Source organism: Papio anubis, chromosome 14, assembly GCF_008728515.1.
Source record: "Papio anubis isolate 15944 chromosome 14, Panubis1.0, whole genome shotgun sequence".
Lineage (NCBI taxonomy): Eukaryota > Metazoa > Chordata > Mammalia > Primates > Cercopithecidae > Papio > Papio anubis.
Window position 1 is genome coordinate 74,424,907 of NC_044989.1, and position 230,433 is coordinate 74,655,339.

At 45.3% G+C, this 230,433-nt stretch overlaps 4 protein-coding genes, 1 non-coding gene and 1 pseudogene across 25 annotated transcripts; 2 read left to right on the forward strand and 4 right to left on the reverse strand.

The window, feature by feature from the left end:
* Window positions 1–18,342: 18,342 nt before the first annotated feature.
* MTHFD2 (methylenetetrahydrofolate dehydrogenase (NADP+ dependent) 2, methenyltetrahydrofolate cyclohydrolase) lies at window positions 18,343–35,340 on the forward strand. The gene is made up of 8 exons (XM_003908832.4): window positions 18,343–18,529; window positions 25,446–25,630; window positions 27,424–27,546; window positions 28,287–28,439; window positions 29,363–29,470; window positions 30,909–31,001; window positions 31,446–31,571; window positions 34,138–35,340. The coding sequence occupies exons 1-8, from the start codon at window positions 18,429–18,431 to the stop codon at window positions 34,299–34,301; spliced, it is 1,053 nt and encodes a 350-aa protein (XP_003908881.3). The 5' UTR covers window positions 18,343–18,428; the 3' UTR covers window positions 34,302–35,340.
* A 954-nt stretch (window positions 35,341–36,294) lies between these two features.
* LOC116270301 (electrogenic sodium bicarbonate cotransporter 4-like) lies at window positions 36,295–51,534 on the reverse strand. The gene is made up of 7 exons (XM_031655293.1): window positions 51,425–51,534; window positions 51,272–51,344; window positions 47,794–47,862; window positions 46,950–47,123; window positions 44,827–44,982; window positions 41,425–41,492; window positions 36,295–38,824 (listed from the first exon to the last, which is right to left on the reverse strand). The coding sequence occupies exons 1-7, from the start codon at window positions 51,445–51,447 to the stop codon at window positions 38,659–38,661; spliced, it is 729 nt and encodes a 242-aa protein (XP_031511153.1). The 5' UTR covers window positions 51,448–51,534; the 3' UTR covers window positions 36,295–38,658.
* A 952-nt stretch (window positions 51,535–52,486) lies between these two features.
* Window positions 52,487–182,177, reverse strand: LOC101014941 (electrogenic sodium bicarbonate cotransporter 4). 8 transcript variants are annotated; one of them, XM_031655287.1, is made up of 21 exons: window positions 179,958–182,177; window positions 174,643–174,763; window positions 155,147–155,297; window positions 148,206–148,272; window positions 134,365–134,442; window positions 123,636–123,827; window positions 103,038–103,167; window positions 82,755–82,915; window positions 81,780–81,932; window positions 79,778–79,873; window positions 77,230–77,285; window positions 73,404–73,561; window positions 72,258–72,345; window positions 70,628–70,782; window positions 69,838–70,047; window positions 68,041–68,215; window positions 66,046–66,179; window positions 64,741–65,012; window positions 59,389–59,447; window positions 56,513–56,713; window positions 52,487–52,679 (listed from the first exon to the last, which is right to left on the reverse strand). In XM_031655287.1, the coding sequence occupies exons 5-21, from the start codon at window positions 134,438–134,440 to the stop codon at window positions 52,512–52,514; spliced, it is 2,484 nt and encodes an 827-aa protein (XP_031511147.1). In that variant the 5' UTR covers window positions 134,441–134,442; window positions 148,206–148,272; window positions 155,147–155,297; window positions 174,643–174,763; window positions 179,958–182,177; the 3' UTR covers window positions 52,487–52,511. The 8 variants fall into 8 exon arrangements, with proteins under 8 accessions (XP_031511147.1, XP_031511146.1, XP_031511148.1 ...); XM_031655286.1 differs by having other exon boundaries at window positions 148,206–148,395; XM_031655288.1 differs by lacking the exons at window positions 174,643–174,763; window positions 179,958–182,177 and adding an exon at window positions 164,872–167,755.
* On the reverse strand, window positions 126,040–127,508 carry LOC101015879 (annotated as a pseudogene). The gene has a single exon (XR_162296.5). The product of XR_162296.5 is annotated as a keratin, type I cytoskeletal 18 pseudogene (transcript).
* Window positions 139,585–139,687, forward strand: LOC116270402. Its single transcript, XR_004178441.1, has one exon. It is a non-coding gene; the product is annotated as a U6 spliceosomal RNA (small nuclear RNA).
* Window positions 182,178–182,295: 118 nt separating the features above from the next.
* On the reverse strand, window positions 182,296–213,248 carry DCTN1 (dynactin subunit 1). 13 transcript variants are annotated; one of them, XM_009184454.4, is made up of 32 exons: window positions 212,961–213,248; window positions 199,168–199,413; window positions 198,816–198,894; window positions 198,598–198,632; window positions 197,910–197,930; window positions 195,497–195,514; window positions 194,076–194,096; window positions 192,681–192,872; window positions 192,123–192,320; window positions 191,761–191,965; window positions 191,606–191,684; window positions 191,326–191,485; window positions 191,105–191,209; window positions 190,421–190,612; window positions 190,219–190,335; window positions 189,848–190,000; window positions 189,096–189,256; window positions 188,820–188,988; window positions 188,471–188,539; window positions 188,165–188,227; window positions 187,907–188,056; window positions 187,584–187,745; window positions 187,369–187,500; window positions 187,019–187,144; window positions 186,640–186,782; window positions 186,199–186,365; window positions 184,752–184,766; window positions 184,430–184,563; window positions 184,129–184,312; window positions 183,785–183,864; window positions 183,193–183,282; window positions 182,296–182,779 (listed from the first exon to the last, which is right to left on the reverse strand). In XM_009184454.4, exons 2-32 carry the CDS (start codon window positions 199,393–199,395, stop codon window positions 182,642–182,644), a joined length of 3,786 nt encoding a protein of 1,261 aa, XP_009182718.2. In that variant the 5' UTR covers window positions 199,396–199,413; window positions 212,961–213,248; the 3' UTR covers window positions 182,296–182,641. The 13 variants fall into 13 exon arrangements, with proteins under 13 accessions (XP_009182718.2, XP_009182717.2, XP_009182724.1 ...); XM_009184453.4 differs by having other exon boundaries at window positions 197,907–197,930; XM_009184460.4 differs by lacking the exon at window positions 212,961–213,248 and adding an exon at window positions 201,182–201,532.
* Between the last annotated feature and the right edge of the window lie 17,185 nt (window positions 213,249–230,433).

Sequence of the window (230,433 nt, forward strand, 5' to 3'; positions counted from 1 at the left end):
GCTGGGATTACAAACGTGAGCCACGGCGCCCAGCCTAACCATAATTCTAGGTCATTTTCACCACCTGGAAAAGAAACCCCATACCTATTAGCAGTCACTCTTTATCACCCACCTCCCTCCTCCCAACCCCTGGCAACCATTACTCTACTTTCTATTTCCATGGATTTACCTAATCTGGACATTTCATATACACTGTGAACGGAAGTATACATTATGTGGTCTTTTGTGACTGACTTCTCTCACTTAGCATGTTTTAAAATTCACCCATATTGTAGCATGTATCAAAGCTTCATTCCTGGCCAGGCACAGTTGTGCCTTACGCCTGTAATCCCAGCACTTTGGGAGTCTGAGGCTGGTGGATCACTTGAGCTCAGGAGTTCGAGACCAGCCTGGGCAACATGGTGAAACCCTGTCTCTACAAAAATAGAAAAATTAGTCAGGCATAATGGGGTGTACCAGTGGTCACAGTTATTTGGGAGGCTGAGGCGGGAGGATCCCTTGAGTCCAGGAGGTGGAGGCTGCAGTGAGCCAAGATGGCGCTGCTGCACTCCAGCCTGGGTAACAGAGCCAGACCTGTCTCTAAAACAAAAAAAAAGAAAAAAGAAAAAAACTTTCTTTTCTTTCTTTCTTTTTTTTTTTTTTTTTTTGTTTTTTGAGACGGAGTCTCGTTCTGTCTCCCAGCCTGGAGTGCAGTGGCACGATCTCCGCTCACTGCAAGCTCAGTCGCCTCCCAGGTTCACGCCATTCTCCTGCCTCAGCCTCCCGAGAAGCTGGGACTACAGGCGCCCGCCACCACGCCCAGCTAATTTTTTTGCATTTTTAGTAGAGACGGGGTTTCACCGTGTTCGCCAGGATGGTTTCGATCTGCTGACCTTGTGATCCGCCCGCCTCGGCCTCCCAAAGTGCTGGGATTACAGGCGTGAGCCACCATGCCCGGCAACTTTATTTCTTTCTATGGATGAGTAATATTCCATTATGTGAATATACCACATTCTGTTTATCCATTCATCTGTTGAGGAACATTTGGGTTGTTTCCACTTTTTGTCTATTATTAATAATGCTGTCATGAACATTCATGTACAGGGTTTTGTGTGGTATTAATGCCAAGTGACAGCCAAGCAACGCCTTCATTCCACCATGGTGGAATGAAGAAAACAAAAGGAAAATAGTGGGAGACTTGAGTCATGGCTCAGCCAATGGTGGTGCAGGGTGCTCAATGTAAAAGAGTTTGCCTTGTACCTGACTGCACACTATTCATGTTTCCGGTAATTTTATTTCGTTCATGTATCACTTGTAACATTAAGTTAATGATGTTAAAGCACATAAGACTGGCCGGGCGCGGTGGCTCAAGCCTGTAATCCCAGCACTTTGGGAGGCCGAGGCGGGCGGATCACAAGGTCAGGAGATCGAGACCACAGTGAAACCCCGTCTCTACTAAAAATACAAAAAATTAGCCGGGCGAGGTGGCGGGCGCCTGTAGTCCCAGCTACTCAGGAGGCTGAGGCAGGAGAATGGCGTGAACCCGGGAAGCGGAGCTTGCAGTGAGCCGAGATCGCGCCACTGCACTCCAGCCTGGGCGACAGCGCGAGACTCCGTCTCAAAAAAAAAAAAAAAAAAAAAAAAGCACATAAGACTGTATTAAATTATATTTACTATTTCTTGAATGTATTTTTCAGTCAGTTATGTAAAGCAAATTTACATACTCTTTTTCCTCACCTGAAAAAAATAAATTAGTAATTTTAATTTGAATTTTTTAAACTTTTGTAGTTTTTTGGAATTTGATTGATAAATATATGTGATTTGATATAGCTATATGGAAGTTACAAATATAGGAACACAGATTTAGGCCAGGCGAGGTGGCTCACACCTGTAATCCCAGCACTTTGTGAGGCTGAAGTGGGCAGATCACTTCAGCTCAGGGATTTGGGACCAGCCTAGGCAACATGGCAAACCCCCATCTCCCCATTTCCACAAAAAAAAAAAAAAAAAAAAAAGCCAGGCATGGGGGTGCACATCTATAGTCCCAGCTACTTGGGAAGCTGAGGCGGGAGGATGGGTTGAGCCCTGGAGGTAGATAGAGGCTGCAGTGAGCCGAGATCGCACCGCTGTACTTCAGCCTGGTTGACAAAACTGAGGCCCTGTCTCAAAAAAAAAAAAAAATCTATTTACACTTCTGTGGTAATTTATATTACTTAAATAACATCATAAAAATGACTTCCAAATAACATGGGAAAAAAGAAATTCATGGAAGTTTTTCCTCTTTCAGTGGTATTTTTCTTCCAGTTGAAGAATCACTGAGGATAGAAGACCAGCTATTCATAAGAAAAACCTTTCAGGATGGCTAAATTTGGTTGGGGTAGCAGGGAGGGAGGATTTCAGGGTTAGGGAAAAATCCTCAATCAATATTTAAGCAGGATATCAACATAGTTCACTTAGAGATCAAAGATAAGATTTTCCAGTAAAAGAGAGAAAAAGAAATTGTTCTTTGCTAATTGCTACAGGACAATTTGTTCCCCATCAGACAAGGTCTGTACAAAGACTAAAGAAGTTTTATTCACTTCTTGGCTTAGCCGACCAGAGATCACTGCACACCATCTGGTCACAGCAGATGCTGAAAGCAGAAGCTAAGCAGCAAATTATGAAGTCTCCAGGACTGGCTCTTCTGAACCTCTCCCCACCCCCCTTTCATCACACAGTTCCCCTTTCCAGCTCCCTGAGGCAAGATTTGCAACTCTGCATTTTCGTTCTGTGTAAGTGCCCATCCTATCATTTGCAAAACTCCACTTTTACCCTAACAACCTCACCCACACAGGCCATCTTCCCACTTTGGTCACAGTAAGGTTCCTGCCCCTCCCAGCCAGTTGGTGCTGTTGGGAGCTCAAGTTTTTTGTTGTTGTTGTTTTTTAAAAAACAAAAACAAACAAAAAACTCTACTCCTGTGACAGATTAAGGAATTTTAATCTTTGTCACAAATAGGTGAAAAGAAACAAACAGTAAAGTTGCTGACCAGCCTGGGCAACATGATGAAACCCCTTTTCTACAAAAAATACAAAAATTAGCTGGGCGTGGTGACTTGAGCCTGTAGTCCCAGCTACTCTGGAGGCTGAGGTGGGAGGATCCCTTGAGCCCAGGAAGTCCAGGCTGCAGTGAATGGAGACTGCACCACTGGGAGGCTGAGGCACAAGAATCACTTGAACCCAGGAGGCAGAGGCTGCAGTGAGCTGAGATCATGCCACTGCACTCCAGCCTGGGTGACTGAGCAAGACTCTGAATCAAAAATAAAATAAAATAAGTACAAAAATTAGCCAGGCGTGGTGGTGCACACCTGTAATCCCAGCTACTTGGGAGGCTGAGGCGGGAGAATTGCTTGAACCTGGGAGGCAGAGGTTGCAGTGAGCCAAGATCGTGCCACTGCACTACAGCCTGGGCAACAGAGTGAGACCCTGTCTCAACAAACAAACATTAGTGTCCCTAAAGTTGATATACAATCCCGTACTGGTAAATTTCACTGGCTTTAAAAATTTTTTAACAATAATTTTAAAAGAATTTGTTTTGAGACAGGATCTGACTCTGTCACCCAAGCTGGAATGCAGTAGTAGTGTGATCGTAGTTCATTGCGGCCTCAACCTCCCAGGGTCAAGTGATCCTCCCACCTTAGCCTCCCAAGTAGCTGGGACTACAGGCTCACTCCACCACATATGCCTAATTTTTTTTTTTTTTTTTTTTTTTAGAGATGGGGTCTCACTAGGTTGCCCAAGCTGGTTTTGAACTCCTAGGCTCAAGGATCCTCCCTCCTTAGTCTCCCAAATTTATGGGATTACAGGCATGAGTGAGCCACTGTGCCTGGCAACATTTTTTTTAAAGCATGTTGCAGGAGAGACCTGGGAGAGACTGAGGAGACTTAGGAGATGCCATTTAAGCCTAGTCTCCAGAAGATGAGTTAGCTGAATGGAGAGAGAGAAAGAAGAGATCTGCTCAGAGTCCACAGCATGTGTGAAGGTTTTGAAGCAAGAAAGAGTATGTTGTGTTCAAGGAACTGAAAAAAGTCAGTGTGATGAGAATGTGATAGACAAAGGGGAAAGTGAAGGGAGATTAAACCAGCACCAAGAGTCTTGGATCTTATTTGAAGCAAGGTGGCCATCCATTGAAAGGGTTTCAGGACAAGCATGACACCATTTACTCTTTAAAAAACCGAAACAGTGGCCAGGTGATCCTGGCCTGTGATCCCAGCATTTTGGAAGGCTAAGCAGGGAGGATCCTCGAGCTCAGGAGTTCCAGATCAGCCTGGGAAACATAGGGAGACTCCATCTCTACAAAAAATACAAAAATTAGCCAGGTGTGCTGGCTATAGCCATGTGCCTATAGTCCTACCTACTCGGGAAGCTAAGGTGGGAGGATTGCTTAAGCCTGAGAGGTTGAGGATGCTATGAGCTGTACTCAATCCACCACACTCTAGCCAGGGTGATAGAGTAAGCCCTGTCTTAAAAAAAATAATAAAAATAAAAAAAAGTGAAGCAGTTAAGAGGTTATTGTATCTGTCTGAGTAGGAGATAGAGTTGACCTGGCTTAGATCAATGGAGAGACGTAGGTGGAATTGAGATTTATTTTAGAGAAAAAAATACACAAGTCTCAATGAAGAGCTGGATGTGGAGGCAAGGTTGATTCCTGTGTCTTTGGCACAAGCAACTGGTAGCTGGTTGTTCCCATTTACTGAGATGGAAAAGACTGGGAAGAAAGCAGCTTTAGGGGTACATCAGGAGTCTGTTTCGGATGCATTAACTCTGAAATGTTAGACTGTACAGGTATATACAGATTTGGAACTCGAAGAAGAGGCCTGGATAGATGGATATAAACTTGGAAGTTATCAGCATATAGATATTTACAGCCATGGAAGTGCGTAAAATATCTGAGGGGAGGGTAAAAAGAAAGAGGTGCCAAAATGGAGCCTTGAGGACTTCTGATATATATATATATATATATACACACACACACACACACACACACATATACATATATTTACAATATATATTATATATACATATATTTACTATATATATTATATATACATATATATATTTTTTTTTTCCAAGACAGAGTCTTGCTCTGTCATCCGGGCTGGAGTGCAGTGGCGCGATCTTGGCTCACTGCAACCTCTGCCTCCTGGGTTCAAACAATTCTTGTGCCTCAGCCTCCCGAGTAGCTGGGATTATAGGTACATGCCACCACGCCCGGCTAATTTTTGTATTCTTAGTAGAGACGGGTTTCACCATGTTGGCCAGGCTGATGGTCTCGAACCTTTTCTTTTTCTTTTTTTTTTTTTGAGATAGAGTCTTGCTTTGTCACCCAGGCTGGAGTGCAGTGGCGCCATCTCGGCTCACTGCAACCTCAGCCTCCCAGGTTCAAGCAATTCTCCTGCCTCAGCCTCCTGAGTAGCCGGGATTACAGACGCACACCATCACACCCGGCTAATGTTTGTATTTTTAGTAAAGACAGGGTTTCACCATGTTGGTCAGGCTGGTCTCCAACTCCTGACCTCGTGATCTGCCCACTTTGGCCTCACAAACTGCTGGGATTACAGGCGTGAGCCATGACGCCTGGCCCAGACTTCTGACATTTAAAGACCACAAGGGAAGAAACAGACAAAGGAGGTTGAGAAGATGCAGTCAGAGAAACGGAAGGGAAACTAAGAGGGAGTATTACAAAAGCAAGAGAAGAGTGTTTAAGAATGATCTATTCAATGATCTTGAAAGTTCCTGTAAGAGGAGGACAGAAGGGGGAAGTTGATAAATGTGGTGATGTTGGGAAAGTCCTCTGACAGCATTCTCATCGTCACACTCCACTGCAGTGGTGCAGAAGTGAACACCCACAAAAGACACTGGTGTAGGGGGAGGGATTCAGGCAGGAATCAAGGGCACAGATGACGATCTGTATTACCAGGCATGGCCTGTAGTTCTCTGACTACAGAGTAGCTTTCTCTGAAGGTGCTTTTTTTTTTTTTTTTTTTTTTTTTGTGATAGAGTCTCGCTCTGTCGCCCAGGCTGGAGTGCAGTGGTGTGATATTAGCTCATTGCAACCTCCCGAATTCAAGCGATTCTTCTGTCTCAGCCTCCCTAGCAGCTGGGATTACAGGCGTATGCCACCACACCCAGCTAATTTTTGCATTTTTAGTAGAGACAGAGTTTCATCATGTTGGTCAGTCTGGTCTCAAACTCTTGACCTCAGGTGATCCACTCGCCTTGGCCTCCCAAAGTGCTGGGATTACACGCGTGAGCCACCGTGCCCGGCCTGAAGGTGCACTTTTGAGTGAGATGTGATGCCAAAATTTTGGCTCATATTGGTGACAAAAATTTGGCTAATATTGTTTTCTACCATGGGGAGACCCCAATCACCCTTTTATTTTTTTTTGAGACGGAGTCTTGCTCTTGTCACCCAGGCTGGAGTGCAATGGCGTGATCTCAGCTTACTGCACCCTCTGCCTCCTGGATTCAAGCAACTCTCCCACCTCAGCCTCCTGAGTAGCTGGAATTATAGGCATGCACCACCACGCCTGGCTAATTTTTAGTAGAAATGGGGTTTCACCATGTTGGCCAGGCTGGTCTTGAACTCCTGACCTCAGGTGATCTGCCTACCTCGGCCTCCTAAAGTGCTGGGATTATAGGCATGAGCCATTGCGTCTGGCCCACTCTGCAGTTTTAAAATGCCTCTACTCTTTTTTTTTTCCTTGAGATGAAGTCTTGCTCTGTCACCCGGGCTAGAGTGCAATGGCGCAATCTTGGCTCACTGCAATTGCGGCCTCCCAGGTTCAAGCAATTCTCCCACCTCAGCCTCCCAAGTAGCTGAGACTACAGGTGTATGCCACCGTGCCCAGCTAATATTTGTATTTTTAGTGGAGACAGGGTTTCACCACATTGGCCAGGTTTGTCTTGAACTCCTGACCTCAGGTAATCCACCTGCCTCGGCCTCCCAAAGTGCTGGGATTACAGGCGAGAGCCACTGCGACCAGCCAAAATGCCTCTACTTTTATATTTTTGTTATTTTCCTTTGTTGTCTTAACTCTAACTCACTAGTTGTGTAACTAATGTAAGTTATTTAACCTCTTTGTGCCTCAATTTCCTCATCTGCAAAAAAGGAATAAGACTAGGGCTGATGTGAAGATTAAATAATGCATGTAAAATGCTCAGAACAGTAACTGGTATATGTTGGTTATTATTATGATTTTGTTAATGTTGTACTTTTTCTCTGTTTTCCCTCATACTGGCTATTATTATATTTGTCAGAAAGTAAAGTTTGTGTTGTTAACTTCTTTCCTTTTCTCTTAAAGTTAAGAAATGATCATTTCTCTTGTATCTTAAAAAAGAAAGAAAATGGATTTGAAAATTAGATTGACGATTTACTATCTATGTGAGGTTACTAACCTCTTTGTGCCTCAATCTCCTCTTCTGTAGAATGGGAATAGTAGTAGTATACTGCTTTATAGGGTTGCTGTGAGGATGAAGTGAGTTACTAAGCATAAAGCAGTTGGTACAGTGACTAGTACATAGTAAGGGCTACCTGTTAGTTATGCTGTTCTCTGCAGCGAATCATTTCTCCCAATATTGTTACTAACTTTAAAATGCTGAATGTGGATCGTTGATAGTGGCAGGAGGCAGACAAATGCCTAGGCAGACAGGGGCAGGTCCTTGGTGAAACCCAACCTTCAAACTAAAGACAGTTTTAAAGCCTGAAAATCAAGCTACGAGTCCCGGGTAAATCCACGGACTGGATTGAGAGCCTCTCTTCCTGTTTGGTAAGGTTTCCTCTGATTGATTCCCACGCTTCACCTATTTTACATAGATATACCTTTTCCTAACTGGTTTTTTACACTGTCATGCCCACCTTTGAGTGGTGCCTTTGTTTTAACCTTTTTGCATACTCACAAACCAATCAGCACACACTCCCCATTCGGAGCCCATAAAAGCCCTGCAACCAGCCATACTGGGAGGGAGACCATTTGACTTTGGGTGGGGGATCACCCTTTCATCTCCTCTCCACTAAGGGCTGTTCTGTCACTCAATAAAATTCTTCTCCACCCTCCTCACCCTTCCACTGTCAGCGTAACCTCATTCTTCCTGGATACAGGACAAGAACTCAGGAATTGCCAAATGTGGATATGAGCTACAACACAGGCGGGCTGGGGCATGCCCAGCACAGCTGTGGGATGAGCATGGATCCTGCAGCCAGCACAGGATCTGGGCCAATGTGCAAGCCAGGTATGGCCCAGCTGGCCAAGTGGACAGGTGACTCCTGTGGCAGGCCTGGGGCCAACTGAGGCCCAGGCAGGGATGACACTGGCCACGGAGGTCCCTGACTGGCAAAGTGACCAAGAAAAATCCTGCATCACTGTCATCTGAGTACTTTGAGAGGCTAAGGTGGGAGGATCACTTGAGCCCAAGAGGTCGAGGCTGCATTGTGCCATGTTGGCACCACTACATTCTAGCTTGGGCAACAGATTAAGACCCTGTCTCAAAAAAAAAATTTTTAAAGTTCAGTTTAATAAAATCAGGACTAATAACTTTGTAGAACTTTTTTCATGATAAATTATAGGCTACAATTCACTTGTAATTAATTGTAAGGAGATGATAAGCAAAAGCATGATCAATTGGCATCTAAGTACTGAAGGAAGTTGGACAATAATCTCCAAAACAACTTTTGGTGCTACTGTCAGAATAATTTATTTTTAAGCTCATTGGTAAACATCATCTCTGTTTCATAAAACAATCATACAAAACTTTTATTTTTATATATTTGTTTTGAGGCAGGGTCTCACTCTGTCACCCAGGCTGGAGTGCAGTGATGCGATCATGGCTCATTGCAGCCTCAACCTCCCGCACTCGAGCCATCTTCCCGCTTGGCCGAGTAGCTGGGATTATAGGCACACACTACCACGCCTGGCTAATTTTTGTATTTTTTGAAGGTCCCACTATGTTGCCCAGGCTGGTCATGAACTCTTGGACTTAAGGAATCCTCTTGCCTTGACCTCCCAAAGTGCTAGGTTTACAGGCATAAGCCACCACACCCAGCCCAACATTTTCATAGATGGTAAAATTTAATAAGAGTTGTTTGGTTTTTAAAAATTAACTAATAAATTAAATTTTTGAGACAGGGTCTCACTCTGTCACCCAGGCTGGAATGCAGTGGCATGATCTTGGTTCACTGCCACCTCCACCTCCCGAGCTCAGGTAATCTTCCCACCTCGGCCTCCTGAGTAGCTGGGACTACAGGTGCACACCACCACACTCAGCACATATTTCTATTTTTAGCAGAGACAGGTTTTTGTCATGTTGCCCAGGCTGATCTCGAACTCCTAGGCTCAAGTGATCTGCTGGCCTCAGCCTCCCAAAGTGCTGGGATTACAGGCGTGAGCCATTGGGCCCAGCCAAGAGTTGTTTTTAGCAGGCAAAAAAGAAGAAAAAGGAGGAGGAAAACAAAGAAGATGGAAAAGAAGGAAAAGGAGGGGGAGGGAAGGGGAAGAGAGGGGAAAGGAGAAGGGGAGGGAGAGGAAAAGAAAAAGGTTTGTAAGAGTGTAACCTTCAGTGCGAATCACTTCCTTAAGTCTTCTGTGACCTTGTCAGAGGTTCCTTCTCCTGCCTTCTGGCCAATGTGTTCTGCCAAATGCCTTGTCTTCAACCAGAACTAACAACAGTACTAGTCAGGTTTTGTGGATGAACATGGATTTTGCATGAAGACAGGCTTGTATTTAATCCTAGCACTGCCATTACTAGCGTGACCATGGGCAAATTACTTTAACTTTGTGAATCTGTCTCTTCTTTTTTAATATAGAGATATTGGCCTCACAGGAATGTTAGCATTATGAGTAAATGTAGGGGAAGAATCTAGCACAGTGCCTGATGCATGATTAATAGTCCATACACGTAGTGCCCTTCTTCCTCACCCTTTGACTCCCTGTCCCCTTTTCTATCCTGTTAAATAAGTAAGATTTCCTTACTTTTCCTTGAAATTAGAAGAAAATCTATTTGCATCTACTTAGGTGCCACACTGACTCTTCCTAAATCCAGAGGTGCCCCTCAAACTGAAGGCATCCCTGGTTCAAGGCAACAAACAAGAGTTGAAGAGGCACCTAAGCCCAAATTCTCAGGTCAGAGTTCTCCAAACACGGGATCCTTAAGCAGCTGCCTTTCATGCCCTTTGGTTCATGAAGATATACAGAGGGGCCCTTTCACTGGCAGGAGAATTGCTTGAACCCAGGAGGCGGAGGTTGCAGTGAGCTGAGATCGCGCCACTGCACTCCAGCCTGGGTGACAGAGACCTCAATCTCTGTCTTAAAAAAAAAAAAAAAAAGGCCGGGCACAGTGGCTCAGGCCTGTAATCCCAGCACTTTGGGGCTGAGGTGGGCAGATCACGAGGTCAGGAGTTCGAGACCAGCCTGACCAATATGGTGAAACCCCGTCTCTACTAAAAATATAAAAATTAGCTGGGTATGGTGGCGTGCGCCTGTAATCCCAGCTACTCAGGAGGCTGAGGCAGGAGAATCGCTTGAACCTGGGAGGTGGAGGTTGCCATGAGCTGAGATCGTGCTACTGCACTCTATCCTGAGTGACAGAGCAATACTCCATCTCAAAAAAAAAAAAAAAAAAAAAGATGTTTAGTCATTAATGCGCTGTCTGCTTTCACGCTAAAGATTAATGAGATGGGCTGGGTGCGGTGGCTCAAGCCTGTAATCCCAGCACTTTGGGAGGCCGAGACGGGCGGATCACGAGGTCAGGAGATCGAGACCATCCTGGCTAACCCGGTGAAACCCTGTCTCTACTAAAAAATACAAAAAACTAGCCGGGCGAGGTGGCGGGCGCCTGTAGTCCCAGCTACTCAGGAGGCTGAGGCAGGAGAATGGCGTAAACCCGGGAGGCGGAGCTTGCAGTGAGCTAAGATCCGGCCACTGCACTCCAGCCTGGGCGACAGAGCGAGACACCGTCTCAAAAAAAAAAAAAAAAAAAAAGATTAATGAGATGAATCATGAGATATAAATCGCTTTGGTTAAATAAGCCTACGTCCACTATTGTTGAAGATGGACAGGTGCACAAACAACATCAAGATGTTCTGAGTGTTGAAATAGGAGTATTCCTACATGCTACAATAGCCCAGAGGAAAATGCAATTCATTCTGTCTGTCTGTTTTGTGTTGGAGTAAAAGGTTTATTTTTCTGGTATGCAGTCCTGATTCCTGGTTATTTGTATATGAAGCATTCGGGTTCACTTAAAGTGGAGGTCTAGGGGCCAGGCTTTTAAGTCAGGCAGGGTACGGGTACAGGGAGCAGAGAAAGGAGTACAATCGAACACTATGCAGAAATGCAGAGTATGCTTAGAGTATACAGGGCAGAGCAAAGAAAGATGAGGCAGAAAGACTAGCTGGGGTGGGATATAGACAGGCTTAAGCACCTCCACCTCACAGAATTTGGACTAAAATTGGGGCATAAAATATTTTTGTTAAACAAAGGAGATTTTATTTTATTTTTATCATTATTTTGAAACAGGTTCTTGCTCTGTCACTCAGGGTGGAGTGCAGTGGCACAAGGTGCATCTGGGGCTCAAGCCATCCTCCTGCCTCAGCCTCCCTAGTAGCTAAGACTGATACAGGGAGTAGAAAGAAATTATTTAGGCAGATAGTGAGGGCAAATGAGTCCTCAGCAGAGCTTCCCTTCTAACAAAAAGCAGTCTAAGAAATTATTTTTCTCCTAACAAAAAGCAGCCTGAAAAATTTAGCTGCAAACTTAGGTAAGCAAGCTGGAACATTGCACAGGGGAATGCTGGCAGCTGTGCCAATAGAAAAGGGCTATCTTGGGGGCCAGGCATATCCATCATGGAAGCTTTATCTTCCGTTTTGTTAGCACACGTATAGTAGCAAAGAAGTGGCAACACGGCACAGCTTAGGCTGAAAACCTGCCTGCATAATAAAAGAGTAGGGTGGGGGCTGCCAGAAAATTGTGCCCCATACAAATGGCACACCTGGTCCTAACCAGTTTTTTGTGCCCTATGTAGATCAGACACCACTTTCCAACCAGCTCATCTATAAAACCTTCTGCATTTCACCATAGATCGACACCCCATTTTTCTGGGACCCCTCTCTGTAGCAGAGAGCTATTCTCTTTCTTTTGCCTATTAAACTTCCCGTTCTTAACCTCACTCTTTGTGTGTCCACATCCTTGATCTCTGTGGCTGTGAGGCAATGAACCTGGGGTTTTACCCCAGACAATGAGGCTACTTCAATACAGGTGCATGCCACCACAGTCAGCTAATTTTTAAATATTTTTTAGAGACAGAATGTGAACCTAAAATATTTGAGATAGGTCTCAATCAATTTAGAAAGTTTGGTGTGCCAAGCTTAAGCAGGTACCCATGACACAGCCACATCAGAAGGTCCTGATTAGATTACATGTACCCAAGGTGGTCAGGGTACAGCTTACTTGTATTCATTTTAGGGAGACATGAGACATCAATCAATATGTGTAATATGTACACTGATTCAGTCCCAAAAGATGGAACAATTCAAAGTGGGGAGTGGTGTGGGGAGGCTTTTAGGTCATAGGTAGATAAAATACAAAAGGCTGCATTCTTTTGAGTCCTTAATCAGCATTTCACTGAATACACAATTTAGTCTGGCTCAGTGAATCTGCATTTTTACATAAACAATAGGGGAGGCCAGGCACAGTGGCTCACGCCTGAAATCCCAGCACTTTAGAGGCTGAGGCGAGCAGATCACCTGAGGTCATGAGTTCAAGACCAGCCTGGCCAACATGGTGATACCTCATGTCTAGTAAAATATAAAAATTAGTTGGGCATAATGGCGGGTACCTGTAATCCCAGCTACTTGGGAGGCTGAGGCATGACAATCACTTGAACCCAGGGGGCGGAGGTTGCAGTGAGCTGAGATCACGCCATTGCACTCCAGTCTGGGCAACAAGAGCGTAACTCTCTCTCAAAAAAACAAAAACAAACAAAACAAAACGAAACAAAAACAATAGGGCAGAGGAAACAATCAGATATGCATTTGTCTGAGGTAAGCAGAGAGATGACTTTCTGTCCTGCATGTGTGAAGATCATCTATCAATTTACATTGCCAGGGTGAAATTCAACAGGACTGTTTTCGGGTAAAGATCTTGAGACCCACAAGGAATTTCCCTGTGGGCAAATTGTGAGGAGGATATGCAGCTTTTAAAAATCTTTGTAGCTATCTTATTGGGGAATAAATTGGAAGGCAGGTTTGCCTGACATAGTTCCCAGCTTGACTTTCCCCTCGCTTAGTGATTTTAGGGTCTGAGATTCATTTTCCTTTCACAGGGTATCACTATGTTGCCCAGGCTGGTCTCAAACTCCTGGGCTGAAGTGATCCTCCCACTTTGGCCTCCCAAAGTGCTGGCATTACAGGTGTGAGCCATCGTGCCCAGCCTATTTCATTATTATTATTGTTATTATTATTATTATTATTTTATTTATTTTTATTTTTGAGACAGAATCTCGTTCTGTCTCCAGGCTGGAGTGCAGTGGCGCTATCTCGGCTCACTGCAACCTTTGCCTCCCACCTTCAAACCATTCTCCTGCCTCAGCCTCCCGAGTAGCTGGGACTACAGGCTTGTACCACCATGCCCAGCTGATTTTTGTATTTTTAGTAGAGACAGGGTTTCACCATGTTGGCCAGGATGGTCTCGATCTCTTGACCTCGTGATCCGCCCCCCTCGGCCTCCCAAAGTGCTGGGATTACAGGCGTGAGCCACCACGCCTGGCCGAGACAGAATCTCTGTCACCCACAATGGAGTGCAGTAATCCAATAATAGCTCACTGCAGCCTCAACCTCCCAGGGTCAAGTGATCCTTCCATCTCAGCCTCCCGAAGAGCTGGGACCACAGGTGTGCACCACAATGCCTGGCTAAGTTTTTTATTTTTTTGTAGAGATGGGGTCTCACTATGTTGCCCAGGCTGGTCTTGAACTCCTGGGCTCAAGCAATTCTCCCACTTCAGCCTCTCAAAGTACTGGGATTACAGGCATGAGCCACCCTACTTAGTCTAAATAAATGATATTTTAAGAGAGTGGGAGCATAGAAGCAGGTCCTTTTGTGAAGCATATTAAAAATATCTAATAATGTTCACACATTGGTTTTGTAAGTGCCCAGTGGGGTCATCTTGCCTGCTGCCTAGATACAGCCCATTTATCAAGACACAGGAGAAGTACAATACAGAGAGCGTTTAATACACAGAGAGCTGGCTAAACGGAAGACGGGAATTTTTTTTTTTTGAGACAGTCTTGCTGTGTCGCCCAGGCTGAAGTGCAGTGGCTCACTGCGACCTCCCACCTCCCGGGTTCAAGCAATTCTCCTGTCTCAGCCTCCCGAGTAGTTGGGATTACAGGTGCATGCCACAGTGCCTGGCTAATTTTTTTTGTTTTTGTATTTTTAGTAGAGATGGGGTTTCACCATGTTGGCTAGGCTGGTATCGAACTCCTGACCTCGTGATCCACCCACCTTGGTCTCCCAAAGTGCTGGGATTACAGGTGTGAGCCACTGCACCTGCCTGGAGTTTTATTATTACTCAAATCAGCCTCCCAGAAAGTTTGGGACCAAGGGCAGTTTGGAAGTTAAAAGCCAAGATGAAGTTGGTTAGATCAGATCATTAATAAAGTGATCTAACTAACCGTTAGATTGCTGTTGACAATGTTTGCAAAGGCGGTTTCAATTCATTCCTGAAAGTTCACATTTTGGGAAAAGAAAATTTCCAAAATTTTGCAGAGGGATGGAGGGTTAGGTTCCTTAAAAGATGGACATGTGTATTTCCTTTCCCTCTTCAATCACTGTTGCTAGGTTCAAGTAACTCTAAGGTGCCTCCTCCCCACAGTGTGCTGGGGACAGGATCTGCAAATTATCACACCCAGTCTTATCACCAGTCATATGACCTGTAGGCCATTCTCTGACCTCTAAACTTTCCATATCCATTGTTTCATGGGCTCTCAGGATCACATTCTTTTTCTTAGTCTCTTATTCATTGTATGCCTGCCTCACTCCGTGCCCCATAAGGGCATAAATATTACTGATCTTTTTAGCCTGACCAACATGGGGAAACCCCATCTTTACTAAAAACACAAAAATTAGCCAGGTATAGTGGTACACGCCTGTAATCCCAGCTACTTGGTAGGCTGAGGCACGAGAATCACTTGAACCCAGAAGGCTGAGGTTGCAGTGAGCCAAGATCGCGCCATTGCATTCCAGGCCTGGGTGACACAGCGAGACTCCATCTCAAAAAAAAAAAAAAAAAAAAAGAAAGAAGGAAAGAAAAAGAAAGGAAGAGACAGAAAGAAAGAAAGAAAGAGAAAGAAAGAAAGAGAGAAAGAAAGAAATTACTGGTCTTTAAAAATATGTTGACATTATTTCAGACATACAGAAAGGTTACAGGAAAAGTTCAAAGAATACTTGCATACTCTTCTCCAGTTGTTAATATTTTACATTTGCCACTTGTTTTATTTATTTTATTTTATGTATATACATTGTTATGGACTGAATTGTATGTTCTCCAAAATTCAGCGTTGACACTCTGACTTTGGAATGTGACTGTATTTGGAAATACGGCCTTTAAAACAATGACTAGGTTAAAATGGGGCTGTTAGGGTGGGCGCTAAATTAATCTTACTGGTTTCTTTATAAGAGGAGATTAAGACATTCAGGGAGGCCAGGCATGGTGGCTGATGCCTATAATCCCAGCACTTTGGGAGGCCAAGATGGGTGAATTCCTTGAGTCCAAGAGTTCAAGGCCAACCTGGGCAACATGGCGAAGCCCAGTCTCTACTAAAAATACAAAAAAGGAGGCTGATGTGGTGGCGCGTGACTACAGTACCAGCTACTGGGGAGGCTGAGGTGGGAGGATCACCTGAGTAGAGGAGGTTGAGGCTGCAGTGAGCTGAAGGCGCACCATTGCACTCCAGCCTGGGAAACGAGAGTGAGACTATATCTCAAAACAACAACAAAAGGTAAAATAATAAAAGATATTCAGAGAAAGATGTCAGGGTTGCCTGTGCACACAGAAAAGGCCGTAACACAGCAAGCATGCAGCCCTCTGCAAGACAAAGACTGCAAGCCTCAAGAGAAACTAATCCTGCCAACACCTTGACCTTTGCTTCTAGCCTCCAGAACTGTTAGAAAATACATTTCTTTTTTTTTTTTTTTTTTAGATCAAGTCTCACTGTTGCCCAGGTTAAAGTGAAGTGGTGCGATCTCGGCTCACTGCTACGTCCGCCTCCTGGATTCTAGTAATTCTCCTGCCTCAGTCTCTCAAGATGCTGTGATTACAGGCATGTACTACCACGCCTGGCTAATTTTTGTATTTTTAGTAGAGACAGGGTTTCACCATGTTGGCCAGGCTGGTCTCGGAATCCTGATCTCAGGTGATCCGCCTGCCTCAGCCTCCCAAAGTGCTGGGATTACAGGTGTGAGCCAATGCACTCAGCCCATTTCTGTTGTTTAAACGACTCAGTCTCTGTTATTTTGTTATGGCAGCCCTAGCCAACTCATATATACAAAACATTTTTTTTTTCTGAACTATTCAAAAGTAAGTTGCAGACATGGTCATTTAGTTCTAGAAGCAAGTGCAATATATTCTCTTACATTACCTCATGCGATTAGCTAACACTGATACAATGCTATTAGCTAGTTGCAGACTTTATTCATATTTTGCCAATTGTCCTATGATGTCATCTATAGCAAAAGAGAAAAAAAAAAGAAGAAAGAAAGAAAAAAAGAAAGACAAAAAGTTTTGGGTCCAGAATCCAGTCCAGAATCAAACAGCATTTAGCTATCATGTCTAGGTTCCTTTAATGGAGAACAGTTTCTCATTCTTTGTCTTTCATGGCCTTGGAGCTGTCAAGAGTACGAGCAATTTATCTTGTAGAATATCTCTCACTTTGGGCTTGTCTGATATTTCCTTGTGAATAGATTAAGATCTCCTAGTGTGTTCCAAAGCTTTAGAACTGTTTTTTTTTTTTTTTTTTCCTGGACAGTTTTAACATTCTGGGTCTGTGATCTTTCTCCTCAATGTGAAATGAGGAATCTGTAACTGTTTTTAGGAGACTCATTGGTTTAGGAAAATCACTTTATTAAATTTACAGGCTTGTTAAGAGCTACGAAGTGATGTGTCTCCTCAATGGATCCTATCAGAAGGTACATATGTGTGTTCCATTACTGGGTAGTGCTAACTTTTATCACGTGGTTGAGGCAGTAACTGTCAGGTTTCTTCACTGTAAATTTACCATGTTCCTTTCCTTCCTGGAGGCTAGAAGAAAAGGTCAAGGTGTTGACAGGATTGGTTTCTCCTATTCTTTTTTTTTTTTTTTTTGAGACAGAGTCTCTCTCTGTCGCTGGGGCTGAAGTGCAGTGGCGCAATCTCGGCTTACTGCAACCTCTGCCTCCCGGATTCAAGCGATTCTCGTGCCTCAGTCTCCCAGTAGCTGGGATTACAGCGTCCGCCACAATGCTCAGCTAATTTTTTTGTGTTTTTAGTAGAGACGGGGTTTCAACACGCTGTCCAGGCTGGTCTCGAACTCCTGACCTCAGGTGATCCGTGCGCCTTGGCCTGCCAAAGTGCTGGGGATTACAGGTGTGAGCCACCGCGCCCTGCCCTCCTTAAGTTTCTTTGTGGGAGAGATACTTTGAGACGATGCAAAAAGTTTGCGGGAAAGAATAAAGGAAGCCCAGTTGAATCTGAATTCCAGATAAGCCATAAATAAAGTATAAATATGACCCCCCAAAGTGTTTATCTAAAATTCTAATTTGATTGGGCATCCTGTGTCTTTATTTGCTAGGTCTGGCAACCCTATATGTAAATATCTTGCTCCTTATCCAACTTTCACCCAGTTGTTTTGACATCTATTGCTGCTTCTGAATCAGTTTTTACTATGATTTTGCTAAATGGTGATTTTCTAACTCCATACTTCCTTTTACTTTTATTCATTGGTATTCTATCAGGTTGTCTTTTCATCCACCCTTTACAGCGCTTGGCACACAGTAGGCGCTCATATAATTGTTCAACGAATGAATGAATGAACTTTTCTCTTGTGTTGTCCGGGCTTCCGTGACACTAGCGGCGACAGGCAGGAGCTTGACTTCCTCAGCCATTCACGGCATGTTGCCGAGGCTTCAGAGCCTTACAGGACCTCGCTCCAAGCTCTTCTTGCTCCAATCAAAAACAGGGCTCTTTCGGACTTCGCTTACGTTTAATAAAGAAAATCGGTTGGCCCCTTCGGCTCCAGCTGGCTCAACAGACAGCCAGTGGCGTGTGGCGGGGACCAATGGGTGGCGGAGGGAGGCGGGGCCTGCCACGAGGCCGCAGTATAACCGCGTGGCCCGCGCGCGCGCTTCCTTCCCGGCGCGGTCACCAGCGCGGTCACCGGCGCGGGCTATGGCTGCAACTTCCTTCATGTCCGCGTTGGCTGCCCGGCTACTGCAGCCCGCGCACAGCTGCTCCCTTCGCCCTCGCCCCTTTCACCTCGCGGCAGTTCGGTAAGAGGGTCAGGGAGCTTGGTCAGCGCGGAAAGCTGAGGGGAACGGAGGGCGAGGGGCACGCCGGGCCCCCGAGGGACACCGAGGGAAGTCCTTCCCGAACATCTCTGCCCCGGCAGTGGTGGCCGCCGAGGGGTGTGGCGAGGCGACGTGGCACCGAGTGCCGCCGCAGCCCTCGACTGGGGCGCTTGCTCGGCGCGAAGGGCTGGGACCCGAAACCTGCCTTTCGGAGGGAGCCCCTCTTCCGCGACTCGGGGCGTCGCCGGGGCCCGTGAACAGTCGGCGGGAGTGACGGGGGTGGCGTGCGGAGCGAAGGCGCCGGTTTACGGGGGGCCTTTCGACAGCTGCCGGCCGCGCCTGGCTGAGAGTCGTCCGGGGGAGGGCAGGCGAGGGTTCCAAAAGAGCAGCCCTCGGCGAGCTGTCCCTTGCAGGGACCCTAGCGGCGGAGGGCGCTGCTGCAGCTGATGAAATCGCGGAGCCGACTTGTTCGGGGTCCCCGCGCCGCCCTCCTCCCTCCGGCAGTGGGAGTGGCCCGCGCTGCCGCCGCTCCGCCCGGAGCGTGAACGGACTCTGGACACCCTGGATTTGTCTGCAGCCCACCCGAGCCGGTCAGTACCAGGCTGCGTACAGAGAGGTGACAAACACCCAGGAGGCACCCAGGGCCTTAGGGAAAGGGGGAATGGAGGGTGACAAGTACCCACGTTTCAGCGGTACTTGCAGAATTTCAGTTTTACAAGATGAAGAGTTCTGGAGATGGATGGTGCTGATGGTTGCACAACATACGAACGTATTTAATACCACAGAACTGCACTTAAAAATGGTTAAGATGGGCCGGGCATGGTGACACGCGCCGAGGCTGAGGCACGAGAATCGCTTGAGCCCGGGAGTTCGAGGCTGCAGTGAGCCATGATTACGCCACTGCACTCCAATCTGGGCGACAAAGCGAGACCTTGTCTCAAAAAAAAAAAAAAAAAAAGGTGGTAAGATTTAGGTTATGTGAATTTTACCACAGTAACAAATTGGGAAAAATATACCCGGGAGGAGGAAAGGAAAAGCTCTATTTGCATTTTTGGATTTCCTTGGGAAGGTGATTTGGTCGGTCATTAGAGCGTTGGCATTGTTGGCATTGTTAGAGCCCTGCACCTTATGACATCAGCCCCTTCTTTTTTTCATCTAACGTTCACTGTGTGCCAGACATTTTTTTATGCCAAGCTTTGCGAATTCAGAGATAAAAACTGTTTTTAATGGAGCTCATGTTCCTGACAAGAGGCGGAACACGTGTGTAATTTCCAGTCAGTGCAGAAATGCTGTTAGAAATATTTCAAAGGCGCTGCTTGTTGGAGCAATGAGTTCTTGAAGGAAGACGTAGGAGGGGACTTTCAGGGTTTTCCCTGGTCTGACTCTGACCTCCCCCATCTTTCGTTACTGTGTGTTCTCTCCCCCTCTCTTCCTGAGTGCTGGCCTCATGTGACTGTGGACCAGACCTTTCCTAGGCTTCCATGGTCCAAAAGAGATTTATAAAGATGCTCTCACTCACTAAAGAACTGGGCCAGTTTGCCAACACTCTCCAATAACAAATGCTCTTTTCGCTACCTTTCAGAAAGAACAGTAAGCTTCATCCACATCTCTGAAAGCAATCCATATTATCTGTACTGCACATTTGCTATTTACAGTTCCCACATATTGCCTTCTTACTACTGCTTATTTTTAAAAATACTGCTTATTTTTAAATACTGCTTATTTTTAAAATGTATCTTTTTGAAAATATGAGTCTGCATTCCTTTTTTTTTTTTTCTTTGTTGGTTGGTATGAGAGTTTCAGGAACATAAACCTATGGTTGGAGAAATTGTAGCCTAGGAGACTGGGGTTATGAAGTCAATGGACTTTAGAGGCAGAATTTGCCTTTGAATCTTGTTTCTACTATCCTCAGTTTCATCTTCTGTATAACAGTGTTATTATAATATTCCCAAGGTGACAGAGTAATATATGTTAAAGTCTAAGCAAAACACCTAGTGTTTAATAGATGTTTGTTCCATTTTCCCTTGTGTCTTCCTTCACTCATTACTTTTCCCATTAATAATTGATAGCAACTCTTCCCTAAATCACTTGATTATGAATTGTAAAATGCCCTGATACTAATTTCTCATGGAAAATTACAGTACTGTAAGCTGTTGAATTAAAAGGAAAGTGAAGATGCTACTCACTTGGATTTTAGTTTTGAATTTTATTTTATTTTTTGAGACGGAGTCTCACTTTGTTGCCCAGGCTGGAGTGCAATGGTGCAATCTTCGCTCACTGCAACCTCCTGCCTCCTTCCTGGGTTCAAGCTGTTCTCCTATCTCAGCCTCCCAAACAGCTGGGACTATAGGCACACACTACCATGCCCTGCTAATTTTTGTATTTTTAGTAGAGACGGGGTTTCACCATGATGGCCAGGCTGGTCTCGACCTCCTGACCGCAAGTGATCCACCCGCCTTGACCTCCCGAAATGTTGGGATTACAGGCGTGAGCCACAGTTTTGGATTTTATTTGAACAGTCCTCTTGACTTCTTCCTATTCTGTTGATTACGTATTTTAATGGGAATTTTTCTTTTTTATGTATTTTTCTTTTTTTTTTTTGGCAGGGGAATCTCTCTCTTGGTGAGGTTGGAGTGCAGTGGTGCAATCATGGCTTACTGCAGCCTTGACCTCCTGGGCTCAAGTGATCCTCCCACCTCAGCTTCCTGAGTAACTGGGACCCCAGGAGCATACCACCATGCCTGGCTAATTTTTTTTTTTTTTAACTTTTAGTAGAGATGGGGTCTCACCATGTTGCCCATGCTAGGCTTGAACTTGGCCTCCCAAAATGCTGGGATTACAAGTCTTGTGCCACCATGACCAGCCCTGGGAATTTTTTCTAAACACATCTGTGAACGCATTTAATTCTGGGATAACCGCTAGCTAATATAGTTACAATTTTGGATTCCCCGTGGGACTTAGCTGACTTTCCATTTCCCTGTTTATTTTGGGGTAGCAGTTAATCTGCCCCTTGGCAAAAGAGATGATGCTAAATTAGTTAATGACTCACTCCCAAGGCTGTATTTCACATTTTGCAGAGTTGTGGGAGGCAGAGGAGGGCTGACAGTTTTACTATGAAAGATACTCACTGCAAGTGACTTTGTTTTTGATTCTTGTTACTCTTTGACTGTTTTTCATTCTTTCTTTTTCTTTTCTTTTTTTTTTTTAAGCAAATTGGCATAACATCAAGAACCTGCTTTTGGAAGCAAAGCTGGGGACTTGGAACACTGGCTTTTCCCAGAACCCTGTGTCCTTAACTTTAGTATATGATTTTATCTGAATGTGCTCATACCATTTTCTCTAAGTTTACTGCTTTCAAAAGAAATTTTTATGAGGTGCAAGCTAAGTCATTCTCACTGAGTATTTATATATACATATAGTATACATACTTATATATATCTCCTTATGAGTATGTGTAAGTATATTTTAAGGATATGTGTGTATGTGTGCGTATATATACATATATACAAAACGAAGAGAAAAGAGTAAGAAATTAGTTTTATTGAACATATATGCCTGGCACGTTATATATGTTTGTTATTTCATTCAATATAAATGACTGTTCTAAGCCCTTTTAAAGTAGTCTTTGACTCTGTAGTGTTCCAGGATTAGGAATGTATTTTTGGCCTGCGGTGGGCATTCCAGGTACTAATATAAATCAGGAATGTTGCCAGGTATATTTGTATCAGCAAACCCCCCACTGTCTTTTTCTTTTCTTTCTTTCTTTCTTTCTTTTTTTTTTTTTGAGACAGAGTCTCTATCTGTTGCGCAGCCTGGAGTGCAGTGGCACGATCTCTGCTCACGGCAATCTCTGTTCAATGCAATCTCTGTCTCCCGGGTTCAATCGATTCTCCTGCCTCAGCCTCCCAAGTAGCTGGGACTACAGGTGTGTGCCACCATGCCTGGCTAATTTTTTGTGTTTTTAGTAGAGAGGGTTTCACCATGGGAGCCAGGATGGTCTCAATCTCCTGACCTCGTGATCTGCCCGCCTTGGCCTCCCAAAGTGTTGGGATTACAGATGTGAGCCACTGCGCCCAGCCTGCAAAACCCTTTTAATGAAGTCCCCTTCGACTCTAATTCTGAAATGGAATTGTGAATATTAATATGTTTTCAATTTTTTCATATACCATGGGTATAATTAAATGCTATTATATGTTGTGCCATGCTAGTATCATTATGTAAAATCTGGGTAAAAGTATTTGATTTGCTTAAGATTATGATAGCTTTTTTCTTTTTTTGAGATGGAGTTTTGCTCTGTCACACAGGTTGGAGTGCAGTGGTGGGATCTCGGCTCACTGCAACCTATGCCTCCTGGGTTCAAGATACTCTCCTACCTCAGCTCCCGAGTAACTGAGATTACAATTACAGGCTTCTGCCACCATGCCTGGCAAATTTTTGTATATTTAGTAGAAGTGGGGTTTCGCCATGTTGGCCAGGCTGGTCTTGAACTCCTGACCTCAAGTGATATGCCCGCCTTGGCTTCCCAAAATGCTGGGATTACAGGCATGAGCCACCGTGCCCAGCCAGATTATAATAACTGAATACTTCACAAGATGCAATACAGATTAAGATTAAGTTTAGATATAAGATTATTGCATTATATCTAAGATGTTGAGATTTGGTTTAAAGTTGGTATTTAATCATAATGCAATAAAAAGCACTTATTGAAGGCCTAAAGATTGTGAATGCTTTAAAATCCCATTTAAATTAGCAGTTACTGCCTGGGTGCAGTGGTGGGTGCCTGTATTCTCAGCTACTCAGGAGGCAGAAGCTGGAGAATTGCATAAACCTGGGAGGCTGCAGTGAGCTGAGATCATGCCACTGCACTCCAGCCTGGGCAACAGAGCAAGACTCTTGTCTCTAAATAAATAAATAAATAAATTAGCAGTTATCTTGAGAATTAATTTTATCTGACCCTATAGGTTATTCAGTACCTTGATGTTAGGTTTTAGAATAAAGAGGAGATTGCTTCGTTGGTCTTGAGGTTAGAGCAGTCTTCATGACAGCAAGGACAGAGATCTAAAGGGAAAGGCTTTTTCAAATGGGATCATTTTACTTACGGAAGAGATGCTCATTTTATTTTATTTTATTTTTATATTTTATTTTATTTTATTTTGAGATGGAGTCTTCCTGTGTTGCCCAGGCTAGAGTGCAGTGGGGCGATATCAGCTCACTGTAACCTCTGCCTCCTGGGTTCATGCGATTCTCCTGCCTTAGCCTCCCGAGTAGCTGGGATTACAGGCATGCGCCACCATGCCCAGCTAATTTTTGCATTTTTAGCAGAGAGGGGGTTTCGCCATGTTGACCAGGCTGGTCTCGAAGTCCTGACCTCAGGCAATCCACCCGCCTCGGTCTCCTAAAGTGCTGGGATTACAGGCATGAGTCATCGCGCTGGGCCAGATGCTTATCTTTAAGTAATGGGCACTTTATTGTAAGGACGTGTGAAAATAGGAAAACTGGGACTGTTCCATATTTGGGCTTCATGGAACCCGGGAAGAGCTGCATAAGCAGTTCGCTTTGGGAAGAGACAGCCTTTCGCACAGCTGAACGTGGTTTTGGGAACTGGAGGTTCTTCTAGATCCTGATTTTTCTTCTTGCTCCCCACCCCAGCAACAGTTTTTTGATTTCTTATCCTGTTGTCTCCCATTGGTGTGACTATTCTGTCTCTTCTTTCTGTCTATGTTCTGTGGTTCTAGTTTGAACTGCCTCAGGGACAAGCTCTTACTGGTTCAGCTAACTCTCACTGCTCTGTTGAGCTAAGCTTTTGCACCAACTGGACCACTGGGCAGCCTAGAGATTGTTGGTTGCCCTTGGCGTCAGATACTCCTGGTCTGTCAGCTTTGGATGATGTGGTGGGGTCCCTGGGAAGAGCACATTGCCAACTGTGAGAAGGAGCTTCCTCCAGTCCCCTGCCCTGCCCTGCCCCTATTCTTACCAGGAAAGTCTTCCCCAGAAGGGACTGCGGGGAGTGGTATTCATTTTGATGTTTGACTTGTCCAGTATATTGTTTGTTTGTTTGTTTGTTTGTTTTTGAGACAGAGTCTAGCTCTGTCACCCAGGCTGGAGTGCAGTGGCATAATCTCAGCTCACTGCAACCTCTGCCTCCCGGGTTCAAGTGATTCTCCTGCCTCAGCCCCCTGAGTAGCTGGGATTACAGGCGTCCACCACCACACCCAACTAATTTTTGTATTTTTAGTAGAGACGAGGTTTCACTGTGTTGGCCAGGCTGGTCTCAAACTCCTTACCTCGTGATCTGCCCTCCTCAGCCTCCCAAAATGCTGGGATTACAAATGTGAGCCACCATGCCTGGCCTGATATTGTTTGTTTATTCAACTACAGAATATAATTTATCTATTTAAAAGCACCATAAAAATGAAGTCAATTGACTGGGAAATGATTTGAAATACATGCCTGGCTGCTAACAACAGGGGCAAAACACGAACTACAAATGGCATATAAGCAGATAAGAACTATTTAACCTCATGGTGAGGGGTCACACAACTGCAAATTAAAACTGTAAAAAACTTAGTAATGATCAGGGCTCAGAGTGGTGTAGCAGTTAAGAGCCCAAACTGATGTGAGACTCAGCTTGACCAAGCACTAGCTGTCAGTCACTTAAACTCTGAGCTTCATCAACTTTATCCCCCTCATATGTAGCTGGATATATTTATTTCTTTAGCAGAGACAGGGGTTTTGCCTTGTTGCCCAGCCTGGTCTCAAACTCCTGGGCTCAAGCCATCTTCCCGCCCTGGCCTCCCGAAGTGCTGGGATTACGGGCATAAGCCACTACACTTGGCAGAATTTTTGTTTTTATAAAAATTCAAGTTATTTGGTTTTGTGACTCTGTTGCCTTCTGCAGAAATGAAGCTGTTGTCATTTCTGGAAGGAAACTGGCCCAGGAGATCAAGCAGGAAGTGCGGCAAGAGGTAGAAGAGTGGGTGGCCTCAGGCAACAAGCGGCCACACCTGAGCGTGATCCTGGTTGGCGAGAATCCTGCAAGTCACTCCTACGTCCTCAACAAAACCAGGGCAGCTGCAGATGTGGGTATGTGTCCTTTTGAGACCTCGAATGCTGTTCAGTTGAGGTTTATATGAGGCAAAGTCCATTGTAATTTATGATTTCTTTTTCTGATTAGGAAACCCAAGCAGAGGAGGCTAATGTGATTGAACTGTATCCCAAAACTTTGTCATAGGAAATCAGACTGTATCTTTCGGGGTTTATAGACTAGGACATGAGATACTTACTGGTTGGTATTCTCTGTAGCTTCTGGAAAGAATATAAGGCACGTTCTGTTCTTAGTCTTTCCATTTGATAGGTGACCCTGAATACATTTTACATTTGCTTTCCTTGAGCAATAATGGGTCTCCAGCAGAGGTGTTCGAGTGTTTGCAGTTTAAAGCCTTAGAGGCTTAGGGGCCATGATTGAACAATACAGTATTAGGAGATCTCAGTGATGAGGTCAGGAACACAGTCATAGATTTGAAGGAAATGACTCTTGACTTCTGGGAAAGAGCTTTCAAGTTCTTCACCGATTGGTTCTAAAGCCAAACGTGCAGTTTAGAAGCAGTTCGGGTCTGGATGATGGGGTTTGTGTTCTAGGCCTCATGGTACCACAGATTACTATGTGTCTGTGGACAAGAGGTGGGTGGGCAGACTCAGATATGCCTGTGCCTGCCCATCTGTGGGCCCGTGGTCTGAGCATGAGCAGCAGGTGGCCTTTCCTTCTGAAGGGCTGTGAAACCACTGGCATGGCTGCGAGGGGTTACTGGCCTGTGAGCCCGTGGTTTCCTCTATTCTTTACCATTGAGGATTGAGGCCTCCTGCTCTTTTAATGGAAAGCCTTTAGAAACTTCTAGAAAATGGCAAGCCATGGCTTTTTTTTTTTTTTTTTTTTTTTTTGAGATGGTGTTTCTCTCTCGTTGCCCAGGCCGGAGGACAATGGCGCAGTCTCGGTTCTCCACAACCTCCGCCTCCTGCCTCAGCCTCCCGAGTAGCCGGGATTACAGGCATGCGCCACCATGCCTGGCCAATTTTGTATTTTCAGTTGAGATGGGGTTTCTCCCTGTTGGTCAGGCTGGTGTCAAACTCCCCGACCTCAGGTGATCCGCCCGCCTCGGCCTCCCAAAGTGCTGGGATTACAGGCGTGAGCCACTGTGCCTGGCCAAGCCATGGCATTTTAAGACATTGGAAGGTAGTGTGGTGCAGAAAAAAAGAACATGGATTTTGAAACCAGAAAGACTGGCTGTATTATTGGCTCGCTTATTTATTTATTTATTTAGACATGAGTCTTGCTTGCTCTGTTGAGCCGGCTGGAATGCAGTGGTGAGATCTCAGCTCACTGCAACTCCCACCTCCCAGGTTCAAGCGATTCTCCTGCCTCAGCCTGCTGAGTAGCTGGGACTACAGGCACCCACCACCATGCCCGGCGAATGTTTTGTATTTTTAGTAGAGACGGGTTTTCACCGTGTTAGCCAGGATGGTCTCCATCTCCTGACCTCATGATCCGCCGGTCTTGGCCTCCCAAAGTGCTGGGATTACAGGCATGAGCCACGCGCCTGGCCTAGCTCGCTTATTTTTAAATCTCTCTGAGCCTCAGTCTGTCTGTAAAATAAGGTTAATGAGGATTGCATAGAATGAGGTATACAGGATGTGTTAAGCTAGTATTCTCTAGTGTATATATTTGTGAAGTTACTTTTTTAGGTTCCTTGAGCTACTTCAGCTTCTAGGGATGGGTGTGATGATACAAAACCTGTGTGGTAGCCAAGTATGGTAGGCAACATAGCAGTGCTCATTAAATGCCTCAAAAATATTTTTAACCTCAAAATTTCCTATAATAGGAATAAACAGTGAGACAATTGTGAAACCAGCTTCAATTTCAGAGGAAGAATTGTTGAATTTAATCAATAAACTGAATAATGATGATAATGTAGATGGCCTCCTTGTTCAGCTGCCTCTTCCAGGTGAGTGTTGGACTCTACCATTTAAATGATTGCTGCTGCTTCTGCTCCTCCCCCTCCCCCCCCCTCCCTCTCTTCCTCTCCCTCCCCCTCCCTCTCCCTCTCCTTTCCTTGTCTCACTCTGTCACCCAGGCTGGAGTGCAATGGTACAATCATAGCTTATTGCATGCTCAAGCTCCTGGGTTCAAGGGATCCTCCTGCCTCAGCCTCCCACATAGCTAGGACTATAGGTGTGTGCCACCATGCCCAGCTACTTTTTATATTTTTCCTAGAAATGGAAGTCTTTCTGTGTTGCCTGGGCTGGTCTTGGACTCCGTGCTTCCCAAGTGCTGGAATTACAGGCATGAACTACCATGCCCTACCTAAAATGATTTCTGAGGAGTAAAAAGGCCTTGTTATTTTATACACCTGGCTCTTCATGTGGATTTGGCTTAAAGGCAAAGTAAATGCAAAAGAGTGAATATTTTATTAGAATGGGACAGACCAACTCAGAATACCCATTACCCCTTGATTTAGTATTGTGGTCTTGTTATAAAGGACAGTGGAGGGAAGCAACTGATAGATGATACTGGCTTTGCTATTGGTGTTTGGCTTTGCTTATGCGAGTTCCTTCCATGCAGATGAAGTACATCTCGGAGGCAAGCTGTAGAAGAATGGATTTCCTTGAGGAAGCAGATAAGCTGGAGTCAGGCAGTGCTGACTGTGAGGTGGTGATTTAAGGCAACTGCCGATTTCTTTTTCAGAGCATATTGATGAGAGAAGGATCTGCAATGCTGTTTCTCCAGACAAGGATGTTGATGGCTTTCATGTAATTAATGTAGGGCGAATGTGTTTGGACCAGTATTCCATGTTACCGGCTACCCCATGGGGTGTTTGGGAAATAATTAAGCGAACTGGTAGGTATACCCAGAATTGTATGTCTGTTAATATTATAAAAGTAGTACCTGCAAATGGTAAAAACTCATAATACAGTCCCAAAGAGTGGAAACCCCACCCCATATCCTCTAGTCATACTCCCCAGAGTTTACCTCTCTTAACAGTTTTGTTTTTTGTTTTTTGTTTTTTTGTTTTTTTTGAGACAGGGTCTTGCTCTGTGACCCAGGCTGGAGTGCAGAGGCGCAATCTTGGCTCACTGCAGCCTCCGCCTCCCGGGTTCAAGTGATTCTTGTGCCTCAGCCTCCTGAGTAGCTGGGACTACAGGCACACGCCACCATGCCCAGCTAATTTTTTTATTTCTAGTAAAGACAGGTTTCACCACATTGGCCAAGCTGGTCTCGAACTAACCTCAAGTGATCCGCCCCCTCACCTCCCAAAGTACTAGGATTAGAGGCATGATCCATCGTGCCTGCCCTTAACAGTTGCCTATGACAGTTTTTGCTTTTAATCTGGAAGCCTTGGTGAGGGAAACTTTCTTTTTTCTTTTTAATCTTTTCTTTAAGAGTCAAAGGTTTCACCATGCTGCCAGGCTGGTCTCAAACTCCTGGCCTCAAGCAATTCTCCTACCTTAGCCTCCTGGCCTCAAGCAATCCAACCTCCTGCTGGGATTACAGGTGTGAGCCACCACCCCAGCCCTCAGTGAAGGAAATTTAAGATTTAATAGTGGTGACAGTGCACATTCCTGTAACATTTTGTAGCCTATAGTATGCTTTCTCCTATTTTCTTTTAGCCCTTATGTGTAGCAAGTTACAGCTCCAGTTGACTGATGAGGCAGTAAGCTCAGTGACTTCACTATCAAAATTGGCTTCATGTTTTAGGCCATCTGACTTTGTTTTGCTTTGGACTGGCACTACTTTTAATGTAAACACATGTATTTTTATAGGTATTCCAACCTTAGGGAAGAATGTGGTTGTGGCTGGAAGGTCAAAAAATGTTGGAATGCCCATTGCAATGTTACTGCACACAGATGGGGCGCATGAACGTCCCGGAGGTAAGGAAATTGCTTTCAGGGAACACTGTCCTTTTTTCCCCATGTAAGAACTCTCAGAAGCCATCCTGTGCATGTTTGGAAGTATTAACTGTGTTATACTTTGTATTTGTTGAAATTTTGTTAACAGATAATTCAGGGAGTAACCTTTGTAGAGAAGCTGCACCCAGTGTCACCTGAGTTTCTTTATTATTCATTTATCATGTAACTAGCTTAGAAATAAACTTAAGTTTTGAGTATAAGCATGATTATAGGCAATTAGAAAATTTCAGCTATAGCTTTGATAGCTGGAGCTAAGGAGCAGTTCTTATTCAAAGATACTGTGTCATTTAGTGGAAAAAATCTTAAGCCGTTGCAAAGGATTGAATTGATATGACTGTAATGTGTCCTGTCAAGTTCTGTTAATTGGTTCTAAGGTAAAGCCTCGTCAATCTGTTGTCACATAATTATTGTAATAATGACCTTACATGATTATATCAGAAATAATGGCAAAACTATACTTTCAACAATCTTCAACATACTTAAAACAACCTTGAGTAATTCTAGTGATATTTTGCTTAGAAAAGGTAAAATTCTTGGCCGGGCGCGGTGGCTCACGCCTGTAATCCCAGCACTTTGGGAGGCCGAGACGGGCGGATCACGAGGTCAGGAGATCGAGACCATCCTGGCTAACACGGTGAAACCCCGTCTCTACTAAAAAATACAAAAAACTAGCCGGGCGAGGTGGCGGCGCCTGTGGTCCCAGCTACTCGGGAGGCTGAGGCAGGAGAATGGCGGGAACCCGGGGGGCGGAGCTTGCAGTGAGCTGAGATCCGGCCACTGCACTCCAGCCTGGGCGGCAGAGCGAGACTCCGTCTAAAAAAAAAAAAAAAAAAGGTAAAATTCTTGAAAGGCTTTAAAAATACGATGAATAAATTTAATTATATGACTCAAAACAGTCGAGCTAGGATGGTTTAAAGCTATATGAAATTAGGTATTAATTAGGTATTAATTTTAAAAAAGTAAATGACAATTAGCTGTCCAGAAAATATGGCACAAGCCATTAAGTCAGTTTTTTGTTTGTTTGTTTTTGGAGAGGGAGTCTTGCTCTGTTGCCCAGGCTGGAGTGCAGTGGCACAATCTTGGCTCACTGCAACCTCCACCTCCCAGGTTCAAGCGATTCTTGTGCCTCAGCCTCCCAAGAAAGCTGTGATTACAGCCATGCACCACCACACCCAGCTAATTTTTGTATTTTTAGTAGAGATGGGGTTTCACTATGTTGGCCAGGTTGGCCTTGAACTCCTGACCTCATGATCTGCCCACCTTGACCTCCCAAAGTGCTGGGATTACAGGCGTGAGCCACCGCACCATTGTTGAGTTTCTACAGTGACTTGACTAGTTGAGACCTAACCCAGTCCCAGCTTTGTGTCAGAAATCAAGACATCTGTTGTTTTCTTTCTAGGTGATGCCACTGTTACAATATCTCATCGATATACTCCCAAAGAGCAGTTGAAGAAACATACAATTCTTGCAGATATTGTAATATCTGCTGCAGGTAAGAACACAAGGTGAATGGAGGGAAGGGCTTCACCTCAGAAGAGGAGGTTGTACCCTTCATCTTAGAATTTGCCTGCCTAGCTACTATTCATCCTTCCCCTCGTGATGATTCTTTGAGCTGCCTACAAAGATGAGGGTAGAGTTGTGATTGGAATACTGGTTTCTGGCATTCCATTATAGTCTGGATGGGTGAATGTTATTCCTAAAGCTTCAAAATATTTATATTAATATTTACTGTATAAAGTTCAAACGGTTCCTTTTGTTTCCTGTCAGGAACCAAAATAAATAATAAAAGTAAATGGTTCCTTAGTTAATATTTTTAACAGGTTTTAATAAAACATGTTAATTGGTTCTTCTAGGTCTCTTGAAATTGAAATTAGACAACAGTCTGACAGGTAGACTGTTTTCAGTACTAAGCTTTTTTTCCTTTCTCCATTTCCAGGTATTCCAAATCTGATCACAGCAGATATGATCAAGGAAGGAGCAGCAGTCATTGATGTGGGAATAAATAGAGTTCATGATCCGGTAACTGCCAAACCCAAGTTGGTTGGAGATGTGGATTTTGAAGGTAAATGGTAAAATTTTATTTTTAAAAATGAAATCAATAAGTACTACCTTTCATGGACATTTAGAATAGATTATTTACTTTTTTTTTTTTGAGACGGGAGTCTCACTCTGTTGCCCAGGCTGGAGTGCAGTGGTGCGATCTTGGCTCACTGCAACCTCTGCCTCCCAGGTTCAGGCGATTCTTCTGCCTCAGCCTCCTGAGTAGCTGGGACTCCCAAAGTGTTGGGATTATAGGTGTGAGTCACTGCACCCAGTCCGTATGCATTTCCCTCCCTCCCTCCCTCCCTCCATCCATCTTCCTCTTCTTTCTTTCTCTTTCCTCCTCCCTCCCTTCTTTCCTTTTCCTTTTCTTTCTTTCTCTCTCTCTCTGTCTCTTCCTTCCTTTCCTTTCCTTTCTTTCTTTTCTTTCTTTTTTCTTCTTTCTGTCTCTCTTTTTCTTTCTTCTTCTTTTTTTTTTTTTTTTTTTTTTTTTTTTGAGACGGAGTCTCGCTCTGTCGCCCGGGCTGGAGTGCAGTGACCGGATCTCAGCTCACTGCAAGCTCTGCCTCCCGGGTTCACGCCATTCTCCTGCCTCAGCCTCCCGAGTAGCTGGGACTACAGGCGCTGCCACCTCGCCTGGCTAGTTTTTTGTATTTTTTAGTAGAGACGGGGTTTCACCGGGTTAGCCAGGATGGTCTCGATCTCCTGACCTCGTGATCCGCCCGTCTCGGCCTCCCAAAGTGCTGGGATTACAGGCTTGAGCCACCGCGCCCGGCTCTTTCTTCTTTTTTTAAAAACAGTCTCATTCTGTCACCCAGGCTGGAGTGCAGTGGCACCATCTCGGCTCACTGCAACCTCCACCTCACAGCTTCAAGCAATTCTTGTGCTTTCAAGCCTCCCCAGTAGCCAGGATTACAAGCATGTGCCACCATGCCCACCTAATTTTTTGTATTTTTGGTAGAGACGGAGTTTCGCCATGTTGGCCACGCTGGTCTGATCACTCCTCAAGTGATCCTCCCACCTTGGCCTTCCAAAGTGCTGGGATTACAGGTGTGAGCCACTGCACCTGGCCTTAGTATGCTTTTCATAAGAATTAGAAAAACCTTTTTAAAATTACAGCCATTCTAGAATTATTTTAGTTGTTTCATCATAGTGATGGAGAGCAGTTATAAACTTTTCAGGGAATTGTTTTTTTCTTTAGAACTTACTTCATAATTCAAGCAATTTCTTGACTTTTAACAAGTTTGAAAATTTGATGAAGTGATTTTTCTAAACCATGGAGTCTCCCAAAAAGTGTTGAGAGTTCCCATTTTCACACTGAGAGATCACAGGCCTAGAAAGTTAAAATGGTCCAGGAAAAAACCATACCCCTGAAATACTAGAATATACTAGTAGATGTCTCTTTTCAGTTATTTATTTTTTTTAAGAGGCAGTCTCACTCTGTTGCCCAGGCTGTAGTACAGTGGCGTGATTTCTGCTCACTGCAACCTCTACCTCCCAGGTCCAAGTGATTCTCCTGCCTTAGCCACCCGAGCAGCTAGGATTACAGGCATGTGCCACCACGCCGGCTAATTTTTTGTATTTTCAGTAGAGATGAGTTTGGCTCTGTTGACCAGGTTGGTCTTGAACTCCTGGCCTTAAGTGATCTGCCTGCCTCAGCCTCTCAAAGTGCTAGGATTACAGGTGTGAGCCGCTGCACCTGGCCTCTCCTTTCACTTCTTAAGATAGAATGTTTATCTGAATATATGCTGATAATCCTTTTTTTTTCCTTTCCTTTTTTTTTTTTTTTTTTTTTTGAGACAGAGTCCCTCTCTTTTGCCCAGGCTGGAGTACAGTGGCATGATCTCAGCTCACTGCAGCCTCTGCCTCCTGGGCTTAAGCAGTTCTCCTGCCTCAGCCTCCTGAGTAGCTGGTACTATAGGCACATGTCACCTTGCGTGGCTAATTTTTGTATTTTTTGTAGAGATGGGGTTTCACCATGTTGCCTAGGCTGGTTTCAAACTCCTGGCCTCAAACAATCTCCCCCACCTCACACTCTGCCTCAGTCCCCCAAAGTGCTGGGATTACAGGCATGAACCACTGTACCTGGCCTATGCTGATAATCCTATTCCTAGCTTTCTGTTTTTATTAAAGCAGTCAAACCCATGCCTAGGTATGTAAGGATTTTCACTTTAACATTAGGGTAATTTTTTTTTTTTTTTTTTTTTTTTTACTTCTCACTTTTAAAAAATTACTGTGCTTTCTGCTTTGGACAAATTATACTTAAATTAATAAAATGCTGTAGGCAGCTACTGAGGTAATGCTTATTATTATTATACTTACAACTCCCACGTAGTTAACCTACTAGATGTTTAATAGATTTCTTTATAGGTTACTTAGATGTATAAATATTCCTTTAACAATTCTGTATGTGCATGTTATTTTACTAGTGTATTCACAAAACCTTGAATGATGTAGATGTGATTTTTGAGTTTTATGCTTATGTATGTTACTTTTTCCTTCCTTGCATGCTTGTTTCATAATATATTAAAGTACACACATGTCCTTTGCCATAACTAAAGCAGCCTGCCTGTCTTGTTTCTATGTAGGAGTCAGACAAAAAGCCGGGTATATCACTCCAGTTCCTGGAGGTGTTGGCCCCATGACAGTGGCAATGCTAATGAAGAATACCATTATTGCTGCAAAAAAGGTGCTGAGGCTTGAAGAGCGAGAAGTGCTGAAGTCTAAAGAGCTTGGAGTAGCCACTAATTAACTATTGTGTCTTCTATGTCACAAACAGCACTCCAGGCCAGCTCAAGAAGAAAAGCAGGCCAATAGAAATGCAATATTTTTAATTTATTCTACTGAAATGGTTTAAAATGATGCCTTGTATTTATTGAAAGCTTAAATGGGTGTTTCTGCACGTACCTCTGCAGTACCTCACCAGGGAGCATTGCAGTATCATGCAGGGTCCTGTGATCTAGCCAGGAGCAGCCATTAACCTAGTGATTAATGTGGGAGACATTACCATATGGAGAATGGACGCTTCACTTTGTCAAACTCGGTTACACATTTGCCTTTTCTAGGATTGCATTTCCCAAGTGCTATTCTAATAACAGTTGAATACTCATTTTAGGTACCAAACCTTTTGAGTTCAACTGATCAGACCAAAGGAAAAGTATTGCTAGAGAAAATTAGGGAAAAGGTGAAAAAGAAAAAATGGTAGTAATTGAGCAGAAAAAAACTCTAATTTATATGTGTATTGATTGGTAACCAGATTTATCTAAGTAGAACTGAATTGGCTAGGAAAAAAGAAAAACTACATGTTAATCGTTTTCCTAAGCTGTCTTTTTGAGGTTTAGTCATTGGGAAAATGTTTAGGATTATTCCTTGCTATTAGTACTCATTTTATGTATGTTACCCTTCAGTAAGTTCTCCCCATTTTTGTTTTCTAGGATTGAAAGGCTTCTTTTATACATTATTCATGTGTGTTGTCATATTTGGCTTTTGCTATATACTTTAACTTCATTGTTAAATTTTTGTATTGTATAGTTTCTTTGGTGTATCTTAAAACCTATTTTTGAAAAACAAACTTAGCTTGATAATCATTTGGGCAGCTTGGGTAAGTATGCAACTTACTTTTCCACCAAAGAACTGTCAGCAACTGCCTGTTTTTCTGTGATGTATGTACCCTGTTGACTTTTCCATAAATTTTTTAAGAGTTTGAGTTAATATTGAATTTAATTAGATTTTCTGATTAAAGGGTTTTTTTTTCTTTTTTAATAAAACACATGTGTCTGGTGTGGTATGAATTTCTGAAATTCTGTCTTCCTATGACTCTTAGTTGCGACTGAACCAGAGTTTTTTTCTCATTTAATCAATGTAGATATTCCTATATTCAGTAACACTTACTCCTATAGCCTTAAATAGATAATTTTTTTTTTTTTCTTTCTTTTTTTTTTTTTTTTGTAGAGATGGGGTCTTGCTATGTTGCCTGGGCTGATATTGAACTCCTGGCCTCAAGCAATCAATCCTCTTGCCTCAGCCTCCCAGAGGGCTGGGATTACAGGCCTGGGCCACTCACGCCCAAACAGAGGTTTAAAGAGCTTTGGCAAAACCAGCCTCGTCCTCCAGCCTTTTTTTTTTTTTTGAGACTGAGTCTCGCTCTGTTGCCCAGGCTGGAGTGTAGTGGCATGATCTCGGGTCACTGCAACCTCTGCCTCTTGGGTTCAAACAATTCTTGTGCCTCACCCTCCTGAGTAGCTGGGATTACAGGTGCATGCCACCGTGCCCTGCTAATTTTTGTGTTTTTAGTAGAGACGGGGTTTCATCACGTTGACCAGGCTGATCTCAAACTCCTGACCTCAAGTGATCCACCTGCCTCGGCCTCCCAAAATGCTAGGATTACAGGTGTGAGCCACCGCACCGGGCCTGTCCTACAGTCTTCTATCCCAACAGATTGTGCCGAGCTAGGAGCTTAATCTGTTAAATACTTGAGGTAGGTTTCTTGTCTATTTTGGCTTTTGGCTTTCAGGCAAGCAGAAGTAGCTCCTGCTCTAGGCAGCTTGAGGCAGAAAGAGAAAGAACAGTTGAGTTGGCCTACCTCCATCCTTGTTCTTCTGCCAGCTGGCGTTATTCTTTTCATAGTTCTCTGGAGTTGAAAGAAGTTTCGATAGTTTGTTGGAGATGTTTTTGTAAGTGAGGTATAGCTCATGTCTATAAGCCATGCTTGCTTACTTACCTAGATTATTAAACATGGAGCTAGATGACCAGACAGCATTAAATTTTATTGAATTACAGTTACAAGTGGAACAAATGACTGACTGCATGGAGTAGTATTATGTCAACCTGTTAAAAGCTATGGAGATTAAAATGTTCATGTATATACAAAATATAAATGACATGTAGGGTAAAATTACAGTGATCAATTTACAACAAAGAAATTAACAGTAATTTTCCAGCTTGTCTGATTAATCAAGCAGGTTTACTCTTGAATCCATAGCATTTCTACAATTTAATTGGGACAAAGTTCTATTCCAAATCAGCCAGGTTTTAAAACTGAAATGTTAAGGGTGGATTGTTAGTTTCCCCAGGATTGGAGCGGATGATAATAAAATACTTTTTAGAAACATTAATTATTATTTATAAGACATGGGTTCCAGCTGTCTCCTTGGCTGGAGTGCGGTGGCATGATCATAATTCACTGCAGCCTTGAACTCCTGGGCTTAAAGGATCGTCCTGCCTCAGCCTCCAAAATGGCTGGGACTACAGGCGTGTGCCAGCATGCCTGGCTAATTTTTAAACATTTGTTTAGAGATGGGTCTCACTATGTTGCCCAGGCTGGTCTTGACCTCCTGACCTCTACTGATCCCCCAACCTCAGCCTCCCAAGCAGCGGGATTACAGGTGTGAGCCACTGTGCTGGCAAGAATTTATACTTAAGCAAAGGAGATGGTTCTGGATTAGCTAAGAAATTCTGCTCTCAGTAGGAGTAGAGGTTTAGAGCTTTACCTCTTGGCAGTATCCCTTGGAAGGGAGCTCTGAGATTAAATGTAATCAAACACTTATTGAGAGCTTTCTGTGGACCAGGCACTCCACTAGACTCGGGATTACAGAGGCCAGTTACCTGTCCTGATGTGTTAATGATCTAGTGTCATTTTTCTTTAAAAAAGAAAGCACCTGCATTTGTCATCTTGAGCAAATATAGTAACCAAAGTGATTTACTCAAGGTTCGAATCATAGTTGTTTTGGAGAAAGTAAGTGTCAGATGCACTGTGGCTGTCGGGGTCATAGTAGGCATTAAATAAACATGGTTGGTGTTCATTAAATGTGGACTGAAGGTAAAATGACTGATCTTAAGTTTCATGAGGAATAGGTTTGCTTCATTAAAACTGGTTTTTATCTTCCCAAATAGTTTTCAATCATTCCTTTAAAGTACTAGGTTGATTAATATTGCAAAGTTATAATGTAAAATGTGATATTACCTCTGTCTAACCTGTATTCACATAAATGGGAGTTTGACTTTGGGAATAAATGTTGAAAATTTGCAGGAAAGACCCACCCAAATGTACAATGAAATGTGATTCTAGGTATGAAAAACCAGTGATACTAATTTAAATGATCATTTTGTTGATTTAACGTGTGGTTTCAAATTTCACTTTAACAAGAACTATTTTATTTTAGAAACATTTATCCACTCAGATGGATTGGTTCTTTCATTAACAGAGTTTTGGAACTGGCTTTTCAATCTGGGAAAGCCCCAGTCACACTTCTGGAGCAAGTCCCATACTGCAGATGGTTCAAACTTTTTGTTTGTTTAGAGACAGAGTCTCTCTCTGTTGCCCAGGCTGGAGTGCAGTGGCACCATCTTGGCTCACTGCAACTTCTGCCTCCCAGGTTCAAGCGATTCTCTTGCCTCAGCCTCCCTAATAGCTGGGACTACAAGCACATGCCACCATGCCCAGCTAATTTTTTGTATTTTAGTAGAGATGGGGTTTCACCGTGTTGCCTAGGCTGGTCTCGAACTCCTGAGCTCAGGCGATTCGCCTGCCTCGGCCTCCCACAGTACTAGGATTATAGGTGTGTGCCACTGTGCCCAGCTGGTTCAAACTTTTCATATAACCCTTAGGAAATTGGATGTGACAGGGAGAAAAGATATGACCTTTTCAGCATTTCTTAATATGCAGAATTGCCAAATATTCCAAAGATGGTCTAGTGACATAAGAGTATATTATGAGTTCATTTGAGAACATCCGTATTTAAATCTAACCTTTAAACAATTTTAAATTGGTATTTGTTTTAAATATGAATTGACTATTGCCCTTTTATCTTAGCTATGGTTTGGGGAAGCAAGCATTTTTTTTATTTCCAAAGAAATGTTAGAATTCCTATGCCGGACTGCATTTGAAAATAAAATATAATATTTAGCTTTAGGTATTTTAATTACTACGAAAGGAAGGGGAGAGCTTTGCATCTAAGCAGTACTTTTCATCAACAGATCTCCAGTTTTCTATTAGGCAGAAGGACTCCCTCTGTTTGATAAAGAAGGTAACAGGCACAGAGAAGTTAAGACCCTCCCATTGAAGACTAAGCCAGGCTCTCCATCTCCCATCTGGGAGAAGCCGCTTCATCCTAGAGGGTGGTCTCGCTGTCAGTTTCTCTTCGGTATTTGTCCATGTCTGTGAAGTCATAGTCTGACTCCATCTCTATCTTCACCTGTGGCACCATGAACACTGGGTTCCGTGAGTAGTTGAAAGCAGGTGAAGCTGGACAGGAGATTTTGAAGTGCAAGGTGATGCTGAACAAGAAGTAGGAAAGAAGGATTATGTAGCTCCTGGTGTTTTGAACCCATCCCCTAGAGCGGGGCTCTAATGCAAATACTTCTGTCTTCGCTTCTGAACTCTCAGCACATGCCAGAATGAGCAGTTTCCTATTGGCTTGGCCTTCAGCCACAGTTATGCACCTGGTCTCGCCCTGTAAACCTATTTTCACATTGCTGCCAAGGTGAACTTTTGAAATCACAAATTTGGTGATTCCTCATTGTTCAAAAAATCTAAGCTCTTTAGTGTGAGAAGACAGGAGTGTCTGTCTTCTCACAAACACAAACACAGCCTTCTGTGTTTGTAGTCCTGCCTGCTTAGTTTGCCCTATCCATTGCAGTGTTCTTTGCTCTTTGGGTGTGTGTGTGTGTTTTTTCAAATGGTACTTCGCGCCTGTGTCCACTGCCTGCAATGCCTTTCCTTTTCTTTATTCTGCCCCGCTCTATGTCTGGCAGATTCCAGTTTCTCTTTCCTAGATTCTCAAAACGAGGCTAGTCCCTCCCTGTGTGCTCCATTATTCTTGCACAGGGTGCTCTTTGTTTGTATGCCATTCTTTCTATATACCCAGGGATTAAGCATCGCACCTGGTAGATCATTGATGCTTAGTCTTTGTTAAACCAGACCACGTTGCAGAGCCTTTCACTGAAACAGAATCTTGCTATTTAGTGGTCTTTGCCTCCATCTGTTTTCATAAATTCAGTAAAACACCAATGAGGTTGGGAGATGCCATCTCCAGTTACCAAATTTTCCTCATTTCTGACCTTGTCTTAGGGCTTTGTGAAATTTAACAGGGTTTTGGAAACCCTTAACCTGGTCCAAATTTTCTCTCTACTGCCTGAAATTGGGAGCAGTCAATTTCGTGTAGATTATTTTATAAATGAAAAGAAGATAGACTGCTTTCTCCTAATACTGGTGTGTTCTACTGTATAATGATCAGTGGCATCACAGATATAGGAGCCTGCCTGGGGATGTGGGATGAGAAGGAAGGCAGAGATGTAAATGGGACAGGTGACACTTTGGGCTAGATCATCCTTGGGACTGCTGCTTAGGGAGGGTTGAACTGGGGAAAAGTCTGTTGTTTCACCCTGGCATTGGGGTAGCAGCTTTGCCTTATAATTCAGAAGATCCCCTGTCCCCTGTTTCCCCAAAAATCTCTTGGATGAGTGCCCTCTGTGCCTGTAGACTGATCTTCTAGACCTGGGATAGCCTGTGCTGTAATTACTGTTTGATCCCTGTCCATTCTAGGGCACAAAGTAGGAGTGGGACTGCCCCTGGCATCTTCCCAAGTAATAATGAAGTAAAGCCTTTCTTGCCTCTGAATTCCTCTTTTCTGTGTTTGAGCCCACTGTGTCATCATCAGCGAGTCTCACCTTTTTCACGGGTGGCTTCTCATGAAGAACAGAATCACATTGTTGGCATGGGGGCTCCTGGCAACTGGCCTGGAACTTATTCTTAACAGTTCCCATCTCGAGTGGATCTCTAATGTTAGCTTTGATGTTGATCTCTGATGTTGGCTTTCCTCCATACCCTTTCTGACCTTTGCTAATTAGCCCTGCTGTTAATTCCTTCTACAGAGTACCCTGGGGTTTTGATCCTTAGCGTTCATTTATCCTGGCTTTCAGTGATATTACACCTAAGCCATGCCTAGTTTTCCTGCCTTTTTTTTTTTTTTTTTTTTTTTTGAGATGGAGTCTTTCTCTGTCACCCAGGCTGGAGTGCAGTGGTGCAATCTCAGCTCACTGCAAGCTCCACCCCCCGGGTTCGCACCATTATCCTGCCTCAGCCTCCCAAGTAGCTGGGACCACAGGCGCCCGCCACCACGCCCGGCTAAGTTTTCGTATTTTTAGTAGAGACGGAGTTTCACCGTGTTAGCCAGGATGGTCTCAATCTCCTGACCTTGTGATCTGCCGACCTTAGCCTCCCAAAGTGCAGGGACTACAGGCGTGAGCCACCGCGCCCGGCTTCTGTTTTCTTTTATCAATATTTACTTTTTTTTTTTTTTGAGACGGAGTCTTGCTCTGTCGCCCAGGCTGGAGTGCAGTGGTGGGATCTTGGCTCACTGCAAGCTCCGCCTCCCGGGTTCACGCCATTCTCCTGCCTCAGCCTCCCCAGTAGCTGGGACTACAGGCACCCACCACCACGCCCAGCTAATTTTTTTGTATTTTTTTTAGTAGAGACGGAGTTTCACCGTGTTAGCCAGGATGGTCTTGATCTCCTGACCTCATGATCCGCCCACCACGGCCTCCCAAAGTGCTGGGATTACAGGCATGAGCCACTGTGCCCGGCCACAACATTTACTTTGAATTTTTGTTCTACCTAGTCTTTTGTAAGAATTTCCTTTACTAAAGTTGAATACCTTTGTGTGTTGTAACCATATTGTTATGTCAGTGAGAAGACATATTTGTTTCTTGGCCCTGAATGATGAGTCAGGTTTGTCAGCCTTTGACTCCCAGCCGGGGACCAGCAAGGGCCTTCTACTGAGAGGACAGCTAGCCTGGGAAATCCTAGACCCTCCACCTTCCCGACCATTTCCCAGTCTCTTACCTAATACGCAAGGAGTCTACCTAACAGTGTTTACCTTCGATCAAGTTCTGTGTCACTGAAGGAAGAATCAGAGTGAGTAACTCCAACTGGAAGATCTTTTTCCTGGTAGGAAAATGAAAATGTCAGATGTGGAGCAGTTTTGAGCACCATATTTCTCCGGGCTTCCCCCACCATTTCCCCTCTTTTCCTTCTCTAATCCTATAGCCAACACTATGCAAAAGGAATACAGGGCCTCAGAGATGTGTGGCTTCGGGCTTAGTTACTCCTTCACCCAGAAGGCTCTCAGCCAGGGCTAGGGGGTGTGAGGCATGGGAGGGCCAGGGAGGAGAGAGATGGGAGTCAGGGAGGAGCCTGAGAAACTCAAGATCTTGAGGTGCTTATGAGGGATACTGCTGATGGGAAGGACGCCCTGGCCACCCACCCCTAATCTGTCTTTGAGGGTGGCAAGCCCTGTATCAGAAGCACCGGGCTTGGGACTAAGGTAGGGATCTTTCAGAAGACTCAGGACAGGCTATGTTGCCCGGATGACAGGACTGGCCACCTATGGGGAGCTGAGGCTGGGAGGCGTTAAAGGCAGCAATAGAATCTCCCAGGATTTCCGTAAGCAATGCCCAATCCCGCCCAGGCAGCCTCCCTCTCAGCTGTCTGCTGAGAAGGTGCTGAGGATTCACACAGAGGCACAGCACAACCACCACGGGGATCTCCAATTATGCCTGACTTATAACCCAAGTGCTATGCTACCTATTTCTCTTAAGGGGAAAGCTTGGTTCTGAGCCCTCAACCATTTCAACAGCCACTGGAAAACATGGGAGGCCTGGTGGGCCATGTTTGGACTGATGTGGTTTGAAACAACACAAAAGAGGGCCAGGAGATGCCACAGGGATCTGGGGACACGTAGGGAAAGGAGGGAATGAGGGATTTTGCCTTAACTAAAGTAAGGATTAGTCATTCAAGTCTGCAGGCTTTGCTCTGGGTTTTCCCATCTGGTTGGAGTACCAGTCCTGGTGGCCCAGTTCTCTTTGATCTCTGCCTAGGACAAAGGTCTTCTAGTGCAGGGTCCTAAACCCCCAGGCCATGGAACAGTAGCAGAACCAGGCCGCACAGCAGGAGGCGAGTGTGGGCAAGCAAGCATTAACCCCTGTGCTCTACCTCCGGTGGGATCAGTGGCAGCAATAGATTCTCATAAGGGTGAGAACCCTATTGTGAACTGTCCATATGTGGGATCTAGGTTGCGTACTCCTTAAGAGAATCTGAGGTGGAACAGTCTCATCCCAAAACCATTCCCCACTCCCCTACTGGTCTGTGGAAAAATTATCTTCCACAAAACTTTTCCCTTATGCCAAAAAAGTTGAAGACTGCTGCTGTAGCATCCAAAATGATTAGATCCCCCTGAGTTACAGATGAAAGTTCCTAGAGGAAAGACATGGAGGATTAGTAGTAAGTAGGAAGGGAGAGACACCATGTGTTTTACTTACTGGCAATGCAGTGGATACCGTTTTGGGGATCTGATTGGACACTTTCCATGGGAATCTTTATAACTGAGGGAGGAGGGAACTGGGGCTGAAGAAAAACAGTGGGAAAAGAGGATAAACACCAACACAACAACTTGGCTTTCTTTCTTTCTTTTTTTTTTTTTTTGAGACAGAGTCTTGCTTTATTGCCCAGGCTGGAGTGCAGTAGCGCGATCTCAGCTCACTGCAACCTCTGCCTCCTGGGTTCAAGTGATTCTCCTGCCTCAGCCTCCCGAGTAGCTGGGATTACAGGCGTCCACCACCATGCGCAGCTAATTTTTTGTATTTTCAGTAAAGATGGGGTTTCACCGTGTTGGCCAGGCTGGTCTCGAACTCCTGACCTCGTGATCCCCCCGCCTCGGCCTCCCAAAGTGCTGGGATTACAGATGTGAGCCACCACGCCCGGCCAACAACTTGGCTTTCTTGCCAAGATGGAAAATGCATGCATGTGCAGTGCAAACCGCCATTCTCTTCACCTCTAGACAAAACGGGTGCTGCAAACACCCTGGGGCCCACTGAGGGGGAATGAGCACAGTTAGCCTGCTGTCCTATACACACCATTGAACAGAGCGCAACTCTTCCAGGAATGTCATCAAAACGGTTTTATCTGTCACAGCAACCAGTCACTTGGGAATGAACCTCACACAATAACTGTGTTACTATAAAGACAAGTAAAATGAATTTGTGTAAATTGAATCCTGTTTTTCCATTGATATATCATAATTCAGAGATTCTTTTTCCCAACCCTGTAATAGTTCTTGGCATGTGGTAGCCACTCAAATATTTATTGAAAGTATGACAACTAAGTGTCTTTAAAAGGCACGTAGTCTCTTTCTTTGTTTTCAGAACCCACCTTTACAAATCATCTACAAACACATGTATTATGGGACTCTTCCTGGAAAAGCACAGTGATTAAGGACTAGGGGAGTTCTGACTGATCAGAAGATGGTTTAATCATCACCAGCCAGTCAGAAGGGATTTGCCTTGAACATGGTTCATCTGCACGAGGCAAAATCACAAGAACAGGACAGGGTGGATGCAGGGACGTGAGTTTGGGTCAAACTGGGAGATTGGGAGGCAAGCAGAGCACGAGGAGATGGCACAGGCAGCTTAGCATATCAGAAACCAGCAAAGTCAGGAATTATTTTAATTCCTTCTTAGAAATGTAGCTACATGTCCATTTTGGGTAGGTCACTTCCTTTTGCGGGGACAGTTTCATTATATGTAATGAACATGTGAATTAAGAATCTTTCTGCCTCATGTTTAGTGATTCACTATTATTTCTGGACTGGCCCCTTGTCTGTTGACTCCCTGAGTGTTTTGGGGGTGAAATGGGAAGGGAGCATGGGAGAAGAGGGGCAGATGGGGCAACCATGTTGTCCCAGGCATCTGGGAAATGTAGTGTCTCCTTTCGGTCAGGATACCTGCCTCTTTCCCCATCTTTGTCCCCCGTACCCTAGGGAAAGGCACAAGCAAAACTTGTTCCCAGCCCCTTCTGCCTGTCTGGAGTCCAGTCTACTTTTAAGTCCCCATTAGACACCTCTCCTCAAGTCTGCTCCACTCTCTGGAGGTCAGTCTTCATAACCTCCTTCCATGCTGGAGCTGCCTCCCGGCCCTTCCCGCAGGAACCCGCTTGCTGTGATCATAACCATAAAGCCCACAGTGATGGAAAGAGTGGGCATGGCCAATCACCTTTTCCCTGGACACGGAGTCTCATTCACTCTGGCCCACTCTGAGGATATTCACATAAACAGAAGAGCCCTCAGCACCCCAGATCAAGACAAGCAGATGCCCCAGCCCATCCTGGACTGGGCCTAGGCACTGCCACAGGCCGCCCAAGAAGCCACCCTCTCCCTAGCCCTGGCAAAAGTGGAGAGAAGGACTCTCGATTTCTCCTCTGTGCCCCGGCCTCACATCTTCCCCACCTCCTCGTCACAGTCCTCGTGCGCCCCTTTCTTTCTCTTCCTCTTCTTGTCTGTCTCCTTTTTTTCCTTCTCTGGGAGGATGTTGTCAATCCAGGCCAGGTCGTGCTGAGAAAAGATGAAATCCAGAAGCCTTCGAACGATGATGAGGCCCAGGATCTGTGGTGGGAAACGGGAGAGAGACTACAGTTTTGTGAGTTTAGAGAAAACTGTGGTCTTAATGCCCAAACTCAAGCATAGATTTTTTCCTCCCTCAGTCTGCTGAGTTCAGGGACTTTTTGTGGTGTCTTTGGAGCCATCTCGAAGCTCCCATAAGCCATTATTCACCTTCCCTCCACCGTGGTTCCTCTTGTCTGGCCCCTCAGGTGAGTGACCATTCCTACCAGTGACCAAGAGGGACAGCCTGTGACAGCCGAAGTGGGGAGCCTCAGAAAGGCCATGGGCTGGAGAACTACAGTTATTCTTTAAATTAGTGGTTCTCAGCCAGGCATGGTGGCTCACGCCTGTAATCCCAGCACTTTGGGAGGCCGAGGTGGGCGGATCACCTGAGGTCAGGAGTTTGAGACCAGCCTGGCCAACATGGTGAAACCCTGTCCCTCTTAAAAATACAAAAATTAGCCGGGCATGTTGGTGAGTGCCTGTAGTCCCAGCTACTCAGGAGACTGAGGCAGAAGAATAGCTAGAATCCGGGAGGCGGAGGTTGCAATGAGCCAAGATTGTGCCACTGCATTCCAGCCTGGGTGACAGAGCAAGACTCCATCTCAAACAAATAAAATAAATACATAAATTAGTGGTTCTCAAACTTGAGCATGCACCAGGACCTGGAGCACTTGTTAATACACAAATCACTGGATTCCCCCCAGTTTCTGATTTAGCAGGTCAGGTAAGGCCCAAGAATTTATGTCTGTCTCTACTCTGTACATTTGCCAAAACTCATAGACCCACCCATTGAATTTTACTGTATGCAAATTAAACAAAAAAAGTCAATAGGTGGAGGGTGTGGGTCTTGCCTTGCCCTGCCCTGTCTGGCTATGTGCCCAGGGTCACTCTGCTCATGCTCTCTGAGCCTCATGTTCTCATCTGTAAAGCTGGGTTACTAGTGCTTCAGGGGCTGGTGTGGACTCAGTGGAACAGCACTCAGTAAATGCTAATCATGACTACTATTGCCTTTCCCTTCAACAGCTCTGAGGCCCCTGAGGGCACTTGGGGTGAGGATCTATCTCCCTTTCCCTGCAGTGGGGGTTCTCAACCCTGGCTGCACGTCTATGCTCATCCGTGGACCTCATAAAAATACCAAAGTCTGGGTTTCCCCAGAGATTCTGATTGGATTGATCTGGGTTCATTGTCATGGGCAGCCAGGGTCAAGAACCATGGACTAGACCCCTCCCAGGAGTGTGCACTTCAAGTTCTCCTTAGTGTCCTTACTTTGGCCCCTACCCCGGAACCCTCAGGCTTTCACCAGGCATTTGCTGACACACTCCAGGCTCCTAGCAAGGGGGGCCTGGGTTACTGCCCTCAGTGAGTTATCTAGGTGGCCAGAGGCAATATGTTGTTGGCTTTGCGTTCTTTTCACTTCTTATTTTGGAGTAATTTCAAACTTATATAATATTTGCAAGAATAGTGAAAGAACTGTATCCTTTCCTTTGCTCAAGCTTTATATATACTGTCATTGGGTTTTGTTGTTCTTGATCTCTGACCCTCGTTCTTCCCCCACCCCACTACTTCACTATTTAGCTTTTCCAATTTAGCTATCTTGAAGGGTGGAAAGATCTATATTTAGTACTCATCGACTTCTGAGACTGGTTGGAATTTTGGCAGTGGGAACTTGGTCTCCAGGTTGAACTGATTTGCTTTCTCCATCCCTCCCCAGAGCTGGGTGGCTCCTGCATTCTCGCTGAGCTGCTCTGACATTCCTTTTTCCGCCTCCTCTCTGCCCCACCCCACACCATCTGGCCTGGATGGCCACAACTCGAATCAGGTCATTCTGTGCCAGCCTCTGCGACCCAAGGGAGCCAGGTCACAGCTGATGGGACGGTAGAAGGTGGCGGGAGGGGAGGTTGCGCTGCACCTCTGGGTTGCCCAGGCCAACCTGCCCGGCAGGAGAGGGAAGCCCGCGCCCACTTTACCATGACCGGGAAGATGATGGCAGCCACCGTGGATTTGAGGATCCAGAGCACCGCCAGGCAGAGGATCTGCACCAGCGTGAAGAGGTGGATCCGGCGCAGCGGCACGTGCCTCAGGAAGGCGTGGTCCGGCTGGTGCTTGGCCGGCATCAGGAAGAGCTTGCAGCGTTCCCAGAACTAGGTGGACAGCGTGGGCTCAGTCAGGCAGCTGGGCCCCAAGGGCCTGCTGGGCCCTGGGACTAGCGGAAGGGGTACCTGGGTGGGATCTCAGAGAGGGGAAGCCCCCTGCTCAGGCCTTAAGGGTGCATGGGACGGGGCCTGGAGGTGTCTAGGCGGATGCATAATGGGGTCTTAGAGAAGGGGTCCTGAGCCCCGGTTGAGGGGAACAGCCCTGGAGCTGGCCACAAAATAGACATTGTCCATATTCAAGGAAAGTGCAAGTTAATTGTAACACAAACTGTTTAAGAATTCTGGGATTTCACAGTAAATACAGAACAAAACAAAAATGTTTTCTTCTGCCTTAGGGAAGAGAAGGAGGTATAGTGAAATGCTCACTGGAGTCAGTTCCTTCTGGATTTTGAATTCTGACCCTCCAGTCCCCATCTGTAAAATGGGGATCAGAGGACTTAATTACATAGATTCAATTATGTGAGGCCTATGAAGTGCCTAGCATATTTATTTTGCCTGGTAGTATCAGTCAGTGGTAGTACCATTATTACTATTGTTCTTTCATTGAATTAGGACAATTGGGGACAACTGGGACAACTGAATTGGGGGTCTTGGTGACATGGAACCAGACATGGAATGTTGACTCCAGATCATGCAGCCTGGGGAGTGAAAGCCTTACCTGGATGCCATTCAGGGAGGCCACGCCCATGTAGAGGAAGACTCCATACAGCACCGGCAGGGGGATGCACTAAAATGAGATCAGAGCTTTGGATCGGCCTCTGCCTGGGTTGGGCCCTTGGCCACCCTGTTCTGGATGACAGTGTCTCCTGACCACAGAGGCAGCTGGGGAGCTGGATGTTTGGGGGAACTGAGAGTCAGCAGAACTGGGGTGTGGGCGGGCGTGGAGATGAGGGTCACTGGGGCTGTACTGCCCCTTCTCAGGCCGGCCTAGCATGCAACTGCTCTTCTGGCCCGGTCCCTCACTGCACTGTGCGGAAGCCATGTGGTCTGGCTGAAGAAATACCTTCTGGAAAGTGAGAAGACTCCACAGATTGCCCCCTCTTCATTCCTGCCAGCTCCTTCCTACCTCCAGCCTCAGGTGAGGGCCCCTAAAACTGCTCAGCCTGCAGGGGCATGGGGAACTTCAATGAGCTGACCTACATCGGCAGGGAGTACCTGGGACACTTAACAGAAATCACCCATCAGGCCGGGCATGGTGGCTCACGCCTGTAGTCCTAGCACCTTGAACACCTGAGGTCAGGAGTTCGAGACCAGCCTGGCCAACACGGTGAAACCCCGTCTCTACTAAAAATACAAAAAAATTAGCCAGGCATGGTGGTGCATGCCTGTAATCCCAGCAACTCAGGAGGCTGAGGCAGAAGAATCGCTTGAACCTGGGAGACGGAGGTTTCAGTGAGCTGAGATCGTGCCACTGCACTCCAGCCTGGGCGACAGAGACTCCGTCTCAAACAAAAAACAAAAAACACACAGAAATCATGCCTCATACACAATCACATAAAACAGAAGCAGAACAAAAGTGTGTAAACTAATCAGCACTCATCACCAACTAACCACGAGTAGTTTGGTGGGTACCCATCCCTCCAAACTTGCACACAGGCATTTTGTTTGCATTTTCAAAAATGGGATCATAGAATTCATCCCACTCTACAAGAATGATTCCAAATCTTTCACAGCCTTTCAAAGCATTTTTCTGCTGTCTATCTCAGCTGTTTCTGCCCCTGGCCTTCTCTCCACCTGCAGCTGTGGCTCCCCATGGTGAGCGGAGGCTGCTCCTCCTTGTGGTCATATTACAGCACTCTGGAGAGCACAGAGCACTATGCCAACACTAGAAGGGCTTTAGAGGAATTTTTGGCCCCTAAAGAAGGCTGTTCTTGGATTTGAGGGTTTTTTTTGTTTTTTTGTTTTTTTTTGTTTGTTTTTGTTGTTTTGTTTTTTTTGAGACAGAGTCTCGCTATGTTGGTCATTCTGGTCTCAAACTATTGTCCTCAAGTGATCCTCCCACCTCGGCCTCCCAAAGTGTTAGGATTACAGACATGAGCCATCACGCCTGGCTGATTCGAAGGTTTTTTTTTTTTTTTTTGAGACGGAGTCTTGCTCTGTCTTGCCCAGGCTGGAGTGCAGTGGTGCAATCTCAGCTCACTGCAGCCTCCACCTCCTGAGCTCAACCAATTCTCCCGTCTCAGCCTCCTGAGTAGCTGGGACTACAGGTGTAAGCCACCACACCTGGCTATTTTTGTATTTTTAGTAGACACGGGGTTTCACCATGTTGGCCAGGCTGGTCTTGAACTCCTGACCTTAGGTGATCCAACTGCCTCGGCCTCCCAAAGTGTTGGGATTACAGGTTTGAGATGCCACACCCAGCCTGATTCGAGCTTTTTAATGCAAATACTTGTATATTAAACAGTGTCAAAATTGACATACACGACGGCACCTTGGAACCCTCTCTACAAAAGCAAATAGTCCCTGGTCATTTAAAATATATTTTTAAATAAACAAAATCTTTGCCCTCCTGTGTGCAATTTGTTTCCCCGACGAGGGAAATATCCCTTTAAAAATGCTAGCCTCCTACCTACTGCTCAGGTATGCCCAGTACCAATTCTCAAGCCAGAAATATTTTCCATTGTAAATACATCAGCCAGAATCATGATTCTTTAGCCTTTGTTTCTTACAAGGTCACCTCTGAATGAGGTTTTTTTTTTTTTTTTTTTTTTTTATAAGAGTTCTCACTCTGTCGCCCAGACTGGAGTGCAGCAGCATGATCACGGCTCACTGCAGCCTCGACCTCCTGGGCTCAAGTGATCATGCCTCACACGTACCATCATGCCTGGCTAACTTTTGTATTTTTTGTAGAGATGGGGGTTTCACTATGTTGCCCAAGCTGGTCTTGAACTCCTGGTCTCAAGTGATCCTCCCACCTCGGCCTCCCAGAGTCCTGGGATTACAGGCATGAGCCACCATGCCTGGTCATGAGCTGTTTTGAGATAGTCAAAGAGGAAAAATAATATCGGCAAAAGGTTGAGGCAATTACAGGTAAACTTAATTCAAGAAAGGAAAGTCTTACGTGAGCACTGATGAAGGGAAAGGGAGATTGATGGGCGATTGGCTGGAGTGGAGAGCAGGGAAGCCTGGTGGGAACAGCTTGCTTTCTGGAGTCTCTCCAGCAAGAGACCCTTGTGGGGGACACCTGCCTCCATTGTACCCCTACTTGACTTAATCTCTTAGCTGTTGTGGTGGGACATGAGCAAGAGGAACTTCAAGCTGTGTGGGAAAAAGTCACCCAAGTCCCAAGACTTCCTGAGTTCAGGTGATCCTCCCACCTCAGCCTCCTGAGTGGCTAGACTACAGGGATGTACCACCATGTTTGGCCTCGTGCTGCAAGTTTTAAACTTCATGAGCCCCACACTCCAGCAATGTGGACACACACCCCATTTAGGAAGTTCCTGATCTAAGCAGGGCTAGAACTTGGCAGAACTTTCAGAGGGAAGAGTATCCTCCAGAAGGTGAGAGTGGCCCTGGGAGGGGTGGGAGAGAGGATTGGTGATGATAAAAAACTGCAGTATCACAGAAAACGATGGTGACAGTGTGGAAACATTGCTTTGGCCTAGTAAGAATGTGCCTTTCTTTCGTTTTCTTTCCCTTCCCTCCCTTCCCTTCCTTCCCTTCCTTCCCTTCCTTCCCTTCCTTCCCTTCTTTCTTTCTTTTCTTTTCTTTTCTTTTCTTTCGTGAGACAGAGTTTCACTCTTGTTGCCCAGGCTGGAGTGCAGTGGTACCATCTTGGCTCACTGCAACCTCCACCTCCCAGGTTCACGTGATTCTCCTGTTTCAGCCTCCTGAGTAGCTGTGATTACAGGCCTTAGCCACCATGCCCGACTAATTTTTGTATTTTTAGTAGAGACAGGGTTTCACCATGTTGGTCAGGCTGGTCTTGAACTCCTGCCCTCAGGTGATCCACCTGCCTCGGCCTCCCAAAGTGCTGAGATTACAGGCGTGAGTCACCATGCCCGGCCAAGACTGTGCCTTTTTTAGGGGGCTGATACGCCCGTGATCCCTAGCCATGTGGGGATCCCCTCCCTCCCTGAGGCATCCACTCTGCTTTCTCAGGCGACAAGGCCCTAGGTGAGAGTGCAGGACCTCACCTTTAGGATGGGAGCCAGGAAGACAGAGATTCCCGTCAGGATGAAGACGATGATGCCGGTCACTCTCTGTTCCCTGGCAGAGAAGAACACATTGTCAGAGTGTACCAGGAAATGCCTGGTGACCACTCCGGCCCTCCTGCTCACTGTGGGCACCTGAAGTTTGTGTCCAAGGCCATGGCCTCGAGGGCTTCTGTGTGGAGCTCTGCCTGGTTGCCTGAGGCCCAGCTGAACCATATGTGGGAAGACAGGCAGCCCCCAAGGCATCTTGCAGGGGCATTGAGGGAGGCCGCTTAGTGTCGTGGCTCGTAGCTGGGGTGCTTGAGCAGAACTGATGTGGGCTGGATCCTGGCTCTGCCACTTGCCAGTTATGTGGCATTGGGCAGGAGCCTGCCCATCTTCAGCCTCAGTATATGCAGATAATAATGGCACCTATTGTTGCGAGGATACATGCAAGATAAAATGCTATTACTCTGCTCTTTGATTTTAAGATTTCACTTTTGTTGGGCACAGTGAATGAGGATCTGGAGAAGGGGACACCAGCAGAGCAGGTGTCAGGGGTGGGAGGCAGGTGAGCCCTGCAGTCGGGCAGAGAAGCGTCATTCGGGCAGGCTGGGTGGCCCAAGTATCCCAAGATAGTGGGAGAAGTTCTTAGGGCAGCCACGTAGGTGAATGCCAGGGTTGGTGCTCTTATGGGGGAGTAGGGCTGAGTTTAGCTACAAGCATATGTCATCAATTCTAGACTAGTGGGTAATTTCTAAGCAGTGGTTCTCAAACTTGAGCATACTCCAAGTCACCTGAAGACCTTGTTAAAATGCAGATTGCTGGTCCCACCCCCCCAGCTTTTCTGATTCCACAGGTGGGGCTGAGAAATTGCATTTCTAACGAGTTCCCCATGACTGTGATGCTGTGATATTGGTCTGAGGACCACACTTTGAGAATCACTGTTCTAAGGCACCAGTTTCAATAGATCCTATTTGGCCCAGCTTATAGATTGCCAGAGGTTAGGGAACTGGAGACCCTCAAATCAAGAGGCTTCTGCTGAGTTGGAGGGTGAATTTCAGTGCCTTCCTCACCTCAAGACTACAGATCAGGATTTCCTGGTGAATATGTTACCCCTCCCCACCCTACCTCAAAGGACCAGCTCCTGGGAGCCAGTGTTCAGGAAAGGTGGCACACAGAGAACTAAAATGGTCTCTTGACTGAGAGGAGAAGAGTTTGATCAGCACAGAGGGGAAAGAATCTACAGCTGGTAGGCAGGCAGACTGGATGCCCAGAGTGGGGGCAAGGGGCAAACCTTGATGACACTGGGCACATGCAGCTTGGGGGTTTCCAGGCCAAAACAGGCATCGATTCCACAGAACATCAGGATGGAGAAAACAATGGAAAAGTCAGCCACCAGGGCCCGGACCTGCAGACAGGAGATGAGCAAGTGAAAGAAGTGAGTAAAGCACCCACCCAGCTCCAGGCAGCCCCAGTCCCCAAGCAGCAAAGAGGTGAACTGTTAAGTCTGGGCTCTGAAGGCACCAGAACTAGGCTCAAATCCGGGCTCTGCTCCTCGCTAACTGTGTGAGCTTGGGGAAGTGTGTCATCTCTCCAAGCCTCAATTTCCTTCTCTGTAAGATGGAGATGATGGTAGTATCTCCCTCAAAGGTGTAACTGAACTGTGACACATTTCGAGTGCTTGGCATATGGTGATCAATGTGGGAGCTGTTATGATTCATGTGGCCATGGCAGCCACTGCTGAAGATGTGTTCTGGTATGACAGTCTGAATTGGGGCACCCAGCAGGTATGATGAGGGCAAGGGCTGAACTCTGAAGCAAACCTTAGTTCCTACAAATCTGTGACAGGTTGTTGTACCCCACCTGGGCTGGGAGGGAGGCTCCTCAATTCCACTGGGGACCATTGACTACTCTCAGACCTTTTGTCCACCAAGAGCCTCTTGTTCCTCTGTTTCTCAGGAGGCCCTTTCTAGGCCAGGTTCTTAACTTGGAGGCCCTTCCTAGACCAAGTCCTGAACCTGACCTTCCTGCCCATTCTGAATCAATGTCCTCTGACCCCCCCTCCAAACCAACTTATGTCCAGAAGTCTCAGGACAGAAGGTCCCCCAACGTCTACCCTGTGGCCTTTTTATATCTTTTCAGAGAAGGCAATTTGAAGGGCAGGGGCAGGTGACAGTACATTGACTTCATTCCCTGCATCCCCCTTTTCTCTTTAAATTTGTTATTAACATAATATATATAATTGGTTAAAAACTCACATAGTGGAGAAGACTTATAGGGAAAAGCAAAGTCTCCCACCTCCCCTTTTCTCAATCCAGCCCCACCTTCTAGATCCATCTACTATGTCTGCTTGATTTTACTTGTTCTGGAGGTTCCCTCCATGTCATTAACTAATATGCATATACTTTAATATTTTCATTTACTAACTTAAGGGATTATCTATTGATAAGAATTTCCCTTTACTTACACTATGCCTCCTGTCCTTTCTTTATTCCTAATCTTTGATAATTTTAAGCTCCTATGGGTTTCCTTTATACTTTCAAGTTACATAATCAAACCTCTCTTTACATTAGCTTTGGCTAATATCTCTCATTCTCCATCTTGCAAGGTGAGGACCACTGCCTCTGTCCTCCTACCACCTCTCTCCTCCTCCTCCCCTTCCTTCCTGTGACAACTCCACTTTGATCTTTCCATTGTCGAAGCTGAGAACACTCATGTCTTGTTCTGTAAACACATGGTTTGTGTGTTTTATCTGTAAGTCAATTCCAAAAGTTGAAAATTAGTAACAGCTTTATATTCTCATGATCATATAAATATTAGTCACAGTAGAACCAAGTAGTGTGCTAGGTTTATACTTCCTTTTCTCTAATATTCCTAGCATAGACGTCAAAACCATATGAATGGTTATTAAGTTAAACCACATGAATTTGCCTTTTTTTGTAGGTCGAAACAGTCAAATATGGGCAACTTCACATGGTACAACCTAATCAGAGAGTGTCAGTTGCTCTCCAAATTGGATGTATCTGTTTACACTCCCACCTACTGCTTTCCATCTCCAACATCTGATGTCCCAACACCTTCATCTGTCTACCAATCTGATGAGTATGAAATGGTGTGGCCTCATTCCTCTCTGCAACCCAAAATTCCAGGAGGCAATTGAGCAATTTTTAAGTAATGTGAGGGAAAAAATGTTGGTGGCGCAAGAACTCCATGCCACATGAATTACTTTTCATCCTACAGGCAACTGATAGATATTCTCAGATACTGCGACTGCTTGAGAATTTTTACATAAAAGGAGATAGGGATATGCTCTGGGCTGGAAGTGGGCAGGAAGGAAGAGAACTCGTCTTAAGGATGCACTCGTGTTGTAAGCAAACTATTTTTTACTCAGTTTACATACTGCAAAGCTTCCTAAAGCACCTTTTATTCAGTCTTTAGAAAATTTGGGAAAAATTCAACTATTTATATCAAAGATTTTATCACTATGATTAGTAGTAGTAGCAGTAGCAGCTGTAATACTTAGTTAAGATGGCTTTAGGAGAGTGCTAATGGAGTTTATGGTGGGAAAGAGTTGCTAAAATTCTTCTGAGTACCTCCCACCCCACAGCACAGTCACTGTTTACATATTCAAGTGCTGTTTTAATAAATGTTTTATTCCAGCCACAAACTGGTAGAAAATAAAATTTAAAACAGCAGTTAGGGCCAGGCGCAGTGGCTCACAGCTGTAATCCCAGCACTTTGGGAGGCTGAGGTTGGGGGATCACCTGAGGTAAGGAGTTCAAGACCAGCCTGGCCAATATGGTGAAACCCCATCTCAACTAAAATTACAAAAATTAGCCGCGCGTGATGGCAGGCGCCTATAGTCCCAGCTATTTGGGAGCCTGAGGCAGGAAAATCACTTGAATCTGGGAGGTGAAGGTTGCAGTGAGCCAAGATCATGCCACTTCACTCCAGCCTGGGTGACAGAGTGAGACTGTGTCTCAAGATAATAATAATTATGATTATATGATTATAATTATTATTTTTATAATAAAATAAAAAATAAAATAGCAGTTAGCATTTACGACAGTATAAAAAAATCAAGTATCTAGAAATAAATCTAACAAAAAATGTTCAAGACTTCAAGATCAAAATGTATAAAACATCATGGAGAGAAAGAAGACCAAAATAAATGAAGTATACCGTATTCATAAATCAGAAACTCAAAGTTTGAAAGACATCAATTCTTCCCAAACAGAGTCAAAGATAATCCTATCAAATTCGAACAAGTTTTCATTTTGGTGAAATTTAAGATGATTCTAAAATTCATGTGGAAATGCAAAGGGCCAAGAAAATATTATATAAAAAGGACAAAGAGAGAGAGAGTTTGGGAGACAAAGATATAAAGACTTATAAGCTACAGAAATTAAGACTGTCATACTGATATATAAATAAACTAATGAAACAAAATAAGGAACCCAGAAACAGACCCTGTCATATAGGAACATTTGATATATGGCAAAGGAAGTATTGCAAAGCAATGGAGAAGGAATAGTCTTTAAAAAATAGTGGAACAATTGACCGTATAAAATCACAAAGAAACACTATCTCACAGTACACATCAAAATCAATTCTGACGGACTGTAGATCTAACATGAAAGGAAAAACAATAAAGCTTTTAGAAGGTAACATACAAGAATATCTGCTGTCCAATATTTGCCTTGAGGAAAGTTTGAATATTCAATTACAATAAAACTAATAATTTCTGTTAATCAAAAGATACCATTAAGGATGTAAAAAGAAAAAAACGGTCACAGAGTGGGAGATTTCACAACACATATAATCACAAAAACATTTCTACCCAGAATATATAAAAAACTCTTGCAAATCAGAAAGGCAGACAACCCAAAATGTGCAAGGGATTTCAACAGACACTTCCAAACAGAAAGTCAACTGGCCACATGGCCAATAAACACAGGAATAGCTGTGCTTTCAACTTCATTAGTCATCAGGGAAATGAAACATTTTTAAAACACAATGAGATAATACTATAGACAAAGACTAAAGATAAAAGCCTGACGATACCAAGTGTTACCAAGGGGACCGGCCAACAAGGGAACACAGTTCTCTCTGACTTAACTTGAAAAACCCCAGTGGTCCAGTGCTCATGTGGAGTCCATCCATGGGTGGACCAGAACCCTCTCTTGGGGACTCAGCAGCAGTCTGACTGCAGGTCCCCTCCTAACTGCAGGGTGAGCTTACCTTGGTAGGAAAGTAGCGGCTGAATTTGAACTTCTTCAGGGTCAGGGTCATGGAATATGTCCCAAAGAAAAGGATGAAGGACATGAGCGCCAGGTCTGGGATAAACTTGCAGGAATTCCCAAGCAGGCGCCCGCCATAGCTCAGACACTCCTTCTTGCTCAGCAGGGACCAGTCCAACGCTGTGAGGTTAAGGGGGTTGTACTTGGAGACCAAGCACAGGAGACAATGGGTCAGCATCTTCCTGATCAGTCAGCTGTGTCCTTCCCACTGCAGTCCCCAGGCAGCCAGCAAACCTTCCCACACCCTCTGAGGGATCCCAGCCCTCCCGGCCATGATGGTGTCCTCAGCAACACAGTGATGTTCCTGGGGACGGGCTGGTTCATGGAATGACAAGCTCCCTGGGAAGATTAGGAGCTCACATGTGTTTCTTCCCTGTGTTCTAGGATGCACTGCTGTGCTAGTAAGGAGGAAAAGTGCAGAGAGGATGCCTTCTCCCTCAGCAGGCCTGGCTCCCATCAACCAACCACAGGTCCTGTGGATGCCTCCTTCCTGAAGTGTCTCATCTTTATTCTCTCCCCTCCATCCCCTCTGTCACATCCTTTCACATAGGGGGGATCACATCCCTTGTCAGTCCCCTCTTGGGTCATTTCAGCCATTCCCCACCTTGGTGTCTCAGATGCCTCAAATCCAGGCCGTACACAACAGTGAATTTTTATATATAAATTATTTTTATATATAAATTATATAATACATAATTATATATATTAATTATATATTATAATATATAATTATATAATTTTCATATAAATTATATATGTTATATATAATATAAATCATATTATATATATAAAAGTAAATCACCAAAGCAACTTAAAATGTCCCCTCCAGGGTGGCATTCCTCTGCTGCCCTCACTGGTCTGGCCCCACATCTCTTTCCCGGCTTGTCTCTTGTGGTTGCCTGTCCGAGCCCCACCTTCACCCCGTCTTAGCTGGCCTAGCCCACCCACTAGCCTCTGCACGGGTTTTGTGCTTTTCCTCTCTTGCCCTTCTGTTTATGCTGTTCCCTCTGTCTGGAATGTGCTTTTCTCTGCTGAGTCAACTTTTTCCCAACCTTGAAGACCAGATGGCATTCTACTTCCTCTTTGAGGCTTTCCTTGGCCTCTCCAGCAGCCTCCTTTCCTGCCTTCAAGACTGAAGTACACATTTGGCCTATATTTAATGCATGGTGTATTCTGCTTATGCTGTCCCACAACTTTTCAAGTTCTTCTCCACAAATATATTAAAAACAAAATTGAGGACAGGGACCACGTTGGTTTCTCAGATGTCTTTTTTAGCCTTCAGTGTACATGGCCCCTTGCATATAATAGGGACTCAGAAATAGGCACTGACTGATTCTGTTCTTTCTCTCTCAAAATTTGATAGTTAGCCAGCCTGGGCAACATAGTGAGACCCTGTCTCTACAAAAAATTTAAAAATTAGCCAGGCATGGCGGCTGATGTCTGTAGTCCCAGCTACTCAGGAGGCTGAGGCAGGAAGATCACTTGAGCTCAGGAATTTGAAGCTGCAGTGATGATATGATCACACCACTACATTCCAGCCTGGGCAACAGAGCAAGACCCCATCTCAAAAAAAAAAACAAAAAACAACAAAAACAAAACCCTGATCTTTGAAAAATATTAAATTAAATTGCCAACTGGGATGTGCGTAGGCAGAGCAATCAATTGCCTAGGCAGGAATAACTTAAGAAGCAACCTTGGAGACAGTAAAAGCTCACAAACGTCCCCCAAGTCCTACCAGGTGCTACATTCATCCGGAATTGAACTTCTATCGTTAAGCCACTTAGGCTGGGATGCTGGTTCCTAAAGACCACCGTCATTACTGGGAAAGGCAGACCATACCTTAGGCCCCAGAGACTAAGGTGTGCAAAGAACACGTTAGGTTCATTGAGGAAGAAACACTAATAAACTCTCTGGGGCTGGAGAGTGGCACTGTTGGAAATTGGGGGTCCTAGGCAGAAAGAGAAGGAAGAAGGCAAAAAGATGAATGGCAGGCTTTGCTTACAGCTTTGTGCGGCCCTATTTACCATCCCTCACCTCTACCTCCCCTTCCTCTGTGTGCGTGTCATATTATTATTATTATTATTATTATTATTATTATTACTATTATTGAGACAAGGTCTCGCTCTGTCACCCAGGCTGGAGTGTAGTGGTGCGATCTTGGCTCACCACACCTCTGCCTCCTGGGTTCAAACAATTCTTGTGCCTCAGCCTCTTGAGTAGCTGGGATTACAGGCGTGTACCACTACACCTGGCTTGTATCATATTATTAGTACACATGGGGCTGGGTGCGGTGGCTCACTTCTGTAATCCCAGCACTTTGGGAGGCCAAGGCAGGCAGATCAGTTGAGGTCAGGAGTTCGAAACCAGCCTGCCCAACATGGTGAAACCCCGTCTATACTAAAAATACAAAAAATTAGCTGGGTGTGGTGGTGCGTGCCTGTAATCCCAGCTACTCAGGAGGCTGTGGCAGGAGAATTACTTGAACCCAGGGAGGTGGAGGTTGCGGTGAGCCAAGATCGCACCACTGCACTCCAGCCTGGGTGACAGAGTAAGACCCTGTCTCAAAAAACAAAAAACAAAAACACACGAAAAACATGAATTTAACAGAATGAGGCATGTTTTTAAGTGGGATGTTTACAGTATATACCTAAGAAAAAGGTTTGCATCTACAAAGCTCTGCAGGTGACCCTGACGTGAGGTTGGAGTTGACCTCTGCAAGTCTGGGTGGCTATAAGTTGGTCTCATTTCCAAAATCTTTTCTCCCTCCTCCTACAAACAAAAGCACTCAAATGTCTTACATGAGAGGAAAGGACTTACCAGAGAAGCGTTGGTGTCTGGTGCCAGTGGGGCTGAAGCATTGAACATGGTTGTATTCACTGTGGATGAGCACATGACACGGGGCAGGGTCAGCAGCTGTGGGGCTGGGAGCTGCATTCCCAATCCCTTCGCATCTCCTTCCAGTTCCTTAGAGCCAAGGCCTGGCTTCCACTGTGAGGGCAGCTCCCTCTCCACCTTCCTCACTTTGCCCCAGTTAGGGAAGGGCTGGTGGGACCGAGCCTGGGCCACAGCTCTGACAGACCAGCTGGGCCAGGAGAGCACCCGCCTGACGACGAACAGCTGGTTTTAAAAACTGAAATAAGGAATCTGGGACCAAGACAAAGTGCTAAGACAAACTGGAGGATAACGTGCCTTATGAATCCCCACTGGCCACTGGGCTTTTAGACTTAAAAATGTTCAAAGAACTTACTCTATGCCACGCACTATGCCAAGCCTTTATATATATTCATTTGTTTAAATCCCAAATCTTCACCAAGTATGCCCACTTTACAGATGAGGTAACTGAGGCCCAGAGAGGTTATATAATTCACCCAAGGTCACACAGTTCATACTTGGAGCCATGACCCCATCCCAGGAAGGCTGGCCCAGAGCCTATAAACTTCCCAGCTCTACACCGTGAACTTCCCTGCCCTGTTCACCTCCACAGATATGTTCCTTCCCTTCCAGCCCTCTTTTTTGCCCAGGCTGGAGTGTAGTGGCATGATATTAGCTCACTGCAACCTCCACCTCCCAGGTTCAAGCGATTCTTGTGCCTCAGCCTCCCGAATAGCTGGGACTACAGACGCATGCCACCACGCCTGGTTAATTTTTTGTATTTTTAGTAGAGATGGGGTTTTACCATGTTGGCCAGGCTGGTCTTGAACTCTTGACCTCAAGTGCTCTGCCCATCTCAGCCTCCCAAAGTGCTGGGATTACAGGCATGAGTCACTGCACCCAGCGCATATGTGCTTTTTATTAAAGGTCAGCTAGGCCTGAAAGAACTTGTTGCTTTGATATTATCGTTTCTAATCTGCCAAGTGCAAGTTGAGAAAAGTTAAACCAAAGTCCAGGTTTTGAAGCAGAATCGGGAACCCAAAGGTGCTGCTCTCAGCGGCTCTCTCTGCGTTCCTTGATGGATACTTCCCTACCCTGGCTTCAGTGTCCCTAACCATATGTGGATCACATGAAGGTCTACAGGGAGAGTTTCAAGGAACCACAGTCATCTGTCTCTCCTTTCCACATGGACCCTTCTGTTCCCCTGTTCTGCAGTCTGTCCTGCTTCCTTTGCTCCTCATTCGCAGGGCCAGGCTCCCCCGGGATGTGGCCACCCACGGGAAGTCAGGCTTTGGAGGCCTGCTGCCTTCTCTCTTCTTCCTGAACTGCAAGGGTAGAGGCAAAGGCCAGGCCCGCCTCACCATCCTCCTCTAGTGAAGGCAGAGGCAAGCAGTCCCTCTGCAGCAGGTCTGTGGAGACAGGGAGCAGGCCTGCCAGCCATCTTGCCAGCAATATGTCTGAAATGCAGTGTAAGCCCGATGTGGCTCCTGCTGGCTGACACAGGCAGTTAGAAACCCAGAAAGAAGAAGAGGTCTATCTTCGGGCTTCTCCCAATCTCCAACAAGCTGTCCATAGGGCTGATGTGACCACAGAGCCCTGCTATGTTGCTCACTCCCATGCCTGCTGGGGGGCTAAGGAATTTCATCTTGACCCATGGCAGAATATTCCTAGAAGCTCTACAAACCCAGAGGTTTGTTAGGATTGTTCTGAGGAAGGCTTCATTTATTAGAAATTGGGGTTCTATTGCCTTTCCTCACATCAGTGACCAAAAGAACATGATGCGCAATTAATGATGGCGACAGAGAAGCCAGGCAGGAAGGCTGCCTCAGGGGTCCTCACTCAAATGCTAGAGAACTCCTGGCTGATGCTTGAGCCTGGGGAGTTCAGATGTCTTTTTCACTACCCAATGTCTTCAGACCACCTTTGATGTCTTCTGCTTATGCTTATCAATTCTTTTATATCAAGAACTCTGTAGGGTTTATCTGAAAGCCATTTGAGATGAAGGTGAAAGAAATATAACCTGGAAAATTTTAGAAAGGGTCCAAGTATCAAACATTTTAAAATTCCAGTGTTTACAAAGTGGTACTCACTTGGGATTGAAAGCAGCCAAATCAGTGTGTGCAGCATTCATAAATAGAATACAAATCAGTTACAATGGAAGCAAAAGCAAATAGAAAGAGAGTGCCCCCAAACAAGCTTTTATGATGAAGAGTGACAAAGAGTGAGAGTATACTATATTAAGACTGGGCCTCTCAGTAAAACTAGGATTATGGGCCCATTACTGAGTAGGTGGCCCATGGACTGGGAAAGAAACCTTCCACAGTTCGTCCCCCTCATCCCAGTCTCCTAAATGTGTAGAATTTTCCTTTCCATGTTATCTTAATTAAAACTAACTTGTCCTAGTTCTAGTTCCTTTACTTTCTGTGAAGAAACTGAAAATTTAATCTTACTGGGGTTTAATGGTCAATAATGGCCCATTATTACTAATAGTTCAACAGAGCGATGGTTCTCAAACTTAAGAGTGCATCAGAATCAATTGGAAGACTTAATATACGTCAGGGTGGACCCTACTCCAGGGTCCTTCCTTTCTTCCTTCCTTCCTTCCTTCCTTCCTTTCTTCCCTCCCTCCCTCCCTCTCTCCTTCCCTCCTTTCCTCCTTCCCTCCCTCCCTCCCTTCCTTCCTTTTTCTTTCTTTTCTCTTTTCTTTTCTTTCTTTTTCTCTTTCTTTCTTTCTTTCTCTCCTTCCTTCCTTCCTTCCCTTTCCTTTTTCTTTCTTTCCTCCTCTCCTCACCTCTTATCTTCTCTTTTCTTCCTCTTCTGCTTCTGCTGCTTCTCTCTCTCTCTCTGTCTCTCTCTCTCTTCTTTCTTTCTTAGAAATAAAGACAGGGTCTGGCTATGTCGTCCAGGCTGGTCTCAAACTCCTGGGCTCAAGTGATCCTCCTACCTCAACCTTCTGACTAGCTGGGACTACAGGTGTGCACCACTGTGCCCAGCCAGAGACTCTGATTCAGCAGGTCTGGGGTAGGAGGCTAAGAATTTGTATTTCTAACAAGTTCCCTGATGCTGCTGGTCCAGGGACCACATTTTGAGAACCATGACAATAGCATGACCCCAAAGAATGAGGTGACATCAGGCACCTGGGCAAAGCCAGAGGGGAAGCTATTTGGGAACAGGTGGCTTCATTATATCCCTCATAACGCACCTTATATGCTCCTACGGCCCTTGTTCCTAGAGCACCCCTGGGTTTGTTTTTTCCTGTGGATAGATGATTCTCAGAATGGCCAAAGCAGCCAGGTGTGGTGGCTCACGCCTGTAATCCCAGAAATTTGGGAGGCCGAGGCGGGCAGATCATGAGGTCAAGAGATCGAAGCCATCCTGGCCAAAATGGTGAAACCCTGCCTCGACTAAAAATACAAAAATTAGCTGGGTGTGGTGGCAAACACTTGTAGTCCCAGCTATTTGGGAGGCTGAGGCAGGAGAATCGCCTGAACCCAGGAGGCGGAGGTTGCAGTGAGCCGAGATCGCGCCACTGCACTCCAGCCTGGGCGACAGAGCCAGACTCTGTCTCAAAACAAAACAAAACAAAACAAAACACAGAATTTGAATTTTTTTCTAAAGGAGATCAAGGACGTGTGCTTCTAGAAGCTATGTTTGTGTAAAATTTATGTCAATGCAACACTGAATCTACAGTCTAGAAGATACAAGCACGTAAGAGGGCCCTGATGGGGCTTCCCCACAGAGGCAGGATTTGCTCCAGGGCAGAATGAAAAGGGCCTGCCTGCAGGTAGGATCCCCTCTGGGCAAGCAACATGCCTTGGCTCAGGACAAAGGGTAGCATCACCTGTCATTAGATTTTAGTGGAATAATTCAAAATTAATGGCAGAAAAAAAGAAAGAAAAAAATAAGTCTGGACTTCTTTACAAAATCAGTGTAGTCACAGAGGGAAGGGGTTATAATCAAAACTGAACTCCTTGAAGGCAGGACATCTTTATCTTCCACAAGGCCTAAAGTAGGGCACATAATAATTGTGCAGCAAATATTTTCGATTTCAAATATTATGATTGATTTTTTTACCTGTAGGAATGTATTAAGGGGCTGAACAACCTACTATCCACTTAATTCCTTCAACTCAATCGGGTATAGATTTGGAAACCCCACAGGAGTCCCAGGAGACCAGCAGGGCCTGCATTGAGAGCCCTCTTTTACAGCCAGGGAAACTGAGGCTTGGCATGACCTTGGGTGGTCTCTGGACCTCAGTTTGCTCTCTGTGAGTCCAGCCTTGGTGCTTGGAGATGTGTACATAGACTTCCTGCTCCTGCTCTGCAGCACCCTGGGCACTCTGGGCACATCCCACTGAAGGCTCTTAGGGGCATGATCATGACTATGAAGGAGGCTCAGACTCTATGGGAAGCCCTAACTTATAGATGACAGGTGTTTTGGCCAGAAAGTAACTCTACAGGAGTGGCACTGGGTGTTATCAGGTTGACCCCATCTGTACAGGGATCCTTTTTTACAACACCCTTGGCAGATGGACATCCAGAGAGTGTCCAAGTAACTTGCTACCAACCAAGCAGGCCGAGAACTCCCACGGTGGTTAACTCCCACCATTATAGGTTCTTCCCTAAATTCAGCCAGCATCTGGCTCCCTGGAGTTTCTGCTCCCTGTTCCTCATTCAGCTCTACATCCTGTGGCTTCAGAGGGTGAACACGGTTCCTTTGTGACATGACAGTCCTTCTCTCATAACTCATCTCCCTAAGAGGCTGAATAAGCCCCGGTTTTCCAACTGTTCTCAGATGGCATGGTCAGCAGAGCCTCCACTCTGGACATCTTTCCATCTGTGTGGATGTCCATCCCTCAGGTGTGGTCTCACCTTACACGGTATGTGGCCACATGGGCAGCACTGTCTTGGGGAGAGCTCATCGTATCATGACTTGATGGAGCTGGGAGAGACTTCAGGCACCATCAGGTCTATCTCTGGCCTGCAGCAGGAACCCCTGAGTGGCACTCCCGATAGGTGTGGCCTCCACATTACCCCACACTGAGGCAAAGCATGCCTTACTCCTTCCTGGGGTATCCCTGTGCCCTCCTGATGATAATCCTGTGACTCTTATTAGAGCTACTGTCCCCTTGGTTTCCTTCCGAACACTGGGTTCAAGATCCTGTATTTGCTCCCTTGGAACAGTAAGCCCTTGGCTGAATGGCCCCTCCCCAGCAGTGGGATTAGAGAGCTGTGGTGAAGGATCAGGGGGCCGGTGGGGTAGGTGAGGGCCCACGGCATGTCTGGGGTTACCGGTCACCTGTGTCAGGGGCGACGCACTCGCACTTGTAGGTGGTGATGAAGTTCGGCTTGAAGTCCATATTGATAGGGTAGTACTTGAAGGCACCGATCATCTTCTTGATGGCATCATAGATGAAGATGAAGCTGATGAGGGTTGAGAAGCCCTCCTCGGTGAAGCGGGTGATATATTTGATGATAAAGCTGGCATCTGTGGCCACTAGGATAAGGCACTGGACAGCTGAGTGTAGGCCAATCCAGAGGCGGAACTCCATGTAGTCCAGGCCATTGCCTCTGGAAGGCAGAGGGGAGGTGAGGGGCCTCCAGCCCAGGCCTCCTGGTTGTGCTTGACTCCTCAGACCCACCCCTGAGTGGCTTATCTGTCCTCCTGTGGCACAGATGCCCTCCCAGGGATTGTGAAAGACTGGGGACAGGGACAATTCTTGGGTGCAGTTGTCTGATATTTGAGATCTCATGGGGGTCCAGTGTTCATCTTTATAAGATTTTTTTTTTTTGAGATAGTCTCACTCTTTTGACCAGTCTGGAGTGCAATGGCTCAATCTTGGCTCACTGCAACCTCTGCCTCCCGGGTTCAAGTGATTCTCCTGCCTCAGCCTCCTAAGTAGCTGGGATTACAGGCGCCCGCCACCACACCCGGCTGATTTCTGTATTTTTAGTAGAGATGGGGTTTTGCCATGTTGGCCAGGCTGGTCTCAAACTCCTGACCTTAGGTGATCCGCCCACCTTGGCCTTCCAAAGTGCTGGGATTGCAGGTGTGAACCACCACGCCCAGCCAAAAAAAATTTTTTTAAAGATCTTATGGGGGAGGCAGGAAGGTGCTAAGACATCTCAGTGCCCACAGTTGGTAATAGACACCAGAGTGAGTGAAAAATGGGAATTTTGGAAGAACAGGGCTGGAGCAGCCCTTGGAAATTGTCTAGTCCAAACCCTCATGTTGTAGAGGAGGCAACTGAGCCTGGAGTAGCGATGGGAGCTGCCTGGGTCTGGGTGTAACCTTCTGACCTTCAGTCAAGACTTCATGCACCATACTGCCTATCAAATCACCATTGCTCACGAACTGAGTGGTGTGAATTTTCTCCTCTTGTCGTGGCTGGCCCCTACTGGCTGTGCCAATATGCACTAAGATGTCTTAAAGGCAGGTAGCTGGCAGGAGTCAGGAGGAGCCACCTGGTAGCCCTTCCCATGGTTAAAGATGGCTTTGGCACCTCCGCACCACCACCTCCCCTTTGGGCCTATTCCTGCTCTGGCCCCACCATACCACCCCAAGTGTGAGAGCAGGCACTGGGGGCCACCAAGGGACACCTACTTGCTGAAGTCGAAGAGAAGCTTCTCAAAGATGAGGATGGGCCCCGTGCTGCTGAGAATGATGAGAGGCTGTCCCGAGAAGAGGCAGAACAAGGAGCCAGCCATGGCAGTGCCCAGGAAGCTCTCCATCACTCCCTGGGGGCACAAGGAATGTGTGACTCAGCATAGGAAGGAGAAGGGGTCTTTCCACACAGGCTGCAGCCCAGCAATCTCTCCACGGGCCCAGGCCACAGTGTTTATCCTTTGTTCTGGGCCCTTTCCTGCCTAAATCCTGTTCTCCATCTCCTACAGCCTCTACAACGTGCCATCATGACCAGTGTCACTCTGTTTAATTCCATCTAGATAAAGGTACCATGTGACTTCCTTTTGGCACCCAGGGCCTACAAAACAGTGGACGTGCTTTTCTCTGTGTCCATTCTACTTCCAGAGGACAGTCCATTTATCCATCTGATTATTCATTCATTCAAACATCTGTTTGGTGCTTTTACAGGTCAGATAATTCATTTATTCAAAATCCACGAACTGTCTGCTATGTACCAGGCATTGTGAAAGGACTGAGGACCCATCACTGAACAAGATAACACCTCTTCATTCTAGTGGGAGACACAGGTAAGTAACCAGGCAATTTCCATATAGCAGGGTTTCTCAACCTCTGCACAACGGACATTTTGGGCTAGATGATTCTTTGTTGTGAGGTATCTGTCCTGTGTATTGTAGTGTGTTTAGTAGCATCCATAGCCTCTATACATTAGATACCAGTAGCAACCCTCCTCCCGGCTATAACAATGAAAACTGTCTCTAGATATTGTTAAATGTCTCCTGGGGTGAAAATTGTCCCTGGTTGAGAGCCACTGCCAAGAGGTGTGCTAAGCTGGGATAGGTTTAGAGTGCCACAGGAGCACGCAGTAGGGGTAAAGGGGTGGTCAGGAAGGCCTCCCTAGAAGTAGATAAGTGGAAGCTGAGATCCAAAAAATGAGCAGAGAATTGGCCAGGGGAATGGGGTTAAGTGGAGTGACAAGAAACAGTGTCCCAGGAAGAGGGAGTAGTGTCTAAAAGGCCCGGAGCTGAAAAACAGCATGTACTTGAAGAACCAAAAGATGATCAGGATTGATGGAAAACAGAATGTAGAACAGGTGGGGAGGGTAGGAATGCTGAGAAAGAGAATGCTGGGAGGCGAGGTGTGAGAGCCAGGTAGGGCCATGTGGTGAGGGCCACATGGAGCAGCTGGGATTTATGAGTCAAGGATAATGCTTAGTTTCTGGTGTAGACAGCTGAGTGAACCATGGTATCACCTGCTATGCTGGGGAAGGGCGGGGAGCAGCAGGTCAGGAGGGAAGACAAGGGATGCAATGTCAGCTCTGTGAATTGAGGGACCCTGAGGAGCAGTCATGGGGAATCCCAAGGGGCAGCCATGTGGACATGCCCAGAAGGCAGCTGGACAAATGGGTCTTCTCCTTGGTGCACTGAGCTTTCCAATGGCTCTACTTTGAAGGCCTCCACCGGAGAAGACCCTTGCCTAGGAGATTGGCAGGTGTCTCTGCTGAGCTGTTTTCCCCAGGGAGGCCTGAGTTGTTGTCATGGTCACAGCTTACCATCCTTCTAAAAATGTCTTAACTCCAAACTAAGAATTCAAGGTTAGTTTTTAAAAAGTGTGGGGAGAAGGCCACAATTAGCACTCCATTAATTGTGCTGATTAAATTCACTCTAGTATCAGTGGAAAAAGTACCAAATAACACAGCAGACGATTCCCCATAACGGTTTGGCCTATTTAAATAATCATTAAATGTGGTCTTTAGTAATGAGATTTAGCTTCAGATCTTTAATATTGTCTTATTATTATCATTATTACTTGAAGGGTAAAGGATTACAAATACTGATGGCCTCAACCTGGCTGGTAGATGAAACCTTGGTTTTGGGATTACAAGATGAAACTTCCTGCTGCCACCAGGTGGTGGCAGATCTTACTTTTACACTCAGGGCCCCAGCTCACACACACCTGATAATTGTCGGTGGCATCCCCAAGAAGCCCACCAAAGGTGATCGCGTTGGTGATACAGCCGAGGTAGATGAATAGGATGGCAGAGATGGACTGAATGTGGAAGCCATCATAGAAGTCACTTGGGAACCAGGGCAACTTCCTCTTGATATCCAGACACAGTCCACCGAAGAACCTGCTCAAGACAGGCCCAGGGGCTGCTTTCTCACCACTAACACTAGTGCAGGGGCAGGGCTATTTACAAGAACCTGCAGACCCTGGGGCGAGGAAAGGAACTTGACTGGGGTGGATGGGGCAAAGATCTTTCCACCAGAACATTTAGGGCCAGGGATGAATTCCTGTAGGACTCAGTTTGTGGTTGGCACCACCCACACTGGGAAGGGTGGACATAGGGGTTTTGGAGAGAGAAAGTCTGATGGGAATATGTCCTGGGGTAGACCCAACATTCCATGGAGAATGGAAGTCCTGGGGTCCACAGATGATGGTCCTCCTCACATCCCTGACCATCTGCAGGGTGCCCGCTCTTGGTGAACACAGGTATGTCTAACTTTCAGTGACAGAGGCATCCCAGATTATAACAGATTCATTAAGAACAGATCCTAAACCTTATAACTGGTTGGTATTTGCTTATTTTTTGATTTTGCTATCTGGAACAGTTGAGTGGGAGATTTTAGGTTTGGAGACATTGTTTACTGGGATTGCTATTCCCATAACCCCTAATGCAGTCCTTAGCATGGAGCAGAGTTTCTCAACCTCATTTCTGCTGATATTTTGGACTGGATACTCCTTTGCTGTAGGGGCTGTCCCGTGCACTGCAGGATGTTTAGCAGCTACCTACTACATGCAAGTTGCATCGCCCCTCTCAAGTTGTGCCAAATCCCCTGGGCTCGGGGGTAGGGGGACTAAGGAGGGCCACAGTTGCGTACAATGAGAACCACTGGTATAAAGCCAAGGGCATATAAAACATGACTTCATTCTCAAAGTCATGCTTTATATGTAGATTTGCAAGGCCACATCCTTTCCTAAATCTAGGTCAACCTGAATGACTCCAAGAGCTGGAAAAGAAACCCAAGCCAGGAGAACTTTCTCTTATTTTCTTTAAAAAAAAAGTTTTTGAATAGGTAAATTGAGTTTTAAAAAAAGGTGCTGTTATTGAATTGTGTTGCCCCAAAAGATACATTAAGGTCCTCACATCTATGAAGATGTAATCCAGTTTAGATTAAGTATTGTGGTGGGCCCTAATCCAATATGACTGGGGTCCTTATACAAAGAGGAAAGTGCTCTGTGAAGACAGACACACAGGAGGCCATGTGGTGGAGAGGCAGAGCCGGGGGTGATGCAGCTGCCAGCCAGGAACACCAAGAACTGCTGGCCACCACCAGAAGCCAGGAGGAGGCCAAGAAGGATTCCACCCAGAGCCTCAGGGAGCATGGTGGTCCTGCCAACACCTGCTGTGGAACTCCTCGCCTCCAGAACTGCAGGAAAGTAACCTTCTGTTGTTTTAAGCCATCTAGTTTGTGGTACTTTGTTACAGCAGACCCAGGAAACAGGCACCAAAGGATGTCTAAGAGAAAAGTTTGGGTTCCTCTCCTCTTGTATGGGTCTCAAATTCCCCTCTCCTGAGGCAACCCTTTTTGGGGATCCGTGATGGGGTTCAAGGGCTCTGGGAGGGAAAGAAGGCAGGGGTGACCTCGAGTGGGCACTACAGACCGTGGTTGGGAAAGGTCCCCAGAGGGCGGCTGAGAAGGAGAGAAGTCTAAAGGACAGCAGGGTCACTGGGAGGCCTGGGGTGGGCACCTTCCCGTCCAGATAAGTTCTTCCCCGATTTCGTGCATGGCTGGCATCTCTCCATCATCCCCGCTGCTCGTTCCACCGGCCCCGCCACCGCCAGCCCCGCCGCCACTGCCACCACCACCACCACCTCCATTGCCTCCTCCAGCAACTCCGCCGCCTCCTCCCACAGAGCCATTCATCTGGCCCAGCTCTGCTAGGGAGAACACAGATTTCCTGGAAGAGAAGGGGGATGAGGGAGAGTGGGTCCCCCAGAGCACCCCTCACCTCTCCAACCAAAATTATGAAATATCTTAAAAGACAGAAATGCAGAAAATGATCTAACAATATCCACACGCAGGTCACCTAGACTTTACAAATGTTCACATTTAGCCATATTTGCTTCTGATATATCTTATTATTTTTAAACTTATTTTAAAAGTTATTTTGAGACAGGGTCAAACTCTGTTGCCCAGGCTGGAGTACAGTGGCATGATCACAGCTCACTGCAGCCTTGGCCTCCTGGGCTCAATCAATCCTCCTGCCTCAGGCTCCAGAGTAGCAGGGACTACAGGTGCATGCCACCATGCCCAGCTAATTTGATTTCTTTTTGTAGAGACAAGATCTCACTATGTTGCCCAGGCTGGTTTCAAACTCCTGGACTCAAGTGATCCACCCACCTCAGCGTCCCAAAGTGTTGAGATTACAGGCATGAGCCACTATGCTGAGCCTCAGATGTATTTTAAAGAGCAATAAAATGATACCAACAGAGTTGAAGCCTCCTTTTTCTCTCCCTACTGCCCATTCTCATACACACCTCTTCTCAGCAGAGGGTACCTTCTTGGGTGGCTCAATTCGGATATTTGGGTCCCATTCTCCCGGGGGAAGGACAATGACCTCATCCAGAAATTCATCAATTCCTGCAATCAGATCGTCCCGATTGCGGGCTTTGTAGGCCACGTCACTGAAGAGCTGGTGAGGAGAGAGGAGGGAGAAAAGAAAGATCGCATCTGTTTCTGACATGCCCGGGAGCATACCACATCTAGTTTTTAAAGAAATCATTTTGAACCACGTCTCCCACTGACAACTCACTCTCAGTTTTTGGAATGAGACCATAGCACATTGGTAAAATAAACCACAACGGGACACAGCAGGCACTGGGGGAAGACAGCCTGTCTTGGATCTGAAGGCCTGGTCTCCATATTCTTGCTTGTAGGACTTTGGTTGAGTTACTTAACCTTTCCGTTTCAGTTTTCCACACAGCACGTGCATTAGAAAACCTCTGTAGAGCCCAGTCCAAGGAGCTCAGATATTTCACATCCATTTTTTACTTCCAGCCCTTCGCCCTTGGAGGCTCACGTCGTGTTGTTCACACTGTCTCCAGAATGTGCTTTCTGACTTACAGATTCGATGGGATATGCTCATGTTTAACCTTTTCCCGTTTAGGAAAAAAAAAGGTGCAGCTCATTGCCAGCATTCATTTAATTTTACAGAAACACTCTTTCAGGCCAAAGCAAATCTGACTGATTTTCAATGTGAATATGAAATATAAAAATTATTTTTAGAGTTATTTCTAAAAACAACTAACATCAGAATCACTGGAATGATCAGAGTCATCTAATTTGGAAAAACTGGATTCATCGAATGAATCTTAGGCCAAAAACTGAGAATGATGTTAGCATCACTCGTAGGAATGCTAGTTTTCTAGCATTTGATATTTTCAATGATTGAGAGTTAGTATATTTTGTAAATGGAAATACCACAGCTAAAAACAGAATGCTATAAGTAGAATGATGTCTTTTGTTTCCAAAGTCAATATACAAGAGCAATGCAAAAATAATAAAAGTGAGACATTTCCTGGGGAAAAGTTATCTTGGGGTAAAGCCTGCAGCTGCAAGCACTGCCAGCGAGTATTCTTGGCACAAACGGGAAAGAGTTAAAGTCCTCTAGGCTCCCCATCACTCTGGGGACAGAGTGTTACTCAGCTCTGCTTACAGGCTCTGTGTAGTCTCTGGCTCACCTCTCCAGTGTTACCTCCTGCCCTTGAAGCTCTTACACTGAGCCTACATCAAACCACCTCCATCCAGCTTCTCTGAGCCTGATCCATTTCCTTTGTTTGGAATGCTTGCCTCATAGCCTGGTGCTGGGTCTGCCTTCCTCCTGCTCCTCCTTAGCCTTAAAGCCCCCTCATCTGTGAAGCCCTCCTTGACCCCCTGGGAAGCTGGCACATGGTTAGTTTTACAATTATCGTCTGTCCCTCACACTTGATTGGTTCTCCTAAAGGACAATGACTATTCCCTGATTCTCATTATCTTTAGCATCCTGTGTAGTGCCTGTTACACAGTAGGTGCTCAAATGTGCTGGCTGGATAAGTTAATGAATGAAGGTGCAGTGCTTGTTGCAGGAGCTGTAAAATTCAGGAGTACAAGCTTCTGGTTACCACTTACATCATCTACCATGAGGGTTGCAATGGCACGGCCAATTTCATTGTAGGATTTTGCTCTCCCAGAAGGTCCCAGCAGTATAAACAGAAATCTGCAAAGAAGATGGAGAAGATTAAGGAAGAGGAGCATGAAAGTGAGAAGGAAAAATAGAAATAAGTAAAGAGAATTCTTTGGCCCTGAACAATATGCTTTTTTTTTTTTTGAGACAAGTGCTTGCTTTGTCACCCAGGCTGGATGGAGTGCAACGGCACAATCTTGGCTCACTATAGCCTCCACCTCCTGGGCTCAAGCAATCCTCCCACCTCAGCCTATTGAGTAGCTGGGACTACAGGCGTGCACCACCATGTCCAGCTAATTTTTTGTATTTTCAGTAGATACAGGGTTTCACCATGCTGCCCAGGCTGGTCTCCAACTCCTGGGCTCGAGCGATTCACCTACCTTGGCCTCTCAAAGTGCTGGGATTAGAGGCATAAGCCACTGCGCTGGGCCCATTTTTAACATTTTTACTTCCCTCCATGGAACCCTATGTTTGCTTTGGAGGAACATTTCCTCTTCCCCTCCCATGAGGCTCCCCATCAAGCATCCTCACCTTTGTCTTGCTGCCCAAGCCCACCTGACAACTTCTCTCCCAGTTGTTGCCTCCTTCTTTATTATTATTATTATTATTAATAATAATTTTTTTTCCAAGATGGAGTCTTGCTCTGTCACCAAGGCTGGGGTGCAATGGCACGATTTCGGCTCACTGCAACCTCTGCCTCCTGGGTTCAAGTGATTCTCCTGCCTCAGCCTTCTGAGTAGTTGGGATTACAGATGTGCACCACCACACCTGGCTAATTTTTTTGTATTTTTAGTAGAGACGGGGTTTCACCATGTTGGCCAGGCTGGGCTCGAATTCCTGATCTCATGATTGGCCCGCCTTGGCCTCCTAAAGTGTTGGGATTAAAGGCATGAGCCACCGCACCCGGCCTCTTTTATGATTATTTTTAATAAACTCTAAAACTCTTCTCTAGTCAGAAGATTTCCCTTCCCAGCAGCCTCCAAGTTTAGAGGTGTCTCTGAGAGCACTAACAGTCAACAGCACTGTTTGCTGACTGTACTGCTGACTGGTTCCCTAAGGGTGGCATGGGGACAGGTTTCAGTGGCTCTCACCTGGTGGGGACAGGCACCTCGGTCACTCCTCCCAGCATGGCCGACTGGATGAGGCGCACGAACGCGATGAATGGCTGGTCTAGGAAGTCCACCTCACCCACGAGCACGTTGGAGGCTTCTGAGTCCTTGGGAATCTTCTTCATGAATTTGTTTTTCCGCTGAACAGGGAGGGGAAATGAGATTGCCAAGGAAGACTCCCACCTGCTCTCCTTCACTTCCCTTCAGACTGCTTTGAGGCCTAACTTGAAAAAAATTCTCTCAATGTTGCCAAGACACTGAAAGAATAAACAAGTACTCCTTTGATTCTGCAGATGGGAAGACTGAATGTAGGTTAACCCCAGGCACCATTAAGCCTTGTAGATGGGAAGGTACTGGCAATGACTCTCCTTGACTAAGACATTCCTTGATGGATGAAAACGGCTCCACTGAGCTGTGGGCTGAGGGGTCAGAGAAGAGCCCTGGGGTTGCCAGACATCAGGCCCAGATTGCCTTCCTCAGGCTGAGCAGATGGGAAGTCTCAGTGCTTCTACTCTAGCCACCCAGACCTCCCCTCTCCACCTTCACTTTTGGTGGCTGTGGGGAGGAGGAGGCCTGTTCTGATGGTCAGAGTAGACAGGCCTTCTTTTCCCTTTGTCACCAGCTTCCTGGCTCACAGGAATTCCTGGACCAGTCTCCAAGTCTGTGGGAGACTTCCATGACCCCAAGTTACCCCCAGGGGACCTCCCAGGAAATTCATAACTTCTGGAATTTTCCAGCGGAGACTATCAAGGTAGCCTCTCTTCAGTCGCTCTGGCTAGTGTCTCTTCAAAGGAAGAAGGTCACACAGGCAGAGCCAGTGGGGTCTGATGTGAGAGGTATTGGAGACAAACCCTCCACCCAAACATGTTCCCACTGTCTGCATTTATAACTTCATTCTTCCTGAGTCCTCTTTTACACTGAAGATCCTCCAGGGGTGGCTACTTTCAAGCTCTTCTTAGTCCTCACCATCTTAGAATGAATTTCTTTTTCAGATTGCTTTCTCTCTGGGCAGCAAGGGCATGGACAGACAAGAGACAGAGATAATTTTGTTGGAAGATGGAGGGGAGCAGTTGGGGTGGCGGCAGGGCTGCGTGCAGTCCACAGTGGCTGACACAGTGGGAAAGAGCCTGGGGGTAGAGGACAGCTCTGAAGAGAGCGCCTGTGAATATCACAATTTTCCCACCAATCCCCCTTCTGCTGGAGTCTTTCCCGTGGGCACAGGCCTGTTTCTCACAGCCTCAGTGAAGACACAGGTTCCTTGTGTCTCTTCCTGTCCCTGTGGAGGGGTCAGTTGTGGGCATGGATATGGTCAACAGGTCCTGCCCTTTTGTCCCCATGGCTGTTTCCTGATTCAACTCACGTGGGGGCATCATACACACTGGGCTGGTTGGCCTACCAGCACGAGGAGGGGCTCGTGAGCAACAGCTGTACCCTTATAATCTTTTAAATCCAATTGGGGAAAAAAAAATAACCCTCCACAACCACCTGGGCAACCATCAGTAGCCCCAAGGATCCTTATATAGTGAGAAAAAGCAGGAATTGACAGGAACACCAGAGTCCCCGAGACTCAAAATGTCCCTTTGTCTCAGGCATGGTCAGTTGATTACTAAGCAGCATTCTTCAGGGTGGAGGGCTGGGAGTACCAGGGCAGTCACCGTCTCCAAGCATCAGGCGGGGTTGGGGCGGGGGTGTCCAGGGAAGGGGAGGAGATGCAGGCTGGGCAGAAGCACTCTGCAGAATGAGGCTTCGAAAACAGCAATGCTTCAGGGTGTCCCAACAAACCCACTTGTTTTTGTTGTTGTTTTGTTTTGTTTTGTTTTGCTTTGAGACAAGAGTCTCACTCTGTCATCCAGGCTGGAGTGCAGTGGCACTATCTCGGCTCACTGCAACCTCCTCCGCCTGGGTTCAAGCACTTCTCGTGCCTCAGTCTCCTGAGTAGCTGGGACTACAGGCATGTGCCACCACGCCCGGCTAATTTTTGTAATTTTCATCAAGACAGGGTTTCTCCATGTTGGCCAGGCTGGTCTCAAACTCCTGGCCTCGAGTGATCCATCAGCCTCAGCCTCCCAAACTGCTGGAATTACAGGTGTGCACCACCACACCTGGCCATCCAACCAACCCACCTGTAATACAGGAGAGAAGAGAAATTGAACCAGGGACTTGGTCCTTCCTTACACATTGTGACATGTTTGGTAAGAAGGCCAGGGTTGTGGCATCCCAGAAATGGGAGCATGCTACTGTTCCAACCAACCCTGGCTTGCCCACAGCCTGGACGTGGGCTTGTATAACCAGGGCCCTGCTGACTCCACTTCCTGAACCCTTGGGGACTCCAGTCTGGCTCTGTACTGCAGAGCCACTGCAGCACAATGATGCTGTCTGAATCTACTCTCTGTTCACTGGGAATCTGCTAGCTGAGGGCAGGCACGGAGTTTAGCTTTGCACAAACCAATGATGAAGAAAAAGCCTGCAGAGCAAATGCCTCTGGGCTTGCACCTAAAGAGCGCCCACTAGCATAGACCACTGATGCTGCAAATACTGAGAAGCAGCATCAGGTATCAGCAAGGAGAACTAGATGCTGGCGCTAGGTGATGGGTTCCAATCCCTAAATCAAAGAAGCACTGCCTGGTGAAAGTGACAGCTAGTGTTATTATTACCACTCACATATTCATTAAAACAGGTTATAAAAACTTTTACTAGGTAATGCTTTCTTATCACAGTTCCGCTGTCTGTGTGCATGAGTAAAAGTGGTTTTCCTCTCCAAATAATGTTCCAGAATACTGACTAGTTCCTCAATTACTTCCAAATTAAGGGCTCTGGAGTTAGACTACCCAGGTCAAATCAAAGTTCTGTCTTTCAGCTGTATAGACTTGGGTGTGTTATTTAACTGCTGTGAGGCACAGTGTTTTCTCATGAGTAAAATGGGAATGAAAATAGTACCTTTGTGATTCACAGAAAATGCCCAGCACAGTGTAGTGCATGTGGTGTGGACCTTAAATATTGATTGATTTTGTTACTGTTGTTATTAATTTATTTGGGCCCGGACACTGACATGAGGAGCTGATTTTGTTTTTGCCTTCCACCAAACTTAGGGGTGGCTGGAAGGCCTGGAGGTCACCCAAGCTCCTGAAGGCTCCTCGTCAAGTCTCAGGTTTCCTTTGTCATCTTTCTTCCTACTCCTGGGAAGATACACAAGAGGACCATGGGACCTCCTGTCCTTGAGGTGTGCAGGAGTTGGAATTAAGGGGGCCTCTTCTGGGCTTCCCCAAGAGGCACAGTCACAGGATTCTCAAATGGACCCAATTTGTTTGCAGAATTCTGATCTCATCAAGAGGGTTTCAGCCCAGCTCACGGGAGACCACAGGAAGAAGATGCACTATTGAACAGTCTAATTAATTAACTACCACTGCTGTCCCCACAGGGAGATTCTTTTCTGTCTCTCTGCCAGCCCCAATCCCTATCCCATCTTTAAAGGTGCTTGTGGGTCACCGGATAGATGAAGCCATGTGTGCTGGTCTTCTCTCTCCCACAAATCCTAAGCTCAAGGACAGCCGGTGCCTCATTTGATCATGTTTTCTGTCTCACACCCCCAGGGCCTGACACAGAGCCAGCACCTGGGACTCTGCTAGTCCCTGACTGCTGGCCTTGGCAGAGTCCCCCAGGCAGCCCAGACTCCCCACTGGGGACCTTCCTGGAACTCCCACTCCTTTGTAGGAGTGGAATTCTGCCCATAGGGGATCCCTGCTCCTGAAACCAAAGACTTCTTCCTGCCCTGGCCCTTCATTGCAGCTAAGTGCAGGGGTTTTACTACCTGGTCTGTGTTTGGGGTGAGAGAAATGTCATTCATGCTTCTGCTCTGGGCATGACCTAGGAGAGAAGGAAAACAAGATCCATCAGGGGAAGCCAGGCTCTCACAGGACCCTTTCCTATGGACTCTACTCATGTACCTCTCCCATGTTCATAACAAAGCAAACCCCCTCCCCCTTAATCCTGGAGTCCCTTTAAGTTAGGACCCTCTCACTTTCCTTCTGTTCAATGGCCGCTTTCCTGAAAGAGGTGTCAGACTCCAGGTTCCATTGTTTCCTTCTCCCTCCTCAATCTACCACACTCTAGTCTCTACCCCTCCACCCCGCCTTCTTGGATGTCACCAGGCTGTCTACTCTGGGTGCGGCTCTGGACCAGGTCCGGATAGGAGGAGGGACACAGATGTATTATTACATGAGGTTCCATGTGTCACTTAGCTTGGAATTTGCTGGAGAGGGGAGCAGTTTCACCTCTGTCCTCCATGACCGGTGACAGTCTTTAAACGTGGGCTGGGGATTTAGGCTGGCAGAGGGAAGGAAGGTGGGCTCCCCATGAGAACAGTGATAGTCAATTATTTGAACTGCCCAGTAGTTCCTTCCTCTGTTAAGAGGGAGAAAGCCAGCTCTCCTCTCCCACTAGCCCAATCTGGCGGACACCCTCAGACCTATCGTGTCTTGGCTATTGGACTGTGCCACTCGTGGTGTCCGGAATGCTGCTCCTCTTTGCTCTCCTCCTCTCATTTCTCTCCGAGGATCCTCTCCTGCTTGGGCCTCCCAGGGCCTTGTCTTTGCTCTCATCCCTTCCAGGTGCCTCAGCTTCTCCGCTGGTCAATAGCCCCCACTCCTGTTGTTTCCAACACCTATTTGGGCTGAGGACGCCCAGGATGCATCTTTAGTCTGATCCCTCTTCTGAGCTCTAGACTCCTTGGAGCAGTCCCCTCTGGCACCTCAAATGCAACTCTTTTACCCTCCAAATCACTTTCCTCATGGACACATTCCACTCAATGCCCCTCCCTCCCATCCACCAGCACTTCAGACAGAAATCTAGGAGCAGCCTTGGGCTCTCCCTCTTCATCACCTCCTACTTCCCACCAGTCCTTCAATTCCACCTCTGTCCCTTCCTCTCCATTCTAGAATGCAGGCTTAGTCTCTGCCTTCCAATGTTGCCCCTTCTAGATTATTCCTACTCAGACAGAAATCTGATCACAGCATGCTCCTGCTTCAAGCTTCCCAGGGGTTCCCATTATCTTCAGAATAAAACCCGGGTTCTTTTGCTGGGTGCACAAGGCCCTCTTTGATTTGACCCTCTCTTCCCCTTAACTCCTACACTTCCTGTGAACTGAACCGATGTTTTGCTTTCATAGCTCCAAATCCTTCTCTTCCATCCCCCCACCTGCTATTTGTTTCCTTTGTTTACAACTCCCTCTTCCTCCTCCTTGCTCCTGGAAAACTTCTATTTATGCTCCAAGACTCAGTCAGCATCTCCTCCTCTCTGATTCTTCTGCTGTGCGCTGTGTTCTGCATGCTGGGCCACCTCAGGGTGGGTGCCCACCTTGAATATGACCTGGTTCACACAAAGCTGTCATCATCCATTCATGCCTCTTGTCCCAGTGGTTCCCACCCCCAAGCAGTGTTGGTAGGGAGGTGACCTCATATACAATGACAACTGAGTGGAAGGTCTTCCCGAAGCCACTCTCTACCCACTGAACACTGCCACTGGGCATCCCTATGTGGAATAACAAGGCCAAGGAGACTCAGTGGACTTGGGTCATCAGGACAGAGAGAGAAGACTGCAGCAAACGCCTGCTGTGCCCAAGGCCATGGGCAGGGGCTGCATTGCCCCCAAGTCACTCCTCGGCCTGGACAGGGGCACAGCACTGGGCTGCACTTGTTAACATCTTGGCATTTTGTAAAAGCACCTAAAGGAAAATAGTCCTACACTGCTTTTTCTTTTTCACTTCATTTTCTAAGTTCGCTCCTTTCTTCCCCCAGTTTGCCTGTCTGTGTATCCCCGACGAGGTGAGGTGCGTGAAAAGCCTGTCTGTCACCTCTCACCTCAAACCCACACCCCACCCCCGACCAGCCATTCCCAGAAAAAAGGGGCCATGACTCTGCCCACATTTCTTTTTCATGGTGGCACGAGACTGCCACCCAGTGATGGGAATGCTGCCTGACTGAACAGAAGGAAAGGACCTTGCCTGTTTTTTATTCCCTTTCCAGGAAAGCTTTTCACCAAAAAACGGGGTTAATGTCAGTTTGATGAAGATGAAGATACAGACTAAGATAAAAACACCTAGAACATGGGAGTGGGTATTGATTACACCAGGATGTGACTGAGAGCCTCATTTTTCAGAGGAATGACTTGAATATTATGGTAGTAAATGAGGCCCTGAGAGTAGCCTGGGTTTAGAGTGAAAGTTAGGCTCCTCCTGATGCATGCCCTGAGAATTCTTGGCAGATCCTGGGCTTTGTCTCCCCTACCTACGGCAATGTGGCCATGTCACAGCTGCCACAGCCTGAATAAAGTTGCCACAGAGTGGCGAAGCACACACTCACACAGACGTCCGTAATTTGCACTCTGCCGCATCCGCAGGTCCTCTGTGGAGTGGTGTAGACTCGGGCCAGCACCAGGGCTCCGGGCGGGACTGCGATCTGGGAGGAGAATCAGAAGAGACTTGGCTTCGACAGCCTTGCTGGTGTAGTGAAGCCTCTTGGGTTAGCTCACTTTAGATAAATAAAACTGGGCAGCAAGACATGTCTCTTCCCCTTCTAGGAAGAAATTCTTTTTTTTTTTTCTTTTTTTTTTTAAATTTAAGCAAGTCAGTAGTCTGAACAAGATTACAGCCTGGGCGCAGTGGCTCACGCCTGTAATCCCAGCACTTTGGGAGGCCGAGGCGGGTGGATCACCTGAAGTTGGGAGTTTGGGACTAGCCTGGTCAACATGGTGAAACCCCATCTCTACTAAAATACAAAAAATAGCCAGGCATGGTAGTGGGTGCCTGTAATTCCAGCTACTTGGGAGGATGAGGCAGGAGAATCACTTGAATCCAGGAAGCAGAGTTTGCAGTGAGCTGAGATCACGCCATTGCACTCCAGCCCAGGCAACAGAGTGAGACTCCGTCTCAAAAAAAAAAAAGAACAAGATTACAGACAGAATATTTGTACTGTTGAAAGTGAGATAGATACACAGTTCATTAAATGGGCACAAGATGTAGTAGACTGCTTGGGTTCATCCCTGATTCCACACTTACTGGCTTTGTGACCTTAGGCAAGTTACTTAAACTCTGTGCCTCAGGCGTCTCATCTGTAAAATGGAGACAAGAACCATACCTACACACCACAGCGTTTTTGTTAGGATGAAGTGAGTTAAAACAGGAAGAGCACTCAGAATAGTGCCCAGAAGGTAGTTAAGTGCTGAGTATGTATCTGTTGCTATTATGGTATGTTAAACACTTCCTGTTGTTTGGGAGGGATTTTTTGAGACAAGGTCTTGCTCTGTCGCCCAGGATGCAGTGCAATGGCACAATCTCTGCTCACTGAAAGCTCCATATCCTGGGTTCAAGCAACCCTCCCACCTCAGCCTCCTGATTAGCTGGGACTACAGGTGTGTGCCACCATGCTTGGCTAATTTTTTGTAAGGCGGGGTTTATGCCATGGGGTTTAAACCATGAGGTTTATGTATTTCTTATAGAGATGGGGTTGATGCCATGTCACTCAGGCCGGTCACAAACTCCTGAGCTCAAGCAATCCGCCCACTTGGACTCTCAACGTGCTGGTATTACAGTTGTGGGTCACCGTGCCCAGCTCACTTCCCATTTTTAAGTAATTCATTTAGAGGCTCCTCAATGTTTTTAACGTAGCAACTTTGCTGTGTGTTTGTCTGACAGGCTCAGCAGGGCTAGTGTCTCTGGGCATCTAGGCTCGGATATTGATAGTGGAGTGTTGGAGATCTGAGATGTGCGCGTGGAATAATTCACTCTCTCTGAATGGCCCCAGGTCCTGCTAATCAGAGTGACATCAACCACCAGATCTACAAGCCCTGGCACTCTTGAGATAAGCCCAGCCCCTTCTACCACCCTGATGTGTTCCATTTTCTGCTGAGGCTCTTGACCTCTCCAGGGGGTTTGATGTGAAACTTTTGGGTCCTTTCCATAGCAAGCCATCTCTACCAGCATTTCCCAATGCTGTGTGACATGAGAATCTCTTGGGGTGCATTCTAACCTCTCTCTCTTTTTCCAGGCCATACCCCAGACCAACTGACTCCAACTCTCCAGGGGTCCAGGCATTAGGACACGTCTCAATCTCCAAAGTGATTTGCCATGTGCAGCCCTAGCTGAGAACCAACTCTCTCCCTAGAAATTGTTCTGCTCTGGTGGTGGGAACAACATGCGAGTGTGGCTGGGGTCCCCACAGGCCTGCCAGAGACAGAGGCTGAGGGATCCCCAGAACATCAGAATTTCTCCAGAAACTCCCAGCCCCTAAGGTGGGCTCACCCAGGTACCAGGGCCTGATACTGGTCCTGCATGTCCCATGCCTACCAGCGTAAGGCCTGACTCACTTGTGGTGGAGACTGACTTCCCAATGTCGACTAAGGAGCGGTGGATGGGCTTCTTGGTTTGGTGACGGTGCCTCCTCAGGAGGACATAACTGACCCTCTCCCGGAGCTCTGGTCGCAGGAGACCATCCTCAATCTGCTTCTCAATGACATCATCTGCGTGGAAAACATACACACCTCGTCCCTGTGGGACAGAAATGCCCCAGGGTATGGGGGTCTTCAGTTTCACCTGTTATTAGTGGGATTAAATGTGGCAGGGGTCAGTGGAAATACTCCTAGATTTGCCACTAGCTGTGGAAAACTGGGCACATCATCAACTCTTGGCCTCCTCCTGTTCAAGGGCATGTGCATGTCTGTGTGTGTGTGTGTGTGTGTGTGTGTGTGTGTGAGACTCTGCTCTTTCTGTCAGTGTTCTTATGAAAAGGGAAAGAAACAGTACATACGAAACTGCCCCAGGAGGCACAAAAATCCTGTGTTCAATGGTTTTAATCCTAAAACGAACTCTTTTTAGAAAAGTATTTTGGGCAAAATACTTCTGGCAAAATCCAATGTGCTAGAACAAAAATCACAAAAAATTTTAGGGGTGTTAAGGCAAGCCACCTCCTCCCTTTGACACACCACTAAATGACAGCTAATTTCCTAAAGATGAATGATGACCCAGTTTACCCTGAAAAGAAACAGGTTGCCATGGCAAGAGGTGTCTCTGACTATGCAAGAGGCCCTCTCCCCTTTGCTACATTTCTGGTTGGCATTTTGGAGGATGGTCTTTTCGTCTCTACTGGAGGTCTACATGAAACTGAAACTTGGAGTGACTATGATCCTGCCCTGGGAGGAACAGAGGTCTGCAATTCTGGTCTCTGCAGAATCAGGTGTCAGAGATGGGCCAGTCACATAGACTCGAGGGCAGGCGTGAGGTCAGGGGAGCTGCCTGGTTTGCAGGGACCACAGGAGAGATGCACATAGTGGCCCCTGCCTCACCTATGATCTGTGGTAAGGAGCCGCTGTCCAAATCCAGCAGCACTGTCCCCGTCTGCAGGCAGGTACGGAGCTCGAAGAGGCTGTGCAGGGACAGTGTGGACACGTGGGGCTTGCTCCAGCGTTCGCCGCCTTCCTCTACCTTTTCTTCAAACTTTATCCACCTGGAAGGGTAAGGATGGGGCTCAGTGTGGCCAGGGCCCTCAGGAGGAGGCCCGCCTGGGTCTCCCCAAGAGATGGGTGTCCTGTGGGGTCATGCTATGTATGTGGTTGTGGTGTTGGTCCTAGACTCATAGGCAGAGGATCTCTTGGGAATGCCCTAATTTGTCCCCCACTCCTCCTGATACTGTCATGTTAAGGAAAGTGGCATCCAGAGAACTATACAGGGGCATGGGGGATCTTCTGGGAGTGATGGAAATGTTCTAAAATTGGATTATGGACATGGTTGCACAATTCCATACATTTTCTAAAAATCATTTACCAGTACACTTACAATTAGAGAATTTTAAGTTACTCTAGAACAATAAGGCTGTTTTTTTAAAAAGCCTCAACTGGAACCTGATTATCTCAGGCTGTTCACACATGAGTGTTCAGTGTGGTTTGCTGGGAGCAGGAAAAATGTTCCCTGACGAAAAATATTTCTCCCTGAGTTCCCCTGCAAGGTCTGAGGTTTCCATGCTTTACACTCTTTTTGCCTCTGAAAGTTCAGGTAAAAATCCACATGCCATCCGGGGAAGGAAAGAAAATTAACCAAGGATGTATAGGGATCTGTCCTTTCTAGAAGCCTTGCAATCATGGGCTGGGTGTTCAAGTAGAAAGGCCTCAGACAGAGCCAGGGGAGCAAGGAGTCCTGGCTGGAGACACCTAGCTCCCCTTTGTAAGATGTCAACCATAAATGCATGGGTAGCGCCAATCTATTACAACTTAAATCCCAAGGGAGGACTTTTGGACCATGACTATCTAATTCTAAAGTTCCTCTAAAAAAAGTAAACATATGAGAATGGTTGGGGAAAGTTGAAAAACGAGGAGAAATGGGGATGGGGCATGCCTTAGCACATATAAAAACTTGTGGAGAAGCTTCAGTAATTAAAGCAGTGTGATTCCAGGCCAGATATAGACAAGGGATCAATGGCACAACAGTCCAGAAACAGATCTGTATATCCATGGGAATTCAGATTTTTTGTTGTTGTTGTTGTTTTAGACAGAGTCTCACCCAGGCTGGAGTGCAGTGGCATGATTTCAGCTCACTGCAGCCTTGACCACCTGGGCTCAGGTGATCTTCCCAACTCAGCCTCCCAAGTAGCTGGGACTACATACATGCACCAATTTGCTTGGCTAATTTTTGTATTTTTTGTAGAGATGGGGTTTCATCATGTTGCCCAGGCTGGTCTTGAACTCCTGGGCTTAAGTGATTGGCCCACCTTGGCCTCCCAAAGTGCTAGAATTACAGTTGTGAGCCACCACGCCTAGTCACGGGATTTGGGTTTTGATGAAGGAGTTGTTTAAAAGACAACCAATCTAAAAATAGAAAGTTAAATCCCTACTTTTCACCAAAAACAATACTAAATTCTTCATGGATTAAAGTCTAAACATAAAAATAAATATATAAGCAAAAATGCAAATGTACTAGAAGAGAATATAGGAGAGCATTCTTATATTCTTGGAGAATATTGTGGAGAAAGACTTCCTAAACAAAACCATATGTATAAAACCATGAAGAAAAAAAAAAGGACAGATTTGATTACACAAAACTAAAATAAATGAAAACTTCTATATAGTAAAATAACATATAAATCAAGTTTGAAGAAATGTGCTGAGAAAAATATCTGCAACAAAGAAAGCACCAAAAGACTAATATTTATAATACAACCAATTAACTCAAATTATCCAATAGAAAGTAAACAATCCTGAGAAGAAATGAAGATGGCCAATAAACATATGAAAAGATGCTCAACTTTACCAGTAATCATGGACTTTTAAATTACTACAAATGAAATAACATTCTTCATTTCTTACATGGGCAAAAGTTAAAAAGATTGACAACTTCCTATGTCAGTGAAAACATAGGGAGGTGGCCTCTTATCTGCTGCAGGTGTAATGACACAGCCTTCCTGGCGTGGGCAGCCTCTTTCAACACTCAGTGTGCATGCCTTTTGACCCAGTGGTTCCATTTCTAGGAAACGATCACAGGAATATAATTACACTGCCACACCCTGTAATATGTATACAAGGACGCTCGATGAAGCCTTATCTGTTAGGCCAAAGAACTGGAAACCACCAGGTTTTCAGTAGAAGCATGATTACATCAATTCTGTATGTCCATGCTGTGGATCCCCCAGAAATAAATAAAAAATACGAGGGTGAACTCACATGCTGACAGGACGGACACTACCATCCCATTTTATAAAAAAGAAAAACACACTTGTGTATGCACGCACATGTGTCTGGAGAAAGCAAAAGTTTTGGAGGGATCCATGTCAAATGGTTAACAATGATTACTTTGAGCAGAGGAGTAGGATTGTTGTTGGGGCGGGATTTAAGACTTTCACTCTATTGGGGTTAGTTAGTGTAGTGGTTAGGCTGGGTGAGGTGGCTCATGACTGTGATTCCAGTACTTTGGGAGGCCCAGGCGGGTGGATCGCCTGTGCTCAGGAGTTTGAGACCAGCCTGGGCAACATGGTGAAACCCTGACTCTACCAAAAAATACAAAAAATTAGCTGGGCATGGTGGCACGCAGCTGTGGTCCCAGCTTCTTGGGAGACTGAGGTGGGAGGATCACTTGAGCCTGGAAGGCAGAGGTTGCAGTGAGCGGAGATGGCACCACTGCACTCCAGCCTGGGTGACAGAGTGAGACTCCGTCTACATTTTTTTTAAAAAAAGAGCGCAGTCTATGAAGCAACACTATCAGGTTTTGAAAAACAGCTCCATCATTTACTAGCTGAGAATCTCAGGTAAGTTACTTAATCTCTCATCACCTTTGATTTCTTCAGTAATAATAATAGTGTACAGCAATTAGAGCAGTGCCTAGCACACAAAATACTCTGTTAATGTTAGCTATTAAATTAAAAATAAAGAATATTACTTTTGTAATTTTAGGAACAATAAAAAAAAAGAAGAAAGCAAAGTCATTCAAAGCTTCTCCAACCAGGAGACATCATATTGATGTCTTGATGGTTGATACTTTGGTAACTGCCATTCTAGATCTCCCTGTGCATGCACCCACATATGCCTGTGCATGCGTGCACATATGCCCATGTTTGCATTAACTTTACATTAATGGCACCACAAGGACCTTAAGGGCATAGTATCTAATGGACATCCTTTCGTGTCTATTAGTATTAACATCATTCTGGGCCGGGTGCGGTGGCTCACGCCTGTAATCCCAGCACTTTGGGAGGCCAAGGAGGGCAGATCACGAGGTCAGGAGATCAAGACCATCCTGGCTAACACGGTGAAACCCCGTCTCTACAAAAAATACAAAACATTAGCTGGGCATGGTGGTGGGCGCCTGTAGTCCCAGCTACCTGGGAGACTGAGGCAGGAGAATGGCGTGAACCCAGGAGGCGGAGCTTGCAGTGAGCCGAGATCACACCAGTGCACTCCAGCCTGGGCGACAGAGTAAGACTCCGTCTCAAAAAAAAAAAAAAAAAAAAAGAGAAAAAACATCATTCTGAAGTGTTTCTAGTATTCCACTGTCTGAACGTACCATAATTGATAGGAACAGTTCTCAACTGGTGGACATTCAGATTATTTCTAATTATTCTTTATTATTAATTAAGGCTGGTCAGAACATCCTTAGTCCCTGCTCAATAATTTCTTTAGAATAAACTCTCAGAAGTGGAATTGCTGTGTCTGCACATTTTTACATTTATAACAAACATTACCAAACTGTTTTCCAGAAAGCTTGTGTCAGTGCCCAGTGCCACCAGTGAGATCTTACACTTCCCTGAAGTCTCCCAGACTTTGGTATTTTCATTCTTTTTCATCTCTGTTCATTTGGTAATTGAAAAATTATCTCACATTTGCACTCTTCTGATTACTAGTGAGATTGAACATCTTTTCCTTCATCAGATTTCCTCTTCATGTAACTGTATATTTTGCATTATCAATGTTGAACACCTTTGTTCCATACATTTATTTGAGACAAGTTAACCAGGCACCTGGTGGGATCCTCGGGAATCAAATGGACACAGGATGGGGAGATCTGATTAGAGAAGGACTGGGAGGTGAAGACCTGAAACATGGGGGCTGGAGCCAGAGACCAAGCAGACAAGTTGTAGCTGATCTTTCGTGGAGAAATCTCTTTGGGAAATATCATTTAAATTATGCCAGATCCAAGACTATGTGATATCGAAAGTAAGATGTTTCTAAAAGGTATGTTAACATAAGAGTTTACAAGGAACAGACCAAAGGATAAGTCCAAATTTTTTTTTGTTTGTTTTTGTTTTTGAGACGGAGTTTCACTCTCATCACCCAGGCTAGAGTGCAGTGGTGCGATCTCGGCTCACTGCAACCTCTGCCTCCGTGGTTCAAGTGATTCTCCTGTCTCAGCCTTCTGAGCAGCTGGGATTACAGGCGCCTGCCACCAGGCCCGGCTATTTTTTTTTTTTTTTTTTTAGTAGAGACGGGGTTTCACCACATTGGTCAGGCTGGTCTCAAATTCCTGACCTTAGGTGATCCACCCGCCTCAGCCTCTCAAAATGCTGGGATTACAGGTATGAGCCACCGTGCCCGGCCAGTCCAAATGTTTTAGTTGAGAGGATGCTCAACTTTTCTTCCTGAGGACCAACTTCCTATTCAGATTGCCCTTTTTTTTATTTTTTTTGCTCAGAGATGATAAAAAAAGATAAACTGAACTGTCACCCTCCTCCCAAAGACTCTTTTGCTACTCCATGGCCTTACCCATCCACCTAAAGGTGTGATGTGGCCCAGTGCACAGCCACTTCGGTGGGTTGCTCTCTTCACTGTCTCACAAACATCCTAGGCCAGATAGTCTCAGGCAGCTCTCTCCCCTGACATCCCATTCTTCAGTCTTCTGCTCATACAAATGCAACTCCACCTGAAGGAGTGATAAGAGCAATGCTCCCTCTTTGAAACATCCTCTACTAACTCCAGATAGCAGATAGCAAAGACATGCAGTCCTCTCCACCTCTCAAGACTTCAACTATTTGTACTGTGTTAGGCATACACCAAACATTAACCCCATACACACACAGACAAGGGCAGTAACCCATACGAGAACAGCGTGCAGAAACACTAAATTACTTGTCTCCAGTTTTAAGCCAATGCCAGAATTAGACTCTGCTACCAGAATCCAGAAAATTTAATTTAAGAAATTGCAGAATATGAGATCACTTAACTAGGGACACCTCTCTAGTCCCCTCTGATGTTGCACCATTAAGCCTTCCACCTGGAACTTAATTTTGTGTTTTCAATGGCTACAGCTAGAAATTTAGCTCACTTTCACCTTGAATGGAAAAGGAAACATGGAGGACCAAAGATCCATAGCAGTGGTTTTCAACCTTGGCTGTCCATTAGAATAACTTGGAGAGATTTATAAAAATACCAATGCCTGGATGGTTACCCCGCCAGGAGGGTGACCCCGCCATGGAAACTCCCAGGTTATTTCACTGCACCCTGTGGGTTCAGGAGCCCCTGTTCTGTAGGCACATAGGATGGTGTGACTTAGGGGTTAGTTCAACTTATATGAGGTCCCAACGCAGCAAACGTAGCTCACATAGGTCTGATTCTCATTATACAGCAGGACATGGCCTCTTTCCCTTAGAATGGCTCCAAGAACACCAGCTGAAAGGGTCTCCTTTCTAGCATGGTCATGCCATGCTTTAGTTTCTCCGATTTTATAATGGAAGTTCACTTACAGTACATACTCTACTACACCAATGTGTCTCAAACTAATGTGCATGGGGATCTTGTCAAAATGCAGATCCTCATTCAGCAGGTCTGGAATAAGGTCAAAGATTCTACATTTCTAATAAGCTCCCAGGTGTGGTCATGCTGCTGGTCTGCAGATCACCTCTGAGATCATGCAGAATGTCCTATTTCCTCTCTGTTTTCCACTGCCCAGGGAGAGTGCCCCTTCCTCCACAATGCCTCTGCCAGTTATTCTGCTTATTTCTCCTATAACACCCTAGGACGGTTCTCAACATGAAGCACTTTAGGAACCACTGTTCTAGGACAGTGATACTTAAGCTTGGTTGCATATAGGAATACCCTAGATGCCTTTAAAATCTTCATGTCTCAGTCATATCCTAGACCAGTTGACATCAGAATAAAAACAGATGGGATCCAGGCAACTCTGTGCTCCAGACTATTCTAGGTAAAGTTTATAACTTCTTAGGCTCAGAGCCTAAAATAATTAATGAATTAATTCAGGCTCAGTGCCTAAATTAATAATTAATTGTAGCCAATCATGTTTTATGATTGCTTTGGTATATAACAAATGCCAAATATACATTAAGCTTTTTGAAGACAGGTGCCATTGCTTCCTCTCTGGTGTCCCCTTATGGTCTCTTGCCCAGATCAACCGCATTAAATGCTTGCTCCCTCCTGCTTGAGGGTAACAAGACCTCACTGACCACTGTGGGTGAGATCTCGCTATGAGGAAATGACTAGGAAAAAAAGCTTAAAACTCATTTTGTTTAAGTATATTTAAAAATACTCAGAAGCTGGGCATGGTGGCTCACACTTGTAATCCCAGCGCTTTGGGAGGCTGAGGTGGGAGGATTGCTTTAGACTTGCCTGGGAAACAAAGCAAGACTCCATTATACAAAAAATAAAATAATTAGCCAGGTGTGTGGCATATGCCTGTAGTCCCAGCTACTCAGGAGGCTGAGGTAGGAGGATTAAGTACAGGAGTTTGAGGCTGCAGTGAACTGTGATTGCACCACTGCAATGAAGCTTATGGGGAAAGCGACAGAGAAAGACTCGTATCTAAAAAGAAAGAGGCCCTTATCTTTTAGAGACATAGTGAAATATTTACAGACGGAATGATGTGGTGTCTGGGATTTGTGTCAACCTGATCTAGCGTGTGTGTCTGGGGTAGTAGGTTGGGGACAGAGAAACAAGATTTGCTGTGAGTTAGCTGTTCACTGTTGAAGCTAGGTGATGGGCAGGTGGGGGTTCATTCTGCTATATACTACTTTTGTATAAATTTGAATTTTCCATAATAAAATCCTTAAACATTCTCCAGAATGAATAAAGGAATGGCCTCTGTAAAAAGCCTCTGGTCAAAGCCAAGTTTAAAAACTTGTGGAAGACGGATAATAAGGTTCATGTGTAATCCCAAACAACTCATTGCAAAGTGAACTTTATACCATGGCTGGTTTCAAAAAGTGGGGAATTAGAGTTGGGGAAGCAGGTCAAGTGGAAAGAAAATCTCCACATTCTCCTTCATTATCCAGCAAAGCTTTAACTTTTAGGGATTTTGCCCAAGCCTGGGTGTAGACTCCCAACTCTGCATGCCGGGGTGGGCACCAGGTGCCCCCTCCTGACTGCAATGGAGCTAAAAGGAACCTTGAAATGTCACTTATCACAGAAAGCAGCTCTCTGTCACACAAAGCAGGGCCAGAACTGAGGCTTTTTCTGTGACTAGTAACTCGGTCACAGATATGATTAGAGGACACTGCTGTTCTATTAATAACAAGAGCAGGAGAAAGCATCATGAGGCTAGCTACCAGGTACAGCCAAGGCTTCCAATGCTCAAATCACAGGATGGGAGAAGAGGAGGCTGTCCTTCAAGAAGGATCTGGAAAGGGTTGAAAACCAAGAGACCTGAATTCTAGTTCTCTCCTCAGATGGAAACTTCATAACTCCCACTGATCCTGCTGGGCTAGAGTAAATATCAGCAGTTTTCAATGGCTGCATTAGGATCATCTGGGAGCTTTTTACAAATTCTAAAACCCAGGCTGAATCTCAGACTAATTACGTCAACCTCAGCGGACTGAGAATCAGACATCAATATTTTTTAAAAGGAAGACACAGATCCTTGAGATGATAAAACAACAGGCTGCCCATTATGTGTGGTTAGGTAAGACTAAAATCTGGAGGATATACATAAACATTGTGATTGAAGAGAAGCTTCTATCTATACTTATTTTGAATATCATTATAATTAAATTGTGTCCTGGTTAGTTTGTTTGCAAAATCCCCCTTAGGACATTCTAATTTAAAAAATGTAATCTCACAATGCAAGTAACCTTTAATGCTAAGGCTATGCTGCCTCTAAACATTTGTTTTAATAATTATATTGGTGTGAATTTGTTTCTTACGAGAAGTCTACTCAATTAAAATTTGTAAACTATATATCCACACTGTGGTCACTCTATCTATGTGGCCTCACCAACTTTATTCTGTAACTCTCCCACCCCGCCCAATTACCCAAAAGCTTGACTTCTGTGTATTAGTTACAAAGCATCAAGACATGTTTGTGCTTTCTGCCTAAGCCCTGTGTGTAATACATTTTGTGACTCCAACAAATTCATTTCTTAAAAGTAAGAAATGTAAGTTTTTCTTCATTATCCAGCAAAGCTTTTTAACTTCATATGAATCATATCAGGATACTGAATTTCCCAACAGAAACTGAAGACCAGTATTAATTCACTTACAAGCCCATTAAGAATTTTCCTAGAGATGTCTGAGGAATCATCAGATACTCCCCTGGTTCAGTCTTTGACAGTGGCACTAAGAAATGATCTGTGGAAGGAAGATTTTTCAAAAGGGGAACACCTGAGGCTGGGCCTGGTGGCTCACGCCTATAATCCCAGCACTTTGGGAGGCCGAGGCAGGAAGATCCCTTGAGGTCAGGAGTTTTGAGAACAGCCTGGCCAACATGGTAAAATCCTGTCTCTACTAAAAAAACAAAGATTAGCTGGGCATGGTTGCGCATGCCTGTAATCCCAGCTACTCCCAGCCAAGCACTATGCTAAGCACTTAACATGTATTATCTCATCTAATCCTTAAATCTATCTCACGAGGTAGGTCTGTGACTATTCTCATTGTACAGGTGAGGAGACTGAGACCCTTAGAGGATGAGGAGCCTGCCCAAGGTTGCTGAGGCAGGAGAATCACTTGAGCCCAGGAGGTGGAGGTTGCAGTGAACTGAGATGGCACCACCGCACTCTAGCCTGGGCGACAGAGCAAGACTCCATCTCAAAAACACGGGAGGAACACCAAGGCAAATTCTGGCCCATTCTTACAATTTATTTGGCCAATTCATGCTACATAAAATCACGTGCATGAAAATATGTATGTGAGATAGTATAACAAGTTGTTTCTACAACTGATTATGACTTCACATACCATGTATATGTTAATAAACCAAACTTGGCAGTAAATTTGAAAGATTATAAAGTATAAGAGACTGAGTGGGCAGGCATGAGTCAAGGGTCAGCACACATATGGAGAAGTTCAGAAGGTACCAGAAGGGGCTGATGAGCACCAGAAAGGCCTCACAGGCCTCTTGGGGCACCCGCCCCAGTCCAGGCTCAGAAATTGGATCTTTTTAGTGTCCCAAAGATGACTAAGTCCAGTAACACTGTCTAATGCTAACTAAGATCACGAAGGCTGATGCATAAACCTGAAGGCCAATTTATTTAATTTACAGTGAGATTTACAATCGTTACAGGGGTTTGTTATGCTCATCCTCTAGCCTTTGCATTCTCTTATGGGCAGATATACAGGGTAAGCCAAATTATCACCAAAAAGTTGCTGAATATAGAATCAGAATGAGTTAGTTAAGTGAGTCCAGTGTTTAATAGAGTCAGGATGATCTTTCATCTCCACACATGAGATATGTCTGGAACTGGGATCAGATAGATAGGGCCTTCTGTCTTAGATTGTTCTGTAATGAACCCCACTTCCTCCCATGGCTGACTGATTCCCTCTGAATGAAAGTCTTTCCTTTTGGTGGCCTAGGAACCTCTGCTGAGGGCCTTTGGTGATGCGGTGCAGTTTGGGCATTCCAGGAGAACCACTCCTTCCCAGACAGTGATGAACTGCAGTGGCACAGCTGGTGGTGATGGGGCAGAGGTGTGGCATTCCAGGGTGAATGAAATGGGGGTGGCCTCTGCTCCCAAGCTCATGCATTTGGCGAAGGGTCCATCCTCCTGCACACCATGTCCTCATTCAGGGTTGAAGGGGAGCCCACAGCTAAGTGAATGCCATCAGACAAAGTTACTGACAAATTCTGAACAGGCTCCTTCAGGGAGAGGCTTGTGGAGGCAAAAGCTGTGTGAGGACCACTTGTATGTGTATCCAGGAAGTCCCTGTAATTGCCCTAAGGGACTGTCATCTACACAGTTGTCTGCCTCCCTCAGAGTCTGCTGGTACCTCCCTTCACTGCCTCTTCCACCTCTGCTATTCTAGGCCAAGTTCAAACGCCACCTCTCCCATAACAATGCCTTCCCAAGGGCCCAGGTTGAGGAGACCTCTCGTTCCTCTGACTCCCATCACACTTTTTATCATTTATCAAATAACACTTCCTAATCACGACAACAGCTAAAGCTTACTGAGCACTTTCTACGTGCCAGGCACTATGCTAAGCACTTAACATGTATTATCTCATTTAATCCTTAAATCTATCTCATGAGGTAGGTCTGTGACTATTCATTGTACAGGTGAGGAGACTGAGACCCTTAGAGGATGAGGAGCCTGCCCAAGGTCATGCAGCTTATAAGAGACAGGATTTGGAGGCATGTCTTTAGATTATAGAGCCTGTTCTCACCACTTTGCACATACCACCCTGAGTTTTAGTTATCTGTGTGTATGAGCACATGCCTGCTTTATACCAGATTGGGGTTGAAATATCATGCCTCATGGGCTCCAAGCACCCCACTCCAAGTAGCCTGTTTTTGTGTGGCCAGCTAGCTAAGCATGGTTTTTATATATTTAAAGCACTGTAAAGAAGGAGAAAGAGGAGGCAGAGGAGAGAAAGGAGAAGAGAAGGAGAGAAAAAGCGAAGAAGAGGACGGGGGAGAGGAGAGGAAATAAAAGGGTGGGAGAAGAGATCATTTGTGCACAAAAGCTGAAAATATTTTCTGTCTAGCCATTAACAGAACATGTTTGCTGATACCTGTACTAGATCATAGGCACTTTAAGAACAGATTCATATTTTATTCATTGTAATTCTCCCACAGGACCTAACACAACATCCCCTCAACTATTTTTAGAATGAAAGAAGAGAGGTATGGATAAAACAACCTCTCCAAAGTTCTCCTAGACTCAGAGGTTAGAGCTTCCACCTTTCCACTGCTCTAGGGATTGATGTAGTGCTGCAGTGACATCCGTGGATCTCCATGGACAGAGATAGGGTGTGGTCTCGCTCTCCTTCAAGAGGAGGATGAGTTTGTAAAATTGCACCACCTATACTCTCATAGGCAACTTGAAGAATTCTGAAGTTCTGGTTGGTATTAGAGGCAGAACTGTGGCCAAAGGATTGCTTACATTAAGTGCATATCTTCATTACTACAGATGTATGAAAGACATATTTGGGGTGTCTGCTCTGCCTGTCTTCAATGGGGATGTGCTCTCTAGGATATAGCAAGGCCTCCCATACCTCCTCATACCTCTGATCTGGGTCCCAGTGATAGGGCAACCAAAGTTGGAAAGATCAGATTCTCCATGAAGAATGTGGAATTGCTGTGGGATGGTCCCTTGAGTAGGGTGGATGTGAACATGGAAGCTGAGGATTGGCCAGAGGCAGGGACAAGCAAAAGAAGCTGGTTGCAAAAGAGTAAAGGAGATGCCCTGAGAGAAGCAGAGACCAGAAGCAGAGAGAAAGAGGACAGGCCAGCTTCCCAGGCCCAGCCCTTCAGAGATCATGCCCCAGGAGACTATGAAGTCACCCCAGTGTCCCAGTGATGCTCCCTCCACTTGTATGAGTTAGCCTGAGTGGGTTTCTGTTACCTGTAGCCCCAAACCTCCTGATGATGACAGTGGCATTTCTCTCCCCTTGGGCATCGCACACAGTCCCTGACAGTTCACTTAAGATTAGGCTGTGGGAGCCAGAGATGGAGATGCTGGGTGGGGGCTCTTGACTCTAGTATAAAGTACTGCTGCCGGCCAGGAGCAGTGGCTCACGTCTGTAATCCCAGCACTTTGGGAGGCTGAGGCGGGTGGATCACCTGAAACCAGGAGTTTGAGACCAGCCTGGCAACATGGTGAGACCCTATCTCTACTAAAAATGCAAAAATTAGTTGGGTGTGGTGGCGGGCACCTGTAATTCCAGCTACTTGGGAGGCTGAGGCAGGAAAATTGCTTGAACCCAGGAGGCGGAGGTTGCAGTGAGCTGAGATTGTGCCACTGCACTCCAGCGTGGGTGACAGAGTGAGACTCTGTCTCAAAAATTGAAAAATAAATAAATAAATAAATAAATAAAGTACTGTTGCCAAAAGGTTTTTAGGCAGGACTCTTCCTTTGGCATCTCTGGAGTCTGATGGCTGTGATCCTAACAAGACAGGAGATAAAACCACCAAAATCAACGTGTAGACCTTGTTTTGATTCTAAGTTGTATAAACCAACAGAAATAAGATATTTTTGAGACAGTAAGAGAAATTGAATCTAGACTAGATAACCAATTATAATAAGGAATTTTTCTCAATTTTATTAGGAGATATAACGGTACTGTGGTGTTTACAATGAAGTCTAATTCACAAAGATGTGTACTGAAATGTTTACAACATTTGGGATTGCCTTTAAAATACCCCAGCAAAAGCAAACAACAACAAAAAATCCCTAAAAGCAAACAAAAAAAGTGGTGGATATAGATAAATATGAATCTTTGATGAAGCTGGGTGATGGGAACCATTCTCTACTTTTTGTGTTTGAAATTTTTCATAATAAAAAGTTTAAATATATCTTTGGATATATAAAACATATATATGAATAGGTAAATCAAGTAGGGGTTGTGACATGAAGGTGGTCTGATGGTGGGGTTATTCCCCTCCTGACAGCTGCAACTGAGAGAGCTATCCAGGGATGCCTTTGGTTGGGGGAGGTGTTTATTCCTGCAGACCATCTCCAAGGGTTCTGAAGAGCTGCCAGCCAGTTCTGCCCTATCTGGGAAGAGCTCCCTGAGTGTTCCAGTCCCTCCCATCTCTCCTCACTTAATTAGCCTTCCAATCTCACTCACTGGCCAACTAATCTGATCGTACTATCCTGGGTCAACCGCGTGATGGCCTTGTGTCACTTCCTAGCTGTCCCTGTGGGTGTGGACTTGTGCTTCCCCTGTCCAATTGCAGGACTTTGAAGGTCTCTCATGCAGCTCTGCCCTGGGCTGTGCTAACTGTAAGTTATCCTAAGTCCCTGAAGGATGAAAGCCCCTAGCATAACCCTCATTCTGTGTTTACACTGCCAATTGTGAGAGCACTGGATGGAACCCAGGGCCTCTGAGACTTCAGGGAACATTTTACCTGCAGCTTGATCCAGGTTCTGATTCATATAAAAATCCCTTTTTCCTACTTCACCAACATAAGCCTCAAGTTTCAGTTTGGACTAGCATAGAGAGAGGGAAGGACCAAGTTAGATACTGGACATAAAAGCAGCTTGATAATGACAAAGAGTATAATTATTCAGAACAGTAGATCAGCAGAAGGTGGAAGTCAAACAACCTTAAAAACCTTCATCTGACCACAAATCTCCATGCGTGACTCCACTGCAATAAAACAAGAGAGCGATGACTGCTAACCTGGAGCTGCTTGTCTGGCTCGCGTATACCAGCCATCTGCAGCTCCTACAATCGCTTTTCCACCCCACCTGTCTCCTCAAACCAGAGACAGGCCTGGAATTCCCCCAACTCCCTGCTAGAAGCCCCTCCACCTGTGCCCAGGGCCGCCTTGCTCCATCCAGCAGCCTCCCTCAGCTTCTTTTCCCTTTAAATCACTCTCTTTCCCCTGGACCCTTCTTGTAAGCCTACAATATGCTCATATTTCACTGATCCTCAAAACCAAAAGGATCTCCCTTGGCCTATGTTCCCCTTAAGACGCCTCTTTCACTCCTGCCCTTCATGGATAAGCATCTTGGAAGAACTGTCAAGTCAGTTTTTTACTTTTAACTCTTCTCAACTTACTGCCCTCTGGCTTCTTCCCTACCCCTTCTCAGACTGGGTCCATCCTGCGGATGCGCTTCAGTTCTTGTGGTACTTATTATCCCCTCCCTCCATCTTGAATGTCTCTCTGCCCTTGGTTTCCAGGACGAAGCCCTCCTCCGATTCCCCTCCTAACCTCCTGGTTGCCCCTTCTCAGTCTCTTTTGTGGGTTCCTCTTCATCTGCCCATCCTGCAAATACTGAAATTCCTGGGGACTGTTCTGGGCTCTCTTCTCACTTCACAGACCTCAGGGGCAACCTTATCCTTTTCTGTGGGCTTGATTTCCACCTAGATGCTGATGCCTCCCACATTTATGCTTCTCTACTGAACTCCAGACACAGTGGCCACATGATGATCCCTGGACATCTCCACTTGGAGTTTCTTCAAATAGAACCTATCCAAAATGGAACTCATTATCAACTGCCCCCAAAACAAAACAAAAAATACCCAATGTAATAAAACTTTACTACTACATTTATGTTTCCTAAGCTGCTACCATGAGGTACCCACTAGCTTAAGGGGGAATTCTGGGTGCCTCCCTGACTATCTGCCCCCATGTGCCATCTGTTGTCAAGTCCTGTCAATTCTACCTTTTAAATTTTGTCTCAATCTACCCCTTCTCTCTATCCCCACTGCCAGCACCTCTCCCTTGGACCAGCCTCCTAACTGGCCAAGTCTTGCCCCCTTTTATCCATTCTCCACACTAAAGCCAGATGATCTCTCTTAAGGATATGCATGATTCTGTCCTTTTCCCACCTAGAACCTTTCAGTGGTCTTCTGAAGCTCTCAGCACCAAGTTCAAACACTATAACATGGCTGGCATATAATCTGCATCATCAGCCCTGCCATTCCCAGCCTCTTGCTCTACAGTCCAGCCACAGGGAACCTGTGCCTGTTCCTCTATGTGTCTGTTTTTCCGGTTCCAGGGCCCTCTCCCCCCTTCCCTACCCTCTCCTGGCTAACTCTGACCCATCCTTCAGGTCTCAATGTGAACATCTCTTCCTCCTAGAAGCCTTCCTGGACCCCGCCTGCCTGGATTAGATGCTCCTATGCTCGGCTTTCACAGTGGCCCCATTACCGAATGCCCCCTTATTTGCGTCTATGTCCAATTGGACTGAGAGCCCAAGAGAGCAGGGGCAGGATCTACCATGTTCCATTTTTATATCTCTAGTAGGCTCAGGGCTTGCAGATAATAAATATTAATTGAATGAATGAACCAAGTTTGTTGATTTCTGCATTTGGAGCTCTCAGCTTCCTACTCTCCTTTAAATTGGGTGGGCAGCTCTGGCTCCACTGGAAGGTTGATTCCAGATGGGTGGTGAAACCAGAAGTCTGGGGATGCCTACTGCCCCACACTAAGATGGGAAATGATGTTAAGAGGGCATTATACAGGATTTTTTTTTTTTTTTTTTTTTTTTTTGAGACAGAGTTTCACTCTTGTTGCCCAGGCTGGAGTGCAATGGCACGATCTGGGCTCCCTGTAACCTCTGCCTCCCAGGTTCAAGCAATTCTCCTGACTCAGCCTCCTGAGTAGCTGGGATTACAAGCGCCCACCAGCATGCCTGGCTAATTTTTTTGTAATTTTAGTAAAGATGGAGTTTCATCATATTGGCCAGGCTGGTCTTGAACTCCTGACCTCAGGTGATCCACCCGCTTCAGCCTCCCAAAGTGCTGGGATTACAGGCATGAGCCACCATGCCTGGACTACAGAGGATCTTAATGAGGGTGATTTCAGGGTTGACACAGAAAGCTCGGCTTTCTCCATCCTGCACGGAGTGAGAAAGCATCCCTGCCTATGTGCATAGAACCATTCAGGGCTTTTGAAAACGTACTGATCTGGTCTGACCCAACAACTGACCCACTTCTCCTGCCTCTTCCCGGTCATTGCAGTAATGTTCTCAGAGCATGTGTCTCATAAGAATCTTCTGGCAAGTTCGTGTTTGTGGTCTGCTCTGAGTTGAGACCAGAGGCAGCTTGGATTTGGAATTTGCTTTCATGGCTCTTGGGAGGTGCTAAGCTCTGGTTATTTCTGAGTAACCCCAAAGGGCCCTCCACACTTGGGTGGGCTCCAATTCAGGTCATTCTCCTTCCCAGCCCTCCACTTGCAGTCCAGCAGGGGTGGGCATGAGAGAGGATGGAATTCTGGGTAAATAGTTTGCTCACAGTCAGATGGTCACCCCCACCCAATCTGATCCAGCCCTTCCTGCAGGCAAGGTCATTATCAGCAAACAGCCAGCTGCATTTCCCTCATGTGAATGCTAGAGACAGAGTTAATAAAAATCTATCTTATTAACAGCCTGACCTACCAGCATTGATCACATTAGAAATGACGCTGCACACACAGTCCCCATTATGTGCATGGCACAAGGCTCAGCAGAGCTCAAAAAGCCATTTAAATCCCTCCAGGAGTGACTCCTCCAAGGGCCTGAAACATCCCCCAAACTAATAACTCCTGACAAAGCACCGCCAGGGAAAATTCCTTGCGGATTTGAGATTTTCACTCTGTTAATCTCCTAACTCAATAAAGCAAACACTCCCTGCAGCAAATTAAATACTTTTATTAAAGGGTCCCCTCCCCAATTCTCTTTGACATGGGTATTGTGGATCCATAACCCTCTTGGAGCCTGAGTGTCTGTGTGAGAGGCTATCCCCTACTCCCCATCATTTTCTCCTGTTACTCTAAGAAGGCCAGAATCCATTATGATTTGCTGATTCTTAGATTCTCGAAACATCTGACATCTCTAGCTTCCCTGAGTAGCTCCACTGGCCTGTCAACTGAGGAAACTGCTTTCTCTTTTTTTGTGGGGGTGACAGGCCTCAAATAGCTCTGACCCAGGCACCTCTAACCTTGTAGTTTGCCTGGAGGAGGACCCAGAAAAACTGATCAGGCCATGGTGGGCTTCTTGGCCAACGGTCAAACCCTTCTTCGGACTTCACTAGGGGCTTGCTGGTCATACCTTGGACAGTTATCTGGAAACCAGATGGGGTTAGCTGTAGAGAGTAGAAGAGGGTGGAGCAGAAGTCGAGAAAGCTACTCTTCTCTCACATTTTCCTGTCCCCAAGCTGGCCTTCAAGCTACTCCTCTTTAGGATCTGCCTAGAATTGGGTTCAGCCCCTTTAACTTCTAGTCATTACTTTCTTTTCACTGCTGGTTGGAGCCAGGCTATCCTGAGGTCCGGATGGCCCTTCTTCCAGGACCTCCTCAGGTGCCATCTTCAGAAAGCCTGCTTTGCAGGGAAACCCACCACTTTGCAGATGGCAACTGCCAGACCCCTTAACGTTTTAAGAGAAGACCCCTTCTAGAAACAGCCTCATGTACAGTTTCTCGGTTCCATCACTGGGTCTGGAGTGCAGAGGGCTTTGTGAATCCATACTCTGAGAGAACAGAGACAATGTGTTTTGCCTTTCGCAATAGTCAGGTCTCTGGGGGCCATAAGGCCCTCTTGGCAAGGGCTCCATGGGTGTGTGTGAAAGGCCCTCGTGGAGGGTCTGGTCCTGGCAACCATGGCTAGGAGTTCTGGATGCAGACTCTGTCCAGGGTGTGGAGAAGGCAACCTCTCCTTCCTGGGCCTCTGAGAAGACCCTGCCCAGCTTTCCTCCTCTCTATTTGCCCACCCTGGGCAGGAGAGGCCCTCGTTCAGGGCAGGCAGTGGCTTCAGGCCCTGGCCCCTCAGAGGTGTTAAGATATAATAGCCCAGGGTGGGTCTTGGTCATTTGAAACGTCCCCCTTCCCTGTCAATCTTGGATAGGCATCCTAGGCTCTGCAGCTCTCCCCATGTATCTCTGACCCCAACAGAATTGCTTCCAGACCTATGTCCTCCCCTGGAAGTCAAAACAGTCACTGGAAGTTAGAGACAGAAAGAGAAAGGGCTGAGAAAATGATGAAGGGAAGACAAAGTCCATTATCCCTCAAGTGGGGAGTCAGAGAGACCTGGACTGGAATCCATATTCAGCTACCTACATGCTCTGAACCCTGGTGAGCTCCTTGTTCCCCTTCACCTCAGTTTCCTATCTATAAAACAGGGATAATGAAAGTTTCGCCCACTCAGGGTCACTGTGCAACTTGCAAGAGACAAGCCTGTGAATCGATCAACACAGTAAGTGTTCAAAGAATGGGATCATAGGAAGAAATTCAATGGCTTCCACACAGGAACCCGGCCCAGCTGTGGGGCTGGGGATTTGTTCCTCTCTGAGGCCCACAGGGATTTATTTGCTAGTCCACCTAGTGGCCTTTCTTCCAGATACCCCTGCAGGGTACCTGGAGTGGGGAAAACCTGGGGTGTCCAAACCTGTGCCTTCTGGCTCTACACAGCAACTACCCAGGCTAGTGATGGAGATGAGCGTGGACAGCTGTGGTTGTGGACAGCTGTGGTTGTGGACAGCTCAGGCTCTGGCTGTCACGGTGGGCCCCATGCAGAGACAGACCTGGGCATAGTTGAGTCCATGCACTCTCAACTTGGGCATAATTGCCCCCAAGGAGGCAAAAACTGGTTCTTGGAGGAGTGAAAATATTTTAGATATTACAATGGCTTGTGGTACTCTACAGCTACACTCAGCCTGACAAATCTTATTCCTTTTTTTTTTTTTTTTTTTTGAGATAGAGTCTCACTCTGTTGCCCAAGTTGGAGTGCAATGGCACAATCATGGCTCACTGCAGCCTCAACTTCCCCTGGCTCAAGTGATCTCCCACCTCATCTTTTCGAGTAGCTGAGACTACAGGTGTGTGCCACCATGCCTACCTAATTTTCTATTTTGATTTTTTTTTTGTAGAGATAAGGTCTTCCTATGTTGCCCAGGCTGATCTTGAACTCGTGGGCTCGAGCAATCTCCCTGTCTTGGCCTCTCAAAGTGTTGGGATTATAGGCATGAGCCACCGTGCCTAGCTCTTATTCTTTATTTCTAATGAAAGAAATTAAATTTTAATTTAATAAAGTTGATTTAAATCAAATTAAATTCTTCTCCTGGGGACAGAGTGGCATCATGTAAAGAAGGTGGAGAAACATCGGCACAGTCTGTCTTCCTGTCCGAAGGTCCCTCCTGCTGCCTCTTCCCATAGCTTTCCTTCCCCTTGGGCTCTTGGGAGCATTGGGCACTGCTGAACAGTCCAGTTAAGTCCCAAGGCCCCTTTGTCCCACGCACTGGGGATATGAGCAGTGCCAACCACTCTTACCCTGCCCTTCCCTTGCCTCCTGTGGCTTCTCCGTGCGGCTCCCCTCCAGCTTCTGCTCTCCCATGCTTTGCTCCATGGCTCCAACTCTGCAGCCCCAAACTCTGCCAGTTCCCTTTTCTTCGGTGCCCCACTGGCCCTCTCCATTTGGATTTTTTCCCACCATTCAGACTCGATGTGCCTGGCACACCTTCTCCTTCCTCCAGGAAGCCCTCACTGCCTACCCCAGCCTGCTTGGTACTTTCCCTTTCATAGCATTTAGCTTGAACCATTTTATATTAAAGAACGTCCTGGGTAAAAAAAGTGAGACCTCATTGCTACAAAAAATAAAAATAATTAGCTGGATGCAGTGGCATGTGCCCAAAGTACCAGCTACTTGGGAGGTTGAAGCAGGAGGATCGCTTGAGCCCAGGAGTTTAAGCCTGTGTGCAGTAAGCTATGATTACCCTACTGCACTGAAGCCTGGGTGACAGAATGAGACCCCATCTCTGGAAAAACAACAACGACGATGACAAGAATGCAGTTGACCCCTGAACAACATGGGTTTTGAACTGCATGGGCCCACTTACACACAGGTTTTCTTCAACCAAATGGGGTCAAAAATACAGTATTCATGGGATGCAAAACCTGCATATATGGGCCAATGTTTCATATAGGCAGTTCCACAGGGCCAACTGGGAGACTTGAATATATGTGGATTTTGGCATCAGCAGGGGGTCCTGGAATCAATGCCCTATGGATACGGAGGGACAATGGTATATGCCTTTGTATTACTCTCAGAGTTTCATGGGTGACTGTTCTGTCTTCCCACTTGAACTTCAATTTCTTTGAGGATGAAGAGAAAGTCATAAGGTTCTGTTTGCTCCTTACTTCTGGACACCAAGGAAGGCAGGTGGGAAGGTCTTTGTGGACCAGGAAGCTCTCAAGGTACAAGGCGCCCCTTCCCTCTAGGGGGGTCAGGCAAGCCCAGGCTGTGCAAGACTGAAGTGCCCACCTGCCTCATGGGGCCCCACCTTACCTGGCTGACTCCTTCCACTCCATCTGGTCTCCGTCATGCTGCAGAGTGTCCATCTCTGTGAAGAGGGTGGGGTTGGGAGCCTCATCTTCCTCCCCCAGGATGTCCTGGAGCTGCTCAGCAGCTGGGGACCCTGCAAAAGAGGGGCAGCAGGTCTGCTGAGTGTCCCATGGAAGGAAGGAGGACCACAAGGCCAGCAGAAATGGAGTAGGAGGCAAGCACAAGGGAAAAGCATTTTCTAATTCTGTAAAACTAAGTCCAGCTCCTGGGTGAAGCTGGACTCCTGTCACCATGAATCAGAGGTGGGCGAGATACACTTTAAGATAAAAGGATGAAAATATTTAGTCTGCATTCAGATCCTGGGTCTTGTAGCTGGCAGTGAAGAATGATGGGAAATGGTCGAAGCCAGGGCAGCAGCAAGAACCAGGAACAGAACTAAAGAGAGAAGTGAGAAGCACTCTGATCCAACTTCAGCTTACCACCAGAGGGGTTCTTCTTCCCGCCGGGCCCCATACCAGCCAACTCCCAACACTGGTCTTGAAAAGGCAGTCAGCCATGCAAAAGGACAGCTTGCACACCCTTGTACCATGTGGGCCCACTTTCTTCCTGGGCAAGGTGGCAGTCCATTTCCTGAGCCTCCAGCCTGCTTTCCAACTGCCCATTGGAAGTCACTTCCTGGGTGTCTCCCAGGTACCTCAAAACTCAACATCCCTCTCCCAAACACATTTCACCTGTGTTCTTTCTCTCTTTTTCTTTCTTTTCCTTCCTTCCTTCTCTTCATTTCTCTCTCTCTCTCGTGAATGCCTACTATGTGCCAATCATTATTCTAGGTATTGGAAAATAAAGCTATGAAGAAGACCTATGTGTCCTTGCTCTCTTAAGCACGTGCTCTAGTGACAGAGACAGATAATAAACAAGTCAACAAATCCATAAATGACCATTTCAATAAGTTGTCTAAAATAAACAAAATGACCAGGGGACCTACAGTAGATATCATGGTCTCAAAAGGTCTCTCTGAGGAGGGGACACTGAAGCTGTGACTTGAAAAATGAGAACGAGCCACTCTGCAGATCTGGAGGAAGAGTGCTCTGCATGTTCCAGGTACCCTGTGGTGGAAAAGTGCTGGTGAGTGTGGTTTAGCACGTGAGCAAGGGATAGAGAGATGGCATGATGTCAAAGTGGTGACCAATGCTGTGACTAAAGGCATCCCTGCCCACCCCACTGCACAGGCTAGACAGCTTGGAGTCATCCTTAACTCACCTCCTTTCCCCTCATCTTTACCCTCATATTGAAATTTTTAGGAACGCAGTCCCTCCTCACCAACCCCACTGCCCTGTCCCGATGCAATCTCTCATTCACTGTCTCCTAGGCCTCATCAGGTCTTGCCTTCCTCCAGCTTCTTTCCTCAGTTCATCATTCCCTTCTGTTCTCACTTATTTCTTCATGGACCTCTACTCTTTTCTTCATCACATCCTCCATTCTTCCCCCTTTGACTTCCCAATAAAACTAGCCAGGCAATGCCCAGACAAGAATTCACTGGCCCAGTCTCCTCTGCAGATGTGTCTGAGGGCTTGGGCGGGGGGGCAGGTGGGGTGGGGATGGCAGCACGGAGTGGTAGTGTGGTGGAACCAAATGGACTTCCAATCCAGCCAGACAAAGGTGTGATTCTCGGGGCTGCCACTTATTCACGAGTGAACTCAGTTGAGTGAGCAGGACTGCTGGGAGGAATACATCAGGTAAGAGAATGAAATGCCTGACACAGGGCTTGGAAGGTAAGAGGTGCTTAGCCCCTCACCACCAACACCCACACCCAGGCCCATAAGACCCACTGTAAGGGTTTCCCCTCAGCAGGTCTCAAGTGCAGCAACCTTCCATGCATCCTTGTCAGCACCCTTCCTGTGTCCCTTGAGGCTGTCCCTAACCTTTGCTCCTTTCTTCAAGCTTCTTGATTCATCTTCTACCCCACTTCACCAAGAAAATAAAGGCCTCCAGGCATGAAATCCATCAACATCCTTTCTTCCAACCCCTCGACTCTTTCCAATCCTTATTTCATCATCTAGTCTTTCTTCAACTTCCCTCTCTCCACCCTCTTTCTCTTAGCCTAGAAACAGCTCTTCCGACCCAAGACAGCCTCCCCAACCCTGCCTGTCTCCTTAGCTCTCCTGCTTGCTTTCTCCTTTCTTTTACCCACACTTCCTAAAGTAGTGGTCTGTGCTCATGGTCTCCATCTCCTCCTTGCCCAACCACTACTTGGCCTGCTGTCACTGGCGCAGCCCCCACCGCACTAAGGACATTGACAAAGGCAGAGGTTTCAAACTGACAGTTCAAAGGTGTGTTTAATTCAGGCCTCACAGAGTATGAAAGTTTTTGAAAGTATTGCTAAAATAAAGAATTGTAAGATTTCATACAGAAATCCAGATCTCTGACTTTTCTTGAAAAGTCAGATGTTCTGATCACTGTGCCCACGTTCCTGCTTGGCAACAATCCATGAGAGTTGATGATGGTGCCTTCTTAGGTAAGCATATACTTTTTAGTTTGCCACAGTCCCCACTACTTCTTACTAGTGTCCCATTAATCTCATTTATTGCCATGCACCCAAATTCACAACCCTTGCCCTCAGATCCCTCTTGTTATTTTAATTGTCAAACCAATAAGCTAATAAAATCAATCAAACCAATAGCACTGAGAAGCTATGGTCTGGCTTATCTCTCTGGAACTTCAGAGGTGATGATTGGTCCCTCTGAACTGAAATGTGACTTATGGCTCTTATAACAGGCCAGTTTCTTGATATTTTCCCTCTCTTTGAAGATTCTCTCTCAATATCTTCCCCTAGTTCCTCTTGCCCGGCTAACACTTAAATCTTGATCTTCCCCAGGATTCTGCTTCATCTTGTTCTCTCTTCTCTCTTCACACTCTTTCTGGGCTAGCTCATGTTATTTGCGGTGTCATTTTATAAATGAGGTCACCCTTGTGTCCAGGCAATACACCCATGTGTACTGAACATTCCAGCCAACAACTGGACTGCTCCTTCTGGGAGCTCGGCAGCCTTCTCAGGTCACCCTCAACATATTCAAAACAGCTCTGCCTCCCTTATTCCATCAACCCAGCCCTGCTCTCCTCTGTTTTGATTAATAGCACCTCTAGCCATCTACCCATCTAGACAAGCTAGACTCATTCTTGAAGCTCCTTTTTTTTTTTACCATTCATGTCCAAATGGACACTAAGGTCTTTCATTTGCTTCATAAACATTATTTGGCTCTCTCCTTTTTTTCCAACCCATTGCCACCATCTTGGTTCTGGCTCTCATCATCTGCTCCTATCACTGCAATAGCCACTTACTGCTGCCATTGCCTTTGGTTGTCCCATTTAACCCCATTCCCTATGTAGCAGTAGAGTGTGCTTTTAAAACATTTCAGGCTGGGCGCAGTGGCTCACACCTGTAATCCCAGCATTTTGGGAGGCTGAGACGGGCGGATCATGAGGTCAGGAGATTGAGACCATCCTGGCTAACACGGTGAAACCCCGTCTCTACTAAAAATACAAAAAATTAGCTGGGCGTGGTGGTGGGCGCCCTGTAGTCCCAGCTACTCGGGAGGCTGAAGCAGGAGAATGGCGTGAACCTGGGAGGCGGAGCTTGCAGTAAGCCGAGATTGCACCACCGCACTCCAGCCTGGGCGACAGAGCGAGACTCTGTCTCAAAAAAAAAAAAAAAAAAAAAAACCATTTCAAACATGTTCACACAATGGGCTCCTGCAAGTCATGGTTCTCTTTGAATAGCACCATAAAATACTATATATATGAGTTAGAAATCATTTTACTAGCAGAACACACTATTATCTGTACAGAGCTCAACGGACTCATGTATTTAAATGAATTTTAAATTTCTGAATTTTTCTATTACTTTTTCTTTTTTTCTTTTTTTTTTTTGAGACAGAGTCTCACTCTTTTGCTTAGGCTGGAGTGCAGTGGCATGATCTTGGCTCACTGCAACCTCCACCACCTGGGTTCAAGTGATCCTCCCACTTCAGCCTCCAGAGTAGCTGGGAGTACTAGCTCATGTCACCACGCCTGGCTAATTTTTGTATTTTCTGTAGAGACAAGGTTTCACCATGTTGCCCAGGCTAGTCTCGAACTCCTGAGCTCAAGAAATCCACCTGCTTCAGCCTCCTAAAGTGCCAGGATTAAAAGTATGAGCCACTGGGCCCAGCCTATTCCTTTAACTTACATCCTTTCCGCTGTCTTATTGATTGCTGACACTTGCTAGCAGACACCAAATGTTTAAAGAAATTTTATAGACAAAAAACCAACAATTGAGAAAATAACCTTATTTTTTCTTCAAATTGAGAAAACTGTGACTGCTTGATTCTGAGGGGCCACACCAATTCTCCCTGGGATTATAAATCAGTAACTACTCTTTTAAATTTGATGTACCTTGGAGGATGGCATGAAAAAGAAAATAAAAAATAAAATAAAATAAAATAAAATAAAATGTAGATTTGATTATGTTATTCACCAGTTGAAAAACTTTCCATGTCTCTCTATTGCCTAAAGCCTAGGGGTCAGTGACATGGCTCAAACCATCCCTCGTAATCTAGCCCTAACCTGCCTTTCTAGGTTCTAGCATGTCCCTCACCCAGCCGCCCCGACCCCAGCCACAGCAGACCACACACAGTTCTCTGAAGAGTAGGCCATGCCACTCCTTGGGCCCCTGTGCCTGCCATTGCATAAGTCGGGAATCCCCTTTCCCCTTCAAGGCCAGACAAGAAGGCAAATAAATGGACGGGTCCTGGAGAGAGGAGACAGGCAGAGAGCAGGATGCAAACCAGTCCTGCCTGGGGCATTACCTGCTCCCTGGAACAGCTGAACGCTGGGGTCCCTGGCTGTCGATGCTGCCTCTGGCCCCAGCCTGCTTCCGCTGCTGCCTCCCTGGCTGCTACTTCCACAGGTCCTCTTCTTCACACAACAAACTCACTTCTGTTTCCAGTTAAGCACCAGGGGAGGTGTGGGGAGAGACGGGGGGTTTGCGGGGAGAAAAAGAGAGAGAGAAAAGGAATGTGTGAAGGACTGGGGAGGTGGAGAGAGAGGCTATATATAGAGAGAATACAGATGTGGTAAGTGTAAGTGTGAGAAAGATTATGCAAAACTGTTTGAGAGAGAAAAACTACACTGAGAGTTAATTAAAGATCTGAGAGAGAGAGAGCGAGAGAGAGAGAGAGAGAGAGAAGTGAGTGAGAAAGAGAGAGAGAAGTGACCAAGAGAGAGAGAGAGAAGTGAGAGAGAGAGAAATTTCAGGTGCACTGGAGAGAGAAAGGCTCAGTGGCTGCAGCAGAGCCTCAAGCAGGAAGCTGAGTCACCACAGCAGCAGGGGTGGTGGCAGCTAAGGACCTGTGAGAGGACTGGCAAAACTGCCCCTTTACCCCCTTCCCCATGAGTGCTTCCCATGTGCCTGGGGTCTCTAGGAGCCCAGGCTCCTCTCCAGAGGCCCCTTTATAAAGGCAAGGGTAGGATTTGCTGTGAGACTCCCCAGGGCCTCCTTAGGAGCCTTGGCAGCAGGTGAGCTGGCTGGAGAGAAACCTGGCAGGTCCCTTCCTCTCCACCACACAGCCCCAAGGGTGGAGTGGGGTTGCTGGAGGGGAGTGTTTGCTGTGGGGTCTCATGCTGACCAAGCAGTGCTTCGATAATGTGCTATGTAGCTGGTTTCTTTCCTCCCCAACTTTAAACCCAAACTCCTGATCCTTTTCCTGTTCCTCCACCTCTCAGGCAAAGTAACAAGTGTCACCACTCAGCAGGTGTTTTCTGAGAGCCCACGGACAGTGGAAGCTGGTCACTTCAGAGTGTGGGGTGAACTCCACTGAGGAATTATTTTGCTCTTCTGAGAAACTCCTAATCTCCTGGGTTTGGTTTAACAAGTGCTTACTGAGTACTTAGAATGTGCCAAGGTTGATTAGAGGTCACTGAGTGGCGGCTGCTCCAGGAAGTTACAAACCCTGAATTCACTAAGTCTTAGAGCTGGGAGGGAGCTTAGTGACGGACAAGTCCAAACCCTTCATTTCACGGATGAGAAAACCAAGACCCAGGTTACCCCAGAGGCCCCCTAGGCCCCAACACAGGTTAGCAGAGCCTGGGGGAGAGCAGACATCAGACGTCCTCCCACTACACTGCCACATTGCGGCTGGCTCCACCGGTGACATTTTCAGACCTGAGGCTCAGGGATCAAGTATGCCCATTTTATTTTTTCATTTTTAGAGACAGGGTCTCACTACATTTTGCAAGGCTGGTTTCGAACTCCTGTGCTCAAACAATCCTCCTGCCTCAGCCTCCCATAGTGTTGGGATTACAGGAGTGAGCCATCACACCTGGCCACAAGTATGCCCGTTTTAAAGCTGAGAAAACAGAAGCAGAGGATGCCAGGCCCTACCTGAGGGTCCCAGGCTCTTCAGCTTGCACTGCACTGTGGCTGAGGTTGACCCAACTCTGAGTGGCCACAGCAGGCCACACCAAGTCAGGCCCTGTGGGTGGCCTCAATACTAAAAAAAAGATAGCCAAGGATCCCAAAAAGATCCTCCTTATTCATGTGCTTTAAGAGCCCAGACCTGGGCTCAACTCCAGACTCTGCTATTACCAGCAATAGGATCCTGGCAAGGCATCAAGCTCCCCCTGAGCCTTAGTTTCTTCATCTATGAAGTGGTAATAATCATGCCCCCGTCACTGGACTGTGGTGGGGATTCAATGAGATAATATATGTAATGTGACTGGCTGGCACAGCACTTGTGTACACCAGTCACTCAATAGTTGATATTGCTATTATTGTTGATGCCAGCAGGTGAGACGCTTCCTCCATTACTACCAGTCACCAGCCTGTTCCCTTTAAACATTCCAAGGGCCCAATCCTTCTCAGCTTCTAGACTCCATGCTCCTCCCATGCTACCTCTGCCCCTCCATCCCAGGCCCCTACGCTGTCTCTACCCCTCCCTTCTGCCCACAGAAGGTTTAGCTCACCACATGCTGGGCTACTGGGTCAGGGTTTCTCTAATGCCCTGCGGGTCCCACATGTGTGCAGCACATCAGAAGTTAATCCACATAATGAGAAATGCCACAGGTAACAGCCCCTCTGTTCTATAGCTAACAGCAAGAGTCACATAGCGCCAACCCAACTATAGGAATGGATTCTAACAGCAGTTGCTGGGAGAAACACAACCTCGGTGGGGACCGCTTCAGGAGGCACACTAAAGCCACACATAGAATCATACTTTAACTGGGTTGGGACTGACTTAGCACAAAATGATCTAGTGGCCTGCAAACTAGCAAGCAGTATGGACTTCAACTCTTAGGAAAGATCTGGGAGCCATTATGGCCATCTGGAAGTCAACATCAGGACACGATTCTGGGGTCCTCAGCTCTGGGAAAGTCCTTTCAGACATTCCCTCTCTCATCGGCTCCCTGGTGGGTGGCTGCATGGTCAGCTTCGTAAAGTCAGGGCCTATCTTGTTCACATCGCACTGCTGGCCCCTGACATGGGTTCATGCAGCATGTGTGCTCAACGCATATTTGCTGGGTGAATGGATTTGACTGCCTGACACTCAGGAGTGTATGTGATGAGGCTGGCCTCAGCAAGAGAGGAGCCAAGAACAAGGAAATGGAGCTGAAGGTGAAGCAGAGGGAGCAGGGACAGTGGGATTTGGGTGACTCAAGGCCACTGACTATTGGGGAGTGGGAGAGAGAACCCAAAGAAGCCAAAGCCATTCTTGCCAACTGTATGAAGTGAGTGTTGGAGGCCCTGAGTCCTACTTTCATGGGCAATAAAATTCTTTTTCTAGAAGGCTGTATACAAACTCCAAATGTGCCCTCTGAGAGAGGACGAGGAGAGAATCTGCTGTCTTGCTGTGTTCACGGGAATCCTTCCTGGGGTAGGTAGCTTTGAGATGTCTGCCTAGCCCATGTCTCCCTTCCCATAAGGATCACCCTGGGCAGCCATGTTTGTGTGACATGTGACCCGTGCTCCTGGCCACAATGAGTTGGAGCAAGAATGGTTCACTGGACACCTGACCCAAGCCTGTGAATTTTGAATTGGGTCTCTGAGTTAGCTGGGCCTTTCCTGATGGTTTCTGGGAGATAGAGCTGGTAAATGGAAGAGGCAGAAAGTGTTGGGCTGCAAAGAGAGGAAGCAGCCTAGAGGCGAAGCTGTGAGAAAGGGCTGTGTACACCCAGAGAGGGAGCTGAGAGGGCACTGAGCTCACCCACTTGAGCCTGGCTCTTCGTTTTGCTTTGGGACTGTGAGAAACTCCTTTGCTCTTATAATATAAACAATCTCTCCCCACACCCGTTCTCTCTCTCCTTCCCCAAGCCAGTTCAAATAGGTTTCTGGCATTGTGATAAAATTACCTTCTTAATCATGAGTCCCCTTTGTATGAAATTCTAGAGTGTGAAGATTTTTTTCTGAGTACATTCTTGAAAACCATAAGTGTAAAGGTTATAAAAGAATATTGAGCTACTGTCATAGAATAGTTAGATTAAGTCTAGTCATGTGAAAAGTAAAAGAGCGGGGAGTAAACAAAGGCAGGGCAGGTCTAAAGAAAGAAAGAGGGGTCAAGGAAACATGCCATGACCCTGGATAAGGGAGGAAACTCAACTGGGTCAGAGGGGCTGGCAGAGCCTGGCACACGCATGACCGGCCCCCCAAAAGTGCTTGTGGATGGAGCCAAAGCTGGAGAAGCTCTAAGTATATTGGGGGTCAGGGGAGACTCAGTCAAGGCTAGCTGAGAAATTCAGATAAGAGATCCCGCTGTCTTTCCCATCTGAGTCCCCTACGCCACTCTGGACCTCCGAGCCTGGGAAGGGCAACAACCTCAGTGTGAAATCAGAAAGGCCTCGAGCGTTTACAAGACCCAACAGCAAAAAGAGAACAATGACATCCATCTCATTGGAGCACCAGAGGAGAGGCAGACGTTTCTGGAGAGCCAAAAGGGTAAAAGGCAATTATTACTCATGATTTAAGATTTTAAAATGTCACCAACAGTCTTCAATTTGCATGTTGTCCTTATTGCTCTGTTTTGGTAGATACAAATGTAGTATAATGAAGAAGTTGTCATTTAAAACCAAACTAAAAAGTTGCTCTGCTTTTTCCTTCCAAGCCAAGAGGGGTATGGAGCCTAATTACATCAGTAGGAAGTTGAATCTTGATCCTGCTTCTTTCATCTGACAGAGGCCAGTGGGAAGGGAGAAAGAAGAAAATTTAAAGCCTCTTTCAGAATTTTTTTTTTTTTTTTTTTTTTGAGACACAATCTCACTCTGTCACACAGTCTGGGGTGCAGTGGTGCAATCTCAGCTAACTGCAACCTCCGCCTCCGGGGTTGAAGAGATTCTCATGCCTCAGCCTCCCGAGTACCTGGGATTACAGACATCTGCTACCACACCCAGCTAATTTTTATATTTTTAGTAGAAACTGGGTTCGCTATGTTGGCCAGGCTAGTCTCAAACTCCTGGCCTCAAGGGATCCGCCTGCCTCAGCCTCCCGAAATGCTGGGATTACAGGCATGAGTCACCATGCCTGGCCTTCTTCCAGTTCTTTTATGCTGCATAAGGGCTAGACTGAGAGACGGTCTTTGTGTTTAGTTCAACACATTATGTGTCCAGTTGCCCTGAGTTAAGGTGAGAGAGACAGAGGCAAATCATATGACAGGTAAAGTGAGTGGAGTGAGTGTGTGTGTGTGTTGGAGAGGGGCACTGAGGAGAGGGGACTCAGAAACCGAGAAGCAAGGAGATATGAGGAGACACAGGAGCGCAGTGATGGGGGTGGGAGTTGCCAAAAATATGGTGGGAAGGTGAAACTACAGAGGCAGGTGGACAAGGGGAAATCTTCAGCGGCCAGAGGATTTTTAAGAACAGGGATATCTAATATCTCATTTTAAAAATTGAGTATCTTGGCTGGTTGCAGTGGCTCATGCCTATCATTCCAGCACTCTGGGAGGCCGAAGTGGGTGGATCATTTGAGGTCAGGAGTTCAAGACCAGCCTGGCCAACATGGTGAAACCCTGCCTCTACTAAAAATACAAAAATTAGCTGGGCATGGTTGCGGGTGCCTGTAGTCCCGGCTACTCGGGAGGCAGAGGCAAGAGAATTGCTTGAATCTGGGAGGCAGAGGTTGCAGTGAGCAGAGATCACACCACTGCACTCCAGCCTGTACAATGGAGGGAGACTCCTTCTCAAAAAAAAAAAAAAAGAAAGAAAAGAAAAGAAAAAGAAAAAATTGAGTATCTCTGCAAAGTAAACCCCCTCCATGGTTCTGAACCTTCAACAAAGCCTGCTGCTCACCTATATGCTTTAAATGACCAATTTTGAGGAAACCACAGCAGGGCAGAACTCCATACCTGGGCTTTCCTAGAGGTTAAAGCAGAGAACAGATACCAAAGGTGAAGCACAGTGAGACTGAATCCACCAAGCAGGGACTTGGAGCCAGGGCAACATTGAGACTAGAAGCCTTGGAAATTCACAGACATTTAAGCAAAGGTGTGGGCCTACTCTAGCATGTGGTGAGGAGGCTGGAGTCTATTTTAGTTAACCATATGGAATAAAGTTATAAAAACTTTATATTAGGACTTTCATTGGTTCACTTGCAAATTCAGGCTCTCAACCCATTTCCCCTTAAGGTCTTAAGGTCACTAACTCAAGATTCTCTCCTGATAGTGTTTTTTGCTTGTGTTTTGTTTTTGTTTTTTAGGAGAACAGCCCTCATGGCTAGGGAGGGAATGCAGTATACACTGAAAATTCAGGGAGATCTTGGTTTAAAGGTTTCAAAGGGCAAGAAAAGAGACGGATAGATACAGGCTTCCTTGAGGTAATTTTAATGTGCCTTCCTTCCCCAGCCCCAGGGTCGGGGAGAGCATAAAAGATCTAGAATGATCTTTATCCTTTCTCCTTTTTCTTCCTCCTTTCCTCTTTTCTCACTTCTCCCCACTTCACCACTCCCTTCAAGATCCAAATTAAGTAGACAAAGGTGAGGAAGCCACCCCCATTCTAAAGTTTCAAACCCTAAAAGAAAGCCAATTGTCAGCCAGGCACCATGGCTCATGTCTATAATCCTAGCACTTTGGGAGGCCAAGGCGGGCGGCTCACTTGAGTCACTTGAGGTCAGGAGTTTGAAACCAGCCTGGCCAACATGGGGAAACCCATCTCTACTAAAAAAAAAAAAAAAAAAAAAATTAGCCAGGTGTGGTGGCACACGCCTGTAATCCCAGCTACTCGGGAGGCTGAGGCAGGAGAATTGCTTGAACCCAGAGTGGAGGTTTCAGTGAGCCGAGATTGTGCCACTGCATGCCAGTTTGGGTGACAGAGCAAGACTTTGTCTCAAAAAAAAAAAAAAGAAGAAGAAAAAAAAAGAAAGCCAATTGTCTTTGCTCCTATGTTTGAAACGTAGCCTGCCTCAGGAACTCTTTAGTGCAAGAGATGTTTTAGAGATAAACTTATTTTCTATCCTAACCCTTGCTCCTTCTTTAACAGAAAAGAAAGACAGCATGAAACATGTCTTTGGTCCTAAGGCTTTGGAACCTTGTGAGGTTCCAGTGTCTTAATAGAGAGCCTTTCTCTCCTTTACTTCTCATCTTGGGGTAATTTTGATCTTCTGGTGACCCCAGTGTTGCTCAATGCCTGGCAAATAGATGAAGGCTTGAATATTTTTCACACTCCTCCCATCAGAAGGATCTCATAAGCTTCTCAGTACCAATGAGGGCAGCCAAACCAAACAAATGCCCACTTGTAGAGGAAAAAGATTTTGGCATGGTGCTCTTAAATTGGGTTAATGTGTATAAAGTGAACCAACTATATGTTAAGTGCCTACCATGCACCATGCACCATGTGAGGTATCTAATATCTATTTATCTCTCATTTAACAACTCATAGCAATTTGGCATGAACAACCATGTAGTTTGGCTAGGACCAACCTGGTTTCAGCACTGAAAGTCCTACCTCCCTTATCCTGGGACATGTCTCAGTCCTGGGCAGATTGAGACAACTGGCCACCCTGCAACAATCTTCCACTCTCCAGATGAGAATACTGAGACTCCAGGGTCTACACACCCCGGCTGGGTTTGACCAACCTTGTTTCTCTTAAATCTTGGCTCCAGTTCTTATTAGCAGCCTAGAAAAGTGGAAGTGCAACCACATTTCTAAAGCTGCTTCTAATCCTCTTTCTCCTAATGGCCTCTCAAGAGGTTTTCACAGCCAGAAAACACATTTTTTTCCCCCAGGGTAGAAATCCTGGCTCCTACTGACTTTCACCACAGTTTGATGATTCTATTCATCATACGAGTTCTGCTTGAGTCAAAATTGATTGGCTACTAAGTATTGACTTCCTAAATTATTAATATATTCACACTGGGGGGAAGGTGTGATAAGGAGGAAGAGAGAAAATAAATAAACCAACTGCTATGGCCTATTATTTCCTACCTATCTATTCCTTTCAACATAAAGCAATTTGGGTACTTGAAAGGACATCATTATCAGCCTGGGTCCAATATGGTGACTGACCAATGACATCTTACAAAGGAAAGTAATGTAGTGAAAGGGCAAGCACAGTCTTTGGAGTCAATAGATCTGTTTTTATTTCCCACCTTCACTGATTAACATCTACATTATGCTACATCTCTTTGAACCTTAGTTTCTCAATATGAAGATGGGGATAATAATATCTCTCTTTTACTGGTGGTGTGAGGATTGAGAAGATGTAATTTCTGATTTCAAATTATATTACAAAGCTATAGTAATCTAAACAGTATGGTACTGGCATAAAGACAGGCACATGGACCAAGGGAATATAATAGAAAGCACAGAAACAAATGCACACACACATGGTCAACTAATATCTGACAAGGGTGGTAAGAATACCCAAAGTGAAAAGACTAGTCTCTTCAATAAATGGTGTTGAAAAGACTGGATATCCACATGCAGAAGAATAAAATTGGACTCCATCTTATACCACTGACAAAAAACTAACTTGAAATGGATTAAAGGCTTAAATGTAAGACCTCAAAACATAAAAGTGCTAAAGGAAAACAGGAGAAAAGTTATTTTACACTGGTCTTGGCAGTGATTTTTTTTTTTTTTTGATATGGCACCAAAAGCATAGGTAACAAAAGCAAAAATAAACTAATGTAACAACACCATATGAAAAGGCTTCTGCATGGCAAAGGAAACAATCAACAAAATGAAAAGGCAACCCATAGAATGGGAGAAAAGATCTGCAAGCTATGTATCTGATAAGGGCTTAATACGCAAAATATATAAGGAACTCATACAACTCAATAGCAAAAAACCCAAATAATCCTATTTTTAAATGGGCAAAGGAAGCCAGGTACAGGAGCATGTGCCTGTTGTTCCAGTGCCTCAGGAGGCTGAGGCAAGAGGATAGCTTGATCCCAGGAGTTCAAGTCCAGCCTGGGCAACACAGTGAGACCCTTAAAAAAAGGCCAAGGATCTGAATAGATGTTTTTCTAAAGAAGACGTATGATATGGTTTGGCTGCGTCACCACCCAAATCTTATCTTGAATTGTAGCTCCCATAATATCTATGTGTCATGGGAGGCTCGCACCTGTAATCCCAGCACTTTGGGAGGCTGAGGCAGGCAGATCACCTGAGGTCGGGAGTTCGAGACCAGCCTGACCAACATGGAGAAACCCCATCTCTACTAAAAATACAAAAATTAGCTGGACGTGGTGGCACCCGCATGTAATCCCAGCTATTTGGGAGGCTGAGGCAGGAGAATTGCTTGAACCCGGGTGGCAGAGGTTGCAGGGAGCCGAGATTGCACCATTGCACTCCATCCTGGGCAATAAGAGCAAAACTCCATCTCAATAAATAAATAAATACAGAGAGCCAAATCATGAATGAACTTCCATTCACAAGTGCTTCAAAGAGAATAAAATACCTAGGAATCCAACTTACAAGGGATGTAAAGGACCTCTTCAAGGAGAACTACAAACCACTGCTCAGTGAAATAAAAGAGGACACAAACAAATGGAAGAACATACCATGCTCATGGATAGGAAGAATCAATATCTTGAAAATGGCCATACTGCCCAAGGTAATTTATAGATTCAATGCCATCCCCATCAAGCTACCAATGAGTTTCTTCACAGAATTGGAAAAAACTGCTTTAAAGTTCATATGGAACCAAAAAAGAGCCCGCATCTCCAAGACAATCCTAAGTCAAAAGAACAAAGCTGGAGGCATCACGCTACCTGACTTCAAACTATACTACAAGGCTACAGTAACCAAAACAGCATGGTACTGGTACCAAAACAGAGATATAGACCAATGGAACAGAACAGAGTCCTCAGAAATAATACCACACATCTACAGCCATCTGATCTTTGACAAACCTGAGAGAAACAAGAAATGGGGAAAGGATTCCCTATTTAATAAATGGTGCTGGGAAAATTGGCTAGCCATAAGTAGAAAGCTGAAACTGGATCCTTTCCTTACTCCTTATACGAAAATTAATTCAAGATGGATTAGAGACTTAAATGTTAGACCTAATACCATAAAAATCCTAGAGGAAAACCTAGGTAGTACCATTCAGGACATAGGCATGGGCAAAGACTTCATGTCTAAAACACCAAAAGCAATGGCAGCAAAAGCCAAAATTGACAAATGGGATCTCATTAAACTAAAGAGCTTCTGCACAGCAAAAGAAACTACCATCAGAGTGAACAGGCAACCTACAGAATGGGAGAAAATTTTTGCAATCTACTCATCTGACAAAGGGCTAATATCCAGAACCTACAAAGAACTCAAACAAATTTACAAGAAAAAAACAAACAACCCCATCAAAAAGTGGGCAAAGGATATGAACAGACATTTCTCAAAAGAAGACATTCATACAGCCAACAGACACATGAAAAAATGCTCATCATCACTGGCCATCAGAGAAATGCAAATCAAAACCACAATGAGATACCATCTCACACCAGTTAGAATGGCAATCATTAAAAAGTCAGGAAACAACAGGTGCTGGAGAGGATGTGGAGAAATAGGAACGCTTTTACACTGTTGGTGGGATTGTAAACTAGTTCAACCATTATGGAAAACAGTATGGCAATTCCTCAAGGATCTAGAACTAGATGTACCATATGACCCAGCCATCCCATTACTGGGTATATACCCAAAGGATTATAAATTATGCTGCTATAAAGACACATGCACACGTATGTTTATTGCAGCACTATTCACAATAGCAAAGACTTGGAATCAACCCAAATGTCCATCAGTGACAGATTGGATTAAGAAAATGTGGCACATATACACCATGGAATACTATGCAGCCATAAAAAAGGATGAGTTTGTGTCCTTTGTAGGGACATGGATGCAGCTGGAAACCATCATTCTTAGCAAACTATCACAAGAACTGAAAACCAAACACCGCATGTTCTCACTCATAGGTGGGAACTGAACAATGAGATCACTTGGACTCAGGAAGGGGAACATTACACACCGGGGCCTATCATGGGGAGGGGGGAGGGGGGAGGGATTGCATTGGGAGTTATACCTGATGTAAATGACGAGTTGATGGGTGCAGCACAGCAACATGGCACAAGTATACATATGTAACAAACCTGCACGTTATGCACATGTACCCTACAACTTAAAGTATAATAATAATAAATAAATTTTTAAAAAAAGTCTTTAATCAAAAAATAAATAAATAAATAAATAAATAAAATTAAAAAATTAAAAAAAAAATAAAAATAAAAAAAAAATAAATAAATAAATTTCATGAGACCTGACAGTTTTATAAAGGGCAGTTCCCCTGCACATGCTCTCTTGTCTGCCACCATGTAAAACATGCCTTTGCTCCTCCTTCACCTTCTGCCATGACTGTGAACCTTCCCCAACCATGTGGAACTGTGAGTCCAGTAAGCCTCTTTTTCTTTATAAACTACTCAACCTCGGGTATGTCTTTGTTAGCAGCATGAGAACGGACTAATACACCATAGAAATGGCCAATAGGTACATGAAAAAGTGCTCACCATCACTAATCATCAGGGAAATGCAAATTAAAACCAAAACCATAGTGAGATATCACCTCATAACTGTTAGAATGGCTACAAAAAGACAAAAGGTAACTAGTATTGGCGAGGATGTGGAGAAAAGGGAACACTTGTGCACTGTTGGTGGGAATGTAAATTGGTACAGCCATTATGGAAAATAATCTGGAAGTTCCTCAAAACATAAAAAGTAGAACTAGCATATGATCCAACAATCCCATCTCTGGGTGTACATCCAAAGGAGGCCAAATCAGTATCTTAAAAAGATATCCACATGCCCATGTTCACTGCAGCATTATTCACAATAGCCAAAACAGAAATAACCTGCATGTCTACTGACAGAAGAAGGGATAAAAAAAATGTGGCATATATAAATATATACAACAGAATATTATTCAGCCATAAAAAAGTAGGAAATTCTGCCATTTGTTTCAACATGGAAGAACCTGGAGGGCGTGATGCTAAGTGAAATAAGCCAGAACTATTGCATGTTCTCACTTATATATGGAATCTGAAAAAGCTGAACTCATAGAAACAGAGGGCAGAACAATGTTTACCAGGGGTTGGATGTGGAAGATGGGGAGATGTTGGTCAAAGATGAAAATTTTCCAGGGATCTAATGTACTGCATGGTGACTATCATTAACAATACTGTATTGCATACTTGAAATTTGCTTAAAGAGATCTTAAGTGTTCTTACCATACACACGCACAAAGGTAACTATGAGTGGTGATGAAGGTGTTAACCAATTTGATTGTAGCAATCATATCACAATGTGATAAACATATCACAATTCACATATCACATATCACAATGTGATATGTTTATCAAATCATGTTTTATACCTTAAACATATATAATTTTGTCAATTATATCTCAATAAAGCTAGAAAAGAGAAATGTATGAATTTCCTTTTCTTTAATCCTCCCAGCTGCCTTTTCTAGCTAATTTTTACTTATCATTTAAGACTCATGACAGGTGTCACCTGCTCCAGGAAGCCCGTGCTGCCCCCTCTGCCACCACTCACCACCTGGGCCTATGTGCTCCTGTTTGTCCTCCTATAGTTTCCTGTGCAGACTTCCATCAGCATACCTCCCACCAATTTATGCTTATCTGTTTGTGGGTCTACCATCTCCAGGTGCAAGATGTCTTCTCCAAGGGGCTCTGACATGATCCAGAGGGCAACTTTGAAGCAAGGGGCTGCTTTCCATGTAGGGCATGGAGCCAGTACAAGAAGGACAAGGATGCCTGGGCTGGCCTCTTTCCTGACCCTGACCTGCTGTGGGAATGAGGACCAGCAGTTAGTTGGGCCTCAACTGGAGTGAGAGCAGGGACTTCACAGGGTTCTGTAAGTTAAATGTGGTTCACGGAACCATCAAATTTCTTTAGGATAGTGTATCTTTTAACCAGGTACTCTGGAACTTAATAGAAAAGTACAGACACCCAAGCCCCATTCACATCTAACATGTCAGGCAGCTGGATTGTGTATTTCAAAACTGTCCTGGAGGTTAGGAACCTTGCAGTATATATCAAAGGCACCCTCATGGGTCTCTGAGAAAGGAATAAAAGTGAGCTACCCGGCCTTTGTTTCAACTTTATAGTTATGATTATTAATATTATACATTTAAAAAATGATATTGAACTATCATTCTCAGGGGGCTTTCACAGGTACCAAGCCCCTTCACATACACTGTCTTATTGGATCTTTGCCATTATTCTGTAAGGAAGGAACTGAAGGGGTCTCTGCTCAATCCTCCATCTGCATAGTGTGCCTGACCCTCAGGCCCAGACACATCTAGCCACCCTGCCTGGCCCAGGCCCCTCATACTCTGCAGGATGCCCCTGTCCTCTGAAGTGGGAGTTCCTGCTGGGCTATGCAGCCAGACCAGCTGGGCCCCCTGTCTAGGTGTCTGGATGGATTTATAGAACAGACAGGGCACTCAGAGAGGAAAAACATATGTGTTCAGGTGTCCTACAGCAAAGAGAAGTGGGATTCAGACAATTATCCAGATGAGGCAGGTAAAACGATTCTGGCGCCGTTTCATTTTCCCTTCCATAGGGCATTGACACTATCCCTGAGATGTGGCAAGAGCAAGGTTTATATCTGTATCACACATACAGTGCCCATTTTGCTTAGAACTGAAAGCGGGTTGAGACTTCCACTCCATGAAGAAGTGAAAGCGGGTTGAGACTTCCACTCCATGAAGAATGGCAGAAACCAACTCAATGCCCATGGGCTGCAGAAAAATCACTGTGGTTGGTGACCTTGTTATCAGGCTTTGTGGCTTCCTCAAACTGGAGTGTCTGGAACTGGGGTCTGGAATGTATTCTCAGGGGTAGAAACGTTTCACTTGAACTTTTAAATTTTGCTTCCATTTTGATGATAATCTTAAAAAATTCCTTCTATTAGATGGAATAGCAAAACTTGGCTTACAATTCATAATTGGAAGATATTTTTATGGAATAAAACCGTAATTAGTTAGATTATTTCTCAAATTGGAATATGTGGCTTCCTGGGGCCCTACAAATATAAAAATGCATTTTCGTGGGTTCACAGGACTTTATTTTCCCTTTAAAAGGGGTCTTCACTTTAGTCCAGCTTATGAGACATGGCCTAAAATTCCCTGTCCTCCCAGGCTCTCCCATTCTCCCTTTCCTACTCCACAGCCCTATTGGGAACAAGCCAGTAACACATACACATAGTATAGGAAGAGCAGGCGGTGAAGGAAATGCACCAATATATTTGGTACAAATACGAAAAAGGGGCTGGACGTGGTGGCTCATGCCTGTAATCCCAGCACTTTGGGAGGTTGAAGCAGGTAGATCACTTGAGGTCAGGAGTTTGAGACCAGCCTGGCCAACATGGTGAAACTCTGTCTCTACTAAAAATACAAAAATTAGCTGGGTATGGTGGTGGGTGCCTGTAATCCCAGCTACTCGCGAGGCTGAGGCACGAGAATCACTTGAACCCAGGAGGCAGAGGTTGCAGTGAGCCGAGATCGCGCCACTGAACTCCAGCCTGGGCAACAGAATGAGACTGTGTCTCAAAAAATATATATATGCCAAAGGGTTCTACATTCTTTTTTCTTTGGTTTGCAGTTAAAATCAGTGTCCACTTAACTGAACGAGAAACCACCAAAGCAATGTCAAATCCACCATCTACAACTACTTCTGTGATGTTCCATGTCACCTCTTCTAGAGTCTTTGAGCAGAGGGCATCAAATCTAAACTGCTTTCTTCTTCTCTGGCTCAGGAGGGACCCAGCAGACTCTACTTTCCAAGGACGACCTCAATCCTGAATATAGGAGAGGCGGTGGGGTGACAGGGGAATATCTCAGAGACCATGTCAATATGTGTGAGGCATCCAGAACCAACATGGGGGCAAGAGGTCTTCCCAGCAGGCTTGCTTTCCTCTTGGTCTCTGATGTTCCCACTCCTGAGCAAGACTCTGTGTGTGTGCGTGTGTGTGTGCGTGCGCATGCGTGCATGTGCACGTGTTTTGTATGTGTGTTGTGTGTGTGTGTGTGTTGTATTTTAACTACAGCCCATCTCTTACACTGCACTTCTCCAAAGGATTTACCATTACCCCATCTCCTACAAAGGCACATTTACTCTGGAAAAGCCACAGGCCCTGGTCGACCTAATGCCAATGAGCGGGGTTGCAGAGGGCTCTGCGGGGTTGGGGGTAGCTCTCATGGCCTGTGAGAGCAGGTGCATCAGGTCTCCTGCCAGGATACTAAGATGCAGTCACTGCCTCTGACACTCCTTGGAAGGTAAAATAAACCAACTTTTCCATGCTTAAGACAGTGAGCTATATATACAGTAGAAACCAAACTAATACTATTTATTAGGCAGGTTTGGGATATGCTGAGAGTGAAATCACGTCCCCAGAAACATCAGTAAAGTCTAGAAAATAAAATGTCATATTTGTGCTCTAAGAATTCCAGTTATTTTTACTCCTCTTAAGATTGATAATTTTCTTTCCACAGGAAAGAGCAAAAAAGACTGATTTTTAATTAGCCCAGTGCTGTTTTCTGAAGGAGTAGAGGCAGTCCTGGGGTCTTTGTTGTCCTGGGAGAAAGCTTCCTAGGTGTCTTGCAAGCTATAATGCAGGGTGACTAGACAATTCTGTACCAGGCCTTTCAGTTCCAGTGAGGAGAGAGGGTGGAGCTAATGTAACAAGAACTTCAGTTTACTGAACACAATGCCTTGTACAAAACAAGCATGTCCATTATTGGTTCTTAAAGCAACGACCGTATGGTCCTTGGAATTTGGAAATGAGGGAAATAATTCTGAGAATTAAACCATGAAATCAACACAGAATGGATCACAGTGGAGGTCTCAAAGTCCCTAGAGAAAGACAGAGGGCTTCAGTCTGACCAAAAGGGTCAATGAGCAGGAAGGCTGGCCAAAAATGGAAGCAGAGCAGAGGGGGCCTGAGAAGCTAGGCTGAGCCATGTGGAGCATTACCCACATTCTCCAGAAAATCCCCCCTGCCCTGCTGGGTCCCATCTGGACACACCAGCACGATGGCTCCCCAGAATGCACTGCTCAAGGAACTCACGAGTCCTGCTGATAAGATCCACGCTGCTGTCCCGGCTGCTTGTCCCACTCCCTGGGCCAGTCAGTTCCTGCTGTGGCTGGTCTGGCCGCAGGCCCCAGTGGACTTTTTGCAGGCCCGAAAGATGTCCCTTCTGGTCAGTTTTTCTTTGAGGGTACGTGGGTACTGGAAGCCCAATGTGGATAGGAGGGCATTCTGTGGGCACAGCACAAAAGACAGGAGAGGCAGGGTTACTGAAAATTGGCATTTTCCCATAATATCCATCAGTTATGAAGAGATTGGGCTGCAGAAGCAAAACGGAAGACACGGAATGCCAGGATGGGGTCATTGCCCTGAGGCTTGGGTTTGACAGAGCTCCAGTAATGAACCAAATCAACAGTTGCTGGAGGGAATACCCTCAGTGCTATAATTAGAATTCTGTTAGAATGAGCAGAACTCCCAATTCCCCGTTCTTGCTTGTCCGGAACAGTGATTACTGGATATGACTTATGACACGTGGTTCAGGGGAAAGTCCCTTAGTGGGTCACAGATGTAGTTCAAAATGCCAAGTGCTCTCTTTGATTGTTAGGGGAAAGTCATATGCATTTCTACTGAGGGCCATTTTTACTAACAATCAAGGACTACAGAGACTACTTATCAGAAAAGTGAGTTATTGAGAGTTTCACAAAGCTGGCTTTGTAAACTAAAATTTCTAAGAACTAAAGTTACCAAGAGCCCTAATTCAGAATCCCACTAGTAAGCCTGATTACTATTGAAAACCAGGGTAGTGGGCAAAGCACACAGAGGCAGCTGGAATTCCCTCACCTCTCAGATAGGATATTGCTACCAGTTTAACATCAGTGTTGTCTTAAGTCAACAATTTTTAAAATAATTAATAGATTTTTAGAACAGTTTTAGATTTACAGAATTATTGAGCAGACAGTACACAGAGTTCAATGTACCTACCTCCACCCTAACCCCACCTCCACCCCTACAGTTTTCCCTATTATTAACATCTTGCATTAGTGTGGTGCATTTGTTATAATTAATGAGCCAATACCGATACATTATTATTAACTATATAGTTTACATTAAAGTTTACTCTTCTATTGTCTAGATACTTCTATGGGTTTTGACAAATGCATAAGGACAACCATCTACAATTATATATCATATAGAATAGCTTCACTACTCTAAATATCCTTTGTTTCGCCTCTTCATCCCACCCCTTCCTCTCTCCAACCCGCCCCCCCACTTTTTTTTTTGAGACGGAGTCTTGCCCTGTCGCCCAGGCTGGAATGCAACGGTGTGATCTCGGCTCACTGCAACCTCCCCCTCCCAGGTTCAAGCGATTCTCCTGCCTCAGCCTCCCAAGTAGCTGGGATTACAGGCGTGCACCACCATGCCTGGCTAATTTTTTGTATCTTTAGTAGAAACAGGGTTTCGTCATGTTAGCTAGGCTGGTCTTGAACTCCTGACCTCATAATCCACCCACCTTGGCCTCCCAAAGTGCTGGGATTATAGGCGTGAGCCACCATGTCTGGCTCCAACCCCCTTTTTACTTACTATCTCTACAATTTTGCCTTTTCCAAAATATCATAGAGTTGGAATTGACAGAGCGGGAGCATCGCCATCTTGTTGGATAAGCACTGCCATTCTAAAGTTCACCTTGATCAAAAACCATGTAAATCCAAAGGGCATCAGCCTAATGGCTAAGCTAAGCATGACCATAAACCACAAATAACATCTCCAACTAGAAACATTCCAAACCCCTCCCTGACCAGAGACATGCCAGCCCTGAGATAACCTCCCCTCCGGCCAGAGAGATGTCAGCCCCAGGATAACTGCCTCTCCCATCAGAGACAGTCCAACCCCACCATAAACTTCTCCCCCCCAGAGAAACATTCCAAGCTTGTGGTAAGTTCTCTCACTCTAAAATAAATAGTCTTAGTCTGTAAGAGAGAGTGCTTCTGACCCAAATCGGCCAGAAGCCCCTCTCAGGTTTATTCTCCAAAATAAACCTGTCTTTGACTGTCAAGCCACTTTCCATGTTTCTTTCCTTTCTTTAACTCTTACAGGAATCATATATTATGAAGCCTTTTCATATTGGCTCTTTCAATTAGCAATATACATTTAAGCTTCCTCCATGTGTTTTCAAGGTTTGATAGCTCATTTCTTTTTTTTTTTTTTTTTTTTGAGACGGAGTCTCGCTCTGTCACCCAGGCTGGAGTGCAGTGGCCGGATCTCAGCTCACTGCAACCTCCGCCTCCTGGGTTCACGCCATTCTCCTGCCTCAGCCTCCCGAGTAGCTGGGACTACAGGCGCCTGCGACCTCGCCCGGCTAAGTTTTTGTATTTTTAGTAGAGACGAGGTTTCACTGTGTTAGCCAGGATGGTCTCGATCTCCTGACCTCGTGATCCACCCGTCTCGGCCTCCCAAAGTGCTGGGATTACAGGCTTGAGCCACCGCGCCCGGCCTTTGATAGCTCATTTCTTTTGTTGTTTTTTTTTAACCTCTGAACTTTTTATTGGCCTCTTGCTCCCCAAAGGGTACCCTGCTTCTGCTGGCTTAATGTCTCAGAACTTTGGTGTCATTGTTCTCAGACACCACTTTGCCACCTACTATCTGGTGGGTAGTGGTCTTCTGGATGATTTGCATGGAGTTGCCGCTGTCCAGGGCATCACCAAGACTGAAGTCCTCACCATCTTCCAGCAGGCAGTGGTAGGTGGTGATCTCAGCCTCCAGCTTGAGCTTGATATTCAGCAGGGCCTTGTACTCCTGGGCCTGGGGCTGTCCCTCTGCCCAGGTCTGTGCCAGCTCTGACTCCAGGTGCAGCATGAGCCCATTGAGCTGCTCCATCTGGGCCTCCACCTCCCTCAGGGTGTTCTCCAAGATGGCCTTCAGATTTCTCATGGAGTCCAGGTCAATCTCCAAGGACTGGACTGTACATCTCAGCTTCATGAGCATCATCTCAGCAGCTCCAACCTTGGCAGACTATATGGTGACCACTGTGGTGCCCTTCTCCATCTGCTGAGACCAGTACTTGTCTAGCTCCTCTCAGCTCTTCCGAGCCAGCTCATTATATTGGGCCCAGATGTCTGCCATGATCTTGGCGAAGTCCTGAGATTGGGGGGCATCTACCTCCATGGTCAACCCAGAGCTGGAAATCTGGGCTTGTAGGCCTTTTACTTCCTCTTCATGGTTCTTCTTCATGAAGAGCAGCTCCTCCTTGAGAGCCTCGATCTCTGTCTCCAGCTGCAGCCAAGTGACATTGGTGTCATCAATGACCTTGTGGAGCCCACTGATGTCACTCTCCACAGACTGGTGCATGGCAAGCTCTGTCTCATACTTGATTCTGAAGTCATCAGCAGCAAGATGGGCCCTGTCGATCTGCACAACTATGTGGGCATTGTCCAAAGTATTTGTGAAGATCTGAGCCCTTATGTCCTCAGTGGTCTTGAAGTAATGGCTCCAGTCTCTGACCTGGGGTCCCTTCTTCTCCAGGTGCTCCCGGATTTTGCTCTCCAGCTTCCTGTTCTCAGTCTCCAGGCTCCTCACTCTGTCCAGGTAGGAGGCCAGGTGGTCATTCAGGCTTTGCATGATCTCCTTCTCATTCAGGATGCCTCCCATTCCTGCCAGACTCCCAGCCATCCCCATGGTCAGGCCTCCAGACTCCATATCGCCCTGGAAGTTGGTGCAGCAGGACACAAAGATCTGGGAACCAGAGCCCCCAGCGCCTACATAGATGCTGGCCGCACTGCTGACCAGCCAGGCACCATAGCTTGGTGGCTGGACAGAGCCCAGGGACTGGTAGTTGGAGAAGGTGGAACAAGTGGTGAACCTCATGCTGGCCAGGGAGGAAAGTGAGAGGAAAGGACTCAGGCTTTGCCAATGACCTCATTTCTTTTTATCTCTGAACAATACTTCACTGATGAATGTACTGTAGTTTGTTCATTCATTCTCCTATTGAAGGACATCTTGGTGGCCTCCAGTTTTGGTGATAATGAATAGAGTAGCTACAAACATTCATATGTAGGCTTCTATGTGAACATAATTTTCAATTTAATTGGGTAAATACCTAGGAACATGATTACTGGTTCAGATGACAGGACTATGTTCAGTTTTGTAAGAAACTGCCATATCGTCTTCCAAAGTGGTTATACCATTTGCATTCCCACCAGCAATGGAAGAGCATTTCCTATTGCTTTGCATCCTCACCAGCATTTGGTATTGTCAGTTTTTTAAAAAATAGCCATTCTAATAGGTGTTAGTGGATCTCATTGTTTTAATTTTCAATTCCTGAATGACATATGACATTTAGAATCTGTATATTTGCCATCTGTATATCTTATTTGCCATCTGTATATCTTCTTTGATGAGGTGTTTGCTCATATCATTTGTCCATTTTAAAATTGGGTTGTTTGTTTCCTTATTGTTGAGTTTTAAAAGTTCTTTTGGTATTTTCAGATGCAAGTCTTTTATCAGATATATACATTTTGCAAATATTTTCTCCTAGTCTGTGGGTTTTCTTTCCATTCTCTTAAATGTCTTTCATAGAGCACAAGTTTTTAATTTTAGTAGAGTCCAGCTTATCATTTTTTTCTTTCATCAGTTATGCTTTTAGGGTTGTATCTAAAAACTCATCACCAGACCTAAGGTCACCTAGATTTTCTCATATGTTATCTTCTAGAAGTTTTATAGTTTTGCATTATACATTTAGGTTTAAGATCCACTTTAAGATGATTTTTTGAAAGGTGTAAGGACTATGTCTGAATTTTTTTTTTTTTTTTTGAGACAGAGTCTTACTCTGTCATCCAGACTGGAGTGCAGTGGCATGATCATGGCTTACTGCAGCTTTGACCTCCTGTGCTCAAGTAATCCTCCCACCTCAGCCTCCAGAATAGCTGAGATCACAAGCATGCATCACCACACCCAGCTATTTTTAAAAAAATTTTTAGTAGTCTCAAAATCTCTACATTGCCCAGGCTAGTCTTGAACTCCTGGGCTCAAACAATCCTCTCGCCTTGGCCTCCCAAAGTGCTGGGATTACTGGTATGAGCCATTGCACCCGGCCTGGATTCTTTTTTTTTTTTTTAGCATATGAATGTCCAGTCATTCCATCACCATTTGCTAAAAATATTATTCTTCTTCCATTAAATTGCCTTTGTGTCTTTGTCAAAGATCAGCTGATTATATTTGTGTGGGTCCATTTTTGGGCTATTTATTCTGTTCCACTGATCAATTTGTCTGCTCTTTTGACAATATCACACTTGATTGTAGTAGCTTTACAGTAAGTCTTGAAGTTGAGTAGTGTCAGTCATTCAACTTTGTACTTCTTCAGTGTTATGTTGGATATTCTGGGTCTTTTGCCTTACCATATACACTTTAGAATCAATATGTCGGCATCCAAAAAAAATAACTTGCTAAGATTTTTACTGGGATTATATTGCATCTATAGATCAAGTTGGGGAGGACTGACAACATTGTTGAATTTTCCTATGCATGAACATGAAATATTTTTTCATTTACTTAGATCTTTGATTTCCTTCATTACCTTTATAGTTTTTCTCATGTAGATCCTGTATACATTTTGTTAGATTTATGTCTAAAATTTTTGGTGCTAGTGTATCATGTCTTAAATTTCAAATTCCAATGGCTGGTATATAGAAAAGCAACTGTACCCTAAGACTACATCCTGAGACCTTGTTATAGTCACTTATTAGTTACAGGAGTTGTTTGGTAAATTCTTTGGAATTTTCTGCATAGACAGTTATATCATCTGTGAACAAAGATAGTTTTATTTCTTCCTTCCCAAACTATATACATTTATTTCCTTTTCTTGTCTTATTGCATTAGCTAGAATTTCCAGTATGATATTGAAAAGGGCTGGTGAAAGGGGATCTCTTTGCTTTGTTCCTGATCTCAGTAGGAAAGTTTTGAGTTTCTCATCATTAAGTATGATGTTAGCTATAGTTTTTTTGTAGATTTTTTAAAAATCAAGTTGAGGAAATTTCCCTCTCTTCCTAGTTTACTGCAAGTTTTTACTATGAATAGGTGTTAGATTTTGTCAAATGCTTTTTCTGCATCGATTGACATTATTGTGTGATTTTTCTTCTTTGGCCTATTGATATGATGAATTGTCTTAATTGACTTTTGAATACTGAACCAGCCTTAAATACCTGGGATAAATCCTTTTGGGTCATGGTGTATAATTATTTTTATACATTGTTGAATTTGATCTGCCAGCATTTTGTGGAGGATTTTTGCATATATATTCATAAAGGATATTGATCTGTAGTTTTTCTTTCTTGTCATGTCTTTATCTGGTTTTGTACTGGGATAATGCTGACCTCATGGGATTAGTGAGAAAGTATTCCTTCTGCTTCTATTTTCTGGAAGAGATTGTAGACAATTGATATCCTTTCTTCCTTAAATGTTTGGCAGAATTTGCTAGTGAAATCATCAAGGTCTGTTGCTCTTTTTTTTTTTTTTTTTGTAAAGTTGTTAATTATTATCTATTACCTCTCTGATAGTAATAGACCTGTTCAAATTATTTATTTCTCCTGTGTGAGTTTTAGTAGTTTGTGTCTTTCAATAAATTAGTCCATTTCACCTAAGTCATCAAATTTGTAGGCACAGAGTTGTTCATAATATTCCTTTATTATCCTTTTAATGTCCATGGAATCAATAATGATCACCTTTCATTTCTGATATTAATGTATGTCTTCTCCCTTTTTTCCTTGGTTAGCCTGGCTAGAGATTCATCCATTTTATTAATCTTTTTAAGAGATAGCCTCAGTTTCATTGATTTTTCTCTATTGTTTCCTATTTCTAATTTCACTGATTTCTGCTCTATTTGGTATTATCCCTTTTTTCTTCTTGCTTTAGGATTATTTTGCAATTCCTTCTCTTGTTTCCTAAAATGGGAGCTTAGGTTGTTGCTTTTAGATCTTTCTTCTTTTCTAATATATGCATTTAATGTTATTCATCTTCCTCTAAGCACTGCTTTTGCTGCATCCCACAAATTTTGATAAGTTAAACTTTCATTTTCGTTTAGTCAAAAATATTTTCAAAATTTTCTTAAGACTTCTTCTTTGACTACTCATATATTATTTAGAAGTATATAGTTTAATCTCTAAATCTGTTGGGATTTTCCAGTAATCTTTCTGTTATTGATTTTTAGTTTAATTCCAATGTGGTGTTACAGCATACTCTGCATGACTTCTGTTCCTTTAAATTTGTTCAGGTGTGTTTTATGTCCCAGAATGTGGTCTGTCTTGGTGGATATTCCACATGAGCTTGAGAAGAATGTGTATTCTGCTGTTGTTGGCCGAAGCATTACACAAATGTCAATTAAATCCAGGTGATTAACATGCTGTTCCTCTCAACTGTATCATTACTGATTTTCCGCCTGCACGATCTGTTAATTACTGGTAGATGGGTGTTGAAGTCTACAACTATAATAGCTGATTTGTCTGTTCTTCTTCAGTTTTGTCATTTTTTTGCCTCATGTATTTTGATGCTCTGCTGTTAGGTGTATACATGTTAAGGACTATTATGTTTTCCTGAAGAACTGACCCTTTTATCATGATGCAATGCCCTCCCTTATCCCTGTTAAAGAGATGTTCTTTGCTCTGAATTCTTCTTTGTCTGAAATTAAGATACCTATTCGTGCTTTCTTTTGATTAGTATTATCATGGAATATCTTTCTCCCTCTCTTTACTTCTAATTCATCTGTATCTATCTATCTATCTATCTATCTATCTATCTATCTATCTATGTATATATATGTGTGTGTGTGCATATATATGTGTGTGTGTGTGTATTTGCATTTTTTTTGAGATGGAGTCTTGCTCTGTGCAGCTTCCACCTGCAGGATTCAAGTGATTTCCTGCCTCAGCCTTCCGAGTAGCTGGGATTACAGGTGTGTGCCACCATGCCCGGCTAATTTATGTATTTTTAGTAGAGACAGGGTTTTACCATGTTGGCCAGGTTGGTCTCGAACTCCTAACCTCAAGTGGTCTTCCCACCTCAGCCTCCCAAAGTACTGGGATTACAGGTGTGAACCATCGCACCTGGCCTGTGTCTTTATATTTAATGTAGGTTTCTTGTCACATAGTTGGGTCTTGTTTTTTGAGCCTTTCTAACATCCTCTGTCTTTTAATTGATATGTTTAGACCATTCATATTTAAAGTAATCATTGACCAGGCGCAGTGGCTCACACCTGTAATCTCAGCACTTTGGGAGGCCGAGGTGAATGGATCACTTGAGGCCAGGAGTTCAAGACCAGCTTGGCCAACATGGCGAAACCCCATCTCTACTAAAAACATAAAAAATAAACCAGCGTAGTGGTGTGAACCTGCAGTCCCAGCTACTTGGGAGGCTGAGGCACGAGAATTGCTTGAACCCGGAAGGCAGAGGTTGCAGTGAGCTGAGATGCACCATTGCACTCCAGCCTGAGCGACAGAGCAAGACTTCGTCTCTAAATAAATAAATAAAGTGATTATTGATATCAGTGAATTAATATCTACCATGTTTACAACTATTTTGTATTTGTGGCACTTGTCCTTTTTTTTTTTTTTTTTTTTTTGAGACGGAGTCTTGCTCTGTCGCCCAGGCTGGAGTGCAGTGGCCGGATCTCAGCTCACTGCAAGCTCCGCCTCCCGGGTTTACGCCATTCTCCTGCCTCAGCCTCCTGAGTAGCTGGGATGACAGGTGCCCGCCACCTCGCCCGGCTAGTTTTTTGTATTTTTTAGTAGAGACGGGGTTTCACCGTGTTAGCCAGGATGGTCTCAATCTCCTGACCTCGTGATCTGCCTGTCTTGGCCTCCCAAAGTGCTGGGATTACAGGCTTGAGCCACCGCGCCTGGCCAACACTTGTCCTTTTTTTTTTTTTTTAAGAAAGAGGGTCTTGCTATGTTGCCCAGGCTGGCCTCAAACTCTTAGCCTCAAGCAATTCTCCTGCCTCTGTCTCCTGGGTAGCTGGGACTACAGGCACATGCCACTATGCCCAGCTCCTCCTGTGGTTTTAATTGAGCACTTTATATGATTCTGTTTTCTCTCATCTCTGAGTGTATCAATTATACCCCTTAAAAAATTATAGTGGTTGCCCTAGACTTTGCAATATACAGTTAGAATTAATCTATGTCCACTTTCAAATAACACTATACTGTTTCTCAACTGAACTATGGAGAAGCATGTCTAAGCCTTTTAGAGAGATGTTGAATATGCTTTAGAGAGACGTTGTATGAGTCTACTCTGGTTGGTGCATTCCTAGGTACTGGGGTCAGGTTACTTGGATGTCAGTGTCCAAATCTGTATATAGTCCCAGCTCACCCCACTGCATGCTCTTCTGGATCCCATTCTCCCCTGGATGTAACAGGGATGAAAAAAATGAAGTGGAGATTATTATGAAGTGTGGCCTCGCTTCCTAGGGGACGGGTGTCAGAATGACTAGTTTCCCTTCTTCCTCCTCTCACCTCCCCATATCATGGTGGAACTTCCCTTCCCTACACTGCATTGTTTAAGCAAGCTGCAATTTGAGATAAGAAGTAGACACTAGCACTTAGAGGTAAGTAGTTCCACTCTAAGGGCTTAGCATATTTGGGTCTTCCAACGACAAGTTCCTATTCTCCACCCTTGAGGCCAGGAATGGAAATGAAAAGAAGCAGGTATTATCAAAAAGACCCCAACCCAAGAGGCAGCTGCCCTGGGTGCTCCCTGGTTTGTCCTTTACTTGATCTGTGGCCATCCTGCCTCTGTGGGACTCAGTGAACTCATCTGTAATGTGGGAATGAAAATCCTTTCTCTACCAAACTGGCGTCTGAAAAGATAGAATGGGATCATGTATGAGAACATGATTATGCAAATTGTAAGGGGCCATACACAGGAAGAGTATACTTATTAAAAAAATCAGAGGAGATGGCTGTCAAAAAAATATTTTACTTTCTGTTCTGAATCTAAATTGTCCCATCTTTTCTTGGCTTCTATCATAATCAAAAGAGCATGGTGATTTAGCTGGTGAACTGTGGAGAGTGGCTTGCCCTCACCCAAGTCTACATTCTCCTTCGTGGCTCTGCAGGACCTCTCCTCTCACCGTAAGTATCTTGCAGTTTGGCTCAGGACATGTGCCAAGTTCTCCTAGCAACTCTTTAGGGCATTTTTCTTGCTTGACAGCTCCAAAGTGGCTCTACGCATTCTGCAGCTCACAGAGCCTGTAGGTGGACAGTGAGGTTGGTATTTTCTTTACATGGGGCTGGGGTAATGATGGCACTAGCCACCCATCTGACTGCCTTTTCATAAGCCCTGTGGCTTCTTCTCTGTAGTGTGTAGGAGGCTTCGGGCCTCTAAAGTCAGCAATTCTGGAGCAACAGAAATACCTGCCACCCCAACATCCTCTTGCACTGGTTTTAACTGAGCTGGCAGTTTGGGAATCTATTAATATAAAATGTTGATATTTGGCATTTATTATGGTTTGCAGATCTTGTAAAATTAGGTGAGTTACATTTTGTGTTGGGGAAGCTATACTCTAATCTACACAGGCAAAGTGGCAGTTTCCTGTCTCCGGCCTGACCATGCAGTCACCTGGGGATACCATGAAGGCTGGTCCCACCAGCCTCAAGGAGACACTGTGGATGAGTCAGGAAAAGGGACCTGCTCCCTAGACTCTCCAGCTGCAAGAGTTGTTATAAAGACATCCAGAGACTTCTCAGTGCCTCCTGAGATTTGCGTAAAGTCCTCAAAGTGACCTCACCTTTCTGATCCGGAAATCTCCTCCTGTGGTTAGTGTGGTCCAGCTTTCCTACCCCAGCCTTCTCCTTCACCTTCATGACTATAAAGTAAAAGGAACACAGCCTCAAAATGTATACATTAAAAAGGGTAGGATTTCAAGGATAAATGGCCAAATCCATAGTCACAATGGGAGATTTTAATACAGATAAAAAACTAAGACAAAAGGACATATAGCCGGGTGTGGTGACTCACAACTGTAATCCCAGCACTTTGAGAGGCTGAGGCGGGTGGGTCACCTGAAATCAGGAGTTCGAGACCAGCCTGGCCAACATACTGAAACTCCATCTCTACTAAAAATACAAAAATTAGCCAGGTGTGGTGGCATGCGCCTATAATAACAGTTGCTAGGGAGGCTGAGGCAAGAGAATCTCTTGAACCCGGGAGGTGGACTTTGCAATGAGCTGAGATTGCACACTGCACACCAGCCTGGGCAACAGAGCAAGACTCTGTCTTAAAAAAGAAAAAAAAAAAGGACATATAAACAAATTGAAGAATAATTTCAAACAGAGAACACACTTCCTTTTCAAGTACAAATGACACCATTTACAAAGAAAGCACATATACTAGGTCACAGAAAAGCCTCAGAAAAGTAAATTTATTATGCTTCTATAGTTTATATATAATAAGCCAAATTTATATTGTGGTTTCCTATTAAAACCATCATTCAAAATTATTTTATATAAATATACTTGTATATATAGTAATTTCTAATCATGGGTTTAACAGGAAACCACAATAGAAATTATTAAATATTTGAACTCAACATTTATAAATACAACATATTGAAACTTGTGGGATGCAGCATACTTAGAGGGAACAAGGAAAGAAGGCAATTACTTTAAAAGATTATTAAGATAGCAGCTGGGCGCGGTGGCTCAAGCCTGTAATCCCAGCACTTTGGGAGGCCGAGACGGGCGGATCACGAGGTCAGGAGATCGAGACCATCCTGGCCAACATGGTGAAACCCCGTCTCTACTAAAAAGAATACAAAAAACTAGCCGGGCAAGGTGGTGGGCGCCTGTAGTCCCAGCTACTCGGGAGGCTGAGGCAGGAGAATGGCGTGAACCCGGGAGGCGGAGCTTGCAGTGAGCCCAGATCGCGCCACTGCACTCCAGCCTGGGCGACAGAGCGAGACTGCGTCTCAAAAAAAAAAAAAAAAAAAAGATTATTAAGATAGGCAGTCGAGCCAGGTGTGGTGGCTCACACCTGTAATCCCTCCACTTTGGGAGGCCAAGGCAGAAGGATTGCTTGAGGCCAGGAGTTCACGACCAGCCTGAGCAACATAATGAGACTTCATCTCTATAATACACACACATATATATATCTTGTTAGATATATGTGTATATCTATATTAGATACATATTTTATAAATATATATATGTGTGTGTATATATAAATATGCACCAGGTGTGATGGTGTGCTGTAGTCCTAAGCTACTTGGGAGGCTGATGTGGGAGGATCATATGAGTCCAGAAGTTTGAGGCTGCAGTGAGCCATATATGATTGTGCCACTGCATTACAGCCTGGGTGACAGAGTGAGACTCTGTCTCTATGAAAAAGAAAAAAAAGAAAAAACAAAGGCATTCTATGTAAGATCAATCAGAAGAAAAGAAGAATTTTAAGTAAACAACACTAGGAATGAAAAACGGACATAACTTAAAATATAGTTGGGAATTTAAAAATTATAATTCCATTAAAAAATTCATGCCAATTTTAAAACTTAAATAATAACAATAAAACTTAAACAATAACAATTACATTGCTATGTGCCAGATACTATTTTAAGTGCTTTGCATATATGATTTAATTGAATCTTCTCAATAATCCTATGAAATAAATAACATTATTATTCCCATTTTACAAATGAGGAAACCCAGACACAGAGAGCTTAAATGACTACCCACATGGAAAAACAAAACCAGACAATCTATTTCTGGAACTATAACCCTTAGCCACAAGGCTAATAAATGGATACTTCACTACAAAAGTAATAGAAGTGTCAAAATTGACTTTAAAAAAATTAGAAAACCTAAATTAACCAATAACAATTGAAATGATTGTAGGAAAGGCACCACAATCAGTCATATATTGATAATTATTGAAGTTATGCTACAAAAGATTTGAAAAAAAAAAAGAGTTGTAAACTAAAAATAAAATCCTAAGCCTCCCCACCAACTGAATGGACTCCCTCTTCGCCAATATATGCCTTGGGATCCCAGGCATATATTAAAAACCGAATCCTGGCCAAGACAGGATAGGAGGTCAGACACACCTTGTTATATTCTCTCCTTTTTGCAGTGTAGACATAACTGATCAGCATTTATGTTAAAATTGAGAATAAGACTAACAGAACAGATCCTTTGTGGCAATAAGGTACCAAACTATAAACAAGACCTAAAGCCAGGCCAGGCAAGGGTTAAGTCATGCACACCTACACTTGAAGAATAGCTGTGTCCTAACTGCCACAAGGTTTTTCTTTTCCTCTAGCAGCTAAACAAGCACTGGCCTTGAGACAAGCAATATTAGAACAATTCGCAGCACATCTACCAGCAGACGCTGACTAACCAACCCCCTGCTCCATAAGCCATAACTATAGCTTTGATTGAACAAAAGACTAACTTCAGTAACTTTCTCCTGATAAGATCACGAACCATGGACTGGTTCTGGTCAGTTTACAGAGGCTGTGCACCTGAACTCCTACAAAGATATTCTAATGTATAATGCCTAATGTAATACATTTAAATGTAACGGCCCCATCCCAAGGTGAATATGGGCATGTGTAATATGCATGTTTGTTCAATACACATGTATCAGGACCACCTTCATGAATATTCATAGATCCTCCTGTAACCTATTGAATATGCATGTTTGGCCAACGCAGTCATTACCCCTCTTCCTTCGAAGTGCCCATCTCTGATCTACCCTAAGGCTGTGGTTCCCAGCCTGTAACATGGCCACCTTGCAGCCTGTAACCCTTTACAAGAAATACTTCTCTCTAAACGCATAGATTATGTGATTTTTAAGTTAATAGGGTCATCATCGTTTATTTTACTTTTGTTGTGTTTGAAAATTTTTCTATAATGCAAAGAAAAATAAACACCAGGAACAAATAGTTTTTTAAAATGTTTTATCTGAACTTTCAAGGATTAGATAGCTTCTACATATACAAAATGTTTCTCAAAGATAGAAATAGGACATCAGAGGCAATAGGGACATCTGAAGACCATGATGCAGAGTGGGCTGAACACAGGGGAGATGGTGGGAAATCTTCATAAGGAGTTCTGATTAAATCCTCAGGTCTCTCTTCTAGGCTCTAGTCTCCTATAATGCCCCTTCTACTCAGAATATGGAGGTGCCCTGTAGGAGACTAAAGCCTAGGACAGAAGATCCCTGGATAGCTGAGGGCAAAAAGGAGTAATTTCACTGGGGAAACAAAAAGGAGTTAAGTAAATGCAGTTAGCCCCTCAGCCCTTTGCCTGTTGGACTCCTAGAACCCTAATGAAGGTTAGGCCCTCCAGGCAGGACATTGGAGAACTTTCAGATTCCAACATTTTGGGCACCTCTGGCAAAATGGCAAGGGCTGCATCCAATTGCCCACTGTAAGTCTATCATTCAACAAGTCCAGCCTGGCCACTTGGCAGCTGTTTAGCAGTTCCACTTCAAAACATGGACAGCCAGCCAAGAATCACCAGAATGACAGACACCAAAACAAACAGGAAAAGAAAAAGTCCAAGGAAGCAGGAGCAATGTAGGCAGCCAAAGAAACCACTAAAACTATGTAGTAGCAAATGCCACAAAAGCAAAAATAGACAAATGGTACTTAATTAAACTAAAAAGCTTCTACACAGCAAAATAAACAATGAACAAAGTAAACAGACAACCTACAGCATGAAAAAAAAATATTACACACTGTGCATGTGACAAAGAGCTAATATCTAGAATCTGCGAGGAACTCAAACAACTCAAAAAGAAATAACAACCCCATTAAAAAGTGGGCAAAGGACATGAACAGATATTTGGCAAAAGAAGACATAGAAATGGCCAACAAACATAAAAAATGCTCAATATCACTAATCATCAGAGAAATGCAAATTAAAACCACAATGGGATATCATCTTACACCAGCCAGAATGGCTGTTATTAAAAAGTCTAGGCCTGGCAAGGTGGCTTATGCCTGTAATCCCAGCAGTTTGGGAGGCCGAGGTGGGGGGATGGCCTGAGGTCAGGAGTTCAAGATCAGCCTGGCTGATAACACGGTAAAACCCCGTCTCTACTAAAAATACAAAAATTAGCCAGGTGTGGTGGTGCGTGCCTGTAATCCCAGATAGGAGGCTGAGGCACGAGAATTGCTTGAACCCGGGAGGCAGAGGTTGCAGACTGAGATTGTGCCACTGCGCTCCAGCCTGGGCAACAGAGTGAGACTCTGTCTTACACACACACACACACACACACACACACACACACACACACACACAAAGTCTAAAAATAACACATGTTGGCCAGGCTGCAGAGAAAACATGCACTGTTGGTGGGAATGTAAATTAGTACAACCTTTATGGAAAACAGTATGGAGGATTCTCAAAGAACTAAAAATAAAACTACCATTTGATCCAGCAATCCCACTACTGGTATATGCCCAAAGGAAAAGAATCATTATATTAAAAAAGATACCAGCACTTGTATGTTTATTGCAGCACTATTCACAATAGCAAAGATATGGAATCAACTTAAGTGTGATCAATGTAGGATTGGATAAAGAAAATGTAATATATATATATATATGTGTGTGTATATTTATAATGGAATGCTACTCAGCCATAGAAAATGAAATCATGTCTTTCGCAGCAACATGGATGAAACTGGAGGCCGTTATCCTCAGTGAAATAACTCAGAAACAGAAAGACAAATCCTGTGTGTTCTCACTTAAAAGTGGGAGCTAACAATTGGTACACACGGACATGTAGAGTGAAATAACAGACACTGGAGACTACAAAAGATAGGAGGGTAGGAGGGGGTGAGGGTTGAAAAGTGACCTATTGGGTACACTGTTCACTGTTCGGGTGATGAGTACCCTAAACTCAAACTTCACCACAATGAAATGTATGCATGTAAGAAACCTGCACTTTTACTCCCTAAATATATATTTTAAAATGTTTAAGTTATTTTAAAAACTATGTAACTGGTGCTCACTTTAGTAGCACATATACTAAAATTGGGATAATAAAAGATTAGCATGACCCCCGTGCAAAGATTACAAAACAAAGACAAAAACAAAGATAGTTAATATCTTCAAGGAGATTGTTATAGGTTTGTTTAATATAGTTCCTTCCTTGGCATCCAGTTTTTGGCCTGACATAAGTTGTTTGAAACCCAATTAGTTGTACTCCTTTGGCCTAGTTAAAACTTCCCCTCCCCATGTGATTCTCGCGCTCTCTCTCTCTCTCTCTCTCCCCCCATTCACTGATTGAACATCCTACTGCCTCTTGACTTCCCACCAGCTACCCCTAACCTCTCCAAGATCTGTAAGTAATAAATTTTTTCTGTTTTATGCATTTTGGTTTCATTGTGTCTCACCTGACCACCTAAACCTTATTTTCCTCCTGGTTAGAGCTCTCCTAGAAAGTGGCTATCTTGGTTTCTGGCTACTCTGCAGAGACAGCTCTCAAGACCAAATTAGAGGAAATCACAACAGAAACAAGAAAAGACATTGTATTCATGACAACAAGAAAAGCAGAATTAAAAATATCTTAGAAGAAAATTTTCAATAAAAGACTTGGAACATAAATTTGAAGGAGTATATCAGATAATAGAACACAAATAAAAAGAGATTAAACAAATACTATGATAAAACAAGAAAACCAGAGAATCAATCCAGGAGGCCCAAACATCAAAGTAATAGGAATTCCCAAAACAGAGATAAAAAAATAGTGGAGAGAAAATTATCAATGAAATAACATGAGAATATTTTCTAGAACTGAAGGATTTGAATTTTCTGATTGAAAGAACTTTCATTCAGCTCAGAAAAAATAATTTTTAAAAAATCCACTCCAAGTCACATGATTATGAAGCATTAGGACATCATGGATAAAAAGATCTTAAAAGCTTCCAGAAAAAAATAAGTCACCTACCAAGAATCCGAAACAAGAATTGACATCAGATTTCTCAATCGCTATAGTGGAAGCTACAAGACAATGAAATCATGCTTCCAAAAGTGAGACAAAATTATTTCCAACCTAGAATTCCAGTCCCAATCAAGCTATCAATCAAGTGGGAGAGTAGAATAGGGGCATTTTCAGACATAAACTATCTCAAAAATTTACCTTCGATGCACCTTTATTTCAGGAAGTGATTGAAGGAGGAACTCTAACAAGGACTTGCACTAAGAAAGAAATTAAGTCTGGAAAACGGGATTCACCACAAAAGATGGGCAAAGAAAAGTCGCCGGAGAAGAACCCTGCAACAGTCCAGAGAGCAACAGGCACATTTTAGAGCAGGCACTGGACAGGATGTCCTCAGGAAAAAACCTGGTTCTGAAAAATGGTCTTGATGTGTTTGACTATTACGAGAGGATACAAAAAGCTTGTCAAGAATAGTCACAGAAAGGAAAAGTAATCATGGTACACTATACTCAACTGTGGGCAATATTTACACAGTCATAATAAATCAAGTGAGTGTTAATTTCCCTGAAAATAGCAATAGAAACAGGGTTGATATTCCACCGATATGCATTGGTATGGCTGCTCTTTATGGTTGGTGTCCATTTTTAGTGATCAGGTATTCATTTTGGTTGGTCAACATCAGTGCCATGTTGGTTGTTAAATATTTTGAACATCACCACTGGATGTAACTATTTGGAGAGTATAAAACACCTGTGGAGAATGCTGCTAGCTACCTCCCTGATGCCCATTGCCCTTGCTGCTCTGACTTTCTGACTTCTGCTCCAGCCACAGTAGCACTATGGCCAACTAAAAAGAATCACTTCCCTCAGATGCTCTTCAGCTCTCTCTGGCTGAAGAGATGCAGGAGAAAGAACTTGAGGAAGGAGTCCCTTCCTAGATAAAGCATTTTCAGAAGAAAGCCCCTTCACTTTTCCTTTTTCTTCCTTCCTGGATAGAGTTGCCAAGTTTAGCAAATAAAACTAGTTTGCCCAGTTACATTTGAATTTCAGATAACAACAAATAACTTTGAGTGTATGTTTGGTACAATATTTGGGATATACTTCCACTAAAAATTACTTGTTGACAAAGGTGACCTAGATGTGGTTACTGAAAACCATACCTGGGTCATATGACAAAGGACTCTAGGAAAGTAAGTTTTTACTGGAAAAAAATAAAATTGAGTCTGTCAGTAAGGGAAAAAGGGAGAATGGGCATTGGGTAGTTATCTAGCATGTCTGCTACACTGCCCAACATCCATTCCCTCTTCTTCTTGCCTATTTACAAAACTCCATTTTGTTCAGGTAGAGACACAGGGCCCTTGATTGCCAGCAGTCACCTTCCCTAGGCTCAGGCATGAGTTGGGATCTATATAAACCATTAATGGTAATCTGGTTGCCCTTAGCCAGTCACTGATTTTAGGAGCAGTCATGTGACACTATTCTAGCCGATGAGATTTAGGTAGAAGTACCTTGGGTAAGACTTCCAGGAAAGCTTTTATTTTCCTGATTGAAAGTGACACAGTTGGAATGCATAGTTTGTCCTTTACCCTCCTCCTTTCTTGCACGGACCTTGAGACTTTGAGATAAAGCAGCCATCTTGCAACAATGAGGTGACAGGTATGAAGATCAAAGGCACAGGCTAAGGACAAAGCAGAAGGATAAGACAAATCTGGGTTCCTGAGAATATCACTGAGCTCTGGAATGCTTATCCCTGGATTTCCTGTTACCCGAAAAAAAAAAAAATCTCTATATTTAAACTGCTAGCTAAGTTTTATGTTACTTTTAGCTGAGGCCTTCCTAACTGACACATAATGGATAACTATGGACAGTTCAAATGAATGAACTAGATTTTTATGTATTAACATGTCTAAATCTCAAAAACATAATGAGAAAAACAAAGTTGTAAAACAAAATGATATTATTTACATAAAATTTTCAAACAAACAAAACGCTACCAATACTGATTATAGTTACATTTATAAGTAATAAAATCATAAAATTATGCAGAGGAATGATACACACCAACTTCAGGTTACTTCTGGGGAGGGATAAAGTTAATGATGCTTGATGATCTTTGGTATTTTGGATAGATTATACATATACATGTAGGTATGAAACAAATATGATAAAATGTTAACATCTGTTAATTCTGGACAGTAATATATCAATGTCTGTCATATTGTACACATTTGAGGTATTTTATTATTAAATTTTTAAAGTACTTTTTAAAATAACTAAGAGGTCTCCCCAACACTATGAGATAACAGTCTCACGCAAAATGGGTCAACTGAGCACTCTGCACAAAAAATGACTGGGAAAAAAACTCCCCACACTTTGCTAGATCATTATGAAATTTTAGAACAGTGACTATGAAGAAAAGAAAGATCCTAAAAACTTGTAGAGTGAAATAATCAGAAACAGGTCACCTGTCAATGAATAGAAAAGCAGAAGACTCCTCCTCAGCAAGTTGAATAAGAGAAGATAATGGGCAGGGTGTGGTGTCTCACGCCTGTAATCCCAGCACTTTGGGAGGCTGAGGCGGGTGGATCACCTGAGGTCAGGAGTTCAAGACCAGCCTGGCCAACATGGTGAAACCCCGTCTCTATTAAAAATACAAAACTTAGCTGGGTGTGGTGGCACATGCCTGTGATCTCAGCTAATTAGGAGGCTGAGACACGAGAATTGTTTGAACCCAGGAGGTGGAGGTTGCAGTGAGCTGAGATTGTGCCACTACACTCCACCTGGGTGACAGAGTGAGACTTTGTCTCAAAAAAAAAAAAAAGAAAAAAAAAAGAGACAGAAGAGAATGATAGAGCAAAACCACCCCAAATCCAAGGGAGAATGATTTCCAACCTAACATTCTCCACCCAGTCAAACTGCCAGTTCAGAGTAAGGGTAAAAGACATTTTCAGACACTTAAAAAATTATTTTACTTCTCTTTCATAACTTCCTAGGAAGTTCTTTAAAAAAGTTACCCATCATTAATCAAGAAGGGGAAGACAATGATATGCAAGAGAGAGTGGATGGAATCAGAATAATGAAGAGCAGTCCCCAGATGACAGCCGTGTCCTCAAAAATCAATCCGTCCTCAAAAGAACTAGAAAATGAGGCTTCGGAAGGAGCCGCCCAGGGGAAAAAATGAAATGTGAAAGATTTGATACACTCTTGGAGATTTTGGAACAACTCAAGAAAGTGACAGAAAATGCAAAGAAAAAAGATAGCAATTAGAAATACCAGGGAAAAATTAAAACTCTGCAAGGAATAAAATGTGATCATGGCATGTAATCATGAGTATAAACACTGCTTTTTGAATGAATTAAAAATTGTGATGATATTCTACACTGGGAGGATAAAAAATAGATGTCTGTGGTTGTAAGTTAAATATTCACTTGTAAGTGGCTAATATCTAACTTCAATAAATAGCAGGAATAATTATTACTATCATTATTATTAAAAGGCAGCCAACAAAAAAAGCTAAAAGAATTCCTAGTGGTTATCTTTGGGAAGTGGAACTGTGACATATGGAGGAAGCTGGAATGGAGTTCCATTGCTTTTTATGGAAAGCTCTTATATGTGTTAATTTATTTTTAAATTATAGCTTTTTTATTTTAAACATTTTAAAGTAAATAATTTAATATGCCATGTGTTCCTACTTTATGTGATAATCGTATACTTGAAAATTAATGGTTAAATCTATTTATTCAAAGTGAATCATGTTTAAAATACTTAGCAGAATTACACAACAAAGAACCCTTTAAGGCAGTGGTTCTCAAACTTGAGCGTGCATCATAATACCTAGAAGGCTGCTTTCTGTTTGTTTTCTTGGAGTTGGGGTCTCGCTTTGTCACCCAGCCTGGAGTTCAATGGCGCAATCACAGCTTACTGCAGCCACCAACCTCTAGGCTCAAGCAATCTTTCCATCTCAATCTCCAAAGTAGCTGGGATTACACATGTGAGCAGCTCCAGAAAGCTTGTTAAAATAGATTGCTGGGTCTCATCCCCAGAGTGCCTGATTCCATAGCTCTAGGTTGGGGCCTGGAAATGTACATTTCCAACAAGTTCCCAGTTGCTGCTGCTGATGCTGATCCAAGGACCACATTTAAAACCTCTATTTTAAGAAAGTAACTCCCCATTTATATTTTTTATTAAATTGGGTCAGTTGGTGATTTTTAAAAAGCTGATATCTTCCTACTCCAGTGTGGTGTGAAGAGTACAGAGAAGGTGAGTAACAGATTTCTTTTCCTATAGAAAACCATCTTCAAATGTCTTAGTGGGTGACTCCATGTCTCCCCAAGCCTCCACAGGAAAGACCATGTGACCCAGCCTGGTCAAACACACCCCATTCCAGCCACAGAGATCGTTCAGGAATGATCCCATGTCCTTAACTGGGCCAATCAGAATTCTTCCCAGGACATTTCTGCTTGATTCATCCAAAAACTCTGCTCATTCTGGCACTGCTAAGCTGATAAGCTTGGAAGTTACTATTTTGCCTGTCACATGGAGAGAAGCATTCAAGAAAAGTAGAGAAACAGAGTCCAGATAACACTGTGACTCCCTGAATCAGTTAATTTTGAACTGTCCTTCTCAGTTGTGTTGAGCTGTTAAATTCATTTTATTTTTTCTCGTGTTTGAGTTGGGTTTCTCATGTTTGCAATCACAAGTGCCTGACTAATGAAAATGAAATAGAGCTTTCCAACATGTTTTTAAAATGTGTTATTTCCTATTTGAAGTACTATGGATTCTCAGATTGGAAAACAAATGAAAGTTTGTTGGAAAAACAATGAAATGCCTGATTGTCACTGACAAATGACAATACATATGCAAACATAGATGAGAACTCTACAAACTACAGAAGTATGGAGCTATAATGTAGCTATAATATTTCGGTAGATGCATACCTTCCAGTTCTGGACTAGCTGAGACCATTCCTGCCTCATCTCCTCTGTGCCAGGTCCCAACTTCTCACAACTTGAGAGAAGCTCCCTCCCAGGGATATGCAGAAGTAGGAGAAGAACCCAAACTCCCTGACATGATCTTCAAAGGAGTCCATCCATCTGAAGCTGAGTGTTGGCCCTGGGGAAGTGTTTGGATTAGCTCTGCTCTGATTGGCAACTATACTGCCCACTATAAAAGTCCCAACCTAATTCATGAAACAGAATTTCTACCTCCAGCATTTCATATAATGTGTATTCGTTGAATGTCGGGTATTTTGCTTTCATCATCTTATTTAATTCTCACTATAATTTAGTAATATATATAATTTTCACCCCCATTTTATAGATGAGTAAATGAAGACTAAGAGTTAAGTGATTTGTCCTGGATCAAAGAACCAGCCATGGTGGAGCCAGGGTTCAAATTGGATTCTTTTTGATTCCCAAACCTAAGGAAAGAAGGAAGAAGAAAGGGAGGGGAGGGGAAGGGAGGGGAAAGGGGAAGGGGAAGGGGAAAGGGAAAGGGAAGGGGAGAAGAAGGAAGGGAAGGGAAGGGAGGGGAGGAGGAAGGAGGAGGAGGAAGGGAGAAAGAAGGAGAGAGAGAGATGAAAGAGAGGTAAAGATGTGAGAAACAGAGGGGGCCTGGTATGGGTTACTGACCGTCTTCCACTTCTGGGTTCCAGGCCCTTCCTGAGGCCTGGCTGAACTCCTGTCCACAAGACTTCCCTGGTATTATAATAAATCCCTCCTTGGCAAAAAGGAATTTTTTTTCTTTTCTCTTCAACTAGCTTCAGCTGATTTGATTTACTTGTATCCAAAAAGTACTAACCAGTACCATCATCCACTACAATATCTTGCCAAAGGAATTGTGCTAGCAACACATCAACCCCTGGCATGCAGCAAATGAGAGGACTTGTAACACTAGTCCCTACCCTGCCCAACTAGCTGTTACTCCCCCATCCATCTTTAGATCGTAGATCGCCTTGGCATTCAGCATGCCTTTACAGTGAGGGAACACACAAAATTCTCTTCTGTCCTGAGTCAAAAGTCACCTTCCATTTCATTGCCCCTACCACTAGCCTGGAATCACATCTGGGATCCCTGAGAATCCAAAACCCTACTGACCAAATCAACACCTGGGCCGGGCGCAGTGGCTCACGCCTGTAATCCCAGCACTTTGGGAGGCTGAGGCGGGAAGATAACAAGGTCAGGAGTTCGAGACCATCCTGGCCAACATGGTGAAACTCTGTCTCTACTAAAAATACAAAAATTAGCTGGGTGTGGTGGTGCATGCCTGTAATCCTAGCTACTCGGGAGGCTGAGGCAGGGCAATTGCTTGACCCCAGGAGGCAGAGGTTGCAGTGAGCCGACATGGCACCACTGCACTCAAAAACAAAAACAACAAACAAACAAACAAAACAACACTTTAAGCCTGTAAGGCCAAGGATCAGAGTGCTACCCTAGCAAACAGACACACAGGGGTCCCTGCCCAAGCAGCCTGCATGTCCAAAGCAGCAAGGAGGTGGTGACACAGCTAGCTTTAAAGATGTATGACACATTTTAGCCATCAGAACCCTTTTGATAGAATCATCTGGTGTTTAGGTGCCCACCCCTTCCCTATCCACAAGGGCACATCAATTCAATCCAACAAATCCTTATTGAGTATCCACTTTGTTCCAGATATTTGCACTAGACACTGGGAACAGAACAAAATAGTTGAATTACTAGGGAAGAAGGGCAAAGCATAGTAATGAATCCTTAAGATTAGACATCCATGTCTCTGGGAAAAACAATAACTAGTAAAAAGGTTGTGCCACATTTTCACAGGTCAGATTTTGGGGAGCTTTTCTTTCCACCCCATATTTTAAGCCACTTGACCTTGGTATCTAAGAACTCTAGATCAGCCAACATGGTGTCTGGTGCACCCCTCTGAGAGCCCAAAGTATTTCAGAAAAGGACTTCCCCAAGGGCTTATCTGGGATTATTTTGTGAACTGAATCGACAAGAATGACACGGGGTCATGCTGGGCTTTAGAAAGCTAAGCTAGAAGCCAGGGAAAGGCTACCCTCTCAACCCGTAGCTTGTCCATTGCCTCGGGGCCCCGCAGACTGAAACACCCATGCATGCTCCAGGAGAGAAAGGACAAAACAAACAAATATCCCTAAGAAAACTAGCAGTAGCAAAACCAGGTACCGTATCCAAAACCTAAAACCAAAAATGTGTAATGAAAGGAAACTAGCCATTATTCTGTTTCTATCCTGAGATGTTACATTAGCAGACATAATTTATTTTCCCATGGTTTTCTGGGAAAGAGGTAAGTCTCAGGGTTTTTGCTACTTCATAAATATTTCAGCCAGTCTAACACATTTGACAAAGACAACATAAATTTACGTGCCTAGAAGAGAAAGATTCAGTTCATTAGATGAGAACAAGATAGAACTAACTCACCACGGTGTCAGACAGAACAGGTCTCCTGTCATTTCTGTTAATTTGGAGTGGTTTTGCACCCAAAAACCTCAAGGCACCAGGGTGACAAAAACAGAAAATCAAATATTCTATACTCATTTGGAAGATTTGCCCAGCTTTTCTGGTATTCTCCTCTTCAGTGTATGTGAAGCTTACTCTTAAATACTCTGTGTTCATGCTATAAAGCACATTTTCCCTTATCTGCATAGCTCTGTCTACTTTCTCTGAAGCTTCCAGCTGCAAACTTACCTTTGTGTTCTTAGCTCTGGAAACCAGGATCCAAATCCCACGGAGGCCAGAACCACTTGCTCTGTTCCTGTTGGGTGGCAAGAAGGGCTTTCTGTGGTTTCCAGGCTGAACAGTATTTGGGGCATTGGAGATTGACTTCTGAGGCTCAGTGGCAGCCAGCCATGTGACCAAGGTTGGGGGAGGGACGCTCCTGCAGGGTCAGGGATGGATGCCTGGTTGACTGACAGACCAAGGTATAGCAGGGTCTGAATAGAGCTGGCCATGATCATAGGCAAATGCCTTTGCTCTAAATTTATTCTTGAATTTTAACTTGGTGATCTTTTTATGGCAGTGGTATACTCCAGCCTTGGTTCTGAAATGCTATTTTATCTCCCTGCATAGTTTTTAACCCAGATTCTTTTTGGATTCTGTCTTGGAGGGATGTTAGAGCTGGAAGAGAACTTGGAGAATCCAGTCCTATCTCAAGGTTGCCCATTTTATACAATGAAAAATTGGGGCCCAGAGAGGGGCAGTGGCATTTCCAGGAACCTATAGAGATGTGGGGCTGTTGTTAGGTACTGGGATGACCCCACTTGGCTCAAAATTACAGCTCACTTGAATGTCTCCAACTTTTATATTGTTAGAGCTTTGAGGACTGCTGAGATGTCGATAAAGGATCTTCTTACATTGCAAGTACCTAAATATTCAGCTGTCAGATTAGGGCATGACTTGGAAATAGTGGCAGTCTGCACTTGTGGTCAATGAGTTTATATAAACATGTGTACTTATTTTTAGGTATCTCTAACTCAATCTTTGTAAAATGCTCCAAGGCGATCTTTTTAGAGGGATCAGGTGACACCAAAAGCTAGAGACATTTTTTTTCTTTAACCTCAAAGACCTTGAAGACCTCTCTAGACTACAGCCATGCAGGTAGCCTCCTAGTTCACACCTGTCTCTCCAGCCAAAAGGATGGCTGCTGGCTCTCTGCTGACAAAAGAAGAAGTGGTAGGAATGATGGAGAAAATGATAGAGGCAGAGGTGTTGGTTGTAGAAGTAGCAGTAAAATGGTGGCAATGTAGATGAAGGTGTGAAGTGTAGATGAAGTTGTGAAGTACAGATACAGGTGATGAGGTATAAATGGAGATGTGGGGTATAGATGGAGGTGTGAGGTATAGATGGAGGTAATGAGATGTAGATAAAGATGATAAATTGGCTGGGCGTAGTGGCTCACGCCTGTAATCCCAGGACTTTGGGAGGGTGAGGCAGGCAGATCACCTGAGGTCAGGAGTTTGAGACCAGCCTGACCAACATGGTGAAACCCCGTCTCTACTAAAAATATAAAAATTATCTGGGTGTGATGGCTCACACCTGTAATCCCAGCTACTCAGGAGGCTAAGGCAGGAGAATCGCTTGAACCTGGGAGGTGGAGGTTGCAGTGAGCCAAGATCATGCCATTGCACTCCAGCCTGGGCAACAAGAGTAAAACTCCATCTCAAAAAAAAAAAAAAAAAAAGGTAAGTTGTAGATGGAGGTGAGGAGATGTAGACAGATAGATAGATGGTGAGGTGTAGATGGAAGTGTGAGGTGTAGATGGAGGTGTTGAGGTATAGATGTTAGTGTAAGGTGTAGATAGAGATGGTGAGGTATAAAAAAAAATTAGCTGGCATGGTGGCACGTGCCTATAATCCCAGCTACTCAGGAGGCTGAGGCAGGAGAATTGCTTGAACCCAGGAGGCAGAGGTTGCAGTGAGCCAAGATCGTGCCACTGCACTCCAGCCCAGGCAACAGGGCAAGACTCATGAAGATGGTGGTGAGGTGTAGATGGAGGTGGTGTGAGGTGTAAATGGAGGTGTGAGGTGTAGATGGAGACGATGAGGTGTGAAGTGTAGACAGAGATGATGAGGTGTATGTAGAGAGAGGTGGTGAGGTGTATATGGTGGTTTGAGGTGTAGATGGAGGTTCTGAGGTATAGATGGTGGTGTAAGGTGTAGATGGAGGTGGTGAGGTGTATATGGAAGGGATCAGATGTAGATGGAGGTATGAGGTGTAGATGGGGTGTGAAGTGTAGCTGGAAATGTGATATGTGAATGGAGGTGGTGAGGTGTACATGGAAGTGATGAGATGTAGATGGAGGTAGTAAGTTGTAAACAGAGGAGTGAGGTGGAGATGGAGATGGTGAGGTAGTATATGGTGGTGTGAGGTATAGATGAGGGTGTGAGGTATAGATGGAGGTATGAGGTATACATGGGGGTGGTGAGGTGTAGACAAGGGTGGTGAGGTGTAGATGGTGATGGTAAGGTCTAGATGGAGGTGGTGAGGTCTAGATGGAGGTGTGTGTGGTGTAGGTGTAGGTGGTGAGATATAGGTGAGGGTGGTGAGGGGTATAGATGGTAGTGGTGAGGGTGGGAGGTGTAGATGCTGGTCATGAGGGTGTAAGATGAGTGCTGATGTCACAAGATGGGAGGTGGCAGGCATAGTAGTGTGTGGTGATAAGTACTTGGGTAGAGGGCAGTGGGGGCCTGGTAGGTGATGGTGAGGTCTAGATAGAGGTGATGAGGTCTAGATGAGGGTGGTGAGGTCTAGATGGAGGTGTATGGTATAGGTGTAGATGGTGGTGATTACAGTGGTACTGTGGCTGTTGTTTGGGGTGGCCAGGTGGTGAGGTATAGGTGAGGGTGGTGGGGTATAGATGGTGGTGGTGAGGTCTAGATAGTGGTGGTGAGGTCTATATGGAGGTGGTGAGGTCTAGATGGAGGTGTGCGGTTTAGGTGTAGTTGGTAAGGTATAGGTGAGGGTGGTGAGGTCTAGATGGTGGTGGTGAGGTCTAAATGGAGGTGTATGGTGTAGGTGTAGGTTGTAAGGTATAGGTGAGGTTGGTGAGGTGTAGATGGTGGTGGTGAGGTCTAGATGAAAGTGGTGATGTCTAGATGGAGGTGGTGAAGCCTAGATGGAGGTGTGTGGTTTAGGTGTAGGTGGTGAGGTATGGGGTGAGTGATGGGGGTCTACAGATGGTGGTGGTGGCCGGTGGGAATCTGGAGTGGAGGTGAGGTGAGGGTCTCTGGTTGGAGGTGTGCGGTTTAGGTGTAGGTAGTGAGATACAGGTGAGGGTGGTGAAGTGTAGATGGAGGTGGTGATGTCTAGATGGAGGTGACGAAGTCTAGATGGAGGTGTGTGGTATAGGTGTAGGTGGTGAGGTACAGGTGAGGGTAGTGAGGCCTAGATGGTGGTGAGGTCTAGATGAAGGTGTGTGGTTTAGGTGTAGGTGGTGAGGTATAGGTGAGGGTGGTGAGGTCTAGATGGTGGTGGTGAGGTATAGATGGAGGTGGTGAGTCTAGATGGAGGTGGTGAGGTCTAGATGGAGGTGCATTCTGTAGGTGTAGGTGGTGAGGTATAGGTGAGGGTGGTGAGGTGTAGATAGTAGTGATGAGGTGTAAATGAGGTAGTGGTGGGGTCACAGAGGGAGGTTGTATGGTAGGTGGAGGTGACGAGGCCAGATGGGGTGGGCCAGGGTCTAGATGGCAGTGTTGAGGTCTAGCTGGAGGTGGTGAGGTCGGTGGGCAGGAGGTATGAATGGAGGTGGTGAGGAGGTCTACAGATGGAGGTGTATGATGTATGAGTAGGTGAGGAGGTATGGGTGAGGGTGGTGAGGGTGTGGAGCAATGGTGGTGAGGTCTGGAGTGGGGAGGTGTGTGGTTTAGGTGTAGGTGGTGAGGTATAGGTGAGGGTGGTGGGGTGTAGATGGTGGTGGTGACGGTGGTGGTGAGGTCTAGATGGAGGTGGTGAGGTCTAGATGGTGGTGAGGTCTAGATGGAGGTGTGTGGTTTAGGTGTAGGTGGTGAGGTATAGGTGAAGGGTGGTGAGGTCTAGATGAGGTGGTGGTGAGGTCTAGATGGAGGTGGTGTCTAGATGGAGGTGGTGAGGTCTAGATGGAGGTGTGTGGTTTAGATGTAGGTGGTGAGGTATAGGTGAGGGTGGTGAGGTGTAGATGGTAGTGGTGAAGTGTGGATGAGGGTGTGATGTGTAGATAGAGGTGGCAAGGTGTAGATTGGGGGTGTGAGGCAGTGATAGTGATGAAGGAAGGAGTTAGAAGTCCTTGTGCATGATGGAATAGAAGATTCTTGTTGCTATTATGCTGATAAATGTGGAAGAGCCTGTCCTCCTTTGATTACACATGTGAAATGGTGAAACTTCACCATTAGAAGTATGGAGAACCTTATTCTTTCAGAGCCATGGTACCTTTGGGAAATAACTTCACCTCTCTGGGCCTCAGTGTTCTTGGAGCAGAGGTTGCTCTATTAAATGGCATTTGTTAGGGGGAAACCTACCTCTCTAGCTCCAAGCACTTTTGCCTCATCTTATAAAGTGGGAACTTCTGTCCTTGCTGCAGCCTTGAGAAAAGTACTCTCCACTTACTGCTCTACCTCCTAACTCATGGTATCTAGCAGAGGATAAGTGGTTCATGTGCTTGGAGAACTGAAGCACATAAAATCGGTACATGTCATGATTCAGGTTCTTCTGGGTTTTCTCCTTTTGGGAACAGCCCCCCCAGAGAAGGCCTGTGCTTCCCTCCTCTCCTCTTCTTTTCATGGTAAGCTTTCTAGGGTAGGTTCTTGCCTTGTGGGATAGAGGAGTCTTCCAGTTCTGGGTAGATAAGTTTCATTTTGAGGGAAAGAATTAGGAAGCCCAATTGTACATTCAAAACTACATTCTCCAATCAGCTTTAGCTGTCATAAATTTATTTTAAGTCCCAGCTGCTTGACTTCTATATCTTATTTCTCATTTGATTCCAAGGACAGAGGGGTTGTGAACAAGTATCATTCTCAAAGTCCAGCACTGAAGAATTAATAAAAGAGCCCACTTAGACTGGGTTGGACTCAAGGATCTCTTAAGTTTCTTTCAAGCTCTACTGCCCTATGATTCTATGTGTCTAAATGAACTTATTGCTGAAGCGAAATAAATATATATTGACAGTTCTGGGTCAGATGTTGGGATTCTTAAAGGATAACTTCCCAAGCTCTGACTCCCTTCTTTCTTGCTTTTCAACTGGATGAAGACCTCTGATCTTCAAGCATCTTCCTCTTCTCCCCATATACCAGCTCCTCATGGCTTCATTTACTTCCCCTTCCGGTCTGGACATCATAATGAATCCTTTCCTCTCTTCTCTCATTGATACCCATAACCTCTTATTCCTGCCCTGCCAATCTCTTGGGCAAAATCAGCCCATTCATTAACTTCTTCCTCCTGCACTAAGTTCTCTTTTGTCTCTGGAGAAAGCCTGTCTTCAGTGGGAGAGAACAAAGCCAATACACAGAATGGCAGAGGGGTGTCCATTTGTGTGTGTGTGCATGTATGTGCATGAAAGAGAGAGAGAGATGAGGAGGGAGAGAAAGACCTAGTCCTGTGATGTGTATGGCCAACTTCATCCCTGCCCTTCCCTGTGGTTTAGTTTTGTGAGCCAAAAAATGTTGAGAGAAGATATGGCTACCCCTTTTCTCTCTGCTCCCTGTCCTCTGGCCTCCTTCCATGTTACAGCCAAGGACATGCCAAGCCACCCACTCAGCTGTGGCACTGGAGTAAATGCTTGGGGGATACTGTCAATTCTTCCTCACCACCAGAGTGGTAACAGCTGAGGCTCATGCACTGGTCTTGCGGAAAGGGAAAGAACTGGCCCCAGTGGTCCTCAGTCATGCGTGTCTTCCTCTGGGAACATCTGGCAATGTCTGGATCTATTTTGGTTACACTGGAGGGAAGGTCACTACTGGAGGGAGGGTACTTCTGGCCTCTAGTGGGTAGTGGCCAGAAATGCTGCTAATATCCTACAAGGATGGCCCCCACAACAAAAACATTATCCGACCCCAACTATCAATGGTGCCATGGTCAAGAAATCCTGGATTAGGGCATGCAGTCTCTGGTTCTAGGCTCTCACTCAGGCAAAAGGAGCACTCAACACAGGCCCACCTCACTCGCTAGGGATCTGCCAGGAGAGGGAGCTAAAGATTCTTAGTACAGTTGGCCCTCTATATCCATAGATTCCTAATGCAAGGAGTCAACCAACAGCAGATCAAAAATAGTTGAAAAACTAAAAATAAATAACAATACAACAATAAAAATAATACAAACACTCCCAAAATACAGTATAAAAAACTATTTACATAGCATTTACATTGTATTCGGTATTAGAAGTAATCTAGAGATGATTTAAGATAAACAGAGGAGGCCGGGCGTGGTGGCTCACGCCTGTAATCTCAGCACTTTGGGAGGCCGAGGTGGGTGGATCACAAGGTCAGGAGATTGAGACTATCCTAGCTAACATGGTGAAACCCCGTCTCTACTAAAAATACAAAAAAAAATTAGCCGGGCATGGTGGCACACGCCTGTAGACCCAGCTACTCGGAAGGCTGAGGCAGGAGAATGGTGTGAACCCAGGAGGCGGAGCTTGCAGTGAGCCGAGATCGTGCCACTGCACTCCAGTCTGGGTGACAGAAGACAACCCCTTCTTACAACTTAAAAAAAAAAAAAAAAAAAAAGATAAACAGAGGATTGTGTAGGTCACATTTTATGTGAAGGACTTGAGCATCCTCAGATTATGGTATCTGTGGGTGGTCCTGGCACCAATCCCTTGTAGATGCTGAGGGATGACTGTTTGACCTCTGTGCCTCCATTTTCTTCAGATACCTGGTGGAAGGTGATGACTGCTCACTAGGATGGATTCCCTTCCATCTCCTGGCTAAATGCCATCTGAACCCCACCTGGGTTTGACATCTGGAAGTATTTAGGTAGGTCTGACCTAGGACCATGCATGGGGGCAAAATTCTGTGAAGAAAATAGCAGCTTCCTACCCTGGAGAGACCTGTGCGGCTTAGGCCCTTGTTAGTGGGACTGAGGATTAATTTGGGAGCCCTGGCAGGCTCATCTAGAACCTTTACCCACAAGAAGTTCCCCACAAGCTGGGCAAGACTCACCACAGTATGTGCAATTTTTGGCTTCCAGATTGTTTGTGCCAAGTTTTGGCAGGTGGTACAATATTGGCTGCCCCAGATTCTTGTCTGCTTTAGCTGCTTTTGAACCGTGTCCAGGGTTGAGAATGGAACATACTGTGATGGTGTCAGCACTCTGCAGGAAGGTGAAAAAAGGTGAGGGATATGTTAAAGAGAAGCTGAGACACTGTAAGAGGCCAAACCCAGGTGATGCTGTGGAGGAGTTCTCTTTCTTCACCATCCCTATCTACTTCCCAATTGCTGCTGTGGCCTATGGACTCAGCTCACTCTACAGCAGCCACGATGCAAGTCTTGCTGTTCTTCTAACACCCCAGGCTCATTTCCACCTCAGGACCTTTGCACTTGCTGTTTCCCCAATCTTCAGCCTGACTTGTTCCCTCATGTATTCAACTCTTTGGTCAAATGCTATCTACCCAAGAACACCTTCCCTGACTAGCCCATCTAAAATGCCCCTCTCTGGTCCTTAACTCTGCTTTATTTGTCTAAGTGGCATTTCTATTCAAAACCACATTATGTGTTTATTCATTTGTTCACTTTTTCTGTCCTAATATGGCACAAAGTTTATCTGATTCACTGATGTATCTCTGATACCTAGAATAGAGCCTGGCTCATAAATAATTGGGTCTAAATCCTGACTCAACTAACTGTGGGATCTTGGGCAGTTTCTCCTTTTTTTTCCACTGCAATTTCCTCAACTGAAAAAAATTCAAATAATAATTATATCTACCTCAATGGTTATCTGAATCAATGTGAAACCTTAGGTCAATGTCTGGCCCACAGGGAACAGTTAGTATTAACTAATAATATTATTATAATTATTACACCCTCAGGGAGAAGCTCACATGTCTATCCTGAGGAGGAGGGGAGGGGGATGAGCAGTATTCCTAGGAGCTTGCAGGAGCGGAACCATCTTTGTTGCTTCTCCAGGAACCAAGTCCTGTTCTCCCCTCTCGCCTGCTCTCTGCTGCCCTCTGGAGGCCTGCAGTGGAGTCAGGCAGGGAGTGATTCAGGGACGCCACAGATTATGTATCTCCCACGGAGAAGAATGAGGCACTGCTGGATGACAGTCCCTCTACTTAAGCGACCCAGAGCCCAGGGAAGCATCTTGGGCCTTGGCAGAGCTGCCACTGGAGCCATCATTTGACAAACACAATTGGGACTCATTGAGGCCACAGAGGAAATGTGGGTACCTAGGAACTCATTCTTCAGACAGATCCCCAAAGGGAATCAGAACCAGCATGCAGCCAAGCAAAGGCTGCCCCTTCCTTCCCCTCTCCCCAGGCTGTACTTCCTTAGCCAAGGGACAGTTCTCTGATCACCTCAGCCAACCTAAGCTACCCTGGAAAAATACTTCTCACCCTGTGCCCCTGTGCCTCTTGGTCAGAGCGTATGTCACTGGCTGGGCCAAGTGATCTTCATGTCAACCTAAATGAGAGGGCTATGGAAAGACATCCCTCTAGAGACATCTGGGAGCTGATTAACTAACAAGAACATGGAGACACCAGCACTGTGTGATCAAAAGATATAATGGAGGGAAAGATTTCATTTTCAATAAAAACAAAAACCCTAAAACATCTAGAAATAAACTCACCTAGACATGCATGTTTTATATGAGGACACATGGCAAAACTTTGCTAAGAAACATATAATAAGACATCATATTTCTGGATGGGAAAACTGAATAGGGCAAATATGCTTAAGTTCAGACATTTATATATATTTTAAATACAATTCCAAGGGCATTTTGAAGGAAAATGACCCAAAAAATCATGGCTAAAGTATGAGCTTAGAATTTATTGAGTTTTTACTATGTGCTAGGCTCAGGGCTGAGAGCTTTACATACTTGACCTCAATTAATCCTCACAGCAACCTCAAGAGGTTTCTTTTCTCTCTTTCTCTCTCTCTCTCTCTTTTTCTTTGTTTCTTTCTGAGACAGGATCTCACTCTGTCACCCAGGCTAGAGTGCAGTGGCACTCTCACAGCTCCCTACAGCTTTGACCTTTCAGGCTTAAGCAATTCTTCCGCCTCAGCCTCCCAAACATCTGGGACTATAGGCAGATGCCACACCACACCAGGCTACTTTTTAACTTTTTGGTAGAGATGAGGTCTCAATATGTTGCCCAGGCTGGTCTCGAACTCCTGGGCTCAAGCAATCCTCCCACCTCGGCCTCCCAAAGTGCTGGGATTACAGGCGTAAGTCACCACGCCTGACTGAGGTCATTATTAATATTTATGAAAGACAGGTTGGGAAAGTGATTAAGAGCAGGAGATCACATGACTTTGGACAAGTTACTTATGACTGTGGGAAGTGGCTTCCTCATCTGGAATGATAGCAGCTATCCCATAGGTTTATGGTCAGTATTAAATGAGGTAACATACATGAAACATTGAGAACAGTGCTTGGCAAGTAGAAGCACTGACATGAACTACTATTATCTTCATTTACAGACGAAGAAACTAAAGCGTAGAGAGGATAACATAATTTGTCCAAGTTCACACAGCTGATAACTGGCTGCCCTGGCCTGGGGGATGGAAGTAGGGAGTCTTGCCTACAAGATCTGAAAAATTATAAAATCATAATAGTTAAAACAGGAAGCACATCTTGTATAAGATATTTTTACATGCCTTGCAAGATCATGTTCTGAAATATTAGTCAACGCCTTCTCCAGCCTGATATTCCCTTTACCTCTCTCCCTTCCCTGCCTCAAATAACCAGGCCATTCTATGCTCAGTGCTGCAGGGAATGTGTGTGAAAACAGAAGGAAGAGGTAAGGAGCCTCTTTCCTTAGGGGAATAGAAAAGACTTCTGGCCTAGACCAAAGTGTGGGAGAAAATGATCATGAGAAAGATCAAGGCGTTTCCTGCCCCTCATATCCAAGAAGAATTCCCCAGAGCAAGGACAAGGGCCGGAGGGAAGTTGAGAAACATTGACTTTACTAGGTCCTGGAGGTTGAGGTCCCAATCCCTGCTCCCTGGGCTGAGCCCCACAGAGAAATCAGCATCCTTCACAATCTGTGGATCTGAGAGCAGAGAATAGAATGGCTACTGGGTGTATCTAGGCCAAGAGGACCCTAGGCAAGCTCCCTGAGGCTGCTTGAAGAGGTGGAGAGAGACTTAGACCTCCACAATAACCTGCAGGCACCAGGACCAGATGGGACAAGGATAGATGACATCAAGGGCAGGACCCTTTGTAGGTCACTGAGGGTCTAGAACCCTGCACTCCACCCCACCCCAAATCCAAAATGGAAACTGCAAAGGAAACTCAGAACTGACTGAGATTAAGGGTCAGCACCTTTTTAAAGAGTGGGGCTCAAGTATAGATGAAGGAGAATTTTAGACACAAACTAATTTTTGTTACACACTTGAGTTTAGGGGCTGAAACTGGTATTCTAAAGGATAGATTTTTAAGAAAATAGTGTTGGGGAAATGCACTGTTTAAAAAATCCATTTAGAAGAGAAAATTGGGCAGTGAACAAAGGCAGCAACTTAAAATCATTTGTGGGGCTCAGCACATATTATTGATCTCTGCTCTGAAATTAAAGGTAATTGTTCCTTAAGATTGAGCTGAACTTGCACCCCATCTGCCTTGGACAGTAATCATCTGCCCCTATTGTCTTGGCTTCATAATTAGTCGTGCTCCTTTCATTCTCAAAAGGGTCCCAGTTTGAGCAGTAAATTAAGTGGTTACTCTGCTTAAGATCTTTAAATGAGAGTGATCCCATGGGTGGGCTGACTCTGAACTAGGTATTGTGAAACAGAAAGTAAGACTTTCCAGGCAGGTGTGGCTGGAGGCCAGTGGGACCCGACGTGGAGCCTCTGGAGGGCACAGAACCTCAGGTGGATGGGAAAGGAAGGTAAGGTAAAGGGCAGGTGGGGTGTCAAGAGAGGGTCAGGTGCTGGGTAGTTAAGAGGACAGTGGCGAGATCAGAGTGGAATGTTTGAATTTAATATTTCAGAGATGGAGCAGCTAAGGATAATGGTGCGGCCCAGGTTTTGACCATAGGCACAGGAGGGAGAAATGGAGGCAAATGGAGGCCTGATTGTGTTTGGGGACAGGAATTGGGCACTGGGGAGACACATGGATGGGGTTTGTCTCTACTCTTGTATTCTTTTCAAATGTTGAATCTTGTAACTGTATTAACTATTTTAAAAATCTATAAGTAAAATTAAAATGTAAAGGATTCCATGCTACCTTGTCCATTGATTATTCTAGGTCAACAGTGGAAGCATTTTATCAAGTTTTTAAAACCCCATTATAAAACAAATGGCCTTTAAACATTTGAAAACATGCTCAACTTCATTCATTTAAAGAAAAAGAAGGCAAATCTGAGCCACAATGAAATACCATTTTTCACCTTTCAGATTGGCAGATATCAAGAAATTTTTCAACAGTGAGAGAGGAGGGCAACGGGCCCTCATACATCTACTTGCAAGTGAGATGCAGATAAGCACAGCCTTGATGGGGCCGGTTTGGCTGTATTTATATAACTTTAAAATGGACATACCTGGCCAGGTGCAGTGGCTCACGCCTGTAATCCCAGCACTCTGGGAGGCTGAGGCAGGTGGATCACTTGAGGCCAGGAGTTCAAGACCAGCCTGGCCAACATGGTGAAACCCCATCTCTACTAAAACAATACAAAAGTTAGCCAGGCGTGGTGGCTATAGTCCCAGCTACTTGGGAAGCTGAGTCATAAGAACTGCTTGAACCCATTAGGCAGACGTTGTGGTAAGCCCAGATTGCACCACTACACTCCAGCCTGGGTGACAGAGCAAGACTCTATCTCAAAAATAAATAAATAAAAATAAATAAATAAATAAAATGGACATATCTTTTGGTAACAGCAACTCTTTATCTGGAAAGTTATCTTACACTCCCACCTGTGGACAAAAACAGAGATGTGGTTTGGGACAGTTACTCACCTCCCTGTGCTTATGTCATAGTTATAGTGAGAATTAAATATGATACATGGGAAGGATTTTAACAAGGGCCTGGCACATGGTAAGCATTGGCACATGGTAAACGAGGGCCTGGCACAGGAAATACTGGCTGTTATCGTCAGAGCATTGTTCATGGTGGCAAAACATTGGAAACAACCTGAATGTCCATGAATAAAGGACTGATTTTAAAAAAAGAAAGAAAAACAAGTTTTGTCTCTACTTTGGAAAGCCATGAAACTTTTAAATAGAATGAGGATATTCTTTAAATGGTGCTATTGAATGATTTTTTTGGAAGTATTGTTAGGGGAGGGAGAGCATCAGGAAGAATAGCTAATGTCTGCTGGGCTTAATATCTAGGTGACAGCAAACCACCATGGCACACATTTACCTATGTAACAAACCTGCATATCTGGCATATGTACCCCTGAACTTAAAATAAAAGTTGAATAAAAAAATAAAAAGGTTTTTAAATTTTTTAAAAAGAAATATTGTTAAGTAGGAAAAAGAGAAAGTGTAGAAGAGTGCTTATGGCTGTCATCATGCCTGTGTAGAGGGTGCCTATGGGCACGGTGTGGTCTCTCCAGGGAAGAGGTCACAGAAACTGGTTACAGTGATGCTTCCTGGAAGGGGAACCTGGAGGTCGGGGCTCAGGGAACTCTATGACTTCTTGTACCTTTTATACTAGTAGTCCACTATGCAGAGGTATTCCCTATTCAAGAACAATTAAATAAATTCCACTTCTGGGTATATACCCGAGAAAACTGAAAGCCAGGATTCAAACAGATAGTTTGAATTATATGCCAATGTGCATATCAGCATTCTTCACAATAGCTAAAAGGTGGAAACAACCTAAGTATTCATCGACAGATGGATAAATAAAATGTGGTATATACATACAATCGTGATTCAGCCTTAAAAAGGAATGAAATTCAGACACATGCTACAACATGAATGAACTTAAGGACATCATGCTAAGTGAAATAAGCCAGACACAAAAGGACAAATACCGTATGAGTCCACTTACAGAAGTACCTAGAATTGTCAGATTTATAGATACAGAAAGTAGATTAATGGCTACCAGGGCCTGGGGCAGTGGGAAATGGGGAGTTAATGTTTAATGGGTACCAAGTTTCAGTCAGTAATGATGAAAAAGTTCTGGAACTGGATGGTGGTGATGGTTGTATTATACAACGTGAATATAATTAATGCCACTGAATTGTACATTCAAAAATAGTTAAAATGGTCAATCTTATGCTTATTTTGCCATAAAAGGAAATCATGTAAAGAAAATCAGATAAAGAAATAAAAATATTCCTTTATCACTTTGATTGGAGCTATGTTAAATGTAGATTAATCACAAAGAGCTGTGTTGTATGAGCAACAACAAAGAACAGTCCTATCCAAAAAAGGGCTTTTGTTCTCCAAATTCTAGCATTTAAACCTGCTCTGCTTTGCTGGCTGGCTTTTTGGGAGTTCATGTTTCTGAGCAGGGATGAAAGGCTGAACCAGAACCAGGGGAAGAGGGTAGCTTCATCCAAGATGGAGAAGTGGGCAGGAAAGAGATGATGGGTGGGGGCAGAAGCAGAGAAATTCCCATGGGGCCATGAGGATGAGATAAATGGGGCGGGTGTACGAAAGGGATTCTGACAGGGGTGGAGAAAGCTGGCCTTTGAGGGGAATAACAGAGGAGTTACAGGAACCTGTAAAACAATCACCATGTTCCACTGGTGAGCTGGAGATCACAAACGTGTAGTTTTCCTATTCCTCTCGCCTCTTCTCTTCCAGGCAACAACCCTGAAGGGGTTGAGGACCCTGGTTAGCTAAATGAGTGAGGAAGAATGGAAACCAGGGACTCCCCATCCAGAGCACCATCCACCATGGGCCTCTGTTCTTTAGCAGCACCAGAAGAGGCTCCACTCCAAGTCAGGATTGAAGTGGTATCATTAGATAGGGCTGGAAATTATAATCATTAAAATGAGACTGAGACCAAGGGTGGCTGGAACAATCTTGTGACTTGCCTAAATTTCATTCAGGGGCAAAGCAAGAGCTAATCCCACAGAATAAATGTAAAAGAGGCTGGGTGCAGTGACTCACGCCTGTAATCCCAGCATTCTGGGAGGCCGAAGTGGGTGGATCACCTGAGGTCAGGAGTTCAAGACCAGCCTGGTCAATATGGTGAAACCCCATTTCTACTAAAAACACAAAAATTAGCCAGGTATGGTGGTGTGTGCCTATAACCGCAGCTACTCAGGAGGCGGGAGAATCGCTTGAACCCAGTAGGTGGAGGTTGCAGCAAGCCAAATATTGTGCCGCTACACTCCAACCTGGTGACAGAGCGAGACTCCATCTTTAAAAAAAAAAAAAAGAATAAATGTAAAAGAGCAGTAAAAGCAAAAATCAGGCTGCTTTCTGATTTTACCACATAAATCATGTTTGTTCAATGGAACAGTGCACAATATTAGCTTTAATTGTAAATTAATATTCATCTGTTAAATAACCTTCTATCTGACTTTGGATTTTAAGCTTTCTGAGGTCAAGGACCATGTGCTGTTTAACCCCACACTGTTCCCACAGCCTGGCAGGCTGCCTCAAATGTACTCAGGGGGCACTGAGATGGCTGCTGACTGAATTGCTGACCAAGAGAGATTCATCAGGCAGCCCATGCCATTTCTGTGCTCACACCGTGCCCAACACAGAGCAAGGAATCATAAGTCCTGGGTGGCTTGAATTGACTCTTCCTGAAAAAGAGTCTGTGATCTAGGAAGTCCAATCTAGGAAGTTGCAGATTGCCTAGACTTAGAGCAAGAGGGACAGAAAGGAAGTAGGCATGGATGGTAATTTTGGTTTTCCATCAGGGCTGCTCTCACTCTGGAGTAAGGACAGGAAGGCTAAGACACAAAAGGGGGACTCAGCCCAACCCAGCTTATGTCCTATGATACCAGAAGGGAGCATTGCAATGACCTATTAAACCTCAAACCAAGCTGAATCCATTTTTGAGTAAGAGACTCTTACAGGGCTCCTGTTCTCAAAACTATATAAAATTGTCCAAATTACGTACTTCTGGGATAATAAATTAGCAGAAGCAGCACACAGCCCACCTCTCAAGATAGGGAAGTAGGCCGGGCACAGGGGCTCACGCCTATAATCCCAGCACTTCGGGAGGCCGAGGCGGGTGGATCACGAGGTCAGGAAATTGAGACCATCCTGGTTAACACGGTGAAACCTCGTCTCTACTAAAAATATAAAAAATTAGCCAGCTGTGTTGGCGGGAGCCTGTAGTCCCAGCTACTAGGGAGGCTGAGGCAGGAGAATGGCGTGAACCTGGGAGGCAGTGCTTGCAGTGAGCCGAGATTGCGCCACTGCACTCCAGCCTGTGCGACAGAGTGAGACTCCGTCTCAAAAAAAAAAAAAAAAAAAAGAAAAAGAAATAGGGAAGTAGATCTCAAGTAGCTCAAGAAACAAAGTTTTCTACAGACGAAGGATGAAGGAAGGAAACCCAAGACCAGTTGATTCTGGTTTGGGAAATGATAACATTGGAGAACACACTCTACTGTCTGTTTCTTGTGACATCCTTTGTGCTAAAGTTATCTCCTTTGTTGACATGGCCACCATCCCTACTTCTAGTGCACTGGAGGTAAAAGAGATGTATGAGTGTCTCCATTGCTAAGTGTTTGGTTACTCCCTCCTGGGAGATGAACTTGACTGGAGTGGGTGTGGGCAGGCATTCAGTCAAGCAACAAGCCACTCACTGAGTGCCATCAATGGGGTGGGAAAAGATGACTCTCCTTAGACTGGTCCATCCAAAATAAAGGAAGTGGGGAGAGCGTAGCTGGGTGGTCTTCAGGGTACTCCTGGAAACATCCCTCAGCTCATGAGCTCACAGCTGAATTCCAAATCCTGGGATGCCTGCTTGGAAGGAAACTAAAACACCATTTCTCAGGGACAGACGCCCACAAAGCTAAGGGCACTGGGTTTCTAAGTCAGGATTTCATCACGGGCTGGAGGACCCTTTTTTCAGAAAGTCAGCTGATCTCCAGGACTCCTGATACATAAGAACTATGCAGTCTGTCACTTCTAGGGAGAGAGATGGGGACTAGCTCTGGTTCCTCATGCATTCCTTCCCTCTCACTCCCTAAAGACCTCAGGAAACAAATCCTTGGTAATGATGCCTTCTTGGAACCAGAAAGCTTAGTTGAAGTGTGGATTCTTATACAAGTCGAATGTTTTCTGGACTCCTAGAAGACTCAGAGGAGACACCATAAGTAACCCTTATTGAATTGGAAGACGTGTGAAGTACTATCAACCACTGTGACTTCTATGGCTCAAGAACACGGCATTTAAGAGGGGCAGTTAGACCTCTGCACAGGGGTCAACTAGATATAGGTCTCAGTCCCTGACTTTAGAAGTCTGACATTCCACATATGTGCATACACACGCTCCCCTCACAGAGGAAACTGGAGTAGGGGGACAGAGCAGAACAAAATCGCAACACTACTACAGAAAAACCTTGTCATTTCGTTACTTGTCCTTTGCTATGTTGGAATAGTTACAGATTAATTTCAACAATCAGATTACTCCTTATCTTTGCTCTAAGTCTTGTACAGGCCTTTAGCAAAAAGCAATAAAATTCTCACCTGAATCTCGGTGGGCTGGGGAATCTGCCTATACTATTCAGTTGGTTCACTCACATCCCCAAACCAGAACCTACAACCACTCTGTAACTTTATTTATGTAAAATCCACTCTACTCACCCCAGTGCAGTGGCCTGTGGCTCCTGGGCCTTGACTCCAATTCCTTTAGGGTGGACCTTGCAGTTGGAATCATCCACCTCTCGTTTTTTCTACCTCTGCTATTAACATAGCCCCTCCTCTATTGTCTCATCAACTATTTTCAAACCAAAAAGTCTTTGTCTATTCATAGCCACTGTAAAAGTAACATTCATTTTTCTGTTTTTTAATCTAATGTCTGCGTCTTCAGTGGTTCTTACTGGCTAATCTAATCAGTGTGTTCTAGGGAGGTTTATTCCTTGCCTGTTCAGCTTGTCCCAGCACAATAAAGCTAAGGCATTTGTCTGGGGAGAATCAGCTCTTTTAAATCAGACAATCCTCAGGAAAGATGTCAGCACTTTTGCCTCTTTACTCCATGGGCCCGAGATTCAGGAGAACGTTCCACATTCCACTGCCACGCAGCTCTGCAAACCCCAAATCCTGACTCTCTGGAGAAGGATATGGGCAAGGAAAAAAATAAGGCATTTGAACAAACCAAACCCTGCAAGAAAAACTTTGCATACTTAGTGATTTTTCTAGGTTTATCCTGACTTTTGGCCTCTTTTTTTATGAATTCCATTTTTGTTTAAGTGAGAAAGATATGGTGAGAGAGACATAGTGGAAAATGGGAAGTTTGGAGGAAGATGGGAAGGAAGAAGAGAGTCAGTGAGTAGGAAGTGAGAATTGGGAGTGGAGGGAGTGAGGGACGCAGCGCTGAGGGACAGGGAAGAGGAGCATGCCAGGAAGGCGCAGCATCTCTGGACACCTAGCATGGGGCCTGGTGTTTGCACACATTTCCCCTCATTGAACTCTCAACAGTCCAGCAGGGAGAACTCTCTCATCCCCAACCTTACAGGGCTGGAACAGAAGCTCAGAGACTTACAGACAGGAAGAAAAGCAGGAGCTAGAAGCCCCATTTAAAAAGCAACTCTGCCCCTCTTCTTCCACAGTCTCTTCTGTGGCTTCTCTAAGGGTCTTCAGCCTCCTTATTTCAGGGTTGACCTTCTGTTTCAGATAAGAAATTTATCTTCTGGTTGGATGTCCTCACTTTCTTCCTAGATCACGTGGAGTTTTCCCTTAGTGGAAAAGCCTCATTCCTGGATCTAGGGCCTGCTGGTGGCAGACATGTGAAAGAACATGTTTTGGAGGCCATGCCCAAGACAACACATTAACCCAACATTATAGTTTCTGTTAATAATCCATGGAATCAAAGACAGGCAAGACTAGGGAGATCAACACATGCTGGGTCACCAGAGGTTTTCCTGGTTTTAGCACAGAAGATCTGTGACCCAGGAAACTCCTTAGTCCCAGGAAGAGCAGCACAGCCTAGGCCAGAAACAGTTTCGGGCCTTAGGGAATTTCCAGCTGGTTGGGAATTCAACAAATTCAGAAGAGTGTGAGGCTCCAAAAAGAAGCACAAAGTGAGGGAAGGGTTCAGTGAAAGAAAAATCACCCTTGTTTGGAGGATTACTTTGTTCCACAAATGTTCATGGCTTACCTACTGGCCCTGTGTGTTAAAGAAAAGCTTCGTGGAGAAAATGGCCTTGGAGATGCAGTGAAGGGGTAGGATAGAGGTAGGATTTAGAACAGCAGAACTATCAAAGGGTATCTGAGGCAGATGGAAGAAGCCACAAAAAATAAAGATGTAAGAGGTGGGAGAACATAGCATAAATACCCTGAGAACTAGAGAGCTATTTCCCTGGCACAGGGCACGTGTGGGGAAATAAAGGTTTGGGCCTGCGAAGATAGGCTGGGTATTCTATGGAGAGGTGTAAACATCAGCAAACATGTCTGAAGTGAAAGGAATGTGGAATGGGACTTGGTACAAGAATGGAATAATTGGCTTCACAGTGGATTGTAGCACAGGTAGAAAGACCAGTTGAGATGTTACTGCCAAGCATTCAAGTGAAACCCTTCGGTTTCTACCTACCAAGGTTTTGTTCAAATCATTTGGACATTTATTTCAGATACTTTAGGTTTGGGATTTTTTTGTTTCTCATTTCACACAGGAATTTGAGGGTGAGCTTCATCTGGTTTGGTGAGGGTATAGGAAGGTATGGGGCAGGGGCTGTCCCTCCAGGATGCACAAAGGGAATAGGTTTGCAGGCTCAGGAATAGGGAAGAGGACCTGCCCTGGCAGCACTGTGCTTTCTTCCTTGTGTCTAGTGTCTACTGGGAGTTGGCTGTTGCACTGCCTGTCTTCCTGTCCAGCCCTAATGCCTGGTTAGCCGTTAACCAAAGTATGTTCCTTACTTCTTTGAGAGCCTTTCTACCTTGCTAGAGAAAGACAGTCATTTGAATGTTCTCTGTGAGCAAAGGAAAAGGCAGGGTGGTGGTGTGAGACCACAGCCTGAAGTCCCCTGATTGCCACCACCTGCTACAATATCCTGCTGCCACTCCCCAGTTCTGCTGTCTCTGAGCCTCAGTGTCCCACATGAACCAGGCGACTGAAGTGGGGATGGCGGATTTTCTCCCAGAAGGGAAAGTTCTAGGCATCAGGTCCAAATAAGTGTACTGTAAACCCTTCGTTGTATTCCAGCACTGCTTTGGAATGTTTTTTTTTTTTTTTCGCTTTGGATATTTTTCCTTTTTACTTTTTTTTTTCCAGTTCTCTCATGAGGTTGCATACTTTACTTTTTTCATTTAAAAAACGTAATTCCAGTTGGACTTAGGGAGGAAAGAGAAGTAAATGTAACAGTTCACTTTGCCATCTTAAACGAGTTTTTTACTTAAGGTTGATTTAACGTGGTAATTATATTTTTTGTGAATTTCCTAGTCATGTATATGTTTCTCTTGATGTGTTTCTTTTTCCTATTTATTTATTTTTGAGACAGAGTCTCACTCTATCACCCAGGCTGGAGTGCACTGGCCACCATCTTAGCTCACCTCTGCCTCTTGGGTTCAAGTGATTCTTGTGCCTCAGCCTCTCAAGTAACTGAGATTACAGGCATGCGCCACTACATCAGGCTAATTTTTGTATTTTTAATAGAGACAGGGTTTTGCCATGTTGACCAGGCTGGTCTCAAACTTCTGGCCTCAGGTGATCCACCTGCCTCAGGCTCCCAAAGTGCTGGAATTATAGGCATGAGCCACCATGCCCAGCTTCTTTTTCCTATTTATTTGTAAACGTTACTTATCATATGTTATAAATATTTTTCTTTTTCTTTTTTTGTTTTTAGAGAAAGGTTCTTGCTCTGTCACTCAGGCTGGAATGCAGTGGCGCGATCACAGCTCACTAAAATCTCAAACTCCTGGGCTCAAGCAATTCTCCCACTTCAGCCTCCCAATTATAAATATTTTTCTGTTTGTCATTTGTCATCCAATTTTGTTTACAGTCTTTTTTCTTTTCCTTACAGAAAGGTTTAATATGGGGTGTGTGTGTGTGTGTGTGTGTGTGTGTGTATTTTAATAAAGTCAAATTTATCCATATCATCCTTTAAGGTTTCTAGTTTTGTTGTCAATCTTAGAAAATTTTTAGCCATCCCCAACTTTATATACAAAATAAATTTTCTTTATGTAGAAAATCTGTATGTTCTAATACTCTACTAGTTATTTTCCGGTATTGCTTTGTATATTTAAATATTCAGTCCAACTGGACTTTGTTATATGGTGTAATATGAGGATTTAACTTGTTTTTCCCAAGTGTTAAATCACCATTTGTAAAATTATGTACCCTGTACCCACCATTCTACACCCTCCTTCCCAAAGGGGCAGACTGAAATCCAGCCGAGGGGACCCATCGTGCTTGATCACATACTAACGTTTCTGTGTGCTTGAGTCTGTTCTCAACCAACCAACCTGACAGTAGGTCCCGCACCTAGTTTCCCTTTCTTACCACTCACTCATCCCTCAAACCATCGTGTTTTGATTTCTGCTCTTTACTGGTCCACAAACATTTCTGTGGCAAAGCTCATCATCAAAGTTCTAATTGCCAAGTGGACAATTAGACAGTGGACACTTTTCAGATCTTTGCTTGACAGACTTCTCTATTACAACCGATGTTATTGACGATTCTTTCCTCTTTTTTTTTTCTTCCTGTTTGTTTTGCTTGGTATATTTTACGACTTGTGGCCCATTCAGTATGTGCATATTTATCTTTGTTAAATAAGGCCACAGTGTTTTCCAGAGTGGCTGTAGCACTTCACACCCCTACCAGCAGTGTGTGAGTGTCTAACTGGATTATTTAAGGATGAGTTGGGAGACCTGGGATGCTCTGGTTTTCTGCCCCCAGGCATGTGCTCAGTGTCCCCTTTGTACTGTCACCCCACAGATCTCCTCTCTCCTGTGAGCTTGAGTCCTGCTGCTAGCCTAAGCCAACCCCACCACTATCACTACCAACCCCCAATACAAACCAAGAGAGAGCTTTAAAGACTCACCTTCCCAAAACCCTGTTTTTGCATTTTGTTCCCTGTTCCAGAATTGTCAGTAGCTTCCCAATGCAGTTAAATACAGTCTGAACTCTTTGGATTGGCACTAACAGCGTTCTCCTGTCTGGCTTCCTTGTTCCTTGCCAGCCTTATTTCTCTCCCCGCTACACCCTCCTCCCCAAAGGGGCAGACTGGAATCCTGCCAAGGGGACCCATCCTGCTGATGAGGCTGTAAACCAGTACAGCCACTCTGCAAAAACAATGTGGCAATATTTAATAAAGATGAAAATACTCATGAGGAATGACCAAGCAATTTAACTCCTTAGAGAAACTTTTGCATATGTGTGCCAAAGCACATGAACAAGGGAGGATATTTATATAGCATGGTTTGGAGGTACCTGAACTCGGAAGCAACCCAAATGTCCACTGGTAGTGGAATGGGTACATTCTGGTCTCTTCACCCTCCTTCACTGCCCTTGCCTCCTCACAGAACTTACACGGCAATTTTTCAAATATGTCTTCATTTAAAACAGGAGCCCAACTACCTACTTTCCAAAATAGAGAGCATTTTTTTCCACTGAAAAATGAATTTCCAATATCACTATGTTAATATGTATAAAAACTGGCCAGGTGCAGTGGCTCATGCCTGTAATCCCAGCACTCTGGGAGGCCATGGCAGGTGGATCACAAGGTCAGGCCAACATAGTGAAACCCCGTCTCTACTAAAAAATACAAAAAATTAGCTGGGTGTGGTGGTGTGCGCCTGTAACCCAGCTACTTGGGAGGCTGAGGCAGGAGAATCACGTGAACCTGGGAGGCGGAGGTTGCAGTGAGCCGAGATCGCACCATTGCACTCTCGCCCAGGCAACAGTGCAAGACTGTCTCATTTAAAAAAAAAAAAAAAAGTATAAAAATTTTGTTAAATGGTGTGATATTTTTTAAAATTTAAATATATATCTAGGTTTTCAGTTCTACGTTGTCAAATGCATACAGTCTATCCTTTGCTTTTTGCTTTTTACAAAGAAGTACCAAGATGAGTTAAAAGTGATTTATCTCAGATTTTGTTCACTGAGGCTTAGAGTTTACCCCATGAGTTCATAAGGGTTCAGTTCCACCTATTGTTCCTTGCTCAATTGTTTGAGTAGGTCCTGATTACCTGCCAGATGGCCAGTCCTGGGCTGATCTTTTCTACTAAGATCAGAAGGGTCTCTTCTGGCAAGGCAAGCCTGGCTTGTACTCCCTATGGAAACTTGACTAGCCATGGCTGCAGCTAGAGGGCCCAGCCAAGGATCTTTCCAAACCAAGTGCCTTTGGCTGTCAAATATGTAGGTAACTAAAACTCCAATATCTGAGGGAGGACAGTCTGCCCTATCTGAACTCCCTTGTCTTTTAGAAAGGGTCAAATAGTAGTCTAAGCAGTGGGAGAGAATGAACACTTTTCTCCTCGTGTCTCTGTCAAGGGCAGGGATCACTAAACCATTAGTAATGATGTAGTTTTTAAAGTACATTAAATCAGCTAAGTTAACTGTTAAACCATAAGTTCACCATCCTTTTTTCTTTTTTGCATTCCATCTGTTATGCAAAATCCCCAAATTTTCATTGATATGAAATAAAAACGTAGAAATAACAGGCATGCCACGCCATCAAGAGACCAACCGCTACCTCATCCAATATTTCACCCCTGTCCACCCCAATTGCTTTGATCTCTTTCAATGGGTGACTTCACAGAACTGAGATGCTAGGCCTCACCAAGATGGTGACTTTTATGGCCAGCCTCTCTGGGATGAGTAGGAATTAGCATTTCCCACAATTCCCGGGTGATGCTGATGTTTTAGTCAGGAAATCACTGCTCTAAACCCAACTAACAATTTACAGAAAATAGAGAAGACAGAAGAATGTATTAACATCATGAGGATGCATTTTAAGAAAATTCAGATTCTGAGAAATAGTTCTTTCAACAAATAAATTATAAGGAAAAATCAAGCAAGAAAGAACCTAGACTGCCTGTGAATGGCCACTGCATTCCAGCCTTGGCAACATAGCAAAGCCCTTCTCTGAAAGAAAGAGATGATGATGACAAGGAAGAGGAGGTGGAGATGTTTCTAAGCTCAGGACTGCAAGAGACTGGACTGGAGGCCTCAATTTATGCCCAGCGTCATCTGGAGGGCACAAAGGGCAGAGCCAAGATGGTGGCCAAGGCACAGTACGAGCCTATCCTAGCTGGTGTCAATGTCAACTAGATTCTGTCCCAGGCCTCCAACAATGGCTACAGGCTGGAATGTGGACCAGCCTGATTAGTCTTCAAAAGAGAAGACTGCCTATGTCAACTCAAGTATAAAATATCAGGAGAGCTCTTTGCTCAGGCACCAGTAGAACAATATGCTGACACTGCTGAGACAGTGAAAGATTACAGCTTCTACTTTGTAATATGGTTCTAGGATGACACTGAGCAGGTATAGTGCTTTCATTGGCATTGGCTTCACAGATGAGGGTGACGCTTTTGACTTTAATTTCTTCCTGAAAAAGCACCTTAAATGGATAAAACAGATATCTGAGATGGCCATAGGATCTCTTGAAATGGACACTCATCCCAAGTTGGATCTGGGCTTTAAGGAAAGACAGACCATCAAGCTGAGTAATGGGAACATTACAACCAAGGAATGATGTGCTTCAGCCAGGTGCAGCGGCATGCACCTGTAGTCCCCGCTGAGGGCTGAGGCAGGAGGACCACTTGAGTCCAGGAGTTGGGGACTGTAGTGTGTTATGACTATGCCTGTGAATGGCCACTGTACTCCAGCCTTGGCAACATAGCGAAGCTCTTCTCTAAAAGAGAGAAAGAGATGATGGAGATGATGATGAGGAGGAGGAGGAGGAGGAGAAGGAGGAGGAGAGGTTTCTAAGCTCAGGACTGCAAGAGACAGGACTGGAGGTCTCAATTTACTCCCAACCCCATCTGGAGGCAAGTTACTCTTCCCCTCCATCCTCCAAGGATGTTGCCTCACCAGCTGTTCCAATTCTAACCACGGAGGGAGTGACGCAGATATCCTTTTAGGCTGTGATTCTTCTGCTCCTGTCATGACACCAGCACCAGCTGCAGTCTCTGTGAGCAATGACGTGGAGAGACTTTATAACCATTCTGTCCCAAACCTGACATCAGAGCCAACTGACTCCTGATCTGAATAGTACTGGCAAGACATCAAGGACAGACTTGAAGAACAAAAATGACCTTGAGAAAATGGGGCAGAAAATCACTTCTCTGAGGAAGAAAATGAAGAAGGAGCAGAAGGCGGATCTTATAAAAGAAAGACTGTTTCCTAAAGAATTATGATGTTTGATGTATGGGCTTGGGTATTATCAGAATCCTTACACTGAGCCAATGGATATTCCTAAAAATCTTGTTATAGAGTTCATCAATGTAATTATGAACTTCCAACACCAATTGGACAATCAGATCAAGTACAAGTTGATGATACTGTCTTCTTAATTTGAAAGGACCCAAGAAAGTTTGCTAGGGTTAAAAGACGTGGTTACTATGGATGAAGAATTGAAATAAGCTAGAAAAGCATCTGACAAAGCCAACTACAGATTTTGACACCTTTTATACTTTCTGAAGCTCCATTATTTTCTGGGACAACCATATATAGTAACTAAATATTTCTATAGTAAGGTCCCGATATCTAACCATGTAAATGAAAGATGAAGAAACAAAGTTTTCATATTTTCAATTTTACAATGTTGAGACTTTAACGCCTGCATTTATATTACCATACTTGAATTATTCAGTTTTAATGACCACGTGTAAAGGACCTTGCAAACTGTGCAGTTCCTTCTGACTTTTGACTACCTAAATGATGAAACAACACAATATTTGTGTCGAGTCTTTGTGCCACTGTAAGCTACACTACAGCTGTTTAATATATGCAGTCCAAATGGCACCTCTGACTCACCACAGCTGAGACACAGCTGTGTCATGTAGTCTTTAGTTTCTAGACAATATCAGACAAATTATTAAAGATTGTGAGCTGTTTTATGTTTCTCTTAAGTAGATACAGGAAAAGTCTATTTTAATAATGTTTGTATTAAAAGGTAATTTAATATTCTTTTCTTCCGATAGCAAGTGATTTTTTTGTAGAAACTAAGTTTCATGTGAAGGTTTCAGTGTTGGAAGGCTTTTTATTTTTATTTTTTGAAACAAAGTCTCATTCTGTCACCCAAGCTGGAGTGCACTGGTGGGATCTCAGCTCACTGCAACCTCCACTGCCTGGGCTCAAGCAATTCTCCCACCTCAGCCTCTCAAGTAGCTGGGACTACAGGCGCATCCCAGCACACCCAGGTAATTTTTGTATTTTTTTTTTTTGTAGAGATGGGGTTTCATCATGTTGCCCAGGTTGGTCTTGTCTCAAACTCCTTGACTCAAGTGAGTTGCTTGCCTTGGTCTCCCAAAGTGCTGGGATTACAGGCGTGAGCCATTGTGCCCAGCCTTTGGAAGGCTTTTTAAATTTAAAAGCTTTGAGGTTTATCCATACTATTTGTCAAGTTTTTGGAGAATTTATTTTCACAGATCAGATTAAAGCTTCTAAAAATAAATGCTTTTAGTTGGAATGGTGTTGCTTTAAAAGTTGGTGACAGAACAAGCATTTGGTATTAAACAAGTATTGTTTGATTAACATATTTGTTAGTACTATTATGAAAATGCATCCTTGTCTAAAACCATACGTGGCTATGGAAACCACTTTTGTAGTTCAGAATATACAGATTTTGTGTGCATTCAGCTATGTTACATGAAATCATCCCCACACTTAGCTTATAAGGATTGAACTTGCATTTAAAGGGATCAATGAATGTTACTGTTTGTGAAATGGAAAGTTTTATGTGCCACTTATAAACATTATCAATAAATCAGTACTTGGGAAAATTCTACTTTCTTAACCTATTGATACCAGGAATAATGTATGAAAAATTAAACAGAAATAAAATGACCTCGGGAGCAGGAATCTTTAGGAGGCTAGAAACCCCTTCCCTTCCCAGAACTACAATTACTAAACAATCTTTTTCTTAGCTTCCGCATTATATTCAAGCTGTTTTATGTCATTCCCCTTTGCAGTCACTTGCTGCGCAGCCAAGAGTGTATGCCATCTCCTACTCACGAACAAGCCAGGAACTAATGGGTCTTACCATACCTGCGGCTGACTATGGGGAAAAGACTCCTAATATTGTAAAATTTTTCTCCACCTTTTAAATTCCGTAACTTATTTCAGTCATCTCATGGTTCTCATGTACCCTTTGTGAAGTCCTATTTAGCAATTTCAGGGGACAAAAAAACAAAACAAAAAAACCCTTGCTACTTCCCACTCCACTAAGCCAATTCTCTGAAAATGGATAGACTTACCTCCAGTATTTATAGATCCCAAATTTTGATGGGTATGGAGAAAGATCTCTTATATACCCTTCTTCACCACATCCAGTGCTGAGTGCAGCTCCATCGCCCTCGTGTGTTTACATGTCTCTTCCTATGATACAAAGGTTGTGTTGGTAGCACCTCCATTTTTTGGTCAAAAAGTGCAACATCTTCAGCCAGTGGGTGTGGTTTAGATGATGGGAGTTCAAGGGGATGTTCTAAGTTATATTCTAGAAGTGTTTATTTTCTCCATCCAGCTGCTGCAACTGATGGAAGGCTTTGCTTTGTATTTGCCCCATTATTTAATCTAAAATTAAAAAGTTTAGAATTTAACCTGATTTGTGGAGCAGAGAGGTTGCAAGCACTTAACTCTCACTCAGTACCCATGTTGCCTTGCTACCTGGGTATCTGTCTGGCCCCCTTTCATAGACAGTTTTTTTCAATCCATTAGCACCTCAGTAAAAATCTGCTACATCTTTCATCATTTGTAATGATGGAGAGTCACAGCTTCAGCCATTTGACAGGTTTCTCAAGGTGAAGGCTTTGATATCCATCACCTAGAGCAGTGGTCTCCAACCTTTTTGGCACCAGGGACCGATCATGGAAGACAATTTTTCCATGGAATGGGGAGGAGGGGGAGGATGGTTTTGAGATGAAACTGTTCTACCTCAGACCACCAGGTATTAGTCAGATCCTCATAAGGAGCCCACAAGATCCCTTGCATGTGCAGTTCACAATAGGATTCACACTCCTATGAGAATCTAATGCCGCTGCTGATCTGACAGGAGGCAGAGCTCAGGTGATAATGCTCCCTTGCCCGTTGTTCACCTCCTGCTGTGCGGCCAGGTACCAGTCCACAGCCCGGGGACTGGGGACCCCTGACCTGGAGTACCTCAAAGCAAGTGACCCTCTCACTACTTTCCCTCTGCCCTGCTTTTTCTTATACACTGCTTGAAGAGAGCTCCCTTTTCTAGGTCAATGGGCATTACCTATTTGGTAATTGATAAGGGCAATTTGAGGAAGAAATAAGATACAACTTCTCTCCTTAGCACCTGTTTGGATGCTTACACTCTGAATGAAGGAAATAGGTTTTTTTTTTGTTGCTGTTTTTTTTGTTGTTGTTTGTTTTTGAGATGGAGTCTTGCTCTGCAACCCAGGCTGGAGTGCAGTGGTACGATCTCGGCTCACTGCAACCTCCACCCTCTGGGTTCAAGTGATTCTCCTGCCTCAGCCTCCTGAGTAACTGGGACCACAGGTGTGCACCACCGTGCCTGGCTAATTTTTGTATTTTTAGTAGAGACGGGGTTTCACCATGTTGGTCAGGCTGGTCTTAAACTCCTGGCCTTGTGATCCACCCACCTCGGCCTTCCAAAGGGTTGGGATTACAGGCATGAGCCACCACACCCGGCCAGGAAATTCTATTTAGTTTCAAAATATATTCTCTCTCCTTGCTGCGCAGGAGCAGCATGTTTTCCTGTTTTCATGTTTTCCTAATTTTGAGTCCATTTTTTTTTTCCATTGCACTCCCATTCTAGACAGCTCTATTCTCGCACAGCCATGGCAGGACATCTTTAAATTTAAACAGAAAATACTAAAAGGAAAATCTCTATAATCCCAGTGACTAAGTACTGGGAGCCTATGTTCTCAATCTTCCTCCATATTGTGTTATTTGTATTATTAAGGTGATAATGTTATGTATTTGAATTGCTGACACATTGAAAATGAAGCTTAAGAAGAATGTATATAAAGCAAACACTATATTAGTACAATAATGAGAAAATAAGGGGAAGCAGACTCAAAAGACATCTATTTGTAGTGTATTGTCTTTGTCTTAAATCTCATCCAAATAAACATACTGTAAAACAAAACAAAATGTTTATAAGACAACCAAGATAACTTGAATGCTGGATAGTTGATGAATTAACTTTTCAGGTGTGATAACGGTATTGTAGTTTTCTTTTTTGAAGAGCTGTATCTTTTAAGGATACTAAAATACTTTTTGATGAAATAAGGTGATGTCTGAGATTTGCTTCAAAACATTCTGGGAGTAGATGGGAAAGGGGATATAGACAAAACAAGATGAACCATGAAATGAACATATATTGTACATGTAAGTCATTACACTCTCCTCTCATTTGTATGTTAAAATTTCCCATAATAAAAAGTAACAAAACACAGGGTGAGAGACATCTATTTACTCTGGCACCCATTATTTGAGCAAGAAGAGTCCAATTCCCACATCCAAACTCCCCAGCCTTTGGAAAAGGAATGTAGGTCAAACGCCCCAGGCTGCCCCTCTGAGGACCTCTGTCCCTGGGAGTAGCAATACCTGTTTCGGGTGGCACAGATAATAGAGATGGAGGGAGGCTAGGTGAATGGTCATGCTACCCATACACATAGAAGAGCTGGCTACATGAAACAATAACCACAGAGAAGCAGGAGGGACCACTCACCCTCAGACTTAAGTGTTTTCCAGGTGCCCTGGGCCTACTTGACAGGGGCCAAGGTCACCTGTGCTGTAAAACTTCCACAGTACCGAGGCTATAGAGCATACCTGTTCCTAATTCACTTTTTGCCTCATGGCTGTGTAGGGTACACTCAGCTCTGGGGCCTGGTACATTCCCTAGGATTACCCAGCAGCAGATTTGGGTCTTTGCATTGCCCCACCCCTGATCCCCACTGAGGTAGAGCACTGAAAATGTGAACTAAGCAGGTGAATTCAAATTGTGGGAGTGGAGTGAGGGAGGTGCCACCATGTTTAGATTCTCTCTCTCAGCCTTGGCCTGCTAAAACGAGGAGGAAACAGTGCCTGGATGATAGAAAATAAGACAGTAGCCACCCACAGAAACAAGCTGAAAGCTGGGGCACAAAGGGCTACCTATCCTTCTTTTCCTTTTTTTTTTTTGAGGCAGAGTCTCACTCAGTCGCCAGACTGGAGCGCAGTGGCGCGATCTCGGCTCACTGCAACCTCCGCCTCCTGGGGTTCAAGTGATTCTCCTGTCTCAGCCTCCCAAGTAGCTGGGACTATAGGCATGTGCCACAACGCCCAGCTAATTTTTGTATTTTTAGTAGAGACGCAGTTTCACCATGTTGGCCAGGATGGTCTTGATCTCTTGACCTCGTGATCCGCCCACCTCGGCCTCCCAAAGTGCTGGGATTACAGGCATGAGCCACCGCACCTGGCCATGGCTACCTATCCTTTGGGGCTCAAAAGATGGTTATGTGTGTCACAAGTGTACATCTTGGGAATATGACTGCTTCTATTTTGTTTCCTTTTCATTTGTTTAGTATCGGCCTCTCCCAGGTATCCTTTTTTAAGCATCTGTATCAAGCATGTTATGTCATTTAATTTTCTCCCTGAAGATTACCTAAGATTATCACCTGAGGAAGGTGCTATTGGCCTATTACAAATAGAGAAACTGAAGTTGAAAGGTTAAGCACCTTCCCCACATTCAGACAGCTCAATAGTGGAAGAGATGGAATATAAGCCCTATTCTTATTTCACAAAGCTGCCTCCATGCTGGGGCAGGTAACGTTAATTCTAGGAAACTTCCCAAAACCCACCAAAAGAGAGAAGCTCCCAGGGAACAGAGTTGAGAATGTTTATATCCTGTCCCTGCCAACTGCCAGCCAGTCTGCTTGGTTCTCTCACACTGGCATTTCTGGCTTTGGATGAATCAAAGGTGGCTGTTACTATGCTATGCTCCATCCTTGGTACACAGAGCACCTCGCCAGGCCTCTCTGCTACCATCACATCCGAGTTTCCAGAAATCATTCCCTGGTCATCTGCCTGGCTATCCATTCTCCACAATCCCCATGAATGGATGCCACCCAGGGCACACAGTAAGCATGAGCTGCTGTCTCCCCTTTCTAGCCACCACAACCTAGTTTGTTTCCTCTATTCCATGGAGACTGCTCTGGCCAGCTCATCAGGCATCTCTGAATCACAATGGCCACTTCCCAGAACTTGACTGCCCTCTGAGTTTCTCAATCTCTCTCCTCCCTTGGCTCTGTGACAATGCTTTCTACCGGGGCCCTCTGCTTGCAGTGGATGCCCCTTCAGGCTGCAGGCTCTTTAACTCTCAGGGCTTCCCAGGGCTCTATCTTCCCTTCCCTCTGTATACTCTCTTGAGGTAACTTGCTGCTTCAGATTCTCTCAGCCTCACCTGACTCCCAGGTCTCCAGCTGCTTGCTGTGTGCTGACCAACTCCAACAGGCCGGTGACCACATTCTGTTCCCCTTGCCATTGCAGGACTTAGATTAAATGCCATGCCACAAGGCATGGGATCTGGCTTTCCCAGTGGCCAAGAAATATCATCCCAGCAAGAAAGTGGGGAGCTAACACTGGCTCCATGGCAAACTTTGGGCAGTAAAGCATGGGCAGGAAGCAGAGCAGGTGAATTTCCCCTCCATCCCTCCATCAATCCAAATACAATGTTCCAGCCAGTCATGGTGTTTCTGTGTAGCCTATCCAGAGACATCCAACATGGGAAAGTGACCAGCTGTCTTTGTGAGGCAGGAGCCAACTCACTAACACTAACCTTTGATTTTCTTTTCCTCCTTTCCCTCACTCTCACTGCTCTGAGACTTCACCCTCCAATAAAGTGCTAACACTAGCTTTGCCTAAGATTCGGTTTTCTAAGTAATTTGAATACAGACAGTAACCTCACCCAAACCATGCCTTTGACCACCATTGACACGTTCCCAACTCACTCCCCAGACTTTATCTTCAATCTGGACATTTCTGCTGAGCTCCAGACCCAGCAGGTTCCAACTGCCAAATGGACATCTCTGCTTGTACATTCTCAGAGGCACCTCAAACTCACGTCCAAAATAAAACTCATCTTCTGGCCGGGCACAGTGGCTCATGCCTATAATCCCAGCACTTTGGGAGGCCGAGGTGGGTGGATCCCTTGAGGTGAAGAGTTCGAGACCAGCCTGGCCAACATGGTGAAACCCTCTCTCTACTAAAAATACAAACATTAGCTGGGCATGGTGGCAGATGTCTATAATCCCAACTACTCAGGAGACTAAGGCAGAAGAATCCCTTGAACCCGGGAGGTGGAGATTGCAGTGAGCCAAGATCGTGCCACTGCACTCCAGCCTGGGCAACAGAGTAAGACTCTGTCCCAAAAACAAAACAAAACAAAAACAAAACAAAAACAAAACACCTCATCTTCCTCCTCCTCAAATACGTGCCCTTTACTTGTATTTGGTGGGATGCAGAGATGGAAGACACCCTAAAGGAACTCCTGTCTAAAGCGGGAGAGGAGTTAACTACACTTAAAATAGAAACAGATGCTTACTGGCATAAAGTAGCGTAGTAGGAGCACGTACTGGAGAAGAGAAGCAAGCCTACTGTGTGCCAGCACAGTGCTTGATGCTTGCATGCACTATCTCATTTCACCTTCATAACAACCCTGTAAGATATAATTTTTCCATTCTGCAGGTAAGAAAACAGATCAGAGATTAGAAACCTTGTCAAAGTCACAAAGCAACTAAATCCAAGCACATCTGAAAAAAACGTCTATTATCTTTTGCTGCCTCCAGAAGAGCAGCACCTAACAGGTCACAGGGATTGGAGATTTACTGAGGTGGCAATGCCAGAGCTATCTTAATAAATTGACAGGATGTCAGCTGAGGAATGGGGACGGGGCGGGGGCAGGAAGGTACAGTGGAGGGAAGGAGGTAGATGGCATTCTGGGTGGTGGGAAGAGGCCTGAGAGAGCACAGGGTGGCAAGGAAACTGCAGGAGTTCACTAAAGCTAAACCACCTGGCATGGGGGGAGAGGCTGGAGAGGTGGACAGGACCCAAATCATTGATGGTCTCATGGCCCATTCTAGTGAATTTAAATTTTAAAATCTAGACACATAGAGGAACCATTTCAGATCTTATGTAAATTTTAAATCTAGTTGAAGAAATCATTTCAGGATTTAAACTGGGTAGTGACATTTAAACTGGCCCAGTATGCATTTTGGAAAGGTCCCTCATATCAATGTGTAGAACTGGTTGAAGAGAGGCAATGGAGGTAGGGTAACCAGTTTAAAACTGCTGAAGTGCCCAGAGCAAGAAGTTATTTATAGACAAAGCTCGTGGATGTAAAAAAGTGGACAAATTTGAGAGATAGTAATGAAGGACAAACTGAACAGGACTGGATAACTAAATTAGCTAAGGAGATCAAAGAAGGAGTCAAGGATATCCAGGTTTGTGGCTTGTCACATGTAGGACACAGAAGAGATGATTTCAGTTTTGGACACGCTGACTCTTAAGATACCTGTAGGGCACTCATAAGGAGACAGCCAACAAATAATTGGGTGAATGAATTCGGCATTCAAGAGAGCAGTAGTTTAAGTAGTGAGAAACCGCCACCAAGGGAAAAGGATGGAACAAAAAGCCCTGTTCTCCTTTCAAAGTGCCACCAGAAGTTGCTTGGCCTCAGTGTCTTAACCACACCAATCAGAAGGTAGGTCAGCAGCTTGGGTAGAATCCAATCCCAAGGAAAGGACAGTGTGGTCTGTGATTTCCTTAGCTCTAGCAGAGCCCAATTTGGAGACGTGAGGTGAAGACTCTCTGGTTCAAGACACAATAACCCTTCTCAACCAGTTCTGTGAGAATTAATCTCTTATTATGTAATGCAATATATCCTATACATCTAGAATGATACTGGTTGTGTACTATCATTGAGAGTATTGAGGAAAGGTGATCAAATCACTTTCTCTCAGAATCCCAGGTGAGAAGAGCCAAGGTACAGAGCAGGCATTCAAATATCATAACCCGCTGACCTCCCAGACAGTATACTCATTGAGAATACAGCCCCTGGACGCCCACCTTGGAGCAACCGCCCTCCTGTTTGCCCTTCCCTTCAAGACAGAAAGCACACAAGCAAAGGATCTGGCCTAATTCAGGCCTGGCTCTCTGCAGGGCCAAGGGTCTCTTTCTGCATCTAGATCAGAGCCTTTTGGGAGTCTGGACTGGACTTCTCTCCCCAAGTGGGGAAAAAAGAGAGTATAAAGGAGCTAGCCAACTAATCTAAACTGGAGCTAATATCTACAATGCTGGGGTGCTGTTTACCAGCCTAATGAGTCCCAACTCTGGAAGTGTTTTCAGCAGGTCTGAGTCAAGAACCAGAAATCTCTTACATTTTAAAAGAAACTCCCCAGGTGATTCTAATTTGTAGTGGGTTTGGGAGTAGCTTTTGTACTTTCTATCCTTTACTAGTATGCCACTTTAGTTTCCCCTTATTTAGTAAATGTTTCCTCTGAGAGGCCCCAGGTCTTACGGGAAGACTCTGGCCAGTGCATCAGAAAATTGGCTGGGGTGGTGATCATATCATTACTCTGGCTCCAAAAACTGGAATAAAGAGCAGTGGAAGCTACAGGAAGCAGAGGCAGGGTTGGCAGAGGCTACACCCTCCCAGCCCTCCTAACTCCATAAATGAACTTAGGTACCTAGTCCTAAGTCTAGCCCTTTCCTCCTTGCTTAGAGTAACTAACTGCACATGAATTTTAGAAACAGCATTCTGCTGGTCACTACGAAGAGAAGCCCTCAAATTTGATACAGCTAAAGCTTCCTCAGCATCACTTCTCCTCCCTTCCTGCTCTGAGCTGAATGGCCCAAGTCCCATTCTCAACACACACAGGAACCACTGAAGCAGAAGTTGCTTTAATCAAGGGGTGAAGTCCTCAATCAAGAGGACCTCACTCAACCTTTGGTGGTGGGGTCTCAGCCTACCCCCCACATGCCCTGAGGCCCCTCAGGAAGGAGGGAGCAATTGAACAGCAAATTATGGCAGAGGCCAGGGAATGGGAGTGGGGGAACCCAGGTCAAGGTGAAGGGGCAGGATGCTGAAAGGGTGGGAGTGAAGCTGAATGGGGCAGGAAGAGCTTAACCCACATGTTTCTACCTGGGGGCTGGCTGAGGTGGCTGTGCATCGGGCAGAGCGGCACCAGAGGGCTGAGGGTCGAAGGGGACAGCAGGGGAAAGGAGTGCTTAGGAGATGAGGCGACTGTGAAGCTGGTGCAGCTGCTCCTGGGTCAGCACCAGCCGGTGTCGCTGTCCAAGACCAGCCGCACAGGAGAAGGTCACTTTGCCCATGTAGACTGTGTCATCCTGCTGCTCCTCCTTGGCCTGGTGGTTGATGAGGAGAAAAAGACTCCAGGTCAGGGGCTCACTTGAGCTGTAGGCCACTGAAGGGGTCCCTGAGCACTGAGACCAAGGCAGCTCCTAGGTGGCTGGGGCTTCTGAGATCCTGGGCTTTGGTGACCACATTTTTCAAATTAGAATAGGGATATATAATCTGACAAGGGAGTTTTGAGCCTCTCCTGGTGTCAAAAGTCACAGAAAGTGTTTAGGTGCTAAAATATTGGAATTTCAAAGCATCATAAGCACTTCTGTTACCTGTAAGTAAGATTTGGCCAGATAACCCAAGGTATGTAGTTGTTAGACCTGAGACTCCAAAGGCCTCTTCCAATTCTGGAGGAGAGGGGGGCCCACCTGAGCTTCTCCACATTGTCCCGTCCTCCACCCCATCTCCCCCTCACCCTGAGGAAGGCTGATGAAGGGAAGGTGGCAAAGTCAGTGGGTACTGTGGCTCCAGGGCGCTGAGATACTGTTTCCTTGAGGACCTCATCCTAGGGAAGGGGAGAGAAAGACAAGGGTTCATTTAGGGGACCCCCACAGGCTAGCACAAGACCGCCTGGTTTCACAGAGACACTAATACCAAGGGGGCAGGAACTTAGTCCTCTGTATCACCATACTTTTGCTCTCATCTCCAACCCCATCCCCCCTCCCCAACACTCCTCCTTACTTTACAAGTCCTCATCCTGTAAGGTCCAACTCACATTCTACCGCCCTTGGGAAGCCACGCCCAACCATTCTACCCCACAATGATCTCAGCTCTGATGGAATCTAAAGCCTGAACCAGTCACGCTACAGATTATCCCAGCTAATCCATTTTGTTATGAGAATCTGTCTTCTGTTTGCACTGAGACAGGGAACTTCCAAGGCAAGAACCCTGCCTTCCCTTCCACCTCCTCCCCAGTTGCTGTCTAGCATAGGGCCAGGCTCAGAGTAACTCCAGAAGTGCCTGGCTCCACTGTGAAGTGAGCTCTGCAGGGCAAAGTCTGAGCTGACCTTGAGCTTCTCAATGGTGTCACTCAGGGACTTAAGCTGAGCCACTTGCTCCATAAGTTGGGCTGATGGACTCTTGGTAGCTGTGGGGAGAGAAAGCTGGTGAGGCCCACCAAGGCGCAGGCAGGCAGTTGTACTGGATTAAGGGTTAGGGGTGCAGGTATGAGATTCTCTAACAGAACAAGTACTTGAGAGAGAGTGGGTGAATCAAGAAAACTGAACAGTGAAGCCAAAGAACACTGCTGGGAAGAGCTTCTGTGGTAGGGGCACCACCTGAGCAGGGCCTAAATCCCTGGGCCAAGTAGAGGGGGTGGTTTTATTCATCTTGGGGGTTGGCAGGTACATACCAGGGCTAGTGCGAGTGATGTCTACTACGTGTGTGTGTGTGCTCAACTGATTCAACGTCTCCAGCAGCTGGCTGGTCTTACGATACAGCGCTCCAGCTGGTAACTCACTGCCAGGGCCCTCATGGGATAGCTTTGCAACATGCAGAGGGGGCAGGGATGCCAAGGATGCCTTCATCTGGGCTCCCTGTGGATGAAAAAAGAAGGGTAGTGGTTAAGAGGTGCTAGGAGGCCCCTGCCATCTATCATCAATGGGGCGAATATGCTCCATCCCCCATCCCAGTCCTCCCCGTGGCTCCCTCACCTTGAGGATGTTATTCTCATGCTGGAGCTGGGAGATGTGCAGCCTCATGGCAGAGATCTGCTGAAGCAGCAGTGGTGAGTCCTTCACCAGCCCTGGGCCTGGCACAGACCCTGGAGCCTGCCCAGGGACAGCTCCTGTGGGGACCATAACAAATGTCATCAGCCCCAAGTGGAGAGGGTTGAACACAGGGCTCCATTCCTGCTCTTCCCCGCTTTCTGCATCCCCCCATCACCCACCTCCAGTCCTGGCTCTCCCCTCACCCTGCTCCCTTAGCTCCATTTCCCACCAGCCCTGGTAACCCCCAGCCTGAGTGGGTCTCTACCTCGCTGTTGTTCTTCTGTGCTCGGCATAGCCCATGGGGGAGCAGGAAAAGAGGAGAGAGGAGTTAGGTGATTTGCAGGTTAGGGGGACACACCAGAGGATCCTGGACACAACCTGCAGGAAAACCCTTTTCCTAATCATCATACTTTCTCTAACAAGACCCTCTGCCACCTATCTTTGTGGACGAGCCGATTTGCGTGAAAGAAAGACACCAAACAGGAGTGAGGCCATAAGACAGGGTACGTGTGAAGAACAGTGGCAAAGGGAGTGTGCACTGCACAAAGCACTCGGAACACGAGGCTGTTCCTGCCTCCCTGCCTCAGACGTCATCTCCAAGAAGGGCATGGAGAATGCTCCAGAGACCCCCATATGTCTGCACCCTTAGTGCTCACCAGCAGCAAAGCTTAAGTTGGGGAAGCAAACACACTCCCTTGCTCCTCAGGATTCTCTACTGCTCTGAGGAAAACACCTTCTTTTTTGGTGGGAAGTTTCATAAATTCAGAACGACGTTTGTTTAAAGAGTGCTAATGTTTGTTTCAAGAGTGCTAAAAACAACACAAAGTAGTAACTCTGGAAACTCTCTCCAAAGAACACAGAGCTGTCTGTACCACAACAGTCTAAAGTCAAGAAGGTACTTGGTCACCTCGCAAGATCAAGGGGTGTCAGTGACAGAGACTTTGTCGAAGACTCTATGTAGGTAAGGTCAGCTGACAAGACACGGGAGGAGCTGGGAAAGTCTGGAGGCCCTAAGGGTTTAATTCCAGGGCAAAGAGCCTGTCTTCTGGAGGGTAAGTGGGAAACTGGAGAGCAAACAAAAACTATAGGGCAGAGGAGAACAAAGAGAGCAGCAGCCACCTCCTGAGCCAGGAAACTGGGGAGGCTGAAACTGGTAACCAGAAAAACTCTAGGTGAGGAGCCCTGATTATACTGAGTAACTAGGCAAAGGTCAAAACACAAGCCCCAAGTGAAACTGGGATAATTCAGCAGTGGAAGATATGGCCACATCATAGAATGAAGCCCCATGAACTCCGTGAGAAAACACAGTGCCCAAGCAGAGAAGCAATCAAGAGCAGGTATTAGGCAGGGCCGGATGCCCCAGGAGAGTCAGCCCAGCCTGCTGATGGCTGACAGCCCTCTGGGATATAGGGCTGAGCAGAAAGGTCAGATTACAGAGCCAGAAAGGACACCTACTAGAGACCAACTGTCATGATTATTCTGAGCCTCATTAACAATTTAGTAAAGCCCTCCTTTGCCCAGAGGAACTCAGCACATATCTTCAGGGAAAGGGAAAACTTGGTGAAAACTGGCACAGAGTGAAACTGTGCAAGCATATTCCTGGCTGAATATCCTGGGGCTAAAGGAGTGGGGGGCAGAGGTCAAACTGAGGCCAAGGACAGGAGAGAGGACAATCTCCTCTGTGCTACTGCTGCCTATTCCACTGTACTCACCACCAGCAATGCCAGAGACCAGAGTAGCAATGCCTGAAGGAGGAGGGCTCCGGAGCCCCTCAATTGTGCGCTTAGACTGGCTGTTCAGCCGTTGCTTTAGTTCTGTCTTCTCTGCCTCCAGCTGGTCGATGTCAGCCTGGAGTGCATCCATTGTCTCCTCAAAATCTCTGTGAAAGAGAATCTGGGCTTTGGCAGTGTCCCTTCTCCAAAGCACCCCTTGACTATTCAGTCCTGAGAGGTCCTTGGAATAGCCATGCTAGTGAGCAGCCGGGGCAGAGCAGCACAGGCTGAGGCTAGGGTGATGCAATGGGGTTGGCAGTGAGTAAAGAAAATGGGGAGTCTCACTATAAGAGAACCTGAGTAGGGGTATGGGTTAGGAGGCAGAGAGCTCCAGCAGTGGGGAGGATTAGAGGAAGCAAGGCCCCAGGGAAAGTGCCTGACTTCTCCTTCTTCCGCAGCAGTGCCTGGGTCTCCTCCAGCCGAGTCTGGACTTTCTCGATACGCTCATCTGCATCCTTGGCAGCACTGTCCAACTTCTTCTCCAGGAGGCTCAGCCGCACATTGGCCTCACTTAGCTCCTCTCCCTGGACAAGGACAGAACTTCTAGATCCCTGACATCCTCCCCACAGTCCCTGGAAACTGGGGGCTAGACCATGAGATAGGAGGCTCCCTGAGGGTTCACTAGAGCTCCCATTGATTGCAGGCCCCACTTCTCCCCTTAACTCCCAAGCCGTTTTAGTCCCGGATCCCCAACATTCACTGCTTGCCAGGGTCCTACCAACTTCCTGGCCCCCAGATCCTGAGCCTACACTACCCTCACCTTAATCTTGAGTGACTTCTTCAACTCCTTAATAACTGTCTCTCGATCTTCGAGCTTCAAACCCAGTCCTTCAGCATCTGTGATCTCTGCACGAAGGGCGGCAGCCCGCAACTCAACTGGTGGAGGCTAAGGAATGGTCGGTGGCGGGTGAGAAAGTGAGGGTGGAGAGAAGAGATCATCAACGTGCTCCTTTCAGAGAGATCCAGTTACAGGGAAACCCTGCCTTCTAGGCAGGATGGTGCTCTCCAGATGCCTTCCTCCTGTCTCCCTGTCCTCCCACAACTAGCAGTAGCTCTGCAAGTCTTACTCCTACAGGCCTCTGCAACTTCTCCAAGGAAATCTCCACCCACCTTGCTGGGGGGCCGCTCTGCATCATACTCCCCCTCCTGCATGGCTGTGGCCAGCTTGTTCATGGTACTGATGAGGATGTTGCATGACTGGCGCAGACACTCATAGGGGCTGCTGGAAGGGGTCCCATAGATCTGCAGGAGCCAAGGGCAGAAGTGAAAGCCCCACACTGGTCACTGACTCTCCCTACACCTTCTGCCCAGCCATTCAGGCCCACCTGCTCGCTTGCTTTGAAAGCCAGTTCCTCCAGGGCAGCCACAGGTAGCCCCTCATTCTCCGCCAGTGGGGCAATGAGCTGGGCAGCAGCAGCTGCCACCTCCTGCAGCACAGCCACGACCCATGTCAAGTGTTTCCTGCAGTCTAGGAGCGTGTCAGATACCTGTGTGACGGGCCAGAGTCAGGAGTCAACCCTGCGTTCAGTACCACAGTTTCCAGCTACCCCAAAACCATATTTGTCCCCTAACCAGATCCAGATCTTTAAGTGCTATGCCCCTCCTGTTTCTACTCAGTTTCCTTCCTTCCCCAGTTGCAGCCCTAAACCTGTGGTCCAAAGGCCAGTGCAGCTGGGATCCCAGGAGCATCTGTCCCTGGCATTCGCCTTCGGATCTTCTTGCAGAACTGGCGGATGTCACTGCACGAAGTTTCCAGATCCCGGAGCAGAAGGGCAATATCTGTAGCCTCCTGCCCACCCTACTCAGGAAAAAGAAAATAGATGGAGAACCAAGTTAGCATTAAGGCTGGGAGTAAGGAAGTGAGGATTAAGAAGAGGAGCTCACAGAGATCTAGAAGTGCTCTCACCTGCAAGAAGGCACGCAGCCGTCCTACCTCCACACTCATGCAGTCCAGAGCACTTTGCGTGAACTGTAAGGACAGATGCATGCAATCATCAGCCCCCAGCAGGAGCCCTTTTGCCTTATCGACATCTCTAAGAAGTCCTCATCCTCTGCTAACCCCCATACATAAGTAGTCCTCTAGTTTCCCTGATATGGCTTTGGTAACTATGCCCTAGTCTTATGTGATACTTCTTGGGTGCCTGATCTCTTGACCTGACGCCCTCCATTGCTGATCTCCACGGGGGCTCAATCACTGGCCCAGACACTTCACCTTAATGTGGTCAGCCAGCTGCATAGTACAGTCCTCAGGCTGTTCGGCAAGGTGGATGCTGTACAGATGCTGAAGAGAGATAACAAAAGAAACAGACAACTTTTAGGCCCTGGAGGGGGTGGGGAGTTCTTCCCAAACTGTAGTTTGAGCCCTGGTCATCATGGGTCTCTGGAGGTACAAGAGAATCCAAAGCCCTCAAGCAGCTGCATCATATGCAGAGATCATCTAGGAGCAAACCAGGCCTCAAACAGTGAGCATGGGACATACAACCTTGATAATATTAGTAAGAGCCCTCATCAAGTGAAAGCTTCCCTGCCTCCTGCCCCAAGCCCAAATTCTCGCTCCACACCTGATAGTACTTGATGGCCTTGGTGAGAGGCTCCACATTGACAGTCTCATCCAGCTGATCCTTGTGCAGCAGTTCAATAAGGAAATCCAATGAACGCTCATGGGCACTCATCTCAGGGTAGAGGCTGCCCACTTTCTTATACACATCCACACTGCACTGAGAGAGGGCACTAGAGACCAGAGAAGAGGGCTGTGAGGCTAGAGTCTGACAGGCAATCTCAGTTCTGGCCAATTCTGGACCCCTGACCCTGGGGTGAGGGAGTGAGGAGTCACTTACTGCTCATAGCGGTGTAGCGTGGCCTGCAGTAGGCTCAGCGAGTACACCAGTCCAGCAGCAAAGCTGAGTTGTTCCCCAGCAGCTCCTCGCAGCCCAGGCCGCTCTGAACAGTTCTCACTTAGTTCAAACTTCTCCTGGGCCTGCTTCCGGATCAGCTCTGCCTGTGGGAAAAAACACCAGGAACCTGGGCCTCAGAGCAGAGGATGGAGAACACAGACTCAGGAATACAGTACTCAGAACTTAACTATGTGGGGAGCACGGACACACATGGGAGAGAAAGCAGAAATAGCTCTTACCCGGGTGGGGAATCTCGCATGGGGAAAGGGTAGTGATGTGATTACTGGAGGTTGTGAGGAGTCAGGATATGAAAATGAAAGGGTAGTGGGACCGGTGGAACCAAGGTCTTTCCTGACTTAAAGCTGCCACTCCTGCTATCTCTCCACCTAGAATGCTATCCTGCCAATCACCCCCAACGTTAACCCCCAGGCAGCTCGTGGCCCTCAGACAATGTTATTCCCTCAGTCACACCCTGTTCGCCTCTAAATCTCCAATTGTGCTCTCTCACAGAACCTATCTCTTCTTGAAAGCACACCATTTGTAATATATATTCATCAGTGACTTTGCTGTGTTCCTCCACTACACCATAAACTCTTTGTGGGCAGAGACTCTGTTGTCTTCACTCAGCATCTTCAATGCCTGGTTCATGGCAAGTTCATTAGATTTCTGTGGAACATGTGATTGATTGGCTGTACCTTGCAAATGAGACGAGGCATGAGTAGCAGCACCAGAACGCAGTCATGGTCCCCACCTGGCCGAAGGAAGCTGTCAGGCATGAAGGCTGTCAGCAGGGACATGTGTCGGTTGGCCTGGGCCACCTCCATCTGCCTCAATTCCATCTCAATTGCCTGTGAGGTGAACAGGGAGGAAGACTCTTAGCCAGAGTTGAAAGAGCCCCAGAATTCCCATGCCTTGCTCCAGGAGATGCCTTGCTTCTAGGGCAAGCTCAGGCCAGAGTCTTCCAAACCACTACACAAAGCACCCCTTCCCCCAGGAATCTGAAGCCCAGAACCCCATACCAGTTCAACCCAGGCAGGGCTCCCTCAGACCCACCCACTTTCCTGACCTTGGCATGGGCCTTAGTCTCAGCAAACTTGATTTTGAAGTCAAAGGTCTCTGGAGGTGGCTGCTGTTGCCTCTCCACAGATGCTTCCTGCTGGTTTGTCAGTTCCCGATTCACATCCTAGAAGGAGAGACAAGGAAGCACACCTGGGTCTTAAGGAAGCCCTGGGGTGATGGTGGGCAGACAGCAAGCAGTAGGCATGCACCTGAAGATGGGCGGTCAGCTGGCGGTACTTCTTAATGGTCTGCTGGTAGTCTGCAACCGTCTCCTGGGCTGCCTCCACACGCTTCTGGGCCTCACGAACCCGCGCGCCCGCCATGTCCAGCTGCTCCCGCAGCTCCAGTTCTGTCTCACGTGCATTCTCCTGCAGCTCGTCGTTCATCTCATTCATCGCTTCCTAGGACACCACACCACAGTTGGGGCAAAAGAAAGGCAGGGTTGGCTGGACGCAGTGGCTCACACCTGTAATCCCGGCACTCTGGGAGGCCGAAGCGGGCTGATCATGAGGTCGAGATCGAGACTATGCTGGCCAACATGGTGAAACCCCATCTCTACTAAAAATACAAAAATTAGCTGGGTGTGGTGGTGCGTGACTGTAGTACCAGCTACTCGGGAGGCTGAGGCAGGAGAATCACTTGAACCTGGGAGGCGGAGGTTGCAGTGAGCCAAGATTATTGCGCCACTGCCCTCCAGCCAGGCAACAGAGTGAGATGCCATCTTGGGGAAAAAAAAAAAATAGGCAGGGTCAGTGCAGCAAGCCCAGGCTGGGTCCCTCACTGCACACCCTGTTCAAAAAAGGCCAGGGGTCACATGTCAATCTTTTTCTCAGCAGGTCCCTTCCAAATACCCACCATCAGGGTCAGATGTCAGGGGTCTGCTCTTCTCTTACCAAGTCTCCCACAGTCTCCCTCAACTCGCGCACTTTCTCTTCCAGATTCAGGTTCCGATCTGTCAGCATCTCCACCATCTCCTCAGCACCCAGAGCAGCATCCACCTGTGTTACAGGGAGGATGGGGAGAAGGGCTGCTGGAAGGCACCTAGAAAGAGGAGGCACCAACTGACAGGAGAGTCAGGTGGGGGATTCTGGGTGAGGGGCTAGGCTCCCCAGACCTGCTCCTTGAGCTCATCAATGGTGCTCTCTGCCTGGCTTAGCTCCTCCTGCAGACGCTCCCGCTGCTGCCTCACAACTTCCAGTTCTTGGTTCTTCTTTTCCATGAGCTTCTGGAGCTTCACATGCTCCTGCTTCTCTGAGGAAGAAAGATCCCGCATCCTGCAGGGACATTAGGAAGACAGAAAGAGAAAAGCACGTGTCAGAGTCTCTGGCGATGGGTGCTCTAATGCATTTGGAGACAGAAGAGTAACCATCAGAGCCAAGCACTAAAGACCCTACCTCACCAGGGCATCCTTCAGGCGGGCGTTCTGCTCCTCAAGCTGCTTGAGCTGATAACTGGATGCAGCGCCATCTGAGCCTGGAGAAGACCATTAACACTTTCAGGCATAGTTCTCACTCGACCGTTTGGCCCCCAGCGGCTCTGGGCCCCTTACCCTTCTCTTCAATCTCAGCCTTGAGGATCTCTAAGTCAGTGGTGAGCTCGTCCACTCGCTCTTTCAGTGCCTCCACCTCCTGCTGCAGGGACTCAGCCCGCTCTTCAGCCATCTCCTTGTCCAAAGTGGCCATCTCAATGGCATCAGCAGTATCAGCCATCTCCTCCATATAACGTTCCTTTGCCTCCAGGGCCTCCTTGGCTTCCTGAGGAAGAGGTGGAGGTGGGAGGGGGTACAAGCACAGAGATGCCCCATGCCTCCCTTTCTCACGGGGTGTTCCAGGCTCCAGTTCCAGTCTAGTTTCCAGCATGCTTCCTTGGGTCTCAGGCCACCCCAGCCACCCCCTTCATCCAGAGTCAAACCTTTCTCGCCTCCTTGAGGCGCCGCTGCAGGTCGGCCTGCTGCTCCTGCATTTTGCTCTTCCATTCCTGCACCTGCTCCAGTTGGATTTTGTGTTTCTCCAGCTCTTTTAGCTTTGCTTTGTCTTCTGCCCGTTTCAGTCTCAGGGTCTCTAGTTTTTCCTCCAGGTCCCGCACCTGAGCCCTTAGTCCCTCCTCCTCCTGCAAAAGAGAGGCCTCATGGTCTCTGCACAGCCCACCCCACCTCTCCACCAACACTGAGCTGGCGCAAAGAACACAATAAAGTGTGCAAACATCACCCAGCCCCAGGGTGGCCAAAAGTCAGTGGCATAAGAACATCTGAGAGGAAACCGTGGCACAGTATATACGGGGAAAGTATGGCATAACGGCAAGAAAAGAAAGGGTGACTCAGTCAGTGGCAAGATATCCATAAGCTACGTCCTCACCCTTTCTGATCCAAGTTCTGGGTCTTTGCCAACCCCAAGAAATTTTCAAGACACAGCAGGTAGCCATAAGCCTCTGGGTATCTTGATTCTCCTTTATCCCTACCCCAGTCCTTACCTTGGAGGGGGAAGGAAGCGGGGGGACTGCTCCAGGAGAGGTGAGGGCCGGCGTGGGGATGATGGGTGCTGCCAGCGGAGTCTGAGCCGGGGTGCTGGGCTCACTGCTGCTCAGCTCACCTGCTGATGCTGAGCCAGAGGGGCCCAGGGAGCTACTGGCCCCAGCCACCCCAGTACTGGCTGGGCGGGTGGGCTATTCAGAGAGGGTAGAGGCAGACCAGAAAGAGAGCAGAGGATAGGGGTAGTAAGAGGAACAGAAACAGAATATGAGAATATGGCAAGGGAAGGAGACAGAGAAGAGAAAAAGCAGAAAGAGAGTATCAAAGCACAGTGAGAACAGAGAAGAATGAAGGGGACAAGGAAAATGATACAGAGAGGCAGAGAGAGATAGTGACAAAGGACAGGGGGAGGAGGGAGGCAGAGGAGAGAGGGAGGAAAAGATAAGAGAAAGACATCATAAGATTATAAGGCTCCTCGCTTGACACTGACTCCGCATTCCTCCTAGCTCTGGCACTACCTGTAAGAGCAGAATCCACTATTCCCTAGAACCCCCGTCTATGACCCACTTGTGATCATTCTAGCAACTTCATAATACTCCCAGTCCCATCCTTGCTCCAGGTCTATGCCCTCCACCCCTAGAGGGAAAAACTACAATGTAATTTCCAGAGAAGGCAGGGCCAAAAGTGGGGGTGCCAGGCTTTCTACCCCTGCTAAACCCTCTATGGGAGTCAAGCTGAATCTCCCTCTCTCAGTCTACTTCAGAGGACCCTGCAGGTAAAAGGGCCAAGGTGAAAGTTGTACCCCTAGACTCCCCCTTGAAACAACCCTTCTGTCATCTCCCCCGATCTGGCAACACTATCCAGGTCCCTGTGGGGCAGGGGAGGAGGTGAGCAGAGAAACTGACCTGAAGTTCAAGTCCTGGAGCAGACAGGCCTGCCAATGTACTCAAAGTGCTGAGCCCCAAGGTCTCCCAGTGGGCTGACACTCAGAGACCATGTGCAATCCTCAGACATCCCCACCCAAAGCCTGTCACAGACACACTCACCTCCTTATCCGCTGACATTTTACATGGCCAAGTTCTTCATCTTTCTTCCAATCCCTCCCCTCAAAACAGGTCAAAATTCCCTTGTTCAAGAAAGCCTGCTTTGATTAACTACAACCCCATTCATTTCTCTTTTGCATTGAAGCTACTGGCTTAGACAACCTCCTAAAAGCCAAAAGCCATTTTCCCTAGGAGGTGTCTGCCAGCACCACGAACCCCCACTTTCCTCTGAAGAGAACCCAGGATGCACTATGACCAACTTTCACTTGCTCATACACGTGCCCTCATACATGCACATGCCTGAAACGTGTGTGTTCACTCAGCAGTGGCTCACACAGGGGCCTGTTTTCTCACCTTGGGCCGCCGAGTTGTGGTCTGGACAGGCAACAGGAGCCAGAAGAGAAGTAGTCAGGAAAGAAAGGGCAACGGCAGAAAGACAGAGAGCAAAAGGGACAGCTATGAGAGCAGAAGTAGTAACAGGAATGGGGCTACAGTTAGCCACCCTCCCCCTAATCCCACCCCCTTCTCCCTTCAGTGAATCACTGTGTTCCTACTTCAGGAACCCAGAATTCCTGTTCCCCTTGGTTCCTGCTCCCATTTTTGTCCAATCCTTGCAGGCCTCACCCCTTCAGACACCCCGGAAATCCCAGAAGTCCATCTCTAGGCTGAGCCATAGAACAAGGAAGCAGCTAGTGAGAAGGTCCCAAGAGACCAGTCCTCCTGCAAACGATCTCTCCCACTCCAATCCAGAGCCAGAGGCCCCGCCCAGCCACCACTCCCAAGGACTTTCCCAGGTCAGCCTCTTCCTTCAAGTGCTAGACTCTATACAGAACTCCCTAGAAACCCCATGTGACAAAAGTAATCTAAGCCCAGAAATGGGAGATCAGGTCCCTAGGGCAGAGCAATGCTGCTGTCCTCCCTCTCCCCAACCCCCTTCCCCAGAATCAGATCCTGCAGCAGTCCCCATCGCTAGGGAAGAGGGCTCAGGTGTCAGGACCATGAATATTGCATTAGCAGAAGCCCAGAGCTCAGCAAAGTAACCCCACCCAGCGGTAGGAAAGGAGGTGGGGGTGGGCAGCAGCACAGAAAAACTACAGCCCTAAATCAAATCTGGAAACCCTTCAGGTTACTGCAAAATGGTAAGTGGACAATTAACTCCAATTTCCAAATAGTGTTCTTGCTACCCAGTATCTCACTGCTCTAGTCAAGACAAGATTTGGCTTGGGCCTTATTTCCAGGATATACTGAGGCCAAGAAAACCAATTCCCACCCCTCCTACCCTGGGTTAAGCTTCCATAGCTGTGGGTCAAAAACTATTCTAGGGTTCCCATCCCACCCTGGTAAAGCGCCCTGATACAAACCCTGGGGGTTGAGGGATGCGGGGAGAACTAAGAGGTATTCTAGCAAAGGCTGGGTGAGGCAGGCAGGCCTGCTAGAGGCACTGAGATACCTGGGCCTGCTTCCCTAGGTTCTACCACAGGAAATCCTCCCAGATCCAGTATGTAGTAGAGGCTGCCTGAAGCCCAAGCCAGTGAGGCCACTGGGTATAAGGCCTGGAACACAGGCAGAGCCAAAAGCAGGCAAGGCCGTAAGCAAATGCCCAGGGTGTGGGGCATAGTGGTGACACACGACTCTCCCTAACCCACCTTCGTCCTCACCCGCCTCCCCTGACCAGGTAGACAGATGAAGTCAATCAGCCCCCACCCCCACCCCAGCAGCCTGCTGCCACCATTGCCCTGGCAACCCAGCAGCAGGACGAGAGCAAGCAAGAGTACCTTTCGGGCTGTCGGTGCCTGTCTCATCATTGCAGAAAACCAAAGAAAGCAAGGAGAGGAAAGAGAAGGGACAGAGGAGGATAGACAAACACACAGAGGAAGGACAGACGAAGGGAGGGAGGGCAAGAGACCGAACAGAGGGAAAGGCGGCGGAGACAGGAGATTAGTGCATCAAATCCCAACAATGCAGCCTCAGCTTTCCGGTGCCGCAGCTTCCCAGCCTGCAAACGGCCGCCGCTCTGACACAGAGGCCCCCGCAGATGTGCAGCTAGATCGCCAGGCTCTGGCAGGCACCGGAGCGGTGCCTGGCCCAGTTCACCAGCTTAGGCTGATGGCAGCCTCAGTGGCCGCAGCACCAGCTCCACCTGACGTCATGCACCCACCCTCCTCTGCTCCATGGGGGTGGAGCCACTGCTCCTCAGTCACCTAGCAACCATCTAGGGCTTTGCTGGCTCCTCCTCCTCAGGATGGTCATGCGCAGAGCTTGTCCTGCTTCTTTCTCCAAAGAACAGGTTCTGGCTCCTCTCTTCCCTCCCTTGCCTACCCCCAAGAGCGTGCTCCAAAAAACTGGGCCAGAGGCTATCCCAGAAATGGCACTCTATGGGGCCAGGGCATCACTGGGCAGGGACACAGGGCCTCTCTGCTCCAGCAGTCTCTCTCATCATACTCACACTCTGCCCCCACCCCCACCCACCCATCCATAGCCCCATTAACTCCACTTCTGTCTCTTATACAACCTGACAACACCCTTACAGTCTCTCATCTGGCGCGCACACACATCTAGAGTGCCCCTCCAGCAACAGGACTCAGCTCTGAGGAGCACACACAGTGACTAAGAAACCCTGGGGAACATGCATCTGGGTAGCAGCAGTTCTAATGACTGTTGGGCTCCTCTCCAACAATCCCCTGGTTGTAGACAGGTTAAAGCCTGTCTCTAAAGGGTTTCCAAAAAGAACTAAGCACTTTGCAGAGACATCTGAGTTTTCTTCTGCCTTCCCCTTCAAAGCACATTCTTTTGCTCTGGAACCAGCTCCCTGATCCACATGGGTGAGAGCAGGTGCCCTAGGCTAAGTGATCTGCTTTGAAAAAAACTACTGGAGAGGAAGACTGGGGTGCCCCGGGGTGGGGGCACTCAACTGTCTGATTGACACTTTCCAACATGAGTGCAGAAGGGCAGCATGGGTGGCCTAGCCTGGGCTTTCCCACATTTCCCCAGGCAGCTGCCAAAGCCCCTGGTCAGACCAGGCTGTGGAAAGAACTCCATAAATATAAGACCATAGTTTCATGCTCTTCTCTATTCAAGGCCTGAGGTGAAATGGAAACCCCAATCAGGAGACAATAATCAAAGGACAACGCCAAGTTTCTATGACTCTGAAATGGGCCCAGGATCCTTCATAGCACTATTTTCTTTATATCCCCATTTCCAACCAAAGCAATGGTTGTGGTCTCTACCATGGCAAGACTTCAAAGTGAGGACCCATCACCAACCAGGAGCTGGTTTCCTCCTGGAAAAGGCGATGTTTTCCTCTCCCCTCCCACAGCCCCAATCCAGCAGCTCTCCATGCAATGTCAGAAAGGCCTGAGATAGGCTGACAACAAGGAAATCATAGAATTGTACATACAACACAGTACATACAGGCCAGACAGGCACATGCAGGTCAAAAAGAGCTTGGGCAGAGGCCCAAGGCAAGGGCTGGTATGAGGAAGTGGTCATGGCAGCAATCAAAGAGTTTAAAGAGTCTGTGGCGGGGAGGGGAGGGAAGGTGACATGATTGAGCCCCACTCCAATGATGGTTGATGAAAGGCTGCAAGGGGTAGGAGGTAGGCCTCAGGCACACCACCAGAGGGGGAAGGAGGCAGGGACAGACTGATGGGGCAGAGTTGCGGGGTGTGGGGATATTTATGGCAGAGCCCATCCAGAGGCAGGCACATGAAGGCTCTTAGGTTTTCCAGCTTGGGACTGTTCTTACCCTATGCTCTGTTCCCTGACCTCCCATCTCCTTGCAAAACCCCATCACTTGGTATCTTCCTCAGTCCCATTCCCCCAGTCTATCCCTTCTACGGTTGTCCAAGCTCGGGCTAAGCGAGAACCCACTGTAACCCAGTAAATGATCTATTTCACACTGCTGCTATTTACAGTCAAATGCTTATAGTTTTTGACTGGGGAATCTTTGACTTGGAGTCCTGGGGCAGAGAGAATCATCCCTAGTGAGTGCTACCTGGACGTGGACACTGAGCCTGAAGTTCTTGCAACCTTCAAAGGAACTCTGAAATCCAAGGCCACCATTTCCTCTGGCCATCCCAGCCCAAGGTCACACACACACAGGCATGCAGCAGCCCAAGGACATGCAGGACAGCTGGGGAAGGGGCTCATGGCTCCCATCCACCCAGGCACAAATAGTAAACACACCACCTTCTTAGGCTTCAGTCCCCGCTGCATGAGGAGTAGGAAAGGGCAGAGTTAGAGAACAGATGTCCTGGGCATAGGTGTTAAGACCAACTCAGGCATACACAGGTTAGGTTGGGGTAGGGGGTTGTCAGGGTGAAATGAGTAGTCCCTCAAAGATCAGCTTCCATGATGTTCACCCCTTGGCCCAGAGAAGCTGCAGAGTCTACAGCCCCACCTCACACACCCTTCATGGAGTATCAGAGAGGAACTAGGAAGCACCCTCTGCATCCAGCTTAAAACAGGAGGTAGAGGGTCCGACTCCTTGCCATTCACTTGTGAATAGGAGATTGCTTCTTCCTCTATCTTCTACCTTAACCTTACCCTCAGACCCTTTAGATGTTGGCATCTTTGGGTTCCAAAAGGTAGGAAGTTGGCTACACTACTTGGGTTAGACCTGTCCTTCCTATCACCCTCAGCTCAATCTCATTTGACCCTGAACTTATGGAGCCTATGAGTTTTTCCCTGCTACCACCTTTACTATAACTCTAATGCAGAAATTAATTCCCAGAAAGCCTCCTTCTTAGGGAAGCTGGAGAGATTTGAAGGCAACTCAGACTCACCTACTACTTCTACCTGCCTAGCACTGGGTATCCCCCATATTTCTCCTTCCCCTCCCTTTATTACTCCCCATTTCCACCCCCAAACCACTCACCAGTTTGCTAGTCTTTGCAGTTGTATCAGTTCCCTCTGTAGAAAGCAAACAGAAACAAAGTGTGTACTTGTATAGAGAGGTAGGGGGAGATAATAATAAAGGAATATGGTGATGATGGAAAACAAATCTTAGGATCTACTGTGGCCCCATGTTATGTGGAGAAGCCCTGGGGACTCCTCCTGATTATGAGGAGGCAACTTTAAGTGGGTGGTTGTTACCTCTTTTGAGGACTTTTGAAGCAGAAGAATCGGGTGTCTCTGGGGAAGTAGTATCTGCTCCATCTTCAAATACCTGGATCTGAGGCCAGATTCAATATAGCCAGATCAATAGATTCAATATAGCCAGATCAAGGATGGCTGTAATATGGGCCCCTCCCCAGGCTCCAAGCAAATCAAGAGTACAGGGCAGCTTCCCTAAGGATGGATCTCGAATCTTCCCTTCCCCACTACCTTCCACTCTCCCAACCAGAGGCTTATGCCCATGCTCAGGAAAAGGAAATACCAACACATCAGCTGCACATGCAACAGACATGTGCACACATGCACACACACAGAAGAAGGGCGTGAATACCTGGGACTGGCGTACAAAGATGCCATGCCCTTCATCACAAGTGAAGTACTTCCTTCCTTGAACAGTTCCATCATTTTTGCCCTTTGCTTCATCCAGAATCACGCCTACCCATTTGCCAGTAGCAAAGAGTGTGGCTCCAACATAGGCCACAGTGCCTCGGTGGCCTTTTCCAATCACTTCTACACGGGAGCCCACCCGCAGAGGCCGGGCGCTTGCCTCTGCACTCATCCTGCTGCCGCTGGGCGTCTGAAAGAAAGACACAGGTAAACATAGACAGTTAGAGGCCTCAGATCAAAGGTGGCATTCTCACGTATAAGAAATGCCTCAGCCAAGATGCTGGACTGAAAAACAACCAGAATCATTTTCTTAAACCCCATTTGCAGAATTGGGTGGACCTCCAAATTCCCCTCTGAAAAAATGTCAGTGATATTCTCTTCTAAGATTTCTCCAAATTCCTCTGGAATCTGCTAGAATTTTTAAGGGTTTATATTTTTTTATAACAAATCGGAATTCATTGATCAGTCTATGAATGTCACCACATGGCTGCTTTCTCAGGAGCACTGCCTCCTTAATTCTCCTCTCAGGATGGGAATTAAGCTCAAGCAAATAACTCAGTTTAGACCAGGCTCCCCACAACCCAATGCCCTGACTCAGGAGTCTGAGCTGGGAAGACAGGCAATTCAGTGGGTGAACCTACAGAATCCTGTTTCCCCTTCCACTGTCACTTGTCTCCTCTGTGTTTCAAATGGTTTTCTTAGGCCTCATCCTTTCAGAGGCACACAACTGTGCCTCCTTCCAGACTCTTAAGTCACCACCTCTTCTTCCCGATCTGACTCCTCCCATCCCCATCCACAACCCACCATGAAACCCCAGATGCTTCACCACAGCCCATTCAACCATTCAACTCCCTTCTACCTGGCCTGAGTCTTGTTTGGCCAACTCTCTATCCCCAAGTTCTGGAGATTCTTCTCCATGCTATTTTGCTATAAAAAGGAAAACACAGGCCAAGTAAATTGGGTGGATCTACCCCTCACTCTGTTCCCAAGACTCTGCTCAGTGGTCCAAATGAATGGTTTATCACTCCACAGATGGGCAAGGCAAAAGAACAGACTAAGACACTTCCCTTGGGCAGCTCTCAGCTTCTGGCACACCCATGATGACTGAACACAATAGAAAATTAGGTCCCAAATAGGCCCATGGTTTAGAAGAAAATCACACTTGTCATTTTTAGCAATAGCAACTCCATGAACCAGGGGCCTTGCAGCAAACAGATGAATGAGGCATGATGAAGTGATACCATCATCCTAAAGACTCTATGGGAGTCCCTTCTGATACTCTCATTCATAATAGCTTCAGAAAGGAGCCCTAGCAGAGCCATGGAAGAGCCAGGACACCTCCCAACCTGTCGTTGCCTAATTCCCTTCCCCAAAGAGCTCATCCAGGAAGGTGAGGATATAGTTCTCAGAGGTTCCAGGATCTCAAATCACACCTGGAACAGCAGGATGGCTCTCATGGACCTGATAATAAAAGGAATTGCCAGTGATATAAGAGGCTGAACCCAAAGTCAGAGACTCCCCCACTTTCCAACCCCAATAAGCCTCTCAGAACCAGGGGGCCACAACAGTAGCTACAGATTCAGTCTCAGAAGAGAAAGAAAGCAAGTAACAAATAACAAAGCAGCTCTTAAGAAAGGCTTTACTATAAGACCTCTCTGACACATCATCCCCATTCTGAGCCCCCAGGATAATCTGGACCCCCTCAGGAGCCCCTGGTATGAGGGCCAATTAGAGTCAGAGGTCAGGCCTTGCTAGTCCCCATTTAGGTATCAACTCTGTAAAGGGAAGCCTGTCCAGCCTTACACCACCAGGGCTTCGAGGGCTCCTTAGAAAACACAGTCTGAGTGCCCCCAGCTGAGTTCCAGCCTATCTCCCCAGCCCCCACACCAATGATGTCCACAGGCACCCAGGCCTTCCCCAGCAGCCCTCCAGGGCCATCCCAGATTAGGGCCACTTACCCGGCTGTACACATGCCTCTTGCTCTGTGCCATGTTGCTCACCCGGCCTCTACCCCCTCCCCCAGCTGGCCAAAGACAGAGAGAAAAGGTAGAAACCTAGGCAGGAGGGTCAGGGCGCTGGGCCCTCATAGAGGGACACAGGAGTCGTCAGACACAGCCCTCCCCAGTCCATGGGCCTCACTCGGTGGCCTACACGGGTAGGGGTGGGGGCCGTGATGGGGGCTGAGGAGCAAGTCCCCTCTGCTGCCTGAGGATTCCTGAACCCAGAGACACAGAATCCTGCTTGCCAGCTGATGAGTCTCACTCTGCGCTAGTGCTGCTCTAGACTTGTCAGGAACCGTGCTAGCCTCTGGGTCCTAGTGCCCCCCTGCTTCACCTGGGCCAGGGACTAAGGGCTGGGCCTACGCCACAGACCCTCAGCACTCACCTCTTGAGTATACTGTCCTAGGGCTGGGAACAGTCTTGACAGGTCCTCCTAGTCTGTACCCACTCACCATCACTGTTCCCCTGTCCCCCAGGATGTAAGGCCTTAGCAGGCCCATAAGCATCAAGTGACACTTCAAAGTGATCAGCTGCCTAGGGCCTCCACACAGCCAAAATAAGGGTCTCTCATCCACCTTTCTGGTGCTCTTCTCTCTCCCTCCCCTCTCTAAACTCTGGACTCAGGGTCCAAATTCATGTGATTAGGGCCTGGATTTCAATCTCAAACTGAGCCAGAGGAGGCAGGACCTGCCCAATAGGCAGCAAGGGAAGGGCAGTAATGGAGGCAACTTCACACACATAGCAAAGCAAGCCAAGTACCCCAGCCCCCTCCCACAAGGCTGGCAAAGGTTGCCACAGTCACTCTTCACCCTTTATGGTTGTTATAAGGGGCCAGGTTGTAAAACCCAAGAATATCAGACTCAACTGCATTACTAAAGGCAGTAGTCAAAAGCAGAGAGCCCTTCTTCTTGTAGCACAAGGCCCAGTCCACCTCAGCCATCTTGGCCTTGCCTCCTAGCATCTCAGACCCGATGAAATGGTTTATTTTCTACAATTCTGTATTTCACAAAAATTCTTCAATAACCATGTATTACTTTTACAATTAAAATTGTTTAATTTAGTAAGATTATGCATTCTAATGAGAGGTCTCCAGGGGACTATGTAACCATACTGCTTTCATTCACTGGCCCATCTATCATGGGCTAGGAACCAAAAGACCAGGGTTTCTGCCCCTACACAGTCAACAAGGTTGGCCTGGGGTCTGACCTATGGCTCCACTGAGTATAGTATGGATCTAGTTCCCTTGGGCCTAGGGACGCCTGTCTTTTCTGTACTGGGCTTACTTCACTGGCAGAACAGTGACTTCACCCCACTCTACCCTCCTAAGATAGGCCAGGTAGCCCAACAGTACAATGATAGCCAACATTCAGAAATATAGCCCCAAAACACAATTCCGTATCTTCAGTCCTGGCCAGACCCCCTAGGAAATCATCTCTCTCCTCCTTGCAAAATCTTCATGTTTCCCCCTCCTTTCCCTATTCACCATTACACAGGTGGGCAAGGCCAGGCACGTCCTTGCAGCCTGGACCTCACATGTTCGGGGCACTTCACAGTCTACCTTAAAAAAAAAGACATTTTATAGAACCATGGTTGAGTACTGGTTCTAGACTCAAGCTACTTTCCTGGCTTTACCACTTGGTAGCTACATAAACTTGGTCTAGTTACTTAACATCTCTATGCCTCAGTTTCCTCATCTGCCATGGGGAAGTAACAAAGAACATATTTCAGAGAGGTATCGTGAGGATTAGCTGAGATAATCCATACAAAGCATCCAGAACACCGCCTGGTATTTAGTAAGTGCTAAATAAAAGTTAGCTAAGAACAATGTCATCATATATGGACATTCAAATAACCCCACTGAGGGGTTGGCCAGGCATGATGCTGACAAGGCAACTGAGGCTTTGAGAACTGAGCAACTTCCCTGAAGTTACACAGGCTGTGAGGAGTAGAGCCAAAACTGGAAACAACCTGACCCAGAGCCCTCTGTGCTTTCTACTACCCCTCACCATTACCACAAACATCTCTAGGCTTCCAACGCACTGCTCTTCCTGTAGGCCACACTGCCTTCAAAAATTCAAAAGCGCTCAGATCTAAAAATAGCCTCACAACTCACTAACCACATAGGTATCAACAGTCCCCCAACTTCTTGGAATCTGTTTATTTTCCTATGAAATGGAAATAATATCTGCCATATCTACGTCAGTATTATGAGGTTCAAAAAAGCTAAAGCATATACAAGAACCTTGTAGGCCAGGCGTGGTGGCTCATGCCTGTAATCCCAACACTTTGGGAGGCTGAGGCAGGTGGCTCACTTGAGACCAGGAGTTCAAGACCAGCCTGGCTGACATGGCAAAACCCCATCTCTACTAAAAATACAAAAATGGGCTGGGTGTGGTGGCGCATGCCTATAATCCCAGCTACTTGAGAGACTTTAAGCATGAGAATCGCTTGAAGCCGGGAGGTGAAGGTTGCAGTGAGCCAAGATCGCACCACTGCACTCCAGCCAAGGTGATAGACTGAGACTCAAAAAAAAAAAAAAAAAGTGCCTTGTAAAAAGTACAGAAATTATAGAAGTGCAAAGAATTACCTGACATGATACTAAATGGTATATACAGCTACACAATAAATATCGTAAGAAATTATAGAGAGAGGTAAATTAGAAAGAAAGGGGGTACCTAAGCATGCCTTGAATTATGGGGATTTTAGAAAGTATGTGGAAAGGCCTAGAAAGCCCTGTAAGTTGTGAACACAGTATGAATAGAGGCAGAAATAACTTGGCTTGACCAGGGAATAGTAAAGAATACTGGCTTAGCTGAAGTAACGAATTCTAGATGAGTTATTCTATCAAACTATAAGGCTTTTGAAGCATAGCCCCCACCTTTTCCTCTTTATGATCCAATAGCCAGTATATAGCTCATGGTCAAATATTTATTGAATAAATAAACATCTTAACATTGCAATGTACTGGGAGGTAACTGTGGGTAGGCAAGAAGTTTAACATCAGGCAAACATAGATGGACTTGATCCAATAATCACAGGAAGGCAGTCCTGTTCCTGAGCAGGAGACAGCATAGTGAAAACTATTTTAGGAAGATCAAACTGATGACACCTGCAGGATGGAGTGCAGGCAGGAGCAACCTGGCAAAGACAGGAATAACAGCAAGGAGGCTGCTGCAATAGTGAACACAGGGTAAGGAAGGCCTGAACCAGGATCAGGAGAGTGAGAAGAAAGAGGTCAATTCAGAGACAGTACCAAAAAAGCCCTGAGAAGGCCCTGTAATAGATCAAACATGAGGAAAGAGGCAGCAGGCCTACACAGGCTCTGGAGACAGACCTGAATACACCTTTGGTTCTCCTCTGAGCAAGATATTTAACTTCCTGAGCCCTGGTTACCTCAACTGCAAAAAGGAAGAAATAATGTTACCTCACAGGGACATTTTGAAGATTAAATAAGATTTAAATAAAGCATTTAGCACAATGTCTGTGTGCTCAGCAAATGGCAGATAACATCTTCATTCATTATTCTAAGGGACTATCCATGATGACTTGCACACAGTAGGAACTCAAATGCTGCAAGGATAAACGGATGGGTAAATGAATGCATGAATAAGTAAATGAATAAACTCAGGAAGTTTTCAAGCATGAGAAATGTAATAATTGAAATATTAATAGAATTGAAGAAATGGGAGGGGAAACAACATGTTAGGAGAGAGAAAATGCGTCCCATTCTTAGGGCCTTCTCTGGGGAAAACTTAATTGTATACACGAATACATGTACTTCACTATCTCCTTCAAAAACGAACCTGTGATGGTAGCCAAAACAGATTCCATTCTCTCCATTCCACAGATGATAGAACTGTGTCTCAGAAGTCAAATGACTTGCCCAAGTCTCATAGCCAAAAAATGGCAGAGGGACACATCTGAATATCTCTACAGGCAGGTGCTCCTTCCACAGCATTAGCGGGCCCAGGCCCATATCCCATGGGACAATCCTGGGTTAATGTTACCCCAGCCAGGGAGGAGACAGACACCTCTTGGATTTCTAATCCATTTTCCTCTCCAATGATATTAAGTACCACTAAAATAGCTAGAAAAATGGGAAGAGAGGAGGGAAAAATATCTGTGTCTAGTAAATAAACTGCCAATAGTCTTAGAGAAATTTCAGGAAATTATAGGAAAACAAGATTTTGGAGAATTAAAAAGGAGAAAGTGAAGAGGAAAAAGACTCTTTTCCATCTCTACCATTTCTCCCCTGTCTGAACCATTTCTACCTTGTTTTTACTGGCACCCCAGCATTCTTTGATACCTTGATCTCCTCTTGTCTCACCTTATCAAACCTTGATCCTGGGCTAACCCAACTGTCTGCTTTCCCTGCTTTCCCACTCCTAGAGGAGCTTGTCTGAAACCCAGGCAGTCTGATAGCAAGGCAAAACTATACATCTCTGAAAGCACTAGTAAGGAAGAGATAAGTGTGGACCTAAGTCCTTCAGGAGTCAGAAAGGAAAAGGTCTGCTTATTGAGTGGTAAATGGAGGCTGGGAGACTGGAAGCTTGGAAAGCTGGATTCCAGATATTCATAGGACCCCAGAAGACAATGTGTACAGAGCTTTTTGTTCCTAGGTCCTACTCAGTATCTGCCTTACAGATTTCATAGATAGGGCCTACATACTCAATGGACTTCCTTCCCTTCTCCAGCTCCTCATTACTCTAAAAAATGTCTACAAACCCACTCCCACTCTGAATGCAGCTCTACTCCATCTCAAAATGTCCCCTTCCCCCAGAAATATCCAGTGACTTCCAGGCCCACCTCCAAGGGCCTCTTGACCTCTTAAGAGTCAAGAAGAAAAGCTACACTATATGCTTCACTTATCTTCAATATAGGAACTTCTGCAGGAAGGCAAGAGGCACTCAGTCCTGTACTCAAGAACTGCAATGCTCTCAGTGGTATGAGAAGTCCGACTTAGCCTGTTTGAAGTTCCTGCTGATTCCTCCCCCTGAATCAACCAGCAAGTTCCTGGCACTAGGACCCTGTAGACAGGGAACCCTGAGCCTGCGCTCTAAAGAGAGAGATGCACCATTTCACAACTTCAGCAAAAGCCAAAGCAGCCAACAAAGCCACAGCCCCATCGGCTGTACTGGGCTCTGCCTTTTGGGCAGCTCGCCGGCCACTCCCCAAAAGCAGAGCATTCCATCCTTTCTCTTTTTAAACCCACGTCATCATCTGATCATAATGGAAATCAATCTCCTCAAACCACCATGCAAAGGCGTATCCATGGCAACCTCAAAAGGAAGGACACAGAGATGATGCTTCAGTGGCTGCAGCAGGAAAAGGTAAGTCTGTTTCTCTTCCATCCACGCCATCCCATCACTCTCTCCTTTCACTCAAGTCAGGTATACAGCTTATCTACAAACGGTATCTGTCACACAAACTGAGAAAACATATAAGGTGAGTTAATAATCATTATGTTATTATATAAGGTTTTAGATCTGCCTAGTCTCTCTGCCAAGAAAAAATTATCCTTTTCTAGGCAATAGGAACAGGGACAAGGTCTCTCTTCTTATTCACCTCTCAGGTGACACAATCTCAGCCCACAATTCCTGACAAATCACTATCGGTCACTTGTCTTTCTAGTCAGGATGCTGGAAAATCACTCAAGAATATCCAAGTTTCCCTATGTAGTTGTCAAAAGCTGACAGTAACACTGATCCCACTGTCCTGCCCCCTCCATGCCACCAGCATGCCCACAAACTGGCATGGTAAGATTCCCTCCTTAGCAACCGTAGACTCTAGGTTCTCAAGGTCCAGAAATGGAGTTGGGATTAAATTTCTGCCTTCTCTGATGCCTCAGGAGAAGGAATTCATTTCTGCAGAGGTAAGAGATTCATCAAATACAAGTGCTACTAATCCTCCATGCCTCAATTTCCTCTTCTGGAAGAAAGGGATAATAACAGTAACTTTCTAACAGGATTGTTGTAAATATCACATGAGAATGCCTGAAAAGCACTTAGAATAGTGCCTCATATAAAGCACTCAATAAATGTCAGCCATTATTATTATGAGAAAGATGAAGGGGAGGCTTATAGCGTAGGATTTCAGTTCAGAGGGTACTCAACACTCCTGGAGCTTATTTCAATTCCACTGTCTTCCTCTTTCCTCTTAACAGTTGTTTCAAGCTTCCTTCACCATTTTTACCATTTTCAATCCTTACTCCCACCCAAGCCAACACCAGCATCCCCACCTCTCAGCAGATAACCTTGCTGAAAAAGAAAATTGGCCCTATTAGGTAAGAAGTTCTTTGCAAATTTAGATACATCTACATGCATATGTTATTATCTCTTTCTTCCTAAATTCCTTCCTTTCTTCCAACATTCCTCTTTAAAGAAAATGGTATCCCCTTCTTTTCAGGGCCCACTCTTTTCCCTCTCCTCTGAGGACCTGATTTAGCAATCGTCCTTTCTCTTGTGTCTTCATTGCACCCTCTCTACTGGATCTTACATGGCATCAGAAAAGCCATACACAAGATTCTTCCGGCCGGGCGCGGTGGCTCAAGCCTGTAATCCCAGCACTTTGGGAGGCCGAGACGGGCGGATCACGAGGTCAGGAGATCGAGACCATCCTGGCTGACACGGTGAAACCCCGTCTCTACTAAAAAATACAAAAACTTAGCCGGGCGAGGTGGCGGGCGCCTGTAGTCCCAGCTACTCGGGAGGCTGAGGCAGGAGAATGGCATAAACCCAGGAGGTGGAGCTTGCAGTGAGCTGAGATCTGGCCACTGCACTCCAGCCTGGGCGACAGAGCGAGACTCCGTCTCAAAAAAAAAAAAAAAAGATTCTTCCATTCTAGGAAAAACTAGTCCCTGCTACCTCCTCCACAAGCTGCCACCATTCTGTATTCTTCCTTTCTCTGCTGAACTACTCAAAGTGAGTACACATTCTCTATCTTCACTTCCCATCTACTTCTCGATCCATTGCTATCTGGCTCCATCCCTACCACTCACTGAAGCTGCTCACAATTTAAATGAGCCCTGGTGACCACAATGTTCTATACAACCTCAAGGTGCATTTCCCAAGCTCATCCTAACTTGACCTCCCTGTAGCAACTGAGATTGTCAATCCTTTTCAGGAATTTTCTCCTTTCCTAGCTTCCTGGACAACACTCTCTCTTACCCTAGCATGTCAATCATACTCATCTCCTCTGTCATTATTTTCAGCCTTCTATAAGCGTGGCTGGGAGAGCTCATCCATTCCTACAACTTCAACTACCACTCATACTTACTGCCCCTAGACAGAAATTCTTCTGAACTTCAGACTCATATCTCACCCTGTCTGCTAACTGCCACAGAGCCCTCAAGTTCAATACGACCCAAAACACACTTGGTATCTCCCTCACTTTAAAAAAAAAAAAAAAAAAAAAAGGCTCCTCCTCTATATTCCCTCTTTGCTATTGGCACTACCATTCACTCAAAATAGAAAACTGAGTCATTTGCAAAAACTCTCTCTCTTGTTCTCAACAACCAATTTAGTCATTATGTCTGGTTAATTCTGTTTCTCCAGTCTCTCTCAGATTCATCCTGCCCTCTCTGTCCCCACTGACCTAATCCTTAGATCAGCCCTAAACCATGCCCATGATATTACAAGAGTCTCCCGATGTCCCTGAACCAGGTTCTTCCCCTTCAGTCTATTTCCACATTTAGCTTCCCAAAATACAATCACGTCATCTTCCTGCCTAAAAGCCTCCGGTGGTTTCTCTGCCCACAAAATGAAATATTTTTAGCACTGCACTACAGGCCATTAACAACCTGGCCTTGACCAAGCACAGTGGCTACACCTGTAATCCTAGCACTTTCAGAGGCCAAGGCGGGAAGATCACTTGAGGCCAGGAGTTTGAGACCAGCCTGGCCAACATGGTGAAGCCCTGTTTCTACCAAAAATACAAAAATTAGCTGGGCATGGTGGTGCATGCCTATAGTTCCAGTTACTCAGGAGGCTGAGTAGTCCCAGGTGTAGTAGCTATAGTCCAAGATACTCAGGAGGTTGCAGTGAGCCAAAATCACACCACCACACTCCAGTCCAGGTGACAGAGTGAGACTCTATCTCAAAAACAAAAAAAACAAAAAACTGGCCTCAAACTCTCAAACTGGCACAGCGGCCTGCAGACCCACCTATACTCAGGAGGCTGAGGGGGATCACTTGAGGCCAGGAATTCCAGGCTGTAGTGCCTGATGATCTTGCTTGTGAATAGCCACTGTACTCCAGCCTGGGCAGCATAGCGATACTCCATCTCTAAACAACAAAACAAAATACAACAACGTGGCTTCATTATGAATCCGGTCGCATCAATCACCAAAGTTCTCTTTTATTCCAGCCACTTGCATCTATCTGCCTTTCCCTTTATGCATCTGCAAATGTTACAAATATCACCAGGACCATTCTTCCTCCTCATCCTTCAAGGCTCAGCCCAATTCTTACCTCTTTCCTAAAGACTCTTCTGGCTTCTCCATGTAAAGCTAATCATTCCCTCCTCTGCCCTCACAGAGCACTTGGGACATATCTCTATTTCAATACCACATTCTATTTAAAATATCGTCTCTTATTCTACTATGAATTCCTCCAGGACAGAGGATTGTATCCATCTCAGTATCTAAGCACTCAACATAGGGCTTTGCACAGAGAAGGCATTCAATGTTGAATAGACACCTGTACCAACATCACACTCAGGATATAAATTGTCTGACAGCTTTCCCGGAGAGCAGATCCATCCCTGAAGCCCACCACCATTGGGGAAATCAATACTCAAGTGCACATACACATGCACACACACATCTCTCCCCCAACCCTCAGTAAACATGGCTCTTTCCACTCCAGATAGGAGCCTAAGAAACTAAAAGTGCAGGAACAGCCCTAGATTCTATGGAATTTGGTAGTGACACTAAATCTCAATCTCGTATACTTCCAGGGTAAAAGAATAACAGAGACGGCTCTAGGTGAGGTGCAGATCCCCTGGGAAACAGCATTAGGGAGGATTTGGGGGCAGCAAGGGCCCATGCTCTGCTGTAGTGAAGCCCTTGGGGAGGCCAGACTAAACAGCTAACCTGTCCCTTGACCACATTCAACTAATATCAGCCTGAATCTCAAAAGCGAAATGATACAAAGCCAAAGTCAGAGACTCCAGGATGACAAGGACCTTAATATAGATATGAATCCGGCAATATTTCAGCTCTTACCTCTTCAGGGGACACTGAGGAACAAGTTCCTATTTTACTTGGTATGGGACGGATAGTCCAAGTGCCCCCAGTATCACCTAGTAGCTGTAGACAGGCCAAGCAACCTGGGAATCATCTAGAATCCCTCTCAACCTGTAACTCCAAGCAGCTGCTAGCAATGATAGAGCTGGCAGAGTAAAACCTAGAGTGGCAGTTGTCAATGGCATTATGATTCACCCAACTACTTTGACTCTTCCCTAACAATTTCTTCTCCTTCGTACCCTCATGGTCAGTCAGGCCCCACTTATCAATTCGTCCTTAGTACTGCCTCCTGCATCTTTCCTTTCTCCTCCACTATCACTATCATTACTTCAGTCTGCCATGTAATAGCTTTGAAAATCAAGGCAAATCATTTACCCTCTTTGGTGCATCATCTACAAAACAGCATAACAGCTGCTCTGCCTACCTCGTAGGAATATTAGATCAAATGAGATCATGCCTGTGAAAAGTTCTGTAAAGTGTTATACATAAATACAAGGCATTATTATTATCAACCTAAATTCTCTAACATTGCTATGCGAAGCCTATCCAGCTCCCTCTCTCCCCCTCCTTCCCTAGTTCCAACCACCTTATACATCACAGTAAAGCAAATACATCTGCTAAAACACTGCTTTGTCCCTACACCCATCTGCCCGACATCTCTCATTGATAATCTCATTTCTTGCTATAATCAAACAATCCTGGATTCAACAGATGCAATCCCATCTCTGCACCACTGTCAGCTGCTTAAGATACTTTTCTAGTCCTGCAAGCCACACCCATCCTTCAAAGTCCAGCCAAAGCCCCACTACACTCCACACATAACAAAGACAAATTTAAGAAAGGGATTTCTTAAACATAATGGAAGAATTAAGCACAATTCCACTTAGAAAAATCATAGTAGACACAGCTGTCATCTAATACTTGGAGTCAACTTTTTAGGAAGGACAGGTGACACTTTTTTTCTGTTTGATTAAGAGATAATCTAGGACCAACAGCATGGAAGTTGCAGAGATGTATTTCAGGAACATGAAGAACTTCTTTCTTGAGCTATTCCAAGAACAAAATGGGATGCCTTATTTGTAGACAATTCCCCATTATTTTAAATGTTCAAGCCAAACTGCAAAATTTACCAAATTGGCAAGAATATTTTAAATAGAACTCAACACTACAGGGATAACTAGACTAGACTCACAGAATTTTAAATCTGAAAGAAATATTTGAGATCTTGTAGTCCAGACTCCTATCTTACAGGCCTGGACAGACAAAGTGAATCTCTCAAGGCAGCACACTCTGTTCTGGAAAACATGGTCTCTAACTTTCAATCCAGTGATCTACACTTTTGCTACTCAGATTGTGTTCCATGGGCCAGCAGCATTAGCCTCACCTGGGAACTTGTTAGAAATGCAGAACCAATCATAACCTGTACTGTAACGAGATCCCATTACACGTGCACACCATTAAAACTCAAAACGCACTCACCCATACTGCCCCTTCTAAACCTTGAATTTCTATTTCTGGAACTCCAATTCCCAAACGGTTCCACATGTTAACCAGGGGAATCACCCAAGAATAACAGTATACCCTAGTAAAATTTGGGAAATTCTGCATACCATACCCCCAGTTGCAGATTCATGGTAAATATTATTAGCATATTAAAGGCTCTGCAATATTCTGTAGTAAAGTTTAACCACGAATTTTCCAACAGCTTTTGAAAACAAAATGCCTTTTTAAAATAGTTATCGTTATCTCTTTTAACATCTCATAGCTTAGGCTTTGGCAGTACGTTAAGTAAAGGATGTCAATCTCTACCTCCTAGCTTTTCGCCTCTCAGTACCTTAAGTATACCCGAGTAGCCAGTGATCAATATGGGTTTGCTGCTCTCCTCATTGCAATAAATGAGGGTAACTTTTCAAATCCCTGCCTCTAAAAACAGCAGAGATCCTTATCTGTGTGATTTAGCTGTGGTTCTGTCTAAAGATAAGGGATGCGCAAGATGACTTCAAGGATCATCTTGCCAGCTAAGGCGGACCCCAGCAGTAGGATCACACACACAAACCATATCCAGACTCCCATGCTATGAGTCCTTTAAGATTTTTCTCCCCGTTTGACACGAATTTCTCAACCATGTGCCCACAGGAAACCTGTAGCTCAGTATGGATTCAGGGGCGCCTCGGACGCTCGCAGGAACGGAAGGGAGACCCTTGCAGTTCTGGAGGAACTCTAAGGCGCAGTCACTCTGATCCCAAGAGAACCCTGCTAGGCTGAAGAGCTGAGGTGGGTCAGACGGGCCTCGGGGCAAACGCTCAGGCGGAGCCCCCAGACCCCGGCAAGCGCCCACCCCTGATCCAGCCCATCCCTGCCAGTCCCCGCCCCGCACACCGGGCTCAGTGTCTTGCCCTACGCCAGCACCAAATCCCCAGCCCACCGCCGGCAACCTCACGAATACGTAGGGGGCCGGCGGAGCAGACGGTTGGCAGGGTCGCGCCTCCGTACCTGCACTGTCAGGGGCTCCACGCCCAGCTCCGGCCCCACAGACGACCGACGCCCAAGACCCTGCGGGGCCGGCCCCGCCCTCCCCGCCCTCGTGGGCTGCCCGACTCGCCGCCAGACCCTTCCAGGACCGCCCAGAACCCTTCGGCCTGGAGGCCCAGAGGTGTTCTGTATCCAGTGAACGCTCTTTTCCCGCAGTCCCGCCCTGACTGAAAACTGCGCGCCGACCGCAGCCGGGATTACATCAATCAGGCACAAAGCTGGACACCTGGGACAGGCTAAGCGCACGCGCACTGTGCCTGGGAAGCCGATTAGGACCATAAGAAATCGGCGTGTCGTAGCGAGCGCCCCCTCTCGGCGGAGGGGAGAAAGCGCAGAGGGTCTGGAGGACTCAATTCCAAGTGTTAAACTGCTAATTAAAACAATAGCGATAAACAGTATCTCCTCCATTAGCCTGGGGGAGAAAATTAAGTTTTGCTGCTCCTCAGTGTCACCTGTCATATGGGGATACAGGCATTCTCATGCGCTTATGATGGGAATGTAAAATACAAATTTACATAATGGCATTTTAAAATTTCAGACATAGGTTCAAATTCTTTTTTTTCTAAGACAGGTCTCCCTCTGTTGCCTAGACAGGAGTGCGGTGGCACGCACAATCATGGCTCATTGCAGCCTTGACTTCTCAGGCTCAGGCGATCCTCCCACCTCTCAGCCTCCCTAGTAGCTGGGTCTACAGGCGCGCGCCACCATGCCCTTTTAGTTTTCTTTTTTCTTTTTTTCTTTCTTTTTTTTTTTTTGGAAAGACGGAGTTTCACAATGTTGCCCAGGCTGGTCTCGAACCCCTGGGCTCAAGCGATCCAACCAATTCGGCCTCCCAAAGTGCTGGATTACAGACATGAGCCACCACACCCGCCTGGGCTCAAATTCTAACAGCAATTTACTAGCTGTGTGAGAGCTAGAGTTAGTTATTTACCCTCTCTGTGCCTCTGTTTTCTTATTTGTTAAAGTGAGAATGTTAATGATGGTACCTATCTCATTATGTTGTTAGAAGAATTAAGTTAATCCATGTGAAGAGCCGGAAATATAACTATTGTAATGTTATATTTATTTCAGTTAATCTCAGATTTGAAACCAACTAAAACATTCATAAAGCTGATGTGGGGAGCAGTAAGCAGTAGAAGGGATGAATTGAGTATTCCCTTTATTACTCCCCCCTTTTCCCTATTTCACCTTCTAAATATTTATAACTGTTATTTTGATTAGATACTACGTTTACATAGTTCAAAAATCAGAACACTATTTTAGAATATAAACAGAGAAACCTCCCTTCAACCCTGGTTCCCATCGACTCCATCCCCCTTGCCTGCTACAGGTAATGCTTGTTATTAGTGTCTTCTTGTTTATCTTTTCAGTGTTTTGTGCAAACATAAGCTCATATGAATATATAGTCTTACTTCTCCCATTTCTTATGCCAAATGTAGCATGCTAGATACACTTGGCATAAGTTCTCTTCACTTAATCTATCCTGAAAATCTTTCTAAATCAATAAATTAGAGATCTTCCTCATTTGTTTTTCAGTTGCTTAGTACTCTATTGCATGGATACACATAATTTATTAACCAGTTTCTTCTAGTTACATACTTTATTTCCAGTCTTTTAGTATTACAATGTTGCAGTGAATCACTTTGAACATAATGACATTCCATATGTGAGCAGGCATATCTGTAGGATACATCTTGGTCAAATAATAAATGCATCTATAATTTTAGTAGAAATGTCTTCCATCTCCTTCAATTAAAGAAAAATGAATATAAAAGTAAATATAAAGACTTTAAAAGATACTGCATATACATATTTTTAATTGTGGTAAAGCATACATAACATGAAATTTACCATTTTAACCATGTTTAAGTTCAGAGGCACTCAGAACATTCACATTGTTGTGCAATCATCACCACTATCCATCTCCAGAACTTTTTCAGCTTTCCGTACCCAAAACAAACAAGTAAGCAAACAAAACCCTCTGTGCCCATTAAACACTAGCTCACCATTCTCCACCTACCCCAGCCCCTGGTAGTCACTATCCTACTTTCTGTCTCTATGAATTTGATTATTCTAGATACCTCATACAAGTGGAACCATGTAATATGTGTCCTTTTGTGTCTGGCTTATTTCACTTAGCATAATGTCTTCAAGGTTCATCCATGTTGTAGCATGGCCAAAATATATTCCATTATATGGATATGCTATATTTTATTTTATCTATTCTTTCATCAATGGACATTTGGGTTATTTCTGCCAGTCAAAAGATAAAACTTCAACAAATTGGATTTAAAGATCTCATTGGCTTTCATTAGTAATTCAAGAATTTAGCAGCAACCCAACTAAAGATTTAGACAGGAATACCATTAGGCATGGCAGGACAGTTGAATTTCATAAAGTAACTTAAGTAGAAACAAGGAAACAGCCTAATTTTTATCTGTATTTATTTATTTATATTGAGATAGGGTCTCGCTCTGTCACCCAGGCTGGAGTGCAGTGGTGTAATCACCACTCACTGCAGTCTCAACCTCCTGGGCTCAATCAGTCCTCCCACCTCAGCCTCCTGAATAGCTAGGACTATAGGCACATAACACCATGCCTGGCTAATTTTGTATTTTTTGTAGAGACAAGGTTTTGCCATGTTGCTCAGGCTACTCTCAAACTCCTGGGCTCAAGTGATCTTCCCATCTCAGCCTCTCAAAGTACTGGGATTGCAGGCATAAGCCACCATACCTGGCCAGCATAACTTTTTAAAAATCAGATTGGTTAACACCAGGCTACTTCAGGTTATTTTCCTTATAAGGGTTAAAGCAGAAGGGATTTCCTTATCATCCTGGTTAAAAACTGGCCTATGTGGGGATTTGGCTATCATCTCTCTTCTGATTTCTCAGAAAATCAGATAAACAATTTAACTTTGGTTTGGTGACATGGAACTTTAGTTGAGTAACTCCATTTCCATTTGGTCTGTTGGAGTCTAGTGCAGGAGCTCAGTCCAAATCAATGGAGTCCCGTCAATTTTACTTAACACACCTTTTAGCCATTGCAAATATGTGTGCACATATTTTTTAGAAACAAGTGCATTTCTCACTTATTCCATACCCAAGATTCCTACCCAAATCAACTCTTGATGCCAGTTTTTTATGTGCTGTTTCAGAATTAGGCTCTGAACACAAGCATTTTAAATGCAAATTGCAGCTTCCTATACACATTGTTCTGAATTTTGCTTTTATCCCCATTGGATAATGATATGGTTTGGCTCTGTGTCACCACCCAAATCTCACCTTGAATTGTAATCCCCATAACCCCCATGTGTGAAGGGTGGGACAAGGTGGAAGAAATTGGATCATGGAAGCAGTTTTCCCCATGCTGTTCTCGTGATAGTGAGTGAGTTTTCACAAGATCTCATGGTTTTATAAGCGTCTGGCATTTCTCCTGCTTGCACTCACTCCATCCTGCCACCCTGTGAAGAAGGTGCCTGCTTCTCTTTTGCCTTCTGCCATGATTGTAAGTTTCCTGAGGCCTTCCCCACAATGTGGAACTGTGAGTCAATTAAACCTCTCTTCTTTATAAATTACCCATTGTATTAGTCTGTTCTCACACTGCTAATAAAGACATACCCAAGACTGGGTAATTTATAAAGGAAAGAGGTTTAATGGACTCACACTTCCTCATGGCTGGGGAGGCCTCACGATTGTGGTGGAAGGTGAAGGAAGATCAAAGTCATGTCTTACATGGCAGCAGGCAAGACAGGGTGTGTAGGAGAACTTCCCTTTATAAAACCATCAGATCAGGCTGTACATGGTGGCTCACACCTGCAATCCCAGCACTTTGGGAGGCCGAGGCGGGCGGACACAAGGTCAAATAATCGATACCATCCTAGCTAACATGGTGAAACCATGTCTCTACTAAACAAAACAAAACAAAACAAAACAAAACAAAAAGTAGCTGGGCGTGGTGGTGCGCACCTCTAGTCCTAGCTACTCAGGAGGCTGAGACAGGAGAATCGCTTGAACCTGGGAAGCAGAGGTTGCAGTGAGCCAAGATCGTGCCACTGCACTCCAGCCTGGCAACAGAGAGAGACTCCATCTCAAAAAAACAAAAAACAAATATCAGATCTCATGAGACTTATTCACTATCATGAGAAGAGCATGAAAAAGACCTGCCCCCATGATTCAATTACCTCACACAGGGTCCCTCCCATGACACATGGGAATTATGGGAGCTACAATTCAAGATGAGATTTGGGTGGGGACACAGCCAAACCACTCTTGGCCCCTCCCACATCTCATGTTCTCACATTTCAAAACCAATCATGCCTTCCCAACAGTCCCCCAAAGTCTTAACTCATTTCAGCATTAACTCAAAAAGTCCACAGTCCAAAGTCTCATCTGAGACAAGGCAAGTTCCTTCCACCTATGAACCTGTAAAATCAAAAGCAAGTTAGTTAGTTCCTAGATACAATGCGGGTACAAGCATTGGATAAATACATCCATTCCAAATGGGAGAAATTGGACAAAACGAAGGGACTACAGGCCCCATGCAAGTACAAAATCCAGTGGAGCAGTCAAATTTTAAAGCTGCAAAATGATCTCCTTCGACTTCATGTCTCACATCCAGGACATGCTGATGCAAGAGAGGTGCACCCATTACCTTGGATAGCTCTTCACCTGTGACTTTGCAGGGTACTGCCCCTCCCGGCTGTTTTCACAGGCTGGTGTTGAGTGTCTGTGGCTTTGCCAGACACATGGTGCAAGCTGTTGGTGGATCTATGATTCTGGAGTCTGGAGGATGGTGGCCCTCTTCTCACACCTCCACTAGGCAGTGCCCCAGTGGGGAGTCTGTGTGGGAGCTCCAATCCCATATTTTCCTTCTGCACTGCCCTAGTAGAGGTTCTCCATGAGGGTCCCACTCCTGCAGCAAACTTCTGCCTGGACATTCAGGTATTTCCACATATCCTCTGAAATCTAGGTAGAGGTTCCCAAACCTCAATTATTGATCTCTGTGTACCTGCAGGCTCAATACCACATGGAAGCTGCGGAGGCTTGGGGCTTCCACCCTCTGAAGCAATGGGCTAACCTGTACCTTGGCCCCTTTTAGTCACAGCTGGAGAGGCTGGAACTCAGGACACCAAGTCCTCAGGCTGCCCACAGCAGGGGGGCTCTGGGCCCAGCCCATGAAACCATTTTTATCTCCTCAGCTTCCTGGCCTGTGATGGGAGGGGCCACCCGTGAAGGTCTCTGACATGCCCTGGAGACATTTTCCCCATTGTCTTGTTGATTAACTTTTGGTTCCTCATTACTTATGCAAACTTCTCCAGCTGGCTTGAATTTCTCCTCTGCTTCTTTTTTAAGTATAAGTTCCAATTCTAAATCATATATTTGTGAAAATATAAAACTGAATGCTTTAACAGCACCCAGGTCACCTCTTGAACTCTTTGCTGCTTAGAAACTTCTTCCACAAGATGCCCTAAATCATCTCTCTCAAGTTCAAAGTTCCACAGACTCTAGGGTAGGGCATAATGTCGCCAGTCTCTTTGCACAGCAAGAGTGATCTTTACTCCAGTTCCCAGAAAGTTCCTCATCTCCATCTGAGACCACCTCAGCCTGGACTTTATTGTCCATATCACTATCAGCATTTTGGTCAAAGCCATTGAACGAGTCTCTAGGAAGTTTCAAACTTTCCCACATCTTCCTGTCTTCTGGACTCTCCAGGTTTCTAGGAAGTTCCAAACTTTCCCACACTTTCCTGTCTTCTTCTGAGCCCTCCAAACTGTTCCAACCTCTGCCTGTTACCTAGTTCCAAAGTCACTTCCACATTTTCTTTTTTTTTTTTTTTTTTTTTGAGACGGAGTCTCGCTCTGTCGCCCAGGCTGGAGTGCAGTGGCCAGATCTCAGCTCACTGCAAGCTCCACCTCCTGGGTTTACGCCATTCTCCTGCCTCAGCCTCCCGAGTAGCTGGGACTACAGGCGCCCGCCACCTCGCCCGGCTAAGTTTTTTTTTGTATTTTTTAGTAGAGACGGGGTTTCACCGTGTCAGCCAGGATGGTCTCGATCTCCTGACCTCGTGATCTGCCCGTCTCGGCCTCCCAAAGTGCTGGGATTACAGGCTTGAGCCACCGCGCCCGGCCGCACTTCCACATTTTCAAGTATCTTTACAGAAGTGCCCTACTACCCAGTACCAATTTACTGTATTAGTCTGTTCTAACACTGCTAATAAAGACATACGTAAGTCTGGGTAATTTATAAAGGAAAGAGGTTAATTGACTCACAGTTCCACATGGCTGGGGAGACCTCACAATCATGGCAGAAGGTGAAGGAAGAACAAAGTCACATCTTACATAGTGGCAGGCAAGAGAGGGTGTGTAGGGGAATTGCCCTTTATAAAACCATCAGTTCTCATGAGAGTTATTCACTTTCAGGAGAAGAGCATGGAAAAGACCTGGCCCCATGATTCAATTACCTCCCACTGGGTCCTTCCCATGACATGTGGGAATTATGGGAGCTACAATTCAGGATGAGATTTCGGTGGAGACACAGTCAAACAATGATACGGTTTCAGGTATTTCTTCATAGCAGTGTGAGAACGGACTAATACAGACAATATATCTTAGAAGTTGTCCATATTAGTACATACTGAGCTGCCATGAAATAAAATACAGTTGGCCCTCTGTATCTGTGAGTTCAACCATGCTTGGATTGAAAATATTAGGGGAAAAATGGATGGTTGTGTCCATAGTGAACATGTACAGACTTTTGTCCTTGTCATTATTCCCTAAACAATACAGTATAACAAGTATTTACATTGTATTAGGTTTCATACATAACCTGAGATTATTTAGAGAAACAGTTCCCAACCTCTTTGGCACCAGGGACCTGTTTTGTAAAAAGCAATTTTTCCACAGACTGGGTTGGGCAAATGGTTTTGGGATGATTCAAGTGCATTACGTTTATTGAATACTTGATTTCTATTATTATTACATTGTAATGTATAATGAAATAATTATACAACTCAGCATAATGTAGAATCAGTGGGAGCCCTGAGCTTGTTTTCCTGCAACAAGACAGTCCCATCTGGGGGTGATGGGAAACAGTGACAGATCATCAGGCATTAGAGTCTGATAAAGAATAAGCAACCTAGATCCCTTCCATGTGCAGTAGGGTTAGTGCTCCTATAAGAAACTAATGCTGATGATGATCTGACCAAAAAAACTAAAGTATACGATAGAATGTGTGTAGGTTATATATAAATACTATGCCATTCCATGGATTTTGGTATCCAAGGGGTGTCCTGGAACCAATCCCCCATGGACACAGTGACTACTATATGTATCTCCTGAGTGACTTTAACATTTAACCTGTGTGCTGAGTCTTTACTTGATACCAGGAGTTCAAGACCAGTCTGACCAACATGGTGAAACCCCATCTCTATTAAAAATACAAAAAAAATTAGCTGGGCATGGTGGTGCACACCTGTAATCTTAGCTATTTGGGAGGCTGAGGCAGGAGACTCGCTTGAGCCTGGGAGGCAGAAGTTGCACAGTGAGCGAAGATTGTGCCACTGCACTCTAGCCTGGGTGACAGAGTGAGACTCTGTCAAAAAACAAACAAACAAAAAAACCCTATGTATTGAGTTTTTTATATAAAGCTGCCAGGTCTCAGTTGGGATAGGGTGGTGATTCAGGAAAGACCCAAATGTTTCTCAGCATCATGAAAGAGATCCTAGTGAATCATACGGACAGAATGTGCTAATAGGAGAAATATTGAATTTTTTTTTTTATATTTGATTAGGCTGAGTGGTCTTCAAGGAAAATTAATATTGTCTTTGTCCTGTGTTTTTCTTTATAGGTGCTGTTGTAAGAGACCCATCCTGCCTTTGGCTTCCTCCAACGGGGAACCTGAACAAGGACCCCCAAACTCCTACTCACATAGCTAGAGCCCTTTCCCCCAACCTGTGATGCTGAACAGAGAAGAACATCTGTGCTCACCTGGGTGGAATCCTAGACATTATAGAATGTGGGGAAGAAACCAGGGGAGAATCCTCCCCCTGAGGAAAGGGATGCTGTTTTCCAAGAGAAGGTGGGTTTTCAAACTGAAAGGCTTGGAGAGGGGAATCAATAGAGAGCAAATCAAAGGTGACGAAGCCATAGGGAGGACGTGTGTGGGAGAGAGAAGCATCTAGATTAGCTATACCAGCACTGCCCAATAGGCATAAATGTAAATTTTAAAATTGTTTTTGGTTGGGAAATAGGTTAATAAATTTTAAAGAAAATTTCTGGAGAAAACTTAATTTTTTTAAGACAGGGTCTTGCTTTACCACTCAAGCTAGAGTGCAGTGGCGCTTTCATGGCTCACTGCAGCCTCAACCTCCCTGGCTCAAGTGATCCTCCTACATCAGCCTCTGGAATAGCTGAGAGACCAAAGGCCACCATGTCTGGCTATATTTTAAACTTTTTTGGAAAGACAGAGTCTCACTATGTTATCCAGACTGATCTTGAACTCTTGAGCTCAAATGATCCTCCTGCCTTGGCCTTCCAAAGTGCTGAGATTACATGTGCCAGCCAAAATAAAATTTTATATAAGCCAGCCACACATATAATTTAAAATTTTTTAGTAGTGACAATTTGTAAAAGTTTAAAAAAAAGGTGAAATTAATTTTTTTTTGTTTCTTTTTTGAGATAGGGTCGTGTTCTGTTGCCCAGGCTGGGGTCCAATGGCACGATCTCAGCTCACTGCAACCTCCACCCCCCAGGCTCAAGTGATCCTCCCACCTCAGCTTCCTAAGTAGCTGGGACTGCAGGCACATGCCACCATGCCTGGCCAATTTTTGTATTTTTTGTAGAGATGGGTTTTTGCCATGTTGCCCAGCCTGGTGAAATTAATTTTAACAACATATTTTATTTTACCCAGAATATTCAAAATATTATCATTTCAACATGTAATCAATACAAAAATGAGGCATTTTACATTCTCTTTTTTTGTACTGTCTTTAGAATGCAATCTTTATTTTGCATTTATAGTACATCTTGCTAAGTTTTCATGGGACATCGTTGATCTGGTTTAGATTGCATAAAATTTACAATTGAAAAAGTAGATTTATTTATTCATTCATTCATTAATTTCAGAGATAAGGTCTTTCTATGTTGGACAGACTGGTCTTGCATTCCTGGCCTCAAATGATCCTCTTGCCTCAGCCTCTCAAAGCTGAGATTACAGGCCTGAGCCACCAGGCTCAGCCTAAAAATGTAGATGCAGGTATGCAACTTATTTCAAGCATTTTAATATATTTTCCAATAACTGAGCTGAATATTTAAATGTATATATTTTTAAACATAAAATTAATTAAAAATAAATAAAAATTAAAATTCCATTTCTCAGTTACATTAGCCATATTTCAGGTGCTCAATTGCCACATGTGGCCAAGGGCTACCATATTGGTCAGTACGGAGACAACGCTTTAGTCCTTCTTCTCCCCACTTTGTTACACTTTTATGAGAGGGTCTGGCCCTTCAGGAAAGGACCACATGTGTGTTCATTGCCTGGTTTGTTACAACATACAGGTAGAGTATGAGGAGACAAGTTGGCTTAGGGAGAGCCTGACCTACTGTACCCCGTTTCCTTCTGACGGGGGTAGGGAACAGCAAGAGGGTGGTCCACTCGGGGTACCTTGAAAACTGTGTGGTACAAAGAATCCGCAATGTAGGATAACCCAGAACAACCATAAAAGTACAATGGGGACCTAGGACCATGCAACTTTAAAAAGTAAAAGAATTTTCAAAAGTAAAAAGAAACAAGTGAATCACCATAGAAATCATAAAGAAAATAATCTACAGATGAAGGCTTTTTGTTAAAACAAATACAGATCCTTGAAAAGAAGGCAAGATCTCATTAGATTCTCTAAAATCAGGAATACAAAGATGCCGAATATCTCTGAGTCTGATCAACACTGTATTTGAAGGACTGCATCGAGACAAGAAAAACACATATAAAAGACATAAAGATTATAAAGAAGGAAACTAAGCTGTCATTTTTCACAAATGATATGATGACTTACATGGAAAATGCCAAAATAGGCCGGGTGCAGTGGCTCATGCTAGTAATCCCAGCACTTTGGGAGGTCAAGGTGGGTGGATCACTTGAGGTCAGCAGTTTGAGACCAGTCTGGCCAACATGGTGAAACCCCGTCACGACTAAAAATAAAAAAATTAGCTGGGCATGCTAGCACGTACCTGTAATCCCAACTACTTGGGAGGCAGAGGCAGGAGAATTGCTTGAACCTGGGAGGGAGGCAGAGGTTGCAGTGAGCCGAGATTGCACCATTGCACACCAGCCTGGGCGAAGAAGCAAGACTCCACCTCAAAAAAAAAAAAAAAAAAAGAAGACAAAATAATCTGCAAATTATTAGAATTGATTAGAAAATATTTAGCAACATGGCTAGGTATAAAATCAACATGCAAAACTCAATTGCATTTCTCTAACCAACAATGAAAAGTTAAATTATATAATTTTTGAAATGAAACTGATGCACCTAGTAATAAGCAACAAAATATGTGCACAACCTGGTCGGGCTCAGTGGCTCACGCCTGTAATCCCAGCACTTTGGGAGGCCGAGGCGGGCAGATCACGAGGTCAGGAGTTTGAGACCAGCCTGACCAATATGGTGAAACCCCGTCTCTACTAAAAATACAAAAATTAGCCGGGTGTGGTGGTGTACACCTGTAATCCCAGCTACTTAGGATGCCAAGGCAGGAGAATCGCTTGAACCTGAGAGGCAGAGGTTGCAGTGAGCCGAGATTGTACCACTGCACTCCAGCCTGGGTGACAGAGAGAGACTCCATCTCAAAAAAATAAAAAGACTGAGAGAGATGAGAGATATGCACAACCCAAAATTATAAAATTGTATTTGGAAACATATATTAAAGATAGCCTGTGGCTCACGGCTGTAATGCCAGCACTTTGGGAGGCTGAGGCTGATGGATCACTTGAGGTCAGGAGTTCGAGACCAACCTGGCCAACATGGCAAAACTCCATCTCTACTAAAAGTACAAAAATTAGCCGGGTGTGCTGGCACCCGCCTGTAATCACCCGAGAGGCTGAGGCAGGAGAATCACTTGAACCCAGGAGACAGAGGTTGCAGTGAGTAGGGATTGTGTCACTGCACTCCAGCCTGGGCAAAGAAATGAGATTCTGTCAGAAAAAAAAAAAAAAAAGCTTAAACGAATGACAGATATAACACATTCATGAATAGTAAAATTTAAAGTCATAAAGAAGTTAGTTGCCCTTACTAATAATATGTATTTGAGATAACTCCAATCAATATTCTATCAGGATATTCTAGGAACTTGACAACAAATTACTAATTTTGTAGAAAAAAGCAAAAGGCAAAAAAATTAGCCAAGAAACTTCTGAAAAAAAGGAGACAGTTGACATGGTGAAACCCCGTCTCTACTAAAAATACAAAAATTAGCTGGGCATGGTGACGGGCGCCTGTAGTCCCACCTATTTGGGAGGCTGAGACAGAAGAATCACTTGAACCCAGGAGGCGGAGCTTGCAGTGAGCCAAGATTGCACCAGTGCTCTCCAGCCTGGGCAACACAGTAAGACTCCATCTCAAAAAAAAAAAAAAAAGACAGTTGAGGGTGTGGGGGTGTGTGTGTGCGCTTATTTTAAAGTTTATTAAGTAAAGCAATGTGGTATTGATGTAGGGATAGAAAGAGTCTAGATCTAAAAAGAAACTAACACATATACCTACAAAAGCTTCATTTTTCAAAATTATTATTATTGTTTTAGAAACAGGTTCTTACTCTGTGACCCAGGCCAGAATGTAGTGGTGTGATCATAGCTGTAACCTGTAACTCCTGGGCTCAAGCAATCCTCCTGCCTCAGCCTCCTGAGTAGCTAGGATTGCAGGCACGCATCACCACACCTGGATAATTTTTTTATCTTTATTTTTGTAGATACAGGGTTTTGCCATGTTGCCTACGTTGGTCTTGAACTCCTGGCCTAAAGTGATCCCCATACCTTGGCCTCCCCAAGTGCTGGAATTACAGGTGCAAGCCACCACACCAGGCCAAAAACTCAATATATGACAAAATTTGTATTATTGATCAGTGAGAGAAAGATACACCATTCAAAAAATGCTGCTGGAACAATTAGGTATTCAAATGAAAAAGCAAGCAAGAAAGGAAAGCATAAAAGAAGGGAAAAAGGGAGGGAAGAAGGGAGAGAGAGAGGAACAAATTGAGTGCTTCCATTTCTGGTGCTACCGTGGACTAAATATCACGGAAACTTCTCCTGATATAGTGCAACTAAAAATACTGGATATAATATTTAACAACCACACACACTCTTTCACCATACGGATCCCCAGTCCACCCCCTCAACTTTCTGGGTCAGTCTGTGACCCCACCAGCTACAGGTTTTTCCCAGCAAGATTGAACCCAAACTGGGGCCTTGAACATTTCCAGGCACTGTTAAAGGTATCTAGGTTGCCCAAAATATTGAAAGAAACTGGCCCCAGCCCTGTGCCAAATTTCTTAAATCCCCATTTGAACTCCATACCCTGACCCCTCCTTGTGGACTTACCTAGGTAAAACACCACATTTTTCTCTCTGTCCATCTTGAAAATATGCTGCAGCACTCTATATGTGAGTTCTTCAAATAAATGCTTTGAACCAATACCCCAAGCATTTACTGCTTCCTTCTTTGGAATCCCAACCAGCCCCATCTCAAGATGGTTTGGGGGCCTCCCTTGTGGGAATTCCCTTGCTTTGGGGTCATCTTGGGGTGACTCCAGCTGCAGGTTGGGAGAACAAAACATACACACACACACATACACACACACACAACTATTTATATTGCCTGACTGGACTGATAGGAAAGTAAGAAAATTCTTCAGAGTATAGAGATGATAGGAAAATATGAATCCCAAAACACAGGTGATCACTGGAGCCAGTGTTTGCTAAGTAGTCAACCTCTGGTGGTCTGGAACCTGGGTTTAAAAGTCCATAAGAAGTAACAGAATGCCAGGCATGGTGGCTCACACCTGTAATCCTAACACTTTGGGGAGCCAAGGTGGGAGGATCACTTAAGCCCAGAGTTTGAGACCATCCAGTGAAACACTATCTCAAAGAAGAAAAAAAAAGGTCGGAGGTGGGCAGGGGATAGGGACAGAAAATGAAATCATGGAGGGTTGGAATGGAGAACTATACTCCGCCACACACATAGGCCAGGAAAAAGAGTAACATCCTCCAGAGAGTGAAAAACAACAAAAAGGAGTCCCTTCCAGAGGGAAACAGTAAGGGTAAAAGCCTATCTTAGAGGTGAGGAAAAGAAATCTTCTCTGATTATTCAAATAATAAGCGTGTACTCATACAAGTTTAGGACCAGAATATATATATACACACACACATATATATAAAAAATATATATGTATAGAAAAAAAAGGGCCAGGCGCGGTGGCTCAAGCCTGTTATCCCAGCACTTTGGGAGGCCGAGATGGGCGGATTACGAGGTCAGGAGATCGAGACCATCCTGGCTAATACGGTGAAACCCCGTCTCTACTAAAAAATACAAAAAAAAAACTAGCCGGGCGAGGTGGCGGGCGCCTGTAGTCCCAGCTACTCGGGAGGCTGAGGCAGGAGAATGGCGTAAACCCAGGAGGCAGAGCTTGCAGTGAGCTGAGACCACGCCACTGCACTCCAGCCTGGGCGACAGAGCGAGACTCTGTCTCAAAAAAAAAAAAAAAAAAAATATATATATATATATATATATAGAAAAAAATATAGAGAGAAAATATATATAGAGAAAAAATATATATATATATTTTTAAAGTCCCAAAACAAAAATTTAATTTTAAGTGGTACCAAGTTGGTTAGTACTCCTGGGAACCTGGCCAAACGAAATGTAATGAGGGAATGCCTCATTCCTAATTCCAGTCTTAAATAATTTCTACAGCTATGGTTCCAAGAACGATGAGTTTACAGTCACTAAAAACACAGGAAACAAGCCACCATAAACTGTTCAAGCCTGCAAAGATTATAGATACTGGAATTTTCAGTTACAGTATATAAAATGAATAAGCTAAGTATGTTTTTAAAACACATAGGAGGATTTAAAATATAAGAAAGGAACAGGAGAGTATCAAAATTGACCAGGTAGATTGGAATATAACTAATTATAAAATCTAGTAATAAAAAAATAATGGGCTGGGCGTAGTGGCTCACACACCTGTAATCCCAGCACTTTGGGAGGGCGAGGCAGGTGGATCACCTGAGGTCAGGAGTTTAAGACTAGCCTGGCCAACAGGGTGAAACTCTGTCTCTACTAAAAATACGAAAATTAGCCGGTCATGGTGGCGGGTACCTGTAATCCCAGCTACTCAGGAGGCTGAGGCAGGAGAATCACCTGAACCCAGGAGGCAGAGGTTGCAGTGAGCTGATGATATTGCGCCACTGCACTCCAGCCTAGGTGACAAGAGTGAGACTCCATCTCAAAAAAATTAATTAATTAATTTAAAAAAATAATGATTGGTAACATAAGGTTACTGGATGGAATAAACAAGAGATTGGCCATGGTTGAAGAAAAAAATTAGTAAGTTGGAAAATAGATCTTTTTTTTTTGAACTAGAAGTGTCTATTGCAGAAATTTGGCTAAGGTTCGAATTGGGGGCCCAAATAGAGCTTTTAAAAAATGAACTTAAATGTAACTTTAACGTATATAGAGAAGGAAAATATGAAAGAGAAATTAAGAGACATAAAAGATAAAGTGGGAAGATCTAGCTTTTATCTAAATTGCAATTCTATAGAGAGAGAAGAAAAAGGTCTGGGCACAGTGGCTCACTCCTGTAATCCCAGCACTTTGTGAGGCCAAGGCAGGAGGATTGTTAGAAGCCATGAGTTTGCGGCTGCAGCAAGCTAGGATTGTGCCACTACACTCCAGCCTGGGTGACAGAGGAAGACTCTGTCTCAAAAAACAAAAAAAAAAAAAGAGAGAGAGAGAAAATGGGGGGTGCAAAGGAAGGAAGGAGGGAGGGAAAAAGGGAAGGAAGGAAAGAAGGAAGGAAGGCAGAGAGGCAGGCAGGCAGCCAGGCAGGCAAGGAAGGAAGCTAATAAAGAAGAGATTGTATTTAAAAGAGTAATACAGGTTAGATACATATCCTCAGATTCAGGAAATCTGAGAAATTTCCACCAGAATAAATAAAAAGAAATTCACATGTAATAAATTCGTGAGTTTATTACGATGAAACTAGAAAAGCAATGACAAAGATAAAATCTTAAAAGGAGCAAAAGAGAAAAGGCAAAGTCCCTGCAAAATAACTGTTAGATTAACATTAATTTATCAATAACAATGAAAGCCAGAAGATGTAGAAATACTATATTTGTACGTGGGTGGTGGCTCACACCTGTAATCCCAGCATTTTGGGAGGCTGAGGCCGGTGGATCACCTGAAGTCAGGAGTTTGAGACCAACCTGGCCAACATGATGAAACCCCGTCTCTACTAAAAATACAAAAACTAGCTGGGCGTAGTGTCAGGCGCCTGTAATCCCAGCTACTCCGGAGGCTGAGGCAGGAGAATCGCTAGAATCCAGAAGGCAGAGGTTGCAGTGAGCCGAAATCGCGACATTGCACTCTAGCCTGGGCAACAAGAGCAAGACTCCATCTTAAAAAAAAAAAAAAAAAAAAAAAGGCCGGGTGCAGTGGCTCACGCCTGTAATCCCAGCACTTTGGGAGGCCGAGGCGGGCAGATCACCTGAGTTCGAGACCAGCCTGACCAACATGGAGAAACCCCATCTCTACTACAAATACAAAATTAGCCGATCGTTGCGGCGCATGCCCGTAATCCCAGCTACTCAGGAGGCAGGAGAATCACTTGAACTCGGAAGGCAGAGGTTTCGGTGAACCGAGATCGCGCCATTGCACTCCGGCCTGGGCAACAAGAGCGAAACTCCCATCTCAAAAAACAAAAAAACAACAAAAAAAAAAACCCAAAAAAAAACAAAAAACCTGTTGGCCAGGCGCGGTGGCTCACGCCTGTAATCCCAGCACTTTGGGAGGCCAAGGTGGGCGGATCACGAGGTCAGGAGATGGAAACCATCCTGGCTAACACGGTGAAACCCCGTCCCTACTAAAAAAAAAAAAAAAAAAAAAAATCATCCAGGCGTGATGGAGGGCGCCTATAATCTCAGCTACCCGGGAGGCTGAGGCAGGAGAAAGGCGTGAACCCGCGGGGCGGAGGTTGCAGTGAGCCTAGACCGCGCCACTGCATTCCAGCCTGGGCGAGAGAGAGAGACTCTGTCTTAAAAAAAGAAAAAAAAAAAAAAAGTACTCATAACAGCAAAACCAGGCAATTTCAACATAAATAAGGAAAAATACAGGCCAATCTCCTTTATTATTTATTATTTTTTATTTTTATTTTATTTATTTGGGCCAATCTCCTTCAGGAACATAGTAAAAAGTTCTTTAAAACAAACAAAAAAAAAGCCTGTAATCCCAGCACTTTGGGAGGCTGAGACGGGTAGATCACGAGGTCAGGAGATCAAGACCATCCTGGCTAACACGGTGAAACCCTGTCTCTACTAAAAAATACAAAAAACTAGCCGGGCGAGGTGGCGGGCGCCTGTAGTCCCAGCTACTCGGGAGGCTGAGGCAGGAGAATGGCGTGAACCCGGGAGGCGGAGCTTGCAGTGAGATCCAGCCACTGCACTCCAGCCTGGGCGACAGAGCGAGACTCCGTCTCAAAAAAAAAACAAACCATGAGCATGCTGTTTAGCAATGCATAAAAAAGGTAACACTATTACAAAGTGGTTTATTCCAGAAATGTAAGGTTGTTTCAATACTAGAAAATCTATTATGGTTTTCTAGAAAAAGAAATATGAGTTAGAATAGTTACAAAGGAAGAAATAAAACTGTGATTATTCCTGGATGATGTGATTTTCCATATAGAAAAACCAAGAGAATCTATGGATAACTTATTAGAATTAGATAACTTCATAAAGTTGTTTGATGTAAGATCAATATGAGGCAGGAGAAGTAGTCAAGGAAGTGACCAAGTAATCAAGGCAGCAACAGTGGTGACTGTACAATCAACACAATAAACCTCAGCATATGCATTGTAACTGAGCTCATTCAAGCAAAGCTATTCCTCACAGGAATTTCCCCTGTAGACAGCATGTGCAGTTTGATTTTACCTGTCCTCAAACTGACCCATTGCTCATTTTATTAGTAAAAAGCACACCCCTGGATATTGAAGATGCTAATGAGACATGTGACATATGAACAAGCATATACAGCTACTGAGCATCCACACCCAGAGGACTACCCAGAACATGCTTACTAGTAACACCTCTTGCCACCTCATGAATAATCATGTCAGACTTCCATAAAGGGAGTCTCGCTAGTGCCAGTCTTTGCTGTCTCATCCTTATAAGCAGCCTGCC

What these genes read in the sequence shown, in the direction of transcription:
- MTHFD2 (XM_003908832.4), top strand. Translation starts at nt 18,429, where the DNA reads ATGGCTGCAACTTCCTTCATGTCCGCGTTGGCTGCCCGGCTACTGCAG. An exon ending in GGAAATAATTAAGCGAACTG is followed by an intron (nt 28,440 to 29,362) that starts GTAGGTATACCC and finishes GTATTTTTATAG; the next exon opens with GTATTCCAACCTTAGGGAAG. An exon ending in TGGAGATGTGGATTTTGAAG is followed by an intron (nt 31,572 to 34,137) that starts GTAAATGGTAAA and finishes GTTTCTATGTAG; the next exon opens with GAGTCAGACAAAAAGCCGGG.
- LOC116270301 (XM_031655293.1), bottom strand. Translation starts at nt 51,447, where the DNA reads ATGGCCTTGGACACAAACTTCAG. An exon ending in TCCTGGCTCCCATCCTAAAG is followed by an intron (nt 47,863 to 51,271) that starts GTGAGGTCCTGC and finishes ATCTCATTTTAG; the next exon opens with TGCATCCCCCTGCCGGTGCT. An exon ending in GACACAGAACTTGATCGAAG is followed by an intron (nt 38,825 to 41,424) that starts GTAAACACTGTT and finishes CTTCTTGTTCAG; the next exon opens with CATCACCTTGCACTTCAAAA.
- LOC101014941 (XM_031655285.1), bottom strand. Translation starts at nt 155,402, where the DNA reads ATGGTGAAGAAAGAGAACTCCTCCACAGCATCACCTGGGTTTGGCCTC. An exon ending in TGCAAATTACGGACGTCTGT is followed by an intron (nt 77,286 to 79,777) that starts GTGAGTGTGTGC and finishes CTTCTCTCCTAG; the next exon opens with GTCATGCCCAGAGCAGAAGC. An exon ending in CAACCCTCATGGTAGATGAT is followed by an intron (nt 70,783 to 72,257) that starts GTAAGTGGTAAC and finishes TCTCCTCACCAG; the next exon opens with CTCTTCAGTGACGTGGCCTA.
- DCTN1 (XM_009184459.3), bottom strand. Translation starts at nt 201,214, where the DNA reads ATGGCACAGAGCAAGAGGCATGTGTACAGCCGG. An exon ending in CTTTCAAAGCAAGCGAGCAG is followed by an intron (nt 187,501 to 187,583) that starts GTGGGCCTGAAT and finishes TGGCTCCTGCAG; the next exon opens with ATCTATGGGACCCCTTCCAG. An exon ending in CTTCATCAGCCTTCCTCAGG is followed by an intron (nt 182,780 to 183,192) that starts GTGAGGGGGAGA and finishes ATCAACCACCAG; the next exon opens with GCCAAGGAGGAGCAGCAGGA.